The sequence below is a fragment of the Pan troglodytes genome, chromosome 5 (assembly GCF_028858775.2).
Source record: "Pan troglodytes isolate AG18354 chromosome 5, NHGRI_mPanTro3-v2.0_pri, whole genome shotgun sequence".
In the NCBI taxonomy this organism is placed as follows: Eukaryota; Metazoa; Chordata; class Mammalia; order Primates; family Hominidae; genus Pan; species Pan troglodytes.
The window spans coordinates 115609152-115897509 of NC_072403.2; positions in this window are offsets into that span (position 1 = coordinate 115609152).

Below are 288358 nucleotides of genomic sequence, written 5' to 3' on the forward strand. Positions count from 1 at the left end.
CATATAAATTTAGCTGCATGTTTTGGTTTAACTCAAGACGTTTGATATAATATTTCTCTGTTGTGCCTGCTCCCCTTCCTCATCAAAAATTTTAAGTTCTCCTATTTCTTTTATTAATAGAGTCAAATCTGATGCCCATTAATTTATAGGGCTTATTTAAAATACCTTATAAAAGGCAGATATTGGTATTGGTTGGCAGTCCATGCCCCCTCTCTGCCTATCAGCCTCTCATTATCAGCCTTTCCTTCTGGATTATTTTGACCCTGTTCTGATAGCATGGGGGCATGTTACTAAATCTGCTGATTGAGCATGTATCTATGTATCCAGAAAATCCTTGACTTCCATTCTTACACTGTCAGTCACAAGTTATTTCCTTTGGGTTCTCACTCATGTTTTTAATTTGTTTTAAAAGTTTTTATCTAGGAAATATTCAACCACACACACAGAAGACAATAGTATAATAAATCTTCCTGTACATTATAACAGTAGCTTTTATAATCATCAATTTAGAGCCAGTCTCAAGGACTTCAGCCTCAGCTTAGTAACAGGCACTCCTCTCTCCTCTGTTCTATCTACTTATCCCCCAAAATTCTGCATTCCCTAAATATTATCCTCAGGTATCTCTCTAACTCTTCCTTTAAGTTGACATGGAAGTAAGTTGTAGGAATGAATGGGAGAAACAGTCCTCTGAACTGGTTTCTACTTTCAAGCCTTATGGGTAATGACTGACCACAAAAAGGAGTGGTTCTCTGAACATAGATATAGAGGGTACTGAGTTCTTCTTTCCTTGAGTCACATATAAAAACCACTATAAAGTTCCTAATACAGACATTTCAAGCCTTTTCTAACCTATCATCCTTTGCTAAGTGCAGGGTGCTATGGAAACAAATATCAGAGACTTACATTTCCTGGGGTTAGAAAAGACCCTTTGAACTGGCAATGGTCTGGAAATATATATATTTATAGTTACATAGCCATCCGGGGCTGCAGTGCGGTCTGAGGTGTTTTGTTTGTTTATTTGGTTTGTTTTGGGAAAGTCTAAGTATCTATTCAAAGCCATTTTAATCTACCAGGATGTATAAAATAACAGTAGCTTCAATGTTCAGGGTGTACCTCTTCTAACTTAGGAGTTATCAGGACATAGCTATTGTAGGAATCAAATACATAATAGGCAGTGAATAAAAATGCAGAAGTTTTGGGTTTACACAAGGACCATACTGAGCAGACCTGATGTTGAAGACTGGGTGGAACTATTAAGGGAGCCAAGAAAAAGTTGTGTGGGAGGTCTGGGATAGTGAAAGTAAAAGTAAGAAGATCTCCTGACCTGGCAGGGCAGGAGGGAAGAATGAAAAGAGGCAAAGAAGCAGAGGAGGCCCCTGCGGTAGAGGCCAAGATGCTGTGGAGGCTGAGCTGCTGTGTGTCTTCAATTTATGTGTGGGCTGTCTCAAATCCCTAGCCCAAAATCTGAACTTGAAATTACATTCTTAGAGATCCTTGTATCAACATTATCTTACCCCATACAGCCATTAATGAACAAATACAAGAGTTCAGTGAACTGTGTTGAAAGGACTTAGAAATTCTTTATTGCAAAAACAAAACAAAACAAAACTCTGATCTGATTTTTATTCTATTTGAGTTCAGCTTAACTTATACTCTTGTTTGTGAAAATAAAGGAGGGGTGAAATAAGGTATTTCAGGGAAGAAGACCTGAAATTTCTGTTCTTACATTGAAAATGTGTCCAGAATTGGTGGGTTCTTGGTCTCGCTGACTTCAAGAATGAAGCCGCGGACTCTCGTGGGGAGTGTTACAGTTCTTAAAGATGGTGTGTACGGAGTTTGTTACTTCAGATGTTCAAATGCGTCCGGAGTTTCTTCCTTCTGGTGGGTTTGTGGTCTCACTGACTTCAGGAGTGAAGCTGCAGACCTTCATGGTGAGTGTTACAGCTCTTAAAGGTGGTGCGTGTGGAGTTATTCATTCCTTCATGGTCTCGCTGCCCTCAGGAGTGAAGCTGCAGACCTTCGTCGTGAGTGTTACAGCTCATAAAGGTGGCGCTGACCCAAAGAGTGAGCAGCAGCAAGATTTATTGCGAAGAGCGAAAGAACAAAGCTTCCACAGTGTGGAAGAAGACCCGAGTGGGTTGCTGCTGCTGGCTGGAGTGGCCTACTGTTATTCCCTTATCTGGACCCACCCACATCCTACTGATTGGTCCATTTTACAGACAGCTGATTGGCCTGTTTTACAGAGAGCTGATTGGTGCGTTTACAATCCTTTAGCTAGGCACAGAGTGCTGATTGGTGCGTTTACAATCCTTTAGCTAGACACAAAAGTTCTCCAAGTTCCCACCAGATTAGCTAGACACAGAGTGCTGATTGGTGCATTTATAATCCTTTAGCTAGACACAAAAGTTCTTCAAGTCCCCACCAGATTAGCTAGACACAGAGTGCTGATTGGTGCATTTACAAACCTTTAGTTAGACACAGAGTGCTGATTGGTGCATTTACAAATGTCTAGCTAGACACAGAGTGCTGATTGGTGTGTTTACAATCCTTTAGCAAGACAGAAAAGTTCTCCAAGTCCCCACCCGACCCAGAAGCCCAGCTGGCTTCACCTCTCAATGGCACTCGCCATGGGACTTTGCAGCACCTAGCCTGAGCACTCCAGCAGCCCAAAGGGAACTCATTCCCCGATCAAGCCCAGCAGGCACCAGCCAGCTGCACCGAGTGTGGGGCCCACCGAGTGTGGGGCCCACCGAGCCCACACCCACCCAGATCCTGCACCAGCCCACGAGCGCCACACACAGCCCCAGCTCCTGCCCGCACCTCTCCCTCCACATCTCCGCACAAGCAGAGGGAGCTGGCTCCAGCCTCAGCCAGCCCCAGAGAGGGGCCCCCACAGTGCAGCAGCGGGCTGAAGGGCTCCTTGAGCGTGGCCACAGTGGACACCAAGGCCAAGGAGGCTCCGAGAGCAAGCAAGGGCTGCTAGCACGTTGTCACCCCTCAATCCCCCCTCTATACAGGACACCCCAACTGCTCTTGGGAATTTGGCTGATGACCACTCTAGCTACTTCCTGCTGGGTAGGGGCGAAGAAGGGGCCCTGCAGTTGCAGTGTCCTCCAGAGCGGAACTCTTTAGGCCAGGGGAACTCTTTAGTCCTCTCAAAAAGTGGTCTGGTGCAATTACCAAGTAAAACACAAGACAGCCCCTTGTGGAAATTTAGCAAGACAAAGGTAAGTGGCAGGTGAGTGCTGCATTGATTTTGCCACTACAAACCCCCTTGGAAGCAACTGTACCACATCATTAGTTGTGTGATTTAAAGACTTCTATTTCCAGACAGATGAGGCTCTCTTTTAGAGGGCAATTTTATAAACTTGCAGAGAACTTCTTTATCTTCATAGTTGTAAATAAGCACTACAGGGCATTCTGGAAGATTCAGAGTGAATCACTGCACATAAGTGTTAACAACCAGGGAATTATGTTTTGTTTGTTACATAATTTTAATATGAGAGTCACATCTTGATTCAGGACTCTGTTCAGCTGAGAGAATCAATTTTAACTGGAGAGGTGTGAAAGTCACATAGCATTTCTGCTGAATAAGGATTTGAGAAAACAAATCTTTAAAATGACTAAATATAACTTTCTAGTAATTACATTACCTAACATTAATGTTCACAAAACTTTCACATTTTAAACTTCTTTCTACATTGCCAAAGCTTATTCAATTGAGATAAATGAAAAAATCACATAATTTATAAAACTAATTTTATAACAAAGTTTTGAAGAATAGTATGTGAATATAATGCTATTGGTATTCACCAATTTCTTCTGACAACAAATGTTTTTACTTTGAGTCAAATTTTTATTATTGTGATTTTTTTAATCCATCAGAAAAAAAATTAAACTTTTTTTGACAACAAAACATAAATGCATTCCTCTTTTATGTAAAATCAGGTCTGAGCAAAGTTCCAAATTGCCACATACACAATGCCCAGGAATAAAAGCAAACATACAATAGCAGGGCTTCTTTTACATTAATAGAACTCTAACTTGTTTGAAGTAGTAAGAGGAGTTAGGAATGGCTACTTTGTAAGTCCTGGCCATTAACACTAATAGGAATTGGAAGAAGGGACTTTTAGGCAAGTGCCTTAAAAAAAAACTTGATTCACCCAACACATAACTTTGTTTCTTTTTCTCTTTTTTATTCTTCCTACCTGGAAATCAGAAATGATGGTTAGAGCTGCATTAGTTATTTTAAAACAGGATGCAAAATTGAGAAAATGAATTAGGATTAAATACAGTAGAGATGAAAAATAAGACCTTGAGGCAACAGAGATGTTGTAGAGCTACACAGTAGCCCTGAACTGATAAAATATGGATTTCTTTTTATAAGAAAAATAGATAAACCTATATACTGTTTAATCTCCTTTGTGGAAGAGGGAGCATGACTTACAACTTGCAAGCAAATATAATCCTGATACACAGTTAAACTTTATAATTTGTTATAGCATTGCAATAAATTTTTCTCAATTAAAAAATTAACTCTATATAAATATTTCAATTTATTCATTACTAACTTATATTTATTGAGCACATATTAAATGTCCAGGGCTACTCTAGATGCCAAGGACTCAATAGTAAATAAAACATAAAAGCCCTTGCTCTCTTAAAGCTTTCATTCTAATAAGGATAAACTAAATTTAAGCAAAATATCCATAACGAGCCAAGTGCTATGGTGGAAAATAAAGGGTGATTGAAGGAAAGTGGGTGACAGCTTGGAGATATACTGCTACTTTAAGTCAGGCAGTCAGGAAGAGTCTTTTTGATGAGGTGACAATTGAGCAGAGACTTACAGAGGAGACATAGTGAGCCATGTGGATATATATACATATATATCTCTGAATACTCCTGTAAGTAAACACAACCCAGGAGCAAGAAGCACAGCTAATCCCCAGACACTGGGTTTCTGAATATATATATAGTGAAAATGTTCTAGATAGTGAGAACAGTAACAGCAAAGGCTTTGGACTCAACGCACACCTGCAGAATTCAAGAAGTAATAAGGAGCTTAAGTAAGAAAGTGAGCCAAGTAGTGTGGTAGCTATATTCTTAGGTCAACTCTTCTCCAGTTTTAAGTGGAGTTATATCCTTAGATTAACTCTTCTCCATGTTTACATATGAAACACCTGGAATTTTGTATTCCTAAGCAGGTCCTTAGTGATGACAATGATGTACACCAGGAGTCTAGAAGGTCTTAGGTGAAATTATTGACGCCATCCTTCTTCCCTTTCTGTGTTCACCTCTTTGTAATATGACTTTGCAGTTTTTTTTTTCTAAAGGAGTATAGTTTCTTGCCCATTCATTTGTGTATGGCCATATGAACTTAATCTGGTTAATGAAATGGAACAGAAAGGATGGTACCTTCGTACTGAGCTTAGGCCTTAAGATCCTTTTTGTGGTTCTGCTTCTCACTTAATTATGTCATTGCCATATAATGAGAGACACATGGAACCCATCTGAGCCTAGCTTAGATCACTGACCACCCCCAACCAACCCAGAGATGTGTGAGCAAGTCTGGTTGAGATTAGCAGAACTGCTCAGTCCAGTGTAGCATAGATCAGTTCACCAGCCACAGCCAACAGTCACATGAGCCATTATAAGTCATTTTCTATTAAGCCACAGGGTTTTATGAGCAATAATAACACATACATTTAAATAATGTTGTCACGGGAAATTTTAAAAATTCAATTACTGCTGGGTGCAGTGGCTCATGCCTGTAATCCCAGCACATTGGGAGGCAGAGGCAGGCAGATCACTTAAGTTCAGGTGTTTGAAACCAGCCTGGCCAACATGGTGAAACCCCATCTCTACCAAAAATTCAAAAATTAGCCAAGTGTGGTGGTATACACCTGTAGTACTCTGGAGGTTGTGGCAGGAGAATCCCTGGAACCCAGGAGGCAGAGGTTGCAGTGAGATTTGTTTTGGAAGCCCACTAGTTTTTAAAGGTGTAGTCAGAGGTATGAAGTACGGTTGACCAAGAATTATCTAATCACAAGAATTGTTTTTATTTATATTTTGAATCAAATTCTTCTTTAAACCAAAGTTAAATAGACCATGAAATCTATCATATTTGTAAAATATGAAGTACTTTCTTATTTTGTTCAAGAAAATATATTGATATATTTCTGATGGAAAAAAAATAGTTGAATCAGCTGAACTTTATGTGAGTTACAAAAATCAGAAAATGTGAAAACAGAAGATCATGCTAATTTAGGATTGCCCAACAGCAGCAATGAATCAACATCATTGAATCAGGTTACTATCTTGATATCTATGCAGTACTTTATAGTTATTCAGCCAAAGTATAGAAAAACAACAACTTAGAAGATGAAGTGGTATTGAATGGGAATTATAGGTGTCTGCATAAACATGATATAATGCATGATATAACTGCATATAATGTATTTACGTATGTACATATTTATAGGCATATATTAAGTTGGCTGCAAAAATGGTTGTATTTTTTGCCATTGAAAGTAATAACCAAAACTTCAATAACTTTTGCACCAAACTAACATCTGTACCTCTATTTCATGCTCTCTGAATAGTCCTGGAAGTAAACACAACCCAGGGGCAATAAGCACAGCTAATCCCCAGACACTGGATTTCTGAATACCATTCTCTACTTAAAAGAACAAAAGAACTTAGGAAAATGGCTGATTTTAGGATGAAGGCAAAGAAAGTACATGACAACCCTAGAATATCTTGAATATCTTGCTTTGCTACAAAATAAATTCCAAAAAGGTTGAAAGAAATATAATTAAGATACATAGAAACAAACTTAAAGGGACTCCCATTGGCTAAATTTGGAAAAGTTTGAGCTTCAAAATAAATAAGAAAGCAACAAAATATTCATGGAATAAAATAAGAATCTTTTATTGCTTGATTGAATCTAGCGTCTGCTAGCTTTTGCTAATACACAATTATTGTACCCCTTTGACCTAATAAGTAATTTGAAGGGAAAATATTATTCATTTAGTTACTATTGTTCCTAAAATTACTTATTGATTTCAACGGGGTCAATAGTAGCTGTACAGTATTTTATTCCATGAATATTATTTTACACTCTTGTTTATTTTGATGAACAAAAATTCTCAGCTTTGGCCAGTGGAAGTCCTCTTAAGTTTGGTCATTTTAATGTGCATTTTATATAGTGAATTGACTTACACAATTGCAGGGGCTGGCTAAGTGGTCTCCTTAAGGCCATGTTTGTGTCCAGTGATGGAACCTGAAGTTCACAGCGCACAGGAGAAAAATCAGGAGGGGAAGATCACCAGCAGGATGGAATTCGAACAATACAAGCTAGAACTCCACAAGGATGGACTAAAACTCTCCATGAGAAAGGACTGAAACCCATGTCTGCTCTTATTGCCCCTGACATTGGTGAAAAGGGTATCTGGTATAATCTGTTGCCTTCTGATCATGAAGCTAAAAAACGCCACCTCCCCCCACCCCGCTACACACACACACTCCTACCTGTTTCAGCAGTTAAAGAAGCTAAAGGAGGATACAGGGAAAGAGAGCAATTGCAGAACCAGGTACCACTCCATGCCAACATGATAAGGCAGCAGACCAACAAGAACATTGCAACAAAATGTCCTCTTTCTTCCTATCATCATCCAAATCTCACAGAAATCTCCCTTGTGGCCCAACCTTAACAGAAATGCGCAAGAAAGGGAATTCGGAGCAATGCAGTTCCCTAGCCTAGTAGAAACATTACAAAGCCACCTCTTGTAGACTTGGCATCATCCATGCACGTCTTTTACTATACTTAGTCTTGAAATAAAGTCAATATTAAAATTATAGTTCACCTAATATGATAAAACTATCTTTCATATAACTGAAAACACACTAACTCTTTCCTCACAAAAGGCTACAACATGCCTTTTTGTTGTTAAATGATGTTCACTCTTCTCAAGCTGATTTATACTTGGCCTATGATATCTTATAACTTAAATACTAAGAAGTAGGGTTAAGTATTGTTAAGATATTTTATTTAGAGAGATAAGCAAATGAAGGCAAGAAAGCAAAAATATTTTATTAATGTATGTAATCAAATTTATATCAAGATAAGAAAGAAACATTTATAACTATCAGTCCTTATTTCTACAATTGGTCAGGTGCTTGTATCTGATATTTATAACCACCTTCTTCCACTACCCATTCCATATTTCATTTGCCCTTATCAAGTACCTGAGTTGCTCGGTTAGCAATAATTCTTTGCCTGGTGGCATGAGTAAAGTAGCTCTGTGCGTGTGTGTGTACTTGTACATATACAGAATCAGTAAAGAGAGATCATCATATAGGAAAATATGAAAGAAACATTTAGCAATATGGAAAATAGAATAAAACATTTAACATATATCTTATTAGACTACCAGAAGAAGGAAATAAAACAAACAGGTGATATCAATTGTGATAATTTTCCAGGACTGGTGAAGAGCATGAATCTGCAGATCCAGGGATAATGTATATACAATGTTGGAAGAATAAAAAAGAAGTCCACAAATAAATACATGATAGAGTAATGGCTAATGCAAGAGACAAAGAGAATCCCTTAAGAGCAGTTTGATGGAAAGGAAAGACCACATACAAATAAGATAAATTAATAAATGACCAAAATAAACCATAATAGAAGTAGCAGATAATACACGAAAAATATTAATTTGAAAAATGGCTCAACATAGAATTATATACCAGAAAAATAACTATTAAAATTGAAGGATAAATAAAAAAGCAAAAACATTAAATACAGAAAAGTGTCATTTGAGAAAGCTGAGCTTTGGGGCTCTGCAAGGTCAATGTCATAGTAGGCAGAAGTACTTTCTGAAACAACCTTAGCTTTGGGAACATAAAATAGACTATAATGTGAGAGTTCTCATTAACGGTCACTGGGGGAACCATTGAGTCCTGAGTCTTTGCAAGATGATCTGGCCAATCTCTGTCTCCTACACAGAAATATCCTCTTAGTGGTCCATGAAACCAACCTAATTACTAGGAGCAACAGAAAATAAATATGAACTAACCTATGCAAAGACAACACAAAAGAACAAAATGAACCATATAATAGCTCAACCAACAACAAAAAAAAGACATGCCAGAACAATGTGGCCACCATGGAGCTGAAAACTGCAGCTACATGTTACAAACAAATTAAAAGAAATAAATTGAAATATAAACTATAAGAGAATGGCGTACATCAAACATACCTCAGCTAAAGAGTGAGAAATTTAAAAAATAACAGAAGGTAAAAAGAGAACAAACAACATTCAAGAAAGCAGTTTTAAGCAAACAAAAAAATTATAGATTTGTAGATAATTTATATTATCTATACATATACAGTATAAAGGAGAACAAGTATAATGACAGCAAATAAAAAGAAGAAATGTGACAAACAGAATTTTAGCAATAATATAAATAATGAGGGTTTTGAATTGTAACCCATAGAATAAAATAATTAGTCTATGCTGATTTAAATAAAAGATTAAATAAACAAGTAGGAAAGAAGAAAAATAATGATTTTATTTATTAAGCGTGAAAAGAGGAAACCAGTAAATCATCAGTAGGCAAATCACACAGCAGTAATTGCCGTAAGCCAGATCCAAGGATGGGTGCTAATATTAATGAGCAGATATTTGAAGAGAAAGAAGGTATCTTCAATGCCTCAACATATCTCCCTCAAAGTTTTTATTAAATCCAATGATGAAAATACTAACTTTACCGTGGAGAAACTTGACATTCAGTGCTTTAACCAAATGATCAAAGTTAACATCATTAGAAATAAGACTATCCACACAACATTATGTGCCTTCAGATATGATCCACAGAGAAGAGTGCATCATTAAATGGTGTTCTTGCCAAAATACACACCCTAAATTTACCATGAGTAAGAACACCTAAACAGACAATTCATGAGAAAAGCAATGCACATGGAATGTCAATTTGTGACAATAAGTCTAACCCCACCCAAAATCTAAGAAATGAGTAAAATTACATTTAGACCAGAATTTACATACTACGAAATTAGGACTGACATGCAAACTACTATGAAATAGAAATGCCTACTGAAACAGTGCAGAAGTATGGGGCTAATATTCACGACAGGAAGAAAAGCCAGTTAAGCCTGGATTTGGGGGGCATGTTTCCCAAAACTTCTTCCAACTCCTCAAAAGTTAGTTGAGGGGTTGAGCAGCTAAGTGCAGCTTTCTCCAGACACATGGAACCAGGGAGAAAAAAAAAATGTTCAGAATCTGACAAGGAGGGGAAAGCTTGTAAACAAATGTGGTTTGAAGAAGAATCATAACAGATTATAGTCTCAGAATAAATGTGAATTGGAAATGAACTTGATCTTACAGAGTGGGAAGTGTTTGCATCATCCAAATCTCCAGTGTGATTAAAATGTTCTGGATTTATTAATTCCTCTGGGTTCTAGAAAGAACCAAATATTTTTTAGTAAGATAACATTGTTGTAGGCCTCAAGTCCCTTCTACAATTTTAAATATACATCCTTTGGAATCCATCCAAAAAGAGCAAGTTCTAATATGAGACAAGAAGACAAGATAGAAAATCAACAGATCCAAGAGTTAACACCCATGAATTCAACATTAATTGCGCTGATGCATTCAAGGAAATAAGTGATAAGCTTGATTACTTTCTAGGACAAAAAGCAAATGAGAATCCTTGAACCAACAATTATGAAAACTTGAATTAATAACTGAAATTCTACTAGCAATATCTTATTTTTAGGTATGACATAGTTATTCTCAGTGTTAGCCCCATTCTCAGTTGTAGGTTTTCCCTTTGCAGTGCACCTCAGAGTCTTCTTTCAGACCTCCCAGAAGTATTCTGTTGTTATTTTTACTTAATATTTGTTATCCTGGTGGGGGAGTTGGGGAGCAAGTAAGTATTTTCAGTGTCAGTGGGCCTAAAGGGTTTGGCCTTCACAATTGTTCCTCTCCCTTCCCTCTTCCTTAGCTGTAGTGCTGAGACTAGCATGTATTACTACCCCTCCTCCAAAGCTTGTTTTGTTTTGTAATATCCTATTCCCACAGCTGCAAAGGTTTTCAATTGTAGTTAGAGACATTAACACATATCTCTCAGTCACTGATAGAATACTGAGGGGCCGGTAGGTGGGGGGATTAGTAAAGATAAAGATCCAAACAACATAGTAAGAAAACTGGACCTTATTTAAATAGACAGAATACTCTTAAGAACAACATAATACATTTTTCATGTATGCATCGAACATTTACTAATATAAAACCATATGCTAAATTATAAGAAAGTCTCAATCAATATCAAAGGTTTGGAATCATGCAGATAAATAGGTAAATTACAAATAAAGTTACTTAGAAAGTATCTTTAGCTGGATGATACTCACAACCGAGAAGGCATTTTTTGCAAGGGTTTTATATGAAGCAACTAAAATCAAATGATTCACCAAACCTTTTAAAATAAGCGGTGGCAGAGGCATGATCTGATTGATAGACATTTTAAATGGGTCACTTGGGCTGCTCAGATAAGAACAAAGAGTCAGAGGCTAGGCAACAGGAAGACCATTTACGAGGCTGTTTCAGTAACCCAGGTAAAACAAGATGGAGACTTGGACTAGGTTGGTGTCAGTGATATTGACCTAGCCCTCGTGGTAACTAGCCTAGGGAATTTAATAAAAGTGAAAAATATAGTCACTGCTTCTAAAAATTTTGAATTTAGTTTCTTATCTTTATTTCTTCACTAAAATACATCAGTTTGAACCATATACAACTGTCATTTCTGAGGATGAAATGGTCAAATTTGTACAATTTCATTTTGTTCAACCTCATAAACTCCATTAAGGCAAGGCCTTTATTCTGTTTTGTTCTCTACGATATCCCCACAAACTGAAAACAAGGCATGGCTTTTAGAAGAAGCTCAATAAATATTTATTTAATAAATAAATAGGTTTAACTTTTTTAATTGGCTTAATATAACACCCAAATTGTGTTATGGTTATTTATTTAGTCATTCATTCTATATCTAGTAAATGTACACTTATTGATTCATATATGGTTTATATATTGAACTTGGCATTGGGCAATTCAATATATTGTTCTTATATTGAACTTGGCATTGGGGAAACAAAAGAGAAAATGGTCTCTATTTTCAAGGAGCTGACATCCTGATGTGTGATAGAAACACACAAATAAAAGTTATTGCTACAGGGAATTTACTATACAAGTGTCCTGGAAGTACAGAGGAAATTGCTTAACACTTCCTAGGAAAGCAATGCATATTTTGACAAAACATGACATTTTAATTAGGTCTTGTATAAATAACATTTCATGGTTAAAGAATTAGAAAAGCTAGTATCATCTGAAGATGCCTACAGTGGGAATTTCCATGGTCTTAATCTGATTTTTTGAAATATTTTATACCATTGATTATCAATAAAAGATGTAAAAAGTCACAATATAGACTATGTCACCATTTAGATCTTCTAAATAAACAGACAATTGCTTGGAGGAATAGTTGATACAGTGCAAAATTTTCTAATAATAAAAAATAATATGAGACGTTTTCTTTAAGCCTGTGTTTATATAAAGACAAGAACTTTTTGAAGAGAATGCCTAAATAAAAAAAATAGGGTATGAGCAGAGATTTCCTAACTTTGATGCAAGAATTCCTGGAATTTATATTCAGGTAAATAGTGCAATTTGAGCACTTCAGTACTATCCTTGCAAAGGAATGTTGCAGGCTGACCTATTTAGTGAACAATTTGAATTTAGAGGAAAATTGGTTAGCATCATTCTTTTAAGAAGAATGGATAGGCTTCCAAAATAGGAGGACAGAAATAACAGAATAGGAAGGAAAAAAGTAGGTAGTGGAAATTAGGGATACTAAGGATGAGTTTAGACTTGTCCTTGTGAATCTAGAACATTTCAAGTTCATCTTATGTCTGTAATTCAGCTGATTGTATTTTTACTGTCTCTATTAATTTTGTACCCTTCTAGAGAGTCCTTGTATTTGGTTTTAAATCTATTGACCTGGTTGTCAAAGATCCTCATAAAAAGATTTGAGTTGTAAGACAAGCACACCTGTGCAAACCATGTGCTTGCTTTCCACTTCATGTCATTCATCTTTAACGTTGTTACAAACCTAAACAAAGCATTGTGTGGGAATGGGAAAGGGCACTGGGCACTGAAGGAAGGAAAATTCCTCAAGGCAAATAATTTAGCCACTTCCTGATATGCAGCTAAGTATAGAGCTGCTCTTAGAAATAGTTTATATTTAGATATTTTGTATACACTGACCAAAGAGGATAAGGCAAACATATTGGTACAGCAATGCACCCTAATAATCCATCAGTGTAACTCATCCAGGAAGCTGGAGAAATTCCACGGCAACCAGGTGAGCACCAAGAATTCTTTAGAACAAAGGGAATATAGGCAGAAAATAGTGTCAAATAGGTGATCATGAAAATAGGTTACTTCTTCTGTTTATGGTAATTTCTGTTATTCTCGTTCAGATAAACTATATTCCGAGGAGCTTATAGAGAAAAGCGTAGATGCCTAATGGAAACTGGACAAGGGTGCTTAGGTAGCTCTCCTATGGTGATAGAAATAGGGAACACATAAAACTAAGTTATGTTTTCTTTCTCAATTCCAAACTTACACCTGTATCTTTAAAAACTTCATTCATACACAATTTCTTTAGTGGCAAGCAAAAAAGTGGATAAAGTTGCTGTCTGAGTAGCAGTGAACTTCCCTTTCCAGGGATCATATTACTTGAAGTTCTTTCCAAGTGATAATAATTTTAAAATATTGTTATTTATTTCTTGGTCACTTAGGCATAGGAGGAATTTCACCAGTAACTATGATTCCTGCAGAGTTGACCATAAGCAGAGACGGTAAGGACTCTGTGCCTTCTCCGTGACAAGAAACACCAAAGATGCCCCAAGTTTAAAACTCCAGACAGGAAACTCACTTATTCGTTCAATAAATGCTTATATACTAAACACTTTGTTTTGAAGTGGATATAAGTAATGTTTGTGGATTCAGATTAGTAGATGAAGATAATTAAACAGTGTTTTAAATGTAATATAATTAATAAGAGATGCTAGACTACAGTGGGACTTGTACAGAGCTCAATTGGTAAATAGTGAGCGAGAAGGAAATCAGGAACATTTCTCTATGGTGCTGATGCCTGAGCAAAATTTTTAAGAGTGAATAGTAGGTAATGAGGAAAAAGGGAACAGGATAGCACATTTTAGTCAGAAGAAATAGCACAAACAGAGGCTTAGAGACATGAAACCTTAAGATTATTCAAAGTCATAAATTTTTGAAAAATGTAAGATAAACCATAACTAGCAATGGTAAAGATGCCCAGTCTAAGAGATAGAAGAGTCTGGGAAAATATAATAAAGATTAATAAATGGATTGGCTGTTTTTTTTCACACAAACATACATTTATATATACACGTCTATTACAGAAGTATTGCTCTCAAGGTACCAAATACTTACAAGAACGTAAGTATTGCAGAAATATACAAAGAAACATTCTATATCAGATATAGAGAGCATAACTTGATATAGATGGAATCTACTAAAAATACTATTTGTATTTGGTACCTTGAAAGCAATACTTCTGTAACAGATGTGTATATATAAACGTATGTGTGTGTGAAAAAAAACAGTTTAATACCAAGAATTATTAAAACACTTAAGCACAATAAAAATATCAAAAAAATGTCCATTTTTAACAAGTAATCACAAAAGATCGTGAAATCTAATCTCTATTGCTGAAGATGTGAATGTACTTTTTAGTAAATTATTGACTGTTAGATACTATATCTATATGATGAGAAATATTAACATGAGATGTCAATCAATATTACTCTTATGGTAAGATATTATATATTAGAGAACTTTTATCTAAAGTTGACCATTCAAACGACTATTTTTCTGTATTTTTATGATAATCCTAAAAACTAAAATAAAGACAAATAACTAAAACTCAATAAACTAATTTAAATATAAATACGAAAAAAGAGGGACAACTTACTCCTTTAGGCTTTGCAAATATAAGGGTTCCCTTAAAAATTCAACAGATCCAGAAATAAGTAGGTAATTAATCAATAGGATCAATGTGTTGGCTGAGTACAATACAAATACAAAAAGAATCAGTACATTTCATATACAATAGTAATAGACACTTAAGAAATATAATTTTTAAAAAGATTTTTACAATTATACCAGAACATTTGCAGATCTAAGGAAAAACCTTGAAAATAATTTTTCTACACTTATGTAACAAAATTGCATGCTCCATACAGGGATATAAAATAGAAGTTGTTTAAGTGGAAGAAGTTAACATCTTCATAAATAGGAAGACTTAATAATAAATAATATCAATTTCATCTAAATTAAATTCTGTAATTTACACAGTTCAAAAAAACCTAGAGTTTAAATTTTTTAACAATTTGGAAATATTTTAAACTTTATCTGGAATAACAAATCAATGAAGGGAGAAAATTTGATTTCGTATAATATGCTGAGAATTTCTCTACAAGATATTTATTTTTCAAATGTAACCATATTGCAATTTAATGATGTGTTATTATGGTCTTGCACTGTATGGTTTCTCCCACTCTCTCTCAACTGTGTCTTGCCATTTACCTACTTACTCCTTACCCACTGGGTTGTCAGTTCCTCACATACCACCAGCTCTTTTCTACGTGCAAATTCTTCTGCTTGGCACAATGTTAACCACACTTTTCATGGCTTGCAGCATATAGTGCATTAGATTGTTATTTTAATGTACTCTTTCAAGAGGCTCAGACATCTCTACCTGGTTTCAGACTCATGGTTCATTTCTTTTTACATGTCTTTATGTTGCTTGAATACTGCAAGACTTCTCTAAGCCACAGGAATAACGTCATATTCACAGTAATTGAAAAACCACAGGAAAATATTTGGTGGCTTCAATAGTGCACAGGCCACATAAGGGTTTAATAGCTCTTCCTCAGGCCCCTGTGCAGCTCTATTTACTGCTATGCACCTTCGTGATATGGGGAACTGACTCCAGAACTTGCTGTCTCAGAGAAATCTTTTAAAAGAAAGTGCACAGACAGTCTCTATTCCTAAAGCAGTGGTCCTCTTTACTTTCCTTTGATTTATGCCACTTGGGATAGAGATTTTAACAACTTATGGGGCAAGACTCTTCAAAGAGCCCTAGCCATTCAACTTTAATTTTTTCGTATGTTTATTTTCTGCCTCCTGCTAGTAGGATCTAAATATAGTCTGAGAAGTTATATGGACACAACAATCTTCCTAAAGCCTCCTGTTTCCAACTTAGAAAAAATTTTCATGTTCAAAACAAAAATTGATGTCTTTGCCTTATGATCTCACCTTTATAACTTTTCTTGGGAAAAGCATAGTCTGGCCAAGTAGGAAGTCAAGTACAACAAATTCAACAAAACACAGAAAAACAAAACACAGGAATTGAGGAAACACAATTGTTGAAATTTCACTTTGTCTGCCTGACCACACCTCTTTCCATCTTTGTCTAGTGTATCACTTTATGCTTTAAGTTCCTTTAGGGATGTGAATTTATCCTTTCATCTTCACCTCCTTAAGCCCAAGATAATTTGTAGCACACAGTAGGTGAGGTGAGCAATAACGTATGAAAAGGATGTTATTTAACAAATAGTCTTAAAGAAAATAACATTATTTGAAAAACAAATAAAGCATGTCTCATATTATTAAAATAGTTTCTCTCTCTGGATAAATAAGTGATAGATTAGATAGACAAAGAGGTAGCTAGATAGATATGCATCCTGTGTGTGTATGTATGTGCACACGATGGAACTTTAAATCTCCTACCTAACAAACTTAGGAAATTTTAATAATCCTTGTATAAAACTGGAGTGGAAAAGTCTACAAAATATAAAAATTGAATTTACTGAAAATAATAGACATGATTATATAAACTATGTTTTTGCAAATTAAAACACCATGCACAAAATTTTAAATAAGCAAATGTGTAAAATATAATAGACAAAGAACAAAGAATTACTATTCTTAGTAAGTAAAAAAGTATTTTACAAATCCAAAGTAATTTATTTCCACTCTGAGCTTAAGTATTATGCCTATTAACTCACTCATTTCCCTTCACAAATTCCACTGAGAAAAAAAGAAAATTTCAAAACAAAGTCATGATCAAAAAACGAAACAGTTCAGATAGACAAATGCAAACATTGGTGGTTCTCTGGAAAGCACAGAGTAAATAATATCTGATTGAAGGCAAAATTCAGCAGAGCTCAGAAACTCCTGCCTTGGTGGCAATAGAGGAAATTTTAAGATAATTTAATAGACAGGTGTTACCAACAGATTTGTAGAAGAAACCCTGAGCTCTGAGAAAGCAGGGTTCTGGTAACAAATCTGCCATATTTTTTGTTGAAAGTCTCCGGTTTTTCTAGGTGAAAAGGGCCTACTAATTGCTAGACAAATACTTTTTTAAAGAAGAAACAATAACAGATGCATCATCATAAAACTTCTGAACTAAAAAGATAAAACCTTTGAAAGCTTTCTGAAAGAAAAAGCAGCTATCTTACAACACAAAAAATCCAAGATTAACAATAAATTTGTCAGTAAGAAATATTTGAAAACCATGGAATAATTTCTTAGAGTTCTGGAAAAAAATGATTTTAAACAAAAATTATATTCAGTCAAATTATCACTCAGTTGATTATGCAAGTGTGCACTCAGGTATAAACTTAATTAAAGCAATTTATCTTTGAGAACCATTACTTTGGCTTTTTAAAAAGATTAATAAGATAAACTTCTGAAAAACAAACAAAAGAGCAGTAAAAATATGGAAAAATATGAGGCAGGTAAAGAGAACTTAAAAAATAAGATTATAGACAAATTATACCAATAAATTTTGAAAACTTTGACAAAATATGTCTCTACCTAAGAACATTAAAATAAATGTAATCCAAGTGGAGAGAAAAAATTTTAATGGGCTTACATCTATAAACGGAATTAAAACTATTATTAGAGATCTATTCAGTCAAAAGTACCAGATTTTACATCAGGCTTATACCAGAACTTATAGAATTGAAAGTGGTTACCAAGGGCTGGAAGAGGGAAAATGGATAATTGTTCAATTTTTATGAAACTTCAGCTATACAAGACGAATAAGTCCTAGGGATCAACTGTATATAGCACAGCACCTAGAGTTAACAATATTGTATTATGTACTAACAAATTTGTTAAAATGTGAGATCGCATGTTCAGTGTTTTAACACAAAAAAAAAAAGAAAGAAAAAGAAAAAAGGTATGCAAGGAAACTTTTGAAAGTGGTAGATATGTCTATTACCTTGATTGTGGTGGTTGTTTCATGTGTGTGTATGCATATGTCAAAACTCATCAAATTTTATATATTAGATGTGTATAGCTTTTAAAAGACCAGTTATACCTCAATAAACCTGTGTTTTTAAAAGTAGTTGTGTGTTTATTCTATTTGTCTTTCTTTAATTTGAGGCAATTTGTATCCTGTTTCAAGGATTTGAAATAAAAATGTGGCATATAGATTTAGTAAAGACAAGGTTTTAAAAATAGGTCCATTTACATTCCCACCCCCCCCCCCCACCCAGGTGAATCTAGAATTGAGAATTATAAATTTGTTCTTTTTGTTTAGTTTTGTTTTTGTTTTTGAGACGGAGTCTCGCTCTGTAGCCCAGGCTGGAGTGCAGTGGAACGATCTCGGCTCACTGCAAGCCCTGCTTCCCGGGTTCACGCCATTCTCCTGCCTCAGCTTCCCGAGTAGCTGGGACTACAGGCACCCACCCGCCACCACACCCGGCTAATTTTTTTTTTTTTTTTTTGTATTTTTAGTAAAGATGGTGTTTCACCGTGTTAGCCAGGATGGTCTCTATCTCCTGTCCTCATGATCCGCCCTCCTTGGCCTCCCAAAGTGCTGGCATTACAGGCCTCCCAAAGTACTGGTATTACAGGCATAAGCCACCGTGCCCGGCCATAAATTTGTTCTTTAAGTATTATTTTCCCAGAAGCACATTTCTTATATTCTAAAAGACAAAAGAAAACAATTATGTATTTATTTATTTATTTTTGAGACGGATTCTCTCTATCGCCAGGCTGTAGTGCAGTGGTGCCATCTTGGCTCACTGCAACCTCTGCCTCCCGGGTTCAAGTGATTCTCCTGCCTCAGCCTCCCAAGTAGCTGAGACTACAGGTGCCCGCCACCAGGCCCAGGTAATTTTTGTGTTTTTAATAGAGACGGGGTTCCACCATGTTGGCCAGGATGGTCTCAATCTCTTGACCTCGTGATCCGCCCGCCTCGGCCTCCCAAAGTGCTGGGGTTACAGGCATGAGCCACCGTTCCCGGCCAAGAAAACAAAATTTTAAAGTGCCAGTTGTAAGTACTTATGTGATAACCAACAACAAAATAAAATGTTACAAAAATAATTGCAACTCTAAAGAAAAATGTATACATTTTGAGTAAACATTAGTTTCAGCATAAAGTATATCAGGTTATTACCAATGTATTAAAGAGCAAAATATTCATATCTAAGTGATATGGACTACTTATAAAATATGACTATTGTTAAAATCATGTTTTTCTACAAATAATTATATTCTACGACTACAGAAAAGTTTTAAGATGCATAGCCTTTATTCATTTAACATGTAAGTATCATTGTTCTATGCTAGACATTTAATGATAATCAAAAACTAATACCATCTATTTTGGTGGAAGTGGCAGTCTATTTTAGAGTAATTATTAGTATGTATTCATGTAAACAAATGTAAAATTGCAAATAACATGAGTTTGGAAATGAAAAGTTATGCATACGCAAAATAACTAAAATAGAAGGATCAAACCTAACCTGGGGAGAAATGATCCTGTGGCAATTAAATCCTAACTGTGATCTGAAGGGAAACCCAAGAGCTTTTGCAACACACACAGTCCTCAGTACACAGCACTGAATAAAGACGAATACATTTAGTTGCTTCAATAAATGAATCGGTCAGAGAAATATATTACCCCAACACCATTTATGTATTGACACAAAGAGAAAAAGCTAATATTTGTATGGCATATTAACTAAGGGACAAGAATGGGTGCATCTGAAGCAATTAACCCATGGGCCCTTCCAGGTGCTGGGCAGTCACCTTGAGGACTAGGGATCCAGTTCACATCAAGTGAAAAGGTCTGGACTAGAATGCAAACTCCTCAAGAAAAGTAGCCTTTCCAGTTTTGTTTCCTATTCACAGCTGTATCTTCACAGTGTTTCCTTTTCTAGCATAAATAATTCCCTGAGATTACACATTCCATTACGGTGCACGTTAGGAACTTACCTAAAGTGCTCCTTTTCTTATTTGATTGGTGAAATCATATATTTGAAATAAACAAATTTCTTTCAAAATTTAATGTTTTAAATCCTTAAAAAGGGATAATTGGCATTCAATTTCAGCCAGTGCACATGAAGTTCATTTTCAGAATCCAAATTTATTGTGTCTAATGAAGGTAAGGTACAAGAGACAATATAGAAAAGTATAAAACATGGTTCTTGCTTTTGATGTGGTTGTGTAATAAATCATAAATATGCATGCCACTTTTAAGCAAAATTAAATAATACAATAGATTAAACATATTCAATTTAAGAATAAGTGCTGGATAAGTGGCTTGTAAATAATAAATCACCTGAGTTGAAAAGGGAACACATCACACTGAAGGCTAAAATGATTTGAGGAAAATCCCTACAGCTTATAATGGTGAAGGGAAGAATGGATCCAAAGCGACTAAAGCATGTTAGGAGTAGAAAGGACAATAGAAACAAAGGAAAATTTTATGATTATCTGAAAGTCTAAATGCACATTTAAAAAATTATAAGCATCAGTACCATTCAAAAACCAAGGAAATTAGAAAAATAAACAAACTTAAATAAATATAACCTATTGGCTATTCCACATACCTACAACTTATTTAGTAACATTTCTATACTAGAACAAAATCAACCATATGCATTGAAAGCAATGAATCCTATGATAAATTCTAGAATTTTAATTCAGGAATTATGAGATGCTTTATAAAGTCATATAAACAAGAAGTTCTCATGTTTAGATTTTTGCCAAATGCAAGATATGTGTTTTAATATGCTTAGTTTTTTTTAATGCAAGAAGAAAAGGGTAGTATCCCGCCTCCCACCCACCCCAGCCAAGTAATTTAAGATGTTTTGCTATCACCTTCATTGTTTATCTTAAAGTTATAGACATGTTTTCTATATCCAGACATCCAGTCTCTCCAGAAATACACAGCCACAGCAAAGACTCTCACACAGAAATGTCTTTCTTAGGGATGATGATTCTAGAGGAAAATTTTGAACTTCAATTTGCCATGAAATTGTATCACATTATGGTTAATGACACATTAATTTCACATTTTCTGTCACATTTTCTTTAGAATCTCGGCAATGTTTAAAACCAAGTGAATTTTCTAGATGAGAAATGCACTGCAATGTACTTTAAAAAAAAGAACACCTAGAAAATATAAGTACATGGGTGTCTACCGTTTATCCTCTCTGCTAAATAAGAGTAAGTATTCAATCCTCCAAACATTTAATGTTAGCTCAATCATTAGTGGAAATGCACTAGACTACTACAATATTTTTGTTAATTTGTTTAAATAAAACAAAAATATTTTTTAAATATCTTACTTCCTTTTCATGGCACATGGCTTTTTAAAGCAAAATTTAACTTACAGAAACTAAATCTATTAAGATTATACTTGCTTTTATTTGTGATTTTATATAATTTCTTTCTGGCTAATGTTTTCCAGAAAATTTCTTTGGATAGTTGCTGTTGGAACATGAGTTCTTGCTAGAGTGAGATGACCCTAACTCTCTATTGACCTGGATGAAATAGAAGTATTCACAATTCTCAAGACTATGTAGATTCCAAGACCAAACAGAATTTTTCACAGTATTTAAAGAAAAAAAAAAAAAAGCTCTCTCTAGTGCCTACTAAACACTTCAAAGGATCCTGCGAGGGTCCAATGGGATCTCATCCTCCTTGTTTGAATTATTTTAGAATTGGGAACCATGAACATAGCCTTACATGAGAGAGAGATAAATAATGCACATTTTTATTTTCAGAATTTTACATTTAGTGTGATTCCCTTACATTCTCTATTTCTTTGCAGGATTAAAATCAACATGGGAGGTATAAAAATATGTTTTAGCAGCAAACACTCTTTCCTTAGGAATCAAGAAAGCAGAGTACAACCCGGAGAGCCTTAAACCAGGACTTTGCTCCACCCTGACACGAGGTAGGGATGTTTCCTGGATTTTCTCTTTTCGCATTTCCTCATATGGAAATTGAGAAATAAGGGACATATGTTCTGTCTATTTTTTAAATAATTATTGTGAGAATCATGTAAGGGAATATTTTGGGAGAAAAACTTTGTAAACTGCAAGGTACTGAATAAATCTTTAAGCTATAATTTCTTAAAATGCAAATCTCAAAAATCACTGATAGTGATGAAAAAAAAAAGTTGGTGAATTGCCACCTCCTGACAATGTGGTAATATGCTCAATACAAGCACATCTCATCCTGTAGGTGAATCCTTGGTACTTTCTAAGTTTAGTCTATTCTCCTCTTTTTAAATAAATTCAGCAGTCTGTGCTATTATACTAACTATATTCTTTGCAGTACGGAACTTAAAAAAAATCCGCACATAAAAATACACAAGCTTTTCAAATCTCACACAGAAATTAGATTTGGACTGCAGCTCTGAGACCTATTACTCAATATATATTAAGATAGACATGTGATTTAAAACTAAGATGAGGACAGAAAATGCAATCATTATCCATCTATTTGGCATGTCTGTGAAAAGCTATTATGACCTGTTTCATTACACCTTTTCATTATGCTATTTACTGTGCTAATTGAGACTGTAATGTTGGAGATACAGAAAGGATTCCTTAAACACATAGCATATACAAGAATAAATAAGACAGTGCACTTAAGGACTTACTTTTATGCTATAGTACAGAATTACTCATGACAACTCACAAAGTAAAGACAGATGATTGTCATTTAAGAATAGAGAAGGGTGACAAGTATGTCTCCTTTATCCATTTGATCGCTTCATTAACAAATTGCCAATCAAGTCAGAATCACTCCTCAAAACCAAAGCCTTCACCTATCAGAAATGTAACTAGGATCACCTTGAGTTGGAACTGCCTAAGAGACTCCTTTGTTCCCTCCATACTGCTATACTTGCCCTTGATGTCAGAAACATTTTTCAAAACATGAAGCCTTTATTTCATAATTTTAGTTGTGGCTCAATGTGCATTTTTTTATTTTTATAAAAAAAACTTTGCAAATTAACTTGATTAAATTTCTCAAAAACAATTCAAAACTTATAAAATAAAACAGAAATAATACTTTTAATTTATGTCAATGGAATATGGCAACAGCTTTTTTAGGTGAACATTTAATGTGTACAAGTTATGCTGACAAAGGTATTTCCTCCTTAAAAGTTACATTTCATGGTAATGGATTTTTAAATAGGTGATTAAAGTTTTTGACAAGGCTGAAATTTCTGGAAATGTTCTCTCATTCATTGGAACAAAATGATTTAGCATGAATCTTTGGGTCATGATATTCAGAAGTCTTCAAAAAAAAATCTGAAGCAAGTTTTTCAACTCTTATTTTTAGATGAAGTAAATATGCTTAGGTTAAACTTAACTGGCTGCATTCAGCATTCTACAGAAGGAGTGAAATATTATTTGTGACTTTAACTCTTGCTTAATGGTTTACAAAATATAATACGAATTTCAAGATTTCACTTCAAAATACAGACACTTCATGCTTTCAGAAGGAGAGTTATGTAATAATCAAATATGTCTCTTCATACTTTTAGAAGAAGAGTTATGTAATAATCAAAATTGGAGAGCAGTGAGATATTTTGCAGTTTGAAAACTGGCTAATCATGTCAGTTACTTGAAATGAAGTACTTAGCAAAGAAGTCTAATAAAGCTTTACATGTTAACAATTCATAAGTCTGTAGTGGACATGTAGCGGCTGCTAACATTTTAACTTTAAATACACAGTGAGCTCAGATTTAAGATTTATTTTGCATGAGAGGAAAATAATAAATATTCAACCTGTAAATGTTTTAAATACCTGATTTGGATCTTGTTACCACATCAAATAAAGCAGCTCAAGCTTAATTCTTACATAGTCAAAAAAATGTAAAAATTTAAACACACACACACACAGACACACACACACTCTACAATGTTTCTGTTCAACAGCTGACTGAAAATATAAAACGAAGTTCTGAATTTTGTTTCTAAAGCAATCCAAAAGCATTTAAATATCTACAAATTTTTCTTGAATAATGTGTTAATCTTATCAAATTTAATTTTTAAGAAATTTAGCATTGTCAGTCTAAATCAAGGGGTAGATATTGGGATTTGTTCTTTTCAGTGATTTATATTCATTTGACAATTAATCATGGATACCTCAGTGCATTTCTTCGGAATCATATCATATAGCCAACATAAAATTAATATTTTTCTCATAAGGAATCATCTGAAAAAATCCCCTTGCATGGATTTTATCCCATGCTGTTAAATGCATGAATAAGTAATGAGGTTCCTTTGATGTAAGTCAGGATTCTGAGGGAGTGCCTGTGGTATCGCAGAGACAAGTTCCAGGCACACAAATTATTCTTCCTCAAAAAGTAAAACCCCAGATTTTTTCAGTTGGGAACACTTGCGGGTCATATGTTTAGTCTCTGCATGGCCTGCTGCTGTGACTCCATCATAAATGATCATCCCTCCACACCTCTCACTCATTACCAATGCAGGTGTGCAGGCAGCAGTGGAAGAGGTGAGGAACAGTCTTCTCCCACAAGTAAGTGTCTCCCACATCCAGGAGTTTCTTGTCTTTATCACTAGATATGGGGCTTAGGTTTGCCAATATGAGTTCCTTTTAATACTTATGCTTCTTTTCAATGACTGTTGTGTTATTCGTTTTTGAATACCATGCATTATTCCAACATTTCTCTGTTTGCTATGGGCATAGGAGTAGCTTCAGTTTCTTTTAAGTATATACTTTTATGAACTACACAACAAGAATCACAACTTATCCTGCCTTCTTCCTCCTCTACTCCTGCACCAGCTACGTACCTTCCTGCTTTTTGTCCACCTGAATTTTCTCCATCTCCTACTCCTCCCACCTCTATTACTACTACAGCATTCTGGGTACCTTTAGGTTGCTTTACACAGGGCAGCCTAAGCACTACACATATTTTCAATCATTTGGTAAATCTTCTTCTGTCCATTTTAGAGATTAAAGGAATAAGATCAACAAGTATAATTAATTTGGCCTTGAGACCATGTAGAGCTAGAACTTGAATACATGTCAGTCCAAAGATTTAGTAGAATTAAATTCTTCTTACTCTGCTATAAGAAACACTGTCCACCCTGTGAAGAATAAGCCCTCCGTTCTAAACTACATTTCCTTCTATAATCTGTACTCCACTTCTTATAAACTTTTATTTCTCTATTTTTTTCATTCCTGATTCCACACTTTATGACATGTCTTATCAGTCTTCCCTCCAAGGCACTCAGCACTTCATAGCATTAAATAATCTTCACATCCAAAGAACACCATACGCACTTGAAAATGTACATAGAAATATCCTTGAAAATAACTTGCTTATTTTTGTTACACACTTTTTGGCACAAATGGGTAGGTTTATGAACTAATATTCTACCTGCTTTATTGTTTTATTTTGAAAACCATAAACTTCCAGGGACTTCATTTTTACCTTGGTTACATCACTGTCTAGTAAATACTAGGACACTTAGGTATAATTTAAGATTAAGAGAAAATATAAATGAAAGGTTTAGTGGGTCCTTGCTCTTCTGTCCTACAAGTAGTAGCTTATTCCCTTTCTAGAACATTATAAGGCAAATTCTAATTTAAAATGTATAAAGTTCATATAAATTCACTCACAAAATATGTTATGAATGTGGCAATTGGCTAAGGTTAAAGATAAATATAACTGAAGGAAAATTAATATAAAAACACATTTTTGAAGTCAATTTATTTAGTACTTCACTTTCAAAAGATTCTAATTTATTTGCATTCTCTACAGTATCAACAAACATCCTAAATATTAATAATCTTTGACCAAAATGTTAACGTTACCTTTTTCAAATACCTTAAGATATTTTTACCATTCCACACATTTTCCTTATAGATTATTCATATACATTTTTGTCATTTATATTCATATATTTGAAGGTAGGCAGAGGAAGATATAATCACCATTAAAAGGTAATTTAAATTCAAAGGAATTACATCACTTTTCTAGTGCCTAAGAGTGGTAGAACCAAGAGTAGAGACTGCAATGCAGACTTTTTAAGAAAAGTTACTCTAAATTGATATGTCAGTGATGGATATTTTCACAAATTATTGCAGACTTTTGGGTGGCTCACAATTTCCTTTGCCATCTTCAGTTATGTCAGTATAGTTCTTCTCTAATTTGGCTTGTAATTTAAATATGCAAATTTCCATAAGAAATTCTCCACAAATATAATTCTATAAGCACAATCAAAACCGAGATTGAGTGCTTATTCTATGTGTAACATGACCATGACAGGCATTATGGATGTTAACCAAAAATCATAAAATTCACCTGTTTCGTATCTATGCAAAATTGTTTTATGTATTTTATACACATTCCCTCCCAGTTGCTAGATCAGTTATTCTATTTTTATTATAATAGATCAAACTGAGATAAATATGAAAAATTAAGAGAAACAACATTTTTTCAAAACTGCATGTAGCATATTTTATTTTATTGGTTAAGTTTTTCATGATTTTATTAAAATTATCACTGTTCTAAAGATTAATATAATATACCTACATATTTACATACTGGAACATTTATATTCTTAGAATAAATATTTGGTGGTGGAATTGATGTAGGAAATATTTGAAAATATCGCAAGTGTTCTTTTTTAGTACCTTAAGATGTTTGCATAAATGTTTCTAGAATTAATTCTATAAGCCTTTAACCAAAAAGCTCAATTCACATGCCAACAGTAGGCAATTAGATCATACAAATATGTAAAGTGGGCAAGGACATAACAACAGGGATATGGCACTAATTGACAAGTGACTACTCCTACCTTACAGATCAATGAAGTCTGTTTGAAGGCCTGTGGGCCACAAATAGAGGCTTTTACTGAAGACAGTCTAAAAGCAATTAGTGTGGCACTCATTTGCTAGTTCAAGAGGCTCTCTAGTGACCTTGGGGACATACCTGGCATTATTCTAGCAGGTTTAAATTCTTTACCTGGATACACACAGCGACATACCACAACATTTTAGGTAGCATTTTTTTAAACTGAACGTGGCTTAAACTATGCACATTCATTGTCTCACATGACAAAAATCCAGAAAAGAGGTAAGTCCATGGTTGATTAATTCAGAAGATCACCAGTGTCAGGGATCTCAATCAGCTGCTCTGCACATCTCTTGGTGTCCCCATATGTTTGCAAGTTGTACATCAATACTGCAAGCATCATGTCTCCAAGGCAGTAAGGAAAATGGGGGCCAAGGTGGGGGGGGGCATTTCTTTACATCTCTCTTTTATTAATTCTCTGGCAAAATTCCCTGACTTCTTATTAAACTGAATTGGGTCAGATGTTCAACTCCAAATTAATCTTTAATAAAAGAGAAAGGAATTTCCATGGTTTTCACTGAGCAAAAAGTCCTAGAGTGCATAGGGCCCACTTTCTCTTAGCACATCCTCATCAATTTCCTAACAAAACCAGATTGTATTAGCAAGAAAATAGGAAGAATCTGTTAGAGGCACAATTGAAAGAGCCAACCAGTCTGTTCCCAAAAGAAGCTTATTTCGTCACAGACATTTTTCTTCAAATTTCTTCAGTATTTTTCCCAATTTTACATAAATTTTGCATCTTTCAGTGAGTAATTCTAAAAACTCTCATTTTTTCCCATTTCTATTAGGTGAAAATGGCTATATTCCTTATAAAATAACCAAATTTGGCTCAGTCTCTGAACCTCATAGAACTGAGAAGTAGAGGAGCTAATTTAGTAATTATGTCAAATGTGTTATCCAGAATAGCCCACAGCTAAACCAGAGAAATGAAGACCTATGCCCAATCAGACTCATTAACAGAGGGGTGCTTTGAAGCTCACTATAGAACACCGTTAAGGCTCTTAACCGTACCAGAACACCTAAAAGTCTGAAACAAACAAACAAAAAATGTTCCAAGATTGTCTCCTATATATGAAAAGAAGTTAACCTTAAATACCAATAGGATTCTAGAGTTGAGCAAACCTTGAAAATATACTGAATCAACTTCAGACAGAAGGATTCCATACAAATATCATTTTTTTCCCAAATCACCACAGCACTGAATTTTCTGGCACTATATCTGTCCTTCTCAAACTAAAAGCCAGGACCCACTGAAGGAACAATTTTATTTCAGTATTACAAATTTAAATATGTTACCTAACCAGATAAAAGTTTCACAGTTTAGAAAAGGAGAAGATGAAGAAAAAAAGAAAGCCATGGCTGGCTCGAGATTGAGTTCAGATGCAAAAAACTCCTTATATCAGATATAGCAGAACACATAGCATCTTACACAACAGTGTATGTATGTATGTACGAATGATATTGTGATTCTCTCACATTTTTTTCTCATTGGAGTAGTTGATGGTTTTACATGCAAACCTTATGAGTCACTTCAAAAGCAAGAAACTTTGTGATTTTTCTGCATTAAAGTTTATTTTAAAGACATAATTATGTAAAAATCACATTGCTCTTGCATTTTCAGTACCCAGATGGAAGATTTAATAATAATATGATAGTTTCTATCATTAAATTCCATATTGTGAACCACTGATCATTACATAGGCCTATGGCATATTGTGATTTTCACTTATGTGGGAAATAAAGGTCAAGTTTTAAAAAGTTAATTTATATGTCTTTTAAGAATTTAACAAAAGCATTCTTTGAATTTGAAAATATTGATGATATATTTCAATGAAATCATGAAACCATTTCTTTGGCAAAATCTAATACCTTCCTACTTGCTATAGTCTCACTTTTTCTTCCTTCAACCTGGAATTATGTTTCAGAAATTTGCAGATTGACATGTATTATAAATCAAACTTCATGTACTAACAAAATGACAAGGCACGTATATCATAACCCAGAATTATTGAGATTTATAAAAATAATATTTATACTTAAAGAGGAGCTAATTCATAGGACTACATGTCATTGAAAATAGGATTAACCATGAAGATTGAGAGAAGGTGGATGTAATGGCACCAATCCATGGAAAATCCAAAAGGGTGATCATAATGAAGAAAGAACTGCTGGGTGAAAATTAGAGTCATTGCTCTAAGGATATGCCCTGCAATGAGAAAGAAAATGTCGTGCTGGGAATTACACTAACTCATATAAGTTTTCAAGTGAGTTTAATGGAATTTTTAACTAAAAATATTCTCATTTTACAAGGTAATTCACAAATAAAATATAATTCAAATAAGAGAATTTTGGTTTAAGGGCAATTTTGTTAACTAAGAAAGTAAGAATTCATGTGATTCTTAGTGATGGATATGGAGACTTTTTGGGAAAGTATGATTCTTCTTACTCCTTAAAAAATTCTTCATTTGCTAAAATTAACATAGTATATGACCTTTTTACATGTCCGGTAAGTTAGCATAGGTGTTATATATGCTTTACTAGAATAAGTTATATGTGTATCACTGTGAAAACAGACTCCTGTATGCAAAAATGTAGCTGTTGACAGGCTGGTAAAGGTGTGAACAAACCAGCAGGGAGATTCTCCCAATTGAAAATACATTGAGATTAATTTTTTAAAATATTCATTGCTTCTCAATGTCATATTAGGCACTGTGACTGAGAGGAGAGTCTGCACAGTTTTTATCACATATGCCTTGACTTCAAGAAAGTATATGCAAGACATGCTCCTCAAGGAAAGATATGGAAAGTTGAACAATTAAAGATGACAAACAATTAAATATAAAATAAATGCTTTAGATCACAATTATCCTGTGATGAAAGGGTTTCTCAAAGGTGATCTACAGAATACTTACTAGTTCTGCCAGACACTGAAAAAGTGTTTTGATTAAACACAACTATAAAATTTGTCATCTCATACTTCACTCTTAACTATCACATTAACACACGACATTTCTCAATCTCAGAACTCATATATTAACCAAGCCTGTTTAACCTTAATGGAATATTTTCCAAATTGATTTAATGATAAAACACCCAGCATCTACTAACATTTTGTGTAAATACTTTTATTTTCTACACAATTAGGAGATGCCACCAGAGCTGAGAAGTGAACTAAGACCTTGTAGATCAGTCTTAGTCAGGCATCACTGTGGAGGTGGAACTTCAGCTGAGTCTTGAGGCAGCAAATAATTTTTGTGTTTGCAGACAGAGGCAAATTTGGAGAATGTTATAGGCAGACGGAAAAGAAACCTAACATTTCAATGAGGAGTTTCAAGGAAACCTTAGAGCTCATCACTCAATCTTTTCTTTGAACACTATTAGTAATTGGAAAATTACTACTTTGTTTCAGAAATTAATAATGATCTTGTCATAGGTCTGCAAACCTGCAACTTTAGAGAGGTAGTTAATTCTTTTCCCTTTTGATAGAACTTTCCTTGTGTTCTTCAGTTGTCAAACTCTCTCGCAAGACTTCTGTTTTGTAAGCTAAATTTGTCCAGATTTTTAAATAAGTATCCACATCACTTTTTTTTCTGTACTTTCACCTATTCTCCTTGTCATCATGTCCCTCAACATTTTAACCACCTAGTGATTACAATGAGAGAACTTCTCCAGAGGAATCTAAAATCTAATTTTTGGAACATATTACTCTATTGAGTATTAAGGCCAGATCTTAATTCTCTCTGACCTTCATCTAATGGTCATAGTGCATGAAATACAGGTCTATGTTTGGCTAGATGGAAAAAGTAACTGACAAACCAGGATAATTCTTAAGGTGGGTTTGAAAGAAAACAGAAATAGATATGCTCCACAGTTACAACCTTTTAAAAAGAGGAAAATGAAAGGGTCATCCAATATCTTAGACTGTCAGCCAGACCAGAGATAATTGAGAAAGCCATATCTACTCCTACTCCATTTCTTAATGCAGTTCAGTGATTGTCTCACTAGGCATCCACTGTAGCCTAAGATAACACTATGACTGTGGTTATCACAGTGAATTCTGAATTCTTATGTATTTGGAGATAAGGAGTACTATCCAGTTATCTGTGGGGTAATAATATTTTCTGCAGTTATCAATTAGCAGATCAATTTAGAGATGATAAATTAACCTGGAGTATATTAAAGAAATGTTTCCAAATCATCATGGGAACTAAAGGACTGGATACAATCCAGTTAGTACAACCAAAATATGTTTTATAAATATTTTGGGGGACTTGGTTATGTTAGGATTATCTTGTTACTGATGAAGGGAAACTTTAGTTTTCATACTGATTATATCTAGGATAGTAACTTGCTGTTCAGATGAAACAAAATGATAACAATATCCATAGCCATAATGACTCATGATTGCAGGAGTGTGAATCATGTCTAAAATCGGAGATAGCTTTATGTGGTCCAAACCCTGTTTTAAAGCCAAGGTTGTACTTCAATGTTCTTTCTCATGTTATGTATCTTTCCCGGTTTGAAGCTACCCAAAGGCTCAAATCATAAACGGCTGTTTGTTAAACTTATAGCCAAATTTACTAGAATGCAGACTATTAAAGAATAATCACTAGAATGCAGACTATTAAAGAATAATTAAAGAAATTGGGGATATAATCAAGATATATTCACTAGATCTAAAGTAAAATAAGAATATAATCTAAGCTAAGAGTCAAGAGGCTTATTATTCAACCTCTGATTGGGGCTGGGATCTCCTGCTGCCAGAGGTTACCACTGGAAGTTGATATGTGGTTTGGGGATATATGTCTTGACTCCCCAGTTCAGCGGTCCTTCCTGCCCCACAAAGTCCAAACTCTGGCACCTCTTTCTGCCCTTTAACACCAACCAACACCCCACAACATGACATACACTGTGACAGTGGCTTTGTGCCCTCAGCAGATGGTTTCTGTTCCCATTTCCTTGATGCCCTGTCAGAAGCAGGGTCCACTCCTCCAGCCCCCGCAGCCAATATGGCTTCCTCCAGCCTGTGTCTTAGAACTCACGACTCTTTCTGGAGGGTGGGGGAAGCCTAGTTCAAGTTTTAATGCAAGTTTTGCCTTTATAGAGGCTTGAGGTTGAATTGATTTCCAGGGTATCTTGCTTATCCCATACCAAGGGCTGTGTTTTTAGCTTCAAACTGAGGATATCTAAATATCAGAAGTGGAGGTCAAAATATTAGTAACTTTGAATTAAAAATGAAATTAAAACAGTTAAAAAGGCTTAGTAAAATACCACATGGCCTGTTAAGATTCTATAAGCCAATCCATTTTCCCTAAGCTGCTGTTAGGAAAACAAAACGGTGAATCAGAGAGCCATTATCAAAGGTGCAAGCTGACTTGTCATCACTTGTGTGATGAAAAACAGCTTTGCCTGAATCTTGTACTTCACCTGAGCTAAGATTTCTATCTACACAAGGCTTTTCAACAGTTCAGCTTCAATTAACAACTAAGAGAGCTGCCATTAGATTTTCTCAAGACTGGAAACAATGTAGGATTTTCTTTTCTTCTAAAAATAATGTACATTTTTATTTGTCTCTATACTCAGTCTCTATACTTCTGCATCTATACTTCTGCATCATTAAGTCAAACCACAGATATTTCTGGTTTCTGTGGTTACTCTTAGAAATTACTGTAACGATCTACTAATTTACTTTTTATGCTTCCTGAAAGAGCTGCTTTGAGTCTTATGGTTTTCACGTGATGTATTGCTAACATCTTCTGAAGTTCTAAGTTTTAATAACTGTCAAGATTTCTAACTCAGTCTCCTCTGTCAAATATAGTAAGGCATGCACAAACAAAAATATTCTCACATTTCTGCCTAAAATATTTTTTAAAATGGCTCACTTATATCACCCTGCCTCATTTATTGGACCTACTCATGAGAAACTTCCAGATTTATTTAATTGAGATTCATTTTTAGAACCATGAGAATGCTCTAATATCTTCTTGGTCCTTTGGAGGAAACATTAAAATTGTCCATAAGACTGACAGAGTTCACGTATATGTTCTGCGACTCATGGTTAAAAACACCACATACCATTAGCAACCCATCTGTTCCATTTCTTGTTATGCTAGAGTGTAAGGTCTCTTGGTTCTAAGACTGTAACAGTGCAAATCTATTTGGTACACTAGCTACAACAGGTTAACATTAAGTTGGCTGCATTTCAAGCTAACAAAGCTTGTCAGCAGTTCCAGGCCAGCTCCTAGATTTTTTTTTTTTTTCCTTTTGGGATCATGCTTCCTTATTTCTTCTCTCCTGAATCTATTCTCATCTCTTTCTCTGTTATATTTCTTCAGCTTTTTATATGTGACTACTACTAGCACACAGTCACTAACATCAGGTTCATTGGACAAATAGAGATTTTTCAATGACATATGTGTTTTATTACTAATGATAGTACATAAGCAAATATTTACGATGATGAGTCTGGGGTTTCTATCTGGAAGGTTTGATAAAATAATATATATTCAGAGATCCAATATTGAGTCAGTCAGTAGAATATCTTTTTCCTTAAACAGTCCTGATCTTTCTCATATATTTTCTCTGTGAAGTCTGTGTGAAAAAAAATTTAAAATCAGGGAAAGTTTTGGGCAGGAGAAGCTAAAAAATCTAGAGAAGTTAGTCATATAGAGATTGCCATTTCAAAATTAGAAATAAATATAAGACAAGCCTCTTTCTGATTTTTATATACCCTAGGGTATGTGTGTGCCCTTTAAGCTTAAACAAAGTTCCACTTTGCTTGATTTGCAGAATGACCTTCAGAAAAAAGAGGTGTGAAGTGTTCTCTACCTTGTTTCATATTTACTCTGGTAAATGTGTTGTTATCAACAGAATTGTCTAATATCAATCAACCATAAATTGTTTATATGCTTTTGTTTTCTAAATAAATAAATTTGCATTGGAATTTATGTTTACTTTATCTCATGTAATTTATTTTCTCCACCACAAAATATATCATGACACTTCCAATTTCAGAAATAAACAAACATCACATTAAACTTTTGATCCTGGCCAACTCTTCTTGGAATTTCTTTTTCTATTTAGTTTGGAAAATTCTGACTAACGGCTAAAGAAATGATATTACTTTGTAATAAATTTAGACTATTTCTGAATAGCACACCATATTCTACTGCATTGTCCTCATGATGGACAAGTAGGTAATTAGAAAAATCCAGAAGACTGACACAAATGTCATATAGAATATGTCCAATACTGGTATCTTTAGGCATACATATTTGTCATCTGACTTGTTTGTCACAAAGTAGCTGTAGGCCCTTAGGCAATTTATTTTTTAACCCTACATTTCCTTATCTGTAAAGTTGGCATAATAATAGTTACCTGTGTTAATTAAGGATGAGTCCTAGCAATCTATATTTTAAATACAGTTTTGAGTATTCCCTATGCAAATACCCTGAATTTGGTTCATAAATGGGTGATGAAAGCTACTGCCCCAAAATAGTCCTGTTTCTTGATTGTTTTTATATAAGGGTGATCTATTGATTATAAAATTAAATATTAAATAATAAATTATGTTTTATGTTGCATGGAGGGAGGAAAATCCTAAATAAAAACAAACACTCAAGAAGAGCAAATCATTTTAATCTGCCTTTTGGGCATAGTTTAACTATAACGTTTATTTCCCTGGGGTTTTCTACTTTTTGTCTTCACATCTACAATTTTTTTTTCCTTGTAATGTCTCATGATCATGATATCTGCTGTTTTGTTGTTGTTTGAGGAAAAATCTTTAGTGCACAAAATAGTATTTGTACAAATTTTCTCTCATATATTTCCATACAAAAGAAAAGTAAAATGAGATTAAAGAACGGCTTCAGATAGAGTTTTCATTCAGATGTATCAATGTTATCGACAAATGAATTCTATAGTATTGGAAAACAATGCCTGATACCCCTTTTTTTCTGCAATATTGTAACAAGGCAAACTAGATATCTGAAAATCCAACAAAAAAAAAGCTTTAAAAAGTTGATAAAGTATATATTTATATGTAACTAACCTGCACATTGTGCACATGTACCCTAAAACTTAAAGTATAATAATAAAAAAGAAAAAAAGAAAAAAAGAAAAAAGAAATAATAATATTTTAAATGATTTGTGAAAATGTTAAGAAATTTAGAGAAATTTTTCAAAGGAAACAGAGAAAAATGGGGTGTTAAAACAGAGAGGTAATTACCTTTTGGAGCCACTGACAGTCCAGAAATCTATGTGTTACAGAGTTTCAGTATTAGAAGCCATGTGGTGAGAGATTAAGTCAGGAACTCTCACCCAAAGCTATGACTGCTGATAGATAACGCAGATTGAAAGAGACAGCCTGCAGTGATTTCACCTCCACAGCAGAGACTTCAATATCTCCTCTTCTGTGGGCATAAAGGTATAAGGTTGCAAACTGTGACGCCAATATACAGGAGCAATTAAAAAAATTCAATTTTATGCTTTTATAAAGTTCTTGGAAGAAGATATCATAGGGACATGTCAAAAGATGGATGATAAAACAAAAAAATTGAAACAGATTAAAGACAGGGGGACTATTTCCCTAATACATGATTAATTCTTCAAAAAGTTGTTTAAAAGATGAAAAAATCTAAAGCCAAAACCATGAAGAGATAATTCTCCAAATTATGATATAAAAATGTTTCTTAAATGTACAAAAACAGGTTCAATCTCCCTCAAAATAAGTACAAATTAAAATTACGTTAAAATCTTATATATCAAAAGTTGTCAACACTTTAGTTAATAAAGCTATGGAAAAATATGAGCTTTTATATACTGCTGGTAGAAATGCAAATTGGTAAAGACTTATGGAGATGACAATATATTACAAAACTGCACACTAATTTTCCCTTTGTCCTAACAATCTCGCTTTGATATTTTTATCCTTAAATTACATATGAAATAATTAAAAATACATATGCAAAAGTTTATTCATTGTGACATTAGTTACAGTTACAAAATACTAGAAACATCCTGAATACACATTCATAGGCTATTGGTTCAACAAATTATACTATTTAACACAACGGAGTGCTACAAAACTGTAAAAAAGAATGAGAAAGATTTTTAATGGATGTGAAGTGATCTATAGAGTACATTCTTAGTTGAGAACAGCAAAGCACAAAAAAACTGAAGTGTAAGTATAGAAGGGAAAAATACATTTGTTTGTGTATATACATAACTATATACAACCATGTATCATAAATTTTTAAAAAGATGAAAAATCTATAATGTAATATAAATTATTAATAAACCTAACTTTATTTCAAATATGTTATGAAATCCCATAAAATAGTATAATTATATTCTATATCTGGACAGTTAAATATACAGTTTATTATTATTATTACACCTACCTATCATAAACGATGTGCTTATTATTTTGGATATGTGAAATGTTTCATTATTATTAAAAAGAGATGCTTTGAGAGCCATAGAGAAGCTAGTAAATCCTCAGAGAGTAGTTGAAGAATGATTTGTGTTGTCTTGGACAAATTCCTTGACACTCCATGACTCAGCTCTTCATTTATGAAATGAGCTTATAAAAGTCTCTATCCAGTAATGTCATTATGAGGCTTAAGTAGTTATTAGACATAAACTGCTTAGAATAATATCAAGCACATAATTAAAATCAATAATTATTAGTCAGTAGTAAGAGCATGGAAGCCATTTCTCTAGGACCCAAAGTCTTTAACCATCAATTTGTTCCTGAGTATTAGTGAGAGCTGAAGGCATTATTTTAGTTATTGTATTCTGTAAAGGCAAATAATAGTGATTCTCAACTGGGTATGACATCAGCATCTCTGCTGATCTCTTAAAAATTATAAACAAATGCAATTCAGGAGTTGAATATCACCCAAAACCTACTGAACATAATTTTTAGACATCAGGCCCAGGTTTACATAAGTACAAAAATGTCATAGGGATACTGACAAGCTGTCTTCCTTAAGAACCCCAGTGATAGAAATATTGAGGAACTATTGGAGCAGAAAATAAATTATGCTAAGTCCTTCACCTCAGAGAAATGAATCTCAGTTTCTTTTCTGTAAAATGAGGATAACGATCCCTTACGTGTGGGTTTGTTATGATGGTTAATAAAGATAATAAATAGAGAATACTTAGTTCATTGTTAGTAGTCATGAATGATGGCTATTATCATTTTCTGTTCTTGTAGAAGGCTGAAAAATTGCATAAAAAGAGGAAATGAAGTATTTATAAGAGATCATAGACAATGTAATTTAATATCATATTTTCATGAGATCTGTAATTTTGGTAGAATTTTAAACCCTACTTTTAAGACCATTAGACCAAAACTTATAAAATATAAAAATATCACCAATTTTCAAAAAAGGTAATTGAAGGTCTTAGTGCAATTTCAAATAATGGATTTATGCTGCTGACTTGCACACATAAATGAGTGCCCTTGTGAATAGAAAGATATTCAAGCATGTTTATCATATTCTGAGCCTGCAACTGCATACTGATCAATGCCCCTCACTCATTAACATACAAGACTCCTTTCTGGAGCTTTCATGTGCATGCTCTTCTAAAAGCTCCTTTTTTCTTCACTGTTCAAACAGCCAATGACCTTTGTAATCAACAAGAAAATTAGAAGCAGGTGAGAGCTTATTTTTAATGATGCTGAGACCAAATTGTTTAACTTAAATCTGAACTTTTTTTCTATCATTTGTAAGGCCTGACAAATATTAATTATATGAAGTTAGAGACCGACTTTCTCATTGTCTCTGATCAAGCTCTGTAACTAACCCTTTGCTTTCGTATTTAATAAGATAAAAACACTTCTCCTTTATGACTCTTTTTTTTTTTACCTGGAGCCTTCAGGATAAACATGGTATCTTTGGGATTTATTTAATGCTCTGGCAACCATTATAAATTTACCTAGATGATTGTAACTGAAACTGATTGATCACATTTCCTACAGGATTGTACTTATTTATTTTAATGAGCACATATTAGTGAATCAGAAATAAAGTTTCAACATCATAAATGACAAGTATCGGCCATGTTTTCTATCTCTTTTGTGTCTCAGTATTCTTAATCATATTTACTTAAAATAATCCCATTCCCTAAGGTTTCTCAGAATTACCAAACAACTTTTATTTCAGCTTTATATTCAAGTATATAATGAATCAAATAATGAAGATTGCCAATTGCAGTCATATCTAGATTATCTACAAACAAATAAGTGCCTGGTGAATGTAAAGCAAATTGAATATATATAAATTATTAGATATAATTTATATATATTATATATAAATAGTATATTGTATATAATATATAATATGCTGTATATATTATATATTTTAATATATATTATATATAACATGTATTAAATATTATATATAATATGTACTATTTCTATATTAAATATACATTAAATATATACATTAAATATATTATATGTAATATATAATATTTATATTATTTATATTTATGTATTATGATATATATTCAGTGCTATTTAAAATAGCACTGAATCTTTTGTATTCAAATGTGTAGATAGCTGAAGAGGGTCAGTCCTCTTGACTATATATATAAAATTTATATTATATAAAAAAATTATATACAGTTAAAAAGATATTATTTATAATACATTTTAATATATTATATAAATATATAAATATTAATATATTTATATTTATATTAATATATAATATATTATATTATATATTATATCATATATATAATTATATATTATATTATATTATATTAATTATATTATATTATATTATATATTATATATAATATAATATATATAATTATATATATTATATATAATATATATAATTATATATATTATATATAATATAATATATAATTATATATATTATATATAATATAATATATATATTTTATATATAAATATATATAATTATATATATAAATATATAAATGTATATATAAATATATATAAAATATATACAATTATATATATTATATAATTATATAATATATATAATTATATATATCATATAATTTATCATATAATTTAAAGTTTTATTTAAATTATTTTAAATAAATAAATAAAAATAAAATAAAGAAAATAAATAAAATAAAATAAATTAAAAATAAATAAGTAAATATTTTAAATATTTATACCTACATATATATTTAAATCACATACACCACAAAGGTTTTATTGGTGGCATTGCCTACAAACCTTCTATTCAAGTAGAAGCCTGCTTAATGGTGAATTGGACTTTAAATACAAAAATCAAATCTCCAAATCTTAGTTTTGTGTTTTATGTTATATTTATATATTGGCTAATTATCAAATAACCCGAGGTAGCTTAAAATGAGACATTAAAATGTACTTTTTAATTGTAATACAAAATCCAGGTTACAGAAAAAAGTTAAAACAATATACTTACTATAAGGGCTAGCCTATGTTTTTCACAGATTTCCATATATAACCATGAGCCTTATGACATTCAGAAGAAAAATAAAAGGGACATAATAATTGGCATAGCTCTAACAGAAGTTAGAGTTTGTATGTATGATAATGAACATCTAAGCATTATAATAGTAAACTCAAGATTCAGCTTAAGGTTTGAATGCATGTTTTGAGTTCAATGATCTCTATGTCAGTAAAGCTTGTATAAATGTCATATACTGCTAATGTCATGCAATGTCATATGCTGCTACTCTGGAAAAGTCAGAGGAAAAGAAAATAAAGTAAAAATAAACCTATATAAAGCAGAAAGAAAGGTTAGGTACTGTTTATATGGCCTTTTCTATGTTGTATGGCCTCAGGGATGCTTGAGGATTTGACATTTAGTTAATTTTCCTAGCAATATTAATTCAAATAATGCATAGGTAGACATAATATTGGATCCAAGATAAATGAGAATTCAACCAAAGAATGTATATAACAGTAAGCACATGTGCTTTATCGTTGACATTGTTTATTAACAAATGAGTCACCAGTACTGTTGAGAAATAGCATCAGTGAGGAATGAAAACTTGTCACAAATCTCCAAGGACATGGTGGACTAGCTGGGTGTAAAAGGTGAAGGGATTCAATAGCTGATGGCCTTCTTGGCCAGTGACCACTCAGCTCCTTCTGTGACTAAACATGTTTTGAATGTGGATTTGGGAAACTGTGCTTGGGAATCATGAGGCACTTCATGTTGTACCAGCCATGTTGTTTTTTTGCCCTTGATCCTATCTTAAAACTAAATAATCTTGGTGCTGGTGATGCCTATTATGTTGTGTTTAATTATCAATCCAAGCTTACCACCACTGATGCTAGTAGAATTCAATGAGAATGATAGTAATGAACACCATTTCATACAACTCAACTAATTTGGAGAAAACTATAGCTGAAAGAATTCTTGCTTTAGATTGGCAGCGTAGAAAGAGGGAGTTGATTTTTAGTATGAGTGGTCAAGGAAGATCTCACCTAGAAAGAGATATTTCCACAAAGACCTGAAGTACAAGGTATATGAAGTCATTTTGATTTTTGGAGGAAGAGCATTCCAGAAAGAGGAAGAAGTAGCATAAATGACTGCAGGCAGGAATATGCTTGGTGTGCTTTGTATTAATATTTAAAAAACAGCTAGGCAGCCAGAGTGGTCAGTGTGGAACAAATTAGCTGTAACAGATGCAAGCAGATGAAATCAGCAAGATAATTATTGTGGGCAAGAGAGGGGCAGATATTACCGGGCTTTCTATCTCAGTCTAAGGACTTTCAATTTCACTTGTAATAAGATGGGAAGTCACCAGTGGGCTTTAAGCAAAATAGAGACATAGTGTGGCTATGTCTTATTAGAATCACTCTGGCTATTATTTTCTTAACCCACTGAGGGAGGCATTGTGCAAGGAGAAAGACTGAGAGGCTAGCCCAGTAGTCCAGATAATAGTGAAGGGTGGCTTAGCTCAAGAGAGTAAAGAATGATCAAGAGTGGTAAAACTGACAGGATTTTCTGGTGAATCTGTATGTAATGCTGAGATAGAGAGGAATCAAGGATGATTCCAGGGGTTTTGGTCCAGTGGCAGAAAGAATGGTGCTGCCATTGTGAAAGATTATTCACTAGACACATTAAAAATGGTAAGACAGATTTTATTCAGACTTCAGAATAGCATAGACAGATTTTTGTATAAACTGAGTTCAATTCCATTGAAACAAAATGAAAGAGGCTTTTTAAATGCAGAGTGTGCTAAAAGTAGAGTCCAGGAGCACATTAAGAGTGGGAAGGGGAGAGAGGTTGATTAATGTCATTAGGTCATCTACATTTGCTAACTTTTAAAGTTAGACTCCTATCTGACCAAGGAAACTAGGAGATAAGGGACTTATCTTTCTTGCTGAGTACTTTTCAAAAGGATGGCTCCCAAGTTCTTGAGAAGGACATTGCTGAGTTGTAGAAGATACTTCTAAAAGGGACAGAGAACAGATTTACATTTGCACATTTGCACATAAAAAAAAAGTAATGCTTCCAAGAAAAGGGTAGTCAGAGAACTATAGTCAGGTTTTGGCTGGAACAAAGCATAAATTCTTTTGTAGCATCAAGCTTTCTCAGGCAGGGATTTTCAGGGGCTGAAGTTGTCATCCTAGGAACACTGCCCTGAGCTGATAGAAACTATACTAGCGTTTATTTAAGTCTGTTAGTATAGGTGGTGGATAAAATCATTTGTGCTAAGAGTTTGTAGTTCTTATACCACGAGGCTGAGGCCTAGTCAAAAAGAGGACTCAGAAGAGCCCTTGAGTAGAGTTTGGTCAAAAGAGAGTCTTTGTCATCATATAAAAAGTTCCAGACTAATTCTCCATTTCCATAAACAGAATCTCTTGTTCTGACATTTATAGTTAAAACCTGTTGTTTACAGCATAGCTAGCTTCTACTTGGATAGGAAAATGGTTGTCTTGGTCTTCTGAAAGGGTCTGATATTACTTTATTTCACATTAATAATATGCATATATTTCTTAATAGAAAGAAACCAATATTAAATTAAAGGTAACATTATACTAGCCTAACTTTATTTTTTGGCACTTTATTCAATACCAAATTATCTGTATCTGCTATTCAGTGGTAAAGATGATTTTAATCGGGTTGTATTTAAAATATTAAAGCTACATTAAAAATAAGTCACATTTGGTGCTTTTTTATATTGCCTTAACAAAAAAGAAAATTAAAATTCATGCATACTGAACACAATAAAAATTCCAAATAGAGTACACAAAAAGAAAAAAAGGCTAATATATTTCCTATTAGGAGGAAAATTACCATAATATTATAAGCATAAATTTAAGGAAGAATGAGTAAGCACTTATAGTCACAGTAAATGCATAATAGATGTTCAAACCATTTTCTGACTCCTCCATACTGCTTGTTTGGGGGAACTCTTAAATAGAGAACAATGTAGCAAACAGCTGGTGGAACACTCAACTGTATTCCTGTTAAACAATATGAGAAAAGAAAGCAACTTTTAAAATTTTGTTTTCTAAGCCATAATTGCATACCTCATGCTGACAAATTAAAAAGCAAACAAGCCTATGTGCATTCAAATAATAGGTGCTGAGGCTCTAAATGTCAAGCTTTTTCTATGAAACACTCAGTTTGCAATTGCATATTTCAACTCCATATGTTTAAGGTAAAATATAATAGTTAAGCATGACAGGAGGCCAATGCACAAATGTTCATATTTGCACTGGCAGACCTTTCCAAAACTATGATAATTGTTCGAGATGTATGAATAAAATATTGGTTTTGTAAAAAATTCTTCAATTATTCAATTTATATTGTTATAGGTCTCCCAGCTGACAGTAAAAGAAAATGAATACAGAGCCCAGTTTGGATACAGGGAGAAAATACTTGCAAAATATACATCTTTTTAAAACATTTTTAACTTTTAATTTTTGTGAGTACATAGTAGGTGTATATATTTATGGGGTACATGAGATACTTTGATATAAACATGTTTTTCATAATAATCACATTAGAAGGCCGGGTGCAGTGGCTCAGGCCTGTAATCCCAGCACTTTGGGAGGCTGAGGTGGGCAGATCATGAGGTCAGGAGTTTGAGACCATTCTGACCAACATGGTGAATCCCTGTCTCTACTAAGTACAAAAATTAGCCAGGCATGGTGGTGCATGCCTGTAATCTCAGCTACTCAGGAAGCTGAGGCAGGAGAATTGCTTGAACCCAGGAGGCAGAGGTTGCAGTGAGCCAAGATCACACCACTGCACTCCAGCATGGGTGACAGAGCAAGACTCCGTCTCAGAAAATAAATCATCATCATCATCATCACATCATGGAAAATGGGGCATACATCCCCTCAAGCACTTATCCTTTGTGTTACAAACAATCCAATTATATTATTTTAGTTATTTTTAAATGTGTGATTAAATTATTTTGACTATAGTCATCCTGTGCTATCAAAAACTTGGTTTTATTCATTGAATCTTTTCTTGTGTGTGTACTCATTAACTATCCCCACCTCCTCCCTACACTCCCTACTACTCTTCCCAGCCTTTGGGTACCATCCTTCTGTTTTCTATCTTCATGAGTTCGATTGTTTTTATTTTTAGATCCCATATATAACTTAGAACACAGTATGTTTGTCTTCTGTGCCTGGCTCATTTCACTTAACATAATGACCTCCAGTTCCATCCATGTTGTTGCAAGTGACAGGATCTCATTCTTTTTTATGTCAAAAAAGTACTCCATTGTGTATATGTACCATATTTCCTTTATCCATCATCTGTTGATAGACACTTAGGGTTGCTTCCAGATCTTGGCTTTTGTGAACAGTGCTGCAACAAACATGGGAGTTCACATATCTCTCCAATATACTGATTTTCTTTCTTTGGGATATATACTCAGCAGGATTGCTGGATCATATGGTAGCACTATTTTTCATTCTTTGGGAAACCTCCAAACTGTTCTCCACAGTGGTTGTACTAATTTACATTCCCACCAAAAGTGTACAAGAATTACTTTTTCTCCACATCCTTATTAGCATTTGTTACTGCCTATCTTTTGGACATGAGGCATTTTAACTGGGGTGAGATGATATCCCGTTGTAGTTTTCATTTGCATTTTTCTGATAACCAATGATGTGGAGCATCTTTTCATATGCCTGTTTGCCATTTGTATGCCTTCTTTCAAGAAATAGCTATTCAAATATTTTTCCCATTTTTAAATTCGATTATTCCATTTTTTCCTCTAGAGCTAATTTGAGCCCCTTATATAATCTGATTGCCAATCCCTTGTTGGATGGGTAGTCTGCAAATATTTTCTCCTATTCTGTGGGTTGTCTCTTCAATTTGTTGATCATTTCCTTTGCTGTTCAGAGGCTTTTTGACTTGATGTTACCCCGTTTGCCCATTTTTAATTTGGTCACCTCTGCTTGCGGGGTATTACTCAATAAATTACAAAATACATATCTTATAAAATACTTATATCTAGATTTTATATAAAGACCTATACTAAACAATACAATAAAATAGGCAAAAGATATAAATATTTATAAAATAAAACACTCAAGTGGCTAACGAGCCCATGAAAAGATGTTCATCATCAGTAGTCATCAGGGAAATGCAAATTAAAACCAAAATTGATAGCATGCCATATCTAGTAGCATGACTACAATAAATAAGACAAACCATAAGAAACATTGGCAAGCATCTGGAAAACTGAGATTGCTCATAAATTGTTAGTGGGAATGTAATATGGTAAAGCCATGGTAGAAAACAGTTTGTCAGTTTCTCCAAAAGTTAAACGTGAAATTGCCATATGATCCTAGCAATTCTGTTCTTAGATGTGTATAAAACATAAATGAAAACGTATCCCCATGCAAAGATTTGCATACAAATTAGGTTACACGTGAGGTTTATAGCAGCATTATTCATAACAGCCAAAAACTGGAAACAACCTAAATATCCATCAACTGATCGATCAATAGGCAAAATACTATATATTCACACAATGAAATATATTCGGCAATAACAAAGGAATGGATGACTGACACTCGCTACATCCTGTGTGAGCCTCAAAGAAGCCAGTCACTAGTTCAGTATTATGCATTTCTATTTATATGAAATTTCCAGAAAAGGCAAACTTGTAGAGACAGTAAATTAGTGATTACCTAGGCCTGGGGCTAGGGTAGAAATTGTAATGGGTCTGAGGAGTCTCATTGTGGAAAGGGTTGAAAATGCTCTAAAATTTATGCTGATGGTTGCATCATTTGATAAAGTTACTAAGAGACAGTGACTTGTGCACTTGAAATGAGTAGATTTTCTCACATGCAAGATATACCTCAATAAAGTTGTCAAAATAGTAAGCTTCTCTCTCTCTCTACCTCTCTATTTATACCTATCTAGCTCCCTAAGATTTACAATTCAAATGTGAGGTAGATATCATTGGGACTTTTTTTTTTAACTTTTTGAATAAAAAGACATGCCTACATGCTTGTCCTAAGAGCAAGTCAGTCTGATTTAATTGACTGGCTTCTCAATAGAGGTTGGCATTTCAAATTAGATCACATGGAAGTTATTTTTAATAAATGGGTGGGTACATCCACATTTTCAAAGCTTTGGTGAAAAACACAAGAGGTAAGTACAAAATACAAATATTTTCCATTACTTTTTGTGTAAATTAAGGTGCCTCTAAATGAAAGGATAATAGGTTACATAAATATTTTATTAAGCCTTCATAAAGATTCTTAAGTATATTTTTTAGAAATGGAGAAAGTGATGTACTCTAATGAATTTGTAATGCGTCTTTTTTACCACTTAGATATTTTATTTAGAAACCAATACGCACACAAAAATTTACAGTATCCTATTCACACTGTATAAGACTATACATGAGAGTCAAAGATGCTCTATAACAAGATTTGAACACAAGAATAGAGGTAGAAGTCTTCTAAGTGTGACAGTTAAAAATATAATCTCAGATGAGCTCTCCAAGCCTGTGATACAGAGAAACAGAAGACAATCAGGTGAATACATCCATAAAAGACGGGTTATAGGAAAGTCAGAGAATAAAATAATAGATTTGTATTTGAACAGTAGGGAATTAAATATTGATATTTATTAATATTAGATTGAACAAAATAATGTCTTTTGTTTAAATGTCTTATGTTACTATTTAGAAAGTTGTATCTTAATTTATAATGAGATTTCAGAATTCTTTTTTTCTTCTTTTGGAAAGATCATAACTATTATGAAATACATAATTTCAGATGTACTAAAAAGTCATTTGAAACGTTAGGCACAAACAGAAACACCTCTTAGCTCTATGACTAGGCAAGTTTCCTAGTTTCTATAAATTTAATTTTATACTGTCATTATAAGCATTAAATGAAATAAAGAATATGAAGCATTGATTAATATATCTGTCATATTATTTGTTTTATAAATATTGGGTGTTTATCATAGTATTGGTATTATTGAATTAATCTGGGTATAGAGGCAAATAACACTGATCTTACATGCAATTGAAAATTGTATGTTAGCATTTTAATTGGCACTTTTAAATCTAAACTTGATTTAAAGTGAACCAAATTCACAAGATGAATTTTGAGGGTTGAGTAAAACATTTATACATGTCCATTAGGAATAGTCATAAAGCTAATGTGTCATAAGTGTACATACCATGGTGGGCCAGATTTTTATTCTAGTTACATCAAACTTCACTTGCCTGGTTAGCCTTTTATAATTAAAAAGACAAGTGAGCGTATATCTATTCATGGGGTTTCTTTTATGATAATGTTAAAGATAATGCATAGGAAGCACTTAGAACAGTGAAATCGACATACTGCAAGCTCTATAAGTGGTTGCTCTTATTACAGTTATGGAGTAGATGCTATCACTAGACATATTACTTTGTCTTCCCTGTTCAACCTCCAACTTTGCCTTATTTCACCACATGCCATTTCCACATGTTCCAAAATCCTGCAGCTCTTACTTTCCACCACACGGGTATAGCAAGAGAGGACTCAAAGTTCCTTGCTTATCTTTCAAATGCTAACTCTTTCAGATACTAATGCTACTGATGTTATCAAAGTGCTGGATTGGAAAACTTATTTTAAAAAGACATGAACCTTTGGTGAGCAATTAAACATTGCTATAAGACATGATACAAGAAAGTTTAAAACAAAAAATTATTTTTCATGTACAAATAAGTGTTTCCTGGACATGTGTAGAATTTTTCTTCTGTGCTGACATTGAACAGGGAGTAACGGTCATTGATCCATTCATCAGTTATAATTTCTTAGGTACTTCCTGTGCTTCTTGATCTTCCCAATGACAATACAGGATGATAATGTGTCTATCGTCAAAGAACAAAATGTCTTTTCTGGGGGGGCATGTCTGAACCAGTTGAAAGTGATCCTCAGCCAATTTTCATGAGTTATATTGCATAAATTGATCATTCACATCCGCATATATGCCTCTCCCCCTACACACACACACACACACACACACACACACACGAGAGACAGAGAGGCCACCATTAGTTAAACAGGCAATGCAAGATGCTTTTAAAATAGGCTGGGCAAAGTATATATTTATATTTCATAACTCTCCTCAGAATTAATAACTCAGAAGCATATTTATTATTCCATGTCAATTCTGAAATATGTAGCAACCAGGAGAGAACTGTGACATTTATTGACTGTCAATGTTTTCAAGTATTATCTAGCACTTCAGGGCAGCCTTTATTTTCAAGCTGAAGAGAAGACAGCATGGCCTAATAGAAACAGTATTAACTTTAGAAACAAAAATTTCTGTTGGGTTCAAATCTGGTTTCATTACTTGCTTTTATGAACCTGAACAAAATAACTTTCCCTGCTCACGGAGTTTTTGTGATCCTCAAGGACAATAGTTTATAAGGGTTGTTGGCTTGGGTGTGTAGTGTTGTAAGTAAACTTCTTGTGCCAGCTTTTCTGTGTTTAACATTATTTCTATAATGCAAGTATACTAACTTTTAGAGACTTAATGGATAAAATAAAGAAGTATTTCAATATTGAAATGTATTCAAAATGCACAATGACTGCAAGAATGTAGTTATAAATAAACCAGGCCCACCACGCTGATAATTTTTCAAATAGATCTACATGATTAACTCAATCTAATGTTACAAACATTTACAGTAGTATATATATTATCAACTCATTCAACAAACATGTTTAACCAATGAACAATGTAATCAAATACGTTTAGTACACTTGAGGAAAACCAGTCTGATATGTGACTAAACAGAATACATATTTGGGCAGCATAATAACTAATATAAGCTGAAATTTATTGAAAGCTTACTATATATAACACGTGTCCCAAAGTTATCACATTTAATCCTGCAACAAGCTTATCAAGTGGTACTATCATCATTCCCACAGTACAAATGGAAAAAATCAGGTAGACAATCAAACAGATATGCACACATCAAACCTAGAAATAAAGTTTAAGAAAGTTGCCTAAAGTGACCAGGATAACAGAGGGAGATGAAATCAACCATTATAAAAGTGGTAGTGGAAGAATTCGCACACAGGGTAGGTAGATCTAGAGTCACTCTTAACCATTGCATAAATATCACAGAGGCAGCCCCCATCTGTAAAGCCTCCAATAAAAAGTCTCAGTTATATATTTTTAGGAATTACTTCCTAGTAAATATCTTATTCATAAGAGCAGCTAAGATTACCAGTAACTCAATCTGAAAAAGTCATTTTTTTCACAGTGTCTTAACAACCTAAAAATCCAATGAAAGTTGTTCACAACTAGTTTTAGGTAAAGATGGTGATGTATAATCTGTCTAACTTGTCCTTTCACTCCATCCCTATTTTCTCATTGAAAATTTATATATATATATATATATATACATACATACATACATACATACATACATGTATCGGAACAAATGTAAAAGTTTGAAGTGTCTTGAACTAGCAATACTTTTCTGTGGATACCCGTGTATATGGATGAGAAATAATGATGGCCCCAAGACATGATGAAACCTGTAAGTGATTTCTATCTTCCTCGGCTGTAGACCGTAACTCAGGTTCATGTTAGATTTACTGTGCTGAGGAGCTGCTCTGTGGGGTGATCAGGGTTGCTTCAAGATCATCTCTCTAATTAGTTACCTTTTCATCTGAGACTACTCCAGATTTTATTCCTCTATAGTGCTGTAGATTAAGAAGTCACATCAGACAGAAAAAATGCACATTGCATATAGAAAGGTGAACTAAATAATTAGAAAGTGTTGGAGAATGGAAGAGCATTAGAGGCTATGCACTTTTGGTTGGTTTGCACACCTTCTGCCAAGAGTAACTGCACAGCTTGCATGAGATTTTCCAAGGATACATTCACCTCAGCATAATCAGAGAACCAGGCAGTGAGAACAGATACATGGTCATCAGCCTTGTGTATTCACTCTGCACATCAGTAGGATTCAGCAGAAGATCTGAGAAAAGGCCTCAAAAGGGATGCAGGTGAAGAGTGAGGGGCAGAAGGAGATGCAGCAGCACTGCTCCCGAGAAGCAGAGGCCTAGACTGACCTCTTCTCATTCAAAGATGAGTGAAGAGAAAAAAATAGCATGAGATTTATGTAAAAATCCCGAAAAACAAAATATAGAGATAACATATTGAGGATATAGAAGAACATATTTTGGTTAATGATTTAGAAGCAAAAACATAGTACTTTAGAAAGCATAGTATTTAGAAATATATATATATATACACACACACACACACATATATATATATACACACACACACACACATAAGTTCAGAGCATGGAATGCAAATGGCTTTTGGCTAGCTGCCTAAAACCTCTCTTGAAAATTCCCAGGAAATCATTGTAAATAACAAAATACAATATCAAATACTATATCTGGCAAGTTACAGACTTACTACTGATGAAATCTGTAGGCATATTTCAAAATTGTAGGCAATTTCAGGGCATTAACAATAATTAAAAGGGAAGTAGTGGTAAATGCATGAGACAAATAAGAAAACATTACTCAACTATAGGGTTTGTGCACTGTAGCATCTTCATGGTATGGAGATAGCCAAACAACCAGTATCAGACGGAAAGGTGGTGCTTGTTCAGAAGATGAAATTGATAAAATGGAGGAAACAAAGTAATCAGGGGAAAAAAAAAAAAACAGTAACAAAAAAGAGTTATGTAAGACTATGTCTAAACCAATGAGTAAGTAATCTTTTTGTAGTAATTATAAAACAGTTCTGCAAACAGGACACTAATAATTATAATGTATTAATTTTCAGAAAGCAAAAGATTTAAAATAGATGTTACAGAGCTCTTTATCATGCTAAGATATTTATAAAATTTCCATTTTCTTAATTGCAAGAACATTTGTAATCAATGTGAAGAAAAATCAAAGGCACAAAGCATTAGTAATTTTCATATAATATGTATGCATTTTTAAATATTAGTTAATTCATTAGTAGGAAAACTCATTTAGGAAGTACAATATTAGAATATTCACCTAAGGGCAAATTTACATACGAGGTAAGTGACAGCTCATTTTCAATTTAATTCATTAAAGTATTCCTCTCTACTCCAAAAGAGATAAATAGGCTTTGTCAGAGATTTCTGCCTAAGGTGTTAAAAATTGCTCATAGTTCAATGTTTAAATAGTTTAAAAAACAGGATCATCATGGCAGATGGGAGGCCGGACAAGATTGCAGCTCCGGACAGAGTAACGTGCGGAGGCTCGCATTGTGAATTTTAGCTCCAGATCAACTGCAAGAACAAACCAGCAACCCTGAGAGGACCCACAGACCCTCTGAAGGAAGTGGACTGCTTCTGCAGGACCCAAGAGACACCTCAAATATTGTGCATGCCGCAACTGTGGAAGTGAGAAAGGGGGACTATTCCTCTGCTGAACACACACTCCCACTGGAGAAACTGAAGGCCTGTTTGTGGGAGAAGTTTCCAACCTTACCTGGAGCTGAGTCAATTTAGAGAGCTGAGTGAAATACAGGGGTAGAGGAAGCAGCAGAAAGGCCCTGGGAGCTCGCTAGGTCCCCAAGCAGCCCATTCCTGCCTGGCACTACAGGGATCCATCAGGAGGGCAGCCAGAGAAGCAGGGGTTAAAATTCCACAGGGAAGGAAATCTCTAGTTGAATTTTGTAACAACTTGAACAGGCAGAGAAGCCTCCTGGCCAGAACTCAAGGGTGGTTGCAAATCCAGTGTGCAGACTCCACAGGCTGGGGAAGAACTAAGCCCTCTTCTTTCACAGCTGGGAGGCAGGTAGCCTGGGGCAAGTTTTCAAGCCCGTCTTGCCCATGGCCTGGAAATAGACCTTTGGGGGACTGTTGGGGTATAGGGAGGCGTGGTGGGAGTGAGACTGGCCCTTCAGTTTGCGTGGGAGCTGGGTGAGGCCTGTGACTGCCAGCTTACCCCCACTTCTGTGACAACCTGCATGACTCAGCAGAGGCAGCCATAATCCTCGTAGGTACACAACTCCAGTGACCTGGGAATCTCAGCCCTGTCCCCCACAGCAGCTGCAGAAACACCTACTCAAGGAGAGTCTGAGCTCAGACACGCCTAGCCCTGCCCCCATCTGATAGTCTTTCCCTACCCACCCTGATAGCAGAAGACAAAAGGCATAAAATCTTGGGAGTTCTAGGGCCCCCGCTCACCACTGGTACCTCTCCATACTACTACAGTTGATGCTGTCTGGAAAGTGCCACCTCCCAGCAGGAGGCCAATGAGCACAAAAATAGAGCATTAAACCACCAAAGTTAAGAACCCTCACGGAGTCCATTGCAACCCCCCACCACCCCTACCACCTCCACCAGAACAGGAACTGGTATCTACAGCTGAGAGAACCATAGACAGTTCACATCTCAGGACTCTGTGCAGATAACCTGCAGTAGCAGCCTGGAGCTGGGTAGACTTGCTGGGTGACTAGACCCAAAAGAGAGACAACAATCACAGCTGTTCAGCTCACAGGAAGCCACATCTATAGGAAAGGGGGAGAGTATTACATCAAGGAAACACCCCATGGGACAAAAGAATCTGAACAACAGCCTTCAGCCCTAGACCTTCCCTTTGACAGAGACTACCCTAATGAAAAGGAACCAGAAAACCAACCCTAGTAATGTGACAAAACCAGGATCTTTAACACCCCCACAAGCACACTAGTTCACCAGACATGAATCCAAACCAAGAAGAAATCCCTGATAGAACTGGGATAGAAAAAGAATTCAGGAGGTTAGTTATTAAGCTAATTGGGGGGGCACCAGAGAAAGGCAAAGCCCAATGCAAGGAAATACAAAAAATGATACAAGGAGTGAAGGGAGAAAAATTCAAGGAAATAGATAGCTTAAAGAAAAAACAATGAAAAATTCAGGAAATGTTGGAGACACTTTTAGAAATGTGAAATGCTCTCGAGAGTCTCAGCTACAGAATTGAACAAGTAGAAGAAAGAAATTCAGAGCTCAAAGACAAAGTCTTCGAAATAACCGAATCAAATGAAGACAAAGAAAAAAGAATAAGAAAATATGAACAAATCCTCCAAGAAGTCTGGGATTATGTTAAATGACCAAACCTAAGAATAATTGGTGTTCCTGAGGTAAAAGATAATTCTAAAAGCTTGAAAAACATATTTGGGAGAATAATCAAGGAAAACTTCCCTGACCTTGCTAAAGACCTAGACATCCAAATTCAAGAAGCACAAAGAACACCTGGGAAATTCATCGCAAAAAGATCATCACCTAGGCACATTGTCATCAGGTTATTCAAAATTAAGACAAAGGAAATAATCTTAAGAGCTGTGAGACAGAAGCACCAGGTAACCTATAAAGGAAAATCTATCAGATTAACAGCAGATTTCTCAGCAAAAACCCCACAAGCCAGAAGGGATTGGGGCCCTATCTTCAGCCTCAAACATAACAATTATCAGCTAATAATTTTGAATCCAGAGAAGCTAAGCATCATATATGAAGGAAAGATACAGATTTTTTCAGTCAAATAAATACTGAGAGAATTCACCATTCCCAAGCCACCAATAAAAGAATTGCTAAAAGGAGCTCTAAATCTTGAAACAAATCCTGGAAACACATCAATACAGAACTATTAAAGCATAAATTACTCAGGACCTATAAAACAAAAATACAAATTAAAAAGCAAAAACAAAACAAAACAAAAAAACAAAGTACACAGGCAATAAAGAGCACAATGAATGCAACAGTAACTCATGTGTCAATACTAACATTGAATGTAAATGGCCTAAATGCTCCACTTAAAAGATACAGAACCACAGAATGGATAAGAACTCACCAACCAACTATCTGCTGTCTTCAGGAGACTCACCTAACACATAAGGACTCACATAAACTTAAAGTAAAGGGGTGGAAAAAGGCATTTCATGCAAATGAACACCAAAAGCGAGCAGGAGTAGCTATTCTTATATCAGACAAAACAAACTGTAAAGCAACAGCACTTAAAAAAGACAAAGAGGGACATTATATAACGCTAAAAATCCTTGTCCAACAGGAAAATATCACAATCCTAAACATATGCACCTAATATTCACACTCCCAAACTCATAAACAATCACTAATACACACAAGAAATGAGATAGCAACACAATAATAGTGGGGGACTTCAGTACTCCACTGATAGCACTAGACAGGTCATCAAGACAAAGTCAACAAAGAAACAATAGATTTAAACTATGCCTTGGAACAAATGGACTTAACAGATATATACAGAACATTTCACCCAACAACCACAGAATATACTTTCTATTCAACAGCACATGGAACTTTCTCCCTGATAGACCATGTGATAGGCCACCCAACAAGTCTCAATAAATTTAAGAAAATTGAAATTATCAGACCAGTTCTAGGAGCTTTCTGGAGCAGTGTCTCAGACCACAGTGGAATAAAACTGGACATCAATTCCAAAAGGAACATTCAAAACCATGCAAATACATGGAAATTAAATAATCTGCTTCTGGAGGAATATTGGGTCAAAAACAAAATCAAAAAGAAGATTAAAAAATTCTTCAAACTGAATGACAATAATGACACAACCTACCAAAACCTTTCAGATACAGTAAAGGCAGTGCTAAGAGGAAAGTTCATAGCACTAAACGCTTACATCAAGAAAACTGAAAGAGAACAAACGAACATTCTAAGGTCACACATCAAGGAACTAGAGAAACAAGAACAAACCAAACCCAAACCCAGCAGAAGAAAGGAAATAACTAAGATCAGAGCAGAGCTAAATGAAATTGAAACAAACAAACAAAAACTACAAAGATAAATAAAACAAAAAGCTGGCTCTTTAAAAACATAAATAAAATTGATAGACCATTAGCAAGATTAACCCAGAAAAGAAGAGACAAAATCCAAATAACCTCAATAAGAAATGAAACAGGAGATATCACAACTGACACTACTGAAATAAAAAGGATCATTCAAGTCTACTATGAACACCTTTACACACATAAACTAGAAAACCTAGAAGAGATGCGTAAATTCCTGGAAAAATGCAACCCTCCTGTTCAGATACCCTGAACAGACCAATAACAAGCAGTCAGATTGAAATGGTAATTTAAAAATTACCAAGGAAAAAAAGTCCAGGACCAGCCTGATTCACAGCAGAATTGTACCAGACATTCAAAGAATTGGTACTAATCCTTTTGACACTATTCTACAAGATAGAGAAAGAAGGAACCCTCCCTAATTCATTCTACAAAGCCACCATCACCCTAATTCCAAAACCAGGGAAGGGCATAACCAAGAAGGAAAACTACAGACCAATATCCTTGATGAATAGATGCTAAAATCCTTAACAAAATACTAGCTAACTGAATCCAACAACATTTCAGAAAGATAATCCACCATAATCAAGTGGGTTTCGTACCAGGGATGCAGGGATGGTTTAACATACACAATTCAGTAAATGTGATATGCCACATAAGAAGAATTAAAAACAAAAACCATTTGATCACCTCAATAGATGCAGAAAAAGAATTTTCAGCATCCCTTTATGATTAAAACTCTCAGCAAAATCGGCATACAAAGAACATCCCTTAATGTAATAAAATCCATCTATGACAAACCCACAGCCAACATAATACTGAATGGGGAAAAGTTGAAAGCATTCTCCCTGAGAAATGGAACAAGACAAGGATGCCCACTCTCACCACTACTCTTCAACATAGTATTGGAAGTGCTAGCTAGGGCAATCAGACAAGAGAAGGAAATGAAGGGCATCCAAATCAGCAAAAAGGAAGTCAAACTGTCACTGTTTGCTGATGATATGATCGTTTACCTTGAAAACCCTAAAGACTCCTCCAGAAAGCTCCTAAAATTGATAAAAGAATTCAGCAAAGTTTCCAGATACAAGATTAATGTACAGAAATCAGTAACTCTTCTACACACCAACAGCGACCAATCGGATAATCAAATCAAGAACTCAACCCCTTTTACAATAGATGCAAAAAAACCCAAAACACTTAGGAATATACCTAACCAAAGAGTCAAAAGACCTCTACAAAACACTGCTAAAATAAATCATAGATGACACAAAGAAATGGAAACACATCCATGCTCATGGATGGGTAGAATCAATATTGTGAAAATGACCACACTGCCAAAAGCAATCTACAAATTCAATGCAATCCCCATCAAAATGCCACCATCATTCTTCATAGAATTAGAAGAAAACAATTCTAAAATGTATATGTAACCAAAAAAAAGCTTGCATGGTCAAAGCAAGACTAAGCAAAAAGAACAAATCTGAAGGCATCGCACTACCTGATTTCAAACTATAAGGACATGGTCACCAAAACAGTTTGTTACTGGTATAAAAATAGGCACATAGACAAGTGGAACAGAATAGAGAATTCAGAAATAAAGCCAAATACTTACAGCCAACTGATCTTTGACAAAGCAAACAAAAACATAAAGTGGGGAAAGGACACCGTTTTCAACAAATGGTGCTGGGATAATTGGCTACCCACATGTAGGAAACGAAACTGGATCCTCATCTCTCACCTAATCCAAAAATCAACTCAAGATGGATTAAGGAGTTAAACCTAAGATCTGAAACTATAAAAATTCTAGAAGATAACATTGGAAAAACCTTTCTAGACATTTGCTTAGGAAGGATTTCATGACCAAAACCCCAAAAGCAAATGCAATAAAAACAAAGATAAATAGATGGGACCTAATTAAACTAAAGTGCTTTTGCATGTCAAAAAGAACAGTCAGCAGAGTAAACAGACAACCCACAGAGTGGGCGAAAATCTTCACCATCTATACATCTGACAAAAGACTAATATCCAGAACCTACAACAAACTCAAATAAATCAGTAAGAAAAAAACAAACGGTCCCATCAAAAAGTGGGCTAAGACAGGAATAGACAATTCTCAAAAGAAGTTATACAAATGGCCAACAAACATATGAAAAAATGCTCAACATCACAAATGATCATGGAAATGCAAATCAAAACCACAATGCAATACCACCTTACTCCTGTAAGAATTACCATAATCAAAACAATCAAAAAACAGTAGATGTTGGTATGGATGCAGTGATCAGGGAACACTTCTACACTGCTAATTGAATATAAATTAGTACAACCACGATGATAAACAGTGTGGCGATTCCTTAAGGAACTAAAAGTAGAACTGTCATTTGATCCAGCAATCCCACTACTGGGTATCTACCCAGAGGAAAAAGAGTCATTATTTGAAAAAGAAACTTGCACATGCATGTTTATAGCAGCTTAAGTCACAGTTGCAAAATCGTGGAACCAACCCAAATGCCAATCAATCAACAAGTGGATAAAGAAACTGTGATATACATATATATAAAATGTATTTTTATATAATATATATTTTATATTTATATATAAATATATATTTGATGGAATACTACTCAGCCATAAAAAGGAATAAATTAACAGCATTTGCAGTGACCTGGATGAGATTGCAGATTATTATTCTAAGTGAAGTAACTCAGGAATGGAAAAGCAAACATCATATATTCTCACTCATAAGTGGAAGCTAAACTATGAGGACACAAAGGCATAAGAATGACATAATCAACTTTGGGGACTTGGGGAGAAGTGTTGTGGGGGGGGCAAGGGATAAAAGACTACAAATAAGGTGCAGTGTATACTGCTTGGGTGATGGGTGCACCAAAGTCTCACAGGTCACCACTAAAGAACTTATTCATGTAATGAAATACTACCTGTACCCCAATAACTTATGGAAGGAAGGAAGGAAGGAAGGAAGGAAGGAAGGAAGGAAGGAAGGAAGGAAGGAAGGAAGGAAAGGAGGGAAAGAGGGAGGAACTGTTTGTTTCAATTGGTGTTTTACAATTTTCAACTTTTTGTCCAGATTAGCAGACTTGCCGTCATTGTCCATAAGCAAATCGCTTTTTTGAAATTCTTTAAAAATGCGTTCAGCTAAATACCAATAGTTGCCAAGCAATCTGGACAGGGTACTCTTTCAGGACCAAGGACTGCTGAGAATCACCTTGTGAATATCCAGGGCTAAACCCACTTGTTCCCACATCTTTGCTATTCTTGCCGAGAATACCCTTGATACTCTTGCTATCCTGGATGTGTGAGCCCATCTAATTAGCTAACATCTCTGGGTAAAGACTGAATCCTTCAACATTATTGACTGGCTCAAATGAGGTTATTCCAGATAGCTCTTTTTCATCATATCTGAGGTACCATCCCTTCTAACTTGTCCTTATTTCTTTGTTCTGTCCACCTCTTGTACATCCCAGGTTTCTTGTGTGTTTTCATAGTGGAACAATCTTAATGAACAACTTCTTTTTCTGGCTAACTCCTTTTTATTCTGTGGGTCTCACCTTAAATGTTACTTCTGCTGGGAAATCTTTCATAAACTGCAAAGTCTAAGTTTGGTAGCTCTACTGTGAGTTTCTTTATCCTTTCCCATAACATCACTTATCAAGCACACTGTGTAGGATAATACAGTGTGCCTTCTCATTAGATTTTAAATGTTCCTCATGGGCCATTGTACGGTCTGTGTCTATCAGATGACTGGCATACAGTCAGCACACATGTCAGAGGGAAAAAAAGGAAAGGAAAAGGAAAGAAAAAGCGGGGAAGGAGAAAGGGGAGAGAAAAGACGAGAAGGGAGGGAAAGAAAAAAATGTGGCTAAAACCTTAGGAGATTTTTGTTTCTAATACTGTAAATAGCACTATAATTGTATTGAAAACCAAAATAGCTGCATTTTTGTCAAAGCATCATAACCAAGTAAACTCTATTTTATTTCCTCCATGAGGTCATTCTAAATTAAGAATACAATAAAGAGTATGTTCACAAATCAGAATTCTACCCTGTTTGGGTGTTAGCTACTGAAGTAAGCAATACTATGATTGCTTCTTTAGACTTCAGTATATAATTATCCACTCAGATTCCTATGTCCTTCAAATTAAAGCTGGTTATCCAATTTGCCACCGATCTGTTTATTCAACAAATACTTCATATGTACTTATTCTGTGGTAAACATCATGCTACTTTCTGTAGCAAATAGTTTCTCATTTATTTCTCAAACCAATCATTTAATGCAAATGATGTCATTATCATCATTTTATCCGATGAGTAAATTGTGGCACAACAATTATATAATTTGCCACCCCAAACAGCCAGTGCTTGTAATCTTTGACACTGTTCTAATACAGTTACTCATTTTGTCAAAAGTTAAATAATAACAATAATAATAATAATCTCTCAGCAAACTAGGGATACAAGAGAATTCTCTCAACCTGTGAAAGGATTAAAATACCTATTGCTTTACATCCTATGTAATGATGAAGGACCAAATGCTTTCCGCTAAGATCGAGAGTAATACAGGGATGTCAGGTCTTACCACTTCTATTCAACATTATAGTGGAAATTCTAGCCACTGCAATCATTTTTTAATTGGGAGTGGGGAGAAGGAAGGAGAAAAGAAGGAAAAAAGGAGAAAAATAAAAGCCATAAAGATTAAAAAGAAAAAAAATTATAAGAAATAAGTTTTTAGAATTCACATGCTAATCTCTCTCACTCTGTTTTCTCACCTAACACTCTCTCCGTCTTTCTATATCTTCAAAGTCTCATGTGGATATGAAGCTCATTGCATGGGAAAGAAATATGTAAAATATGGTAGTTGCCTTGATGACCATTCATAATCTATGTAAGAAATATATTTTATTGTAAAACAAAACCACTAAATTCATCACATTTATTGTGCCCCTACTAAGATGCCTGCATATTTATTTCAGGTTCCAAAACTGAATAGACCTAAAATAAAAGGCAGATCATGGCAAATTGCTTTAAAGAAAAACAGGAGTAACTCCCAATGTTATTGGAGAAAAACTTGAAAAGTGCTGTAACATCTGAGATGGTACCTGATTCTGCCTCCCCAAACATTGGCTTGCTCTCTCAGTTCACCTACCTGCCATGGAGGGGACCCAGAGACAATTCTGAATGGCCTTCCATTTCACTTAGGAGCTGTGATGGCTGCAGTTAGCCTCTAGCCTTCTCACATTTAAACAGCCGCTCACTCCACCATTGCTACTCCACCACACATTTCATGTCTCTAGGATCTTCTTTCAGAGGTCATGAGTTTCCTCAAAGGCATAAACTAGGAGAGAGAAAAGAGGCCCCTATCCCCTAAGATTCCAAATTTTTAGCAGATTACCTACACTGACAACCCTTCCTGGCCAGGTGGTCTGCAGGGCATGAGGGAGCAAGCTGATCACATCTCACTCACTTATTCTATTTCCCATTTCTTCAAAAAATTCTCACTCTTTTGGAAGATTACACAATTCTCACGTGGGGGCAGATGGGAGGGAGGCTGGGAGGAGAGGTTGAAAAAGTGGGAGGTCAGAAATACCTAGTTTTGTGACTATGAAATAAAAATTCGGGGCCTTGTGCTTAAAGCCCAGGCTCTTCTTTATAGAAACAAAAGCTTTTGTCCTGTTATTCTCCAACATTGATCTGATAGCTCCTTCCTAAAATTAGTGACAGCCTGAGAATAGGTGGTTGATAGGGGTGGGGAAAGGAGCAGAAAATGTTGACTACTATCTCAAGTTATTTTTCTGCTCTGTAACATGTGATCAATATGACCATATAACATAAAAAAATCAAAAGAAAAAAAGTCCTGCAGCCCGATTGCTGGTTAATATTTGGTCACTATTCATTTAGAATCCATTGATTGAATAAGTACACTGAATTGATAACAAATACGTGGCTATCATATTATTTTGGGCTTGGGTGTTTAAAAAAATCTGTCCCAAGCAAAATACCAGGATTAAACCCAGGTTCTCTAAAAGTGTCCTGCAGGGAAATAAGACAATGAGAAATTGGCCTCTTGTTTTGATTCATCAGCCTTGGCAAAATTGGAACAATGAAAATTACCTACAGAGAATCAAGGAGAAGGAGCATCATGAAAGGTCCAGCTCCCAGTGTGTTCTGGGCCACTGCAGTGGACATCTTTACTTGGTAAAATCCTGCTTTGAGACCAGTTTATGCAGTGCTCTATTCAAATTTAATCTCAGCACCTATAGTTAGGAGGCCAGTAAAGGGACTTTTAAAATTCCTGGATGGGTGCAATGGCTCACACATGTAATCCTAGTACTTTGGGAGGCCAAGGCGGGCAGATCGCTTGAGCCCAGGAGTTCAAGACCAGGCTGGGCAACATGGCAAAATCTTACCTCTAAAAAAAATTTAAAAATTAGCCGGACATCGTGGCAGGTGCCCATAGTTCTAGCTACTTAGGAGGCTAAGGTGGGAGGAGCAGCTGAGCCCAGAATGTCAAGGCTTCAGTGAGTCGTGATTGTGCCACTGCACTCCAGCCTGGGTGACAGAGTGAGACCCTGTCTCTAAATAATCATAGTAATAAATAATAATAAAATAAAATTCCTAAGCACATTGTTTTTCAGAGAAATATATAGACTGCAAATTATTCTGCATTGAAGCCAGGAATAAGGAAGAAAGAAATGAGGACACATAGTTTTCCCACTTAAAAAAAAAAAATCGTCTCTGTGTCAGCATTTCCCATTAAATAGTGCTCTTTTCTTTATTTAAGAATCTGACATTAAGTCTCTATCTCTATTTGCCCTGTCAATGAATAATAGAGTGTGAGTGCTTGTCCATAAGCCATATTCATCAGTGCAGAAGTCAAACAGAATTGAAAAATATGTGTTAAAATAAAAACAACAATAACAGTTATACTACCTCAAAGAAAAATCTGTCACTCACCATCATTTATGGAGTAGATCGGCATTAGAGAGGCTGTGCCCTTACTTTACCATATAAACAAATAAAAGAAAAATGAAAATAAAGCACAGTGCAGAGCAGTACATACTAAATCTCTAATTGCTTTCCTGCCACCCATTTGTTTATAATGTGCTGAGTACATTGATGGGATAATAACTGAAGAGCATGATAAATGTTTGAAATGCGTACAAAGAGTGCAGATCCACTGCCAGTATAAAATAATCACCTCATGACTCAGCTAGTGTTTCCGCTTTTAATCGAGGCAATAGATTTCCCATTATGGGCTTCTCTTCTGAGGTTGGCCTTTATTTTTATTGAAGAAGAAACACCCACCAAAAATTTTTGCATTAAGCTTTTTTATTTTAAACTAGTTTTTCTATGTGAGTGCTCATTCTGATAAACCTAAACCTTTCTGACATTTTTTCTGTCTTAGAGAACATATTTTGCCCATAGCATGAGGCACTTGCTCCATGGCATGCATTGGAAATGTAGCTTAGCCAGGAGAAACCAAGGAGAGACAGAGCTGGGCAACATGGTGCCCTGCCTCATCTCCCCTCACACTACACAATTCTAGGCCTGATTTTTCTATTGTAGCTTAGGGTCATAGAAAATTATTTCTCAGCTGCCATTCAAACTGGAAAACATCTGCACCAGCAGCTTTGTGATTCTCTGAGGATGTGTAAGATCTCAGAGGCAATTGGTGGGAGCTCTTTTCTTCTTCAGATCTCCACATACACTATTGGCGTACAGGATCAAAAAGGCAGATTAGGGTAATTTACATCTTATGCATTGTACACATGTATCAAAACATCACACTGTACCCGATAAACCTATACAATTATTGTATGTCTATTGAAAACAAAATAAAACTTTTTTAAAACTCAGATTGTTTTGCCTTCTCACTTTATAGAAAGATGTAAGATTTACTTTTTCTTTCATCACGTCAGAAATGAAGAGCTGTTATAGAAACATTAAAAATACACTAAACAGGCTTGCAAGCCAATATGCCAGATTGAACACATATTTTTAACAACTAACTCCAATACACTGAAATAAAATCAAGAACTTAGATACATAACATAATTAAGTTAAAAGGAAAATAAGTATAAATTAAAGGAGAAATCAAAGGGAAAACAAAGGAAATCAATAACTTCAGGTGAAAAAATAACTGAAGAAGAGTACAAAAAAAGTCATTGTCCAATGTTGAAACAAAATCAAACGTGGCATGAAGCCTGGAAATAAGAGGGAGAAATGATTAAACGTAGCAACTCTCAACTATAAACTAATCAAAAAGAAATTTATATGGGAGCTTAAGTTCAGGAATGAGAGACACACTTTTAAAATTCATGTCTTATACATGCAAAGGGAACACTAATCTTAGATGTGGTCCTGAAAAGGACTATTGGAGATTAACTCTTGCACTGTTATATGTATAGTTTTTAAGACCTGGGAAATAAAACTTGACAAGGAGAGAATGATCATACTAGCCACTCATACCTGAGTCCATAAACAGTCTGAATCCCAAGAAGAGACTGGGCACCTATCAATTGCTGGGGAAATTCTCTCACCTCACACAGAGAAGTGGAGACTAAGTAGGTAGAAAAGAAAAAGAGCTAAAGGATGAAAGCATTGTGATGATGGGAGAAAAAGTAACATGAAATAGTATTTTGGTATGCTCTACCACCTCTAGGGGAACATTTACATGAAGAAAATCCCACTAATATGGGGTAATATAGTCAATGAAGTCTTGAACTCATACACAGTGCCTGGGAACAAGATAGTTTGTTAGTTAGAAATGATGCACGGTGCTCAGTTTATTAATCCTGATCCCTCTCTTCCAAAAATGTTCATAGAACTGTTTATGATTTCTGAAAGCAGGAAATATGGTAAGCCTTCTTAGAAAAGATGTCAGTTGAAATTCATTCATGCAGGGTTAAAATGTGTAACTATAACATATGTGTACATACATATGTATACATGTGTGTATACACATGCACATGATTTTGGAAAGGAATGGGCACATGTTTTTGGAAAGGCACAAAGGCAAGATGACATGATTAATATAATTTCTTAGTGAAGTTTACAAGAGAGTAACAGTAGATTATGCTAGGAAATTACACAAGAGTTGAAGGAATGATTTTACGTGCTATGCTAAAGACTTTGCATATTAATTTATAGGAAAATAAATTGTTAAATATGTATAAAGTAGGATTTTAGTAACCTCAGTCTTTTAAAGCTATGATCTATTATAAAAAACACTTCATATCTCCCTTGATATTTTTATTTGAATAAAATAAATATTGTGAGTCAGAAAAGAATCCAATACTAAATAATCTTTTCTAAACAATCACAATTTTTTATAGACACAGATACAGACACAGACACAGACACACACACACACACACAGAGTGTCTGATATGCTTTCCCAAAAGTCATTTATTTTCCCCAAATATGTTTTAGAAATACTAAACTAAAGAATGAATCATAAAGGAAAAGGTAATGCTGGAGAAGTACAAGGAGAAAATTGCACTAGTTACTTTGGTTTCAAAAAATAGGAATTGACTCAGACTAAATTTTTAACACACATTCCTAAATGAACATATTTCTGGGAATGACAAAAGTTAAGAAATATCCATGCTATCTATTATATCAAAAGCAAAACATTAGAAAAATGCTACCTAAACTTATCTTCTCTCGATTCCAAATGAATTCTATTTTATAATACCTGCAGTTTTAGTTCAAAATTGTTATTAACTTTTGCATTAAAAATAATTATAGTTAACACTTATTGAGTGCTTATCATTTGCAAGGAATTGTTCTAACCACTTGACAAGTACTAATTTACTTAATGCTCATAATACTCTTATGAGGTGAATACATTTATTTTTCCCATTTTACAAATAAAGACATTGAGCCAGAAAGAAGTTAAGAAACATGTCCAAGGTCACAAAGATAATTAGTAGGAAAGTTTGAATTCCAATTATCAGTCTGGCTGGGTTTCCACGCTCTTTAACACAATACTTTAATACTTAATATTCTATACTCATAAGTTTGTTAATATTTTGCAAATAACTATGGTTCCCAATTACTTCTTTTAGATTCATGTTGTCTTCTCCTTACTGTACATATTCTCTAGGGATTATTTCAGAGGTTCTATGCATAATAAATTTCCTGAATCCATCACACATAGACTTTTATATATGAAAATACTTCTATTTTCCCAGACAATGGATATAATTTGACTAAGCATAGAATCCTAGGTCCCAAATTGTCAGAAATTTTATATAATTTTCTATATCCCCCTTAAGATAGTATTTTTTTATTTTTTTAGTGTTGGAAGTTATGGTGATTCTTGTTCTTTTGTGGGGGGTCTGATATTTCTTCTAAAGAATGTTTTGAATTTTCTCTATATTCTTGGTGACCTGAAATTTCACTATGTTAGTTTGGATGTGTGTGTGTGTGTGTGTGTGTGTACATCTTTATGTGTATTTTATCTTCATGGTTTTTTTTTATTTTATGAGATTGATTTTGTACTTTGAAACATACTTCCTATGTTCTGAAAAAATTCTTCAATTTGATCATACAATCACAAATTCATTCCCCCTTCTATTCCTATTTGCGTTTCAGCTCATATTTTAAGATTTTTTTCTGCTTGTTTGTTTACTTTTATTGGTGATTTCATTTACATAATGTGTCTATTTTTATCAGTGCAATATAGTATTCTGTATATGACAGTACTGACAATACTTATTATACTTATTCTAAATTTCTTTTTTTGTTCCATTACCTATGGTTTCCTCTATTTTAGTTTGGTGTTAAGACTTCTGTATTTTTGATATGGGAGCGGGGCAGGGAAGTGCTGGGTAGAAAAGGGCAGGGTCCCTGGTAAGGGCTCCACCCTGCGGCCTGTGCTGGTGGACCTAAGTGAGAACATGCGGTCCTGTTTTCACGTCTGAATGTTGCATTTTCCAAGACCGCTCTGGCCCACCACGAACCCCATCCTGTGCCCATATAAACCTAAGACTTTAGCAGGCACACACACAGTGGCTGATCGTCAAGAGGAACAAAGTGGTAGAAAATGACAGAGAGCGGCAGAGGGCAGCAGGGTGGCATTAGAGAAGGAAGGAAGAAGTGTCTGAACTTCCAGAGGATTGCCTCCGAGAACAGCCAAACCCTAGGTAAAGATTTTCTCCTCCTATCCTCCACCTTCCCACTCCAGCTCCCCATCCCTCTGAAAGCTGCCCCCACTGCTCAATAAAGTCTCTGCATTCATCACCTTTCAAACAGTTCATGTGTCCTGATTGGTTCAGGACACCAGAAAAGAACCCAGGACAAGGGGGTTGACACTCAGCTGTCCCCGGACAATAAGGCTGAAAGAGCACACTGTAACATAAGCCTACTTGGGCTCCAGCACCTGTCCATCTGCCTGCTCCCTCAGAGCTTTGAGCTGCTGGGCAACTGAACAGGCAAGCCACACCCCTGTCACATGTCCTGCAAGGGGAATCATGGAACTCTCCCACTTCATTTTTATGGTATTGGATTTCTGCAAATATTTGCTGATTTTGTGTTGTGTATTTATTATTATTTTGGGGTGGTTGATGCAGCTGCGGGTCTGAGGGTAACATAGCTCCAGAGTATTTACAGTTATCAAGGGTTTACCTATCTCTGTGCCCATGTTCTCAAACTTACTACTCTATGCTGGAGGCAGAAAATGCAGTTGCCTCTGCCTGGTCCAATATGTGAGTATGGGGAGGATCCTGTATATGGAGGCGTTCACCAATCTGACTGGGTTTCCTAAGGTACTTCCATCCCAGTACCCTCTTGGGTGCTTCCGTGACCCCTAATTCTTCCCAGCACTACCAACTACCACTACCAAAAAGAGATAGCAACAGCGCTATTGCACGTGTTGGTCTGTGGTTTCCTTCGTTTACCAATTTCTGCCTCCTTTTCATTTCTCAGGGATGCCCTGGTCTTAGATACTATAAAATATTCTAACATTAAACATTTAACATACCCTAATTCTCTTTTCTCTTAGAGATACTTAAAGAATGTTAATATTACATTGTAAATTAATGCCAAAAATATCTGTATAAGTTTGCAAGTTGACATCATTTTGTGTAAAAGAAATGAAACAGAAAACACGTTTTGATGGCTTTCGTGGACACATCTTTGCACTTGTAGAATAAAAATATATAATTATACATGATATTTTTCCTATTTCTTGTAATAAAATGTAGCAAAGTTTGAGAGGATGCTAGGACCTGTAGCTGCTCTATGTTCGATAGTAACTATGTTGCTCAGACATAAATAATGGCAAGCGTTGATTACTCTTCAAAAATCATGTGCCACATTCCACATTGCTGGCTTCTTCCTCACATGAGGGAAATATGAGAGCCAAAGTGACAGCAGTATTTCCTAGACAAGAGTAAAGGTAAATTATTTATTAGATATTGGATTTATGTGGAAAGTCTACTGTAAAAGTTATTCAATCACATTGGCAAAGTTGTTGCAAGTAATCTCTTGAAGGTTCATTTTTGGACCATTCCATTCTGGTTAAGAATAGTTCTGCCAGAGTAATTCATTGTGAAGAAAAGCTCACATAAGATAAATTATCAAAGTTAAAAATAAAATAATTATTGTAATGAATGGCACACAATTATTGCAATAGAAAACAAAACATCTCTAAATATATGACACTCAAAGTTTTACAAAATTGAACTTATAACAAAAAATAAATCGATGACAGCACCTGAAAAAGAAAACTGGCACTACATGACTAAGCAAGAACACAATTAAAGAGAACTCTTGAGAAGACTAAAACACGCTCCTATTTTACAAACACAAAAAGGCCTGTGAGCTACTAGCTAAGATCCTAAATTCAAAAAGGTCTTCATAAATGTGAAGAGACACACTAAATATCATGATTATCAATGGGGATATTTTGGATTTACCTACACCAAGGTTGTGACTGATGTCTAGCAGAAATGTGTAAGAACTTATGATCTTAGTCAAATATTTCTCTGAATCTTGAACCTTGTACCGTATACAATGCATGCCATCTTCAGCATGACCTGCCTCCACCCTCCACTCTGGATGTTTAATTACCTTGTGGCATGGAAATTTGGTAACTATATGTATGTGTACATATAGCAACCACAAAAATACAAAAATGTTCTCTCTTTATATGTCTCTCTGTCTCTGTCTCCCTCTGACAGCCAAGTATAAAGGGGTCCCCAGAGAACCTATGACCAGCCTGTGCACGGGGAGAATGGGGTGGAGCCATGGGAAGTTCGCATCATTTGCAGCAGGGAGGAGCCTGGCCTCTCCTGTTCCAGGGTGGTAATCTGGGATTGAAGCTGTGAGGCAGAAAGACAACTAGCAGGACTCTTGCTTTGCTGAGACTCTCCGTTTTTTTTTTCCTTTTCACCCAATAAACCCTGCCCTATTCACCCTTCAAAGGGTCTGCGAGCCTAATCTTTCCAGGCTGTGTAACAAGGACCCTAAGGAGAAAGTCCTACAACATCTCTCTCTCAATCTCTCTCTCTCTCTCTCTATCCATCTATCTAAAACAAATCTTGCAGCATCCTAATTTCCCATGCCACAAGATTGCACCAAATATGCATATTCACACATACATACATTCGGTTGCCTAATTTCTCATGTCACCAGATTTTATATATGTATGTATAATATATAATGCATATAAGCGAATACATAAATATACATCAATAATACATACATAGAACTTTTATGGGTTTTGTGATTGGTATGCAGTTGGTAACATAAATATATAAGTAATATTTTCCAAATAAATAAAATGATTACAAGTGTTCAATTACATTAATTTTTTAAAACACTGTTTAATCTTGGTTACACAGCAGTAAACTATATGGAAGATAAAATAGATTGCTGAATAAAACAATTATATTAGAGCCTTTGATAAAATTCAAGGGCTTGTATACATGTCAGTTGCCTGGTTGTGACACTGAACTATAGTTGTACAAGATGTTATCATTTCCAGAAGTGGGCACAGTATACAAATGAGCTCTTTTGGTATTATTTCTTACAATTGTATGTGTATCTATAATTATTTCAATTAAAAATAATAATCAAGGAACACTTGGGAATGAAATGAACTCTCTGATGCCCAATAAGCTGCTCTCATTCACCATTTCACAACCTGCATCTTCACTATTTCAAACCATTCTATTCCTGCTTTCTCTTCCTACACACCTACCAAAAGTAAAATAAACTGAATTAAACAATTTTTTACATAACTTACCCAGGAAAATTCATTAATCAACCCCTCACCCCCATAGATATTTAGAAAATATTAGCTCAGGGCAGAATTTTCTCAGAAATTCCACTCTCTGTATTTTATATTGCATTTCTGATTACAGTAATGTCATTATTATTGATTTTTTTTTTTTTTTTGAGACAGAGTTTCATTCTGTCATCCAGGCTGGAGTGCAATGGCACGATTTCAGCTCACTGTAAACTCTGCCTCCCGGATCAAGCAATTCTTGTGCCTCAGCCTCCCTAGTAGATGTGATTACACGAATGTGCCACAACGCCCCACTAATTTTTGTGTTTTTAGTAGAGGCGAGGTTTCACCATGTCAGCCATTCTGGTCTCCAACTCCTGACCTCAGGTGATCTGCCCACCTCAGCCTCACAAAATGCTTTGATTACAGGTGTGAGCCACTGCCCCCAGCCTATTATTATTGATTAATATATCAATTTCTGAGAATCGAAAATTGCTAATAAGTTAGAAATATATTTGGTACCTTTTGTATCAAATCGGACAATAATATTTTAAAAAATGTATTCTTCTTAATTTGATGCAAATTTAATGATAAAAGGAAAAGATAAAAAGATTAATATCTTATTTCACCTGGACTTTATATTTTTACTTGTAAAAAATTCTGTTACCAGCAGAGCTTCATTTTATTTCATTGGACATATTAGTGTTATGAATAGACATTAATTTCAAAAACCGAGTATAAGCAGTTGAATTATTATCCACATTTGTTTGCATTTATTATTTCAAGTGCAACATCACAGCAGAAAATCAGGTTATTTCACACACCATTTCAAATCACCAAAAATAATCATGCATATATTTGAGCATTTTATTACCCTATTTCATAGTGAAATATAAAGAATATATTTTTTCTTGGGTTTAAGTTTTTCTGTACTCATTTGATTAACAAAATCAACTGTATATAGCCCATTCAATGCTCCATTTCCTTCTGCAAAATTTCAAACACAAAATCACAAGATATGTCATTACAAAGACTACCAGCAGAATTAAATGTGACACACAAAACATTACATCATTTTCCTTTTACCCTTTCAAAAAGAACATGTTGGATTGAGCTAATTTTAGGTTTCAGATGAAATGTAATCACATCATTTCACCCTCACCTAGGGAAGTAAAAAATTAAACTTCATGCATTAGGCTATAACCTTAAGATTATGAAATGATCTCTTTTCTTTAATTCACTGGCAATATAATAGTTACATCACTTTAGAAGAGATTAGAATTTCAACACAAGATCCACGGAGAATTTTAATTTCCCTGACTGGTCTCCTGCTAGTTTTAAACAGATAACTATCAATTCTTTATAAAATGTAGTAGAGTTACATTAACTAGATAACTTCAGGTCTGAAAAGCAAAACTGGTATAATTCATCTGGTAGACTAACCAAGGTTTTTATATTTGAGTTAAAAATGTAATTTACAAAAAAATAATTAACTAATAACTTGTTGTGCATTAAATATGTTTCAGACACTATTCAGCATCAACAGTGAATTCAGTAATAAGAAAACAAGTGTCTGATTTTAAGGATTTCTGTTCTACTAGGATTACAAAGAACTATTGGGCAATTATAATTGAATATAGGAAGTGTGACAACTAGAGTAATTATTTGGAGATAGAGGCTTACAAATAAAATAAGAATGTATCTAGTTCAATATTGGGAGGCATGGAAAGCCTTCTAAAAATGTCATGTCCAAGTCAAAACTATAAACTAATTTCTGCTAATGGTTTGCACTTTATCTTGAAGACAAATGGTGTCTATTGACTACATTTAACGACGGCAGAGTTAAACCAGATTTGTATTTTTAAAAGATCCTTCAGGCCGGGTGCAGTGGCTCACGCCTGTAATCCCAGCACTTTGGGAGGCTGGAGTGGGCAGATCACCTGAGGTCGGGAATTCAAGACCAGCCATGACCAACATGGAGAAACCCTGTCTCTACTAAAAATACAAAATTAGCCAGGCTTGCTGGTGCATGCCTGTAATCCCAGCTACTCAGGAGGCTGAGCAGGAGAATCGAGAATCGCTTGAACCTGGAAGGCGAAGGTTGTGCTGAGCCAAGATTGTGCCATTGCACTCCAGTCTGGGCAACAAGAGCGAAACTCTGCTCAAAAAAAAAAAAAAAAAAAAAAAAATCTTTCAAGCTGAAGTACAGACAATGGATAGAGGAAGGGCAGCTGGCAAGATATACAAAAAGCTTATATAAAGTCTCAGCCCAGTGACTAATTCTTACAGCATTGCTAGATCAAAAGTACCACAGGTTAGATTTGGATCCAGAGATTGAGACTCTGCTTACCAGAGCGCCTCATGACAGCTAGCGACCAACCTAGCTATCTACACAGTGGCATTTTGACTTACCACTTGTTTTCATTCTGCATGAGTAGAACACCATCAGTAGCCACCCAGAGTTCTGGCAAAATGAAAGGCAAAGCATGTATGTATCCTCTTGACTTAATACTATATAGATGCATCAAACCCTCACTATGATTGTGAAATTTTAACAAGATTCACTTGCTTTGATTCAGGTTTGAAATAAGCCCTATGATGGTTCTCCACTTTCAAACTACTCCACTGGCTCAGTTTATATAATATACGATTATTTTTTTCCTTGTTCTTCTGATTTTAATCATCCTTTATATTGAAGGCTCAAATCATCTGCCCTCCTCAGCATCCCAAAGACCTGGGATTACAGGTTTGAGCCACTGCACAAAGCCAGGCATATAACTTTTAATTTTGACATATATTCAAGAGACAAAAAGATAAAAATTAACAATAACAGCATAAAGTTGATTGTTCTGCAAGACACTTTATATAAGCCCCATGGTAACTATAAGAAAATATGTATAGAAGATATATAAAAGAAAATTAGAAAGGAATCAAAGCATGTTACTACAAATAATAAAGGAAATACAAAGAAAGACGGCAAAAAATGAAAAGAAGGATGAGGAAGATACCAAACAGAAAACAGTTAACAAAATGGTAATAGTAAGCCCTTCCCTATCAGTAATTAAATCTAAATGAATAAGACTGCCCAATCAAAATACATACTGCGGCTGAAAGGATTTTTTTTAAAAGATCCAACTATGAGCTTTTTATAGGAACTCATTTTAGATTTAAGAACACACATAGTCTGAAAAAGAAAAGATTTTTAAAACTCCATAAAAATGGTAACCAAGAGAGCAGCAGTAGCTGCTGAATAAAACAATTATATTAGAGCCTTTGATAAAATTCAAGGGCTTGTATACATGTCAGTTGCCTGGTTGTGACACTGAACTATAGTTGTGCAAGATGTTATCATTTCCAGAAGTGGGCACAGTATACAAATGAGCTCTTTTGGTATTATTTCTTACAATTGTATGTGTATCTATAATTATTTCAATTAAAAATAATAATCAAGGAACACTTGGGAATGAAATGAACTCTCTGACGCCCAATATCAGACAAAATAGATATTAAATTAAAAACTATCACAAGACAAAAAAGACCATTATATAAATAATAAATGAGTCAATACAGAGAAATATAACATTTATAAATACATATACACACCCATCAGAGAACCCAAATACAAAAATAAAATTTTGACGGAACTGAAATAAGTAGATAATAGCATAACAGTAGAATTTAATACCTCACTTTTAATAATAGATAGAACAATGATACAGAAGATCAATAAGGAAACAGACTGCTTTAACAGCACTATAACCCAAGTATACCTAGCAAATATATACAAAACATTCCACCCAAGAGCATGAGAATACATATACTTCTCAAGCACAAACAGCACATTGCACAGAATAAATCACATTTTTTGGGGAAAAAAGTATACATTTTTAAGGAGATTGAAATCACATCAAATCTTAAATACAATGGAAATAAACTAGGAATTAATAACAGAAGGAAACTGGAAAAATCATGAATATGTGGGAAATAAAGAAAATAATCTTAACAATCAATAGGTCAAATAAGAACTCAAAATGGAAATTTAACGATACAACATGGGAAGTTCGTTACCACCAAAACTGCCTTACAAGAAATGCTAAAGGGAGATCTTCATGCTGAAAGAAAAGGGTGGTAATGAATAACACAAACACATCTGAAAGTATAAAACTCACTGGTAAAACTAAGTAAACTGTAAAGTTCAGAGTACTCTAATACCACAATGGTGTGTACCTCACATATCTGTAGTATAAACGTTAAAAGACAAAACTATTAAAATAACAATAACTGTAATAATATGTTATGGGATATGCCAAATAAAAAGATTTAAATTGTAACATCAAAAATTCAAAATGTTGAAGGAGTGAAATTAAATTATACAGGTGTTTTTGGAGGGGTTTTGTGTGTGTGATCAAAGTTAAGTTGTTCTCAGCTACCCATTATAACCATGATTTTTTGCAAGCTTCAAAGCAAAAACCTGTGGTTGAAAAACAAAAATAAACAACAAGGAATAAAAACATATAACTAAAGAAAATTGCATAGCAGCAAAGGAAGACAGCAAGAGAGAAAAAAAAAGGAATAAAGAATCTACAAAACAACTAGAAAACAATTAATAAAAATGGCAGTAGTAAGTCCTTACTTATCAACAGTTACCTTCAAGGTAAATGGATTAAATTCTCCAGTCAAAAGTCATACAGTGGTTGAATGGATTGATGATATTAATAATAAGACCCAACAATATGCTGCCTACCAAAGAAAAAATCATTGCAACCATGAGAACACACAAAGACCGAAAGTGAAGGAATGGAAAAGATATTGCAGGCAAATGGAAACCAAAAGAGAGCACAAGTAGCCATACTTATATGATAAAAATAGACTTTAAGCCAAAAACTGTAAAAACAGAAAAGGAAGATTATTATATAATGATAAAGGGGTCAATTCAGCAAGAAAATGTAACAATTGTAAATATATTTGCACCCAACACTGGAGCATCTAAATATATAAAGCAAATATTGATAGATCTGAAGGGAGAGATAGACTGCAGTAAAATAACAGTATAGGACTCAAAAACCTTACTTTCAAGAATAGACAGATCATCCAGACAGAAAACCAACAAAGCAACATTATAAATGAACTGCCCTCTGGAACAAAGGGACCTAACAAATATATATAAAATGTTCCTTTCAACAGCTACAAAATACATGTTCTTTTCAACTGTACATGGAACATCCTGCAAAAGAGATTACATATTAGGCCTCAAAATGAGTCTTAACAAATGTAAGCAGACTGAAATCATATCAAGTATTTTTTCTGACCACAATGGTATAAAACTAGAAATCAATAATAGGACGAAATTCAGAATATTCACAAATATGTAAAAATTAAGCAACATGCTTCTGAACAACCAATGGAGCAATGAAGAAATTAAAGGGGAAATTTACAAATTTTCTGAAACAAATGAAAATTAAAAACACAAAACCCCAAAACTTACAGGGTAGGGCAAAAGCAGTTCTAAGAAGGAAGTTTATAGCAATAAACACCTACTTCAAAAAAGAAGAAGGATCTCAAATAAACAACCTAACTTGACACCTAATAGGCTAGAAACAAGAACAAACTAAGGCCAAAGTTAGTCGAAGGATGGGAATTATAAGCATCAGAATGGGAATAAATGAAATAGAGACTAGAAAACAATAGAAAAGGTCAACAAAACTATGGGGTTGCTTTTTGAAAAGATAAACAAAATGAACAAACCTTTAGCTAGAGAAGAAAAAATAACAAATACTCTAATAAATATTAATATAATAAATAATAAAAAGAGGGCATTATAATTGATATCACATAGTTACAAAGGATCATAAGAGACTATTAGGAACAATTAAATATCACAAAATTGTGTAACCCAGAATAAATGGACAAATTCCTTGACAGATGCAACCTACCAAGATGAAATTATGAGAAAATAAAAAATCTGAGCAGACCAATAATGAGTATGAAAATTAAAACAGTAATAAAAAGTTTCCCATCAAAGAAAAGCCCAAGATGTGACGGCTTCACTGTTGAATTCTACTAAATATTTTAAAAATAAACAATACTAACTCTTCTTAAACTCTTCCACAAAATTAAGGATAAGGGATTACTTCTAAATGTATTTAATGAGGCCAGAATTATCCTGATATAAAACTCAGACAAATCCACTACAAAGAAGGGATTCTAGGACAACATTCCCAGTGATCATTGATGCAAATATCCTCAACAGAATACTAGCAAATCAAATTCAACAGCACACTGAAAAGATCATTCACCATTACCAAGTAGGATTCATTCCAGGGATACAAGGATAGTTCAACATAAGCAAACCAATAAATATAATGCATCACATTAACAGAATAAATGATAAAAGCCACCTGATCATCTCAATTGACACAAAAAAAGCACTGGATAAAATTCAGCATCATTTGATAATAAAAACCCTTTACTATTAGAATAAAAGGGATATACCGCAACACCATATAGGTCATTATGACAAACTCACAGATAACATTATATTCAATGCAGAAAAGTTGGAAGCTTTATAGTTTGAATTCAGATAGCGTGATGCCTCCAGCTTTGTTCTTTTGGCTTAGGACTGACTTGGCAATGAGGGCTCTTTTTTGGTTCCATATGAACTTTAAAGTAGTTTTTTCCAATTCTGTGAAGAAAGTCATTGGTAGCTTGATGGGGATGGCATTGAATCTATAAATTACCCCTGTTTTCTTCTAATAGTTTCATAGTTTTCAGTATTTCATTTAAGTCTTTAATTGACTTTAGGCTGTTTTTTGTTTGCTTTTGTTTTATTTTTTTTATATGGTATAAGATAAGGGTGTAATTTCACTGTCCTGCCTGTGGATATCCAGTTTTCCAAACACCGTTTATTGAAGACTGTCCTTTTCCCATTGCGTGTTCTTGTCACATTTTTGAATATCAGATTACTGTAAATGAATTATTTGTGGGTTCTCTATTCTTTATGTCAGCTCCATGTTTTTATGCCAGTATAATGCTTGTATTAGTCCATTCTCACACTGCATGCTGTTTTTGTTTCTATGGAAGCTTTTCCTCTAAGATCCAGCACAAGACAAGGAAGCACACTCTCACCATTTCTATTCAACACAGTACTGCAAGTCCTAGCCAGAGCAATTAGGAAAGAGAAAAAAATAAAATCCATCCAAATTATAAAGAAGTAAGTTAATAAATCCATCCAAATTAAAAAAATAAGTTTTTTTGGCAGATGACATGATCTTATATGCAGAAAAACATAAAAACTCCACCAAAAAAAAAAAACCTGTTTGAACTAATTTTAAAAATTCAGTAAAGTTGAAGGATACAAAATCAGCGTACAAAAATCAGTAGCATTTTTATAAACAACAAATTTTTTGATATGATCCCAAAAGCAAAAGTAATAAAAGTAAAAATAGACAAATGGGATTACAACAAAATAAAAGGTTCAACATAGGTAAAGAAACAATCAACTGAGTGAAGAGACAACCTACAAAATGGGACAAGAAATTTCCAGTATCTAAAAAGGGGTTAATATATAAAATACACAAAGTATTAAAACAACTCAATAGCAAGAAAACAAGTAACCTAATTAAAAAGTGGGCAAAAGAAATCAATAGACATTTCTCAAAAGAAGACATATAAATGTCCAACAGATATCTGAAAAAATGTTCAACGTCACTATTCACCAGGGAAATACAAAATAAAATGAGAGTGAGATATCATCTCACATCTGCTAGGACGGTTATTATCAAAAAAGACAAATGATAACAAGTGTTGACAAGGATGTGGAGAAAAGGGGACATTTACACATTATAAGTAGGAATTTAAATTAGTACAATCATTATGGAAAACTGTATGGAAGTTCCTCAAAAATTTAAAAATAGAACTATCATAGGATCTAGAAATCCCACTATTGGATATATTTAAGATAATAGAATCAGCATACTGAAGCGATATCTATTCTCTCATGTTTATTACAGGATTATTTACAAAAGCTAAGGTATGGACAGCCCAAGAGTCCAGCAATAAATGAATGGTTAAAGAATATGGAGTATATATACAATTAAATACATTTGGCCTTAAAAATAAGGAAATCCTGTCATTTGTCACAACATGGATGAAACTATAGAACATGATGCTAAATGTAATAAGCCAGGCACAGAAACATAAATACCACATGATCCCACTCACATTCAGAATCTAAAATGTTTGATCTCATTGAAGTAAAGAGCAGAATGATGGTTACCCAGGGCCCGCGGTGTTGGCTTAGTGGCTAGGCAGATGTTGCTCCAAGGAAACAAAATTTCAGTAAGATAAGAATAAGTTCAAGAGATCTATTATACAACATGGCCACTATTCTTAATAACTATTGTATTCTTGAAAAATGCTATGAGAGTGGATGTTAACTGTTATTTAAAAATGATAACTATGTGAGTAATGCAATTAGCTAGATTTAGTCATTCCACAATGTACACATATTTTGGAACATCATACTGTACATGACAAATACAATTGTATCTGTAAACTTAAAAAATGAAAGAAAAACATCAAAACCAATAAAGTATATATACAACATACCAAAAGTTAAGGGATGCAGCAATGTAGTACTAATAGGGAAGTTTATAGTGATAAATAACTACATTAAAAAAAAAGAAGATAGATCTCAAATAAAAAAACTAACTTTATACCTCAGTGAACTAGAAAAAGAAGAATAAGCCAAGCCCCAAGTTAATTGAAGGAAATCATAAAAATTAGGGCAGAACTAAATAAAACAGAGAAGAGAAAAATAATAGAAAAAAGAGTCGATGGAACTAAGAGTTGGTTTTTTGAAAATAAGGTTAACAAAACTTTAGCCAGACCAACAAAAAAAGGGAAGACTCAAATAAATAAAATCAGAAATGAAGGAGGAGACATAACAACTGATGCTACATAAACAGGGTTATGAGAGGCTACTATGAAGGACTATATGCCAATAAATTGGATAATCTAGAAGAAATGGATAAATTCATAAAAACATATACTCTACCGAGGCTGAATCGTGAAGAAATAGAAAATCTGAACAGATCTATAACTAGTATGGTGATTGACTCAGTAATCAAACACTGTTCAACAAAGAAAAGCCCAGGATCACAGCTTTAATGGAGAATTCTACCAAACACTTGGCGAATTAATACCAATTCTTTTTCAAACTCTTCCAAAAGATTGGAAGGAAGGGAGCACTTCCAAACTCATTTTACGTGGCCAGCATTACCCTGTTACCAAAGCCATATAAAGATACTACAGGTGCTCCTCGACTTACTACAGGGTTACATCCTAATAAACCCCACTGTAAGTCAAAAATATTAAGTTGGAAATGCATTTAGTACCCCAATAATCTCATCATAAAGTCAGAAAATTGTAACTCAAGCCATAAGTTTGGATGTTCATCAACTTACTATGGGGTTATGTCAGAATAAACCCATTGTAACGTTGAAAAATCCTAATTTGAACCATTATATATCAAGGACCATCTATACAAGAAAAGGAAACTACAGGCCAATATTCCTGATGAATATAGATGGAAAAATACTCAACAAAGTACTAGAAAACTAAATTCAACAGCACATTAAAATCATCATACAAAATGACCAATCGGAATTTATTCCTGAGATCCAAGGATGGCTCAATGGATTAACATATAAAATAAATCAATGAGATACACCACATGCCTTAGTTCATTTGGGTTTCTACAACAAAATGACATATTTTCTGTGGCTTATAAACAACTCTCATCTGGGTAATCTAAGGTCAAAGCACCAACAGAGTTTGTATCTGATGAGGCTCTGATTCCCATGAACAGCATATTTTCCCTGCATCCTTACATGGTGGAAGGGACTAGCTAGCTCTCTGGAATTTCTTTGATAAAAGCACTAATCCCATTCATGAGGGCAGAGCCCTTATGACCTAATCACCTTCCAAACACCCCATCTTCTAATGCCATCACATTAGAGACTAGTTTTTAATGTATAAATTGGGGGGAATACAAATATTTAGACTATAGCATCACATTAACAGAATAAAGGGTAAAAAAAATCACATGATTATCTCAGTAGAGGCAAAAAACATTTGACAAAAATTTAACATCCTTTTATAATTTAAAAAAACACTCAACATACTAGAAATAAAAGATATTACCTCAACATAATAAGGGTCATATATGAAAAGCCTATAGCTGACATCATACTCAATGATAAAAAACTGAAAGCTTTTCATTTAAGATCAGAAACAAGGTTAGAATGGTCACTCTCACCACTTTTATTCAACATAGTACAGGTAGTCCTAGCTAGAGCATTTAGGCAAGAAAAAGGATCAAAAGGCATCCAATTTGTAAAGGGAGAAATAAAATTATCACTGTTTGCAGGATACATTATAAGTAGAAATTCATAGAGAGTCCACAAAATGCTGTTATAACTAAAACATAAATTCAACAAGGTTGCTGGATAGAAAATCTATATATAAATATTAGTTGCACTTATATTCATTAACAATAAATAATTTTTAAAGGAAATTTTTTAAACATCTAATTTACAATAGTATGAAAAGGAATAGAATACTTAAGAATGAAGCTAACCAAGAAAGCAAAGACTTGTACATTAAAAAGTATAAAACATTCCTGAAATAAGTGAGACAGAAATAAATGGGAACTATTTCATGTTCATGGATTGGAATACATTGTTGAAATATCCATACCACTGAAAGCAATCTACAGATTTCAATGAAATCCCTAACAAAATACCAATGGCATTTTGCAAAAATAGAAAAGTCAATCCTAAAATTTATATGGAATCACAAGGCAACTCAAATAGTCAAAATGATCTTTAGAAAGAACAAAGCTGGAAGCCTCACACTTTTGGAATTCAAAACATATTACAAAATGACAGCAATCAAAGCTCTAAGGAACTGGCATAAAGGCAGACAAATAGACCAAAGCAACAGAATAGAGAGCCCAGAAATAGACCAGCCACATATGGTCAACTGACCTGTGGCAAGAGTACCAAGGATATAAAATGTGGAAATGATAGACAGCCTTTTCAATAAATAGTGCTATGAAAACTGGATATGATATCCACATGTAACAGAATGAAATTGTACTCTTATCTTACACCATACATAAAAATCAACTCAAAATGGATTAAAGACTTAAACATAAGACCTGAGGCTATTAAACTATTAGAAGAAATTATAGGGAAAGAGCTTCAGGACATTGGGCTTGGCAATGCTTTGCTGAATATGACACCAAAAGAACTGACAGCAAAAGAAAAATAGATAAGTGAGATTTCATCAAACTAAAAAGTTTCTGCACTGCAAAGGTAACAATTAACAAAGTGAAAAGGCAACCTATGAAATGGGAAAAATATTTGCAAACTCCATATCTGATAAGGGTTTGTTATCCAATATATATAAGAAATTCCAAAAACTCGATAACAAAAATAACAAATAACCTGATTAAAATATCAGCAAAGGACTTGAACAGACATTTTTCCAAAGAAAGCATACAAATGGCCAACTGATAGATAAAAGCATGCTCAACATTGCTAATCATCAGAGAAACGCAAATCAAACCCACAAGATACTGGCTTACACCTATTAGATTTGTTATTATGAAAAAATAGAGATAAGTATTGTCAAGAATGTGGAAAACAGGGAACTCCTGGTACACTGTTGGTGGAAATGTAAAATGATGAAGCCACTATGGAAAACAGTATGGAAGTTATGTAAAAAACTAAAAAATGTAACTACCATATGATCCAGCAACCATACTGCTGGATATATAGCTAAAAGAACTGAAATAAGTATCTCTTCAAGTATACTTCCATGTTTTTATAGCACTATTCACAATAGCCAAGATGTGGATACAACCTAAATATCCATTAAAGGATGAATGGATTTAAAACATGTGATATATACATATAATTGTATGTGACTACGTAAAGTATACACATTATTCAGCCTTAAAAAAGAAAGAAATCCTGCCATATGTGACAACATGGATGAACTTTGAGGGCATTATGTTAAGTGAAATTAGCCAATCACAGAAGGACACATAATGTGTGATTCCGTTTATATGAGTTATCTAAGGTAGTCAAAATCATAGAAGTGGGAAGTAGAATGGCAATTGCCAAGGACTAACTAGCGGGAAGGAATAATGAGGAATTGCTGTTCAATGGGTATATAATTTTGGTCATGCAAAACAAAAAATAATTTCCGTAGATCTTCTATATAACAAACAATGTGCCTTTAATTATTAACAATAGTGTAGTCTAGTCTTAAAAATTTGTTAAGAGGGCAGATCTCATGTTACATATTTTTATCTAATAAAAAAACTAGTTCCAGCTACTGGGGAGGTTGAGGCAGGAGAATCACTTGAGCCTGGGAGGCGGAGGTTGCAGTGAGCCAAGATGGCACTCTAGCCTGTGAGACTCTGCCTCAAAAAAAAACAAAAAAAAAAACAAAAAAAAAAACCGATCTTAAAATAAAACAAAAATTTACCAGTTTCCTTTGAATTTCATGCTTAGAATACGTAGGAAGAAAAACAAGAACTATTTTAAAAATGTTTAAATCCAGCAAAAAGAAAGAAAAGAAATATCTATCATGCAATGAGATATATGGTTGTAAAACCACATCCCTTGGTATACTGTATCTCTTAAAATGGTGGTTATTTGTATATGACTAAATAACAATCATTTTTGGTTATCAAACTTTAAACTTAATACTAGAAAAGTAATTTTCACTTTCTTTCTATAATTACACTTGTCTAGACAGATTACTCAGAATCTGAAATCCTTCTGTAGCTAGAGATTGTAGATTTCTCATCTGACAGGCAAATTTGACTTTACATTTCCTATTAGTTGAGATCTTCATATGTCATTAACCTTTTTATCCCCACACTTAACTTTTTAAATAAAACTAAAATTCGGAAGTAACAATACCAAACCACAAACCTGTAGAAAAGAGTACTTTTCAACCTTTCTCTTGCATACGTTGTTTTTCTGCAACATAGAGAATTTAAGAATGCAGATTAAGGATTTAAAATTACATTTCAGGTATCTGTTGATAAAATACAGTATGCTGTAACTTTATTATATTTAGTAGAAACTATTACTGACCTGGGGTCTTTCCCTCTTGATTAGATAATTTAAAAGATACAAGTAGGGTTGAGGTACAGGCCATATCATGTCAAATGGTAGTTATTCATACACAAGTTCTACCTATGCAGGTTATCCAGAGACCAAGTTGAAGGGACCAACTACCAGGTGAGTGAGTCAGGAGTACTAAATTTTTTTGTTTCAATGGGGAGGCTCATCTAGGTTACATTAAGTAGTGCTAGTCTAGTGTAAGATCATAGAAAGGAATGTTTCAGCCATTTCTTACAGGAGTCCTGGAAAAAGTGAACAATCCAGTCAGAATTGAAGGACAACAAAGTGCATAGAGCTAGGGTGATCTAACAGCAACTGGAACTCGGAAGTCTGACAACTAGGTTACCTTGCCATCCTTCAGCAAGCAGCCGTCTGATGAACTTGACTCTGGAACTCTTTATACCTCTCAGCCATTTGGGAATGTACAGTTTTCTGTTTTCTGCTTTCTCATCTATAACATTATTACCTCACTTCTCCAGTTCAGCTTTATACAAAAATGGATCTGGTTATCCAGGGGATTAGCATCTTCCACTTTAAAGAGAGCCTTGAAAGATGTCGTAAGGTACTGTTTAATAGAGAAGGTCACCTAGGGACAAGTTCCAACCCCCTGGATCCAAAAGTTGGAGTCAGAGTGTGAGTTTTGTTACGTGGAAGAAGTCCCTTAAAGATGACTGTGGGTGAGAACTGTGAGAAAAACAACACGGCTGGGCGGAGTGGCAGGCATTGTCATCAACACTTGGGCAAAGACCAAGTAGGAAAGACAATATGGTGAGAAAAGACTTTATAGCCAATAAATGAGCATGTCATACTGAAGGAGCTGTAGAATAGAACAGATGGGAGTCTGGCCTTAAAAAAATCAAGGGTCAACTGAGAAAGAGAGGGGGAAAAAAAGTAAAGATGAAAATAAATGCTACAGGTTGAAGGCTAATTGGTATGACTCCCCTAGCACTAGGCTCCATCTGCCTACTTTTCCTATGTATATATTTTGGACTTTTTAACGTATCCACTGCAGAAAGAACCAAAATATTGGAATCTAAATTAGGTTTTCCCACTCATCTATGGATGGTAAACATGACAGTGTGAGCACAACCTCAATTATTATTTACATGCTCAGAATGTAATTGGTTCCAATAAAAGTTTTAGTCTATGACCCACTTCCAGCTTTTAACTGGGTTTACTCTGGTAGTACGGGTAATTGTGAGGGGGATTGCTGGGAGGAGGTAGAGATTATCCCTTTTATTATTTATATATTCATTAAATAGTGACATATGTAAATATGAAATATATTCATTAAATAGTGACATATGTAAATATGATTTTTTAGTGTTTTAAATTTTTTTTCAAGTAATTAAAAAAAAGTCTCACAAGAGTTTAACTAGTAGCCTTTCTGGATATGGGTATAATTTCTGAGTATATATTTACATATGAATATTTAATATTTACATTACTTTGAGCATAAATACTATGGCTGAATATGGAAGTTTTTCCTCTACCATGTGAGGAAAAAAACATATGCCATTGCTATGAATATAAAGGTCAGGAAAAGGAAGAAGAAATACAACATTGTCAATGAAAGATGAAAAGAGAGGAAGAAAATGTATGAAGTTCATTTAAATACAAACAGGCTTTATATAAATTCTTGTAACACATTATTTTTAAAAATTGTTGAAATGAGTAAAATAATATACTTATATTTTTACATTTTAAATGTTTTAATCCTTTTTATAATCAAGAAAAAATATGGAACCAAATTACAGTTCTTAATGGAGTTTGAGGAAATACATACTTGGTTAATTTTATGCTATTTTAGTGGCCTAATTCTTAGGCATATACAAATGTGCATATTATAAGCTGATTTGAATGGGGTTCTGAAAATAGCTAACTACAACCCTAGTGAAATTATAAATTGTTTTACTTGAATAATTGCTTTGAAAAGATCAATTTTTCTTTTCTATTTTCATTTAGTCAAAATGTATTATTTAATGTTGGACCACACCTAAACTCAACACTGAGGAGATAATTAAGTTTTATTAAGTAAAAGGAAGGACATAGCCAAAAATATTTTTTCTTAGAGCTGAAACAAAATTTTAAGAATTAGCAGATAATTGCTGTGTTCCTAAGAAAAATACATTCATTGTTCCTCCTAAATATCAAGTTATTTATAGAACAGATTCTTATTATTAACATTTATAATAACTGATAAAAGATTATTCAATTTATAAATACCATTTGGAGACATCACATTTACATTTAACTCAATAAGTTTTCATGAAGAAATGCTCTTATTACTTAAATCTTATATAAAATCATTATACATGATTATTAAAAGCTGCATGTTTACAAAACAATACAAAAGAGCATAGCAAAGATGAGACAAAAAGATGAATTACCACTTTAGTCTAGCAATTCTGAGACTTAAAAGACTGACAACAATCTTCTTTCTAATGCTAAAACACTAAAAAGAAGGAGAGAGAGAGAAAGAAATTTGGTTCTGCCTTCTCCCCAGCTCTCCTCTCCCTAAAAATGGCCTCTGATTAGAATGATTGTGAATTTGTGGCTGAAAATCACACTGAAAAATATAAACCTTTCTATCTACCTTCTAAAATGATTAACTCAAATACAATTCAGGTCATCTAGCAGGCATAACCCATTTCCAGGTAGTAGAAAATGTTGAGAAATAAGAGCAAAAAGAACAGACACCATAGCGGAAGAGGAGTGAGTATTTTGGAGAGGCACTACTTGATTAACAATTATTTTGTAACAGCAGTCTCCAACTATCTGGGTGGCTTTTGCTATTGTATGGTCCAGAGGAAGCCTGGAATTCCAGTGAGTCTGGAAACATAAAGAGGAATGCCTAAGAAAAAGCCAGTAACTGGAGTGAGAGTGGACAAGATAAAGGGTTTTCTAAGGACCCCACAGAAAATTTGGAGACTCTTCCACCAACTCTCAATGTTCATGTGTTCTAGTTCCCTTGAATGTCACTAAACAGGCTTAGTTAAAATATTTAGCATCAAATTTTATTCACTGGCCCTGATATCTGACTAAGCATCACATGGGGATTGAATAAACCAACACATCCTTCTCTCATAGTCAAATTCCTATGAAAGTATCATATAGAAAGTTGTGAATGCTCAGACAGAAAACAGATTATTTTAACCCGGATTCTACATTTTATGCACATCTGAAGATATAAGAGTGAGATCACATGAAAGCAATTAAGCAGCTCACAGCCACAGAGTTTATCAAAGTCTCTTGTCAGAAGCAGCACTCTGTACCTGTCCCCGGGCAACACACCATCATCCCCCTCAGACACGGGCCTCTAAAACATGAGCTCTGCCCTCTGGGATCAGTGCACATAGACCAGGTGTCAATATCTCTTATGTACACATCTCTCTTTTCAGAGAGCTGCAGTTACCTCCCCCACCTGAGAGGAGGTGTCATCCCCAGCCAAAGGCAACTCTTATGAAGACTGACTGCTCCCTAATCCTTGGTAATAGCTGCATGGAATTTTTTTGGCAACTGTCTCTGGCCAACATAATTCACCAAGCTGCCCACATATACTCTTGCTGTCAGTCAGCATCAAGAGATAAACATTTCTCATGCTCTCTGATCTCTTTTCTCTTCATCATTACACACATATTATTCTCCTTTTCCCCTTCTCTGAACAAATTAGTTCCTTTATTCTCCAATTTCAAGTTTTGTGTCATGATATAAAAACCCTCTTGTTCCCAGTCTTCATCAAATATTTGTTTCACCATTGTGTCCTAATTGAACCCAGTTTCTCCAAAGCTTCAGAACAAAAACTCCTGTAGCCCACTAGTTTCAGAGAAAAGAAGCAAAACCTATTCTCTGCCAGTGCTATCCCCAGCCCTTACTTATCCACATTCTTATAAAAACAGCTCATCCCTAGAAGCCCTTGCCTTTCGGCTGTCCCAGAGGGCCTTGGCTCTCCCTAATGAAGATTTACAGACCAGAAAAGTAGTCTGTCTCTTCATGCTGGTAGCTGCAATAATACTGAATGACTATGGTGTCCCTTGGAACGGCTAATCTCATCACTTTCCTTCTTGCATCCTTGATCTCCCCACCTCTAATAAACTTAATCTCTGGTCTGCACTGACTACCCACTCACATGGCAACAGCAAAACCTGGCTAAAATCCAGAACTGTTTGATCTCTGAGAAATTAAGTTCAATGATCCCACTCTCACTATAATATAACTCTCACATAGTTTTTTCCACTATATCTATTTTTCAAACTCCTAAGACTCAAAACCTTATTTCTTCTAGTTTTCCCTAACCCACCAAAAACTTTCCTGCTTCCCTTCCTTCCTCTGGTTTGAGTTGTGTGACTCATCTTTTCAGAATGCTGTCTCCAAAATCCAACTTTTGATAGATTTTCAAAATCCAAATTTTGATAGATAGGTAATCCCCATTACCTTCTATTGTTCTAGGCCGGAAACATCAAAAACTTGAATCAACTCAAATGTCCGTTATTGCCAGAAAAATCACACAACCATACAGATTAATATCACTAATTCATTGTTTCTAGCTTCAACAGCAGTCTCCCTCTCTAATTACTATTCTCTCCCCTATTTATTGTCGAAACTTTTTTCTGTGCTAAGAGATGTGATCCTGACCATCCTCCTTTACAATTTCAGCATTTGACCCTGCTTTCCACTACACAGAGAAAACAGAAGTCCACCACATTCTTGCCTCCTTTTCTCTCTATTTACATTTAAGAACTGCCCCCTCTCCAATCTAAAATTAGTACTCTTCTTGTGAATCTTCAGTTTCTCCCTTTTCCTGCCCATGAGCATGAAAACCTAATCAAGCCTACCACATAAAAGGGGGGAGGGCATATACCTTAATATACCTCTGTAACCCTATTTTAAAAGAAAAATATCCCCAGAAATACATTTATACTTCACTGCCCCACTGCCCTTGTATTTTTCATTTAGCTTCCAAACACAAACCCATCCACTACTCTGAAGAATGTAAAATGGCTCCCAAGAATGGCTTTTCAAGACTAAATCCACCAGAATTCTCCATTTCTTACTTGACCTCTTAGTGGCTGTTAGCACTTTCGACCCTTAATTTCTTCAGCATATTCTCTCAATTTCTAGGACAACATGCTCTCCCATTTTATTACCTTCCTCTTCTTTACTGCTCCTTAGTATTTCTTAGACTTTTCTTACTCTGCTCATGATTTGGTGAACTTCAGGTTCTTGTTCTATGTCTGCTTCAACATTACCATTTTCTTTTGTTTTAGTGATGTGATCTCTTCCAGATCCATAGCTTTAATTAACTATATACTGATAACTCCCAAAGAGATATTCTAAGGCTTCATCTCCTTTCAGACCTCCTTATCTTTATAAACAACTTTCTATGGCTTCACTCACAATCATCAAACACACCAAATACAGTTAAGTCTAAAACTGAACATCTCTTCCCATTTGTGTTTCATTTTTTTTTTTTTTTTGGTAATTCTTTGTAAGAATTTACCAAATGGCTCAATCTTGAAATCTAGTCATAATCTTTACCTTTTCTTTCTCATCCTTAACCCATATTTAATCAGTAACCAATGGTTTTATCACCTGGATATCACCGGAATTTATGTGCTTACACCCTAGTTCAGGCCTCATTACTTATTCCATAGATTACTGGCCAACTACTACACTGGTAACTGATTACCTCTTCAATGTATACCCTGCACTGCAAACCAAGTACTATTTATAAAATGAAAATCTGATACCAGCACTCCTTTTCCTAAAATGCTTAACTGCTCCTCAGGATCTTCTGGATAAACCCAAGCTCCATAATGCTACTCATGGCTCTTCCTTAAATGGCACTCCTTACCATTTCAGAATCATGTCTTATCTACCCCTCCGCAACCGTATTGCTATGCTGTATCTGAGCAAAGATAAACTACTTTCTTTCTTCAGATTATAACAGTTCCCATGCCCCTTGTCTCCAAACAAGATTCCAAAAATAGAAGGTGTGACCTATCACCTGATTACTTTTTTCTTAACCTTGGATTTGAAACTATTTATACCAGAATTCACCACTGAGCATTCATCCCATGGATATCTAAATCCAGGTTAATGCATTAAGGTACTAGTCCTATTTATTTAAATTTATTTACTTATTTTGAGACAGAGTTTTGCTCTTGTTGCCCAGGTTGGAGGGCAATAGCACCATCTTGGCTTACCACAAACTCCACCTCCTGGGTTCAAGCGATTCTCCTGCCTCAGCCTCCTGAGTAGCTGGGATTACAGGCATATGCCACCACGCCTGGCTAATTTTGTATTTTTAGTAGACACAGGGTTTCTCCATGTTGGTCTGGCTGGTCTTGAACTCCCGATCTCAGGTGATCTGCCCACCTCAGCCTCCCAAAATGCTGGGATTACAGGTGTGAGCCACCATGCCCAGCCTAGTCCTATTTATTCTATAGTATACTATTTAGAGGGATATATATATATATATATATATATAGAGAGAGAGAGAGAGAGAGAGAGAGAGAATTACAGAGGGCTACACTCTATAATTGATTCACCATAGTATGTATTTCTTATGAAGTCACTTGCTTGTTTCAGTCACCTAATGTGACTGCAAGTTTCTGAAAGATGCCATACATGTCTGTCATATTTATCTCCATATGCTAGCAATTAGCACCTATGATAAATTATTGCTTATTGAAAGTGTAAATGTGTGGAAGCTAAAGCACCTCCATCTTGGAAGCAAATCTGCCATGTTGATTTAACTGATTAACCCCAGTTCTGGAAATGTCTCTAAGATTTCGAGTTTATCTATTGTTCCTTGTGTAAGAGCAGGTACTCACCATAGATCTTTCCCTTAGGTCAAACAACATCCATGTTATCATACTTCAGTTATCCTACAAATCCCATGTGAACCACTTCTTTACCTATGGTATAAAGCCCTGACTCTGGAGCATATGGGTGCAGGGATCCACCATCTTGTCTCACTGCCATGTGAGACATACATGTGGCTTCTGTTCATAAGTCTCAATTAAATGCTTTTAAGAAACTGGATTTGTCAGCCTCTTTCTTCAGCCTCACAGCTTCCTTGGACCTCGGGGTAGGTTTAAACAGTCCTGCCTATCTTGAAACAAAATGCATTAGTGGATAAATTAATTAATTAACTCAAGAGACAAATTCTGATTGTTTGGCAAGGTGATATCCAGCAGACTATGGACTGCTGCCCAGGTGATGGATGATTTTGGCTCAGTTGTCCATTGCCAGTTCAAACATCTGTGTCAAAAGTAATGAGATCATGTGATACAAGCAGGCAAATTAAGCTCGAAGAGTCACCAGAAGAAAGCGATAGGCCTAAATAGTGTTCACATTTAAAAGCTTCTTAAAAGAGGACAATACAACTTACAAGTACTTCGCTTTCTCTGCCAAATGCATAGAGGCCTGCCAAATTCACTGAGGCCTCCATCTAGAAGTCCATTTTTCTAAGAAGCTCTTTTTGATCTCCATTCCCCAAATTACAAGAGGATAGCTCTCATGGAGGTTTTATGTCTTTTTGTTTATACCTACGTCATGAGCTGTTTAGGAGAATAGACTTAAACTTGATTTCTCAGTGCCTGGTACTGTTTCTGAATAATAGTAGATTAATAGAGTAGTTTAATGAATTCCTGTTGAATGAAGAAATACATGCTTACATGAATAAAGAAACAACTCCCTAACTCAAATTTCATGAAAAGCTTAAAAGGTCTCAATAAATTTATTTTTTAACATTTTTAAAATAAATTTAAATACACGTACATCTAGAGGATAGGCAGGTGACCATTTTACTGGTCCGTTGACAAACTTAATTTTTCAAAACATAGAGGAGTCTCCCGATTATTTTTATTGCTATAATTAACTGCTTGAATATAATCAGTTTGATTTTCAGCATGGTGCACTGCACAGAATAAGCATAAGACATTCTTATTGAGTTAAATTAATTGAATGGTGGAACTGCATTGAATTTGATTTAGATACATCATTCTCACCCACATGAGATTACTGAAGAAGAAGACTAAATCATAATATGCTGGGGCTTTCTTATCCTATTAATTGATCTAGGTCATAAATCAATAACAAAAATTAACATTACTTGTACTGGAATCCAAACCCTACACACCTTTTATTTTTGACATATTAATAAACTAAAGGAATTCCCCTCCCCTATAAAAAAAATTATTAGTGAATTAATAGCTCAAGTCTCTGTTATTTCTTGAAATTGTAAACCAAAATGAGAATGAATAATGATTCTTCAGAATCAACCTGAAATAGTAATTGTTTTTTGGAGTACCTCGTTATTCCTCAACAAACTGATAGAGTTTTCATGTACCACAGTATCACTAACGTATTAAAGAATATGGCTTTCCAATTTAAATATATTTGGTGACAGATGGTCAGAATCTTTTTTTTTTAATCTTAGTGGACCATAACGTATAAAAACTGAACTGTACGTAAACTTTTTCTTTTTTACCCAGTAGCAGAAAGGTTCATGAGGAACAGATGTCTGTTTCTGCTGATTAAAGTAAAAGACATCTCTGAACACTTTTTGAAATCCATTTTATATGAAAATGTTCTAAGAATATAATATTGGATATGCTTAATGGATTCTGCAATATCAACACTTGTACAGAACTTACTCTTCTAAATATCCTTAAATATAATCCATTTTCTATAAAATAAATCCTGTGAAATAAAGATGCCAAATGGTGTGAGGTTCTCTTTTATCCACATTTTCCTTGTAATTATTACCCAGTGTTTACAACCTGGAGAGCTTTTGAAATGCAAGTTAGGATCTAACTAAAGAAGCCAGTTCTGCTATTTGAAATACTGCTACTTCTTGATAAATAGTCTATTATTTTATCCCCCTCTACATTTGCCACAATGCCACTATCATTTATCAGAACTATAATCATTGTTTTCTATCCTGGAATCCCTCTTTTCTCTCAGTTTCAAAGAGCAATAGTTAGCAATTATATTTTCCAACAGGGATTTGAAATGGTCATTACTGCTCTAAGACTGTAAGACTACCTGGAAGTGCCTGACTCCCCTGAGAGATGGCCTGTAGACAGGTCTCCCCAAATTCCTGAGAGATAACAAATCTGCTTGCCTGGTCCATTTCTGCTCAGACCTTCAGTGCTGTTAAATTATTCATGTTCCCCACATAACTCTGAGGATGATGCCATAAAACTTTAAGCTGTACTTCTCGGAGACAGAGCCCTGTTCTTATTGTATTTTAGATGAAATTTTGGAAAGAACTGGCTATGCAGTTGACACTGCCTCAATTTTCACTCCATGCTTTCAAAACTGGACCCTTGCCCTATTTCCTTCCTATTGGACCCCTTTTAGTTCTCAAAATCCAGCACAGAAATGATTTTTTGGTTAATGCCCTCTCCAGGATTGTCATGTCTATCCTGATTTCCACCTTTGACTCTGCTACTCCCTCCAATTCCTCCTCATCTTAGAAACAGGCCCCCTTTGCTCCCAGCATACCGCGTGGCAGTAAATCTAACGTACTCATGGGAGCTTGAATTGATTGGAAAAAGTGGAAGTTTTGCTTCAGATTATTTTTAAATTCCCAATAATTTTATAATTGTATTATTTCCTTGATAACTTTTGTGAACTTGATTTATTTTTAAGATACTGATAAACACAAAAATTGAATTATTTGCCTTGCCGTGATTTCTCAATGTGTCCATATATGTTTCAAGGGGCATAATTATACATTTCAATTTTGTCTGACTTCTTACTGCATATATAGACAGAGCCTATTGGAATGGTAGTTCAATCAATACCTGACATTCATAAAATGTTCTGTAAATATTTTTGTGAATTAATATACCATTTTTTTTGAAGTCAAGATCATACAGAATGTAAGATATCTAAAAGAAGGAAAAATAAAACTAGCTGAAAGGTCATGATTTATCCCTATAAGGATGATAATCCCTGTCAGGAAGTATAATTACGATCTTATGCAAGATCATAGTTATAGTTTGAAAGTAAGCCTTCTTCTCACTCTGAGGCCTGTTTTGCTTTTGGTGTTCTGCAGTAATACACAGCAACAAAGTGACACTGTTCTCATAACCTCAGCTTTCAGTTTGGACCTCCTTAGCATTCTTCAGACAGAATAATGTCAAGGTAAAAATCAAAGCTTTGGCTTAATTCTCACAAGTACAAGTGCTAACAACTACATTATAACTTGTTCATCTATCTTGAGAATGTCAAGTTTTTTTGACATCAATTTAACTACCATTCCAACTTCGGAAATGCAGAAATGTCACACACACACACACACACACACACACACAAAAACACTGTTTTATAGTACAGGAAATATAGAAATGCATTTGTGCCTAAATCTCCTACATATTAATGAGCTTAAATTTTTCTTTTTTCCCCACAGTAAACAAGCTCCTTACATACTTCTCAACACAATGTGTTCTTTTCAGGAGCATCAAGGCAGCTTAAGAGCAGGCAGTAAAGCCCATTCATTTTAAATACTAAAAGGAATTCAGTACTTTATTCAATATATTTCGGTATGTTTGTCACTTGTGTACTCACTGGCATCACTGTGAAATTAATTGAAGATTCCCTTCAGTTTCTCATTGCATAAAACTATATGTGGGGGAAATGGCTCTATCTATACATGCAGTAAAAAGTGAGAATTTGACAAAATTAAAATGTGTAATTATACCCTAGGAAAAAAATACAGTCATAAAATGAAATATGAAGATACCAAGGTGAGTGAGGCAAAGAATTTTTTTTCTTTTTTGTTTTTGAGATGGAGTTTCCCTCTTGTTGTCCAGGCTGGAGCGTAATGGTGCAGTCTCACCTTACTGCAACCTCTGCCTCCCGGGTTCAAGCGATTCTCCTGCCTCAACCTCTTGAATAGCTGGGATTACATGTGCCCACCACCACACCAGGCTAATTTTTTTGTATTTTTAGTAGAGACGGGGTTTCATCATGTTGGCCAGGCTGCTCTTGAACTCCTGACCTCAGGTGATCCACCTGCCTCGGCCCTCCCAAAGTGCAGGGATTACAGGCATAAGCCACGGCTCCCGGCCAGTTTTTTTTAAACTTCATTTTGTGTGCTTTTTTAATGCCTTAAGAATAAGTCAAATTCACACAAGATAATGTGATTCTCACACAATGCTAGGACAATTATTATTTGTTACCATTATTTTACAGAAGTTCATTTTAAAGACCATATATGGAAATATAAACAAAGCAAAGTGACCAGAAAAACCCTGACAAAAGACAACTAATGAGGGGCTATGCAGAGAATTAGCTACAAATGGTCCTGATGCATACAAGTAGATTCTCAACTTGACTAAAAAAAAAGAAATATGAATTAAAACTACTCTGAGAGATATTTCACCTTTCAGTTTGGCATTTCAAAAGCCTAACTATATGCTTTGTTGGTGATGCTGTAGAAGAATAGGCACTCTGATACACAGGATTACAAATTGGTGCAAACTTATGGAGGAGAAATTGGCAGGAGTATCTAACCAAATTAGATAGTCATTTGCCTTTGACCCAGAAATCCCACATTTAGAAATTCACACTGGAAATTGTCAGAGAAAGCAACTTGGAAAATGGTACCACCCACGAGTTGATACCACCCGCGGTTGAAATGCACTGAACTAAGCTAAGCTATCAAACATCATTGCCCCAAAATGCAGAAAAGGGGCCCTAGAAACAGCATGTAGGTCCTAGCAACCCAGGGCCTCCTTTCCACATCCAGGAAGGGAGCCAAAGGAGATCAACTATGGCCATGACCTTTTAACACAGTGACCCATTTCGCTCCATCCATCACCACGGCAATTAAAGACGGCCAGAATCATGTTCTAAAGTTTAAATGTTCAGATTAGATTTCCCTCCCTGGAAAAAGGAAGAGAGAGGTGGAAAAAGAGACTGGCAAAATAGCAAATGCTTTTTTCCCTGTTTTATGTATTATACTATATGTTTGTCCCTAATTTCACAAACATGAAGAAAACATTCTTTCTATTCTTGTAAATATCAGTCTTAGTAAATCCCCACCAGTTCTACTTCACAAAATGTTTTCTGATTAATATATAGCTGTATACTAATTTTAATATTATACTTAATAACCTGTGCTAATATACTGTCCTTAATACATAATTTTTATGAGGTAATTGTTTTACATTTATCCTACATAGTGCACCTTCTTTTTTGTGAAGTTTCATAACGTGCTGCTCTCAATAAATACATTGATTCACTATCAGCTTCCAGGTATCTTGGAGTGCCTAGTGAGCAATTTTTGCTTTATATTTTTGAGATGGGCATCCGAAATAAGATTTGAGATGTGTAAAGGGAACAGAATATCAATCTAATGTAAGAATAGGACCCTAGTTGTTGGCTTTCAGAAGTCTGAGGTTAGGATTAGGAGCAGGCAGTCCAGTTCTAAGAACATCATGAAGAAAGTTACTCTTCTCATAGTGCACTAAAATCTTAGCCTCCAGGGCTGGTCACTTGACACAGAATCCAGTCCATCCATTCCGCCCATCTTTCTTCAGGCTGAAGCTTCTGAATTTTGCAGCAGGATTACTTTTGTGCCAGCTTGGATAAATTTATCTTCCTCAACTTTATTGTTCTACCACGGTCATGATTTTGATATTAATTCTCCTGCTTTATCCTAGAAATTCCTGGATCAATTGCTTGATCAAGTTGTTGTCTCACTTTAAATCTGTTGTTGAGGAAAGAAAACTGGATAAAACCCAATATAATATTTGTACCTACCGAGGGTTCAATAAAAGTTAACTAGTTTGAATCTAATACATATTAGCTAAGCTTTTTTGTGTGTGGTTTCTGCATCATCATAGTTTCCAAGCATGTCTGTTTTGTGGCTAGAAATCTCTTGGTCCTGTTTGTAAAAACACATATCTTTATTAAGTACTGGGATGGCACTATATTTCTTTCAACTAAACCACAGCTGACTTTATGGGATGTACAAACAATCATAGAGGTGGTAGTTGCTTTACACAAACACAAGCAGAAATCCAAAATGAAATGGGAATCACAAAGGAAGAGGTCTTTGCAGACAAACAAACCATTCATGGCAGGATTCATATTGGTTATAAGACATTAGTCTATATCAAGCAGAGTTCCTGAAAACACTTTACACTCCAGATATCTATCACATATGCCAATACCCCAAGTGAAGGGAAGGAATAGGAGAAGTGAGAGAAGAAAACTGTTCCCGAAACATCTTTATAACATCTCTGGTTCTCGAAGCAGGGATTATTTTTATAACAAGTTTCCTTTAATGTTAACCATGCTTTGCTTTCTAACTTATCAGGAAAGGGACAGATAGATACTTTTTCTTGTTGGTTTCTGAGATGTCAGAAAAGAGAATAAATGTATGAAAACATAACTACAGACCATAGACTACTTTTCATTTTTTATTTTTTTATTTTTTGAGGCAGAGTCTCACTCTGTCACCCAGGATGGAGTGCAGTGGTGTGATCACAGCTCATTGTAGACTTGACCTCCCAAGCTGAAGCAATCCTCTGCCTCATTTTTAAATTTTTTTATCGAGACAAGGTCCCCCTATTTTGCACAGGCTGGTCTCAAACTCCTGGGCTGAAGCAATCCTTCCACCTTGGCCTCCCAAAGTGCTGGGGTTACAGGCGTGAGGCCACCATGCCCGGCCTGACCACTGCTTAGCATTTAATACTTGTGTGGCTATATTCTCCCTCTATCAAAGGTATATACATGATTTTATTATTTTAAGCAGAGATATCAGAAAAATGAATGCCACCAAGCTGCCTAATCATATGGGAAAGTGCCCCACTACAAGCTTACTTATTTTTAATTAAAAAGTACAAGAAGTTGGTTTTTTATTTTATTTTTTGTATATCTTTAAAACATTGAGTGAAACTATATCTAAGGTAGAAATTACCTAGGCAATTGTGATCCCACATGCATTTTTCTTTAAACTCAGCAGGACTTGCATATAAAATGCATAGCTTTTAAAAGAAATCAATTATACCACAGATCAAAACAAGTCTCCCAAATATAAGGATGATAGAATATCTCAAACATAAAAAAACATGCAACATGAATGCTAAACATGTAGAAAGTTTTAAATATGTGAGGTGCTTTCTCCCAGCAGATGACAGTGACACAGTTGTTGTAGTTATTACTTATACAAGACAAATTATATCTACTCAATCAATACTTGATCACTAGCTACTGGCTGTTACTATCTAAAAAAAAATCCTCTATTATTGCCTCCATACAAATTCACGGAATAGTTTCAAATAAATTGTGTGTGTTTTGGCAGAAACTATCTCTTATTAGTGGTTCTCAAAGTTGGCTTCATTTTAAAGTTACCCAGCTTCAACCAGACCCTGGCATTAGCACCAAGGAAGCACCAAGGGGATTCCTATGCAGTCATGCATCAGTGACAGAGATGTGTTCTGAAAAATGCATCGTTAGGCAATTTTGTTCTTGTGCAAACTTCATAGAGTGCACTCACACAAACCTAGATGATATAGCCTACTACACATCTAAGCTACGAGGCATAGCCTGTTGCTACTAGGCTACAAACCTGTATAGCATGTTACTTGGCTGAATGCTGTAGATAACTACACAATGGTATTTGTGCATCTAAACATATCTAAACATAGAAAAGGTAAAGTAGAAATATGGTATAAAGTTAAAAATGGTACGTCTTTGTAGGGCACTTAACATGAATGGAGCTTGCAGGACTAGAAGTTGCTCTGGGTGAGTCATTGAGTGAGTGTGAGTGGTGAGTGAATGTGAAGGCCTAGGACATTACCGTACCCTGTAGACTTTGTAAACACTGTACACTTCGGCTACACTAAAATTATTAAAATAAGGTAATTGTACTATGACATTATGACTATAATGTCACTAGGTGGTAGACATTTTTCAGCTCTATTATAATCTTACAGGCTCCCCATCATGCGTGTGGTCTATTATTGATGGAAACATTATTATCAGGTGCATGACTATATTTAGGCAGTGATTCAGTCTTTAAGGTGTATCAGTATCTCCTCGAGGTGATTGTTAAAACACAGACTGCTGGGCCATATCTGAGAGTTTCTGATTCAGTAGGTCTGGGGTACGGATGGACATTTACATTACTTACAACTTCCTAACTGATGCTGATGCTGCTGATCTGGCAATCACTCTTTGCAACCTCTATCTATAAAACACTGCCACAACTTTAATGTAAATACAACTCCAGACCTAGCTGAAGTTTTACCTTCTGTGTAAAGCCTTCCAGGAGCAACAGAGTCAAAGTAAATTCTCTTTTAAATTGTGAGTGACACTGACTTTGCTGCTCAGTTATTGTTTTATTGTTCTTGCTATCTTTTCTTGAGCATTTGCTACATTCAAGAACTGTGCTAAATATTTTGCATAATCTTCAGAGAAAGATTAGGATGAGTGGTATTTGCTACAATTTAAAATGGAAAATCAAAAAGTGAGAGGACTCCTTGTTTAATTTTCTGGGAAGTGCCAGTTTTTTCCCATGGTAGGATCTTTGCAATTTCATCTGTTTAGAAGGAATCAACCCCTCACCTCCAAACATGCCATCCTAAAACCCTCAGCTCAGGCACTAAGGCTTCCAGTTTCCTACTCTCCATCACAGGTCTCCTGAGGACAAAAATGTTAAAATGTAATGCTGGGGGTGGGGTGGTGGGGGGAAGGGTGTCTATTAGACTCCAGAAAAGCCTGGCAACCAGAAGATATCTTTATCCTTAAGCTGAGCATTATTTAAAATAAAATACAAATAATTATATATTTAAAATATTACCACATATGCCGAATGCTTTTAAAATTGTAAGCCAAAGAGTCACAGAATTTACATTCTAGTAGAGGAGATGGATATTGATCATATAATTGCATTAATTAATTCATAATTACAAAATGAGGAAAGTGCTCCAAAAGAAACAAACATCATTGTTTAAGGGAGTATAAGAATGAATGTGGGTGTAGAGTAGGAAAGGAGGAGCCTGAAATGTCTGAGCTGGGTCTAAGGTTGGTATGTTTGGAGATGAGGGAGTGATTCCTTCTAGATAGATGAAATCACAATATCCCATCAATGGAAAAAAAAATATCTAGCACTTTATAGTAATGTAAACAAGACCACTGCGGCTATACCGCAAAAAGCTGCAGGGAAGGGGAGTGAGAACAGGAGTTGTGCTAAGTGAGGTGTTATTTTTGCTATCATAGTTACTATTAGATTACATGTAACAACTGCCAGTTTTTATATCGTTTATATTCATGCTAGGGTTACTAGGTAAGATACGGAACGCATGGTTAAATTTCAATTTCAAATAAACAACAAGTAATTTTTAGTGTATGTATGTATCATGCATTATTGGGGAATATTTATGATAACCAAAGAAAAATAATTGTTTATCTGAAATTAAAATTGAACGAGGAGTTGTATATTTTTATTTGCTAAATCTGGCAACCCTACGTGGGAGTCTTTCCTGAATTTTCTCCTTGTCGATTCTCAGTGCAATAATTTGAGACACTCACTAATTCAACACATTTTAGAAATGCCTCCATAACATCTATCCGCAGAACATACACACCCCCAGTTAAGAGTTATGGATATATACCATGTATCATGTATGTTTTAAGTACCGGGATGGAGTGGTGAATAAGACAAGCAAATTTCGTGCCTTGTACACACACTCATGTGTTTTGTATAGTATTCACCAAACACATACAAAATCTGCCATGTATCAACAGCCAGGGGGAGGTGCTGTGCATAGATTATTTCATTTAATGCCAATAGAATTACTATTATGACTTACATACATCACTTCGAGATAATTTTTGCAGAAAATAAATAGGTCTTATTAACCTTATTATTATTTTCCTCAAAAGTTGAGGAAATTGAGGCTTAGGGAAGTTAAATAAGTTGTCTGTTGCAACATAGCTATTAAATGGCTGAGTCAAGGGTCAATGCATCTGTATGACTCAAAAGCCAGCATATATTTATATGTCCTACTCAAGACCCTCTAAAAATGCAAACCCAGAATATCTCCACAATTACAGCTTATGTATGAATTTTGTCATCTTTTATAATACTATTGTTCACTTCTTTTTGCTTTGTTTTGCTACTTTAAATGAAGAGAAAAAAAGACTTCTTTAAAATGTAATTATATCATCACTATGTATTGTTCATTTGTTATTCCAATGGTGCAAGAAACCTTGAAAAGGACTCCGTTTCAATATTAGGATTTCACACACACACGCCAATTACCTATAAGGAGACAGATTTATGGTTTTCAGATCATCTGGTATCCTTTGGCTCAGATGGAAGCATTATAACATCATAACTTTCCTCTGCCCATAAATAGACATTGTCATACATTTTTAACCTTTAAAATGAATATATCTTCAGACTGATGCCTGTAAGATGATTTTTGCAGAAATTATGGTCTTAAAATTCTACTATAAAGCCTCAAACTACAACATTTTGTCATGGAAGTAACAGTAGAGCTCTCACATTCTCATATTCTTTATAATCTTATTATTAATTTGTTGTAGTACTTTCCAATTCTTGAATTGGGGCTGTTCTATCAAAAATTTATGAAACATTGGAGGTTATGATTTGGTGACAGTCTATAACACAGCTAGATAAACTGTAGTGTTACCAGTGCTTTGGATTTAAATGTAACATTAGAGCTCTCTGACTCTAACATTTAACTTGATTTATTGTTTGTGATATAAAAATACTAGGGCTCAGATGGCTTTAAGTGACTTTGAAAATTAAGTAAAGAAAATGTAACTACTAATCTAAACTTGCTGTGAAATATTAATTATGCATTTCAAGTTAAGGAAGTAAGCAAGCAATAATTTAATCTGTGACATGAAATAAATCCCAAACTGTACTCTTGCTGAAGGCATTTTCTAAATAAATACTTGATTTTTAAGTCACAAAGGAACTGAAGTTGAAACCGTTAGTTACTGAATTCTGAGCTGTTTATTAAAACATTTCCCCCCAGATATTTTTTTTTTATTTAATTCAGTTTTGAAAGGTCAGTTAAAGTGGAAAAACAGCTCTAACCTAAACAGGAATAGAGCGTCTTTAAAAAGTATGACAGGTGAAACTCCTTAATGATCCACGACAGTATAAGATGGCAGTTGCAACTGCTGAGTCAGTGTAGAAGCAAATCTAAATGAAGGTGCAATTGTAGACTTTATTAATGACCTGCTGAGAACACGGGCAAACTGCCAGGGCCAGACACGCAGCAATACTTCTCTGATAACTGAGCATTCCAAACCTCCTAGATATAAATTTCTCTATGCTTTCTAAACCAGAAATAATATCCTCAGGATTTTGTATTAGGCAAGATACACAGGCATGCTATCCATATTAAATTAATCTTTGAAATGTATTGCCCAAGGAGGAGACATGAAAGAGAACAGATTATCTTTACTGGAGGAATTAACACTTGAAAAGAAAAAGATTTAAAAAATTGCATCCAAAGCAAACACAACACATCCTTCATTTGCAGGTTTAAATAAATTTGCTTTTTCCAGCCTGGTGCACAAAGCACTACACAAACATTTTGCCATACCTGTTACAAGAGCTTCTTTTCCCCAGCTTGATATCTCAAACTTATGGTAAATACATCTCTCAGAATTTGGAAGGAAGGAATACAACTTTTTTTTTCAATGAGGAAGAGGTGAGTTGAGGGTAACATGCCCATTGGACATAGAAGAGACCTCAGCTTATCATTTTTTGAGAAAAGGTATCAGTAATTTTGAACTATTCAGAAGCAGAGTTCTCAGTCTGAGTCAGTTTTGGTGAAGTTGCATGTTTGAAGGAAGTATTTGGAAATTTATATCAAAGATGGGAATTTATGAAGCTAGCAGCAAATGAAAATCACTTGTAACATAATAAAGATGAGACCAAGAAAAACAAAGAGAAGATAACGAAGAATCAAAATCATTCTAAAAGTGTGGTTCTCTAATCAGTAGCACTGGCATTTCCTGGGAACTTGTTAGAAATGCAAATTCTGGGGCCCCACCCCTGACATACTGAACCTAGTGAATCAAACTCTGGGATGAGGCCATGAATAGTTTAACTATCTCTCCAGGTGATTTTGATGTAGCTACATTTAAAATCCACTTTCTTTGCTAAATTTCTTTCTGATTTGATCTGAAGGGAAAACATCCAGTTTTCACTTATGCAAACAAAATGCTTAGGATTCACTTAAAGTAGTAAGCCTCAACTTTTTTAAGTCCCAAAGCAAAGGGCCTTAAGGGCAGATTAAAGATAAGTAATTATAAAAAAGGAAATGGTGCTTTGGTCCAGAAGAGTTTTTGAAAAGGACTGTAGAATAAGGCCACATAAAGCAGCATGTAAAAGCAAAATTTTGATTCTACAAATTTTAAAGTAGAAGAAAAAGGCTACAAAACAGTACGCAATTTTTGTTAGACGCACACACATATACACAAACACACCCTTATTAATAATCAGATCAAAAAATCTATCACAATTATTTTTGGTTGATAAGATTATAAGTAATTTTAATTTCCATGCTTTTCATTTATTTTGTTACATGCCCGTTACTTTGAACTGAAACAATATTTGTTTGGCAATATTGTCTAATATACACAAGTTACAACCTCTGTTGAGAAGTTGGCATGGGAAACTATTATCATCATCAAAATTCTTAAATAACTATAAGTGGTCCCCAGACTTGCCTGCAGATTAAATTCACCTAGGAGATTCAAAAAATTCTGAAGGCCCAACTGCAACCTCAGAGATTGTGATTTAATTGTTGTCAGCTGTTACCTGTGCGCTAGAATTGTTTAACAATCCCCAGGTGGTTCTAATCGGCAGACCCGTTTGGAAATCAGTGGTTTACACTGCTTTAAATGCATTTTGTTTTCAGTGTTGCCATCAAAAAGTAGAATTAGGGTCATCAGATTGCAATACTAGAGATGTCTAATCACATTTAGCTGGACAAAATTCTGATTCGACATTTTTTTGACACTCCCAGACAAATTTTTAGGATTCTGACCTTGTTTGTAATAGTCATTGCTGACAATTTCGGCAGCATCATATTAGCTATTCATCAAAAGGGGGAAACTCTTTAGCACCAAGATAGATACAGGGCTCACAATACCTGGGATAAAGTGACATGGTCAGGTGTGCTCTGACAGGACTTAGTTCTCATAACTGAATATGGATTAACTGTATCTTGCTGCACGTTTCAAAATCCACTTCATCAAGGCCCACTTGAACCCTGTAGGTCATGTCTGTGAACGTACTTTCTGCTACCCTGCTTGTATTAGTCTGTTTTCACATTGCTCTAAAGAAATACCTAAGACCGGGTAATTTATAAACGAAAGAGGTTTATTGACTCACAGTTCCACATGGCTGGGGGAGGGCTCAGGAAACCTACAATCACGGCTGAAGGCGAAGGAGAAGCAAGGACCTTCTTCACATGGTGGCAGGAGAAAGAAGAGTGAGAAGTGAAGCCAGAAGAGCCCCTTATAAAACCAACAGATCTCGTGAGAACTTACTCACTATCAGGAAAACAGCATGGGGGAAACTGACCCCATGATCCAATCACATTCCACCAGGTCTCTCCCTAGATACATAGGGATTATGGGGATTACAATTCAAGATGAGATTTGGGTGGAGACACAGCTTAACTCAAAATTCTAGACTTTGCTTGCTAATGCCTAAATGTTGGTCTCCAAGACTAGAAGCTTATGAAGTAGGAAAGAGTGGGCCTTAAAGAATCATTCCTCAGTTATCACATAATAAAATTACCTCCCATAATGAGATTCCCAGTAATCTCAGAAGATTTGTTTTTGAAATTTATTCATTACTGGTTACAAAATTATGGGATAACATAAATAGGTAATGTCTATAATTATTAGATATATGATACATGTCTTTGTTTTATATGATATTTGTCATGCACATAACACAATTTATATTGTTTTACATATTTCATTAACTTTAATTTTAAGGTAAGTATGTACTAAAAGAACTTGTACTATTGCTATTGCAAAAATGCATTAAAGCAGATACTGAGTCTCGTTATTTTATTACTTTTAACATTTCTGCTTTTATCTATTCTGAGTGAAAGTTTATTGTGACATTGCAAGATAGAAATCAGAAAATTGTCAAAGTAAGATTATTTAGATTTGCTCTAGGCACCATTAGAGACAATTATAAGGACAGTGACATAAAACATTTATGGGAAATGAATATAGATGTCACTGGGGACAGAAGCATGGGCAAAAGGGAAGAAACACTACTACTCACTGACAGATACCTATGACACTTATTTTCTATTAAAAAATAGACATTTTAATAATTTTTTCTTGTCCTTTAAAATTTTTTATTTATGTTTTTGCTTCAGGTAAGGTGAAATGGCAGTCAATAAAAGACTTGCTTTTTTCAGGTATGGAATAAAATAATTGCAAAGGATAGGATCTGTATTGATTAAGGCAATATTAGTTGCTGTAGTAAATAAACCCTGAAAATTTCAGTAGCTTAACCACCCCACCCCTGGACTTCAGCCCCACTAATATAATATAACATATTAAGAGTATTCTTGGTTGAATAGCTCTTCTAGGTAGCTCTTCTCCAACAAAGTATTTGGGAAAGTAGAGTTCCTCCACTTTGTGGAATTTGGCTCTCAAGTTTACTATGAAGCCCTCTCCATCTAGTCAGCCAGAAAATATCATAAAGATTACATGTGGGATATTTATATAGATGAAACCTGGAAATGAGCTACATCAGGGGCTAGAAGTTGGCTGTGAGACCACAGCTGGAAGGGAAACTGCAAAATTTAGTCTAGCTAAGCTTCCAGGCAGAAGAAGAGATGAAATTGATAATCCATTAGCACTCTTTTTGTAGATATCCAATCATGTTGATTTGTTTTAAAAGGCTGAATGATGTCATCACAATGGAATCCTCAAACCTGAGCATTTGAGTTAAAATTCATGCAAACATTATTTACAATTGTTTAAAATCATTTTTTTCCTGTTAGATACAAGTATAGCACACACAACTTGACATCATTGGAAAATATTATCAGAAATTTCAAAGGCTATTAATGTTTTACATGCAACTGCATGTTTATCATAAACAAACAATAGTCACAAAACAATTTTACTCCACTGAAAAAACTCTTACAACACCTTTTCTCCCGAGCATTATCAAAATACGATGAAGAATTACCACAATATACATTTTCCCTGATTCTATCAGGAAGCACTAGATTAATTACTTAGCAAAAAGTATTGGCCTGGCAAAACACATTTCATTATTGCTTTCATTAAATATTAGGTTTTTAAAGTGTCTGTTGGGATACGACTGCTCTGACTGCATCATTTACTGCTTAAGCACTGGCTTCTGAAACTCCACACTGGGATCACACAGAAGAATTCAATTCAAAAGATGAACTGTTTAATTCAGAAAAAGAGTCAAAAAATCAAATTATTTTCATTGTTTTGTGATTTTTTTTTTTTGCTTTGTGAATATTTTAATGTTGATTATAAAATCTTGTTTTTGAAAATCAGTTTTTTGTTTTTTATTGCCAGAAAGAGATGTGTAGCCAAAGATTTATGAGCTGAAAGGTGCGGTTGCCCTATTTTTGGAACACCAGGGAAAAGACCGACTGCCTCAGACATTAAAAAAAAAAAAAAAATGATAAATTTCAGGGAGCTTGGCACATTTGGCAAGTATAGTTAAAATTTGAATACAATGAATCCAAAACGTTCAGGACCAAGAGCAACATCATTTTTGTTATACTGTATTTCAAGAACTTAGAGCTAAAATATAGTTATGACTAGACTGAGTTAGTACTAAAAATATTGCTGCAATTTTTGACTTAGTGATGTAGTTAAAGAAAAGATTAATGAAAATTATTTCAAGAACATATCTTTAAAAAATCTGGTTTTTTTTTCCACAGGATGAATTCATATGATAGATTTATTTATTTATTTATTTATTTATTTATTTATTTATTTTTCATATGGAGTCTCGCTCTGTCACCCAGCCTGGAGTGCAGTGGTGTGATCTCAACTCACTGCAACATCTGCCTCCCAAGTTCAAGCAATTCTCTGCCTCAGTCTCCTGAGCAGCTGAGATTACAGGCGCCCACCACCACACCCAGCTAATTTTTGTATTTTTAGTAGAGATGGGGTTTCACCATCTTGACCAGGCTGGTCTTGAACTCCTGACCTGGTGATCCACCCGCCTTGGCCTCCCAAAATGCTGGGATTACAGGCATGAGCCACCACGCCTGGCCAGATATGATAGATTTCTGATGTGATAGCTAGACATCTCACTTAGAGACCTGCAAGGGGAAAGTTTCTTCCTGGCATTACATCTTTGCCTCACAGTAGCCAAGAGAAATATTTGGAATTCAAGGTGATCAGGTTATGGAATATCAGAAAATTTCCTTGGAGAAATCAGGGGTTGGGGGAGAAAATATTTCTGTTTTCCCCAAAAATCAGTTACTCTTCTTTTTTCATATACTTGTGGATTTTTTTCCCTTCTACTTCCACTATGAAAGCAAGTACACAAGTTTGGTATTCAAAGTGCTCTGTCTTTCCATCACACACAACACAAAACTTGTAGAAAGAATCAATAATCACACTGATATGAGAAAATTAGAGGTGTGGGGAGGCTGCCTCAAATCCTAGCTGCTTACTTTCTAAAATTGCCATTGTTTTAATTCATTTTCAGTTTTATTTAATTCATTTCAAAATTTCAAACAGTATTGAAGAAAAGCATGGAATAACTGTATTTATCTAAATAGGTCACCACTGAACCAATAGCATTATCATTTTAAAACAAAACCATATCCAGCCAAAAAAATTTCAAACACTTAAAGGTGTTTTTTGTTGTAGGAAGACAATGTTTCGTTAGCTTTCATGTTAGCTTTTTGATAAGATTTCACCATTTCCAACCAACGATCTAACTTAATCCTTACAGAGAAATCCTAGTTATCAAACTTGTGTTTGTTCAGACAATTGGAAAAAGAGATACCCTGAATTATGAACATAACAATGGATTAATAATTATGGGTAGAAAAAATTAAGTCAATGTAAAGGGATATCCCATGTTGTTAATTATCATACTAGCATTCTAATGGAGAAAGCCTAGGCTTTGAAATCACTCAGATTCACATTCTATCTCTTCCAGGTTACTTCCTAAGACATCTTGGGCAGGTAAATGAACACTCAGATTCAATTTTCTCATTAAGGATTACCAAAACCTATTTTTGAATGCTGCAATGAGAACTGCATGAAATAACCTAAGTATTTGGTTTGGCAAAATTAGACATATAGTAAATGCAAAGTAAATGGCAGTTGGTAAGCCAATTCCTCTTTACATGTGTTAATTTGAGTGAGTCCTTCATATAAGGAGTATTTCTTGATTACTAACCACTGGTTTTCTAGATTCACAAAACTATGGAAAAATCCCTGTTAAATGTTGATGGGTCCTTTGAGGGTTACATTCCATTCATTGATTGATGGCAATCTCCTAGGTAAGTAAGGCTGCAGCCATATTCTTTTGGACCCGACTGGGCTACCCAACATCAAAAAGTGGTAATTGCTATAAGTCTCCTTCAACTCCAGCTGTTCCCGTGGATGCCTTGTCTCCTGTTATGTAGACAGGATAATGGTCCTCCAAAGATGTCTGCATCCTAATCCCTTGAATCTGTGAATATGGTACTTTACACGGCAGAGAAACTTCAGAGATGTAATTATGTTAAGGATGTTGAGACAAGCAGTGAGGAAATTATCCTATGTTATTCAGGTAGATACAATGTAATCACAAGGTTCTTACAAGAGGAAAAAAAGGAGACACAAGAGTCAGAATCATAAAAAGATGTGATGAGAGTCAGAGGTTAGACTGATGCACTTTGAAGATGAGAGAAGAGGCCATGAACCAGGGAATGAAGGCTGCCTCTGGATGCTGATAAAGGCAAAGACATAGAGTTTCCCCTTGAACCTCTAGAAGAAATGCAGGTTGGCATTGACATTAATTTTAACCCCTTAAGATTATTTTCAGACTTTTGACCTTCAGAACTGTAAGATAATAAATTTGTGGTGTTTTCAGCCACTAAGTTTGTGGTAATTTGTTATAGCAGCCTTGGGATGCTAATGACCTATTCTACCCCTTATTTTAATAACTGACCAAGCCTCAGCCCATCATGTCTACCGAGCATGCCTAATTCCTTGGGTATGTCCAAGTTCTTTTGAATTCCAGTTGTAAGCTGTAGATGTCTGCTAGTTAGATATTTCCTTGGACTCAGCTATGCTTGCATCTGACACACCTTAATTCCAACTTTCGGGCTTAATTCCTGAGGTACAGTCATATGGCATGCACCTCAAGGTAGCCTCTGAATGGTGACTTGCAACCTAAACCTTACATATATTCTCAAAACTTTGCTGGAAAGCTAAATTTTGACCTCAATTTTTTTTTTTTATCAGAGAGTACGCATTGTACATCGTCCTTTTCTGAATAAATTAACCACAGGCTATAATCTTTATTTATTTGATGAAGAAATATGTCTCCAACATCTAAAAATCTTAATAATATACTGTATTAACTTTGTGCAGTAGGTGGCAGAAATCAGGAAATACCCGCAGCCTTTATGTTGTGCAGTGAAAGGTAAACTCAGCAGACCTGGGCTACCCAAACCCCACATGCTCCAAAGGACTTCAGGACTGGCCTTTGAGTCACTCCTGGAAGATATCCTCAAAGCCCTTGGAATAGCCTGCCTGAAAAGCATGTCTTTGAGTACTTTGGGCCCTGGACCAAGCCAGATAGTTATGATGAATGCATGTTTTATTCACTTGAAGCCCAGGGCCATCAGTTTCTCATATGGAGAGGGGTTAGCTAGAGATTGAGTAGATTATGTCAGTCACCTAGGTCATTTCATGCCTATATAACTGACCCCTAATATAATCCCAGAACGCTAAAGCTTGGATGAACTTTCCTGTTTGGCAATACTTTGCAAGTGTTGTCACATATTGTTGCTGGAAGAATCAACTACTGTTCATCTGACTCCTCTGAGAGAGGATAACCAAAAGTTTGCACTTGGTCTTACTTGGACTCTGCCTATGTGCCTTTTTTCTTTGCTGATTTTAATCTGTATTCTTTTCTGTAGTGAACCATAACCATGAGTATACCAGCTTAGCCGAGTTCTGTGAGCCCTTCTAGCAATCATCAGATCTAAGGCTGGTTTTGAGGACCACCACCAAGGTCAGACATTTTTCTGAAAGATTAAATGATCAGATGGATAAATAAAATTACTATTCATAAACTTGCTAAGTTTTAGAATTTCATGGCAAAATAATTTCATCTGCAATGCTGACTTGGCACTTCCTGTATACACACGCATGCATTCATACACAATCTCATGTGTGAACATGCACACACACAAACACATACATATAATACATTATAATGCTTTGAACAGTGTCTTTCTCTGATGAACAATAAATCTAGTCAATCGCACAGCCTACTGCATCAGAACGTTTCATAGAAAGATACTGGTATCTCTTTCTTTGGTGGATTGATATATAGCTGCATTATCTACTTTAAGATAGTTTGACTGAAGATGAAATGAGCTAACATGTAAAAGTGGCTGTCACAGTGCCTCTCAGAGGGGTAGACATTAAGTATCTCTTCCTTCCTTTCTTCTTTCCTCTTTCCTTCTTTCTTCTTTCCTCTTTCCCTTTCTTCATCTCATTTTTCCATTTTGGGACAAGCAGATATTTCTTCCTATAGAACCCTCAGTTATAATCTCTGAACACCTCATCTAATAGATAAATGTTTTAGAATTTTCACTCTATTGAATTGTAGGTATAGTATCATGTGACATGCTCTTGGAGAATTTAAGAGGTAACATAGAATTCACCTTCCTTCCTGCTCTACCACCAATCACGGCAGCATATTCTCACCACATGGCTTTATACCGTGATTCCAGGCTGGCCTGTACAAATGGAGCCAAGTCAAATGGATGATGCATATAATTTCAAAATTGAGAAACCATTATTTACATAACAACAAAATAAAGGTCTTTGTTTTTCTCATGTATCAATACCTATAGGTAAGTCTATTGATTGTACTGTTGCAGAGCCTTGTTTTCTGCAAAACGTTGGCAATGTGTTATTTGAAACCAGATGTTTTCTTAAGAAATAAACCTGCTAAACTTGTTTCCTGTGGAAACTGGAAATTTGTTTTATTTTATAGTTTAAAATGCCATAAATGCAAGATCTTCCATTGGTTGAATCAATATAGCCTTCTAAATGTGATTTTTGGTTCTAAATGTGTGCCTGTTCTAAATGGTTCTAAATGCTGACACCTGAAAACCTTTTTGCATATATTCACATACGACTATGACTATTTCTGCAGTATTTATTATTGGGACTTACTATAATAATGATAAGGCTGTATATAAATTATACCTTACTAAAAATTTAAAATCTAGGAATTTACTGAGAGAGCATGGTTGTATGGTTGTAATAGAGAAAACAAATGATTGCAATGGCTTAAATGCAAGCCTTTAATATTAATTTTGAGTATTTTAATGCAAATAAAACCAATTATGATAGTGTGCTCAAATTGGTAAACGACCAATTTGTGACTTTATGAAAATATATATTTATGACAGTCATACTTGCCTTACTCTTAAGTGTAGTATTTGTCCTTAAGTTGGGAGCACCACAAATTAATTTTAAAGCAAAACATATGACCCTCATTCAATGTTTTAAATGAATTGCTTCCTACTAGGAAAACAAAACATCTCAGGACATCAAATACTTCTAGTAATCAAGATGTTTTGTTTAAATTTGCTAATGTAAACTTCAACTCTATTTGGTTGCACTTTAAAAAAGCATACTAGAAAATGGGGAATATTTGAAACATGCATGTTTAAAAGCTAGGTGTTATCTTACTCAGAAGATGTTAAAAGCTTCTTTATACATTTTATTTGAAAGTAATTTCCAAAAAAGGGATGCTTGGTGGGTATATGAAAAGGTGTTCCGTATCACTAATCATCAGGGAAATACATATCAAAACCATAATGGAATATTACCTCACAGCTGTTAGGATGGCTTTTATCAAAAAGACAAAAAATAACAAGTATTAGTGAGACTGTGGAAGAGAAGGAACCCTCACACACCACTGATAGGAATGTATATCAGTATAGGCATTATTAAAAACATTATGGAGATCCTTCAAAAATGTAAAACTAAGAATACTATATAATCAAACAATCCCACTTCTGGGTATATATCCAAAGGAAATGAGATCCATGTATGAAAGAGATATCTACTCTCCCATATCCATTGCAGATTTACTCACAACAGTGAAGATATTGAAACAATATAAATGTTCATTGATGGAAAAGAATATAGCTGGAGGCATCATGCTACCTGACTTCAAACTATACTACAAGGCTACAGTAACCAAAACAGCATGGTACTGGTACCAAAACAGACATATCGACCAATGGAGCAGAACAGAGACCTCAGAAATAAAACAACATGTCTACAACCATTTGATCTTTGACAAACCTGACGAAAACAAACAATGGGGAAAGGATCTCCTATTCAGTAAATGGTGCTGGGAAAACTGGCTAGCCATATGCAGAAAACTGAAACTGGACCCCTTCCTTACACCTTATATGAAAATTAACTCAAGATGGATTAAAGACTTAAATGTAAAACTGAAAACCATAAAAATCCTGGAAAAAAACCTAGGCAATACCATTCAGGACATAGGGATGGGCAAAGACTTCATGATGAAAACACCAAAAGCAATTGCAACAAAAGCCAAAATTGACAAGTGGGATTTAATTAAATTAAAGAGCTTCTTCACAGCAAAAGAAATAATCATCAGAGTGAACAGGCAACCTACAGAGTGGAAGAAAATTTTTGCAATCTACCCATCTGACAAAGGTCTAATATCCAGAATTTAAAAGGAACTTAAACATATTTACAAGAAAAAAAAAAACAACCTTATCAAAACATAGGCAAAGGATATGAACGGACACTTCTCTAAAGAAGACATTTACATGGCCAAAAAATATACGAAAAAAAGCTCAACATCATTGATCATCAGAGAAATGCAAATCAAAACTATAATGAGATATCATCTCATGCTAGTCAGAATGATGATTATTAAAAAGTCAAGAAACAATAGATGCTGGTGAGGCTGTGGAGAAATAGGAATGCTTTTACACTGCTGTTGAGAATATAAATTAGTTTAGCCATTATGAAAGACAGTATGGTATTTCCTCAAGGATCTAGAACCGGAAATACCATTTGACCCAGCAATCCCATTACTGGGTATATATCCAAAGGAATATAAATCATTCTACTATAAAGACACATGCACACATATGTTTACTGCAGCACTATTTACAATAGCAAAGACATGGAACCTACCCAAATGCCCATCAATGATAGACTGAATAAAGAAAATGTGACACATATACACCATGGAATACTTTGCAGCCATAAAAAGGAATGCCATCATGTCTTTTGCAGGGACATGGATGAAGCTGGAAGCCATCATTCTCAGCAAACTAACACAGGAATGGAAAATCAAACACCACATGTTCTTGAAGATTAAGAACACATGGACATAGATGGGGAATAATACACACCAAAGCCTGTTCGGGGGTGAGGGTTGGGGGATGAGGGGAGAGAACTTAGAGTACATGTCAATAAGTGCAGCAAACCACCAATGGCACATGTATACCTATGTAACAAACCTGCACATTCTGCATATGTATCCTGTTTTTTTTTTTAGAAGAAATGAAGGAAAACAATATTCATTGATGGGTGAATAAAGAAATTGTGGTTTATAAATATATATGTGTTCTGTGTGTGTGTGTATGTGTATGTATATATATATTATATAAAATGCAATATATATTATATATATAATGCAATATATATAAAATTTAATATCATTTGGCATTAGAAAAGAAGGATGTCCTGCCTTTCACAACAACATGGATGGATGAACCTGAAGGACATTAGGCTAAATGAAAAAAAGCCAGACACAGAAAGAAAAATACTGTATGATCTCACTTATATACGGAATATAAAATAGTCAAATACACTGAAACAGGTAGTAGAATGTTGGTTGCCAGGAATTTGAAGAGGTGGATAAAATGGGGGCAATGTTGATTAAAGGGTACAAACTTGCAGTTGTAAGTTCTGGGGACCTAAGGAAAAGCATGGTGACTAGTTAATTATAAGATTTTATACTTGAAATAGGGCTAAAAGAATAGGTTGTAAGTATTCTTATCATATGCAAAAGAAAAAAGAAAAAAAAACCCTATGGGAGGTAATGGGTAATGTTAATTAGCTTGATCATCGTAATTTTACAAGGTATACATATTTGAAATCATGTTGTACACTTTGAATATATACAATTTTATGTTTCAATTATGCCTCAATAAAGCTGGAAAAAGAATAATTTTAGTCATCTCAGTCACTGAAAATTGACTTTCTTTAATAATCTTAAATCATTACAATAATTATTCAAAACTTACATAGAGAAAATTAATAAACACTTGTAGGTTGTATTAGTCCATTTTCACACTGCTATAAAGAACTGCCCAAGACTGGGTAATTTATAAAGGAAAGAGGTTTAATTGACTCATAACTCACCATGGCTGGGGAGGCCACAGGAAACTTAGAATCATGGCAGAAGGCAAAGGGGAAGCAAGGTGGGAGAGAGTGAAGGGGGAAGAGCTCCTTATACAACCATCAGATCTCGTGAGAACTCACTTACTATCAAGAGAACAGCATGGGTGAAACAGCCCCTGTGAATCAATTACCCCCACCTAGTCTCTCCCTTGATATGTGGGGATTATAGGGATTTTGGAGATTACAATTCAAGATGAGATTTGGGTGGGGACGCAAAGACTAACCATATCATGAGTATACATCTGGGTGGAGATTTTGACTTCCCCTTTGTAACAGGTTTGTGAAGCAGAAAGAGCCGTGGACTTGAAGCCACAACAAATTTGGTTTTCAGTCCTGGTCTGACTCCACCACTTGCCTGCCAGCATGAATTTGACCAAATTCACTTTGATCTTATCTGATCTAATCTATGAGGTGCCATGTTTTTAATGCTTTTTTAACCTGGTGTCCATAAAGACAACAGACTAACAGACTGGCAAATGACTACTGGCATAGCAAAGGAGAAAAATAATGCCATCCCACTGACCTGAGCCCTGTCTTCTGCAGGTTTTCCCCCATCCTATCCACAACCTGGGAAAATTCTCCCAATCAAATCTTAAAAATAACTTCAACAACAGACAAGATGGCAATGGTAATTGTTGGTGTTGTGTGTAGCAGGGAGGAGGCTAAGGTAGAATTTAGGTGATCAATATTTCAGAATATAGCATTTTAGGATGATGATATGAGAATGGATTTCTTTAGTCCTATTTTAAGGTGGCTCCTATACGTTACATGCTGACAGAAATAACATATGGGTATTAGAAAAAAAAGACATGTTACATAAGATATACGCTAGAAATATTTGTATTTTTGTAGCTGAGTCTTTGAGAGCAGGAATCCCAAAAGATATTTTACTGTAAAATATTAGATTTCAATAGATTGGATTTGGACTATTATCAAGGTTTAATTGTATTTTACTAAATATTACTGTAAGCATTTTAATTAATATTATAATTGCAATTACTATGAATTTTCTACATTCTTTATATTAGGTGTACTTGTGAATTAACTCTTTCACCTTTTTACTCATGATTTTAATAAATAATATTTCAAAAGAATGTGCAATTGAAAGAATGAAAGTTAGTACCCAGTAACAACAGAGATTTGGGGACTGAAACTTATTCCTACTATCTTAGAACTTAGAATTAAAAAAAAAAAAAATCTTGTTAAATAAGAAGACAAGAGCAACGTATTTTGAGAAAGTCATTAAGTTTGGTTTATTTTGTTTAACAAATACAATGTATGTTCTCTTTAGGCACATTTTAGAGATCCCTATATTGTTTCTGACTTTTAAAAGCTAATTGAAATGCCAAAGATTTGAGCATGAAGCATTAATTTCATTTGACCTTTTAAGAAAAAATTATTCTTGTTTATTTTTCAGAAAATGAATTAGTCTTCTCTACCAATCATGTTAGAATGAGCCAGGTGGCAGATTACTTAATATCTTGCCTTTCACCTCTGGAGACTAGGGTTTAAATGTGGCTTAAGAAAACACCCAGAAGTGATTTGTGTACATCTCGAAACCCTTACAATTGGGCTTAAGCAGCAATCACTTGCAGCTGTAGAGATGCTCGTTCAAAAAAGCATCAGAAATGTCATAGGACCAAATCAGGGGATTTCAATAAAAGTATAAAGGCCACTCAGACAATCCATGTGGGATAAAGCTTATCAAAATAATGAACCTAAACGTCTGGAACTTTCCTAGTCAATGAAAAATAGCAAAGGAGCTTCCTCGGCTTTTTAATTTATTTATTTTTTTTCTAAAAAAAAAAAAAAAAAACAAGGAGAAACAAAGAAAAATGAGTAGTCTCAAGTAGATCAGATTAAGTGGTAAAAGCATCCCTAAAGACATGCAAATTACATTGGTAAGTGAAAAAAAAAAAATAGTAAAAAGTATAGCTTACTAGTGCCCTCTAGTGTACCTTCTCTTCTGCTTTTTGCGGAATGTGTGTGTGTTTTTTGTTTTTTGGTTTTTGGTTTTTTTTGTAATGTTTTCTAGAGTGTAAGTAGGGGTTCTAACATAAATAAGTTTTAGAACAAGTGAAAACTAAAAAAAAAAAAAGCTGTAAATTACTTAAAAATTAAATATTAACATTATTGGAAAAGATAAAAACAGCCAAACTAATAATATTATTACATGTATTTGCGTCAATAAACTAACATCATTGTCAAATTAAAGAAAGACTGAAAGACAGAAAAATGATACCATTTCCCCCTCCTCATGGATAGGCAAAACAGCCTTTTCCCTGAAAAATGTTTTGCTTCCCAGTAACTCTGTTTTGCATCCTAATTGTACCATGTGCCAACAAAACAGATTGTTTGCTAATTGATATCATAAAGCAAGACAGCCCAGTGAAGGATGATAATTCTGACTCCGGCTAGCAGCAGCTGATGTAGAGCTTGATAGAAATGCTGTCATTTTCAACACAAACTGCCTACAATTGACTTTTCACTGTAAATATAGAGATGTGACAGAAGCCTCACACACCCACCTTTATTTTAAAAAATGAACTGATAATTCTGCTACAATACTCTTGTTACCAGTTCTAGTTTAGCTTGTAGCATTTTAAAGAAACTAAGTTTAGGGATATCATTCAGTCTCTGTACACAGCACTGGGGGACAAGGTAAAACCTTTCATCTATAGTCTATAGTCAGATGTAGGCTCATGAATAACATGTTTGCTTATGGATTTCTAGAGGAGAATAAAATAGCCAGAGCATGAACTATCTATCTATTGAAAATTCACAAGATGTCAATAAATTAGAATATAAAAAGTATATTTTACTTCAAGTATTTATAAATTCAGCCACAGCATATGTGAATAATGAAAATTATTCTCATATTTCTATGCATCTTTCACAGCAAAAATACAATATTGCTTAATGGGACTTAGCCTGTCAGCACAAAGAGTCCTTAAATAAAGAATTTTTCTATGTGAAAACTGATATTTTTAGGCATTAATAAATGTCTAGGGTGAAATTCAATGTGATTCAGCACAGAGCAGCCTTTTGAATATAGGTCCCTAAAGAACAATGGCTATGCAATGCAAATAATTTAGGCAATATAAAATGAGAAAATAAAGACATTTGGATAGAGAGGGAATGCTGACATGGGATGTGAAGGCTTTTAGTATAGTTCTCAAGAAGAAATGTTGAAGTAAAGGGGTGATGTACCACATGCCATAGTATACAGCAACCTTTGTTCAAAAGAGTAACTATTTGTGGTTTAAAAAACTGAATTATCTTTTCTAGATATGCACTTTATTATAATCTCTCCTCAACCTAACTCTTCATTTTATTTTTCTGCAGAGTGAAATCTGATGTAAAAATAGGTGCATTAGACTCAGAATGTTTATGGTAGAAGAAAACATCAGAGACCATGTAGTCACCCCACTCCCAGACTCCCATTACTTAACAAGTAAGGAAACTAAGGCACATAGAGGTGAAATCAAATGTGTTTAAAATCACACAGCAAGTCAGTAGCAGAGACAGAAGGAAAATAAATCTCTAATATTTTATCCATAGTTTTTCAAAGTAGCTATTTTTCGTGCAATAAAAAGTCCTTTAAAATGTCGTTAAAACGGCTTAATTTTCTACTTGTTTTTAGCTTTAGTTTCAACAATTTAGTTCTTAAAATGGGCAAAAGAAAAGGGCCAAGGGAACAAACTGCAGAGCGGATTGAAACCCCATCACAATTGATGGCAAATTGTTTTGCAGTCTAAAGTTAATCCTGAAGCAGTAGTTGATGGACTTTTAATTAAGAAACAAACATCTATACATTTGTGAGCCTGTCAATTTACACTTCTAACACTTCTGAGAACCATTAATTGACACAATCTAGGTGTTTGTGAGTAGCTCCACACTTCCATTTATTTTTCTATTTGCTAAAATTCTCTCCTTTTAACCTTAAATTTGTAAAGAAAAATCTGTGAAGACTGTAATTTTATTAATTTTCACTACTAAATACAATCTAGCATTAGTAATTCAAATTGCTTCTTCCATTTATTATTTTAACACTTTACTCAAAGTTTTTGCCTAATCTTCAGACTGTCCTCATCGAATGTCTATCTGGGTCCTGAGGCTGCACGCTCAGATTTCTAAAGTAGGAAGCTGATTTTTTAGCAAACCAGCATATGTCATGGCATCAAAGTTGGATCTTTGCCAGTACCAACAACAAACTCAGGAAATTGTTGATCACAGTGTGGCAAATAATACCATGATCACAATGTGGCAAATCACACTGTGGCAAATAATACCGTGACGAAAATCACAGTGTTCACATCTCCCTCTCCTCTCACTAAAGAGCACACTGAGCAGAAGAGAGAAAAAAAAGTATGCAGAGTAAAAACAAAAAGGGAGGGAGATTTTGAGTTCTGAGTGTTCAACATCCAATTTCATTTTATGTCAAAGTTATAATCCATGTGACTTTGTTTTCCCTCTCCAGTAAGCATTAGTGCCATTGTGCCATATGCCACTGTTTGGAGCCATGTCTCCCTTAGTTATCCTTTAATTGGCTTGACCTATGGGAAGGATGGCTAGCAACCAAGCTAATTACATAAATCCACTCCAGGCTCTATAATTTTACTATAGACAGCTCTTCTGGGAGAATACAAAGGAAAAAACAATTTATCCAAAGTTTCAAACTTCTTCACATATTTCATATAGCAAAGTATGCGTTTTATAGCATGATAAAAGGTAACAATGATTTGCTTCACTTACAATGTGACTTTAATTTTCTTCCCCCTCACATAGTTAAACACATAATTGATTTTAAATTTTACAAATGTATGAAAATTACTATTTAAACAAAAAGTCAAAATTATAGTTAGAAAACTAATTTTAGGTTGCCAATTTTAATTCAGGCAGTTTTGATGGGGAAAAATATGATGGGATGCTAGAATCTCTTTCAAAGTTAAAATAGTGGGGAAAAGTTTCCAAAGAAAATCCATTTCATTGTTCTATAAGTATAACTTAATAAAAAGCAATAACACAGAACAGTCACAAATCAGAAAAAAAGGAAAATTGCCCAAATCAATAGATATGGGAGAACTAGTTGAACGTTGTACTTAAGGTTGAAAATCACATGTCTCTTGGGATCTGGACATAATGTGTTTTTTCACTGATACATCTATTATACACATTTTATAGAATAATGGTTCGATTTTTTAATACCTTTAGGACTATTGAATGGTGTCTCTTTGAACTATGAAAATACATAGACCCATTAATTAATTAATGGAATTTGAAGTGTGCATGATATACCTAATTTTGGCAGAATGATATATAATTGTTGAAATATCGAGAAACGTTGTAAACTCTATACATATGTTTCAGAAAAGTATAATTATATTCCATGAATTCATGTATAGCCTTCAAGATCTCTGTTTAAGCAAGTCAAATGGTAGTGACTAAAGGACACTTTTCCACATAATTTATTACTCCAAGTCTTTTTTGAGAAAAAGACAGAAACAACTCTACTAGTGCTGCATTACTTTAAAATAACAAATATTTATTTTCAAAAACATCATACTTATTTATTGCTTCTCTTTAATACTGCTTCAATATTTTGACTAAACATGTGTCATATTTATATTATATCAAAATTCCTAATTATTTCCTTTATTCCATGTATCCAGTTTTTGAAAGAATAAAGGGATTATTTGGTGATCTAAGGTAAAAAAAAAAAATAACAACAATAACAAAAGTTTTGCCCATGACATTCAAAATTACCACTTTATTGTACAAATCATCAACGTTGGGATAGTATAACCAAAAGAGTAATATAATTTGAATGTATTTTCCATAAGATATATGGGAAATCATTCCCAGCTGGCCAAATAGGAACAGCTCCAGTCTACAGCTCCCAGCATGAGCAACACAGAAGAAGGGTGATTTCTGCATTTCTAACTGAGATACTGGGTTCATCTCACTGGGGCTTGTCAGACAGTGGGTGCAGGACAGTGGGTGCAGCCCACGGAGCATGAGCCGAAGCAGGGCGGGGCATTGCCTCACCTGGGAAGCACAAAGGGTTAGCGAATTCCCTTTCCTAGCCAAGGGAAGCTGTGACAGATCGTACCTGGAAACTCAGGACACTCCTGCCCTAATACTGTGCTTTTCCAACAGTCTTAGCAAACAGCACACCAGGAGATTATATCATGTGCTGGCTCAGTGGGCCCCACGCCCACGAAGCCTTGTTCACTGCTAGCACAGCAGTCCAAGAGTGAACTGCGACATGGCAGTGAGGCTGGGGGAGGGGCATCCGCCATTGCTGAGGCTTGACTAGGTACACAAAGCAGCTGGGAAGCTTGAACTGGGTGGAGCCCACTGCAGCTCAACAAGAGGCCTGCCTGCCTCTGTAGACTCCACCTCTGGGGGCAGGGCATAGCTGAATAAAAGGCAGCAGAAATTTCTGCAGACTTAAACGTCTCTGTCTGACAGCTTTGAAGAGAGCAGTGGTTCTCCCAGCACAGAGTTTGAGATCTCAGAACGGACAGACCACCTCCTCAAGTGGGTCCCTGACCACCAAGTAGCCTAATTGGGAGACACCTCCCAGTAGGGGCCAACTGACAACTCATACAGCAGGGTGCCCCTCTGAGATGAAGCTTCCAGAGGAAGGATCAGGCAGCAACATTTACCATTCTGCAATATTTGCTGTTCTGCAGCCTCTGCTGGTGATGCCCAGGCAAACAGGGTCTGGAGTGAACCTCCAGCAAACTCCAACAGACCTGCAGCTGAGGGTCCTGACTGTTAGAAGGAAAACTAACAAACAGAAAGGAATAGCATCAACACCAACAAAAAGGACATCCACACCCTATCTGTAGGCCACCAACATCAAAGACCAAAGGTAGATAAAACCACAAAGATGGGGAGAAACCAGAGCAGAAAAGCTGAAAATTCTAAAAATCGGAGCGCCTCTTGTCCTCCAAAGGATCGCAGCTCCTCGCCAGCCACGGAACAAAGCTGGACCAATAATGACTTTGACGAGTTGAACACGAGTTGGCTTCAGAAGATCGGTAATAACAAACTTCTCCGAGCTAAAGGAGGATGTTCGAACCCATCGCAAAGAAGCTAAAAACATAGAAAAAAGATTAGACGAACGGCTAACTAGAATGAACAGTATAGAGAAGACCTTAAATGACCTGATGGAGCTGAAAAGCATGGCACGAGACCTATGTGATGTATGCACAAGTTTCAGTAGCCAATTCGATCAAATGGAAGAAAGGGTATCAGTGATTGAAGATCAAATGACTGAAATGAAGTGAGAAGAGAAGTTTAGAGAAAAAACAGTAAACAGAAATGAATAAAGCCTCAAGAAATATGGGACTATGGGAAAAGACCAAATCGACGTCTCATTGGTATACCTGAAAGTGATGGTGAGAATGGAACCAAGTTGGAAAACACTCTTCAGGATATTATCCAGGAGAACTTCCCCAACCTAGAAAGGCAGGCCAATATTCAAATTCAGGAAATACAGAGAACTCCACAAAGATACTCCTCAAGAAGAGCACCCCAAGACACATAATTGTCAGATTCACCAAGGTTGAAATGAAGGAAAAAATATTAAGGGCAGCCAGAGAGAAAGGTCGGGTTACCCACAAAGGGAAGCCCATCAGACTAACAGCGGATCTCTCAGTAGAAACTCTACAAGCCAGAAGACAGTGGGGGCCAATATTGAACATTCTTAAAGAAAACAATTTTCAACCCAGAATTTCATATCCAGCCAAACTAAGCTTTATAAGTGAAGGAGAAATAAAATCCTTTACAGACAAGCAGATTCTGAGAGATTTTGTCACCACCAGGCCTACCTTACAAGAGCTCCTGAAGGAAGCACTAAACATGGAAAGGAACAACCACTACCAACTACTGCAAAAGCATTCCAAATTGTAAAGACCATGGATGCTAGGAAGAAACTGCATCAACTAATGAGCAAAATAACCAGCTAACATCGTAATGACAGGATCAAATTCACACATAACAATATTAACCTTAAATGTAAATGCCCCAATTAAAAGACACAGACTGGCAAATTGGATAAAGAGTTAAGATCCACTGGTGTGCTCTCTTCAGGAGACCCATCTCACATGCAGAGACATACATAGGCTCAAAATAAAGGGATGGAGGAAAATTTACAAAGCAAGTGGAAAAAAAAAAAAAAGCAGGATTGCAATCCTAGTCTCTGATAAAACAGACTTTAAACCAACAAAGATCAAAAGAGACAAAGAAGGCCATTACATAATGGTAAAGGGATCAATTCAACAAGAAAAGCTAACTATCCTAAATATATATGCACTCAATACAGGAGCACCCAGATTCATAAAGCAAGTCCTTAGAGACCTACAAAGAGACTTAGCCTCCCACACAATAATAATGGGAGACTTTATCACCCCACTGTCAACATTAGACAGATCAACGAGACAGAAAGTTAACAAGGATATCCAGGACTTGAACTCAGCTCTGGACCAAGTGGGCTTAACAGACATCTACAGAACTCTCCACCCAAAATCAACAGAATATACATTCTTCTCAGTACCACATCACACTTATTTCAAAATTGACCACATAGTTGGAAGTAAAGCACTCCTCAGCAAATGTAAAAGAACGGAAATTATAACAAACTGTCTCTCAGACCACAGTGCAATCAAATTAGAACTCAGGATTAAGAAACTCACTCAAAACTGCACAACTACATGGAAACTGAACAACCTGCTCCTGAATAACTACTGGGTAAATAAGGAAATGAAGGCAGAAATTAAGATGTGCTCTGAAACCAATGAGAACAAAGACACAACATACCAGAATCTCTGGGATACATTTAAAGCAGTGTGTAGAGGGAAATTTATAGCACTAAATGCCCACAAGAGAAAGCAGGAAAGATCTAAAGTCAACATCCTAAAATCACAATGAAAAGAAACAGAGAAGCAAGAGCAAACATATTCAAAGCAGAAGGCCAGAAATAACTAAGATCAGAGCAGAACTGAAGGAGATAGAAACCTAAAATCCCTTCAAAAAATCAATGATTCCAAGAGCTGGTTTTTTGAAAAGATCAACAAAACTGATAGACCGCTAGCAAGACTAACAAAGAAGAAAAGAGAGAAGAATCAAATAGATGCAATAAAAAATGATAAAGGGGATATCACCACCGATCCCACAGAAATACACACTACCATCAGAGAATACTATAAACACCTCTATGCAAATAAACTAGAAAATCTAGAAGAAATGGATAAATTCCTGGACACATACACCCTCCCAAGACTAAATCAGGAAGAAGTTGAATCCCTGAATAGACCAATAACAGGCTCTGAAATTGAGGCAATAATTAATAGCATACCAACCAAAAAATGTCCAGGACCAGACAGATTCATAGCCAAATTCTACCAGAGGTACAAAGAGGAACTGGTACCATTCCTTATGAAACTATTCCAATCAATAGAAAAAGAAAGATTCCTCCCTAACTCATTTTATGAGGCCAGCATCATCCTGATACCAAAGACTGGCAGAGACACAACAAAAAAAGAGAATTTTAGACCAATATCCGTGATGAACATCAAAGCAAAATGCTCAATAAAATACTGGCAAACCGAATCCAGCAGCACATCAAAAAGCTTATCCACCAGGATCAAGTGGGCTTCATCCCTGGGATGCAAGTCTGGTTCAACATATATAAATCAATAAACGTAATCCATCATATAAACAGAACCAAAGACAAAAACCACATGATTATCTCAATAGATGTAGAAAAGGCCTTTGAAAATTCAACAGCCCTTCATGCTAAGAACTCTCAATAAATTAGGTATTGATGGGATGTATCTCAAAATAATAAGAGCTATCTATGACAAACCCACAGCCAATATCATACTGAATGGGCAAAAACTGGAAGCATTCCCTTTGAAAATGGGCACAAGACAGGGATGCCCTCTCTCACCACTCCTATTCAACATAGTGTTGGAAGTTCTGGCAAGGGCAATCAGGCAGGAGAAAGTAATAAAGGGGATTCGGTTAGGAAAAGAGGAAGTCAAATTGTCCCTGTTTGCAGATGACATGATTGTATATTTAGAAAACCCCATCATCTCAGCTCAAAATCTCCTTAAGCTGATAAGCAACTTCAGCAAAGTCTCAGGATACAAAATTAAAGTGCAAAAACCACAAGCATTCCTATACACCAAAAACAGACAGAGAGCCAAATCATGAGTGAATTCCCATTCACAATTGCTTCAAAGAGAATAAAATACCTAGGAATCCAACTTAGAAGGGATGTGAAGGACATCTTCAAGGAGAACTACAAACCACTGCTCAATGAAACAAAAGAGGACACAAACAAATGGAAGAACATTCCATGCTCATGAATAGGAAGAATCAATATCATGAAAATGGCCATATTGCCCAAGTTAATATATAGATTTAATGCCATCCCCATCAATCTACCAATGACTTTCTTCACAGAACTGGAAAAAACTACTTTAAACTTCATATGGAACTAAAAAAGAGCCCACATTGACAAGACAATCCTAAGCAAAAAGAACAAAGGTGGAGGCATCACACTACCTGACTTCAAACTAAACGACAAGGCTACAGTAACCAAAATAGCATGATACTGGTACCAAAACAGAGATATAGACCAATGAAACAGAACAGAGCCCTCAGAAATAATACCACACATCTACAACCATCTGATCTTTGACAAACCTGACAAAAACAAGAAATGGGGAAAGCATTACCTATTTAATAAATGGTGTTGGGAAAACTGGCTAGCCATATGAAAAAAGCTGAAACTGGATCCCTTCCTTACACCTTATACAAAAATTAATTCAAGATGGATTAAAGACTTAAACGTTAGACCTAAAACCATAAAAACCCTAGAAGAAAACCTAGGCAATACTATTCAGGACATAGGCATGGGCAAGGACTTCATGACTAAAACACCAAAAGCAATGGCAACAAAAGCCAACATTGACAAATGGGATCTAATTAAACTAAAGAGTTTCTGCACAGCAAAAGAAACAACCATCAGAGTGAACAGGCAACCTACAGAATGGGAAATAATTTTTGCAATCTACCTATCTGACAAAGGGCTAATATCCAGAAGAATATAAACAAATGTACAAGAAAAAATCAAACAACCCCATCCAAAAGTGGGCAAAGGATATGAACAGACACTTCTCAAAAGAAGACGTTTGTGGAGCCAACAGACACATGAAAAAATGCTCATCATCACTGGCCATCAGAGAAATGCAAATCAAAACCACAATGAGTGGTACCATCTCACACCAGTTAGAATGGCAATCATTAAAAAGTCAGGAAACAACAGGTGCTGGAGAGGATGTGGAGAAATAGGAACACTTTTACACTGTTGGTGGGACAGTAAACTAGCTCAACCATTGTGGAAGACAGTGTGGCGATTCCTCAAGGATCTAGAACTAGAAATACCATTTGACCCAGCCATCCCATTACTGGGTATAGACCCGAAGAATTATAAATTGTGCTACTATAAAGACACATGCACACATATGTTTATTGCGGCACTATTCACAACAGCAAAGACTTGGAACCAACCCAACTGTCCATCAATGATTGACTGGATTAAGAAAATGTGGCACATATACACCACTAAATACTATGCAGCCACAAAAAAGGATGAGTTCATGTCCTTTGTAGGGACATGGATGAAGCTGGAAACCATCATTCTGAGCATACTAGCACAAGGACAGAAAACCAAACACTGCATGTTCTCACTCATAGGTGGGAATTGAACAATGAGAACACTTGGACACAGGGTGGGGAATATCACACACCGGGGCCTGTCATGAGGTGGGGCGAGGGGGGAGGGATAGCATTAGGAGGAATACCTAATGTAAATGATGAGTTAATGGGTGCAGCACACCAACATGGCACATGTACACATATGTAACAAACCTGCACATTGTGCACATGTACCCTAGAACTTAAAGTGTAATAATAAAAAAAATTTAATTTAATTTAAAAAGATATATGGACAATATCGAATAAACAAGTGTTAAAAGTACTAGCATACTAAAGGATTTCTGTAGTTACAGGTAGCTACATTGTAATAAAAATAAAATGTTATTTCTCCAAATAAAAGACTAATAAACATTTAATGAAAATGATGGTAATTTTTTTGGGTGACTGCTAATGGAGATAATTGAAAAAAGCATGGAACTTTTATTTCACATATTTTTATATATTTTTTTACTTTACTGAGATAAAAATACAGTGACTCCAGATATCTTCTAGACTAATGCCAGCCTTATAAAGATAGAATAACACACAGATCATCAACTGATGAAAGAGAAGTTTCCTACTTACAAGAAATATTTCATTTGTTCAAAAAACAGAGGCATATGTTTTTGCTTCATTGAAATTTTAACTATTTGATAATTTTTTCCTTATGTTTGGGAGTTGACATATGATAACAATTAAATCTTAATGAGATTTAGCAACTTGGACAAAGTCATTCAGTTAGTAATTGGCAAATCTTGAGTTTAAATAAAATGTTAGGTTCAGAATCCAAATGTTATGATTTTAGCTTTTATATTTACTCGAAGATAATTCTAAGTTATATGTTCCAGTGATACTTATTCTGTCGTAGATTAATTTTGAAAGTCTTATAGTCAAAGCTGAATGCGTATGGACCCAGAAGTTTTCCAATACTTCCCCCTAATATGACACTTTTAGTATGTATGAAACTTCGAGTAAAATACGACCTATTGTAAAATAAAAACATACTCTGTTTTTCTGTACTTCACTGGCATTAGATTTTTAAGCACTGTAATTACTGTAGATTCATAATGAATTTGTAATCATTACAACTCCAGGTATTTTCTTTTCATATGCAGTAGTTGTTGTTAGCTTAATTGGTCCCCTTCTAAATTTATGCAAACGTGTTTTGAGCTTCAGTATTCGACTACAATTAAGACAATTTATGTTCCTGCTAAATTTCATCATTTTAGTTAGGTGTTTTCATACAAGCAGAAAAAAATATTTTAGCTACCCTCCCTGACTTTATAATATTTATAAATTTAATAAATATTCCTGGGGTGACTTTATTCAAGGAACTGATCAAAATGTTGGAAAATACATGATCAAGAATAGCCCATTATAGCAAGAATATTTGCATTAATACAGTAATTCTTACTATATGCACAATAATAAGCTTTTTGATCATTCACTTTTGGCAGGGACACTGTGATTGACATGCACTTCCTTATTAACTCCTTACAACACTCTATAAAGTCAACCTATTACCCTGTCCTGTGGTGAGAACATTTTGAGGGATGTTAAGTCATTCTCCCTAGATAACACAGCCAGTAGAAGTAGAACCAGGGACTGAATACAGTTCTGACTCCACAAATCTGTCCAAAGGATTTTTCAATCTAGACCTGAAAGAGAGAAGCCCCTTTTCTTTTTGGTCACAAGGTGAGAATTCAAGCCTAGGAGTACCAGCAACCCTGGTTTCAGCCTTGTGCTAATTGTCAGAGAAAGGAAGACAAAATGGAAAAGAAAATAAGGATGAAAAATAAATAAAAGGAGTGTAAATGAAATCTGGAAAAGGAAAGGCTAATGATACTGGATTTCCAGGTTCCAGACATTTCAACCATTAACCTGAAGGAATAACATCCTTTTTTGATCAGTGCTAAATAAACTTTTTATTAATATGTCTTTAACACAAGGAATATTAACAGAGAAAAGGAGAGATTAAAAGAGACAGAAAGGTTAGAATTCTCTGAGACAAGAGACGGATAGGAAAACTTAACCTTACGGGCAATTGAGACTGAGAAAGAGGAAAGACTTGAAGGGCCAGGAGAGTGTGTAAGTACCAGACATCCAGAAGGCAAGTGGAAGAAACTATGTCAGCAATTCCCCTACCACATTTATTTTAAGGCATTTGACAAGGTGCCACTGATTTCTTTTGGAAAGACATACATTTTGAGTAGTTGCATTTAAATGGAGTTGAATACTTAACATTTATTCTTATCAATAGCATCTTTAATGAGCACTCCTGTCTTGGATTAATACTCTAGTTTTCGTATTAAAGGCTCATTTTTCTACATGTTCTTGGTTTAAATGGATCTTTCTTAGCTCTCTTTGTTTTCATTGTTGCTAATTTGTTGACCTTGTTTTCAATACTTAGCAGTTTAACTGATAATTTAGAGATCTTCATATGAGTAGCATAGTTTTTATGCTTGCGTGTAGTTACCTCTATTGAAAGATAAACTATGGTGTGCCCAAGAAGGCTGGACTAAGACGCTGTAATATGCAAGCCTTGTCTAACACACCAAACAGAGAGAGAAGAGCTTCATGCCCCTGAATGGATCAATCAGGCTCACTTGATTCTGCTCACCGAGGCATACCTGCACCCATTATCTGATGGCATCTCTGTTTTCTCAAAATTAAACATTTTTCTCATTCCCACTTAATCATTTTGTCATAAATTTCGTTGTTTGGGAAATAGCATTTCCATTGTTATTCATTTGTATATCTTTGGTCATTGCTTTATTTTCAATTATTTTTATGTCATTTAGTTGTAAACAAAACTTATAAATGATACATTGCTGAATTTTGCTTTTTTAACTCATTCTGATAATGTTTAAATTTAGTAGCATTATTTGGTCATTTCTTATTTTTCATAATCACTCATTTTAGCATATTTCTGACATAACTTATTTTACTATGTTTTAATAGAAATACATGTGCTTCTTATTTATCTTCGTTCTTCCTTTTCTTTCATGGAGAATTGAGTATTGTTTATTGTCTGTTCTCCTACTAATTTCTGGTGGTTTGGAAGTTCTACATCTATTTGTTTTATGTTAGTGTATATTCTTAAACTTGAAGTTATTTATTACTTCATCAAATCAAGTTATAGCTAAGCAGTACCTATGACTTCTAACCCAGAAAGTTATTTTAATCAATATTAAATTATATATTCATAGTATAAATGAACTACACTACACACACACACGTGTGCACATACATGCAAACATCTTTATCATGTTTACTGTCTCACCAGCATTCCCTACCACCAGGATTTTATTGAAATTAGCTGTAATCTTAAATTTGGTTTAAAGTAGTAGTTATTATATTTAGATAATCTCCATATTTTATTATTTGTTTCCTAATAATTTCTTAAAATGCCACTATGTTAACAATGGCTATTTTAAATCAACTGTGTATTTATTGTTTTCTATTATTTTCTGTTTTCTTTATTGAATTGGCAATCTTTGTTATGGCTTTATTTTACTGAGTACATTTTTAAGTGATTTTGTTTTTTAAGAAAAGAAGAATGTATGTGATTCATTTCAATTTCCTGCATGATCCAAGTGTCTTTATTTAATCCTTATATATAAATGATAATTTTGTCAAATATATAATACTGGTTTCAAGGACTTTCTCCATTGAGAATTCTATAAATATTGTTAAGCTGACGATGAGAAGCCTGAGTCTGAGTTTCATTCTTTTGTATCTTCCCTACTTTTTCATGGAAATTCTAGAATTGTCTCTTTTTCCATTGACCTTAGATATTTTACCTGAATATCTGTGTGTGTATATGTGTGCATGTATGTATATGTATGGTTATGTGTACTTATGGGTGCTGCATATATGGATGGATGGATGTATCTCTGTCTATGCACACACTTGCAGTGTAAGTGCTTTTATGTAATGCCACCACATTGCTATTTTATTTGGAGAGGAAGAGGTCTGAAGAAGACATGCTGCGTAATATGATATAAAAATACATAAAATCGTAAGATAAAATTGAACAAATCAGAGTGTAAAGAAGGTTTGACTGTGTTTTGATCTTTGTGGTATGTTGCTAAGTTTCCCCCTAAAACCATTCTTTCTTTTTCTCATAGTTAAAAAGTTGAATTGGAAACATGGTCAACCAGCTGGAAACCTTATTTTCCAGGCCCCCTTGCAAGTAGATATGACCAAGTGGCCAATTTCTCAAAAATGAATGGTGGCCAGAAAGAATGTGTGCCACATCCAGGCTGTGGCTGTAAAATATTAATCGGGTCAATGTATTTCACTAATGTATGTGCATACGTCAGAAAGTGCAATAGCATTATGTCTATAAAACAATGTACATACCTTAATTAAAAATATTTTATTTGTCAAAGATGCTAACAATCATCTGAGACTTCATTGAGTTGGAATGTATTTTTGCTGGTGGAAGAACTTCAGTTCCAGACAACCACAATAAAACAAATATTGCAAAAAAGAAAGTCACGTGAATATTTTGGTTTTCTAGTGCATATAAAAGGTATGTTTATACTATACTATAGCCTATTAAATGTGCGATAGCATTATGTCCATTAAACAATGTACATACCTTAATTAAAAATATTTTATTGGTCAAAGATGCTAACAATCATCTGAGACTTCTTTGAGTTGTAATGTATTTTTGCTGGTGGAAGAACTTGCCTTGATGCTTGTAGCTGCTGACTGATCAGGGTGGTGGTTGCTGAAAGCGGGAATGGCTGTGGCAATTTCTGGAAATAAAGCAACAATGAAGTTTGCTGCATCAATGAACTCTTCCTTTCAGGAAAGATTTATCTGTAGCATTTGATACTGTTTGATAGTGTGTTAAACTTTCTTTTTTAATTGGAGGACAGGCACAGTGGCTAATGCCTGTAATCCCAACACTTTAGGAGGCCAAGGTGGGAGCATCACTTGAGCCCAGGAGTTTGAGACTAGCCTGGGCAACATAGTGAGACCCTGTCACACACACACACACAAAAAGTCAATTTTCAATTTTCTCAAACTCTTCTCCTGATTTATCAACTAAGTTTACGTAATATTTTAAGTTCCTTGTTGTCATTTCAGTAATGTTCACAGCATCTTCATCAGGAATAGAATTCATCTCAAGAAACCACTTACCTTTCTCATCCATAAAAAGCAAGTCCTCATTCATTAAAGATTTATCATGAAATTTCATCAATTCAGTCACATCTTCAGGCTTCTTTTCCAGTTCTAGTTCTCTTGCTACTTCTATCATAATTACAGTAACTTCCTCTACTGAAGACTTACAGTCATCCATGAGGGTTAGAATTAACTTCTCCCAAATTCCTGTTAATGTTGCTGTTTTGACCTCCTTCCATGTAACAAAAATGTTTCTAATGGCATCTGGAATGATGAATGCTTTCCAAAAGGTTTTCAATTAATTTCGCACAGGTCCATCAGAGGAATCACTATCTATGCCAGCCATGCATTACGAAATGTATTTCTGAAATAACAGGACTTGAAAGTCTAAATTACTCCTTGATCTATGGGCTACAGAATGGATATTGTGTTAGAAGGCATGAAAACAACATTAATTTCCTTGTACATCTCCATTAGAGCTCTTGGCTGACTAGGCACATTGTCAATGAGCAGTAATATTTTGAAAGAAATCTTTTTTTCTGAGCAGTGGGTCTCAAGAGTGGGCTTAAAGTATTCAGCTAAAGCATGCTATAAACAGATGTGCTGTCATCCAGGCTTTGTTGTCCATTTATAGAGCTAAGGGAGAGTAGATTTATCATAATTCTTAAGAGCCCTGGGATTTTCAAAGTGGTAAATGAGCACTGGCTTTAACTTAAACTCACCAGCTACATTGGCCCCTAACAAGAGAGTCAGCCTGTTCTCTGAAGCTTTGATGATCTGAAGCCAGGCATTAACTTCTCTCTAGCTATGAAAGTCCTTAGATGGCATATTCTTGCATTATAAAACTGTTTCATCTACAGTGAAAATCTGTTGTTTAGTATAGCCACCATCAATTATGTTAGTCAGCTCTTCTGGATAACTTGCTATACTTTCTACATCAGCATTTGCTACTTCACCTTGTACTTTTATCTTATGGAAATGGCTTCTTTCTTTAAATCTCATGAATCAACCTCTGTTAGCTTCAAACTTTTCTTCTGCGGCATTCTCACTTCTTTCAGCCTTCACAGAATTGAAGAGAGTTAGGGGCTTGCTCTGGATTAAGCTTTGGCTTAAAGGAATGTTGTGTCTGTCTGATCTTCTATCCAGGCACTCAAACTTTCTCCCTAGCAGCAATAAGGCTGTTTTGCTTTCTTATCATTTGTGTGTTCACTGAAGTAGCACTTTTAATTTCCTTCAATAACTTTTCCTTTGCATTTACAACTTGGCTAACTGTTTGGCACAAGGGACCTAGCTTTCAGCTTATGCTGGATTTTGAGATGCCTCCCTTATTAAACTTAATCATATTTCTATTTTTTGGGTTAAATTCAGAGACATGTGACCCTTCCTTTCACTTTAACACTTACAGGTTATTGCCAAGTTATTATTTGGCCTAATTTCAATATTGTTGTGTCTCAGGGAATAAGGAACCTTAGGAAAGGGAGAGAGATGGGGGAACGGCCAGTTGGTGGAGCAGTCAAAACATATACAACATTTATTGATTAAGTATGCCATCTTATATGGGCACAATTCATGTCAACCCAAAACAATTACAATAGTAACATTAAAGATCACTGATTACAATCACCATAATAGACATAATAATAATATAAAAGTTTGAAATACTGCAACAATTGCCAAAATGTGACACAAAGATAAAAAGTGAATTCATACTGTTAGAAAAATAGTGCCAATAGACTTGTTCAACACAGCATTGTGAAAAATAAAAAATGCAATATCCACAAAGTAAAATAAAGCAAAGTGCAATAAAACAAGGTGTGCCTGTACAGAAAACTCAGAAGCCTTTCAAGAAAGAATACACACATACACACCCACCTCTCCCTAAATAAATTTCCTGTTGTATGAAATGTATGGATCTTAATTAACACCACACTAAAATTAATTAAGCAAACTAGAAGTCAAAATAAATATTAAACTATTTTTGAAATATGTTAGAAAGTAATTACAACACTGCATTAAAAACTTATAAGCTGAAATTAAACTCTATTCAATGGAAAATTCAAAGCAAATCCAATAAATCAGAAAAATAAAAGTTGAGTCAGCCTCAGTATGCTTAGTTACTCAGAACTTAACCAACTGCACAGCTGCAATTTTCATGCAATTGACTTACTTAAGCACATTATTTCCTTAGGTGCCTGCAGTTCTAAACATGGATGTGGGACCTATCCTAGAAACCCTATTACTAGCTCCCCATGTGAGTTTCTCTTGCTCATGTGTGAAATATAATTACAAGTATTATCTGGACTATAATTTGTGCATACTGCAAAAAACCCTTCGACTTTACTGCAATCTTTTTTTTCCATAATAGATAACATGAATATGCATAACAATGATTGACAGAAAGATGCATTTTGAAAAAGTGCCTGGCGATGTTTTAATTAGGTAAATAATACAGTTATACAGAGTAGATTTAGGAGAATACTCCTCATAGAGCAGCAAGCTTTCCTACAAATTTCCAAAAAGACAACCAAGAATAAATACTGCCTATCCTCCACCCCTAAAAATATCAATCTGTTAATACTTGTGTTTCTGAAAATCCACCACAGCCTGTGTATTTATTTATTTATTTATTTATTTATTATTTATTTATTTATTTTTGAGACAGAGTCTCACTCTGTCTCCCAGGCTGGAGTGCAGCCGTGCGATCTCCGCTCACTGCAAGCTCTGCCTCCCGGGTTCACGCCGTTCTCCTGCCTCAGCCTCCCAAGTAGCTGGGCCTACAGTTGCCCGCCACCATGCCTGTCTAATTTTTTGTATTTTTTTTTAGTAGAGACGGGGTTTCACTGTGGATGGTCTTGATCTAGCCAGGATGGTCTCGATCTCCTGACCTCGTGATCTGCCCGCCTCAGCCTCCCAAAGTGCTGGGATTACAGGCGTGAGCCACCGTGCCTGCCCTGTGTTTTTAATTCCTTAGACTTGTAGATACTACTTTGAGAAGTATTTTCCCCTTGCCTTCACATGTTTTCCAGTTTATTGATCTTCAAAATTTCAGTAGAAAGACTGATAGAAGACATAATAGTGACTTGTTGAGGATGCTTCCCAGAACTGGGTACCTAAGGCCCTACTAAAAGTCATATGTCTTCTCTCATTGTTTTTTTCATACTCGAAATCTGACCTTTCAATAGTTTTTGAATTCTTCATGTCTCAAATCATTTGTCATGGTCTAAACATGCCAGTTTGCTCTCTCTTTTTCTGTAGCTATAAAACCAAGTCAATATCTTCATTCATTTCCTTTCCCTTAGGTACTCTTTACACCTTTCAAATGAGTTAAGCTTATTTTTTGACACTTCAACCTATTTATATAATTGGTCCCAACATTCTACCAATCTTATAGGGAAAGCACTTTGCGGGATGGTCCTCGACATCCTTTATCTTTTCTACAATACATATTTTGGCAAAACTTTAAAACTTATAGTTGTAAAATGGTCCGACTCTTGTCCATGTTTCTGATATTCTAAAGTCTAAATGTAGTGCTCCATTCAGATCTAGAATTTGGAATTATTCTCATCCTCTACAGGGTAAGCATATATTTAAAGAAAATATATTCTAGGCAGAATCTCTTTTTCTCTCCATTTTTTTCTCTTTAACACCTGATCTTGTAAAATTTATTACTTTTTTCTAATCAACACAATAGGTTGATACATCACCTATATAGTACAGATATCTATTGCTCTTTATTTCCTGATGAACTGCATCAGGTCCACTTATGATTAAACTCAAACTTTGGTCCTCATAATTTATTACCAGAGAAAGTTTATTTAAATGACAGACTTTTAGTATTGGCTGAAGATGAAAATACAGAGGAAAAGAGTATGTCACACTCACCAAGCCCAATGTCTGCATATCAAAACAGTAAGTATTTTGGACACAGTTGAGTTATATTCATGAACATGAATCTTTTGCCCACCATTGTCTTGTTCTGACTCCTGTTCATCATTAATTGTAAGAACCAGGCTTTTACACAGTAACTGTCCACAACAAATATGGCTACTGTAAAGTTGGAGGTTCTAAAAACACTTCTCCCAAATCTTGGTGCACTAGATATATTCTGCTGCAAAATCAATCTGTAGAGAGATAGTAAAAGTCAACATTGACTCACAGATTATATATAGAATCTCAAGTCCCATGAGAGTGATAATGTTTGCTGAGAGTTTTTGAATAAAGTTTCAATCCATTTATCTCTCTAGATATCTGTGTTTTAATTTTGGTTTCAACCAGGCCAAGAAATGGTAGAAAATAAAATTTATTGCTGAACAACCTTTTTCTGAAGAAGCCCATCCTGTCCTCCTAACTTTTTCCTTAATCTTATCCTCCTATTCCATTTGTGTTTTCTCTGGATCTAAACATATTTAAGTATTTTTTTAATTTCATTTCAAATTATATACAATGCTAAAGCACCTCAAATATTTGTGGAAAATGTGAGGAATATATAAATTTAATTAAATTAAAAAATTTTTTTTTGTTTTTATGCTTCCCAGCATCTTACACACCATTAAATAAGAATCTCTGTAGCAAACCATGATTTCAGGATAGCTCTGACATTTACCAATTAGTAACTTACCATCTGAGATTAAGTTTCAGCATTTATAATTTGGTGAAATTAACCTCATTGTGGCTATTGAATGGCATAACTAATACCAAGTGCTAGCTCATTATATTTTACACATTAGATATTAATCATCATTTGTCTTATTTTCCCCACTAAACTCCATCTTTAATGTCTTTAACTTTCCTTCTCTGAGAACCAATCTACTATTAGGTAGGAGCAGGAATATCTGTAAAATCTAGTCCTTGAAGCTCTGAGCCCCTCTCATCACTCATGTTAAATATTTTCTGGTCTTTTCACTAAACTCTATAAACAACTCCTAACCATTAACACTGCTCATTCTTCCATCCTGCTACTTCCACTACTAAATGTAATAAGTCAAAAATTAATTGGGAATCGCTAAGGATTTGCCCTGAATTTATCTATTTCTCAAGCATAAAATTAGCTTGGTGCTAAAATCAATACAAGCAGAACTATACTGCTATTGATGAAATGCCGAAAGGTATTTTATTACCCTAAACATTTCACTTATTTGACAAGGTAATTCTTTGAGCCTTGGATGTGGTTGGACAGAAAAAATACAGAACTCATCAGGATACATCCCTATTTATTTACTCTATCTGTTGAGGACCCAATAATGATGGCATAAATATTAATGATCAATTATGATAGTAATTTTTAAAATATGTCTATTTTATATGGCTTCATGTTGTTTAGGGATTTTCACATTGTGAAAACACGAAAAAATTGTATATAATGTATTTATGATCCTAATAATATTAATAAAAGTGCATATGTATGTACCATTCATCTTCAGAATTGAAACATAATAAATACCTTTGTGATGCCCCGTATGTCACTTCCCAATTAGACTGCTGTTCCTCCCTGAGGAGTTAATCACAAACTATTTTAAATTTTCAAGTATTTATTTTCTTTACTTTCTTAATAATTACATGCTACATGCATGTCTCTCTAAATAATACACTATTTAGTTTTGTATATTTTATTATTATATAAATGGATCCATCCTGTCTATTCTTTTGTGACTTATTTTTTTACACCCAAATACTATCTTCGAAATTAATCTATAATTTTGTATTCATTGTATAGGATTTATATATCCCATTGCATGAATATATTCACCATTCTATGCTTCTCTTTAGATATTTGGTTGTTTGTTTTCTCTTACTTATCATTGTATAAATATTGTGGTGTGTGTATATATATATATACATATATATATACCTTTTTAGATACAAATCTAATGTCAGTAATATGGCACTATGTATGAGGCACATATCTCATCTCTGGTTATGGTTTGTTTTGGCACTTTCTTTAAAGATATATTTTATATTATATATATAAAATATATATTTATATATTTATATAATATACATTATGTAAATTATATTATATAATATATAATATAATATATATAATATAATATATAATATAATATATATTATATTATATTTACATATATATTTATAATTTTATATATTATATATTATATATTAATCTATTTTATATTATATTTATATATATTTTATATAAATTTATTTATTTATAGTTATTTATTTATTATATATATTTATATTATATTTTTATATATTTTTATATATAATATATAAATATAATATATATTATATTTATATATATTTTATATATTTATGTTATAATATATATTTATATTTTATACATTTATAATATATATTTATATTTTATACATTTATAATATATATTTATATTATAATATATATTTGAATATTTATATTATATTATATATTATATATATATAGAGAGAGAGAGTCTCATTCTGTCACTTATGCTGGAGAGTTGTGGCACAAATGTGGCTCAATGAAGCCTTGCAACCTTGACCTCCTGGGCTCAAGTGATTCTCCCACATCAGCCTCCTGAGTAGCTAGGACTACAGACATACAACACCAAGCCTGGCTCATTTTTGTATTTTTTGTAGAGATGGGATTTTGCCATGTTGCCCAGGCTGGTCTTAAACACCTGGCTCAAATGATCTTCTTGCCTTGGCCTCCCAAAGTGCTGAAATTACAGACATGAACCACTGTGCCTGGTCAAAAATAGAATTTTTTAATGCTAAGTTTATTTGGCTTGTTTTCCAAACTTTAGTTCTTCTATATAATTTTGAAAGTTATCTTTACCATATTAAAATAAGCTATTGGAATTTTATTAGAATCAGACTAAAGATCTGGAGAAGCAAGATGGCTGACCCTTTAGCAGTCATTCCCCATGCAGGAACACCAAATCGAACAATTATCCACACAAGAAATCACACTCATAAGAACCAAATATCAGGTTAGTGATCACAACACCTGATTTAAATGTCATATTGCTGAGAGAGGCACTGAAGAGGGCAGGAAAGGCAGTCTTGTATTGCCAATTCCACCTCTACCTCAACCCCCTGCAGCAGCCACATGGTGGGAAGAGAAAATCTGTTCACTTGAGAAAGGGAGAGTGCAGTCATTGTGCACTTTGCATTGAAACTCAGCACTGCCCTGTCACAACAGAAAGCAAAACCAGGCAAAACTCAGCCAACACCCATGCACAGAGGGAGGATTTAGACTCACCCTAGTCAGAGGAAAATTAACCATCAGCAATCAGAACCTGAGTTCCTACAAGTCTCACCACCATCAGTTAAAGGGCTCTGGAGTTCTGAATAAACTTGAAGGACTGTCTAGGCCATAAGCACTGCAATTCTGGGGCAAGTCCTGGTGCTGTGCTGGGTTTGGAGCCAGTGGACTTGCAGTGCAAACCACCTAGTGAGACAACAGCCAGGGCAGCCAAGGGAGTATTTACATCATCCCTCTCCCAACCTGAGACAGCAGAGCTCACAGCTCTGAAAGAGATTCCTTCCTTCTGCTTGAGAATAGGAGAGGAGAGAATAAAGAGGACTTTGTCTTGCAGCTTGGATACCAGCTGAATCACAATACAGTAGGGCACCAGGCAGAGTACTGAGGCACTCATTCCAGGCCCTAGTTCCCATGAGACATTTCTTGATAGACTGTGGGCCAGAAGGAAACACACTTCCTTGAAGGGAAGGACTTGTTTCTGGCAGTATCTATCATCTGCTGACTGAAGAGTCAATAGCAGATGATAGGCTTTGAATAAACGTCAATAGCAGCCAGGCAATACTCACCCGGGCTTTGGGTGAAACCCAGTGGTTTGCTGGCTTAAGGTGTGACACAGCACATTCCTGGATGTGGTGGCCAAGGGCAGACACCCCTTCTGCTGGGGGAAAGGAGAGAAAAGGATTAAAGGGGTCTTTGTCTTGCAGCTTGGGTACCAGCTTGGCCACAGCAGTGTAGAGTACCAAGGAGTTTCCTGGGGTCCCTGATTCTAGGCCTTCACTCCTGCACCACATTGCTTGACCTGCCCTAGGCCAGAGGGAAGCCCACTGCTCTGAAGGAAAAGACACAAGCCTGGCAGCATTCACCACAAACTGACTGAAGAACCCTTGGACCTTGAGTAAACATCGGTGGTAACCAATTAGTACTCACCATGAGCCTGAGGCAGTAGTGCACATGGGAAGAGACCCCTTCTGCTTGAGGAAAGAAAAGGGAAGAGCAGGAAGGACTTTGTCTTGTGGCTTGGGTGGCAGCTCAGCCACCATATAATAGAGTACCAAGTAGATACCTCTAGTTCCTGACTCAAGGCCCTGGCTCCCAGATGGCATTTTTGGAACAATCCTGATCTTGGGGGTGAGCTCATCACCCTAAAGGGAAGGAAACAAGTTGGGCTATATTTGCCACCTATTGACTAAAGAGACTTTGGGCTGTAAATGAGCATTGGCAGTAGGCAGGCAGTGGTGGCCATGGGCCTTGGGTAATACCCTTTCAGTACTTGAAAAGCCTTCCCAAGGAGGACAGGTACAAATAAACCCAGATGGCAAAGAGTACAATAAATACCTAATTATTTGATTCCTAGATATTGATGAACATCCACAACCATCAAGAACAGAAAGAAAAACATGACCTCACCAAACAAACTAAATAATGTACCAGTGACCAATTCTAGAGAGACTGAGATATGTGATCTTTCAGACAGAACTCACAATAGCTGTTCTGAGGAAGACCAAAGAAATTCAAAATTACACAGTAAAGGAATTCAGAATCCTGTCAGGTAAATTTAATGAAGAGGTTGAAATAATTTTTAAAAGTTGAGCAGAAATTTTGGAGCTAAAAATTCAACTGACATACTGAAGAATGCATTAGAGTCTCAAAACAGCAGAATTTACCAAGCAAAAAGAATTCCTGAGCTTGAAGGCAGGGTATTTGAAAATACAAAGTCAGACACAAAAGTAAAAACAGAAATTATTTTAAAAAATGAAGCACACATACAAGATGAGAAAATAGCCTCCAAAAGGCAAATCTAAGAGGTATTCACCTTAGAGAGGAGGGAGAGAGAGAGAGAGAGGGAGAATGAAATAGAAAGTTTATTTAAAGGGTTAATAATAAGATAACTTCTCAAACCTAGAGAAAGATATCAATATTAAAGTAAAAAATATTCTAGAATATGTAGCAGATTTAACCCAAATAAGACTACCTCAAGACATTTAGTAATCAAACTCCTAAAGGTCAAGAATAAAGAAAGAACCCTGAAAGCATCAGAAAAAAGAAAGAAATAGTATACAAAGGAGCTTAGGTACACCTGACAGAAGACTTCTCAGTTTTCTGAAGCCAGGAGAGAGTGACATGACATATTTAAAGTGCTGAAGGAAAAAAAAAAAAAACATACTTTTATCCTGGAATAGTATATCCAGTAAAAATATTCTTCAAACATAAAAGACTTTCCCAATCAAGTAAAAGCTGGGGGATTTCATTAGCATCAGACCTGTCCTACAAGAAATGCTAAAGGAAGTTCTTCGATCTGAAAGGAGAAATGTTAATGAACAAGTATCAGTCATCTGAATGAACAAAATTCATTGATAATAGTAAGTACACAGAAAACCACAGAATATTATAGCACTGCAATTGTGGTATGTAAACTACTCACAACTTCAGTAGAAAGACTGAAAAATGAACGTATAAAAAACAATAACTACAACAACTTTTCACTACATAGACAGTATCAGACATAAAGAGTAACAATAAAAAGTTAAAAAGCAGGAGGGATGAAGTTAAAGTGTAGAGTTTTTATTAGTTTTCTCTGTGTTTGTTTGTTTTTGAAATCAGTGTTAAGTTGTCATCAGTTTAAAACAATGGGTTATAAGATGTTATTTGCAAGCCTCATGGTAACCTCAAATCAAAAAAACTACAACAGACACACAAAGAATAAAAGCAAGAAGTTAAAACATTAAATTTTGGAATTTTGGAAACTATAAAAATTGAAACCAGAGAAAATCACCATCACAAAATGGAAGATAGGAAGAAGGAAGGAAGGAAGGAAGGAAGGAAGGAAAAGAAAGAAAGGAAAGAAAGAAAGAAAGAAAGAAAGAAAGAAAGAAAGAAGGAAAGAAAGAAGGAAAGAGAAGAAAGAAGGAGAAAATAAAATGACAGGAGTAACTCCTTACTTATCAATAATAACATTGACTGTAAATGAACTAAAATAAAGAGATAGAAAAAAGATATTCCATGCAAACGGAAACCAAAATAGTGGAAGTAACTATACTTATATCAGACATAATATATTTCGAGACAAAACCTATAAAAAGAGACAAAATATCATTATATAATAATAGAGGAGTCAACTCAGCAAGCGAATACACAAATTGTTATTATATGTGCACCCAACACTGGAGCACCCAGATATATAAAGCAAATATTATTAGTGTTAAAGAAGGAGATAGACTACAATACAATAATAGCTGGAGACTTCAGCATTGGACAGATCTTCCAAACAAAAAAATGAACCAACAAATATCAGACTTAAAATCTGCACTGTGGACCAAATTGACCCAATAGGTATTTACAGAACATTTCCTCCAATGGCTACAGAACACATATTCATCTCTTCAGCACATAGATTATTCTCAAGGATAGATCATATGTTAGGTCACAAAACAAGCCTCAAAAAATTCAAAAACATTTAAATCCTATCAATTATCTTCTTTGACCAACCAACATGGAATAAAACTACAAATCAATAAAAAGAGGAATTTTGGAAACTATACAAACACATGGAAAATAAGCAGTATGCTCCTGCATGACCAGTGGGTCAATGAAGAAATTAAAAAGAAAACTGAAAATTTCCTTAAAATAAATGATAATGGAAACACAACATACCAAAACCTGTGAGATACAAGGAAAGCAAGTACTGAGATGTAAGTTTATAGTAATAAGCACGTACAGCAAAAAAATAGAAAAACTTTAAATAAACAACCTAATAATGCATTTTAAAGAATTTGATAAATAAAAGCAAACCAAACCAAAAATTAGTAGAGAAAAGAAATAGTAAAGATAACAGCAGAAATAAATGAAATTCAAATGAAAAACAGAATGGAATGAAAATTGGTGTTTTGAAAAGATAAACAAAATTGACAAACCTTGAGCCAGAATACCTACAAAAAGAGAGAAGAAATACACAAATAAAATCAGAGATGAAAAATGAGACATTACAATTGATACTGCAGGAAATCAAAGGATCATTAGAGACTATCATGGGCAACCATATGCCAATAAATGGGAAAATTTAGAAGAAATGGATAAATTCCTAAACATATACAGCCTACAAAGAATGAACTACTAAGAAATTCAAAACCTGAAGAGACAAATAAGAAGTAATGTGGTTGAAACCATAATAAAAAGCCTGCCAGCAGAGAAAAGCCTAGCAACCAATGGCTTTACAGCAGAATTTTAATGAGCATTTAGGAAACTAATACCAATCCCACTCCAACTATTCCAAAAATTAGAGGAGGAGGCAATACTTCCAAACTCATTCAATGAGTTCAGCATTAACCTGATACCAAAACTAGGCAGACATATCAAAAAAGAAAACTACCCGCCAATATCCCTGACGAATAGTGATGCAAAAATCTTCAACAAAATACTATCAAACCAAATTCAACAACACATTAAAAAGATCATTCATCATGACCAAGTAGGATTTATCTCAGTGATGCATGTATGGTTTAGCATATGCAAATAAATCAATGTGATACTTCATATCAACAGAATAAAGAGAAAAAAAACCACATGATCCTTTCAATTGATGCTGAAAAATCATTTGATGAAATTCAATATTCCTTCATGATAAAAGCCCTCAAAAAATTGGGGTTAGAAGGAACATACTTCAACACAAGAAAAGCCGTGTACGACAGACACACAGCTAGTGTTGTACTGAATGGGAAAAAATTGAAAGTCTTTCCTCTGTTCCGGGAAAAGATAAGAATTTCCACTTTCACCACCATGATTCAATATATTCCTGGAAGTCTTAGCTTGGGCAATCAGAAAAGAGAAAGAAATAAAGAGCATCCAAATTGGAAAGAAGGAATTCAAATTATCCTTGGTTGCCAATAATATGATCTTATATTTGGAAAAACCTGAAGACTCCACCAAAAGCTACTGTAACTGATAAACAGATTCAATAAAGTTACAGAATACAAAATCAACATTCAAAAATCAGTCGCATTTATACATGCCAAGAGGGAAGTATCTGAAAAAGAAATCAAGAAAATAATCTCATTTACAATAGCTAAAAATGAAATAAAATACCTAGGAATAAACTTAACCAAAGAAGCAAAAGATCTCTACAATGACAACCATAAACTATTGATGCAAAAAATTGAGGACATGAAAAAAATGAAAAGGTATTCTGTGTTTATGAATTAGAAGAAACAATATTGTCAAAATGTCCATACTACCCAAAGCAATCTACAGATTCAATGCATCCCTATAAAATACCAATGATGTTCTTCAAAGAAATAGAAAAAATCCTAAAATTTCTAAGGAACAAAAAAGAAACCAGAATAGTCAAAGCCATCCTGAGCAAAAAGAAAAAAACCAGAGGAATAACATTACCTGACTTCAAATTATACTACAGATACTACAGAGCTATAGTAACCAAAACAGTATGGTACTGGCAAAACAAAAACAAAATCAAACAAACCACCCCACCCCCCAACAACAACAACAAAAAAACCCACATAGACCAATGGAAAAGAATAGAGAAGCCAGATAGAAATTCATACATCTATAGGGAACTCATTTTTAATACAGATGCCAAGAATATACACTGGGGAAAGGACAATCTCTTCAATAGATGGTGCTAGGAAAACTGGATTTCCTTATGCAGAAGAATGAAACTAGATCCCTATCTCTCACCGTATACAAAAATCAAATCAAAATGGATTAAAGACTTAAATATAAGACCCTAAACTCTGAAACTATTACAATAAAACATTGAGGAAACTCCAGAACATTTGTCTGGACAAACATATTTTGAGTGATAACCCACAAGCACACTCAACCAAGGCAAAAATTGACAAATGGGATCACATCAAGTTAAAAAGCTTCTGCACAGCAAAGGAAACAATAAACAAAATGAAGAGACAACCCACAGAAAGAGAGAAAATATTTTTAAACTATCCATCTGACCAAAGATTGATAACCAGAATATATAAAGAGCTCAAACAACTCTATAGGAAAAAATCTAGCATTTCAATCAAAAAATGGGCAAATGATTTGAATAGACATTTCTCGAAGGAAGATATACAAATAGTAAGCAGGCATATGAAAAGGTGCTCAACATCATTGTTCATCAGAGAAATGCAAATCAAAACCACAATGAAACATCATCTCACCCCAGTTAAAATGGCTTATATCCAGAAGACAGGCAATAACAAATGCTGGCGAGGATATGGGGAAAAGGGAACACTTGTACACTGAGAATGTAAATTAATATAACCCCTATAAAGAACAGTTTGGAAGTTCCTCAAAAAACTAAAAATATAGCTACCATATGATCCCACAATCCTGCAGCTGGGTATATACCCAAAAGAAAAGAAATCAGTATATGGGAGAGATATCCACTCTCTCATATTTCTCGCAGCACTGTTCACAATAGCTAAACTTTGGAAGCAACCTAAGCGTCCATCAATAGATGAATGGATAAAGAAAACGTGGTACTTATACACAATTGAGCAGTTTTCTGCTATAAAAAACAATGAGATCCTGTCATTTGCAACAACGTGGATGGAACTGAGAGTAATTATATTAAGTGAAATAAGCCAGGCACAGAAAGACAAATTTCACATGTTCTCACACATGTGTTGGAGCTAAAAATTGAACCCTTGGAGATAGAGAATAGAATGATGGTTATCAGAGTCTGGAAAGGGTAGTAGGGGACAAAGGGAAGTGGGGATGGTTAATGACCACAAAAATATAGTTAGATAGAATGAATAAGATCCAGTATTTGATAGCACAACAGGGTGATTACAGTCAACAATATTTTAGTGTACATTAGTTGTTAGTTATTCTTCCTAAGAATGTAAGCTGTTTTGTCACATTCCTGGTAGCTTTGATAATTTTCTTTACTGTTCTGCAGGTTCATGTGTGTAGGCATAGACTTTTGTTTATTTATCTTGCTTTGGAAATTTTAAGATTCATTTATTCTACGTTGGGATTTTCATTTCTTTTATTTCTGAAAATGTCTAATTGCTTGATGCCTGAAGTTCCAGACCAGACTGGGCCAGGATAACAAGACCTTGGCTCTCCAAAAAAAAAAAAAAAAAAAAATTAGGTAGACATGATGGTGTGCCTGTAGTCCCAGCTACTCCAAGGCTGAAGCAGGAGAATCACTTGAGCCTTGAAGTTACAGATTGCAGTGAACTATGATCATGCCACTGCACTCCAGCCTGGGTGAAACAAGACCTTGTCTCAAAAAAAAGAAGCTTCTGTTACTTACTCTTAATCTCTCTAATATTTTTTTGAATTCAATTTGATGAATGCGTGAATGTTAGAACTTTTCAATCTGCATGTTTCCTAACCTGTCTTACATAGTTTTTTAATCTTTATCTTTCTGTTTTGCATTCTGGATATATCTCTTCTGATTTATTTTTATTGCATTAATTTTCTCTTCATTGCATCTGATTTTGGGTTTAGCCTAAACTTTGTGTTTTATATATAAGTATTTTTTTTTCTAAAAGTTCTATAACGTTCTTTTATTCAGTTCTACTTGATAATTTTGGTTGAGTCTTATCACTTAGTCATAATTTTGATACATTTTTTATTTCTTTAAACATATTTAGCAAGCTTATTTAATACTCTGTGATGACAATTCTGATATCTGCAGTTTTCTCATTCTGTAGTTTGTGATTTTGTTGACCCTTACAGAAGCTTATTTCTTTCCTCATGTGTCTTATGAACTTTTGTTGTTGTTTTTGAGAAATCATGTTCCTTAGAATTTTGTTTTGGGACTACCTTGAGGATAATATTGAGCGTGTTTTCTCTCCAGTGATTTGCATATACTTTTACCTGGATTTGAGGATCCATCTAAAATAAGTTTTCTGGTTTGAGGTTTCAGGACCAATTAATGTTATTCTAGTTCCCAACCCAGGAAAAGTGGTTACGAATTCTCAAGAGAGGTTTTCTGTTTTGTTTTATTTTGGTTTTTGTTTTTGTTTTTTTCTGTATTCTCTATCCATCCAAAGGCAAAGATCCCTTAATATTTCCCAACTAAATGATAGGTTTTCTCACTTCAGCCAAAGAGTGTGTCATTCTGTAAGGATTCTGGCTTAATTCTGAATCTCTAATTCACCTGTTCACAATACAAGTTCTAACGTTCGTCACCCACACACGGCCCTTGAAACTGAAACTCTGGGGACAAAAAGAGTCAATTGACAGGGCCCTGAGGGCAACACCTATCTAAAGTGCTTGGCAACTTCTCTAGATTTAAGCTTCTGAGGATTTCCTTAATATCTTGCTACTGGAAGGCTAATTTTAAATATTTTCTAACATTTTAGGTGGTTTTATACCAGGAAGCTGTTGGGGAATATCCCACTGTCATTTGTGCCATAGTAGAATTATTTAATTGACCAACTGAAAGATATAGTCCTTAGAAAGAGAGAAGTCAAATCAAAGCTTGGGTAGTGTATCTCCTAAAACTGAGGTCACACCACAGTAGGTACAGAGGATATCTTTTTATGTGCCATGTTTCTGAGCTATAGTCCTAATTTCAGTACTGAGTCTTCTGCACTAATAATGAACAGTGAATATCATTGGGTTCCACTCCATTTATCTATTTTCTCACATTACCAATGATTATATCTGGCACCAGGTGCAAAGAAAGGAGGTTTAGTAGTTTATCTTGGTTAGTCTAGTATATGAGCAAATCATATTAAGCAAACATAACAAACACACTCTTGAAAGAGAAACATATTCATTTGAGGTGAATTGAGAAAGAAGGAAGCAAATCAAATAGTCTGACTCCAGAGCTCATGCTTGTTGCACTGCACCATTTCTCCAAAATTACAACTTCAGAAATGGAGCTTGATTCCTAATTGGTGCATTCATAGGAATATGAACACCTGTTCATTAAAAGCAAAGATACGTATTTTAACTGACACAATTAGATTAGTTAGTAAAGCTAACTCCAAAAGTAACTCTAACATGTAATAATTTTTAAGGTTAGCATCTGAGAGTAAACACATGCTCATCTCTAATATATACTCAAAAAAGTATCATATAATCTAAAACATATTTAGTATTTACACCTAAACATATTTACAATGCTTTCCTCTTGAGAAAGAAAAATGACAATCTTTATGTTTCAGAAATTCTTGATACAATGAACAACAAAATTTTAAGCTGAAATCTGGAAGAAGGATCTGTGAGTCCTTCTGATTATTTTAGACATTGATCCAAAACTACTTAAAAGTTTTACCCACCCTTTCTTTATACTTAGAGTTTTGTAACTTATTTCAATTGGCAACTAAAAAGTCCTGTAAAATCCAGTGCTTCCCAAGGAAACAGACAAGGATAGTAAATGACTATGCTGTAAATACAAAGATGATGGGGAACGTGTTTAGTCTACATCACCCAGATAGCAGTTTTCAAAGTACTAAACTAGTCACAATAAATTCAATTTAGAGGAAGCCAGATTCTGGAATAACATAAAAATCATCCATTAAAAGTTTTTCTACTTCCAAATGAAATCTATTTTCTTAAGAAATAATGAACTTCCCTTTCCTAGAAGTATTCACAAAGACACTGATTGTATCTCTGAGATGCTGTACCAGGTGATCTAGGGCCATGATTCTAGTTTGTCTTTCGTAGAATCCCACCAAGTCTGCCTCCTTCCTGGTCATAGCTCCTCTCGTTGATGTTTACAGGTCTGAATGCTTCGTTTTCATTTACAGAGTCTCTGCCCTAAAAATGAATTTGTTCCAACAAGCATTTTGAGCAAAAATATAGCTTTTAACCATTCAGACATGGCCTCTGGGACTCAGTGGATCAAGCAGGGGATGACAGATGCAATTGGTTTGTAGAAATTTTCAAGTCTTAAGAGAATGATCTCCTAGGAAAAGCAACACGTCTGCTGCCGCTTTTAAAGTGACAGAGCAATAGATCTTGGGCTGCCTCGGGTACTGCCTGAAGAATCAATAAACTCTCTTTTAAGGGCCACTGATGTCTCATGAAAGGCATCCAAAAACATTCTATTTAGAATATCCATCTTATTTCTTTCTGAACAATGTAACTCCCCTACAGCTGATAAATTGAGAAAAGCTTGATTTGTCTGTTTTAAAGGATATCTATTTTAATAGAGGACATAGAGAAGTAATTTGGAAATTCTCTTTTCAGAAGAAAGTCTTCAACTATGTTTATATAGAAAGCATGTTTATTAGGGAAATTTTTATTTAATAAAAATAATTTTAAATTATCCAAACTCTCAGTAACATCTAAAATGTTGGTATAGTACATGAAAAGCTTTAATCAGAAATTTTATTTTTGCTATTATTAATTCAAAAATATAACATGTATAACTATTATTCCTTTACAATAAAACATTAGAGCACATAATTGCTAAGCAATCAAATGTTTGTTGATTATCACCCAATTCATGAATATATACACTGAAATCCCCAATTTATAAAGCTGCCTGCCTCAGTTTCTCATTAGAAAGTGGGAAAAATCATACATCTTTCACAAAGTTACTGCTAATATTAAATTATTAAAATGATAGCAAATATAAATTCTTGATACCTTGTATGTTATTAATGCCATTTTCTTGCTTGCTGAAATAAGCATACTATTTATGACTTTTAGAATTTATGTATATTTTGTCCTATATTCTTTGAATATAACCATAAAATATCAAGTCAAAATTTCCTATAAATTATGTTAATCTAAAAGTTTCACAACCCATATTCTTGACAGTATTTTGAAATTGCTTTACAAATTTATTTGAGTTGTCTCCAGAGAATTTGAAACTGCCTTGTCATGATGAGGTTTGTGATACTGGTAGTTAAGAATAAGTAATTTTTTATTTAAAACATAAGTTTATATACAGTAAAAGGCAAAGAAACATAGAGAAAATAAACAAGTAAATATGAAAGGAAATAACAATATGATGCATTGAGAGATGGGGGGCAGGGGTACCACGCTGTAGAAATCTAGACTTCATATATTAATGCTTAGAAAGCCATGTATAGGTTTTGTTTTGTAGAGCAGAGGGTAAAATTGTAATTTAAAAAACACAGGACACATGAATGTGTGTAAATATGATGTGTCCTTTAAGCATCTCTAACTTAAAAAAAAAAGCAAGCCATGTCAATACATCCCTGTTGTGTAAAGCATAAATTTCTTATGTTCTCATAGGTTTTTCTCTCTATCTGGTATAGTGTCAACAGGTTTGCCTACTTCTTTTGTTGTTTTAAAAATGGTGTTAATGGGGAAAATATTGAATTAAAACACCTTGAAACAATGACTTGCCTTCTAGTACCCACAGCCCTCAATATGCAGAAGATTCACAAATTTCTTTTATTAGTTTCAGAAATCATTTCAATTTGGTCTCTTCTTTAGTATAATTTTACTATATAGTTTTAAGTAAATCTACCATTTTACCAAATATTTTTAAATGCTCACAAATAGTTCAGGCATAGAGAAAGTAAATAACCTTATCTTAATACACTTTTTTCAATGTCTTGGGTTTCTAACTGTATGTTCTGGCTGTGTTTTGCGAGTCAACTTTCATTTAGAACTTGGCATAGCTATGTTACTGAAAGTTCTTTAATAATAAGAATATTCTTACTTATAAGAATTATATTACACTACATATTATATTTTATATTACATTATATTCTTAGTAATAAGAATATAAATACTAACAGAAGATACCACTATGGAACTACTATAATGGCCAAAATCCAAAACACTGACAACACTAAATGCTGGCAAGGATATGGAGCAACAGGAATTCTCATTCAATGCTGGGAATGCAAAATGGTACAGCCATTTTGGAAGAAAATGTGGAAGTTTCTTACAAAACTAAACATATTCTTACTACACAACCCAGAAATCTTACTTTCTGGTATTTATTCAAAGGTGTTGAAAACTTATTTTCATGTAAAAATGTGGTGTTTATAGAAACTTTATTCATAACTGCCAAAACTTAGAAATAACCAAGATGCCCTTTTGTAGGTAAATGGATAAATAAATGGTGGTATATCCAGACAATGTAATATTATTCAGTGCTAAAAATACACGAGCTATCAAGCCATGGAGGAATCTTCAGTGCCCATTACTAAATGAAAGAAGCCAATCTGAAAAGCCAACATACAGTATGATTCCAATTGTATGACATTTCTGCAGAAGCAAAACTTGAGAGAGAAGAAAGATCAGTGGTTGTCACAGCTTGAAAAAAGAAAGGAATAAATAGGCCATGCCTAGCAGATTTTTAGGGTAGTGAAACTATTTTGTATGTTACTATAATGATAGACACATGTCATTACACATTTATCAAAACCCATAAATCCTAATGTAATCGATGAATTGGGTGATGATGATGTGGCAATGTAAGTTCATCTATTGTAACACATGTACAACATTGGTGGGGGATGTTGATACTGGGAGAGCCTGGTGGGAGTGGAGGGAAGGCGTGTATGAGAACTTTCTGTACAAGTTTGTGGTGAATCTAAATCTGCTCTAAATCTATTTTAAAAGTAAATAACAGATGGCAATAAACGCATTTTGGCAAGAAAATCAGCGAGGCTGATAATGTTGGTAAAGCTAATGCAGCAATTTTTAAATAGATATGCAGTCCCCAAAAGTTATTATATCCTTCTGGAAAACTGCCTTATTTCAGATTAAATGCAACTCTTGCTTGATTCTTCTCTCCATCTTTAGAAAACTTAATTAAAAAACAAGGCCTTTATAACCCCAAATAATTATGACCATTTCCTCCCACTGTTTCCTGTCCTGCTGTAGTCAAAGCCACGCCCTATGCATTTTAAATGAAGCTATTATACTAACCTGGAAAGTGCAAGATGAATTTATGATGAATATACAAGATTTCTAATTACATATAAAGAAGGGTGGAATGGTATTTTATTAAATTTCCTATTTACTTGATGATATAAAGAAAAAGAGCTGCTTTTTGTATAGCCCAGACAATCCTAAGCAAAAAGAACAAAGCTGATGGCATCATGCCACCTGACTTCAAACTACACTACAAAGCTACAGTAACCAAAACAGCATGGTACTGGTACCAAAACAGATATATAGACCAGTGGAACAGAACAGATGCCTCAGAAATAACACCACGCATTTACAATCATCTGCTCTTTGACAGACCTGACAAAAACAAGCAATGGGGAAAGGATTCCCTATTTAATAAATGGTGCTGGGAAAACTGGCTAGACATATGCAGAAAACTGAAACCAGACCCCTTCCTTACACCGTATACAAAAATTAACTCAAGATGGATTAAAGACTTAAACATGGGGCTAGGCACAGTGGCTCACGCCTGTAATCCCAGTACTTTGGGAGGATGAGGTGGGTGGATCACAAGGTCAGGAGATCAAAACCATCCTGGCTAACACAGTGAAACCCTGTCTCTACTAAAAATACAAAAAATTAGCCAGGCATGGTGGCAGGCACCTGTAGTCCCAGCTACTTGGGAGGTTGAGGCAGGAGAATGGCGTGAACCCAGGAGGTGGAGCTTGCAGTGAGCCGAGATCATGCCACTGCACTCCAGCCTGGGCAACAGAGCAAGACTCCATCTCAAAAAAAAACAAAAAACAAAAAACAAAGACTTAAACGTAAAATCAAAAACCATAAAAACCCTAGAAGAAAACCTAGGCAATATCATTCAGGACACAGGCATGGGCAATGACTTCATGACTAAAACATCAAAAGCAATTGCAACAAAAGCAATAATTGACAAATGAGATCTAATTAAACTAACAAGCTTCTGCATAGCAAAAGAAACTATCATCACAGTGAACAGACAACCTACAGAAGAATGGGAGAAATTTTTGCAATCTTTCCATTTTTACAGTGTAAAATCTTTCCACTTTTACACTGTTGGTGGGAGTGTAAATTAGTTCAACCATTGTAGAAGACAGTGTGGCAATTCCTCAAGGATCTAGAACAAGAAATATCAATTGTCCCAACAATCTCATTACTTGGTATATTCCCAAAGGATTATAATTCATTCTACTATAAAGACACATGCACACATATGTTTATTGCAGCAGTATTCACAATAGCAAAGAACAGGAACCAACCCAAATGCCCATCAATGATAGACTGGATAAAGAAAACGTAGCACATATACACCATGGGATACTATGCAGGCATAAAAATGAGTGAGTTCATGTCCTTTACAGGGACATGGGTGAAGCTGAAAACCATCATTCTCAGCAAACTAGCACAGGAACAGAAAACCAAACACTGCATGTCCTCAATAATCAGTGGGAGATGCACAATGAGAAAACATGGACACAGGGAGGGGAACATCACACACCAGGGACTGCCAGGGGGTGGGGAGCAAGGGAAGGGAGAGCATTAGGACAAATACCTAATCCATGCGGGGCTTAAAACCTATATGATGGTTTGATGAGTGCAGCAAACCACCATGGCACATGTATACCCATGTAACAAACCTGCACATTTTGCACATGTATCCCAGAACTTAAAGTATAATAAATAAAAAAGGGGCTGCTTTAAAAATTGATAAATAAACATTGTATACATGTATCATGTACATGTTGTTTTGAAATATATATAAATTGTTGAATGGCTAAATTGAGATAATTCATATGTGCATTTTTCTCATATTGTTGTCATTTTTTGTGATAAGAAAATCTAATATCTGCTTTTCCAGTAATTTCAAGAATAAAACACATTGTTACTAACTACAGTCAACACATCATACAGCACATCTCTTTAGCTTACTCCTCTTATCTAATATTTTATATTCGTTGACCATCATCTCCCCAGTCCCTCCTTTCTCTACTTCCTAGCCCCTGGTAATCACCATTCATTTCTCTATGAGTTCAACTTTTTTAGATTCCACATATGAGTGAAAACATGTGGTATTTGTCTTACTGTGTCTGACTTACCTCACTTAACATAATGTCCTCTAGGATAATCTATGTTGTTTCAAGTGGCAGGAATTCCTTCCTTTTTTAAGGCTGAATAGTTGTGTATATGTACCATATTTTCTTCATCCATCTATACATCAATTGATACTTAGGTTAATTCCGTATCTTGGCTATTGTGAATAATGTTGCAATAAGTATAGAAGTGCAGATATATACTGAATTAATGTCCTTTGGTTATATATCTAGTAGTGGGGTTGCTGGATCATTTGAAGTCTCTATTTTCAATTTTTTGAGGACCCTCCATACCGTTTTCCATAATGGCTGTACTAATTTACACTCCCAGCAGTGTACAGGAGTTCCCTTTCCCCCACATCCTCACCAACACTTATCTTTCATCGTTATGATGTAGTTATTCTAAATAGGTGTGAGGTGATATCTCACTGTGATTTTCATTTGCATTTCTCCAATGATTAGTAATTTTTAGCATTTTTCCCCTACCTGTTGTCCATTTGTATGTCTTCTTTTGAAAAATGTCTGTTCAGATCCTTTGATCATTTTTTAATGGTTTGTTTTCTTAAGATTGAGTTGTTTGAGTTCTTTATGTTGGATATAAACTCCTTAACAGATGCCTGGTTTGCAAATATTTTCTCGCATCCAATAGGTTGTCTCTTCACTCATTTGTTTTCTTTGCTTTGCAGAAGCTTTTTATTTTGATGTCATCAAATTTGTCTATTTTTTTATTTGTCTATTTTTTAATATTGTTGCTTATGCTTTTAGGATCACATCCAAAAGAAATAATTGCCCAATATCACTGCCATGGAGACTTCCCCTATGTTTTCTTTTAGTAGTTCTATAGCTTTTGGTTGTACATTTAGGTCTTTAATCTACTTTGATTTGTGTTTTCTATATCATGTGACATAAAGGTCTAATTCAACAAAAAGTTTCTAACAATATTCTTATTATTAGAGGCTACCACTTCCCCCCAACACAGACTGATTTGAATAGAGAAATAGTAAAATTAGAGCAGAGGCATACAGAGAGGGAAATGAGAAAACTAAAAAAAAAAAAATCAATAAAATACATTTTATTTTACCTCTGTATTAAATATACTTTAATCATTGATAATTCACATGCACTTTAGATTTCTATAGTGCATGAATATCATAATTTTGAACATCAGTTATTATACTGTAGATGTTCAGAATTATTGGCTAATGCAATAGACAAAATTACAATCAGACCAGGTTTTACTCTACTAACTATAGTCTGTTTCTCAAAACCATTAGCTGAAATTGTAAAATAAACCCTACTGATGATGACATGAGGCTACCACTGGTAATACTCTAATATTTTTCTTGAAAAAGAGTCAGATTAATTAAGCATAAGAAGAGTTATCTTTTGATATGTAAAAACTCACGAACTTAGAAGAAACATATATGAAAGATTGGGTACTTAAAATTATAAATTGTTTGGTATTATATTGATCTATTCACTATCTAACGTGCATAATCAGCTAGGAATAATCATTAGATGCTCACTGGAGAAAATTAGAACCTCATGCCCTGTGTTGTTGTTACTAAAGGGGTGCTATCAAAGTATTGCAGTGATGTCTTTTCTCCATAACATTACTTGATCTGTCCCAACTTTAAGAATTTTTTTTTTTTTTTTTTTTTTTTTTTGAGACGGAGTCTCGCTCTGTCGCCCAGGCTGGAGTGCAGTGGCGCGATCTCGGCTCACTGCAAGCTCCGCCTCCCGGGTTCACGCCATTCTCCTGCCTCAGCCTTAAGAATATTTTTTAATATTTAGCCAAAAATTTTTCATTTGAAATGTATTAAATTTTAGAATAAATCTGGTGGGGAAATAATTTTTATATATTTTGATTATCCTGTGTGAAACTTTCAATGTATCTATACAAATTTAGTGATAATTGTAATAAATAAGGACCTTAAACCATAGCAATAGAATCTCCCGTAGGATTATAGGAATTGTTTCCCTTAAAATCCTTCATTAAATGAGTCAAACCAAAAAGAGGGTAGAAAATAAAATATGGTAACAATTAATTTTTTAAGGTGGTTTTATTAACTGAGGAACAATCACTGTACTGAACCATCTAACACAGTTTATGCCCTAAAGTACAATTAGTGAACAAATAATTGGTCATTATACATTTCTTTAATCTGATGTGACTTCTTTCAGTACCTTGGAAATGAGAATTGCAAATATTAATTATACCGTAAAAATAGAACATGCTGTTCCTATTCATTTATGAAAATATAAAATAGCAACTTAAAAATCACATTTTAATATGTTTGTGCATGTGCTGTTTTTCATTTCGGTTTGATTGGGAACATAATGATACAAATATTTTCCCTTAATCTGGGAATTGCTACTCTCTTTAGCCCATCCATGAGTTTATACAAGAATGCTGTGATATTTTTAGTTCTCTTCCCCTCTTACCACTATTGATGTATAGTGGGGTATGGATCTGGTTCAAACTTGACTAAACAAAGCTTTTTTTCTCTCTCTTTTTTTTTTAACTTTGGACACTGGAAGCACACACACCAGTAAGTTCCTCTTATTTTGTATTGAGAATTGCAAAAATTGAAACACGCAGGATGTTGACACAATATTTTTTGGTTGATAGAGTAATACACTTTGCAACCATAAAATATAGCCAACATACAGGCAGGAAAAAGCATAGATGGTTAGCTGGGGTTTGGGTTGAGATGGGGGGCGTGAAAGACAGAGATTATGAGAAACAAACCTTGTACTGGAAATCCGTTGAATCTTGGCTCTCCACATGACTTTATCATTCCTAGTATTAAATGAGACATCTTAGTATCATCCCACGAGTTTCTCATTTTGCCCAAGGTATTTAGACCTTAATTTCTTGTATCTTTAATAACCAAGAGCTCTAATTAATACTGATGATTTTTGTAGCTTTTTGGATTTTCTTTATAATTATTATCACTTTGAATTTTAAGTGATTTTAAACTTGATGATTTTAAGTTTGATTGCAGCATAATTAACATGAGAATGTTTCTTCTCTTCTTGTTATTTTTCTCATTCTTCCTCTTTGCCACTCAGTAACCCAGTTATTTGTGATAGGAAATAAGAATTATTTAGAGACAGGAAGAAGGTAGGAGATTTGACCAGTGTCATTGGTTAAATCCACCTAATGACAACCTAACAATGGAGACATGTGAGGAGCATACAAAGATACTCTTGGCTGAAGTTTTGGAAAAAACTTTGAGATTTTGGTAAGCAAGAGGTTGTGAGCTGTTAAAAGATGAGAAAAATTTAGGAGCAAAGGAAGAGATTAGTGAAGTTATGCTGAAAGTTATAAAATGTTTCCCATTTAAAATTAATTATAATTTAATTAATTGAAATAATTTATAGATTTAACTTATATACAAATGTATAACATCCATAAATGTACATGCCATATAAATCATTGTATGTGACTCGTACTCTCTTATGTCTCTGTAAGCCTTTATGGTGTCCTACGTACATACTTCCAGCTGTTTTCCCCAATTAAATTTTAAGAACATTTTATGAAGTACAGTAATACAGTTCATCATTATCACCATTTTAGAAAAATCAGCACCTAAAAATTTAGAAAGTCTGAAAGATTACCCAAAGTTCAATTCAGTTGTTCTCACTATGAATTCAGAGTTCTTTCTACCATACTGCATTGACCTTTTTCTAGTGTTCTCATCATACCAGAGACATCTGTGGCAAAAGAAGTTAGATTTTGCTTCAGTGTTTTTATAATTCATTTAAACTTAAGAAAATTCGTCTTCTGGACTCAGCTAGAATCACAACCATATCTAGTGCCAACACTTTATGTTCAAGCCTGAGGTTATTATAAATATTTTTATAGAGAGATAAATGTTAAATTGCCCATAATATGTTTTATAAAACATCCTACCTCTGAATATCTCACGGTGAGTCATCCTTTGAACCCATTTCAAACTCTTTTGACTTGAGAAGTCTCCATAGCCTGCCCCTTCAGTCCGCTGCACTGTGCTGTGCTGACGTAACTCTTTTGGAATCTCCAAATTTTATTACACAATTATAATTGAATGTTTATTTTTGGTTAAGTTTAGAAATAAAACAGAGAATCTCTCAAGATTATGATAAGCACAAAAAACTATGCAAACATGAAAGAAGGACTGGTGTATCAAGGAAATGGGAAGTGATGGATGATATGTCTGGTTTAGGAGTAGTTGCTGAGAGGAAGTGGAGGTGAAGTAAAACTAATTTAAAAAGGAAGGCAAAGTCAGACTAAGTAGCATTATGGGTCTTTAACATGAGCATTATAGTAACTCTGATGTGGGCCAAAATTATATGTCAAATCCCAAAGCCTTCAATTAACAGAAGGGAGTGCCCTGCTTGAGAACACAGGTGAATAATAGAGATGGAGTGTACACTGTCTTCGAGTGCTATCAAATTTTGATTAAGGTATAAATTTTACATCTGATTCAACTGAGGACACATACTTTTACAGTGATTTTTTTAAAAGTATTCAGCTGAGGTTGAAGTATAAGATGCCATAACTAGTATAAATTATCATTAATCAAGTACCAAAGAGGAATTACTTATTTCTGCAAGATATGACAGTGAGGTCAGGGTGGTAGACAATCCTGTTGCAAAGGACTACCATGCTTAATAGAGTGGCCAACTGAATCTAATTCTCAGACAACAGGGGAATTTTGTTTTTATAATTGTTCCATGTTCCAAATTTCAATCTCTCCATTTAACTATTGTTAACATATCCTTTCACATGTGCAGCCAAAGATATGATTTGAATAAAGTTTGAGAAGCAAAGCAGTTGACAGTACAAGCAGGAATCTTGATTCAGGGCTTTTAACAACAAACGTAAGCAACAAATGGTTTTAAAGTATGTTTAAAGAAAGGTTGATCTAATTGAAAACCCAGAATATTATGCTTATTCACTATAGTAGTTGTTAGTGCTGTTTGCTGTTACAAGTTGAATATCCCTATTCCAAAAATCTGAAACTCAAAATGTGCCAAAATCTGAGACTGAGGGCTAACATGACTCACAAATTCAAAAAATGCTCATTACAGCATTTGGGATTTTGAATTTTCAGATTTTGGATGCTGAAAAGACTGGCTTCTATAAGAATATCTTACATACTATCTTTATAGATAAACTAAAAAATGCAAATTTAGCTGGGATTCTTACACCACAATTATTGTAGTATAAAATTTACTACAGGAATAACTTTAGAACAACTAACCTATTACTTTTTTTAAAAAATGAAATATTCTATCAATCTTTTTCTGATTTAATTCTTTATTAAATTAAAATTTATGTAACATAAAACTAACCATTTTACAGTATACCATTCAGTGGCACTTATAAATTCACAATATTTTGCCACCACCTCCTCTATCATGTTTCAAATCACCCCAGTAGAAAACTCGGTACCCATTAAGTACTCATTCATGCTCCAACCTCTCTTTCCCTAGTCTCCCAAAAATAGCAATCTGCTTTCTGTTTCTGTGGATTTACCTATTCTGGATATTTTTATATACATAAAATCATGCAATATGTTACCTGCATTTAGCATTATGCTTTTGAGATTCATTCACCTTGTAGCATGTATCAGTACTTCTACTCTTTCATGCCTGAATAATATTTCATCTTCTAGACATAAAACATTGTGTTTATTCATACATTGGTGGACATTTTGGTTGTTTCTACCTTTTGTCTTCTTGTCCATCTTATCTTGCAAATAGTCCTCATCACATTTTCCCCAGGTACTATATAATGTATAGTGTATAAAATTAGACTATATAGAAAATCAATGGATGACACATATTGAAACTGAAACTAGGCTAAGTTATATAGTTGGATAGTCAAACCTACTCGTGACAAAAACAAAAATCATCAAACAAACAAAAATGCATTGTACTTACACAGCAATGGTAATGTTTGTTTAAACCATACAATCGTACAAACACACACATACACACACACGCACACACACACAGCTTCTGGGAAGAAGGCCAACAATTTGGTTAGCCTTCTAGAAAGTGCTACCAGGAATTGAGGGGGATGCCACTCCTGTGGCATGAGAGAATAACATTTGCACCCCTGAAAAGGCTTCCTAAGCCAAATGCTTCCAATAAAGGCCAGGTTTCATTTAGAACTAGGAAGCTATCTGCTGGCCATTGATCTACTCAGCTACACAGTGGCGAGCACATTCATCATCTTCTTTGGTGATCCCTAATCAACAAGTTACTGATCCCTCTGAGTCTGGAAGTTACTGCAGGGATTGCACCAGGCAGTCACTGCAAAATGGCTTCTTTAGCAGTAGCAGACATTAATGAGGGCGCTAGAGTGGAAGAACACGGGAGGGCTGCTTATGTCTGAATGTGAGAAAATCACCAAAATTATTCTCTGAAACACCTGAATTAGAAAAAGATTGAATGAGAGGAGGAAATGAGATTGTGGGATATGAAGAATAAATCAGAGTAAGTCAAAGAAGCACAACTTCGTACTGTTTATACAACCTCATTTGTAACTACAGAGTTTTGAGACTTGGAGGGATTAGATTACAAGGTTACACTCCTATTTTGTGAATATGTACAAATAATATTATGACGAATAAAAAATTCGTTTAAATGCATCATTGAATTCACGGTATTTTTTTTTCTATTTGCAGATACTAAGCACAACAGCCTATAAGGATTATCTTTTTTTTTTTTCCTGTTAACTGTCCTTCACATTTTAAAAGACTAAGAATCGGAGCACTAATCCTGCTCTTTGCTCAGCCCCATCTGGTACTTTTCTCTGGACTTTCTCGATATCCACAGGTAAGGCTGAGTTTCCCTCCTGTTCCGCCCAACATCTAAACTCTTCAAGGAGATTCCAGAGTTCCAGCAACAGGTGCTTTACCAGATTTACCCAACTTTTAAGACAGTTCTCACTTGCAAATAGTTCCAATTAGATTCAATCCCTGCTTTCTATTTACCTTGTCCAGGACTAAGTCCTTCCCGTGAAGAAGTGTACTTCACATTTACATTAATGAAAACCTATCAGCACTAATTTTTTTTCACAGAAGACAAACTTTACACATATCCAGTTGCCTTTTCAATTTCCCTAAAAGTGACATGAAGAACTCTTCTAAAAATATTCTGTTTTTCTAGAAGCTGCAGAGACTAATTTTACCCAAATTTGCCATTGATATCTCTCTTTCTCTCTGTCTCTATATATAAAGAAATATGCATATATATATACACACACACATAGATGTGTATATATGCATATCTATATATATACACATAGATGTATATCTATGCATATCTATCTATATATATATTTAGAGAGAGAGAGAGAGATGGAGTGTACACTGTCTTATAGTGCTCACGCCTGTGATTGGAGCTACTTGGAAGGCTGAGATGGGAGAATCAAAGATCACTGCAGCCCCGACCTCTCTGGGCTCAGGTGATCCTCCCATCTCAGCTTCTAAGTAGCTGGAACCACAGACATGAGCCACCACACTCAGCTAATTTTTTATTTTGTGTAGAGACAGGGTTTTGCCATGTTGCCCAGGCTGTAAAATCCTATATAAATTTTAGGAGAAATTTTGGCTATAGGTTTGTGTTCCAGGCATAGATATATCCCTGAGAGTTCCTAAAAAATATACGCCCTGGGAAACTACCTTCAGTTCTCCTAAATCAGCATTTGAGAGAGAAAGTGGTTTCATTCTATTTTGCTTGCCAGCTGACCAGAAATACAGAATGCCTCCTGCTAGACCATTTCCTGCTCCTGTTTTTTATCCTTGTTCAATAATAAAAGATCATCACTATTGAAATCTAAAGCTTAAATGAGTCTCATGTAAGTAAACATAGTACATTCAGGGCATCATTTATATAGAAGTTATTCAGGAGAAATCTATAAAATGCAAAGATGTTAGATTTATTGCCTCTGGCTTTAACCCGGAAGGAGACTATCAGCTACACGTTGTGCCCAGATCCTTTATAAAGAGTATCTGTGTTGATCAGATATTATCACTCAATCAATTCAAAATTTATGATCAGATTCCCTTTGTAGTTGATTCTTATCTTGCTGCTTCTCACTGACAGTATAGAGAAGAGGACCACTGGTGTACAAAGCAGAGTAACTCTGGAAAGTTTTTCCCTACATCACCCTGACAGGATCCTAATGGCCACACATTGTTGAAAAGAATAGCACGTCACAAACACCTCATGAATCGCAGGTCTCCCAGATAAAACGAAAGTAATGGTAATGGTGTTAGTGACATCACTAAACTTAAACTTTAAAAGCCTGGACCATTCTATGAAGTGTCTTATTTTCTCACATTCTTCTAGTTACCTACTATATGGTAAATAACCTCACCCAATTTTTCCACAAATCCTTAAATAAAATGGAAGGGAAAAGTGCCAGAAGGGGCTCCTGTCTTCATAAGATACTTCACTTACTTGGTAGTCAGGCATTCCTTTCCTGCAGAAGCTTGTCTTTCTCTCCTCCATCAGTTTCATTTTCAAATGATATGAAATTTAAATTTCAGAAAGGTAAACTCCAAAGATTAAAAAAGGCAAATTTTCATATTATTGGAAGTAATGGTTCATTGTAATTGTAGCTGTCTGCCAGAGTAGCACTGCATCTCAGGGGTCGAAAAGATGAGCTCCATATTCAACCCTATAGCCATGAGAAAACCCCACGAGAGCCACAGGCATCTTCAAATTCCCAGGAGGCTGTTTTCCTTGTCACTTCAGCTAAGGAGTCCTATCTCCATGTGAGTTCATTTTTCCATTTGAAGTCTTTACAGCTGTTTCTCTTTCTCTCTCCTTAGACGCTAAAAGATGGAGTGCTTTATGGAGAACCCTACTGGCAATGTGTTAAGTAAGCCCTGAGGAATGAATTTCTAGGAAGGAGAAATGAGGTAGGTCTTACAAAGACAAGAGTGCTGGTTGTCTTTGTTCCATGTTAGCAAAGCCTCAGAACCCCTGAGTGCTGATGATGGGCTGCAGTACCCGCACTGTAGTTGTGTAAGTATAGGGAGGGTGGGAGGAAATTTCCTGTCCAGTTTGGGGTCCATCACAGAATGATGCCTTCCAGGTGCCTCTGCACTGTAAGTGATATACTCCAATTATGTCTGCACTGCGGACAGCAAGGTAGGGGGGTCAGGTGAGACTTATCATTATTCCCAAACAGACAAACCACAATAGCAACAACAACAAAATCACACTCACAATTTGTTGAAGAAGTTTACATAGCAGAAATTAAAATATGAAACAATCTCTAACCTCCATTCTATTCTCGAAAGGGTAAAAATTACCTTTCAAAGGGCTAAGTACCTTCTCCTTTAAATGAATCATAAAACTTTCTTACGTTCTTTGAAAATTCTCTATTTAACCCATCTGTGACCTTCTCAGAGGAGACATAGCACAGAATACATGCTATTTTACCTGGAACCTCACAGCAAAGGACATTATCTAAAGCAAAAGCTGAAGACATGATGAAGCATCTAAATAAACCTTTAAATGTGTGCCCATTCACTCATGGCTCCTCTAATATTGCAAAATTTTTGAAGTATTTTTCTCACCGAGTTTTAATAATTCCATCTCAAAAGACGTTTTACATTATACTCTGGTCAAATTTGTGAAAATCCAAGTGCACAGGCTTGCAATGAAGTTATCCCTTTATTATATAATGCAATATTTTATGAAGACTAATGCATGCACACACATACACACATGCACATACATGAAACCATGCCTTCCCAAGTACACTTATTGATTTATATTTATTCTTTCTTTACAAACATAACAACTGCATAAAAATTCCCTAGGTCCATGTCCTTCAAAGGCTTAGGAAGAAAGTTCTTCTGTTGTCTATGATATAATTGGTATTGTTTTACATCTGTTATTAAAATACAAAAAGGGTAGTTTTACACATTTGAGCTACCACTGAGCATGGCCACTTTGCATGTGTCTCTTATTTTCTATCTGTTCTAATGATATTCACAGGAAAACATACCTAAACTACAAATACTCATTATCAGAGGGACTGCTCTGAAACTATCTTGTTTTGAAGGTAAATCATGTGAAGACTGTTAACACATCCCACTTAGTATTAGAAATCCTATAGAAAAATACCTAATTATAATACTGTTGTGTAGCATTATATATATTTATATATACTACATATAATACCAGTATATCTAAATATAATACTACTATATTGCATTTAAATAATGATGCCAATTATTTACATACTCATTGTGTTACTCAAGCTTGCAAATTTACATTAAAGAACAAATGTCTTGGAAGGGCAGATATAAGTCTGAATTGCCAATATTTAAGACAACAAAATGTTTCATTGCTATTACCAGTCTATTTCTCAGGAAGTTTAGTATCAAATTCCTTTATCCATACTATGTCCTAAAGTATCTAGCTCGTTTACTCTCATGTGGATTTTGAGCTGATACATTTTTCTTCTTTTCTAAAAAGTTCTGTAGAAAAATTGTGTAAATCCTAAGGGAACTTGGAGGCACAAGCTAAATAATTCTCACTATATTCTGAAACTTTGAGAAATTTTAAAACCTTCTTCTCCTCCCCAAACTGAAATCCTTTATTAGTGTGGATTGCTTTTATACACGTTTATTGACCAGAACCAGATTCAGGATGCTTCCATGGTAGACAAGAAACAGTAGATTTGATTCAGCCATACTACTCTTTCACTCAATAGTGTCTATATTATTCCTATATCCTATTATATCCTATACATGGTATGTGCTCTTTCCTTGGAGAAAGCATTCTACAGTGGTCATGGTATAGTGATATAGTATACATGTACAATGATATAGTGGTCATAATATAATATCATGGTGCTATATTATATTCTAAGATTTACTAAAAATAGTAATATGTATATGGATTCCATATAACTCTAAGATGGCATTACTATAAGTGAACTATTCTAGAAGTACTCAAAAGAATGTTTTATTGCATCTATAACATGCTCATAGAAATCAAAACTGCTGAAAGTTCTATCCACTTATATGAGAAAAAGATATACTTTATATTATTTTTTCTTATAATCTACTCTGTGAGCACAAAATATTTATTGTATTAGTAGAAGTGAAAGAAGTGAACAGAATGAGATGTTAGTCATTCATCCATAATGACTTCATGGAATCATTATGAGTGTAATGTATTCCCATTAAAATGAATAGGTTAATTAATTTCATTGAGCCTTTTTATGGGAATTAGGTTTGGAAACTAATCTGAGCCACTTGACTTGAAAATGGATAGTATGTAATGCTACTAGGTTTATCAATAAGAAAACTTATTAAAAATTTGCTTTTGGTTATTGTTTTATCCCCTAATTATCTCATTTTTACATTAAAGATGCTGTATTGGAACTAAATTTTCATATTTTTAGTTACAAATTTTAGATAGTATTCATTTTATTCTCATATTCAGATTTTTCTCTCTTTAATTTGTAATAAAGTTAATTTTCTTTATTGGAACATCAGGGAAGTAAGCATAGTTAATAAAATCATAACAAGTATGAAGAATACTATTTCTTTTTAAAATAAATGTTATTAGATATATAATATGCCTTCAGTACCACTAAAATTATGCTAAATGCCACTTTTTCTTAGAAAAATTTATAAAATACTTCAGGATTCACAATATCTGAAAAACATTATTATTAATATTTTATTATGAATACATCAAAAGTCAAATACAACTTGATGAACTAGAATAACAGTGATGATAAATCTATGGAGAAGCCAAAATCCAGAGTAAAATAAAACAGATCACAATATTGTGCAAAGTGATTTAAATATAAGTTTATTAAACTATTACTCCGTACTTAGGAATACTTTAATCACACAACAGAGTTTTATAAGTAATGGCGGGTTTTTGATGCTATTATTAAAGTGATTGTCCACTATGGCAATATGTTAGAATTTGGGGGTGAATGCACTGGAATGGTGAGATTTTGCCTTAACAAAGACACAGAATTCCCTATGAGATCCCCCAAAAAGGAATTGATCATTTTATCTTTGACTGGATTAGAACCCAGTTCACAGTGTTCTAAAAAACTTAGTGTGGGCCGGGTGCAGTGGCTCACGCCTGTAATCCCGGCACGTGGGGAGGCTGAAGTGGGTGGATCATGAGGTCAAGAGATCGAGGTGATCCTGGCCAACATGGTGAAACCCCGTCTCTACCAAAAATACAAAAATTAGTTGGGCATGGTGGCACACGCCCGCAGTCCCAGCTACTCAGGGCAGGAGAATTGCTTGAACCCGGGAGGCAGAGGTTGAAGTGAGCCGAGATCCCGCCACTGCACTCTAGCCTGGCCACAGAGTGAGACTTTGTCTAAAAAAACAAAAACAAAAACAAAACAAAAAACTTAGTGTGAACACTGGGCTTGATGAGGCCAAATCCAGCCCAACCTTAGCCAGCTGCTCAGCCTTCCCAAATGAGTAAGACTGTGAACGAAAGAAAAGGGAGCATGCGAACATGAAGACTAGCTTTAACTTGAATTAATAAAAGTAGAAAAGACGCTAAACAAACAGTCGGCAAATGGTGAGTGCCTGGCCCTAGTTTCCAGAAAGAAAAGAAGAAGGAATAAAGGCAAGAGGGAGCTAGGGAGAGACAGAGGAAGGAGGGAGGGAGGGAGGGAAATGTTAGCATCAGGTAAGAGAGTAGCTAAGTGAAGGAGCTAAAAATGGAGGGCGATTAAAACAAAATACCACACATTATAAAATTTAAGTTTTAATTATTATAGAGAAGAAACTAGGTTTTTTTTTACCATTCTGATTAGAAATGGACATATAACATTTAATCTCCCAGTAAATGGAAGATAGTATTTTTTAGCAGCTCAAGAGTAACTTTATGATACCATTTGTGTAAACTGATCTTCTCAAAGAATAGTTTAATATGGCGAGAATGGATTAACTTGAGGAAACAAATGGTCTTACTGGTACTTCTATTTATGGTTTGATCTTTTGATAATCATAGAAGGTTAAAGATAGAGGATTTTCGCAATTTATCTAGTTCAACTCCCTGTTTAATGCTCATATAATTTATTCACTCTTAGCCACATAGATGATGAATTGAAAACGACTCTGATTCCAATCTACTGTTGTTTAACACATTCTTCCACCTCAATGATTTTTCTTTAAGTTAAACATATTAATCAACATCTTGAAATCTTTGGGCAACTTTTACAGATAATTCTTGTTTACCATTTATCCAAGATCAAAAGGAGTGTCTTTCTTTCTTTGATAATTACAAACTACAAATAAAAATGGTATATTTTAAAACTCATTTGGAACATTCCAAACCAATTCTTGTAATGAAAGCTCAGTTTTTGTTTACAAACATAAAATTTCAAATAAAACACTAATTTTCAACACAGTTTTAAGAAAAATATATTTTTATTACACTGAAGTTTTCAAGAGTATAAACTGCTAACCATTATATTTTACCAGATACATAATGTTAGTCTCCATTACATGTGATTGGCACAATCATGTACTATAATAAAATCTGTCAGTGTGGCATTTTTTTTTAATTTGACAGTTTTCTAAAAAATCTTGCTCTGGAAACCAATTAAAACTTGATATTTTCCACTCTATTGTATCTCTTTATAGAATTTTGGTTAACAGGGAACTCCCTGATAATTTCTTTCTAGCAATAGTAAATTGACAGCACAATGTAATTAAATAACCTAAAAACAATTCTTTCAAAAAACCACTCCCTATCTGCTATTAGCCAATGCCTGTGCTAATGTGACAGACATGTCATTTTGGGACAGGCATTTTAAGTCCACTGAATCAGCATTTCACTTAGTTGTGGGATCACTTCTTTCAAAGATTCAATATGAGGAAAAAATGTTGCACTACTGGAAATGGCATACAGACAAGTGTCATAATGCTTGACAATAACTATTTTTAAAAACTGGTATTGTCAATAAGCTTATGTTTAGAAATTCCAAAACTAAAGTTAAAATCAAAACAGAAAGAGATGTTTGGGAAAGAATGGCAAAGAAGCAACCACCAATTATCTTGGCAAATTATAATTTAAAAGAGGGCTATTAAGTTTCGATATCAGTAGAATCAATGTGATTCAAATCACTCTCTTTATAGTAATTAATTTTTGTTCTTTAATATTGATGCCTCCTCAAAGTGTTTTAAAACATAAATTAATGTCTAATGATATTTGGCTTAATTTTTTTGAGAATACAGATATCTCTACTTTCTCCTGAAATGTAAATTTAATTAAGAATATTAATCCATTAAGAGGGTTGAAAAATGTCTAACAATGCTCAGGAAGATGTATGTTTGTTTCTTTCTTTTCTACTGAAAACACATAGTCTCACTCTACGTGTTGTTTCTTAGCTATAAAATAATAGGGCTTGGCTATTTGGTCTTAGACTGTGACATAATATCTCTCATACAGATTCAACGATCTGCTTCTAACACCAGAAGTTAAAGCAAGAATCTTTCCCTAGAAATTTATATTGTAAGATTTGATTGCCTAATAGGATGCTATTATAAAAGATGCCAATTAAAAAATATTGGAACTACCAACAAAGAACTATTTTTTATTTGTTAAAAAAAAGATTCATTGAGTAACCACCATGTGCAGTACACTGGACTCAAAACAATGAATGACATACTATCCAAGACTATATAGAACTCAAGCTCCACACGGAATTTTCCATAGTTTTTGCTTTCAGTTTTTATTGAATATTTGCTGTGGCTTCCACTTGTTTGGCCATAATCAAGTGGATGCATATATGAAAAACAATTAATTGGTGAAGCAGCATTTCAATCAAACTATATTCATTATATAATTTCCCTGTTAAAATGAAGTTTATGAAATATTGAGAAAGCCTGATTTAAAGAAATAAGATTATTCAGCCTACTTAGAAAAAATGCATTTTAAATATTGTGCCAGTAATTACTTTTGTAATACAGTAAAACAACTTCTTGTAAAATATACTATCAGGTCCTCAAATTGATTTAATTCTGGGTAATACCACAAGGTGAAAGAAAACTCCAAGTTTTTATAAAATTGTCTTAAAAGTAGATTGATTGTTCTGATGAGGTTGTTTGTGAATAATGTTTAAAAGTTTTTTTTATAAAAGAAGCCAGACTATAAAATGATTAGGAGCAACTAAGCTTAGAATTTATAGCAAAATATATAACTGAAAAACTACCTAACCATCTTTTATAACAAATAGACCATTGTGCCGGGAAGAACAGAATAGACTCTTCCCAATTTCAGATAATTGTTTTATACAAATTCTCTATATACATTTATTAGTTTGAGGTTTCATTTATATACGTTGTTACTCTACGCATTGTCACAAATATCCATTGAATACCTACTATGTTACCGACACTGTTATAGAAACCAGATGTGGTAGTGAGGACATAAATTCACTATTATCATGAAGCATTCATTCTACACTGTAAAAAAGAGAGTAGGCAAAAAGTTGGGGTCAAAAATTTCAGTAATCACTGGTAAAATTTGATGTTTTGGGAATTTCAAATAAACTGTCATTTTTTAAAGTGTCCTATGTTTTTCACTGTCCAAGTTACAAGTATACTCATTAGAAAAGCCTGGGGGTGCTGCCTGACATGCAATTTGAGAGTACAATATTTTGAGGAAAAGACCCGGTATGAAAAGGCAAAGAAGCAGATGCAAGTGAAGGAGATCATTAAGATCCATTTGTAATTGAAGACTAAAAGTCAAAAGAGTATGAGTAAATGATAGAATATAATTATCAAGGATTGTAATGAATCAAAGGGGAAAATGCATCTAAGCATACTAGACAATAAATTCAATTTATATATAGGCCTAAAACATAAGAATCGGTCACCAAAACACTGGGTAAAAATAAATATACATATTTCAGAATGTGATTTATAAATATTGTATATATGCATTTACAACAGTTTTTTAAAGATCTATATCTTTTAATAATAACTGTCAAACATTGCAGTAGGTACTTGTTAATCCTATTTAATCTCAACAGGCAGGCATTATCATACCTCACACAAGCAGGAATATTTTACAGATGAACCAGATCACCCCCTCTTCATCTCAACTTTACCCTCTTGACTATAAATGCCTATTTCCCAGCAGAAACAGAGGTGTTTACTTTGTCAAATAATAATATTAGTCAAATCCACATGAAGTTTTGTTCCTGGAACACAGGCGTGTCCATAATACAGATGTGGATTGCCTATTAATAATAATTTCATAATTCCTGGCTTATTTTCCCTTTTAATTTAGATATTCTTGTTACGTACAAGTAGATGCAAACTGTCATTACCTATAAATTTTTCTAGAACATTCAGGATCCATTTTGCTTCAGAGAAATGTCCCTGATCATTGGCAGCACATAATTTTTAAGAAAACCATGTCTGTTGTAGTCAGACTGAAAAACTCTCAGTATCTGGGAGGTGGTCACTTCTAGGAACTGCCACAGACATTAGGCTGGACTTCCAGAGAGCTATTGCAAGGTCTTTTTCCTATTTGGGTACTATAGAGACAACATCAAGGGTGAATAGAGAGAACAGATTACAAAGCAGCTAGAAAGAATAATAATAATTCTAGAAAGCATTCTAGGGGCATTTATACATATGCCAGGTGCTGTTTTAAGTACTTCATGTATATAAATTTACTTAATCTTCACAACAACCCTACAATGTAGATGCTGTTACTATCCCTATTTTATAGGGGCCAAAAGTGAAATACAGTGAGATGAAGCAGCTTCTTCCAGACTGTCCAGAAAGAGGGCTAGGAAATAAATTTTTAAAAAGTAAAACAAAGCACATTACCTGGAGATCTATCATAATGGAAAGGCAATTAAACTAAGGGTTCACAGAGGGTTATAGATTATAATGCTACATGCTTGAAAGACTGTGATGTTTAATTTTAGTTGTCAACTTGAGTGGATTAAGACATACCTAGAGATATGGCAAAGCATTACTTCTGAGTGTGTCTGCTAGGGTGTTTCCAGAGGAGATTGGTGAGGGAGTTGCACTGAATAGAGAAGATCCACCTTCAACATGAGCAGGCACCATTCAATTGGCTGGAGGCCCAGTAGAACAAAAGAGGAGAGAAAAGTTGAGTTTTTTTTCTCTTTCTCTCCTGGAGCTGAAAAACTCTTCTGCCCTGGGACATTAGTACTCCAGGCTCTTCTGCCTTGGGACTATAGATCTTATGCCAGCAGACCTCTGGTTCTCAGGCCTTCAACCTTGGACTGAAAATTACATGATTGGCTTCTCTAGTTTTGAGGCCTCCAGACTGGGATTGAGCTATGCAACCAGCATTGCAGGGTCTTCAGCTTGCAAGATGGCCTGTCATGAGACTTCTGTTCCATAATCTAGTTCCCTAATAAATTCCCCTACTAAGTTACCATTTATCTATCTATCATCTCTCTCTCTCTCTCTCTCTCTCTAGCTATCTCCTATTGATTCTATCTCTCTGGAGAACCCTAATACAGACTTCAGCAAGTTTAAAAACAACTTTACTGGAGCTTCATTGGTGAGCAAATATAAAGCTAATTTCAAATGAGTAAAACATAATTAAAAAAAATTAACTACCATTACTAAGCACCATTTCCTAAGCACTGTCTAAAATAATGGGCTTATAAAGATTTAAAAAAATTCACATCATTGAAGACTGTAAAATCCAGTAGGAAAGAGGTATATTAAAAAGCAGTTGTAACTCAACCTGATAAGCCTATGATGGACGGCTATAAGAAGCATGAAGAGAGCAGAGAAAAAAATGAACCAATATGTTTTTCCCACAAAGGAAAGACATTCAGAGCCAGCAGCTGAAGAATGAACAAGACTGCAAGTGAGTAATGGTGGAAGGCATTCCAAGCAGAAAGAACATTATGAGAAAGGGCAATGGAGAGTGAGAAAGCATATTGAAAGAATTAGAAATATTTCAGTATCACTCAAGTTTTACCCTACAATAGAGAAGTTGTAGATGATGATGCTGGACAGGAAGCAAAATGCAAAGCAGTTTAAAAGTTACAGAGGCACATGAACGAATTTTGTACCTGACAGTCTGGAGGCAGAAAATAATGAGCCCATATTATTTAATATAAAAACTATAATCACTGTCTCCTTTTATTCAACCTGGCTTTATCAAATGGCAGATAAAGCCAAAAAGTGAAAGATTCTAATTGGAATCTGTTAACAAATAAACAATGGAGTGGATAAAAATTGATGTCATAGGTTTAGTGTGTAGAGAAGTCTCTGAAATAAGTAAATGTATATAGCTGGAATTCTGGCAGAAATTTAATCTGGAGATGCTAAAAAAGATATATCCCAAGTTGGAGTTGACATTTAAAAGTCATATATTTATTTTATCAGAAATATATATGTAAATATAGTTTACTGTGGCTCAAATTACAAAAATTTGCAAGAGAGTAGCATAGTGTATGCAGTGCATAGACAAGTGATAAAAGTAATAAGCTGGATTCAGTCCATAAAAAACTATTTAACCAATTCATCAATATTTATACATTATTCAGTATATCAGCAAATATTTACCATGTACCATATTCAACAGCATATTCAAAGTACTGAATATTAAAAAGTATATGCCATACATTGCCCTGCTACATCAGAAAGGCATATGAAGTCTGTCTGTTATTATAATAAAACATATGAACAACAAATATTAAATAAATTAAAGGCAAACTCAAACTATAAAAACTGTCATAAGACTCAAAGTTGTTTGAAATTTAAGCCAGCAAGTGACCATTTTATTTGGCAGATGATTATTAAAAATGCTGGAAATTACTGAGAAATATAATATTTCACTACGTATTCAAACATTCAAGATGGGCACAATTTTGACAAAGTGATATGATCAATATATACATATGTAAAATCGGGTTGGAGATTGATCAAGTGAATTGATGTTAATGATTAAAAGTTAAATTGAAATTAAGATCTGAATGTAATACCATTTAAGTTAATATATTATTATATATTCATTTCAATGCAACATTTTATTGTTGTATTTTATTATTCTATTTTTTTGGCCTTTCTTACTTGGAAATTCAATGAACATAATACCCACTGACTGTCTTCTATATCTATCATTTTTTCTCTACTCTTTTAAATAATATCTTTATTAAGTTTTCTTGATTCTATCGTCTGTGTCTGTTACTGGCTTTATGTAAGGTCTGTTCTCTTTTGTGCTCATTGTACTTTAGTCTTCATTTTTCAAATGATTTTGTCTCTTCCTTCGCTTTATTTCCTGAATTCTGCATGTTTTTGTTACATCCCATGGTTTGGCCATATTGGCTCAGAAATTGTGCATATGTTCTTTCTGGTCATCTTTCATAAAAGTGATTGCTTCTTTCATTTATTTTTTAATTCATGTTGGAATGTTTACTTTGTGGCACTATCTTTCTGGTAAGTTTAATAACCTGTAACAAAATTGTACTATTTTTATCTCGTCATCTGTAATATTTTTGTATGAATGTGGTATATTTTTATTTTGTGGTTATCTGAATGGCTGCATTTTGCTAATCAACTCTTTGTAAGCATTTGCTCTGGAAGGGATGAGTGGGCCAGGGTGCTTCCCAGACTTTTCTGCTCATGAACTCCCTCTTGTGTTGCTGCTGTTGCTAATGATTGTTGCCATGTCTTCTGCACTTTTCCTACCCAAACTTGGTTCAAAGGTTTTTAATAACAGATCTGAGCTTCAAGTTTCTTCACAAGCTGTTGGCTGGAATGAGACACAGTCTTGACTTTATGGCAATTCACTTAATATTTACAAGAGACATTTTGCTTTTACCTTCTGAGTTTCCATTTCTGGATCACACTGATCTTTCCATATTGTCTCTGTTTGCTTACCTGACATTCAAGACTTGTCCATTCTTAGCCTTCATCAACAGCCTGGAGGCTGTATTAAAAAAGTGCAGCATTTTATACTATATAATCATATTTGCTTTTATCACTACTGTCTGTACTAGGTGTGAGAGTTCCATTCCTTAAGGTAATGAACTATTCCTAGGGATTTCTGAGATCTTCTAAAATTATGCCTCTCTCTCCAGATTTATTGCGTCTTGAAGTAATCACATGATTTGATTTGGGGGTTTTCTTAGTCCTCTAATTTTGCTGAAAATATGCCTGTTGGTGCTTTTATAGTTGTTGCTCTTGTCACTCCATCTACCTACTTAAAAACAACTTTTAACCATAAATTCCTCAGCTTACTATTATAATTGTTCTTCAGATACTATACCCTTTAGATACTAGTCTATTCCTGTGAATGGTCTTTATATTTTGATGAAAATTTTTGACTTTTTCAAGAAAATAACTGGCACCTTCAAACATTTGAATGTGGCTTTTTCTGTATATGAAACGGCCTTCTCCTCTGTCCATTTGTAAAACTCGTTCATCAACCATGTTAAGTTACACTTCCTCATGGAGCTTTTTAAAATTTTACTTCATCAGTTGTAAGCTGTTTTCTAAACCCTCCTAACAATTTGGGTGTTTTCCTTTGTTTTTTGTTTTTACCATTTGATGGCTTGTTCCTACTAATTTCTATTCTGTTTTTGTGTGACTATGTGTGTGGGGGTAGATTGTATGCTTTCGTCTTATCCTCCTTGTTGAATATCTGTTCTTTGAGGGTATGTATTCATTTCTTTTACTAATATTTGTGTCACCTGGAGGATATTTAACATATATATATATTTCTAAATTGTTGAATACAAACTAATTAAAGTATTTTTGAGTGATGGCTATATATACAACTGAATACGAGTTACAGGGGACGCAAGAGAAATATAAATATCAAAGTAAGTCTTAAAGAACTTATACTATATTTGAAGAAATAAGATTAAACTCACAAAATTGTTGTGACTATTAATAAAATTAGAATAGAAAGGAGAGACTTTGAATGAGTTATGTGGAATAATGAGCAAATTTGAAAAATTCTATGCTTTTTTCATAAACAAAATACTAAACACTCAACATTTATCCTGGATAAAAATATTTCACTTGGTGATATCTGAAAACACTATGTGCTTTAATAAAGTCTAAACTGCCCTTATATATTTCCTTTTTCTTTTAAAAATATGATATATCTTTACAAAAAATATATCACATATAAATATAAAAATATTACAATTATATGGGGCTGTAGGATAAGACAGCAGAGGTAGACTGAATAACATTTATATGTTACAATAATAGATTCAAGTCTTCTTACAGTATTTGCCATATTATTGGACATTTTTGAAGCACTATTTTGAAAGACTGTCAGGAAAATTAATGTCCTTAATGCAATTCACCTGAATGTTTGATAGCAAAATGTCATGAGAGAGTCAAGCTTCAGTGTATCTCAAAGCTAAAATATCATTCTGAAGGGAAAGCTGTGGTGTCAGGTGAGTGGTTAATTGGATGTCTACTTTCCTCCATGGATTCTTTATGATGGGAAGGAACGACTACCACTGAGTGAAATGTGGACAGCTCCAAAGGTACAATAAAATAAAATGAATCATTTGAAGTTTCAAATTATTTAGGTATTAGAGCTAAAATAAAGTATAAAGTCTTACCATGAACAACTCTATGATTGTTCAATTAAAGATGCAAGAGAGCTATTATTATAAAATTCATCTCTGAAATGCAAGTTATCATTCAGTTGAAAGTGGACAAACTTATAGGTAGACATCATGGACTCAGAACTTGCTTCACATAAATCCCCTACAATCTTGTATCATCCATGAAATTTATGAGAGGGTGCTATTAAAAGAGACAATGACATCTTGTACTATATATTCTTACATTTTCTTTTATCACTACCACCTGTACTAAAATACGCATGCAAATTCCATTCTCAAGAAGAGCTACTACTAGTTGGTTTAGAAAATTTCCTTGATACAGCAAAAGTCTGAAATGTGTTGAATCTCATTTGATGGGTCTGCTGATGAGGGATAACAACGTGACTTGTTTCTCAAGATAATCTAGATGTAGCAGATACATATATTTTTAATTTTTAAAAAAGTTCATGATTTAATGTTCTCTATTTTCTAGGCTGGGTGCAGTGGCTCACACCTGTAATCCCAGTACTTTGGGATGCTGAAGCAGGTGGATCACCTCAGGTCAGGAGTTTGAGACCAGCCTGCCCAACGTGGTGAAACTGTCTCTACTAAAAATACAAAAATTAGTGGAGTGTGGTAGTGGGCGCCTATGATCCCAGCTACTCAGGAGGCTGAGGCAGGAGAATAGCTTGAACCCAGAAGGTGAAGTTTGCAGTGAGCCGAGATCACGCCACTGCACTCCAGCCTGGGCAACAGAGTGAGACTCTGTCTCAAAAATAAAATAAAATAAAATAAAGGTCTTTATTTTGTTTCCATCTCTCCAGTGTCTCTCTTCCTTTCTTCCTTGACAATTGAAAGTCTATTTAATTATTAGCTTATAATTATTAAAGTAATAGAAATATAATAAAATGGAAAAGGTGTGGGAATAGATATTCTGGTTTCAGTTCCTTTGTCTACTACCTAGGTGACCCTGGGCCCTTTCGAGGAATACCAGAACACTACTTGTGCAACCCAAGAAAAGGAATGTCCTTAACCAAGATACTATGAAACATTGATGTTATAAAATAAACACTGCTATTTTAAATCAATTAATTAAAATAAAAATGTTAAAAATTAAAAATCAAATATAAGATGAAACCAATAGGCAAATATTAATCAGAAAATACACATAATATTTGAGGAAAATATTAACAATAGATGACATACAAGATTTATTTTTTCAAAGACACAGTACGCTTTTACAAATTGATAAGTGAATGTACAGCAGCACAAAAGAAAAAAGTTATAAAAATACGCAACTCAGCAATGCCCAAAAGAGCAAGTTCAGAAGACAAATAGGCATATAAAATTATGCTTAAATTCAGTAATAGGAAATTCAAATTTTTAAATTGAAAATGACTGATAACTTTTCACCAGACTGGAAACATTTAAAAATAACATTTTTTTGAGGTAATATAGAAAAATGTACTGTCATATATGTTTATAAAAGTGTAATTTGCTACATTTTTAGACAAAATATGCCAATATTTATGAAAACAAAAAATACATTTATCCTTCAAACCATTTTGAGTACCTATCATAGAAAAATAAAACTGCATATATTTATTTCTTCTCTGACATGTTTGAAGTAACAGGGACCGATTTAATTCCATTTTTTTTCCTCACCACTAGACAAACATCCAAAAAAGGAAAAAAGCAGAAAAAAAAACATGAAACAATCATCTTCAAGGCATTGGACCTAACAAAATAAAGGATAGTGTTTCCTGAGAGAATAGAAAAAAAAAACAGGATTAAATTAATGATCCTCCCCACCCCCCGAAGCTTACTGCCTTGAGAAAATAACCAGGCCATATTGAAAGAAGCTAGAATCCAGAGACAGTCCTTAAATCAAGATGATAAAGCTGAGTATCCATGGATGCCATGGCAGCTAGAATTTGCAGACAGAATATTAGAGAGGAGAGAGCTGCACAGAGAAGCCCAGGTATCTGTGGACAATCTTTTTCTACTACTCAGCAGAATAATCAGAACTTTAGCAGAATCTGATGAGCACACACATTAAGGAAACTTCCTAAGGAAAGAACCACCAGAAAGCATTAGAGGGACGGTAGTTTACCCTCATAGGGCATGGAATGGAACCTGGTCAATTCAGCAAAACTGGACAAATTCAAAATTCATAGAGCAAGGGGTGCAGTACCTAGAAGGGTCCTGCTCATCTAATAAATCTTAAAAAGCAAGACATGAAAATATCAAACTATTTTTCAGTTGCATACTGTGTGCCATAAGAAAGGTCAAGAATATTTATAGAGATAGCCAGCACACAACAAGATAAAATCATATTGTCTGGCATCAATAAAAAATTACCAGATACGGAAAGAGGCATGATAATAATAACCCATATGTGGAGAAAAATCAATCAATCAAAACTAACCATGACCCGATACAGATGTTGAAATGAGCAGGTAAGGACCCTAAAACAGTTATTATAGCTGTACTCTATATGTTCCAAAGTTGAGACATTGAAGTTACACAAAGACCAAATGAAACTGCTAGAGATGAAAATTATAATTTCTGAGAAGGAAACATATTTAGTGAGGGTAATGGCAAATTAAATATTGAAAAAGAAAAGATCAGTGAAATGGAATTCAAATTTGAGGTTCTCTAAACATAAATAACATGAAAACAAAAGGCACTTACACACATCAAAATTAATAATAAACAGAAAATATAAAAAACAGATAGAAAAGCATGTGACATCCAGAAGAACAAAAGTAAGGATGACAATGGGGCTCTCAGCAACAGCAACGTAAGCTAGAAGACAGTGGAATCAATGTCTTAAAGTACTAGAGGAAAAAAAAAGTATCAACCTAGAATTCTATTTCTAATAAAAATATCTTGCAAAACCAAAGCTAAATTACAACTTTTTCAGACATAAAAGAGCTGAAAGTTTTCATCACCGGTAGACGCACACTACAAAACATACTTAAGGAAGTCCTTCAGGCAGAAGAAAATCTCAGATGGAAATATGTATCTAAAAAAAAACTGCAGAGCACCAGCAATAGAATGTATATAACGTTACCAAAAAATGGTTTATATGTGGGTAAATAAGTCAGATGTTTTTCCCACTATTGAAATTCTTCTTCATTTTATTTAAATTTCTTCATTCAGCGGCTAGGTGTTCCTTTCTAATAACCTTCAAATTTTTCTTGCCTCCTTTGTCATCCATTTGCTTTTCTGTTTCTTAGGGTCTTGAGAAGTTCATTATGTCATTAATATTCTGATTTATTATTTGCATTGTTTTGTTCTGTCCCTATTAATTTCAATAATTTTTTTCTGAAAGTTGCTTTCTATTGATTTGTACTAAGGAGAGGAAAGATCCAGAAATGTACTTCTTTAACTACTTTATTAGTTGTTACTAGAATTACTTCACCAGGTGGAGGACTATGATGATTAATATACTCACATATCTCTGTAATTTTAGAAAGTTACCTATATATTTTTAGGACACTAAAGTCATCTCTCTTGCGAATTAAAATCAGATAAAATGTAATTAAAATGCATTTAGGAATATGAAAATAATCATATTGAATGGAAAGTGGAATTTCCTATTAGAACAATAGAACAAATTTTTCATTACAACTGCATATTCTACACAAAGATATACAGGATCACTTTTTCATAAATGAGCACTGTCAAGTTTAGATCACCCATATGAAGGCATATGCCATGGTTTATATTCAAAGAACATACTATTAATTGCAAATTTTTATAAGACTTAGGTAACTCCCATGAAAGTATTTACATGATCACCACAGAAAATTTGATGTTTTTCTACAATATAAATAATCTGGAGAGATAATATTGATTTATTCTCTTGAATTTTGCAGCTATTAAAAGTTTTATACTTTTAATCACTACTTTCTTTCTTTTTTCTATACTGAAAATTCTACAATTTTAACCAATAGTGAGACTCTTTTTTGTTTAATCGAATACAGTAAATAGAGCATGTAGTCATCTTTGTGTTAAGTTTCCGGCACATTTCTCATATTTTTCACGCTGTGATCACACTCCCTTTTGGAAAACACTTATTGATATTTAAAATAAGCAGATATGCAGTGCAATCAAGCCAGAAGAATATTTTAATAGTAGATAATATGACATCCCTCTGCATCCCACAAAAGAGAATGGTATGAAGAGAAAGCTGATAGTAATAGCAAAGGGAAATGGCAAGGGAGTAATTATCTAAGCAAGAAAAAGGGGAAAGCCATATGCTTTGCATAGAAATTGGAACTGCACAAATGTGGGAATTGATTTCATATTTTGACCTCCCATGCATTGGCATTCCATCTATTCCAGTTTCATAACACAAAATAACAAAACAAAAATGACAATAGTAATTTAAACAGGAACTTAGATTTGCTTAGATTTTTTTCCTCCTTGCAAAATGATCATGTGAACTTTTTTTAAAAAAATAAAGGTGATATATAGCTACAGCTTAAAGAATTTGTTCTAAAACATAGGGAGCTGAAATTTCCAAGTGCCTAAATATTTTTCTCAAAGTAAATGAAGCACTTAGCCCTGGGTTTACTGCAGTTCCACAAATGCCCTGTGTACAAGAATGTATGCTAGCCAAGTAAAGCAGTCTGTTTTCTGTCATCAAACGGGCCCCTTCCCCATCATTGCTAACTATTTTATTTCTTTTTATCTCGTCTATCTGTGCATGCTTTACCTACAAGTTACTCTCAAAGAAAGATTCTCAAGCCATTTTTTCTATTGTAAAATCATTCTTTATGTATGGGTGGCCTGAGTTAAGACACAGGTCAATACTCCACAAGGGTACCTCAAATCTGGAATATATATCAATTTACTGAAATCATTTAAAAGAGGCATTCTCTAATGCTTCATAACAAAACTGCATTGTTTTGAACCACTACATACCCATCACCTTCCCTATCACTGTCAGGAGACAGCTTTACTCAATTGTGCCTGATATTGTGCTATCCTTTTACATAGAAGAATTGAACGTGGAACAGCCTACAACCTGTTATGAGAACTAATTATGAGATTATTGGGGATTTTTAAAATTAATAAATAAATGTATTTTAGAGAAGTTTTAGGTTCAAAGCCAAATTGAGAGGAAAATACAGACTTCTAAGTATACCCTGTCCCACACACCCATAACCTCCCCCACAATGAGCATCCTGTACCAGAGAGATACATTTGTTACAATAAGTCAATCTATAATGATACCCTGGAATTTTTTTAAAAGCGCATTCTATCTGAAAGGATGTACAGGACAGATTTCTGTAATTTCAGAACTAAGAATAAATGTGCTTCTCTGAAGCAATGGATTGGATTGCCACAGCATATCATTAACCATTTATTTTTCTGTGTCTGTTTTGACTAATAAAATATTTGAAGCTAAATTGTCCAGATCTCAAAAGTTTCTCAGCATATATTTTGTAAATTAACTTCATTCCTGCTACATCTTATTTCTCCCACCTTTTTTTGTTCTGCCCTGAGATATTCCTTTACTTCATCCTTAAACTGCTGCATTTTTGGTATTTTTGTAAGTCATTTTAACTTTTTGGAACCAAAGGGTATAAAAACAAATGAAGTATATAAATTGATAAAAATCTAATTATATTTCAATTTACCTAGTAGCTCTTCAATTATCATTTTCGTTTGGGGAATAGATAAAACTATCAAGTGGTACATTTTATTTAGTATGAAACTCCAGAAAAAATCTCATTACTAGCAGAAATACAAAATTTAAAGTGCTCATTATAAAAGAAATGGATTTGCATTGATAAAAATAATCAGAAGGCAATGACACACATGTTAGGGACAATACATAAGCATATTCCCTAAATTATTCACAGTATATTTATTTAGTGGAGCTTTGTATAACAGGTACATGTAGGAACAGTGATTACATGTTGACCTGTATAATTAAGAAAATGATTTGCCTAACAAGTAATCTGTAATAAAATGCCTAACTAGTAATCATAAGAACAAGCCATATGTTTTTAAATATGACCCAAACATTTGCATAGTGTTTATGTACAATAAATTAAAGCAAAATGAAAAATCTGCTGACAAGAAATAAGTAGCAATAAGGGTAGACCAATGTATTAAATCCTTCATTCTGGATCATTTAGGTAACGTTCCATTCATTTTAGATTCATGAGTAGAAGCCTTTACAGATTGGGCATGCATACCATAAATCTGGAGTTATCCATTATTAGGTGACATTTTGCTGTTTGCAGTTGTACATGTTTACTTTGTGCATAATTAACTGTGTAATAGCTGTCTGTGTTTTGCACAGGATTTACACTCAGGCTCTCATCAAAACAAATGACTCCAGAAAGTAGGACACTTCCATTAAGTTCCCTGCAATCAGTATTTCCTAATACGGTTTACAGGAGTGGTTTTGATTGTGACTGTTAGTATATTAATGTTATCAGTAGCTAATGTGTGTGTTGGAGTTTAATTTATTAAACTCTTAAAATGCATACAAAGTATGGATAGGTGGAGGCAAAAGGAAGTAGAGCATACCTAAAAATAGCCAAGAAAGAAATTTCCATGAAAATAATAAGCGCAAGTTGGACAGGCAATTGATCACTGTGCAGAATAATACAATGGATCAAACACACATCGTAGCAGTTCTTTTTTGGTGTACAATTGTGACAGCCAAATCAACAGCATTTGGAGAGCAGCATCTCTGAAAATGGGCTGTCAGAAGAAGAACCAAGATTTACTCCAGTCATGTGTTTTGTTTACAACAATATGAACTTAGGAAAAAATATCAAATTAATCTAACCAAAATGAAATATGAAATTAAAGACCAAAGAATAAGAGAGGTAAACTATGAAGTAAAAGAGGCTATTGTTTATGAGTTATGAGCTATAACCCATAAATGGCAGCTGATTTTTAAAAAGTTCTGATAAATGGCTAAATGTTCTATTTAAAGCTGCATCTTTTTTGTTAATCAACGGTTGAATAAAAGATTTAGTGTAAAAAAATTCACTTTCTTCCAAGAAATGATCATTTAAAAATAAATGAAAGGCGGAGAAATAAAATAGCTAGTCTAGTTCTTATAAAAGTAGTAATACTTTATTCATAAAGTTAATATTAGACTTTTGATGGCAAAGAATGCAATATTTTTTAATTGGAGCTTGAAATAATGTTGTGTCCAATACTATTAATTGTCTCCCTCTCAGAATAAAGAACAGCACATAATGAAATATGTGTAAATATGTCATATATAAAATGCACAAACCCCAGAAGTAGTCATCGTCAAAAGTATAGTTCCATATTGTCTGTCATAGTTTCAAATATTTACTCAGTTTTATAAAAGGCATTTTTTACACTTTCTCGCTATTATTTTCTTATTAAATTAGCCTAAGCTTCTTAAAATGCAATTCTATATGTCAGTCATTTCTTGAATTTTTTAAGCTTCAGGTTATGTAACTAAGTAATTACTTTTCAAAACACTATATGATTTTGGATTATAAAATTAGGTATTTTGAAGAATCACCTCAGATAACAAAAAATCAAGAATAAATTCCCTGGGATTCTGGGCAAGATGGTGGGTTAATTCAAATAGAATTTCTATAAGCACTCCCTATCATTACTTCACTTAGAATACACACATAAGTATATGTATATATAAAATAGATTTCAAATATATATTCAAATATTTCAAAAACCACAAGTTCCTAGTCGTGATGGGAAACAGTTTCTAGCCAGGAGTGGAATGAGAGCATGGTATCAGAGCATGGCTTACTGAGTGAAAACACCCACCTAACAGCAGTGCCTTTTGTCTATTAATAGAGACTGAAACTATCTGTAACCTGTGTGTTGTGTTGTGAGCAATATCAAATGCCTTCCACTGTCTGGAAAGGTGTAAAAGGTCAAATTAACATTAGCTCTTTTAATGTCAAGAATGCGTGTTTAATCATTCATTGGTCAAGTGTAACAACAATAAGGGTAATAAAATACTGAATAATTTCTAAGGTAATAGGTGGGAAAATTAATACAAAAGAAGCAATATAAAAGAAGGCAAAAAGAGATAAAGTAACATTGAAAGGAGGCCAAATAAGAAACACTTAGAAACATAGTAGATTTAAACCCAAATATATTAGCAATACACATTAAGTGTAATGGACTAATGTTTCTTTCAAATAAAGAGATAATCTAGCTGGATAAATAAAAATAATAATGCTTCTAGAAGACAGTACCAGAGAATAGCTTCATGACCTCTGAGTAGGGAAATACTTGTTAAATGGGATATGATAGTACTAAATTTAAAATAATAAATTTATAACTTGGATTAAATTAAAATTATTACCATGGGTTTATTAAAGCCTTCACACTGAATGAGTGAAAAGATAAATGACAGAATAAGATATTTGCAATGTAAAGAAACTGCAAAGCATTGAATCCAAAATACATAAAAAACTTCTAACAAGTAAGAAAAATAATGACTATTACAATAAAAAATAGCATACCCTTTCAAGACTAAAATATAGTGATTAATGATGTATGCTTTAGTGGTTATTTTATAAGGAAAAGCAAGGGAATGATTGCTGTATAAATAAGGAGTGTGGTTTCATTTGGGAAGTAACTGGGAGTTGGCAGAGTGGAGCTTGTGGGGTATGCTAATGTTCTATTTCTTGACCTGGTTTTAGGTTCAGTGGGTACTTGATTTATAATAAATCATTTAGCTGTTAAGTCACTTAATTTTTAGCATTTTTCTGCTTGTGCAGTGTATTTCTAAATTAATTTTTTAAAAGATCAGCCTACAAAAATCAATATTGTTTTTAAAAAATTTTTAAAGGCATAATTTACATCTAAATACACAGAGATATAGATCATGTTTACAGACAGAAAGTTATAGTATCATAAAGATGTCACCTTCATTTATACTTTTTATTATATTCTGATAGAACCACCAACCAGAATTTTCATGGAAACTGGCAAAGTGATTCTCAATTAATACAGAAGAGCACACAGTCAAAAATACCAAAGATCATTGTAAGAAAAAAATGTAACATGAAAAGATCATAAAGTTCATAGTAATTTAAAAAGTGTGATAATGGCACAAGGATAGACAAACTGACGAAACAGAGACAAACTATGCATATAAAATAGTTTGGAATATGATAAAACTTTGAAATCTGCAATTTCTTTTATTCTTATTAATTAAATCTTTTATATATTTCCTTTTAATCTGCTTGATTTCGTGACCTGAAAGAGATTAATTAAAATCATCCTTTAGAGTTATATTTTATTTATGTCTTTTTGTGGGTCCTACAGTTTCTGCTTTATATCTTTTTACATATTTTTTATAAAATATATAAAAAATAAGATATTTGCAACGTAAAGAAATCACAAAGCATTGAATCCAAAATACATTAAAAAATTCTAACAACGAGAATATTAACTATTACAATAAAAATAACATATTTTATTTGCCTTCTTTTATATTACTTATTTTGTATTAATTTTCTCACCTATTACCTTATTTCTTAAATATATTTATATATTTTTTATATATTTATATCTTTTTTATATATTAAGGCTATATTATTTGGCACACAATACTTTATTTTAGATGCCATCTTTTTTCATATATCCATGTTTTTCTTATGTAAACAAATGTATTAAATTTCATATATTACTATTGAGACAGAGGTCCTGAAGACCATACCCAGGTTCAACAACTTGCTAGGAGGACTCAGAGAACTCAGTCATATTCACAGCCATCCTTTATTATAGAATAAGGGTACAAAGTAAAATCATCAAAGGGAAAAGACACATAGGACAAAGTCTAGGGAAAACCAGGCACAAGCTTACAGAGAGTCACACAAGACACACTTCATTCCCCCAGCAACAAATTGGGACAACAGATGTGAAATGTTGCCAACCAGGGAAGCTCATTAAAGACTCAGAGTTCAGGGTCTTCTGGTCCAGAGTCCAGAGTTCACTCTCTGCTTGGCATGGACCAAAACTCGGACTCCCAAAAGGAAAGCAGATATTCAGCATAAACCACATTGTTTGTACAAACAGTTTAGTTATAATGAGACAATTTATCGGGAATGGCAGGAGCCCTCTTAAAATCCAACTTCCAAATGCCAGCCAAGGGCCAACCTTGTTAAGCAGCCGTTGCAGAAGACAGTAGTCAGGCCTGTTAACTCTTGTCTGCATGATTATAAATTAGCCTTTATAGTTATTTGCATTTTTTTCAGATGTATTTTTGCCAGTAATTTTCTATTCAAATATTTTAGTTACTTTGTAATCTTTTAGCTTAATTTTGACCTAACAGTCTTTTTTCTTCTTTAATTGATGAGTTTCTCTTTTCTTTGTATGAGAAGGAAAGATCTTAATTATGTAACAATGTTTTCTGTTCTAATGCTTCTATAATTGTTATATATTCCAGATTGTTAATATAACCCTAAATTTTAATGTATATAATCTGTTTTTAAGATTTTAATGGCTGTAATTTTAACAATGACAGATATCTATATGTTTTTTATTTCTTTGAAGAAAATGAAATTCTTAAAAAAACTATAATTAATATCCTCAGAATTATACAGAAGATACTGAGTCCTTTAAATAGAGAATTAGAGAATATAGTTTTCTGCTCTGCTATTCACATGATGATTTCTTAAATTACAATATAAGTCTAGACTTCAAGTACATTCTAACTTTATGACTATCAGGTTTCAAAAGTGAATACACTGGCAGGGCGCAGTGGCTCACGCCTGTAATCCCAGCACTTTGGGAGGCCGAGGCGGGCGGATCATGAGGTCAGGAGATCGAGACCATCCTCGCTAACATGGTGAAACCCCGTCTCTACTAAAAATACAAAAAAATTAGCCGGGCGTGGTGGCGGGCGCCTGTAGTCCCAGCTACTTGGGAGGCTGAAGCAGGAGAACGGCATGAATCCACGAGGCAGAGCTTGCAGTGAGCCGAGGTCGCGCCACTGCACTCCAGCCTGGGTGACAGAGCAAGACTCCTCCATCTTAAAAAAAAAAAATTGAGTACACCATTCTTAGCAATGACAGTATAAGCTTTTTCTGATTAGTATGGAAAGGCTGTGAAATTATTCATAATGAAAATGAAGTCAAATGTCATTTGAGAAAATGTACTTTCTTTATTCACCAAAACTGCTCTGATCTGCTTCTCAGCCTCCATCATAGTACAGAAACAGGAGAGGGAAAAAGAAAAACAGACTTAGCCTAACCCAGTAACTGATTCCAAAATTCAAACAATATTGTTGCTATAATTCTTAAGATCTAAAATATTTTCTCTTCTATTCTTTTCTTTCTCAACATAGTATCTCTATGAACAAGGATGTTGACATGTGAAAGACTCTTTTTTTGAAAAAATTATTTCTATAGGTTTTTGGGAAACAAGTGCTATCTGGTTACGAGTAAGTTCTTTAGTGGTGATTTGTGAGATTTTCGTGCACCCATCACCTGATCGGTATAAACTGAATCAAATTTGTAGTCTTTTATCCCTCACCCCTCTGCCACCCTTTCCCCGGAGTCCCCGAAGTCCACTGTATCATTCTTATGGCTTTGCATCTTCATAATTTGGCTCCCATTTATGAGTGAGAACATACGATGTTTGGTTCTTCTGGTATCCACTGCAATATCCTTTGTCTTCCTAGGCACTGCCAATCTTGCTGGTGTGGCTTGTGCTCGGCCTCAGCCTGGTGAGCATTCAGTGTGGTTCCCTAGGTGAGGAGATCTCACTTCCGCTCTTGCTGTCATGGAAATATCTGCGGGTCTGTGCAGCCTCTGCAATGGGACCACCATTTTCTTCACCATAGTTGTCCAAATGGAAAGGTCACTTGCTCAGAACTTGGTTACCTCCAAGTCTTTTCTATGGGTAATGAAATAAATACTGTCTCCCTGTGACAAGTGAATTATGGCAGTATTTAGGAAAACTAAGCTTAGGTAAGCCAATACTTGAGATATACAGAGTTAGATCAGATGGGGTAAAGATAGCATATGCTGAATCAAAGGAGAACTCAGCTGAAGAGCGTTAATTAACAATGCTAACTGTTAATATAATGCATATTTGCCAAGCCTGGAAGGGTACTTCAATAGAATATATCCTAGATGTGAGCAGGGAAATAAAAGGAGCCTTTGAGCCAAAGTCTTTGTATTAGTCTGTTTTCACATTGCTATAAAGACACATCCCAGACTGTGTAATTTATAAAGGAAAAAGGCTTAATTGACTCATAGTTCCACATGCCTGGAGAGGCCTCAGGAAACTTACAATCATGGCAGAAGGGGAAGCAGGCACTTTCTTCACAAGGCAGCTGGAGAGAGAGTGTGTGAAGTAGGATCTTTCAAACACTTACAAAACCATCAGATCTTGTAAGAACTCACTCACTGTCACAAGAATAGCATGGGGGGAACTACCCCATGATCCAATCACCTCCCTCCCTCCACACATGGTGGGGGATTACAGGTCCCTCCCTCAACAGGTGGGGATTACAATTCAAGATGAGATTTGGGTGGGGAAACAGACCTGAACCATATCAGTCTCAATACTATTAATCGGTGTTAAAGTCTTTTAGCTTCAGCATGCTTCTTTAGGTATCTAACATCTCACCTTCTCTAAGATCTATAAATTTTACTCCATGGCTATTGTCAGGTTCACCACTACACCAAATGTCATACCCAGGGTCAGGTTTGAGCCCCAGCTGAGGTCTAAGGGGAGTGGGTGGATAGGCGATGGATAGCTGAAAGAAGACTCATCAGGCCATAGGCAGGTGAATATGGTTTTATTCAGCAGCTCTCTCATCAGCAGCTCTCCCACACTGTTTGCTCTGTCTTGGCTGCTTGCTCCAGCCGCGCCCCTGCACAGCTGCATGGCTGGCTGTCCCTTCAGGGACAGCAGCTTAACTCTTTCTGGGCACAAGCTGGTTCCTGGCTCCCCTCTGCCTGCCTTCAAGGTGACCGGCTTTCCCCTATGGGGGTTTCTTATGTTTCTTAGTGACAGGGTGAGATAATCAGTGAGGAAGCAGAGGTTCAGAGAGAGTGAGCGATCTGGTACTCAATAAGCAGCAGAGCTGAGAGGCAAATCTAGGTTGGTTGGTTGGTTGGTTGTTTTCCGCCCAGGTTGGAGTGCAGTGGCGTGATCTTGGCTCACTGCAACCTCCACCTCCTGGGTTCAAGCAGTTCTCCTGTCTCAGCCTCCCAAGTAGTTGGGACTACAGGTGCATGCCACCACACCTGGCTGACTTTTGTATTTTTAGTAGAGACAGGGTTTCACTATATTGGTCAGGCTGGTCTCCAACTCCTGACCTCAAGTGATCCACCCAGCTTGGCCTCCCAAAGTGCTGGGATTACAGGCGTGAGCTACCATGCTCAGCCCAAGTCTAGGTTTTTAACCTCAACTCTTGTTCTCTTACATTAAAATGAAGTTCCACAGAGGACTCTAATTCCACTGCTGCAGTTTTTGTCATTTTATCAGTCATTCTATGAATTTTAAAATATTTGAATAAAAAAATTTCCGTAGTTTTGCTATATGATGTTTTTCTTGTGGTAATCATTCAATTATGCATGATATCTGTTTACACAGAGTATAACAAGGCTTTCAAAAATACCTTCCAATAAACAAGCAGTAGTCTGTCTTACTCATCTTCATTTTAGTCACTCACACTTGAAGTTTATTCGGCTTGAAATATCCCTGACCCCACCTATAGCTTTGTCTGACTAAACTGCACTTTAATATTTATTTTAGATGTCATTTTCTCTTGGAAATCTCCCCAGGTGCCATAATTTGAGTTAGTTGCCTCTTTTATATATTTATAGATTCTGTTTTACTTGCATAGTATGGTACCTTTCACCCTGTATTGCCCTGACCAGTTTGCTAGTCTTTATTCTCTGCTAAACTGTGAGTTACTATATTCATACAAATTTTTATCATCAATATATAAATTCATCTATCCATCCATCAGTCCACCCACCCATTCATGCAGCAATCAATCAATAAAAGTGTAAGGGTCAGGTGTACAGCTCTTCACTTGTTGGATTTAAGGAATATATTTTAGAATATCTTGTGTGACAATAGCTGATAGGTTTCATCTCATACAACGGATCCAACTGGTAATCTAATCTAACGGATGTCGTATATTGAGAAGAACTCAACAGTCATATCTAGGTTTACCAAAAAGAAAAAGAAATGATCATTTACTATATCAGCCATCAAGGGAGAGTTCTGGCATAAAGCCATATATGTTTTTTAAATATTGATCCAGAGAAAGGAATCAACTGCAAATACTTGAGAAAATTCCTATCACTTGGAATCTTGTTATAAAAATGACTGGTGGTGAGTTTGAAGTTTTGCTTCCCTTTCAAAACTGGTCAGGAATGCTGAAGTATATATTATTGGTTTGTTATTGCTATTCTGTGATGAAAGCTGGGAAGACTTTAAGTAGAAGGCTTCCCATGGTGGCTTACCAAGACTCAGATCACCCTTCACCTGCTGCTAAGAGCCTTCAACTCTCACGTTTTGTCAGGGCCACACTTCCTCTGGGTGGCTGTTAGAGGACAACTGAGCATGGCAGTGCTTTCAGAATCAGGCCATTCCCACCCAACCCCATGTGAGCCTCCTCTAACATAAACTTTTCTTGGAATTTCTCTTCAGCTTGGCTGAGCCCTTCTGAGAACAGCATCTCTGTCCGAAGCTCTTCCCACCCACTTGGATTCTAGCTTGCTTCAGATATGGCTTTCAAAGCAGCAATGCTCAGTTTTTGCAGCTAGTTATTTTCCACAGTAAGGCCAACTTAATATTTAAGGATATGAACAAGAAACTGACAGAAAGACAACAGAAGTAAAAAGAACCAAAGTACAGATTATAAAGAGTAAGGAAATAATAATGCTTTGAAGAAAGCATGCCATGGCGGCAATGCAGATTACCCAACTTCCTGTATATTTTCAGCTTTAGCTCATACTTATGTAAGCTAGATCATAATAATTGGCAGTCATGGCATGCTTACCAGGAAGTAAACAATTTCCTAAGTAATTTATGTTCATTTTTCATTTAACTTTTATGGGATCTCTATGGCAGAGATACCATTTACCCAATTTGCTGACGAGGAAACTGATTATTTGAGAGATAAGTATTTTCACAAAGGCATAACAACATTAATTAGTGGATCACAGATTTAAACCCAGTTTTGGATAATTCTAAAGTCCAAGCCATTAGCCACAATAGTGTACTGGCTTTCAACCAAATGTTCAGACTATCTCATTTGGAAGTCTCAAGTAAAATCTCATTATCCTCTTTTTCATCTGAGAAATTCCCTTTTGGAGATTATTATCCATTTAAAAAACATCTACCTATCTAGGTGTATATTTGTGTGTCTGTACCCGAAGCTCTCCATTAAACAAGAAATGATGGTACAAATTGTGCATTGAAATGAGTAAACATACTTGTTTGTTGTCTCGAGATTCTTCAATTGGTTAGTTAAAACTGGTAACAGACATTTGTGTTATTGACCAATTTTATCTTTAGCCTCAAAGACAATTAAAATCAAGAGGTGAATAAAAAATAAATCTCTTAAAAAATAATAATACGCTTATTTTATGAACATACACACACATGCACTTGAAATTCCTAAAATTATTGTACAAAATTAGAGGCCTCTAGACATTAATTCTACAAGTTACTCCAACTGTCAACAATATTTTTTATGATTTTAGAGCACAGAGAGATTTTGTTCACCTCTATCCCTACAGCAAGTAATAAATATTTATTGATATAATTTCAAATAAATGTTTTTCTTTTATAGAATTCAAAGAAACATCAAAAGTATATTTTTCTTAAAAAAAGACTTTCTGCTTAGCCAATTGTTCCAGCTTCTCTAAAGATACTTTTATCTTTATATAATTTGTAGTCATGCTACTTCACCAATTTATAAATCAGCTTTAAAAATCGAATGAGAGTTAAATAAATTTCACCTAACCTATTTAAATAAGTATAGTAGTCAATATTATATTTGCTCTATATTCAATAATTCCAAAGCTTCACTCCTTTGATTTTTATTTTAATATTAAGATAGCTTTGGCCTATTCTTATTGTTCTTAAAACTGCTCCTTGATTTATTTTTGTTGTGTGTTCCTAAAGTTATTCAGTAGCCTAATTAGATATTCATTTTGACATTCTGGTCCCAGAAGAAATAACATTAACTCCATACTTATCCATCTGGTTATCAGTTATAGCTTGTGAGTTGCAGCTTGTAATTTTCCAGGGACATGTGGGCGCCCTTCCAGTTAGGCTATTAAAGTCTCTTACACTCTAACAACATGCTAATTAATATCCTTTCACGTTTGTGGATACACAGCAAAACACTGCCATATAGACGAAATTTCATTTCTTCAATATTGAAGTGTAGAAATTTTAGATTAAAAATTAAGCCAGAAATTATTTATACATTTTCTGAGGAACCAAAACCTTTTATCTTCAATTTTATGAAACTGTTTAATTCACACATCATCTTAAATTTAATATCCATCATTGTAAAAAATTTGCACTGTGAAAAAGTATCTTAAAACCTGCATTCACAGAAGGGTGTTTCCTAGCAACCCCATACAATCAGGACCAATCCTTGGCTGAATTGTGACTCAAAGTGCTGTTAGAAGTAAAAATTTGCATGAGAAAGAGACCAATGTCTGTTCTGATTAGGAACAACAGCTCTTTCCTAATATTGGTCAGCAGCAGTCCAAAATCAGGCAGCTGTTTAGAAATGCCTTTGTTTTTATGAAATTTTGCCTGAGGAAGGAAAGCATTACATCCCCATAGACAGTACAGAGGCCACTACAACTTCAGAAATTAATCCAGACAAATCAGGGATCTCACCTCTACAATACATTAAAATAAGTTGCTTCCTTTAATTTTGTTTAAATTTATTAATTCACTGTTATTTATTTTTACCTTGTAAATATAGTATTCACTGTTGCTTACTATAAGGACTAAATATTAGTTAATGGTCTTATAGAGAACAAGAGAACAGTTATTATATTTAATTTGGATCTTTTATATATACATGTACTTGCACATTATCTTCCCTTTGTTGACTTCTGTTGTCCATGAATATAAATTTCAGGACAGTTTATTTCAAATTATTCCAGTCTTAATCAATGCTTCCCCATAGTAATACTATCAAGCCAAAGAGATTTGATTTATTTATATTTATTTTAGGAAAAAAAAAAGTTGCATTCTTTCAGAATAAGAATAAATACAAAACCTCAGTAAGTTAACTTACCACTATTTGATTTTTATTTCCTGTTAATTTTTTTGTCATTGTTGTTTTATATTCATATTACTAAGTAGAAAAAATTCCTGCCATCAAATAGGTCATGTAATGTACATTTGGGGCTATATAAAAACATAAAAACTATCAGAGTCAGATGAACTATGATTATTGCTACTACTGAAGTCTCAAAGACCACACAGAGGGATAGCCTGAGGAACACTGCATCCCAAATTTAGAAACCACATCTGTTCCTGGAGCTAAATTACAGCATATACTCTAAAGATTATTTTTAGCATAAATTTACCCCAGAAAAATACAAACAAGGCATGTAAGTGAACAAGAAACACCAAAATAATTAGACTATTCTCAAAATGTTTCTTGGCATTTATTAGATTATAAATACCCAATGCACAAAGAAGGATTTAGGGTACCAAGTGGAATAAACAAGCTTGTAGGTACTAGCTCTATTTATTAAAGTCTAAGCACAGATCCTCTTCTCAGAGATCATGCAATTAATAGTACATACCAGAACACACACACATACACACACAAAATACACATTATAGCAAAATTATTTCATTTTTAAAAAGGAGCTGTTAAAGAACTTTTTTGTTTTTTTAGATGGAGTCTCACTCTGTCGCTAGGCTGGAGTGCAGTGGCACGATCTCAGCTCACTGCAACCTCTGCCTCCCGGGTAAGAAATTTTTTTAAATGATCTTGGATTTCTTTTTCTTTTAATACATCCCATAGAATTAACAATATCCTGAATCTTTAGAAATATGATTGTCTATTTCACATAGTTGGAGAAATATAATTAAAAGAAAAATTACCTCCCAACACAGAAAATCTATCCACAAAGACAGAAAAGAGTAATTTTGTTACTCAATAAATATTAAACAAGAACCTGATGTGTATCACAAGCAATCTGCTAAGAGATTTGCAAAGACAGAAAAAAAAAAAAAAAACTCACCCTTTTAAATAGCCAAGCAGATACAATCCATAACATTTATGTTTTCAAGATTAAACAATTGCTAGTCCTCAAGTAAGAGGACCTGACAGCACCATTCGTCATACATAGTTCATACTAAATTTACTTAGTAGGGTTGGGGCACAGAAAATGATAGCCAAAAATATGGCACTTTGGCATACTGAGTGTTTTTGTCAGAGGTACTCAAACCAGAGTGACTCTATCTTGAACAGGGGTTGGGAAAAGGAGGCTGGGACCTACTGGGCTGCATTCTCAGGAGGCTAGGCATTCTAAGTCACAGGATGAGGTAGGAGGTCGGCACAAGATACAGGTCACAAAGACCTTGCTTATAAAACAGCACGCGGTAAAGAAGCCGGCCAAATCCCACCAAAACCAAGACGGTCTCCTCTGGTCATCCTCACTGCTTTTTATACACTAATTATAATACATTAGCATACTAAAAGACACTCCCACCAGTGCCATGACAATTTACAAAAGCCATGGCAACATCAGGAAGTTACCCTACATGGTCTAAAACGGGGAGGAACTTTCAGTTCTGGGAATTGCCCACTGCTTTCCCAGAAAAATCATGAATAATTCACCTTTTGTCTAGCGTATAATCAAGAAATAACTATAAGTATAATCAGTTGAGCAGCCCACACTGCTGCTCTGCTTATGGAGTAGCCGTTCTTTATTCCTTTTACTTTCCTAATAAACTTGCTTTTACTTTATTCTGTGGACTCGCCCCGAATTCTTTCTTCCGTGAGATCCAAGAATCCACTCTTGGGACCCCTTTCCAGTAACATGTTGAATTAAGGAACATTGAATGGACTCCGATATTAGCCTCAGAACCAAGATCTCTCTCTTATCTTTCCTTGGCCCCCTGGCTCTCGGATTCTGTTGCTTTTCTGAAGCACCAAATATCCTTATCTGACTAAGAGTTTCTTTCCAGAACAAATGCAATTGTCTTAAGACCCTCTCCCTAGGAATCTCATAAAATAACTGGGAAATCAGCATGGCGACTGACACCTTTAATCCCAGCACTTTGGGAGGCTGAGGAGGAGGATACTTTGAGGCCAGGAGCTCAAGACCAGCAGGGGCAATATAATAAAATCCTGTCTCTAGAAAAAACCAAAGGATTTCTTGAGCCCAGGAATTCAAGGCTGCAGTGAGCTATGATCATATCACTGTACTTCAGCCTGGGCAACAAAGCAAAACCTGACTGTGAAAAAAAGTAAAAAATCAAAACAAAACAAAAAAACAGAAAAGATCAACCACCTGAGATGAGAAGAGACTGGGAGAATTATCACCATACCCAGATAGTTTCCTTTATTCTTCTGAGGCCAGCTCCAAAATAGGTTTTATCTGCATCATAAGACAAACTTTGTTCACAGTTAAGTTCTACCTCTCAGCTTCCCTTTACCAGAGCTCACAGGAACTTTGCCACAGGCCATTGTTCTTTGGGCTCACTCATTTCCCCAAAAATCATCTACTCCTACAACCCCCAGCACCCTTTCCCCTATGAAGAAGGGCACAGACAAATCTAGGCCTCATTGGGTTATTGGATAATCATTCTCCTGCACTTATACACATTTTTTAAAACTGTATACTTTTTTCTCCCACTAATTCTGCCTTTTGTAAGTTCATTTTCAGGAACCCTTTAGAGGGGGAAAGGAAAGCTTTTCCTCTTCATCCCTACAGTAGCTGGGATGACCATCTGTGTTAGCTAAATAGCTTTATCCAAAGTAAAAAGAAACTTCTCGTGTCTTCACGACAAGAGGTAATTTAGCAACTTGGAGCAAGGCACCCACATAAGTTAGTCTCCTGCCCTCCCACAGAAGCTGAGAGACAGGGGCACCATCCTCCTTGAAGACTGTTATTTCAAAGAGATGATTCCCAGGTTCTTAAGAAAGACATTCCTGTATCTCAAAGTTTGCAAGAGGTTTATCTAGCTATCAAAAGAGCATCATGAGACATTCAAACACATATAAAAAGCACTTCAAAGTGACAAGAAGGAGTTTACAAGTATTCCGAAGTAAATACCTTAAGAAAAAGCAGGGGCAGGTGGCGAGGGTCTCTTCCCTTATTTTCATTGGCGGTATTTAAGCCTTTTATTTTAAATTTGCATTTGCTTTTATAACACATATGATTCTACTCTAAATGTAGCAAATCCTTAAAAGATTAGGAACTCTCAACTTACATTAACATCTGTAGCTGTACATATTATCGTTTTTCTAACAGTAAGGTTTTTTTCCAACTTATTTTAGGTTCGGGGGTACATGTGCAGGTTTATTACATGGGTAAATTACATGTCATGGGGGGTTGGTGTACAGATAATTTTGTCACCCAGGTAATCAGTATAATAGCTGATAGGTAGTTTTTCAACCCATCCCTTCCTCCCACCCTCCCGTGTCAAGTAGTCCCAGTGTCTATTGTTGCCATCTCTGTGTCCACATGTCCTCAATGTTTAGCTCCTCCTTATAAGTTAGAACATGCAGTATTTGGTTTTCTCTTTCTGTGTTAATTCCCTTAGGATACTTGCCTCTAGCTGCACCCATGTTGCTGCAAACGATATGATTTCATTCATTTTTATGGCTGTGTAGTATTCCATGGTGTATGTGTACCACATTTTCTTTATCTAGTTCATCATTGATGTGTATCTAGGTTGTTTCCATGTCTTTGCTATTGTGAATAGTGCTGTGATGAACATACAGGTGCGTGTATCTTTTTGGTAGAACATTTTATTTTCCTTTGGGTATAAAACCAGTAGTGGGACTGCTGAGTTGAATGGTAGTTCCGTTTCAGGATCTTTGGAAAATCTGTACAGTTTTCCACAGTGGTGAGCTAATTTACATTCTCATCAGAAGTATGTAAGTGTTCCCCTTTCTCTGCAACCTCAACAAGATCTGTTATTTTTTGACTTTTTAATAATATCTATTTTGACTGGTTTGAGATGGTAATGAGAGAGCCAAATGCCTAGGCAGATAAAAAGGGGCCCCTAGAGTATCTCCAAAACACCCCACAAGTGTTTAAATCAGATGCTTTTATGCAGACGAGGGAACCTGCCCAGAGCTAGCCATGCCCACAGTAGACTGGTGCCAGAATGTGCACTGGGGGGAAATGGGTGGAGCCATGGGAAATTCACACCTTATGCAGGAGAGGCACCTGCTCTCTTCTGTTCCTGTATGGTGGCCTCAGATTCAATCTGTGAGGTTGGAGGCCTGTTAGCCTCTCACTTTGCTGAGAGTTTTTCCTTTTTTTTCCCCCTTTTTGCACAATAAAACACTGCTCTACTCACCTTTCAACGTATCTGTGTGCCTAAATTTTCCTGGTTGTGTGATAAGGACCTAGGTTTTAGCTAACCTAAGGAGCAAAATTCTGCAATATTTTGGCATCTCTGGGTGGGCTCAGCTTTAAAAGGTCTTATTTGAGATTCTTTGTGGAATAGAGTTCCATCAATGCCAATCTAAAAGGCTTACATCAAAATAATTATTCTTGCTACACTTTATGCAAATAATCAGGCCAAGTATAGGAATAAAGTCTATTTTGCAAAAAATGCAGTCCTATCATGAATTGTTTTTAACAGAAATGAGGACTAGAGAGAGAAATTATGTTTCAAAACTTATCATCATTAGAATCTACACTCATTAGTTGTTTTTAAGTTTTTGCCTACATTTTAGACTATCCCTGCTTGTTCCTGTGAACCAACCAGCAATCTCCAACTGCAGCTCAGAAGGAATAAAAGTGGATGTGTGATGTAAAAATCTGGATCAATATTCTAGTTCTGAGCAAACTGGTGCCAGACATGTGCACTGGGGGGAAGTGAAATCCTGAAATCCTGAAAATCCTGCCAGGTGATGGGAATAAATAGGGTGCCCATTACCTGGAGGTTTCCTCTTTGGGAAAGTAAGACCAATGGAGCCAAGCCTCATCACCAAAATCTTAGCAAGCATAACTATAGCTACCAAGTTATGCCACCAAGGTTGTCTTGGGTGTGTCACAAGACATCTTTTCCTCTCCCTTGTTGGAGGACAAATCAATCCCACAGCTTCGCCTTAGCATTTGGCTTATGATAAGGAGTCCATACAACACCGCTGCAAGACACAGTTTTGTCCCAAACTCAATTCCAAGCTTCAGGTCAAAGCCTTAGGAAAGAAAACTGGATCTGAGGGATCCAGAGGCAGATGATAATGGAAGTTAAAAGGCACAGCGCAGGTGATCATGACTAATTCCTGCTGATTAAGCCAAGCTTCCCATTTCATGGATAAACATCACACTGGTATCCACGGCAATAAATAAGGTCTAGGGAATTCAAAGGCTACTGAAAGCAGGGAAGATACGGTGTACACGGGTAAGAGCGGATACTCCCACCCTCTAGGCCCCCTGTTAACACAGGTGAAAGCCACTTTGACACTCATGGGTGGCACTCTGTCGCAGTCACCAGGACTAGGGGATGCAAGGACGGAAGAGAGAGCAATGCCTCACTTTCTCTCCCTTACTTACCCTGGGTATTTGCTAGGAAGAGAAAGGAACCAGGGGCACCTGCTTCCCTCTTTCTAGATCAGTAGCCATTCATCTTCAGCCTGTACCCCTTAAGAATGCATTCTGAACCTCCAGGATTCCTCTGGGAAAAAAAATGCCTTCTTTTTTCTTTTTTCCTCCTCTTTCCTCACTTCACTGATAGGTAATCATGTCTCCATACTACAGGACACTCCCCTTGGATGCATCCTCCAAACTGGGAAAAGTTAATTTCCCAAACCTTAGACTGGTTGGCTTCGGACTGGGCTCAGGGGAAGGAAAGCCAGAAGACTGGCATGCCGGCAAGAGAGTAAAAGTTTTTTTTTTTTTACCACTCATGCTTGTGGCCTCCTTCTCCCTGTGCAAACTGGTAAAAGGCCTCAGGATTTTTGAGCTGTCCTTTTCCCTGCTTGTTTCATTTTAATACATGACTTCTAATAACCTGGTTTTTCTCTTCTTGCCTTCAGACCATCAAACTCCAAATGCTCATGCAGCCAGAGCCTCAGACCATAGCCCCTTTTGCTGGGGTCACTTAGGCCCCTGAAGAAGATCTGACTTCCATTTTCCCAAAACAGTGCCCTCTGTCAGCAGGAAGCAGTTAAGATTGGTCTTTGTCCTTGTCCTTATCCTTATCCTTATCAACAGCAGTAAGATGTACTTCTTTAGAGCTGTGAATGAGATGGCCAAATGCCTAGGCAGATAAAAAGGGGTACCTGGAGAATCTCTGACCCACCCCACAAGTGTTTACATCAGATGCTTTTGTGCAGGTGAGGGAACCTGCCCAGGGCTTGTCTGGTCATGCCCACAGCAGACTGGAGCCTGACTTGTGCACTGGGAGAAGTGGGTGTAGCCATGGGGAATTTGCACCTTATGCAGGAGAGGCACCTGCTCTTTTCTGTTCCTGTGTGGTGGCCTGGGATTCAATATGTGAGGTTGGGGGCCTGTTAGCAGGAAACCTTCTTGCTTTACTGAGAGTTTTTCTATCTGTTCACCCATTAAAACCCTGCTCTACTCACCCTTCAATGTGTCGATGTGCCTAAGTTTTCCTGGTCATGTGACAAGAACCTAGGTTTTAGCTGAACTAAGGAGTAAAATTCTGCAACAATATCTTATTGTGGCTTTGATTTGCATTTATCTAATGATTTGCAATGTTGAGCATTTTTTCATATATTTGTTGGCCATATATACGTCTTTTGAGAAGTGTCTGTTCATGTCGTTTGCCCATTTTTTAATGGGGTTGTTTTCTTCTTTGTTGAATTATGAAAGTTCCCTATAGATTGCAGATATTAGATCTTTGTGAGATACATAGCTTGCAAAATTTTTCCCATTCTATAGGTTGCCTATTTACTCTTTTGATAGTTTATTTTGCTGTGCAGAAGCTGTTCAGTTTAATTAGGTCACACTTATCAATTTTTGTTTTTGTTTCAATTGCTTTCAGGGACTTATATAAGTTATTTACCAAGGCCAATATCCAGAATGGTATTTCCTATGTTTTCTTCTAGACTTTTTATAGTTTTATGTCTTATATTTTGTCTTTTTTTTTTTTTTTAACGTGTGTTAACTCATTTATTCTTCAAAACAACACTGTGAGGTAGACTTTCCTAGGATCTTTACAAGTAAGGAAACAGGCATAGAGATATTAATAATTTCCCAAGGCTGTGCAGGTGATGAGGGGGCAGAGTCAGATTTCCAACCTTGCAGTCTGGCTACAAAATTTTGTCTTTATCCATCTTGAGTTAATTTTTGTGTATTATGTAAGGAAGAAGTCCAGTTTCAATTTTCTGCGTAACAGTTTTATTGGTATTTGTTTTCTAATAATTGTAGTTACCACATCCCAATAGTTTATTGTAGTATGCTTTAAACAAACTGAGAGAACAAGGAATAGAGGTGAGAACTAATGAAAAATAGAGGTAAGAATTATAATCTCTGTGTAACAATGTAGAGTAAATCTTGGCAGATACATAATTTTACATCAGGAAACTAATATCTAACTTGTATATTAGTAAAATTACTTTTGATAATTTACACTTTTTTCAAAATAGCTTATTTTTCTGGTTATATGAATAATACATACACATTATGAAATGGTAATTATATATATATATATATAAAAGTACAGGAAAGAGCATAAGTTATCTGATATCTCACATTTGCACTGAGCTAAATACCATTATTATTTTGTGACTAATCTTTCATAAATTTCAGTTGATTCTTTACTTTGGAGTTTTTTCTATTAGGAGATAATGTGAAGCACAATAAATATGTTGCAAACGTATAAATAATACTTAATGTTCCAAAATGATTTACTATACAATTCCTATAGAACATGATTTATTTAATCTTTGGGGATCTAAAATGCATTTTTTACTGGATACAATAAAAGGAGGGTTTTATTTTGTCTTGTGTTCTACAAAACAAGTTCTTATTAACAAGCAGTATAAACTGGAAAATTTATGCAAAAGGGAATTTGTTGGAAAAATATTTGGGGCAGAGAGGTGCTAGAGACAAGACACTGAATTGACAGAAAACTGGAGGATCAGACTTGGAACTAAGCAGGACTGGGCATCTAAAACACACATAGGCATTAAGAATCCCAGCAAGTGTCTCCCTGTCTGAAAGCCTAGAGGGGAGGTTGGAGGAAGGGGAGGGGGACAGTTGCCAACCAATCATTCTCAGACTTGCAGCAACTGCTTGAGATCCAAATACCTGGAAAAGAGCTCCAGATTAATCTTCCATGATGGAAGATGGCCTGTTGAATTACCATCCTAGAAAGTCTACACACATTAAGGAATAGTTATTTACCCACTAGGAAATGAGATACTGTGTCCGGAATTTATTCCTTCTGGTGGGTTCTTGGTCTCGCTGACTTCAAGAATGAAGCTGCAGACCTCACAGTGACTGTTACAGCTCTTAAAGGTAGTGCAGACCCAAACAGTGAGCAGCAGCAAGATTTATTACGAAGAGCGAAAGAACAAATCTTCCACAGCATGGAAGGGGACCTGAGCTGGTTGCTGCTGCTGGCTCGGGTGGCCAGCTTTTATTCCCTTATTTGGCCCCACCCATGTCCTGCTGATTGGTCCATTTTACAGAGCACTGATTGTTGCATTTACAATCCTTTCGCTAGACACAGAGCGCTGATTGGTGCGTTTTTACAGAGTGCTGATTGGTGCATTTACAATCCTTTAGCTAGACACAGAGCATTGATTGGTGCGTTTACAATCCTCTAGCTAGACAGAAAAGTTCTTTAAGTCCCCACTCGAACCAGGAAGTCTAGCTGGCTTCACCTCTCAATACAATCAGGAAGAGATAACGGATTCTGCACAACTAAAAAATGTCAAATCGCCTTAGCAATGCCCAACAAATATTTGTTTTCTATATCTCCTTTTGTGACTTCATAAGAAACCATGCATTTAATAATTTTGATAACATTGGATTTTAACATAAATGACATGACACTCATTTTTGTTTAGTAAAAAATAAAAAATTATAGACACAAAATGTAAAACAACTTTTATGAAACTTAGCCCAAGTCTAAGAGTATGAATACTGACTTTATTTCATGCAAGGACCTAGCTCAGGAAGTTTCTCAACTCTTGGTTACATTCATTTTTGCTTTCTTAGTCACTTAATTCTCTACCTTGCTCTATTACCAACTGCTTAAATACTCCATAACCCTCCTGTTACTATTGAATCTTCTCTTTCCTATGTTTTATTTGAATTATTTGTTTTCTGCAAAGGTCATACTTTAGTAATTGCTTTTGAGTTTCAGTCTCTATATGTATCCTAACTGTCAAGACAAAAAGACACCTGAATAAAACAATGATAAAAACAATAAAAATTATTTTGGAAGGTAACTGAGGAATATTTACCTTTGATAAGTCCTCCCAAATATAAATGCTGCTTTTTAAAAAATGACTCTACTGTACAATTTAAATCCCCCTAGGTCATGACTCAATTTGTCTCTAAGACCTTTCCTCTCATAGAATTTTCTGAAAGGTGGAGATAATTGTAGAAAGCTCTACCCTTCATCCAAATGTTTATTTCAAATAAGTTCCTCTCTGAAAAAGGGAGAGAATACACTTTCTCTCTATTCCAAAATAAAAAAAATGTCTGCTTTCCTCCAAAGTATATACTTTCCTTGAGCATTCAGGTACAGACCATGCCAGTGCCCAGCAAATTCTTATAAACAAAAATCTCACCAAAGTTCTCTGGTTTTTCCTGTATATTAGGATTCCCCCAGTCTGTGCCACTAGCACAGATGAATTGAGCCCTGGAAATCCATGACTTAGTAACACACATGCCTCCCCTTCTAAGTGCTACAGAATTTCTTTTTTGATGGAACCTCTCATACCTTAAAGGAATTATAAAATGTTATTAAATGTTTATTTATCTCCTCTGATTCAAGCAGAGAAAGACATGGATGACATTAAACCTGGCCTCAGAAGCATCTAGCAGAAATATTAGCTTCTGTGGATATATCTTTATTTTTAAACCCTGAATTGGGAAGAGATGTTGGAGTAGGAGTTTAATATCTATCGTACTGTCTGTGGAGATGAGATTTTGAAACTACTCTCATACAGAAACATTGTGACTATTACACCTTGCTTGGGCTTAAACTGACACAGACACAGACACACACGGAACACACCAACACACACACAAACACACACACACACAAACTCTATCAGGAATAGACATAGGAGTCAAACATATGGAGATCAAAATAGCAGCTTTATTATTTATAAAGCTGAGTTGGAGAACACCGTAGCTGTGTTCAAAAACAGACTTACTAACATGCTGTCTATAAATCTAGACCTTAGCACACCATATCCAAGAGAGTTCAAAAGATAGATATATCAGACACATTTGCAAAATTATTCAATGCTTCATCCCCACTAGCCCTGATATTGTAGCCTTGCTACTAAATGTTGCCTGTCATTAAGCAGCATGAATATCAACTTCTGACCCCAACTAAGACCTCCTGAATCAGAGCCTGTGTGTCAGCAAAGTCCATGGGGGATACGAATATACATTAAAATGTGAGAAGTGCTGCTCCAGATGGTGAGAGATGGGCTTCCAGTGTTTCCCAAATATTCTCAGGACCCTTCCTTGGAGATTCTGAAACAGCAAGATGGGTCTTGAAAATCTGCATTTTAAAAATCACTCCAGATCATTGTTATTATCTTGGGAGTTTGGAAAGAATAAACTGGTGCTTCTGAAATGTTAATGGTATACGAACCACCTCAGGGTTTTGTTAAAAAGTAGGTCCTGATTCAATAGGTCTAGGATCAGCCCTGATATTCTAATTTCTTCTTTTCCTATAATTGCAGTCTCAATATGTTGCACAGCCTGGTCTCGAACTGGTGGCCTCAAGTGATCCTTCTGCCTCAGTCTCCTCAGTTGTTTGGGATTGCAGGCATGAGCCACTATGCCCAGCACTCTGAGATTCTGATTTCTAAGAAACTTACAGATGATAATATTGATGCTCATCCACCAAGTGTGTTTTGACAGGTGGGGATACTCACTACTATACTAACGAGGAAGACAGATCACATTTCATATAGAGTTATGCTTCTTCCCTAGCAGCAGGAGCCCAGCAAACCTTTTATATAGATTGTGGGCAGGCCCAAGAGAGCTAGGGACAGGGTAGAACCACACATGCTCAGCAAAATATCCTCTACTGAATACATGTTTCACTTCTGCTCCGCAAATGAACAGGTCAACAGGGCTCAGGAGAGGGGCAGAACTTATCTTCCCAATACTGTTACCACTTGGGGAGTGAAATGGAAACACTTTAGAAATATAAGGCTTAGGAGAATAGGGTTCTGGACTCCCGGGCCCAACAACTCACTGATGTTACTGGTCTCTCAGGGGACAAGGCAAACAGTGAGATAGACACCTTGAGGGCCGCCTCCAGCACCAACCTACTGCTCACTGCTGGTGAGCATTGCCCTTTGCCTCAACATGCTTCTGGAACCAGACCAGAGCAGTTCACGAATCAAATAGGTCCAACTGTGCAAGAGGCTCAGCCTCCTCCCCAACTCATTTTTCATCTTAAATTAGACTCAGCCACTTTGCAAACACAGCTCACCCAAGGTAATGTATTGAGTCTATATATTATTGTAAATATACAATAGTAAAAATACCCACAAATACAATAATAGCAATAGCAATATGTCCCAAATTTGAATATTAACCTTCCATCCTTTAATTTTTAGAGAAAAATTAAAATCCAAAGATTAACTCACTTTTCCTCATAAAGATCAAAGTAAATTCTGAATTACAAAGTTAACATTAAAGATAAAGGAATTTCCAGCCAGTCATGGTGGCTCATGCCTGTAATCCCAGCACTTTGGGAGGCCGAGGAAGTCAGATCACCTGAGGTCAGGAGTTCGAGACCAGCCTGGCCAACATGGTGAAACCCTGTCACTACTAAAAATATGAAAATTCGCCGGGCGTGGAGGCATGTGCCTGTAATTGCAGCTACTGGAGAGGCTGAGGCAGGAGAATCGTTTAAACCTGGGAGGTGGAGGTTGCAGTGAGTTGAGATCACAACACTGCACTCCAGCCTGGGCAACAGAGTGAGACTCAGTCTCAAAAAATAAAAATAAAATTTAAAAAAGACACAATTTTCCCTAACTTCTTGAGCCCCATCACTTTAGACCCACTGAATTGAAACCTCTGAGGACTGAGCCAGAAAATTTGCATTTTGAACAAGTCCTGTGAGGATGGTGACATTTTGGGCTGGGAACCACACTAGAAATACTGCATTAGAGGGAGCCAAAATGGTTTACCTAACAAAACTTGAGAGCCTTTCTTTTAAGGCAAAACAAACAAAAGCAGAAGCTATGCTTTTAGTGACATGAGGATTTACTGGAACTAAGAGCTTTCCCTTTCTTAATGACCTAATTCCTCCCTCAACCATGCTGCTTCCTTCGGTCAGCAGCAAAGCCCCATTCATGGCACCCAGGCCTGTGCTGAACGAAAAATAAATCCATCACCAGTGAACAATGGCTTCCACTTCTGTAACTGGAAAAAGTTGATCTAAATCAAATGCGTTAAACTTTTTAGTTTAGTTGCTAAGTGAATGCTTGGGTCCATTTCAAAAGGTTATCTAGCTCATGCACCTTCTTCTGGGTTTTATAGATGCTAATAAATCAGACCTCTATTCATATATATGATTTGAAATCAAATGGGAAACAATAATTTTTAATACTGATGTGACAAAGCTGGAATAGAAAATGTAACCTAGATTCATAGGGAAAATAGGATTTCTAACACACACACACACCTCTTCCCAAATCCACTGGAGGTAGAAGCTTCCTCATATCTGTTGAGCATCAAGGGCTGGAACAAAAAGAAAGCTACGCTCCTACCCTGCCTCTACATGGCCCTGGAACATTCCCCTAGGGTCACTGATTAGAGCCCATCCGAACAGGAGCAAAAGAAGGTTACTACCTTGTACATGTGGATAAATGGGAGAGCAGTGCCTTTCTCTCAATATCAATTAAATGAGCAAATTATTCATTTGCCCAAGAGAAGAGTAAAGAAGTCAGATTACTTTCTCCATATCTCCTCCCCTCCTAGGAAGGTTAGTGAAAATTCTTTCATGGAAATAGGAGGAAAGAGTAGAAGAGTTCTAACATGTCTTTTTTTTTTTTTTTTTTTTTCGGAGCCTCACTGTTGCCCAGGCTGGAGTGCAGTGGCGCAATCTCGGCTCACTGCAACCTCCGCCTCCTGGGTTCAAGTGATGCTCCTTCCTCAGCTTCCTTAGTAGCTGGGACTACAGGCGCCTGCCACCACGGCCAGCTAATTTGTGTACTTTTAATAGAGACGGGGTTTCACCATGTTGGCCAGGCTGGTCTCGATCTCTTGACCTCGTGATCCACCTGCCTCGGCCTTCCAAAGTGCTGGGATTACAGGAGTGCGTCACCGCGCCCAGCCCTAACACTTCTCAAGAAGCAAGAGAGGGTTAGAGGGATGTGTGTATTTTTAAACCAGAGCAGCAATTAGTCCCCTTGGTTTGATTACATTTTAGTGACTCATGTATTTTGTTAATTGATTTAACCCTAAAACAAAGACATGGGGTTTATTAATCTGTTTTGAAAAAAAGTAAGGCTTTATTTTCATCTTAATGAGCCAGTCTTTTGTCCATAACCCCTCTTAAGCTCAGTTTGTAGCCACCCAGCAATGCCACATATTAGAGAGGGAGCCTTAGCCATCACTAAGCCAAACATGACCCATTCTTCACTCTTGAACATAATTGGTTCAAGGGTTGGTGTCTTGTTCAAGCTGGATGAAGTTTGCTCCCCATAAAAACTGAAAATTAAACCTTGATATCAGACTTAATCTGGTTCTAATCTTCAAAGGGAGGTGTTAGTCACCATATTACAACAGGAAAATTTGATCTGTATTGAGAAAGAATAAAGTAGACACAGAGATGAGTAGATGGAGAAGGCATTCCAGATCTTTATCTAATGTCAACTGAAGAATCACAAGGTTCATCAATTTGAAATGGAAAGCTTTATTTCTCATAAAGAGTTGCAACCTGCAGTCTGGCCATTTCATAGGCTGGGAATCATAGCATCTGGCAGAAGCCGAGATTAAACACCTGAAGGAAGGGGTAAAGGGAATGAGAATTTATGCTGAGCATGGTGGCCAAATATACATATTTAATAGATTATAGGAGAAATCATGAATATTTATAAAAGGAGAAACATGCACACGTACATCTGAGATTCATGCCCTTTCATGGGTGGCATGTTCAAAACATGGCAGCGTTAGCATAATCTAAGGGCAGAGTTTGGGGCACACTAATGTTGAAAGGTGAAGCAGAGGACATGAAAACCCTCAGTGCGCAACTGTGCATCCTCCACAGACTGGCCAGAAGCACTCTGTTTTTCGTGGTCTCTTATCAGGAAGGAAAACGCTGGTCAGTTGCTCTATGGAGACAAAAATGGGGTGCAGCAATCTGGCAGTTGGCTGAAATCAGCGGTAGCGTGAGTCTTTCAAAAGGACTGTTTTTAACCCTTAGGCAAGAAAGCCTGATGTCAGTGAGCAAGGGACAAAGTGTGATGAGGTGTGTTAACCTCTCGACCTGTGAGGCTGGAAACTCAGTCTTAAGGTTTCTCTCGGGTCCCTTGGCCAAGAGAGGGTTTATGCAGTCAGTTAGGAGACTTCAGATTTTATTTTTATTTCTCACTAATTTTTTTCTGAGATCTGGATGCATCCTTGCTCTTGGTTTTCATGTAACACCTGTAACATTTACCTTAAATAAGCCAGTTTCTCTTACTTGAAATAATAAGAACACCCCTGATACACCTACTTCCAAATGCTTCCGCCTCTGCGTCCTCCTGTTTCCCAAGCTTCTCCAAGCACATGTGCATAAGCTGCTTGATATCCCTATGTGATTATGACGTCTCTCTCCCTTACTGTCACTCTACTGCTTCTGGTTCATTATTTGTTTCTTTTTAAAATAAGGCAGAGGTTATAATAATTTCTTAAAGGATTTATTTTTTCATCATAATTCTTTTTAAGATAATACATAATGCAGAAAAATGTTAGACAAAAATACATGATATTTTATTATGTTCAATTCAGTCAGCCCTCACATATGAAAAATAGGCTCTGTTCTAGAAATTGGAAAGATAAAAGGGAAATTGCAATCGAATTGTGAGGACAAGTGGATACAAAATATAGGCAAACTAACAAGCATAGTACAACAGAATGAATATTATAAATAAACTTTGAACACAATGCTACCACAAAGTAGAAAAGAGAATGCCGAATTCTGCTTTGAGAGACTGAATAAGACATCACCAAGGAGGTTAAATTTGTTCTAGGGCTTGAAGTGGAGGTAATTGTATAAATACAGTTACAAATCATGGAACGTGCATACTCATTAAAGAAATGCTGGCTGCACCTAATGCTAAATAGTTGGACGGAAGCCAACTTGTTAAAGTCCCTAGTAGTGTTTTGATTTCACATTCCTGAGGCAAGGAGAAGGCATTAAAGGTTCTAAAAGACAGGAATAATACCATCATACCTATGTTTTAGAAAAATAACTCCCAGAGGAATGTGAAACGTGATTATTTACGTGTGCTATTCAGAGAAGGGACTTTAGTTTAAAGGCTTTTGCAGTAATCATGATAAAAGATAAGTCTCACCTAAATTTAGAGGGATTAAGGTAAAAGATGGATCAAGAAACATTTTGGAGGTTGAATTGGGAGACTTATTTATAAGACCCACTGACTAGAAAGGCACTGGTGTCTGGAGGAAGAGAGGGCTCAAAAAATATATAGTGGTACCATCAGAACAAACAAGGTCACATTCCCCCGTATGAAGTCATGCTTTTAGCAGATCTGCCACTCTTAGCAGGATAAAGATGTCGATAGAAACAGACATGGAGATAGAGAGATAGATGGTATACTTACAAATGTAGATACAGATATAGACATAGAGGAAGACAAAGATATAGTTGTTATTGCATAACACTTTGATAAAGCACTGAAATTTTCGGCAAATGGCTTAGGTACCAATATTTTTCACCAACTGCAGAAATTTCTACCTGAACTTAAGCAATTCATTCCTGTGACTAGACTTATATGTATCTGTTTGGAAGCATAGCTATAATGCAAGGTAGTGGGTAAAATAAATATATATATAAGAATATATATGTATAAATAATATGAGTATATACGTATGAATAAATATATAAAAATATATAAGAATATATATGATAAATAAAAATATATATTTGTCTATATATAGGGAAATATATATATATTGAAAATATCTTGTAAACAATCTAATAGAAATACAGGCTTTTGTTAGTTGAAATTATTTTACTTGGAACACTTAGGTCTCAAAATACTACAAACATAAAGGGAAAGGCTTGACTTTCCTAGAGTCGTTTAACAGGCATAGTACCTGTAATTACTGAAATGTTTCCTCTAAAGTTTTCATAAGGAAATGTAGTCACATATTTCCTCAACATATTTAAGGCAATGGAAAAATAAAAATATATGGAAATTATATTGTATAGTAAATACACTGTTCATCAGAGCAAATTTACAGACTATTGTTAATCTGTGGCATTTATGCTGATTTCCCCTTCATTAAAATTAATGAAGCAAACTGTCTTTTCTGTGTAGGAGGCAAACACAAAATAAGTTATATTTTCTGACCTTGAAAGTACCAAACAAGTTTGGTAAGTCTCCTAGGAGTGTCAGTACAGGCCTCATGCTCTTCTGCTGTTTAAGATTAATTGTATCATGTGATTTCCTCAAAGTAGCGTTATGAAAAGGAAACACTGCATTTTCATCTTTCTGTTTTATACAGAGGGCAAAAAATCCTTATAGCCCCATGAATAAATAGCTTATCTTCTTCATGTTGTATTTCTTTTAATTATGGAGAAATTTGATTTTTATCTAATACAACTAATATAAAGTGTTATGAAATCTAAGATTGTACTTTGGTATTCAGAAGAACTGGAGTTAGAACACTGTGTAATTTAGTTGGTTTTTGAAAATGTCTGTTCGCATCAGCTATAACCAAAGAATAATAATGGTTTCCAAGGGTTGAATTGAGGAATAAATTTAAAAAGTGTGTGTCAGTCCAGTATAGAACAATGATGTTGGACCAATTACATAACCTGTTGAGATCTGAAATTTATTGATATATTCAACTATATTTACTGGGTGCCCACTATGTGTAGGCCATGGTGCTAAGCTCAGAGAACACAGTGATGTATCACAGTGTTTACTGTTATTGAGGGAGACAGTCAATGCAAGAGTCAATTACAATGTAGCTTACTAAATACCAGTATAAAGATAAATAATCGGTACTGTAGGAAAGCAGAGGTGGAAGTCAGGAAATGCCTCCTAGAACTGAACAGGTGGTATGAAGAAGTTAGCTACATGAGGAAAGGACAGAAACCAACAATAATGTTGGCAGAGGAAGAACTTTCATAAAAGCCAAGAGGTTCAAGCCGGGTGTGGTGGCTCACGTCTATAATCCCAGCACTTTGGAAGGCTGAGGCTGGCGGATCACGAGTTCAGGAGATCGAGACCATCCTGGCTAACATGGTGAAACCCCGTCTCTACTAAAAATACAAAAAAATCAGCCGGGTGTGCTGGCAGGCGCCTGTAGTCCCAGCTACTCGGGAGGCTGAGGCAGGATAATGGCGTGAACCCGGGAGACGGAGCTTGCAGTGAGCCGAGATCACGCCACTGCACTCCAGCCTGGGTGACAGAGCGAGACTCCGTCTCAAAAAAAAAAAAAAAAAAAAAAAAGCCAAGAGGTTCTTACCTCCTGGGAAGGACACGATAGAGGAAATGGAGATAAAATGGGGTCATTTTGGCTGGAAGAGTTTGTGTGACAAGGGGAATATTAAGAAAAGAGGAGGGAAGTAGAAAGGACCAAATCAGATGGTCCTTCTGAAACCTGTATAGGGGTTGAAACTTCATCTTAAGACAAGAAGAGTCATAAAATTGTTTACATGAGAAAGTCACATCATTGGATACGAGAAAGTTTGAGGAAGTTGAAGATAATCGCCAAAGGTCACTGAAGTGATAGATGGTGGTATTGGATCTGAATGAAGAAAATGAAGATAGAAGACAGCTAAAGTTAGGAGAAAATGGAAGATTTAAGCACCGGAAGATTGACATTGAAAGCCAAGTGTACAGAGTGAAACAGGGAAACCATGGAAACTAGAGGAAGTTGTCTTCAGAGAGCAGTTCTGTGAATGCACTACTTTGGTGGAGAAGTCGTTTCAATTGATCAGAGGAGCTGGAGTGTGGCCCAAGGGAGCAAGTAGTTGAACAGAAGTTGAGGTGGTCATAGCTAGGATCTGGAAGCAAGCTGTAAGTTAGTATAAAGGTAGTAAAGTTGCCTGGAGTTGCTAGGGCATCTTGCTATCATTTCTTTCATACAATTTTCCCCGTGCAGGTGTTTTGTTTTTGTTTGCTGGTGGTTAGTTCTTTGTCACGGCAAATTCTGAAATTCAGAACTGATTCAGATCATAACCCCTGTTAACAATAAATTGCTACTTGCTCCCAGTTTATATCTTTCCCATGAGAAGTGTGGGAGGAGAAGATGTTCCTCCAGAAAGCGTAATCAAGGTACTCCTGCGTCCCCTGTCTTCATGCCATCATTTTATTTTAAAAGCTTCTAATTCTACAACATTAACCAAGGAACAAAAATAAACACTTGTGAATCAAGTGTTTTTCAGATAAAGATAATCAAAGTAGTGGTGAACCCAGGGAGTAAAGGCATTAGAAAGAGGAAAAGATTCTTTTGAATTAGAACTTGAGATCATCTAGCATCTCAGTGTTTTCTTATTATGTTATACAGGTATAACAAAAATAGAGCAATGTCTCATTAGCTGAACACAAATATATCTTATTACTGTATAGGAAAGTGATGTTTAAAATCCAAAGCAAAGAGCCTGATTTATTTTTTCCTTTCCAAGAGAAAATGTCTACATGGTAAATACAAACTACTCGATTGAATATAATGGTATAAAACCATATATGTCAATATTATCCACATTTATAACAGATTAAATAGAATAACTAGAATAAGCCCTAAATAGAGAATGGGAAAAATTGAGTCCTTCTCCTAGAAAAGGACAAAAAGCAAATGTATTCTAATCAAAGTGACTTTGTATACCATTGCTCCTTAATGTGTTACTGCATTTTGGTATGAAATATTTCCAAAGAGTATACTTGTCAGAAAGTCATCTTATATCTTCAGGGGAGCAAATGATCCATGTCGTAAGTTAGAGTTAAGCGTTCATATATTTTTGTTACATAGTATGCACCATGCAACAAAAATATTTCTCCTCTGTAAGAACATTTTCATCTGATCAATAAATATTTTGGATAAGGTACACCATGATAGATACTGTGCTGGAAACCATCCATGAGGTAAGGATGGGGAATGGAGGTAAACTTAGTATTGACCCAACTCTAAAGGCTATCCCAGATGAAACAACCTATATATTTACATGTTATTCCCAGAGAGTAACCAACACTAGACATAAATAAAAACTAAATTGTTAGCCAAGCAAAGACGCTAAGAAAGGCAGATGCACAAAAATTAAAACAATTAAGGCAAAATCCCAAATAACCAGCATGAACCTGGTTATTTACATTTTGTTATAAATTGTGCCAATCAGGTTGAATCAAACTCAGTGGAAAACTGCTAACCTTAACTCTTCTAAATTTAGAAGGTCATGGCTGGTTTATTGCATAATTAGAGGGGTATCATTAATCTTAATAGCTTCTATTGCTTTTCTCTCTACCCAGAATTTTCAAATCAGTTAGTCAGATAAAGGAAATGAGGATCTTGTCTTTCTCAGAGAAGTCTAGTCACACAAGGGAAACCAGTGCAATACCTTTGTGTTCTCAACTCCATAGCAGGAAACTGAAACATGCTTTACTTATGCAAGCTGCTCACGCAAGGCAGTATCCAGGCCACGAAGATTAGATTATTGTAACTCCCTGTTGGCTGACTTGTTCCATAAGGCCTTACATAAACTCCAGCTGGTGAAGGACAAAGCTGCCAGGTTCCCTCTGAAAAGGGCAGAATTAATCAAAATATATTCCTCCCTATCTGAAATCCCAATGTTAGCTATTGGTTAAAAAATAAAGTAGTGTCCTGATTTTCAAATTACTCTTTTAATTCAAGGAGTAATATCTGGCCCAACTCCAATGTGCTTTTTACAGTCTCTTAGCAATTTATGTTTCCTGGCCAGCTTCTGAATTCTGCTGAAGAAAATCTACTTCATGTCCCAAGACCATTTCAGGGCTTTATGGAACAAGGGTATTTCTATAATCTTAACCATGTGGAGTTCTGCTTTGATTACAATTAGGTTTAAAATACATTGATTTAGATAAAACTTTATAGCAAGTATTCCTCAGAACAGTATACAATGGTGTAATTGTATTTCTCATTACCCACAGGTAATTAGACATTTTCTTTACAGATTGGGACTTCAAATAATATTTGATCTATACATTCCAAGTCATTGAGCTAAAATCAATTACTCGGAGTGATGGATCAAATATTCTTTAAAGAGGTATCAGTTAGCTAGCATGCAGAAGCATACACATGGGGACACATACACCCACAAGCTATTTATATTTCCAAGCTCTAAATGCAACAGAGAGTTATAGGAATTTTTGCAATCAAGTCTGCTCCCTTGGTGAGGAGCCAAATCAAACTTTACTAACTGAAAGCAAAACAAATTAAAAATGGTATAAGAATTTTGGGCATATAACAATACAGCCAAGTGTGTAGTGTTTATTAATCAGAGCTGAAGATATAGGTAAAAAACTTTGTAACACTTGGCTGGGTGCAGTGGCTCACACCTGTAATCCCAGCACTTTGGGAGGCCGAGGTGGACAGATCACTTGAGGTCAGGATTTCGTTGGAGACCAGCCTGGCCAACATAGTTAAACTCTGTCTCCACTAAAAATACAAAAATTAGCCAGGCGTGGTGGTGGGCACTTTTAATGCCAGCTACTGGGGAGGCTGAGGAAGGAGAATTGCTTGAACCCAGGAGGCAGAGTCTGCAATGAGCTAAGACCTTGCCACTACAGCGGAGCCTGGGCGACAGAAGGAGACTCTGTCTCAAAAAAAAAAGAAAGAAAAAAAAATGTTGAAACACAAAAAAGTCAACGAAAACTTGATCTATTCACACTGAGAATTCTAAGAAAGTCCAAAGACTATTCCAGAACTAGAGGCCTGCTGAGCCTCTTCAGTGGAACAGTTTCCATTCAAATTTCTTTCCAAGAGGCCATCAGTCCAGAAGACTTTAATAGACATTTAAAATTTTAAAAGCTTTCCCTAATATGAGAGGGAATACGAAGTTACTCCTTCAATATTCCGTTGTCAGTAGAGCCAACGATGTTTTTTCTTGGATTTATGATAAAAATGAACAAATAATGACAACATTGGCATCAACTTAAGGCCAAAGATAAGGATCCACCATCTATTGAAAACCTATTTTATGTATAATGTTCTGCTAAGCACTTTATATGCATTATCTTATTTATGCTTTATAACAAACTTGCAAGGTATATGTCATTATTTTGCTACTTTGTTTTCGTCCTTTACTAGGTCAAATTGTAAACATAAAAATATATTAGGAAAAATCAGCATAATTAAATATTTTCTGCAATACATAAAACTAATCATTAATTTATAATATCATATGCTATTAATATTTTGAACAAGTAGGCAGATTCCAGAAACAAGTCCAAACTTGTAGAAAGCAACCAGTAAAGCATAATTTTTTTTAACTTTTCATCTTTGCTCTGAAGGCAGCAACACTTGCAGGAGGGTGCAGAGTGGCTACAGCCTCAGGAATTAGCTAGATATCTTTCTAGGTTAAAGAACATGGGAAAGAAGCTTGTAGCAACCAGCACTGCCAGAGAGTAGTGGTGGAGATAGGTATGAGGAGGGAAACTCAGAAAAAAAAAAAAAATGAGCCAAGAAGGGGAGTCAAATGACTAAAAAAAAATGAGTCAGGTATATATTTGACCCATGTGTTTCTGTTCCTCAATTACACATTTACCAGTCGGACTTCATGCAGTCTGAAGTGAGACTTTAATTACCATGTACCCTAAGCTGAGAGTTTATAATTGGAGTCTATCCAATGCAATTGCCTGCTAAATCAAAAACATCAACACTCTTCAGGAGACTATAGCAGAATCCAGAGTCCTCACAACAAAACGTCACAATACAAAATACAAATTTACTCAACATATGAAGAACCAGGAAAATTGACCTACTCTCAATAGAAACAAAATCAAGAGAGGGTAATCCCAAGATAATAGCAAGTATTGAAATTTTTAGAGAAAAACTTTAGAGTAGCTATTATGATCATGCAAATTAGGCAAAAGAAACTTCATTAATAATGAATCAAAAGTGACTACATTTTAACGGAGAAATAGAAAACATTAAAAAGAACCAAAGTAAATTAAGAACTGAAAAATGCATCTCAAAACACACAAATAACAACACCAGATAAGCCTAATTGTAGAATGATAGAATGGTGATGACAGAGAAATACAGTGAAATTCACAATGGATTAATAGAGTTTATCCACCTGAGTAGGGAAAACGAAAATGAAGAAAACATGGACAGAACCTTAGGTAACTGTGACACTATATTGAAATGTCCGACGTAAATATAATTGAAGGTGCAGACGAAGAGGGAGAATGAGGCAGAAGAAGAGAGAGAATGGGGCAGAAAAAAATGTTTAAAAAATAATGGCTGAACACTTCTTAAATTTGGTTAATGACTTACACACACAGATTCAATAAGCTCAGAACATCCGAAGCAGAATAAATAAGAACAACACATAGATGTATTCAAACTAAACTACTGAAAACCAATGAGAAAGTGAAAATTTTCATAGTCAGAGAACAATGAAATACTGCATTAAGGGAACAAATATTTGAATGAATAAAGATTTCTCAAAAAGTATTGAGGCCAGAAGACCGTGGTAAATATCTCTAAAGTGGTGGTAAAAAGAAAAAAAGAAAAGAAAGAAAAAGAAAAATGGAAATCCAGAATATTGTGTCTAGCCAAATAAATTATCCTTCTAGAATAGAGGTGAAATAAAGGTATTTTCAGATAAATAAAAATTAAGAAAATTTTCCATTATACTATGCTGTAGGAAATGCTATTAAAAAATTAAAGTTGACAGGCACAGTGGCTCACGCCTGTAATCCCAGCACTTGGGGAGGCCGAGGCAGGCGGATCACGAGTTCAGGAGATACAGACCATCCTGGCTAACACGGTAAAAACCCATCTCTACTAAAAATACAAAAAATTAGCCAGGTGTGGTGGTATGTGCCAGTAGTCCCAGCTACTCAGGAGGCTGAGGCAGGAGAATCACTTGAACCCGGGAGGCAGAGCTTGCAGTGAGCCAAGATCGCACCACTGCACTCCAGCCTGTTTGACAGAGCAAGACTCCATCTCTAAATAAATAAATAAAAATAAAAGTTATTTAGCTGAAAATGAGAGCAGTGTGAAATTCAGTCCTTGAAACACTAATAGAGATCACTGGAAAATTTTGATATGTGAATAAACATAAACAATATATTTCCTCTTATTTAAAATACATGTGTTGTTGAAACAAAATTTATAGGATCATCTTATGGGATTTATAATGCATGTAGATGTAGTATGCACACCATTTACATTATCAGCGGTGATGGAAGTGGTAAATGAATCTTTAAGGTGCAAAGTTTTTACATTTATGTAAAGTAAATATTAGCTTAAGAGGTAAATTATTAATTTCTAAAGTAAAGTATTAAGTATTTTAACCTTTCAATTTATTTATTATTATTTTTTAAATAGACTTAATCTTTTAGAGCTGATTTAGGTTCAGAGAAAAATTGTGCTGGGTTCCCTATACCGTCTGTCCCATCACATGCACAGAGCTTCTCTTATTATTAACGTCTTGCTTTAGTGTGGTACTTGTGCCACAACTGATGAACCAATATTGATACATTATTATTACCCAAAGTCCATAGTTTTCATTAGAGTTCATTCTTTGTGTTGTACAGTTCTCCGGATTTTGACATATGCATAACATCATATGTTAACATTTATAGTATCATACACAATAGTTTCACTGTCCTAAAAACCCACAGTGCTACACCTATTCATCTTTTCTCCTTCCCCCTGAAATTTTGGAACTAATGATCTTTTTACTGTCTTATAGTTTTGGGTTTTCAGAATATAATAGAGTTGAAATCATACAGAACATAAAGATTTTTCAGCTGACTTCTTTGATTTAGCAAAATGCACTTAGTGTACCCCAAAATCTTTTGGTGGCTCAATAGTTCATTTTTTAAAATAGATTTTTAGAGCAGTTTTAGGTTCACAGCAAAATTTAGTAAAAAGTTCAGAGATTTCCCACATACAGCTCGGCCCTTTAAAAATTACTGAATAACATTCCATTGTACTAATGCATCACAGTTTATTTATCCATGTACTTATTGAATTGTATTAGCTCACAGTGCTGTATGTTAGCAGCCCAGACGTGGCTTAGCTGGATTTTCTGTTAGGGACTTCAAAGTCAAAAATCAAGGTTTTCCCCAGACTGAGTTCTCATCTGGAGATTCAGGGAAAAAAAAATCCACTTACAAGCTTACTAAGATTGTTAGCAAAATATAATTTCTTAGAGTCTTAAGACTGAGGTCCCCTTTCCTTGCTGGCTGGCAGCCATAGATTGGCGTTAGTAGCTGGGGACTTCCCGGGTTCCTTATTACAAGACCTCCGCCTCTTCCACACCAGCACTGAGAACTTTTGTCAAATCCTAATCACTCTTTGAATCATTCTGACTTCTCTGTCAGATTTAAAGGGCTTATTTGATTTGGTCAGGCCCACCCAGATAATTTCCCTGTTTTAAGGTCAGTTGATTTGGGATCTTAATTACATCTACAGAATCCCTTTACCACGACTCTTATATTAGCATTTAACTGAATAATTACTAGAAGGCATGTACATACCAGAGGCTAGGACATTTGTGAGCCATATAAGAATTCTACTAAACACACCATATTAATAGAATAAAATAAGCTATTTCAGTAGATGCAGAAAAGCATTTTAATGCAACATCCATTAAAAATTAAACGTATCAAAATAATAATTTTATTTTAATTCAAAATTCATTCACAAATACAAATTCTCAGTAAATCATGAAATAAAAGGAAATTTATTCAATCTGATGAAGTTTTCAATCTGATAAGGTGTTTCTACACAAACCCTATAGCTAATATTATACTTAACAGCGAAGTTTTGATCTCCAAAAATCAGGAATAAGGAAAAAAATATGGTATTTCTCATTTCAATTAATGTTACGCTAGCATCCCTAATTATTACAATGAGGCAAAAAAAACAGAGAGAGGAAGAGGGAGAGAGAGAGAAAGAGAGAGAGAGAGGAAGGAAAGAAGGAAGGGAGGGAGGGAGGGAGGGAGGAAGGAAGGAAGGAAGGAAGGAAGGAAGGAAGGAAGGAAAGAACGGGGAGAGGGAAGGAGGGAGGGAAGGAAGGAAAGAAAGGAAGGAAAGGAGGGAAATTATTTCCAGTTTTAGATGATATGATCTTAAAAAAAAAAAAAGGGAATCCACAAAGTAACCAATAAAAGTAATAATTTAGCAAGGTCACAAAATACAAATGTAACACATATAAAATTTTTATTTTTATAAATAGCAAATAATTGGAAAATATTTTAAAACAATCCTATTTTAATGGCACAAATGAAAGATAAAATATATTACTGGGTCATTGCACTTATTAGGTCTCTAGAAAATTAGGAAATAAAGCATTCTTATTTGGACTGAGCTCTACGCCTTGGAATAAGTCATTTTATTTTGCTGAACTTCTTTTTCATATGCATTGTGGGAAAAATAATATTTACACATTTACCTTCCTAATAAGAGCACCTTGAGGCATAATGCAGAGTTTCTAGATTCAGTGGAATAAAATCAAAATGATAATTAAAGAGATTGTGAGACTCAGGGGCCAGGGTTACTCACAACGAGGCTGTATGTAGTTACAAATTTTGTAATTTTATATTTCCCAAATGTAAACATTGAAGACACCATGCCTTTACATAGCAATAAATGAAAATCTGTGATATAAAAAGTTATTTTGAGGAAAACTGCTATTATTTATTTATATTTAGAAATTATTTGAAATAAATATCAAAGAAAACTTGATGACAAATTTAAAGTCATTTCCATGTAGCAAAATGAAACATAAGTATTAAAAAAGCAATGAATTTAGTCATTATGCTTTTTAAAAATATTATAGGACTTCACTTCCACAGGCTGGTGGAATTATCAGTTCAATTTCAATAGATTTCAATAGAGATATATATTATGCTGGCTACTCAACTAGACTAATATCATTTTATAGAGACCTTTCTTTTGCTTTGTGTTCTCTTTGTTATTATACATAAATATCAAATTATCCACTGACAAAATGTATTAAAATTGTCTAGAATTACTTAACAAACATGTAACCACTGATCTCACAGGATTGTTTTAAAATGAGAAAACATGAATGAAGATACCATTGAACAATAATGTGTATTCTATATATGGTAATTGTCAAATAAATATGACATCCAAGACCTCTGCTAAGTGCTTGAGCAAAAATTTCAGCATGTCTTCTCAACCATCAGGAATATATGTTTTCTATATTTTCAGATAGGTAGGAAATGAACATATGTTTTGAAGCTTTTGTAACTAATCCTCTACTCACTTTCTCATGCCAAGTAAAATATGGATGGCTGTTGTTGTCAACAAAAATATACTAACAGAATTGATTAATGAAGAATTATATAACTCATTACTGGATTATAATTTACAATTTTGTTCTTTTCTATTAAGTTCAATAGAGTTTGCAACATATTTATCATCTATGGCATTAAAAGAGCTTTCTAGAACTTTAAGTTAGATTGAGGTACAGAATACTCACTAGGCTTAGTTTCATTCACCAATAAATGAAGCTGGTTATTATGCAGCTTTATTTGAGGACTGTTTTCTTAGAAGTTTTATGATGATATAAGTTACTTGAGTATAGACTGAGTATAGATTACAATAGAAAGCACCATTTAAAAATAAAATAATTATTAGAAATTCAAAGAGTAGTTCTCTGTTATATGTTAGAAGGCAAAAGATTGAATTTATTCATAAATATAGGTTAATCATCTAGTCAAATCACCATTATTTGACTATGAAGAAATAATCTTTAGTAAATGCTTATTTTAGATCTTTGAATACTAAAATTGCTAATAAGAAATGGAGGACAAAAGATCAATAAAAATTTCTAGAAGAAAACATAATGAAATATTAATAACTTTGGAATACGCAAAGATATATTAGGACACAAAAGATTAAGTGTACAAACTTGATAAATGGTACTTTATTAAAAATAAGAACTTGCGCTCTTCAGAACACATCATTAAAAAAAGCCAAGGAGAAAATACTCTCAATACCACAGTCTGACAAATGACTTGTATATAAAATATACAACTTTTTAATAATTAGGAGACAATTTAAAATGTACAAAATATTTTAAAGGGTGATGCACAATAAAAAATACATGTATGGCTAGGTGTGGTGACTCACACCTGTAATCCTGGGACTTTGAGATGCCAAGGTGGGCACACTTGAGCTCAGGAGTTTGAGACCAGCCTGGGCAACATGGTGAGAACCTATCTCTACAAAAAATACCAAGAAAAACACAAACAAACAAAATTAGCTGGGCCTGGTGGCACGTACCTGCAGTCTCAGCTACTTGGGAAACTGAGGTGGGAAGATCGTTTGAGTGAGGTGTGGGTGGTGGGTGCAGAGGTTGCAATGAGCTGAGATTGTGCCACTATGCTCCAGCCTGGGTGACAGAGTAAGATCCTGTCTCAAAAAAGAAAGAAAAGCAAAGAGAAAAGAAAAGAAATACATGTTTGGCCAATAAGCACATGGAAAGATTCTCAGCATCATTAATTGTCAATGAAATGCAAATTAAAACTATAATAAGATGCCACTACATAGCCACTAGCATGGCTAAAATTAAAGACTGACTAGTACCAAATGTTGACAAATAAGCAGTGTAACTGTCATACATTGCTACTGAGAATGTAAAGTGACACAACCATTTTACAAAATAGTTTGACAGTTTCTTATAAAATTAACCACATTTTAGTGGAACCTTGCAGTTCCACTCCTAGGTATGTACCAGATAGAAATAAAACATGTATCTAGACAAAGACTTGTATGTATGACACAACAATTTTACAAAATAGTTTGGCAGTTTTTTATAAAATTAACCACCCTCTTAGCTTTGACCTTGCAGTTCCACTCCTAGGTATGTACCAAATAGAAATAAAAACATATATCTAGATAAAGACTTTTATGTAAATGCTCACAGCAAGTTTATTACCATAGATGGAGCCAATAATATACCTGAAGAGCTTGATATAACGAAACAAATAAATAGTATGATATAACAAAAGAATACTAATCAGCAATAAAAGTGCAGTGTAATAACAGATAAATTTTGAAAACATTTTTCCGAACAAAAAAAGACAGACACGAAAGACGATATACTGTACAATTTTATTTATATAAAATACAAAAACAGGCAAAGTTAATCTGTAGTTACAGACAGCAGACAGACTTGTATTTGGCTGATAGGGAGGACTTACTAAAATAACTATTAGGGAATTTTAGGAGGTGATAAAATATTTCATATCTTGATTATTGTGATGGATATACAACTGTATACATTTGCTAAAATAATACAATAACTGTACTTTTAAACTGGGGACCTTTTATTATATATAACTCATCTTTTGATAAAGATTATTTAAAAAACAAATAGCAAAACAAAGTCAATAATATAGCATAAAATTATAAAAGAAATTACGCTGGTCAAAAAATGAAACATTAACATTTTTCCCAAAATTGTTTGACATATTCTTCCACAGATCCATGGAAATGCCAAGAGTTCAGCCTAGTTTTATAGGCTAGAATTATTTCTTCTTGTTCTCCATGTATAATTTAGAACGATTGCTGAAATCTTCTTTCTTGACCGAAGTAAATATTTTTGTTGGTTGTGGTCAGTTGAGATGATACTGAGATTTAAAAAAATTATGAGACATCCAAGTGAAATAGAAAGATACATATTCTTATACTTTCCTACATGGGCATTTGTTCAGTCGTGCCTGTCCTTGAGATCTTGTAGAAAGTCAGTGAAGTAGTAACATAGAGTCAAAGGTCAAGTCGAGATCATTCTCAAAGGCATGAAAAAGTCAAAGGAGACCTGGGGCTAAATGCTTCTGTAGAAAATTTTGTTCACTCCTTCCCATTTTTAAAGTCTTTATTCTCCTCTACCAAAGGAGAGTGAGGACAAAGAAGGTCTTCAGGAAGAAGACACAGTCTGGATGTAAGTTCCACTCCCTTTTAAGAGATTAAAGAAAATATTTCATCTAAGAATTTTTTATCATTTCTGTTTCAACACTATAATTGACTTATCCTAGGTCTCTAAAGCAGAGGTTTAACTAGGATCCTGGTAACTAACTTGGTGGAGGGGGAAAAACAATTAAAACAAAAAAACCTGAAAATTACCTAACACATTATTTTAGTTTTCTATTCAACATAAAATTACCACAAGTTTAGTGGCTTATAAAAACGCATATTTATGATCTCACAGTTTCTGTATATCAGGAATCTGGACACAAGTTAGTTAGGTTCTCTGCCAGGCCGGGTTCTCACCTGGAGGCACAAATGAAGTAAGGCCCCACTTCCAAGCTCACTCATGCCATTGCCAGAATTTATTTTCTTGTCGCCATAAAACTGAGGACCACAGCTTCTTGCTGGCTGTTAGCTAGAGACTGCTCTTGCAACTTTTCCACAGCTTATTGCCATATAAGCCTACTAACATTGCAGTTCACTTCTTCAAAGACAACAAAGGGAAAAGGTCTTCAAAGCAGGTGAAGTCTACCAGCAATATGGAGTCCTTCATATTGTAATGTAATCAAGGGAGTGACATCCCATCACTATTGTCATAATCTGGTGGTTAAAAGCAAGTCACAGCTTCTCTCCACATGTAAGGGGAGGGGATTAAATAAGAAGGTAGAGATCATGAATGTGACTTGAAAGTCTGTCCACTTCAAACATACTGTGTGCTAGGCATGTCTTAACATTGTTTATATTGGCTGGGGCAATGAAAAACATTCAACAAGTGGTAATTATGACTTGAATAAGTAAATACACACACACATACATGTACATTTCTTAACGTGTAACAGGGATTATGCCTTAGCATGAAAGTTATTATTAATAAGTAGGGACTTACTCCTGCCATTTTGTTATTTGTTTTCTGGTTGTTTTGTGGTCTCCTCTTCTCTTTTTCCTTCATTCCCGTATTTCTATTAGTGAAGGTGATTTTCTCTGGTGGTATGCTTTAATTTCCTGCTTTGTGTGTGTGTATCCATTGTATGATTTTCTTATTTGAGATTACCAGGAAGTTTGCAACTACTATCTTATAACTCATTATTTTAAACTGATGACAATTTAACACCGATTGTGTAAATAAGCAAGCAAGCATGCAAAAAGAAAACTAATAAAAACTCTACACTTTAACTACATCCCACCAGTTTTTTACCTTCTGTTGTTTCTATTTATGTCTCACTATACTGTCTATGTCTTGAAAAGTTGTTGCAGTTATTATTTTTGATTGGTTCACCATTTAGTCTTTCTACTCGAGTCAAAAGAAGTTTATAACACACTGCAATTAGAGGTATACTATTCTGTGTTTTTCTGTGATGTTACTGTTACCAGTGAGTTTTGTATCTTCAGATCATTTCTTCTTGTTCTTTAACATCCTTTTCTTTCAGATTAAAGAACTCTTTAGCATTTCTTTGCATGGCACGTCTGGTGTTGATGAAATCCCACAGCTTTTGTTTGTTTGAGAAGGTCTTTATTTTTCCTTCATTCTTAAAGGATACACTATTCTAGGGTAAATTTTTCTTTTTCCTTCAGCACTTTAAATATGTCACGCTACTCTCTCCTGGCTTGTAAGGTTTTATTGAAAAGTCTGCCATCAGACTTTTCAGCAATAATGGAGTATTGACGCTCTATTGTATATTATTTGTTTCTTTTCTTTGCTGCTTTTAGGATCCTTTCTTTATCCTTGACCTTTGGGAGTTTGATTACTAAATGCCTTGAGGTAGTCTTCTTTGGCTTAAATCTGCTCAGTGTTCTATAACCTTCTGGTACTTGAATATTGATATTTTTCTCTAGATTTGAGAATTTCTCTGAAATCTCTTTGAATAAACTTTCCATCCCTATCCCTTTGTCTACCTCCTCTTGAAAGCCAATAACTCTTAGATTTGCCCTTTTGAGGCTACTTTCTAAATCTTGTAGGCATGCTTCACTGTTTTTGTTTCTTTTGTCTCTTCTGGCTGTATATTTTCAAGTAGCCTGTCTTCAAGCTCACTAATCCTTTCTTCTTCTTGATCAATTCTATTATTAAGAGACTCTGATGCATTCTTCAGTATGTCAGTTGCATTTTTCATCTCCATAATTTCTTCTTGATTCTTTTACATTATTTTAATCTCTTCATTAAATTTATCAGATAGGACTCTGAATTCCTTCTCTGTGTTATCTTGAGTTACTTTGAGTTTTCTCAAATCAGCTATTTTTAATTCTCTGTCATAAAGGTTATATATCTCTGTTTCTCTAGGATTTGTCCCTCATGCTTTATGTAGTTCTTTTGGTGAGGTCATGTTTTTCTGGATGGTGTTAATGTTTGTATATGTTCTTCAGAGTCTGAGCATTAAAGAGTTAGGTATTTATTGTAGTCTTCACAGTCTGGGCTTGTTTTGCCAGTCCTTCTTTGGAAGGCTATCTAGGTATTCATAGGGACTTGGACTCCAAGACCAACAACACAGTGTTTTTTTGCAGACTCATAGAGGTACTGCCTTAGTGGTCTTGCACAAAGTCTGGAACAGTTCTCTGGATTACCAAGCAGAGACTCTTGTTCTTTCACTTTACTTTCTCACAAACATTTGGAATCTCTTTCTCTCTCGTCTGAGCCACCTGGAACTTTGGGTATGGATGCAAGCACCCCTGTGGCCATCACCAGTGGGACTGCGCTGGATCAGACCTAAGGCCCACACAGCACTGGGTTGGGTCTTGCCCAAGGTCCTTCCTGTCATGGTGGCAAATTCTCCCAGGCCTCAAGCATGCCCAGAGATTCTATCTGGGAGTCAGGAATTGGAATAAAAAATTTGCAATTTACCTGATGTTTTATTCTACTGCAGCTAAGCTGGCACTCAAATCACAATACGAAGGCCCTCCCACTCTTTCCTCCCCTTTCCATATGCAAAGGAGCCTTTTTCTGTGAACTTTATCACCAACAGTCCACAGGGGGTCCTATCAGGCCACCCCTGATGCTTGCTTAGAGCCCAAGGGCTCTTATGGCAGCTTGTGATGAATGCTGCCAGGCCTGGGACTCACCCTTCAGGACAATGGGCTCCCTTCTGGCCCAGGGTAGGTCCAGAAATGCTGCCCAAGAGCCTAGGCCTAGAGTCAAAAACCCCAAGAGTCCGCTTGTTGCTCTAATCCACTGTGGACAGGCTGGTCCTAGGATGGAAGAAAAGTCACACTTTTCCCCTGACTTTTCTCAAACAGAATGGGTCTTTCACTGTAGCTATCATAGCTGGGAATGTGCTAGGTCTCCAGAATATCTCAGAGCACAAGGCCCAGAGTATACTCCCTAGGTATCACTGATGTTTATTCAGGGCCCAAGAGCTCTTTAGTCAGCAGGTGATAAAACCTGCCAGAAATGGGTTCTTCCACTCAAGGCAGTAGGTTTCCTTTTGGCCCAGGTTGTGTCTAGAAATGTCATCTGGGAGCTAATGCCCGGAATGGGGGCATCACGACTCTGCCCTATGCATCTACTCTGCCCTATGCATTCTACTGTGGCTGAGCTGGTATCCAAAAAGCAAGACAAAGTCTTCTTTAGTCCACACCCTCCTCTCTTTAAGCAGAAGGAAGGAGTTACTTTTGTTGCTATGAGCTGCACTGCTTGGGGTTGGGGAAGGAATGGTGCGAGCCCTCCCTTAACCTTGCCAGACAAGCTCACTGGCTCTATGCCCAGCCTAGCATGAGGTATTGTCTAGGAACTGAAGTCCTTGTGTTCTAGACAAGGACTAGGGGTAGGATTCAAGTTTACCTATGACCCAAGAGCACTTTGGTCCACAGTGGCGAAGCTTGCCAAGAAACTCAATTGCTGACTGCTGGGTTGGGCAATTCCCCTCTGGCTAGGCCTGGTCCAAATGCTCCCTCTGCAAGGGCACTGGCTGAGCCCAACACAGCTTTATTCTCTGCTGTGACAGGGTGGCACTGTGTTCAATGTAAGGTCCTTCAGTTGCTGTGCTCTCTCTCCCTAGAATGTACAAATTATCTCTCTGTGCTGCATGGCCACTGGAGAGGACAGGAAAGAGTGGCCTCAGGGATTTAAGACTGTCTCTCCTGACCTCCTCAATGCCTCTTTCCATCACATGAAGTTAAAAACGGGTACTGTTATTGCTCCCCTCACCTGAATTTTGTTCTTGTGATGGTGCTTTTCTGTGTGCAGTTGTTAAAATTTGGTGTTCCAGTAGTGGGGACAAATGGTGTAGACTTCTATTCTGCCATCTTTCTCTGATGGGACAATTTTTTATAACAACATTGGAATTATTTTTGGTTGAAATTCTGAAGTTTCCTCTAGTTTTCTAATATTTTAAAATAAATTTTAAAATATTGATTCTACTAATAATCGTATTTACGTCCCAGGTATGTATGTATAAGTATGCATATATGTTTTTTTTATCCCTGTCTCTTTGCAATATGCTTTTATATATTAATTGAAAAGCCAGTTAACTTCTTGAATATTTGAATCATCAAATACCTGAACTAGCTTTTTCCAGTGGCAGGTATTGACTGTCAAACCTCTTTCCCTCTCCTGTAACACAACAGTGCTTTATTGATATTTGGATCATAATCTAAAGCCAATCATTCTAGTTTGGTATTTCTCTAATGGCAAGTTTTCTCAATTTGTCTCTATAGAAGTTTTTGCCTTCAGAATTAATTTTGAGTTATAAATGGACTGCGTGTGTGTGTATGTGTGTGTCTGTGTGTGTGTGTGTGTGTGTGTGTGTGTGTATTAGTATGGGTCCTCTACAGAAACAGATCAATAGGAGATGTGTGTGTGTATGAGAGAGAGAGAGAGAGAGAGAGACTTCAAAGATTGGCTCCCATAATTATGGGTGTAAAAACACAAAATCTGCAGGGTAGGCTGGCGGGCTGAACACCCAAGGAGGAGCTGTAGTTCTAGCCCAAAGGCAGTCTGCTGGCAGAATTCCCTCTTCACTGAGAGAGAGAAGTACTTTCCTATTAAGGTCTTCAACTGATTGGATGAGGCCCACCTACATTATGAAGAGCAATCAACTTTGCTTAAGTCTACTGATTTGAATGTTAATCCCAACTAAAAATATGCCTTCACAGAAACATCTAGAATAATGTTTACCAAGTATGTGGGTACTGTAACTTAGCAAAGTTGACACTTAAAATTAATCATCACTGTATAAAAGAGGATTATCTTAAAATGTACATGTGTAAATATATATGAAATAGATAGTAGTACTAATTTATATCGATATATAAATTTTTCAATGTGATTTACAAATTAGAATGATTTTTTTAAACGTTCTGTCTTTATAAGAGCTTAACATTTTAGGCTATCAGTATCTGTTATGTGCTGAATTATAATCCCACCAAAATACATATGCTGAAGCTCTAATTCTATCCTACTTCAGAGTGTAACAGTATTTGGAATAATCTTTATGGAGTCTTTAATTAAGTTAAAATGAACTGATTAGTGAGGCCCCTAATACAATATAACTGGTGTCTTTATAAGAAGAGGAAATTTGTATACAGTTGTGTACAAAGAAAAGACCATGTGAAAACAGAGAGAAGAAAATAATCTCCAAGTCAAGAGGAGAGGCCTCAGAAGATACCAATTCTGCCGACACCTCCTTAATCTCATACTTCAAGCCTTCAGAAATGTGAGAAAGTAAATTTTTGTTACTTAAGCTACCCAGTCTGTGGTCCTTTGTTATGACAACCCTAGCAAACTAATACTGTATTATTTAAAAATTTTCTTGCAAACTATGGAAAGCAAGAGAATAAAAAGCAAAGTCCATACCAATTCATGAAAATATGGTTATTATATAACCAGAAGAAATATTTGGACTCTTTCCTTTGAACATTTTATAATTTTTTAGATAAATATAAAAATAGGGGACCATGGCCAAAGGAAAAGGGGTTTATTATTCAAAATAACAAACTACTACCTGGATACTGTCACTGTAGAGTTCACCTACCTTTCAGTATGGAAACACATGAAACAAAAGTAGTAATACATCAGAATAATTGTAATAAATTCCACAGCCAACTGTCTCATATCCAAATCATTCAGTCACCATTCCTCATGTGTCTAACACCACTGTGTAGGGCAGGCAAGACTATACCTTTACCCTCTTAGGGGTTTTTTTTTTTGGCTGGGCCTGATGAATAGGTTTCCATAAGATAGATCAACAGAAAAAAAGCATACAAATTTATTTAATACAAGTTTTACATGGCATAGGAGACTTCTTTCCTTAAGAGAGGACTTCTTTCCTCCATTAAGGAAATGGAGACCCAAAGACTCAGGGTTGAATACTTACTGAATTGGAGAAAAAATAATATATTGTGAAGAAGCAACTAAATTATATGGGGAAACTGGAAGATAAGAGTTATTTTAACAAGATCTGTGCAGAATTCTCTCAGTTTTAACTTTGAGTTTTTAATAATAAGAATGTTGCTTTCCTTCTAGTAGAGGGAGGGCATTTTTCACATGAGAATTTTACCTCCAACTTTTAAGAAACAGAAGGAAGATCAGAGTGATCTTACACCTGCTGTTTTTTAAGTGCTTTTAGCTCAAAATGATTCATATGCCAGTGGCATATATGTTCTGAGTGGCATATTTTGGGGTGGTGTACCCTGAACTCCTTCAAGTTCAACACTCTATGAGGGAGGAGTAATAAGCAGCAGTATTCATCTCAAGGCCTTTGCCTTCTAATTAAGCCAATAAAGCTTAAAAGGCATATGCAAAAACCCAAACCATTAGAAAGAACTTTTAAAAATCGATTTTTAGGAAAATATACCATGAGAATGGTTTTAAGATATTTTCTTCCTATAACCTACAGTAAGAGATTTAGGTTTTATTTTATAACCAAGTATTTACATAGATGCAAAAATTGCACAAATAAAACAAAAGCAAAATGTCAGAAGGAATATTTACCCTTAACTCTTATAGTATACTTTGATCTATTCTGTTCCATTTTACATCATTTTAGGTAGTATTAGCAAAACGTTAAATTAATACCATGAGAGACTAATGAATATTGCAAGAATATCACACTGAGAGATATTAGTAAAGACCTAAAGATTTAAGATAAAGGATTGGGTAATAAAGTAGACAAGAAAATCAACTGAATTTGAAATCAAACTACCTTGATTAAGTACAGTTCTGTATACTGGCTTTGTGGGCCACTGTAAGTCACTCAAGAGCAATATTTTCTCATTTATAACACCAGTGGAGTCTGAATTTCTCACCTATACAAACAGAAAATAAAATTTGCCTGTCCCTTCAAATATGGCATTTGTGAAAAATAGTGATAATGGATGTGGAGGCATTTTAATATTGTAATGTAACAAAAATTACTGTTTATTTGAATGATCAAATAGCTGGATAGACTAGACCGTTATGCTAAGTTTAAAAGACTTATGGGTATTTTTACAGAAATTTTCTTTTTTTTATTTTATCTTTATAGTAAAGAAGATATTTTGCAGCAACTGGACTATGGGGGGAAAAGCCCAGTAACAGGGGGCTTCTTTAAGTGAATGCATGCAGAAAGGTAATGCAGAAGCCAGAGACCATACTATTTTCAAGAGATGCAGCACATCTTTTGCCATCTGTATTAATCTTCTAGGGCTTCTGCCAGAGCAAAGTACAACAAATTGGGTGGCTTAAATAACAGAAATGTATTTTCTCACAGTCCTGGAGGCTAGAAGTCCCAGATCAAGGCATCAGCAGAGTTAGTTTCCCTGAAGCCTCTCTCCTTGGCTTGGAAACCACCATCTTCTCCCTAGGTTTTCACACTGTATTTGCTCTCTACACGTCTGTGTACCACTTCCTCTTCTTGTAAGGACACTAGTTATACTGGATTAGGCTCCATCCTGTTAACTTCATTTTAACACGATTATTCCTAAAGATCCTATCTCCAAATATGGTCACATTCTGAGATGTTGGGGCCTTAGGACTTCCAACGTACGTAATTATATGATGACAACATTCAGCTCATAACACCATATGCTATGGTTTTAATATGTTACCAAAAGTTCATGTGTTAGAAACTTAATTGCCATTGTGATAGTATTAACAGGTGGGGCCTTTAAGAGGTGATTTGATAATGAGGGCTTCACTCTCTTGAAATGATTAATGTCCTTATCTCAAGACTGGGCTCCTGATAAAAGGATAAGTTTGACCCCCATTTTCTCTGTCATACTTCCCTTTCCATCATGTTATGACCCTTGCCAGATGCCAGTGTCATGCTCTTAAAATTCTCAGCCTCCATAATTGTGAGTCAAATAAACTGTTCTTTATAAATTACCCAGTTTGTGGTATTTGGTTATAGCAGCAGAAAATGCACTAAGACATCATCTAATTGATTTATTGTTAGTTATACTCCATTACTTAATAATAATGAAAACATGTCATTTATTTTTGCAGTTTTGTATATAACCAACATTAAGCCATTGATTTTTTTTCAGTGATTCAACATTGAATCATCTCTGTATTATCGAAATGGCCATATCTCATTGATAATTTACCAAATCATATTAATATTAAATAAGATCAATAATTATTTAACAAAAATCACTCTTTGCTTCTTCCTGTTCACAGAAAAGAAGATGTGTTAAAAAAAAAAAAAGTATAGCAACTTGATTATTTCCCACCTTGAATATGGAGGTAGTATTTGTTTCTTTGGAGACACTTTTTTTAAAGCAGAAATTAACATATTCAAAAAGTAAAATGAGGATGCTGAGATAAAATATTAATATGTTCATATATTTAGGAGTAAATAAAAGCTTTGATTGCTACTAAATTTTGTTTCGTGTTGCTTAAGTCCCCACCGAAGTATGTAGAAACTTCTATTTCTTTTTGCAGCTTTTCAAAGCAGCAAAGGCTAATAAAAATTCATTTTAATTAGAAACAATACATTACAGTATTTTCAGATACAGACATAAATGCATTCCCATAATTTCAAGCTGTATATAAACTTTATATTCTTATTTAGAATTTACATACCTATACAAACTCTTTTATTTACAGTGAACATCACCACATTCCTTTAATAAGATTGAGCAGATGAGATATTTATCAAGTATTCTGGAAACAATGAAAAATTATCTTTGTTTATATTAAGAAAAAATTATCATTGCAGAAATGTTAAGCATCAGGAAAAAAGGTACATAAGTCAGGGATTTTTAAGAGATTCTCAGCTGGACAATAGGTACCATTTTCTTGGAGAAAAAGAGGATGGCTGAGATTAAACTAGGTTCATTTAAAGAACACTGCCATTGTCTGACTATCCAAGGAAGTCTTAGTACAATGCTACTCATACCACCTTCATCCAGAAATCTCTAGTGGGAGGTGTAGGAGGAGCATTAAGCAAAATTCCAGGCCTTACCCTTTTCACACTGATCAGTTCAGGAGCCTGCATCCCACCTCTCTGCTGAAGATGAAGGAAAATCTCTAACAGTAAACTATCGATGTAAGGAAAAAGTGTTTCCTCATTGGAGACAATATATATAAATGAGGATTTTACCTGCCCAGATAAGAAAGTAAGAAATATTTAATGTATTAACTCATTTAACTTTTTGAGTATACTGTGTACCTTGCATATAGTATACTTAGAGTGGAAATGTCACATAAACAGGAGAGACTTGACCCCATCCCCATGCAGTTCACATTCCACTAGGGAGAGGCATACAGTAAATAATACGTGTATAAAAGCAAATTTTAGTGTTTCTCATATAAACAGTGGATTATCTGATAGTGTCCTAATTACATAGAATATTCAGAGACTTTATCTTTGATTAAAGTGACCAGTAACTTCTCATCTCCATTGTGTCACATTTGAAAGTGACAGGTGACACATCAGCAATTACACTGGGACAACAGTTGTAAATCCAAGCTAACCAGAACATAACCAGGGTGTATGGTTACTCTGTCTTCAAACGTAGTTTCAGTTTAGCTGAGATAAAAAAAAAAAAAAGAACAGAAATCAATAAAGTAGAAAATAAGGGAAAAGAGTACTTTAAGTGGTAGAACAGCATATACACTGAGATCTTTCTCTGCCTAAAGAATGAAAAATGTCTAATGTGGCCAGCACAGACTGACTTAGTCCAAAGCCCAGCAAACTATGTCCCTCCGTTCAAATGCCATCTACACTTTTATAAACAATCAAATTAGAACACAGCCACAACCCTTTGGTGTACTATTCTCTATTGCTCTTTCATGCTGCAACAGCAGAGTTAAAGGACTTATAGAAAAAACTTCTAGGCCTGGATCTATCTACAAGGAGACATGAGCTTCTCACTGACGTTACCATGTATTATGTCCCACTGAGACACCATCACCTTTAGCAATCCAGGCTCATGTAGGAGGTATCTGAACTGACCACAGCTCCTGGACAATGATTTGGACAGCTTGCCACCCTGCTGAAGGTACCAGCCTTTCACCTTTAATGAGGCTCATTCCTGTCCTCCTCACAGGGACCTTTTATACTCCTTCCATATGGCATCTAGGGCCCAGAGTGTTTGGCAGACAAATCAAGTTATTTCACCTTTGAATCAGTTAGTTTTGCCCAGATTCCAGCTCCCTTCTGAATATACAGCATTTCCTCAGTTATATAGGTGCCTGTTGGTCAACAAAATAACTCCTGCACTCTGCCCAACTCAACACTACCTGGACAAAAGTCTACTTATTTTCGACAAATGTCAGAAGCTATTAAAAAAAGACCAATTGACTAGTTACATCGGGGACCATATGCCTCACAAAGCCTAAAATATTTGCTATCTGGCCATTTATAGAAAAAGTTTGCTAATCTCTGATCTAGGGAAAGATTAGCATGAGGTGCAGTTGGAGAGGTAGGTGCCCTGCTATTAAGATAAAAATATCTCAGAGTCCTCAAAGCAATCATTATTGCAGTGATCCAATTTGAATATCCGTAATTATAGAATGATAGAAGCATAAGATACCTCAAGAGACAAATCTGCCATCATTATATAAATGGATTATTCAGGTTGATAGTACATTTTCCACACAATTCACCATTTGCTTCTTCCCTTAGTAATTTCCTTGGATAAAATAGAACCTCTCTTTTCAAATAGTCACATTAGTAATTTCAGCTAAATAATAAGGTGCATTTTGATAGCTTATAATGGCCTAAACTGTGGAATATATAAAAGAAAAACAATACATGAATGATTACTATCCATTTATAATTTGTCCATAGGATGAGAGTAAGAAAGAGTGATACATAAAAAAGGAAGAAGGAAAGAAGAGACTACAAAGGTCACATATAATCATGTACCAATACAACCCACATCTTGCAAATAATGAAACATAATTTATAAATAATGATTGAGCTAGTAGAATCATTAGGGCCGTTTAATGATGTTGCACAGGAAGTGACATAATGCAATCCAATTAGAAAGCACTCTTACCTTTCAGGTTTTTTTTTCTTTAATATATCTTTTTTGACCAAAGAAAAGACATACAACACACAAAAAAAGAGAATGCAAATAGTAAACATTTGAGAGACAGATGGCTTTACCTAAAAACAACTGGTATTTTGCAGAACATAGTGGAGGAAAGTAGGATTAGATACTCAATCCTGGAAGTAAACTTTGGAAACTTTGAGCTGCAAACACTGAGCACTTTCTGAAACTACTAATTAGCAAACTGATCACTGAAAACGACTGTGCTTCTGGTAGGTCTGTATAAAGCAAAAATAACATCCAACCCACAGCTGAGAATGAGATAATGCAAGATGAAATACCAGGCCAGAAGTGAGCGATTTGCCTTTTAACCCCACTAAGTGCAGATTTTAGTAAAGTTTTAACCTTCCTATGTGCTGTATGTGAAAAAGAATAGATATTTCTATCCATGTCATGGGTACACCATCAAACTAATGTATCATGAAAATAACAGTTATTATTTCAAAGCTCAAGTTCAGTGACTTTCAACCAATGGTTTCCTTGTTTCATAAACCTCCTGAATTATTGATAAATATCTTGAGATAATGGACAATTCTTTTGCCCGCATACAGTTAGCACCATTTCACAATCTTATTAAATAAGGCTGATTTCTATCCAGGTTTATATGAATTAAATTTCCTGGCATACTCCCTCTACTCTTGCTCCTTGGAGAATCTGGTCTGTGTAGTCCTCCAAGATAGGAGTTCCTCCTTATAAATATTTATAACAAATTAATGGGTATCTAAAATATTCTTCTCCAGGATTAAATGACATGAAAATTGTAGCAGTTTTTAATGTCTAACATAAAGCTGACTTCAAGCTTCTGTCTCATCTTCTAGGAGATGGCCTTTATTCAGTCCATTTTTACCTGACCAATGATTCAATTTTCTTTATAAAATAGCAACACACTGCCAACAGGCATTAAAAGAGTGTTCTTAGCAACATAGTCCTGGAATTGAACAACGAGAACACATGGACACAAGAAAGGGAACATCACACACAGGGGACTGTTGTGGGGTGGGGGGAGGGGGGACGGATAGCATTAGGAGATATACCTAATGCTAAATGACGAGTTAATGGGTGCAGCATCCCAACATAGCACATGTATACATATGTAACAAACCTACACGTTGTGCACATGTACCCTAAAACTTAAAGTATAATAATAATAAAATTAAAAAAAAATTAAAAATTAAAAAAAAATCATCACCAATATATATTTTATGTTTCTAAAAACACTTATTTATAGTATTGTTTTGTCTTCAGGGGAATCCATAATTTGGAACTGTTTTTGATTATTTGTATGTATTTTGTATGCTGGGGAGGGATGGGAAATAAACTCAAAACAATTGTTTGCAGATTATAGCTAGAAGTCTTTTCTGTTTCTTTGGATAGGAAGAATTACCTGTCACCTTCCTAAAGACTGTGTGCACTTCTGCTATTTCTTTTGCTTAAAAATTTTCTTCATCTATTATATTACATCGGATCTGAGATGAATTTATAGGAATGGGACAAATTTGGATATATGTAGAAATATTTAGACTGTGAAATAGGGTTCATATTCTGAACTAATAAAATAAATTCCATTAAAATGCCTTAAAATATTTTAATCTCATTTAAATAAAACAGAATACAAAGAGAAAAAAATGTAACCTTCATTACCAGAAACCCTCAAAAACCACTGTCAGGTTATTTATTTGTAGCTTTTCTGGGGTGATTATGATGAGCTAGAAGCCATCTTGCCTTTCCTAAATGCCTCGTAACATTAATCTCTGTTTAAGAAACAATAAAATTTTTTTTGAAAAATATACAATTTGGCTAAATTACAGATTTGGATATATTTTTAGTGTCATTAATTTTGTTTAAAAATGAGCAACCTCGCTAAACACATGGTATATTTTGTTGGTGGAGTTCACATCCACTAACTCTAAAAATCATAAAAATGAGTGAAATTTCCGTCCAAAAAAGAAAGAAATATTTGATTTGAAATGCTAAGTTTTTTCCAATACATTGCAACACATTTTGTTTTATTTTCTAATATCAGTACATTTGTATATTCAATCAATTATACAATCAACAGAGAACCCACAAAGTAATAAGACCTACGCAAAAAATAAAAATATGCATTTTCTTTGCCTTCAAAATGCTTACAATTTGGTGGAGGAAATAAACATTAAGAAAATACAATTATTACTAGGGATCAAATAATAAGTTTTCAGTGATTTTGATAGGTACATGAAATATTTGAAATCAAATGTATAGGTACTTCTTTAAGACATAGTATCATTTAAATATTTATTATAAACCATGTTTGGACTTTTGGTGATTACACTCGTTAGGCCATTTATCCATGTTAATAGAATAATTTTATAAAACATTCGAGAAAACCTACCAATTCCACGCTGCTGGGACTTGAATACAAGACACCCAATACGATCAAACCCTATTGAGTAGCACTGTTACTTTATCAGATCTGACTTTGTTTAATTCCCAAGGAAACTGTGGGGTAGTTTGTTAATGGATACACTTTGTAAATAGAATTTTCAAAAGAATGTTCACAGTTGGGCCTCCTGTTGTTTTCTGTTGGTTTGAAAGGGTGCATTCACAGCTGCAGAAAGCAGTTCGCAATTATCAAATTGGCTTTTTCTACAATGTAAGATAATACTAACACATGCAATTTCTGGCATTTTCACAAAAACAGCAAGCCAATCATTTGCATTTTCACATTAGGTGTGGAGATTTCCTCTCTGGGTCTAATTGACCTTATCCAAGTTATAGAGAAGAAAATTTGGAGAGCTAGAGGAAACCCATTTTCAAAATCAAGCCACTGAACCCGAACCAGATTAAGGGCATCTAAATTAAACTGCCTGATGGGTGGGTTTGTTCCTCCCTGCACACTGGTTTCCACTTTTCAAATATCCCTGTAACAGAAGTTTCAAAGGAACTGGAATCTTGCCAAATCCAGATATACTAAAGCAGATACACTTCACTAAATATGAACAAGTAATAGGGGATTTTGTATGGTCTTACAATGAAATTACCTCCAAATAACCCCACGTAAGACCATTATGATTAACAGTATGACAGTGAATATTAAATGACTAGAGTAGTCGAGCGTTTATTTCCAAATAAATCTAAGTATTCAAATGTCATTATATTGACAGATTTAAAAATTGCATAAGGAAAAACAGTACAAATAACTGATCTCAGAGTTTATTTTATCACAATGACATAATATCAAGGTTCAAAATGAGTCTTAATCACAATATACAAACCACCACTCATGAACAAATATGAAACCTGATCAAAATCTATTAGATGACAACACAGGAAAGTAGACGTTAATGTTTTAATTACAATTAATAGAGTGTGTCAAATGGATACTCTTATAGCTTATGAAGATTGGTTCCTTGTAGAGAAAAGATGGCTCTTATGGTTTCATAAGACCATTTCTATTGGGCACACATCATTAATTTGATTTTATCTCTTCTGTAAGATATTCATTAAGCTACAACTAAATAAATTTATTAAGCTTCAAGTAAAATATGCATTTTAGCAATTTTTAAAATGGAAAGTAGAAAAGGAAAAGCTGGCATTTATCTTGTAAAATATTAGTACCTTAAGCTACAGCCTGTTTTTAAATATTAATTAATTTTATTCTAAAACCCAATAATGATTTTACAACACCATTGTTATGATACAATAGGTCTCTGTCCTTTACAGGTTTAATATTTACTGTTTTGATGACATGCTACTTATGAAGATTGTCGGTGACATAGAGTATTGTTTTCAAGTGCAAATCTGAATCAGGTGCGCTATAAAGCTGACTGAAGAAGACACTTAACAAGGATGTGTACTCACTCCCACACATTTACATCTAGCATCCTACACACAATCATTTTAGTGTAGTGATAAAAAGAATCTTATTAGGTTAAAACGGCATCAAGTTAACTCGTGCTTGATATATATACAAAACACACGATGATGATCTCAAATATCACTTAAAAGAAACCACACACTTATCTGAATATATCTAGCTTGATGAATTTGAGGGTTAGATAGAAGCTCCAGAATATATATGAACATATTTGTAGTCTACTATATATTCTAAAAAGAATAGAATAGAATAGACTCTTGACATCTGTTAATATTACCTGTGATCTTTGCAAATAGCTAAATTTATTCACGTCACTACAGCATATAATTTCCAGCATCACAAACATCCCTCTCCCCTGTAAATTGCATATGTGAAAAATAGCGGAAAACAATAAAGACTGGTTGAGATGCAGACATTAAAAGATTTAGCTAGGTTTACAAACTAGTTAAGATTGGGCTAGATCCACTATATAAGTCAGACCACTTTAACACTAAAATTCCAATTAGAAATTATTGAACTTGTTTTGCAATAGACCACACACAGTAAATACTATAAATTCTAAGTCCATGAAAGGCAAGAAACTATTTTAGTAAAAGGCAATACTCTCCATGATCTGTTTAAATCCTGGGACAGGTTCTGATTCAACTTAAGATGTATAAATCCACAAGAAAATATCACTTCTTTACTCACAAGTAAAGGCCAGGAAAAAAAAAAAAACTACAAAATCACAACATTTCAAACCTATCAGAGAACTGAGGTGAAGGGTAAAGTAAATTCCAAGGGATGAAAAAGCTTCTAAGGAAAGAAGAGACACATGAACTGTTTTACCTTCACAGAGCACAAGAGTAAGAAGTGACCAGCATAAAAATAAAGGAAAACAGCTAAAACATGAATGCATTCTCAAACACCAAGAACGGGCTCAGGTGAAAATTTAGAATTACCTGGGAGCCTCAGGCACTGGCGACTCTGCAATCACTCTCTAGTTTTTTACTATGAGCCTCCATCTTGTACTCCTGAGAAAGACTGGGGTCAGAAAAGGATATCTGAGAGAGTTCCACCTTTGTGGGGGCACAGGCATGAATCTCTTTCCACCTCTTAGACTTTTTCTCATATAAAGCAAAGCTATAAACCACTGGGTGAAGGGCAGGAAACTCTAGCCTCTCCTCCCAGGCAGGGGTAAATAGTAGAAATCAAAATTGTGTGACCTTTGGGAAGGGGCACAAAACTGGACCTTTTCCTACTACAAGCATTGTCTCAAAGAACAAGCAACAGCAATCTCCTACACAACAAGTTTAGGAAACCCTCTTTCACCAGTCCCAGGCAAAGGTACAAGGTTACTGATGGAAATACAGAAGCAAACTTGGCTCTGTAAGAGAGGTCTACTTCTGTTGGTGAGGGGCAGTAAAGTCTCTCCAAATCAAGAGTCTCACAGATACAAGACAGAGTTTGACTGTCATGAGGAAAAACAGAAATGCTAATAAAGATCCTTCATCATGTTGTATATAGAGAGGATCTGACTAAGACTGAAGCTGGAACACAAAAACTTAAGAGACAATTCTTGCACTTACTGCATGCCTCAAACAAGCAAAGTAACACCGTTGGAAGAGAGATAACAACATGGAAAAATGCTTTCTATGGTGCAGGTGTGTAGGGACTACTGAAATCTGAGTATAGAGCAGGAACATAAAGAAAATTTCACTGGCAAACTAGCCCCATATTAAGCAAAAGGTGTTAGTAGCCCACTGTTAGGAAATTTGAAACCTGTGATGCACTAAAGATAACTACAGCCACGATAACACCAAACCAAGCTTAACTACTATCTGGTTTGACTCAGCTTTGCACAGTAATAGCCTGACAGAAGAAGGGGCATGCACCTTTATAAGCACAGGTACTATTTACCTTAGTCTCTACTGTTCTTTCACACATAATTCTAGAATTCAACAAAAAAAAATTATGACACACTCACAGCCGGGGAATAAAATAAGTCTTTGTCAGGAGACAAAATAGACAACAGAACCAGACACAGTGCTGACATACTGAAAAATCAAAGCCTTAAAATTAATTATAATATATGAAAGGATCAAGTGAAAAAAACAGGACAACATGGATGAATAATCATCATGCAATTTCAACAGAGATATGGAAACTATAAAAAGTGCCCAAATGGAAAGGTCAGAATTAAAAAGTATGATATCAGTAATGAAGACTTCTTTAACAGCAGACAGGGTACAACAGTAGACAGAATCAGCAAACCTAAAAGTAGGTCAATAGAAATTATTCTAATTGTAACCCCAAAACAGAGAAAAACATGAGTGGAAAACAAACAAACAAAAACAAAACAAAACAGAAGGTATTATCAAATAATCTTAACCCTGGGCATAAATTGCAGTTTTACTTAAGTATCACTTCTTTCCTTCTGACATGGTGGCAAAATTATGAGACATATGAATACTTGGCTAAAGATTAAATTACCAGCCTACTTTGCATGTAGGAGTAACCATGCAGCCAAATTAGGGTCATCAGATTTCAGGAGATATTGTATGTGTGATTTTTTAGGTCATACTCTTAAAACGAAGAGGAAAGCCCTTCTTTTCCTTTCTATACCCTTCTCAAAAGGCTTAGATGGGGGTATTTCCTTGAGGATGGTAAATAAACAATTTTATAAAAACCTGGGTCCCTGGCACCATAAACTTATCAGGTCAGCTCTGGACTACTTATACTCAGCCTATAATCTGAGATATATTTCAAGATATTTTTATTTGGGGTATTAATGTAGTAGTAAAACATATATTCTACTGAAAATAAACCCCCAGCTTAAAGTTAAATTTGGAATTACTTTATCATTTCTGGCTGTAAAACTAACACAGTGTCACCTCACACAGATAATCATCAGAAAATACCAAGAGAATGACAAATTAAGGGGAAAGTCCTTCTTTTCATTTCTTTACTCAACAAACTTAGATGTGACTAGCCCAAAATAAGTTTTAATTGTGAGAAAAATATTTAATTAAAGTTTGGACAAATTCAGGCTAACTAGATAGTATAAAATATGTAACACCAAAATTTTAGCTTTCTAAGCATCATACAGAGAAAGATTAGAAACTAATTAAGTAACACAAATATGTTGCTCCTTCACTCTATTAAAGTTAGGGGAAACATCAATTTTCAGAATTGTACACATTTTAAAACCAAAAGTTGAATACTATGATAAACAGCATGTGTAAGTACAGAATAAGAATGTATCTGTAAAACACTAGACACAAACAGTTGTAGATACAAATAACATACACAAATGTGTAGTTTGGCAATAGATAAATTCCATGAAAAATTTGGTTCTCTGAAGTAATGAATAACTCTAAAATAATTTTAGTTTGTACAAAAAACCTAAAATTATATAAGGCTACAGTAAAATATATATGCTATCTAATGATCTAAATATTGTCCTTTGGAATATTCTTAAGCTTATTCTCAATTTGAATTTAAACTATTATATCAAACTACTAATAAGACTAATAACCTCATTTCTGATTTTAATCTCATTTGCTTCATATAACTATCCACTCACTCAATAAAAACACAATTATTGACTTTTATGATCTGCAAAGCTCTACATTGTGCAAGACAAAACATACTGTATTTCAAAATTTTCCCACACAAGTTATTGATTGATTTAAATATGAGTATATTACATATTAAAGTAGCTATAAAACAGAAATAAAAATTGTTTTGTAACTGGAAAACAAACCAGCAACATTTCTTCTCTAATTAGATTCCATGAGCAGAGGTATCATAAATAAGAATTGAAAAATATGTTAGAATGAAAAGGTTCAAGCCATAAAGCCTTGGAATACAAAAATAGTGCTTTTGTAAGAAAAGAAATACATTATAGGACACAGGAAGAGCACTTATTAGGATGTCAGGAAACCCAGGATTTTTTTCTTGCTCTTCCACTACTTATTTATAATCTTAGAGAAATTACTGTGCCTTCGTTTCCTCATTTGTGAGAGGAAGGTAAATTCTAAAAACCTACATTTTCTTCTACTTCTTTGATAACATGTTATGTTCTTGTGTACAGATGCATTACATACATGTCGTTAGCCATTTGCTCTAGTCCATTTACCCTGGGTAAATGGGTAAATGGGCTCCCCAGTATTTTTGTATTTTTACCAGGTAACTTGTGACATTGAAGAGCTTATGAGCAAGCAACTTTCATTCCTCTAACATACTAAATGTTTGAATGGCAGTGAGTTACCATCAGTTAACTGCTCTTTGAGTTTTTATGCCATTGGGAATGTTGCACAGAACACCTGCTCCTCTGGAACACAGATAATGAGGATCCGAGAGGCAGCTGGAAGGTTAAGAGCAATCTAAAAACACTTCACAGAGTAAACCTAGTGGGACGGAAGTCTTCACTATTGCCATGCCCTACTAAACTGGTCTCACCAGACCCTGAGAGCCCACAAGTTGCTCCTCATACAGATGCTCTAGTAACTTTAAGGAGCTCTAGTTACAAAAAGTCACAACCACAACATGTCCATTGATTGAACGATGAACAACTTAACTTTTCTTGGTGCATTCTCAGAATGTTTATGGCTGTCACTCTAGAGACACTCAAGTTCGTATAATAGAGGAGGCAAACAGCATGAAGTGGAAATAATGGCCCATGCTGTTCTTTTAGACACAAAGGATTTTGTTTCAAGAATCTTAAATCTTTTATATAGAAAGACACACTTTTCAAGGGGAAGGGTGTTAGCATATTTTATTACTCCACTTTCAGACACAGAGCAACACAGCTACAGAGGGATTTGGCAACTTATCAAAAACAGGCCAGCACCAGAGTTGGGAATAAAGAAAACTCAAATTCTATTATCACAGAGATATTATATTATTCCAAAACAATGTTACACAAACAAATGTAAATCAAACTGTAAAATCCCAGTGTAAAGACACTTACTTTACAGAAACTTAAAACCTAGGGAAGTTTGACCAATTCCTATGTGAAATTCATATTCCCTGGAAATTATAAGAACACATTGTAATTTGAATATTTCAAAAAAGATATTTACTGCTCCCTTTTTTTAACTTATGAATCAATATTCCACTTCATTCCACAAAGGATTTGAGATATCATACACAACTAAGTATCATTCAATAAAAAAGAGTGGGAAGAGAGAAGAGGGCAAATAAATTAAACTAAAAGAAAAATTGTGTTCAAATAGTGAAATAAAAGAAAGTAAGTACATGGTAATGCATGTTATAATGCATGGGTAAACATGGTTGAGACAGAACAAAAGAAATAAAGAACAATTACAAAATTACTTCTCCCACAAGATAAATATATAATACTGGCTTAAAAGCAGCACTAGTGTTCTTAACAATGAGGGTTAAACCATGTTTCCCCAAGATTAACAGAAGGTCTAGTCATTAACTGATGAAGTGGAAAAAATTCTTAGACAAACTACAATATACAATACCCAGTGTCCTGTGAGTTTCTTACAGGCTATAACAGCAGAACTCACTGGAAACTGATTACAAACCCTGTGATGGGCAGTGTAGGGGCTATCATGGGAGGTGGTAGTGGACCTCTAAATACATAGCTCTAAAGCTCTGTGATGGTTTTTGTTTCACACAAAAACAGAAATTTCTATTTATATAGAATAACAGTTTTTATTTTGAGGCCTAAAGATGGGCTTCCAAGAGGCATCAAGGATTTCTAATATTCAATGCACATTTGCTATTTTTCACATTTTTTGAGGGATAATTCACACCTTCCACTATATTTTTCAGGATCCTTGACCCCAAATGGCCAGCTATGTAGAAAAGGAATTTGGTGAACTATTTATCTTGCAGTTTATATTTCATTGGATTACTTTTTAGAACTGAAGTTATAACGCGTTTAAGGCAGCAAATTAGTGACTGGTGTTATGAACATTGGCAGGAGCGTGAAGTACATGTGTTTTGTTGCTAATTATCTGTATAATTATAGACTTTTAAAGCCTTCTTATGCAGCCAACAGACACATGAAAAAATGCTCATCATCACTGGCCATCAGAGAAATGCAAATCAAAACCACAATGAGATACCATCTCACACCAGTTAGAATGGTGATCATTAAAAAGTCAGGAAACAACAGGTGCTGGAGAGGATGTGGAGAAATAGGAACACTTTTACACTGTTGGTGGGACTGCAAACTAGTTCAACCATTGTGAAAGACAGTGTGGTGATTCCTCAAGGATCTAGAACTAGAAATACCATTTGACCCAGCCATGCCATTACTGGGTATATACCCAAAGGATTATAAATCATACTGGTATAAAGACACATGCACACGAATGTTTATTGTGGCACTATTCACAATAGCAAAGACTTGGAACCAACCCAAATGTCCATCAGTGATAGACTGGATTAAGAAAATGTGGCACATATACACCATGGAATACTATGCAGCCATAAAAAAGGATGAGTTCATGTCCTTTGTAGGGACATGGATGAAGCTGGAAACCATCATTCTCAGCACACTGTTGCAAGGACAAAAAACCAAACACCGCATGTTCTCACTCATAGGTGGGAATTGAACAATGAGAACACATGGACACAGGAAGGGGAACATCACACACTGGGGCCTGTCGTGGGGTGGGGGGAGTGGGAAGGGATAGCATTAGGAGATATACCTAATGTAAATGATGAGTTAATGGGTGCAGCACACCAACATGGCACATGTATACATATGTAACAAACCTGCATGTTGTGCACATGTACCCTAGAACTTAAAGTATAATTTAAAAAAAAAGAAAAGAAACCAAAAACCTCATAAGTAGAAGATTGAAAGTTAAGAAAGCCATGAAGATAGTTAAGAAAAGAAGACTAAGAATTAAACCATTGAGATAGACCCAAATTTTTAAATTGTTTAACACAGTTAAATGGGAAACATAATATATCTACTTTATAAATTATTTTGAGAATCAAATAATTATTGTATGTAAAGTTCTTATAATTTACTATATAGTAAATGCTATAAACATGTTGTTATGATTCTAATTATTATTATTATTACCACTACTATTTTAAATTCTGTATCTTGTGGGAAAGCTGAATAACTACAAGAATGTCTGCGATATTTCCCCTTAAACTTGCTTTATTTACCCTGCACCAAAATAACGAAACTTCCACCTTATATAGCATACTTGTTAGATATTTGATCTAGGATATGATTTCTATCAGGAGATTTTTCTGTGCATCAAATTACTCCAACCTTATAAGTTTAAAACCACAATCATTTATTTTTGCCACTAAGTCTACAAGTCAGCTAAGTGGTCCTTTCCATCTGAGCCAGGCTGGGCTGATCTAGGCTAGACTTGCTCATGTGTTTGAGGTCATCAGCAAGTTAGCTGAGTCTGGCTGATCTAAGATGGACTTAATCACAGGTCTGCTGATTGGCCAGTTATTGAGTGGGCCAGGGTTAACTGAACCATATGTAGCTCATCATCCAAAAGGGTAGCTTTTTCATATGGTGGCTCAGGAAGTTTCTAAAGGAGAAAACAGAAATATGCAAGTCTTTTTAGTCCTAAACTTAATATTCATACAATGACACTCATACCACATGTAATGGGGCAAACCAAGTTGCAAGTCTGAACCAATTCCAAGAGTAAAGAAACAAACCACAGCTCTTGAAGGGAGAACCTTCAAAGTTATGTTGCAAAAAGAATGGAGATACAGAGAAGAATGGGAATGTCTTACCATTTTTATCATGTACTACATTATTAAGTAAGAAGTTTAAAAACTCCTCACAATGACCTTCCAAAACTTTGAATAAACCACCTGAAAGAAAAATCTAAATTAAAGTAGTATGATGACACATTTAATACAAATTAGATGTAAAATTTTTACTCTATGTTAATATATTAAATAAATAGAATTAATCTGCTATTTAAAGTTAGTGAAAATGTTTTCCTGAAATATCTGTCATTTTTTAGGGGATGGGGAGTAGTACTAGGTACTAGAGCCAACCATCAATTCACCTTATGACCACAAAATATAAAAGAATATATTATATTGTATTTTGCCATTATAGAGAGTAACTCATATGGCTAAACCTAAAGGGCTATTGAGAGCCAATATTATGTAGACATTAAGAGTGAAGAATGAAATCAGACTGTCTAAATTCAAATCCTGCTACATCTTAACTAGCTCTGTGACCGTCAGCAAATTACATAATCTTTCTGAATTTGTTTCTTTATGAATAAAGTAGAAATGATAGAAATACTTATATGGATTTTGTGTAAAGTGAATTAAACAACCCAAGTAAACCTCTTGTGCATAGCACAAGTCCCATAGTAAATTACTCAAGAAATATCGGCTATTTTTTACCACAAATATTAAAATACAATGTAAAAATAAAAGGGTCCAAAAGTGCTGTGAAATATTATTTGAAATTTATTATTTAATTTATCATAATAAGATTCCTATTGACCTCAACTCTAAAGTAGTATGCAAATTAATATTCTAAAGGACTTAAGGAACCAGCTTATGATATGCTTAGTCTACAACCAACTCCTAGCAACAAAGACATAGGACAAGAAATAATAAATACAATTATATGCCACACAGTATGTTAAAAACTATAGTAGTCAAAGCAGATTTTCTGTAAAGAATTTGGAAAAAGGTCATCACTTCCATTTCTACAGGAACAAACTGAAAATCAAGTAACTATTTTCGACCCATCAGAAAACTGAGTTTTCTGGACAAACCACCACCCCAAAATCTGGAGATACAGCCATATCCAAAAAATCATAATAGAGATGTGTTTACCTGGAGCGGAGGCCACTTGAGCCATAAAATGATAGAAAAACTTAAGTGGTCACTTTAATGAATTTCTGCAGGCTGATTTGGACTAGTGAGAGAATGACTCCAACATATTAATAGTGGATTACATTTGAAACAGGTGCAAAACACAGCTGTCTTTAAAGAAGAAGACTTAGAGAAACCCAAGGTGAATATAGGAAAGAAATAAGAACACTAGAGGCAAATAAAGACTGTGGCACCTATAGCTGCAGCAAACATTAAATAAAGCCAAATTTCTAGCTAGATTAACATAAACCCTCACGCAAGAAGCTTATTTATCTCTAATATATCTTTTTTTTTTTTTTTTTTTTTTGAGACGGAGTACCACTCTTGTTTCCCAGGCTGGAGTGCAATGGCGCGATCTCGGCTCACTGCAACCTCTGCCTCCCAGGTTCAAGCAATTCTGCCTCAGCCTCCCAAGTAGCTGAGATTACAGGCATGTGCCACCATTCCCAGCTAATTTTGTATTTTTAGTAGAGACGGGGTTTCTCCATGTTGGTCAGGCTGGTCTCGAACTCCCAACTGCAGGGGATCCACCCATCTCTGCCTCCCAAAGTGCTGGGATTACAGGCGTGAGCCACCATGCCTTGCCTATTTCTAGTATATCTTCTAAATGATAAAACATTTCTATTATTCAACAAAAATTTACAAGGTACACCAAAGGCAAGAGAAACATTCCAAAAAGACAAAGCAAGCATTAGAACCAGGATAAGATATGAAGCAAATATTAAAATTAACACATAGGGAATTCTAAATAACTATAATTTATATGTTAAAATCTATAACTGCAATTGTGCAAAGACAGCTGAAGTAAGTAGAGATGGAAATTATTAAGAAAGAATTTTTAGAATGCTAGAAATCATAAACACTATAAAACAAAGGAAAATATATTTAATGGGTTCATTAGGAAACTAGACAAAGCTGAAGAAAGAATTAGTGAGCTTGAAGATAAATTAATAGCTTTCCAAACTGAAATACAAAGATAATTTTTTTAAAAATCCAAGCTCTGTAAGAAGGTTTCAAAGGAGTAACATATGGTTAATTGGAATTCCAAAAGGAGAAGAAAGAGAAAATGGAACAGAAAAAATATATAAAGTAATATTGATCAACTTTCCAATATTAATGACAAACACCAAACCACAGATTCAGGGAGCCCAGAGAACAGTAAACCGAATAAATCCCAAAAACTACAAAACTAATCTACACCTAGCATATCACCTTAAAACTCCAGAAAACCAAAGACAAAGAGAATACCTTGAAATAAGCCTGAAGAAGAAAACACCTTACCTATGGGAGGAAAAAGATAAGGAATATAGTGGACGTCTTATTAGAAATCATACAACAAGAACACCCAGGGAAGATTCTTCTGGACAGTAGTCTAGGCAAATAACTCAAAAGCACAGGCAACAATATACACAAAAAATAGACAAATGGGATTTACTTAAACTAAAAAGGTTCTGTGCTGCAAAAGAAATAATCAACAGAGTGAACAGACAATCTACAGAAAGGAAGAAAATATTTACAAGCTACACATCTGACAGAGAACTAAGATCCAAAATTTACAAGGCATCCCAACCATTCAACAAATAACATATAAATAATTACATTAAAAAGTTGGCAAAGGACATAAATAAACATTTTTCTAAAGAAGATATACAAGTGGCCAACAAGTAAATGAAAAATTCTCACCATCGCTAATAATCAGAGAAATCCAAATTAAAACCACAATGAGATATCACCTTATCCTAATTAAAATGGTTATTATTTTTAAAACAGTGAGGATGTGTAGAAAAGGGAATGCTCATACACTGTCGGTGGGAATCTAAATTAGTACAACCTCTACAGAAAGCAGTATGGACATTTCTCAAATAACGAAAAATACAACTATCATTTGACCTAGCAATCCCACTGCTGAGTATCTACCCAAAGGAAAAGAAATTATTATATCAAAAAGATACCTGGACTCATATGTTTATCATAGCACTTTCAAGTTAAGTGTCTAACCATGAATGATTGAATAAAGAATATGTGGTTACCTCTTAAATTTATGCCAAAAAAGAAAATGTGGTATATACACAAATGTGGTATATATACACAACAGAATACGATTTTACCATAAAAAAAGAATGAAATCTTGTCTTTTACAGCAACAGAGGTGAAACTAGAGGCAACAAAAAACATGTGTCTTAATGAAACAACTCAGACACAGAAAGACAAATACAGCATGTTCTCACTTTTAAGTGGGATCTAAAGAATGTATACACATAGATGTAGAGTGTGGAATGATAGATAATGGAGACTTGGAAGGATAGGGGTGTGGGAGTGAAGTAGATAATGAGAAATTACTTCATGGGTACGATGTATATTATTCCAGTGATAGATACAGTCAAAGCCCTTACTTCACCACCAAGCAATATAGCTATATAACAAAATTACACTTGTACCCCAAAATTTATATAAATAAAATAAAGAAAAAAGAAATTGTGAAATGACAGACTATAGAGAAATATTTAAAACGTTAAAAGAAAAAATGCAAATCTAATATCCTACATCCAGTGAAATTACCCTTCTAAAGTGAAGATGAAATGGAGACTTCTTCATATGAACAAAAACTGAGGGTATTTATCACCAGCAGAAATAAATGTTAAAGTATCTTTTTTTAGGCAGAAGGAAAATGATATAGGTCAGTAACTCATGACTACACAAAAAGGAAAGAGGGTCAGAAAATAAATAAAGATAAAATAAAATATTTTATTTGTCTTAATTGACCAAGAAAGATAACATTGTTTAAACTGATAACAGTAGCAATGCATTGAGTGATTATAGTATGTGTGTAAGTGAAAGGAATAAGAGCAATGTCATAAGGAATGGGAGGGAGGAATTACAACATACCTGAAGTACACAATGAGTAGAACAGTATGATTTGAAGGTGGACTTAATAAAAATTTGTATTCAAAACTCTAAGAAAACAACTAAAGCATTTATTTAAAACTGATATAATAAGAAACGAGATAAAATGGAGTTGTGTAAAATGGTCAACTAAACCCCAGAAAATAGAAAAGAAGTATTAGCAACAAATAGAAAACAGACATAAACATGGTATATATCAATCCTCATAACTCAATATTCTATTTAAATGTGAATGGCCTAAATACATACTTAAAAGATAGCATTTGTCAGAGTGGATAAAACATGAAAAGACTCAGTGTTGGCTGCAAGAAACCCACCTTAAACACAAAGGCTCCAATGAATTCAAAGTAAAAGGATGGAGAAAGATATACCATGCTAACATTAATCAAAAGAAATCAGGAACAGCTATATTAACTTTAAACAGACTTCAATACAAGAAAAATTATCAGGCATAAAACAGCATAATGATAAATTGTTCAATTTTCTAAGATGACATATGATCCTAAACATATATGTACCTGAAAACAGAGTATCAACATAGGTGCAGTAAAAACTGACAGAACAGAAAAGAGAAATGTGCAAATATGCTATTATAGCTGGAGAATTCAACACCCCTCTGTCAGTAATTGACAGATCAAGCAGACAAAAAATCAATAAGGATATAGGTCATCAAAAAAGGACTATCAATCAACTTGGTCTAATTGATATTTGTAGCATGTTTCGTCCATCAACAGCAGATTATACATTCTTTTCAAACTTGCATTGAACTTTCGCCATGATATTCCACATTCTGACCACAAATCATATGTTATGAACTAAAAAGAATATATAATGCCACTCATGGTGGCTTATGACTGTAATCCCAGCTACTTGAGAAGCTGAGGTGGGAGGATCACTTAGGCCGAGGAGTTCAAAGCCAGTATGTGCAACATGGCAAAACCCCATCACTAAAATAAATAAAATCAAAAGAATATAAATCATATAAAGTATGTACTGAGGCCACATGAAATTTAACTAGAAACAAATTAAATTAAAAATGAACAGGACAATAACTAGAAAAGTACTCAAATATTTAGAAATAAAACAATTAACAATTCTGAATGGACCAAAAAAGTCTCAACAAGTAAAAATGTATTTTGAAATAAATGAAAATGAAAACATAACTCTTTATAATTTGTGAGATGGTTCCCTTTTAAGTAATGCTTAAAGGAACATTTATATCAATAAATGTGTACATTAGAAAAGAAGAAATATACAAAGTCAGTAACCTAACCATTTACTTTAGGTTATTAGATCAAGAAAAGCAAGTTCCTTATAATTATAAGGAACTACTCAATGAGTAGAACAGTGTGATTTGAAGGTGGACTTAATACAAATTTGTATTCAAAATTCTAAGAAACAAAATTCTACTTCCTTTAAGCCTAAAGGAAGTAGATTTTTTAAAAAATCAAAATTGGAGCAAAAGTCATCAAAACTGGATACAAGAAAACATTAAAGAAAATCAACAAGCCCAAAAGCTGGTATTTTGGAATGATCAATAAAATTGAGAACTATCTAGCCAGGCTAACCAGGAAGAAACAGAATGAACACAAATTATCAATATAGAATGAAAGAGAGTCCAAAGATGATTAACCATACCCTGGTTACCAATCCCAGGGGAAGACTCTAAACTTCCATCCACTGCACGTTGGACTATGCCAACTTCTATCACTTTCAGTAGTCTAGTGAGACAGAACACTCACACATATCCAGTTACATGAAAACCAGTTTATTACTTACAGATAGGCAGCAAGGGACAACAGAAGCGTAGGATTCACAGAGTGCTGGCTCCCCAAGTTCAGGAAAAATGCCCAGGGTGAATAAAGTATTTTCTGCATATACCCATTTGCACTGCAGCCGAGAGACCTCAAAAATCAGCCTATCCTGGGTTTTATGTCCTGGGCTTATGTGAGTTCCTGAGCAAAAGCATTGTAAGACCTGCCATTCTAGAAGGGATGGGAACAGAGCCCAGGCTGTTCCAGCTAGTTCCTCTTTGTCTCAGAATGTTTCATTCCCAGCACATTCTTCAGTTAATTTTGAGAACTACAAGTGAGAAAATGGGGATATCTAGGTCAATCTAAGGCCACCCAGAGAACAGTCTTGCAGAGAGGTGATCACTACTGATCCCATGGACATTAAAAGAATAATGAAGGTATATTATAAGCAACCCTATATCTATAATTTTAATAAATTAATGAAATGGACCAATTTTTTGAAAGACACAAAATACTGAAATTTACACAAGGAGAAATAGATAACCTGAATAACTCTGTATCCATTAAAGAAATCAAATCAATAATTAATAACTTCCAAAAAAGAAACCATCAGACTCAGTTTCATCAGTGATTCTACCAAATTTTGAAAATGAAATTTAAAAAGACAAAAACAAATGAACTATTCAATTACAAAAAGATATGAGTGAACCTTAAAAGCATATTTCTAAGTGAAAAAAATCTAGTATGAAAATGGCTACATATTATATGATTTCAATTACAAGGTGTTCTGGAAAAAGCAAAACTGTAGGGCTGGTAAAAAGACCAGTGGTTGACGGGATACTTAGGAAAGCATAGGAAGGGTTAAGTAGTGGGTGGAACAGAGGTGATTTTTTTACTGTGGTGAAACTATTTGGTATAATACTATAATTGTGGATATATGACACTATGAATTCTCAAAATCCATTGGATATACAGCATAAAGAATGAATCCTAAAGTATGCAATTAAAAAAATATATTACAGAGGTCAGAGGAATCCCAGGACAGAATACAGATGTGATAAAACAATCTGAATGTATCACAAACATATTATAGACCATAACTAAAAGGGAGGGGGAAAAGACACTGACTTATGTAGCTTTGAAAATAAGTGGAGTTCGTAAAATTAAAGACAAAAGCATATGTGTGCATTATACTCTAGTTGATAACGCTGCTTCTCTTTTTTTTTGAGACGGACTCTCGCTCTGTCACCCAGGCTGGAGTGCAGTGGCGTGATCTCAGCTCACTGCAACCTCCGCCTCCCGGGTTAATGCTATTCTCCTGCCTCAGCCTCCCAAGTAGCTGGGACTACAGGCGCCCACCACCACACCCAGCTAATTTTTTTGTATTTGTAGTAGAGACGGGGTTTCACCACGTTAGCCAGGATGGTCTCGATCTCCTGACCTCGTGATGTGCCCACCTCGGCCTCCCAAAGTGCTGGGATTACACGCATGAGCCACCGCGCCCAGCCAACGTTGCTTCTTTTTATGCTACAGGTTAACAAGTCTGATGACGTTATACACATATAATGGAACTGAAGATTTAAGTAAATGTTTGTCGAATGGGAGGAGTCAGGTTTTTCACTATTGGAGTGGGAGTTATAAATATTTCGATATGTAACCATCCATATCTATATTAAGATAAGCAAGTAGAAGAGACTAGAATGACCCATGTAATGCAATAGGGTTGGAGACATCAGTGTTAACCCATGTTTCGCCTAATATAGATATAGATGGTTACATATATAAACATTTATAGATATATGTAGTTATATGGGTTAGTATATACACATACATTTCCTTCCTTTCAGCTTAGAGAGCCTAGAAGCAATGAGATCCAGGAGCAATGAGCACATCTTGCAATCAGATCATGGTTTCTAATACTATTCTCCACTTTTCAAACAAAAAGATATCCTTGTAGAAATGGATAATTCCAGGACCGAGTATATCACACTCTCCCAGAGCAATAAGCATACAAGATGAGCTTGAACCATTTTGTGGCACTAAAAAATAAGAACTTGCTCAAAAAAAAAATGAAGGTGGAGGAGGAGGAGGAGGAGAAGAAGAAGAAGAAGACGAGGAGGAGGAGGAAGGAGGAGAAGAAAGCACATAGAAAATTGGCAGGGTGGATAGATTAATGTACACAGAAGCCAACTGAAAGGGCCTCTGATGGCCAAAGCTGTGGTAATTTGAGTAACAAAATAAATAAATCAGTACTGATGAAAATTCAAAGTATAAAAGAAATATCAGTGAGCACATATCGACATAAATAAATTATCAAATTATTAAAGAAACTGGGGAAAAGAGAAAAATCTGTGCTGAATTCCTAGCAGATTATCTAAGGACACCCCTTTAAATGAATTATAACTCTCAGCTTTTTAAATGTGAGCTGTGCGCAGTGACTTCCTTCCAAAAAATACAGTTTGGAAAGGGATTAAAATGTGTAACTTTGCAGTGGAGAAACATGAAAAACACTACTTCAGCAGGTGATAAAGTTCAGCATCAAGAGCCATAAATCGTGCTGATAGCATATAGCTTTGATATAATGGATGAAAATGGCAGTTTACATCTGCAATCTTCCTCCCCAATTTTCATAACTCCAATCTAATCATGAAAAACCTATCAGATAAATTCCAGTAGAGTGTATTAGGCCATTCTTGTGTTGCTATAAAAGAAATACCTGAGGCTAAGTAATTTATAAGGAAAAGAGGTTTAATTGACTCATGGCTCTGCAGGCTGTACAGTAAGCATGACACCAGCATCTGCTCAGCTTCTGTGGAGACCTCCAGGAGCTTTCACTCATGGCAAAGTGTGAAGCTAAAGCAGATATGTCACATGGTGAAAGGAAGCAAAAGAGGAGCAGGGAGACGCCACATATAAACAACCAAATCTCTCTCAAGAACTCACTCATTACCATGAGGAAAGCACCAAGACATGAGGGATCCACCTCCATGACCCAAACAGCTCCCACCAGGCCCCACCTCCAACACTGAGGATTACATTTAAATATGAGATTTGGGTAGGGACAAATATCCAAACTATATCAAAGAGGCATCTTACAATAGACCTCATCAGCAATCCCCTAAACTGTCAAGGTCATCAAAAACAAGGTTAAGTCTGAGAAATTGTTAAAAAGAGGCTAAGTATATATGACAATGAAAAGTAATGTGATATCCTGGAGGGAAACCTACAGAAGAAAATGGAGAATAAGTAAAAATTAAGAAAATCTGAACAAATTATTTTATTTAATTAATAATAAGTACTCTCATTTTACTTTAAAAACAATAGAATTACTCCAGATGCTATATTAAGAATACACTGAAAGAGCCAAGGACAGATGTAAGAAGGCCTTTTACAAAAATGAATAAATTTTAGTGACTCGACCATTGAAAGTAGCCAAAGGTGGGCAGAGCACGGTGGCTCATGCCTGTAATCCCAGCTCTTTGGGAGGCCGAGGTGGGTGGATCATGAGGTCAGGGGTTCGAGACCAGCCTGACCAACGTGATTAAACCCCGTCTCTACTAAAAATACAAAAGTTAGCTGGGCGTGGTGGCGGGCGCCTGTAATCCCAGCTACTCAGGAGGCTGAGGCAGGAGAACTGCTTGAACCCGGGAGGAGGAGGTTGCAGTGAGCCGAGATCGCGCCACTGCACTCCAGCCTGGGCGACAGAGCAAGACTCTGTCTCAAAAAAAATAAATAAATAACTAAAACAGTAGCCAAAGTGGTCAGATTTGGAGTATATTTTCAAGATAGTGTTAACAAGATGTATTAGTCCATTCTCACATTGCTATAAAGAAGTATCTGAGACTGGGTAATTTATAAAGAAAAGAGTTTCAATTGGCTCAGGTTTCAGTAGGCTGTACAGGAAACATAGCAGCTGCTGCGTCTGGAGAGGCCTCAGGGATTTCCAATCATGGCAGAAGACAAGGGGCAAGGAAGAGGTCATGAGGCAGGAGCAGGAGCAAGAGACATAGTTGGGAGTTGCTACATACTTTTAACCCCTTTCCCATCAGCACTGAGTATACTCACCAGTGGCCCTTGTGGTTGCAATGTTTGCCCCAAGATAACTTTGCCACAAAATATCTCACTTTGATTGTTATTTTCACATCACTCTAGCATATTGACTTTGGAAACAAAAGGCATCATTCTATTTATAGCATTCTGTTTTAGTAGTGGTATTTCCATTTACAAAATATAGTAATTCTTGATCACTGAAAATGTCAAATCCTAGAAAACAGCACTCCTACGTGTGATGTTGACATCATTCTCAAACAGCTGTTGGCCAAAGATTAATTTAATGAACCCGATTTTTCCAAAATAGATGATTCTGACGTTACTTCTGTTTAGAAATAGCTCCAAGAACATTTTTTTTTTTTTGAGATGGAGTCTTGCTCCGTAGCCCAGGCTGGAGTACATTGGCACGATCTTGGCTCACTGCAAGCTCCATCTCCCAGGTTCATGCCATTCTCCTGCCTCAGCCTCCCTAGTAGCTGGGACTACAGGTGCCTGCCACCACGCCTAGCTAATTTTTTTATATTTGTAGTAGAGATGGGGTTTCACCGTGTTAGCCAGGTTGGTCTCGATCTCCTGATCTTGTGATCCGCCCCCCTCAGCCTCCCAAAGTGCTAGGATTACAGGCTTGAGCCACCATGCCCAGCCAAGAACAGTTTTTATATTTTATTTTGACATTAAAAATCAGTCAGGTTTGCTTCAGCTTCAAAGAGCATGTTTAGTGAAATTAAAAGAGCACTGCCAGTGATTTGCAGTTTGATTCTTGTTAAACAGGAAAAGGATTAAATGACCAGATCTCATGAGAACTGATTGTCATGAGGACAGCATCAAGGGGATGGTGCTGAACCATTCATGAGAAATCCACCTTCATGATCTAATTTCCTCCCACCAGGCCCTACCTCCAACACTGGGGATTACAATTCAACATGAAATTTGGGTGGAGACACATATCCAAACTATATCACAATATTAGCAAATGAAAAGATTGAGTTGCCATTTACTAAGCTGGAGAACACTGTGAGTTCACAATGAAATATTAATTCAGCCATAAACAGGAATGGATTACTGATACAACATGGCAGAAGCTTGGAGACATTTTGCTAAACGAAAGAAGCCAGACACAAAGGGCCACATACTATACGATCATATTTATATAAAATTTCTAGAATAGGCAAATCCATAGAAATAAGCAGATTGGTAGTTACCAGTGGCAGAGGAAGGACAAAAGTGGGGAATGACTGCTAATGAGTATAGGGTTTCTTTTGAAGTTGATTTAAAAATTCCAAAATTAGATAGTAGTAATAGAAAGCTGGTGGCATTAAAAGTTTAGTTTTGGATATATGTTTGATATGTAGATTATAAATAAGGGAGTTGAGAATGTAAGTGAAGATACTAGAAGGCAGGTAAATATCTGATTCTTGAATTTAGGGACTGGCCTGAGCTGAAGATGTAAATGTAGGAGTGGTCAGTATTTTCAAAATCTTGACACAGAAAGAAGTCATCAAGAATCAAGAGAGTAAATGGAAATAGAAAAGGAAAGTGGTCCAATGACTGAGGCCTTGTATACTCCCATGTTAAAAGGTCAGGGAGAGGAAGTGTAGATAGTAAAGAAGAATAAGAAAAAAAGTATAACTACTATAACAGCTAGAAATCAAATGGGGACAGAATTATCAACCATGTCAAATACTACAGAAAGTTTAATAAGATGAAGTCAGAATTCACACTTGGTTATAGGAATTTTGTTAGAGGGTACTGGTGAAATGGATTGAAATAGTTTCATTGAAGATGTGTGATATAGTTTGAATATATGCCCTTGGCAAATTTCGTGTTGAATTGTAATTCCCAGTGTTGGAGGTGGGGGCTGGCAGGAGGTGTTTGGGTCATGGAAGAGGATCTTTCCTGGCTTGTGCTGTCCACATGATAGTGAGTGAGTTCTTATGAGATCTGGATTTTTTAAAGTGTGTGGCACCTCCCCCATCTCTCTTGCTCCTACTTTCATCATGTGAGATGCCTGGTCCCCTTTCTCTTTCTGCCATAATTGGAAGCTTCCTGAGGCCTCCCAAGAAGCCAGGATGATGCTGGTGCTGTGCTTTCTGTACAGCCTGCAGAACTGTGAGCCAATAAAACCTCTTCTTTAAATAAATTACCTGGCCTCGGGTATTTTTTTATGGCAGTGCAAGAATGGCCTAATACAATGTGAGAGAAGAATCCTGATTAGAGTGATTGAAGAAACAATGCTAGAGGAGGAATTAGTGAAGAGGATACTAGGAAACTCTTTCAAGGAATTGGCATTTTAAAGGAAAGAGAAAAATGGGGGAAAGAGAAAAAATCCAAAGGAAATTTATGTTCTCATTTGTTGATGTTACCACTGTACACAGGGAAACAAAAGAACTCTTATAGAGAGATGAGAAACATCGAATTGAAAAGAGTGCAGTTGCAAAAGGGAAAAAACAAATTGCTAGAATATGCTCTTGAGTCGACTTGAGGGGATGGGATCTCATGCACACATAAAGAGCAACTTAGAGAAGTACACTAAGAGTTCATCCGCTGTAACAAGAGGGAAGGGAGAGTCTGTGGGCATAGATGGGTAAATGTGGTGAGGGGGCAAAAGTTATCTTTTAAGTTTCTCTAGTTTTCTCATGATATAAAGAACATGCTCATCAGTTGAGCGATGGTAGAATGATTTTAGAATTCTATGAAAGAGAAGAAAGTAACAAATTATCTTGAAGAGTGGGAGATTAATTGACATGGGAAATATGAGTGCCAGACCTCATACTGATTATGAATCTAAGATTATACAATCAGTATGTATCTGTGTTTGTTTTGTTTTTCAGCCATGTTCAGTTACAAGAATGTATGCCTGGCATAGGAGAAAATTTGATTTTAACCGAGGTTGTGTTTTAGTCAAGAGAAGAGCTTGAAGCAAGGGAAGTGGGAATATAATCAAAGAAGTAAATGTAGTACTAAATTATGAAATTTATGATTAATAATAGGAAAGAGAGAAAGTCATGTCTAAAGTCATAAGATCAGTGAATTTTGCATTTACTTGGTCAGAGGTTTATTGGATTTGGGCTAGGAGAGGGAAGGAACTGGAAAGACAACAGGGTGGTCAGAAGAATGGGATGCTTCACTGTGAGATTATAGAGGGGATATAGTTATTTTTAATGACAAGGTCTAGAACATGGCATGAAAGTGAGCAGCTGATGACAGGATTGCAGAAGCAGAGAAGATTAAGGAACAAGAGGCTAGGGGATTGGAATAAGAATCTACACTGATTTTGAAACCTCCAAAAATAAAGATCTAGCCTGTGTTAGAGTTGCGCTAAGTCATGAACCAAAATCATTAAGAAACGAAGACAAGTGACTAAAATGGGAAAGGAGGCAGGTCAGGATAAGTAGATGACTTATGACAAGGCAGGATAGTAATAACGTTTCATGACAAGAGCATCATGCAGCTGGCTTTTAGAGATAAGAGAGGGAGAATTACTGGAAGTTGGAAAGAGGAACAAGAAAAAGACCTTCCCATCTCCAAGCCCAAAGGTCCAAGAGATGCAGCAAAGAACATACACCACTTAGAAGTGATGCAAAGAGGCCAGGCGTGGTGGCTCACGCCTGTAATCCCAGCACTTTGAGAGGGTGAGGCGGGTGGATTACGAAGTCAGGAGCTCAAGACCAGCCTGGCTGAGATGATGAAACCCCATCTCTACTAAAAATACAAAAAAAAAAAAAAAAATTAGCCAGATGTGGTGGCAGACACCTGTAATCCCAGCTACTTGGAAGGCTGAGGCAGAGAATTGCTTGAACCCGTGAGGCAGAGTTTGTGGTGAGCCGAGATGGCACCACTGCACTCCAGCCTGGGCAACAGAGCAAGACTCCATCTCAAAAAAAAAAAAAGTGATGCAAAGAAAGCAGTGTCTTTAGAAGAGAGATGGGTTTCAACAGAGAAAAGCAAGAAGGTGAAGAAAATTTCACAGAGTAAAAAGATACAGGGAATGACCCAAAAACACAGTGAAAGTGTTTCAAGAGACGAAAACAGGAATTGCACAAAACTCAGTCAAGATTGGAGTCTATTGGAAGAGAAATAGCATAGTGACCTTCACAAATAAAAACAATGGGCATGATAAAACGGGTCTTGAAAATTGCAAGGCTGAGGATAGGCCTGAGTAGTGAGGGTGCATGGATAGGGCAGTTGGCTTCTCATATATGTGCTCCTTCTTGACCCCTTCTAATGATGTTGTTTATCAGTGTGTTTAATTGACCATCTTAATCATCCATACAATAAAATGAATATTAGAAGACTCTGAGCTATACAGAAATTAGTCAGAATGTTCTAGCATTGCAAATCTGGAAAATTAATCCTACTATTAATAAGAATCTAGGCTTTTATGATCTCATACAGTAGAGGCCTATTTGCCAATAATATTCTAGAATTTGCTTTAAAAATAAATTGTATTTTAGTGCTATCATCTCTAAGTTTAAAAGGTTGAGATCAAAAACAGAAAAAAATATTTATTTTCAGATCAGACACCTGCTGCTTCCAATTTAGATACTGGGTAAAACTATTGGAAGTGAAAACAGCAAAGTGAAATGTACTGTGTTCTAACCTCCCTAATTAACAACAGTCAGTTCTGAGCAAGCTTATTCAGGTCTCCTTTTCTTCATCGAGCTGACCAGGGGAGACCTTCAAGGCAAAATGTGTGAGCCATTAAAAAAAACTTCAAACAACAGATAAGCACTGAAGTCTTTGAAGAAACTGTGAACACCCTCTGGGGAGAAAATTAGACTTGTGAACTTAAAAAATGGCACACAAACATTTTTACACAAAACCGAAGACAGAGGTCAACAGGGATATTTCCAACTGAAGATTGCCTGTTGAGGAAGAAATTAGTTTTGAACATCAAAAATAAATGAACAAAGGGAGCAGAAAACAACATTAAATTAGGGTCTTTTCCTCAAGAAAAAACATCTCCTAACCCTCCCTCCACACAAAAGCACTAATCAAGCTTCCTTATTAAAAAAGAAAATCTCTCTTCAAGTAAGAAAATCAAACTATGGAAAACCATAATAAAAAAGAGCTGTTTTTATAAGGATCTCTATATTGTTGCCGGAGTCAAAGTAGCTAATTTTGACTGATCTCTTGTTCCTAAGTAGATAAGCTTTATTATCTTATTTGCAACTTATGTCTCATACCATTAATTTATCACTTTATCATTCAATTTTGAGCTTTAAGTATAAATGTAAAGTCTTCAGACTAAGCACAATTGATGCCATTTTGTAGGTCATGATGAAAGGTTTAGGTTTAAGTCTGCTGCAATCACAGACCTCCAGGGAATGTATGTAGGGGGACCATTCAAAGCAAGTGCTCTTTTTTCATTACTATGAGGCTTCCTCTAAGGCCTGGGCAAGTTTCTTCTCTCTTGGTTGTTCCATAAATTAGGAAAATCCTTTCAGCCTAGATTATAAAGATGGTCTCAAATATACTTGCTTTGAAGACCCTGGTATTTGTTTGCTAGGGCAGCCCTAATAAATTACCACCAACTGGGTGGCCTAAACAATAGAAATTTATTGTCTCACTTCTGAAGGCTATAAGTCTGAGATCAAGGTGTTGGCAGGGTTGGTACCTTCTAAGGGCTGTGAGGAAAGGCTCTGTTCCAGGCCTCTCTTCTTGGTTTGTAATGATTAGACCTTTTTCATTTTTTTTCTTTTTTTTCTTTTTTTAATTTATTTTTTTATTATTATACTTTAAGTTTTAGGGTACATGTGCACATTGTGCAGGTTAGTTACATACGTATACATGTGCCATGCTGGTATGCTGCACCCACTAACTCGTCATCTAGCATTAGGTATATCTCCCAATGCTATCCCTCCCCCCTCCCCCCACCCCACAACAGTCCCCAGAGTGTGATGTTCCCCTTCCTGTGTCCATGTGATCTCATTGTTCAATTCCCACCTATGAGTGAGAATATGCAGTGTTTGGTTTTTTGTTCTTGCGATAGTTTACTGAGAATGATGATTTCCAATTTCATCCATGTCACTACAAAGGACATGAACTCATCATTTTTTATGGCTGCATAGTATTCCAAGACCATTTCCTTTTCTATTTCCATTTACTCTCAAGCCTCTCTCCTGTTGGCTTAGCCACAGGATGGCCATCTTCTTCCTGTGTCCTTGCATAATCTTCCTTCTGTATGTATATGCATCCAGATTGCCTCTCTCTCTTTTTTTTTCTTTTTCTTTTTCTTTTTCTTTTTTTTTGCTTTTCTTTTTGTGTTTGTTTGTTTTGTTTTTGTTTTTTGAGATGAAGTCTTGCTCTGTCACCCAGGCTGGAGTGCAATGGCACAGTCTAGGCTCACTGCAACCTCCGCCTCCCAGGTTCAAGCAATTCTCCTGCCTTAGCCTCCCGAGTAGCTGGGACTGCAGGTGCGTGCCACCACACCCAGCTAATTTTTGTATTTTTAGTAGAGACGGGATTTCACGATGTTGGCCAGGCTGGTCTCAAATCCCTGACCTTGTGATCTGCCCACCTCAGCCTCCCAAAGTGCTGGGGTTATAGGTGTGAGCCACCACACCAGGCCCAGATTGCCTCTTTTTCTAAGGACATCAATCTTATTGGATTAGGACCCATCCTAATGACCTCAATTTAATTACATATTTAACAGCCCTATCTCCAAATACAGTTACATTCTGAGGTATTGATGTTTAAGGCTTCAACATATGAATTTTGGAGGAATATAATTCAGCCCATAACAACCCTGTTAAAGAAGTTTGAAAAATGTACCACCTCTCCTTCTCACATTAGCATTCAATTTTTTTCTCATTATGTTTAAAGAAGGTTGTTTCTACTATATTTTACTGAAAATTTATATATAAAACTGTTAATATAACTTTTAGGCATAAACAATAAAATACATAACTGTCCACGTGTTCTCATTATTTAGCTCCCACCTATAAATAAGAATATGCAGTACTTGGTTTTCTGTTCCTGCATTAGCTTGCTAAAGATAATGACCTCCGTTTCCATCCATGTTACTGCAAAGGACATGATCTCATTCTTTATATGGCTGCATAGTATTCCATGGTGTATTTGTACCAAATTTTCTTTATCCAGTCTCCTGTTGAAGGACATTTAGGTTGAATCCATGTCTTTGCTATTGTAAATAGTGCTGCAATAAACATACATGTGCAATTGTCTTTATGATATAACTAATTATATTCCTTTGTGTATATATCCAGTAGTGGGATTGGAGGGTCAAGTGGTAATTCTGCTTTTAGTTCTTTGATGAATCACCACACTGCTTTCCACAATGGTTGAACTAGTTTACCTCTAACCAATAGTGAATAAATGTTCCCTTTTCTCCACAACCTTGCCGATATCTCTATTTTTTTTATTTTCTAATAATAGCCATTCTGACTGGTGTGAGATGGTATCTCATTGTGGTTTTGATTTGCATTTCTCTGATGGTTAGTGATATTGAGCAATTTTTCATATGCCAGTTGGCCACACGTAGGTCTTCTTTTCAAAAGTGTTTGTTCATGTTCTTTGTCCACTTTTTAATAAGGTTGTTTGTGTTTTTGCTTGTACATTTGTTTAAGTCTCTTGTGGATTCTGGATATTAGACTTTTGTCAGATGTATACTTTGCAAATATTTTCTCCCATTCTGTAAATTGCCTGTTTACTCTGATTCTGATGACAATTTCTTTGGCCTTGCAGAATCTCTTTAATTTAATTAGGTCCCATTTGTCAAATTTTGCTTTTGTTGCAATTGCTTTTGGTGTTTTTGTCATGAAATCTTTGCCATTTCCTATGTCCAAAATAGTATTTCCTAGGTTATATTCCAGAGTGTTTATAGTTTTAGGTTTTACATTTTGGTCTTTAATCCATCTTGAGTTGATTTTTGAATGTGGTATAAGGAAGGAGTCCATTTTCAATCTTCTGCACATAGCTAGTCTGTTATCCCAACATCATTTATTGAATAGTGAATCCATTCTCCATTGCTGGTTTTTGTAATCTTTGTCAAAAATCAGATTATTGTAGGTGTGTGGCTGTTCCATTGTTCTATGTATTTGTGTTTACCAGCACCACAGTGCTTTGGTTACTGTAGCCTTGTGGTACAATTTGAAGTTGGGCAATGTTATTCTTCCAGCTTTGTTCTTTTTGCTTAGGATTGCCTTTGCTATTAGGTCTCTTTTTTGGTTCCATATGAATTTTAGAACAGTTTTTCTAGTTCTGTAAAGAATATCATTGGTAGATTGATAAGAACAGCATTGAATCTGTAAGTTGCAATAGGCATTATGGCTATTTTAACAACATTGATTTTTCTTATCCATGAGAATGAATTGTTCTTCCATTTGTTTCTGTCATCTCTGATTTCATTCAGCAATGTTTTGTAATTCTCATTGTAGAGGTTTTTTACCTTCCTGGTTAAGCTGTATTCCTAGGTATATTCTTATTTTTGTGGCAATTGTGAATGAGAATTGTGTTCCTGATTTCACTCTCTGCTTGGGTACTGCTAGTGCATTGGAATGCTACTGAGTTTTGTACATTGATTTTATATCCTGAAATTTTGCTGAAGTTGTTTATCAGATCAAGGGGCTTTTAGGTAGAAATTATGGAATTTTCAAGACATAGAATCATGTCATCTGTAAACAGGGATAGTTTCACTTCCTTTCTTCCTATTTGGATTACTTTTATTTCCTTCTCTTTCCTGATTTCTCTAACCAGGATTGAATACTATATTGAATAGGAGTGGCAAGAGTGGGCATCCTTGTCTTGTTCTGGGTTTCAAGGGGAATGTTTTTGGCTTTTGCCCATTCAGTATGATGTTGGCTGTGGGTTTCTCATAGATGGCTCTTATTATTTTGAAATATGTTTCTTTAATGCATAGTTTATTGAATGTTTTTAACATGAAGGGAAGTCGAATTTTGTCAAAAGCCTTTCATGCATCTATTGAGATAATCGTGTGGTTTTTGTCTTTAGTTCTGTTTATGTGATGACTCACATTTATTGATTTGCATATGTTGAACCAAACTTGCAAACCCAGTGATAAAGCCTACTTGATTGTGGTTGGTTAGCTTTTTCATGTGCTGCTGGATTTGGTTTGCTGGTATTTTGTTGGGGATTTTTGCATCTATGTACATCAAAGATATTGGCCTGAAGTTTTATTTTGTGTGTGTGTGTCTCTGCCAGGTTTTTGATTCAGGATAATCCTGGCCTTATAAAATGAGTTAGGGATGAGTCTCTTCTCTCCATTGTTCTGGAACAGTTTCAATAGGAATGATACCAACTCTTCTTTGTACATCTGGTAGAATGTAGCTGTGAATGTGCCTGGTATTGGGCTTTTTTTGATTCATAGGCTATTTATTATTGATTCAATTTTGGAGCTCACTATTGGTCTGTTAATAGATTTAATTTCTTCCTGGTTCGGTCTTGGGAAGATGTATGTTTCCAAGATAAGGGCAATGATATGGTGCTTTTATTAAAGGAGGCTTCTTTGGCACCACTACTTAAATATTTTCTTTGTTTATCATCCAGAAGATCTCAGGTTGTGAGAAAGGTAAAAATTATTTGGGAAAGTAGGAGAAAGCAGAGTTAGAAAGAAGAACCAGCATGATGCCTCTACCCCAGGCTCTTCAAGAAAACATGTAGAAGTTGAGAATCTGAAAATAGACATTCTTAAATCTGTGCCTGATCACCCACTTGAAAATTTTCATGTGCCACCAAAAGTGTGCTTACCTCATGTGAAGAACATTTGTACTAGTCTATTCTCACATTGTTATAAAGAACTTCCGGAGACTAGGTAATTCATAATGGAAAGAGATATAATTAACTCACAGTTCTGCATGGCTAGGGAGGCCTAAGGAAACTTACAATCATGGCAGAAGGGGAAGCAAACACATCCTTCTTCACATGGCAGCAGGAGAGAGAAGTGCCGAGCAAAGGCGGAAAAGCCCCTTCCCCTTATAAAACCATCAGCTCTTGTGAGAATTCACTATCACAAGAACAGCATGGGGTTAATTGACCCCAGGATTCAATTACCTCCTACTGGTTCCCTCCCATGACACATGGAGATTAGGGGAACTACATTTCAAGGTGAGGTTTGGGTGGGACATGGCCAAACCGTATCACCATTGTATTAGTAGAAGGCATAAATGACTTATTTTCTATATGCCGTTTTGCATGGAACCCACTCTGGTCTTGCCTGCTTTTCCAGAGCAAGCTTGGGACAGTAGGGAAGGATTGCTCACAAAGTAGGGAAGATTATTCCCATGAACAAAGCCATGGGACACACTTTGCTTTATCAGTTATGTACTGCTTCAAATGAAAGAGAGGAAAAGTCAGCACAGTGCAATATAATAACTCAGAGAAGACAAGACTGGGGATAAAGCCAATCAAGAGAGCAGAAAATAAGAGGATTAAATTTGTTCCTGCTACTGCCAGTACCCAGGATTGGCTTGTTTGTCCTTGTACCTTCCTCTGGGAGAATGAGGACAGAATAAGTGAAGGGAACCTTAACTTGTCCCTAAAGTCTGGAGTTGCTACAAGCAAACTAGCATGCTGCTAAAGCAAACAAACCTGAGATTAAACTTTGCTATCAGTAACAAGCTGTTTGACCTAAATCAGGTTACTACTCATCCTCTTTCTTTCATCAGAATAATACGGATAATAATAGTACCTGTCTTCATATTTTGGTGAGGTTTAAATAATTAGGCTGGGCGTGGTGGCTCACGCCTGTAATCTCAGCACTTTGGGAGGCCGAGGCGGGTGGATCATGAGGTCAGGAGATCGAGACCATCCTGGCTAACACGGTGAAACCCCATCTCTACTAAAAATACAAAAAATTAGCGGGGTGTGGTGGTGGGTGCCTGTAGTCCCAGCTACTCGAGAGGCTGAGGCAGGAGAATGGCATGAACCTGGGAGGTGGAGCTTGCAGTGAGCCGAGATCGTGCCACTGCACTCCAGCCTGGGTGGCAGAGTGAGACTCCATCTCAAAAATAAAAAATAAAAATAAAAAAATAATTAAAATTTGCAAATGTTCTGCATGATGCATGGCATACTGTAGATGTTCAGTCAATCCCAGCAACTATTACAGTGCTCATATCTACTTATTGAAATTCAACCTATATTTCCAACTCATTCAAAGGATAGCTCTTCTTTAGAGCTACTACCATCTTCACTCCTTCCCTTAGCTAGTCAATCCAGTCTGTGTAAGTCAGCAGCACTTTATTTATACCTTTGTTTTAGCAGTGTTTCCCAAACCTTACTAATCCTCATAATGTCCAGAGAAGTGTATTGTAAAATACAAATCTTATGCATCTATATTTTGATTCAGTGTATCTCAGCTGGGATCTAAGAATACACATTTTTAAACCCTGAACTGCTATTTCAATAATCAGTCAAGTTTAGGAAACCCTCAACAAAATAATGTTCAATACCTTATTCAAACCTGAGGTCACATAAAATTAAATTTCTGATACTTTAAATGACCATTTCAGTTCAGTTTACTTTTGTCTAAAAGACAGAGGAGTGAATAAATGAAGCTGATAGAAAAGGAGTTTCAGTTTGAGGTTAGTTTTTGTGTAAGAGAAGGGTGAGTTCTACTTCATACACATTGATTTCAACTTTTATTTTATATGCTGAGGGTACATTTGCAGACTTGTTACATGGGAATATTGCGTGATGCTACTGTTTGGAGTATGAATCTCATCAGCTAGGTAGTGAGGATGGTACCCAATAGGCAGTTTTTTAACTGCCTCCTTCAACCTCTAGTGGTCCTCAGTGTCTATTATTCCCATATTTATGTCCATATGTGCTCAAGGTTTAGCTCCCACTTATAAATGAGAACATGCAGTATTTGGTATTCTATTCCTGCATTAATTTGCTTGGGGTTGAGAACTACAGCTGCTTCCATATTGCTGCAAAGGACATGATTTCAATTTTTTTTGCCACTGCATAGTATTCCATGGTGTATATGTATTACATTTTCTTGATCTAATCTATTACTGATGGCACCCAGGTTGATTCTTTGTCTTTGCTAATGTGAATGTAACAGCAATGAACATGCAAGTGCATGAGTCTCTTTGGTAGGATGACGTATTTTCTTTTGAGAATATACTCAATAATGAGATTGTGGGGACAAATGGTAACCCTCTTTTGAGTTAAGAAATTTCCAAGATGCTTTCCACAGTGCCTGAACTAATTTATATTTCTACCAACAGTGTATAAGTATTCCCTGTTCTCTGCAGTCTCACCAGCATCTACTGTTTTTTGTTTTTTGTTTTTTTACTTTTTTGTAATAGCCATTCTGACTGGTGTGAGATTATATCTCATTATGGTTTTGATTTGCATTTATCTGATGACCCGTGAAACTGAGCATTTTTTTCACATATTTATTGGCCATGTGTATGTCTTTTTTAAAAAGTATCTGTTCATATCCCTTGCCTATTTTTAATGGGGTTATTTGTTTTACGCTTGTTGATTTAAGTTCCCTATATTCTGTATATTAGGTCCTTGTCAGATGCATGATTTGTGAATATCTTCTCTCATTCTATAGATTGTTTGCTCTGTTGATAGTTTCTTTTGCTGTGCAGAAGCTCTTTAGTTTAATCATATCCCTTGCCTATTTTTCATTTTGTTGCAATTACTTTTTGGAACTTAGCCAAAAACTTGTTGCCAAAGCCAATGTTGAGAAGAGTATTTCCTAGGTTGTCTTCCAGGATTCTTATAGTTTGAGGTCTTACATTTAAATCTTTAATCCATCTTGAGTTAATTTTTGTGTATGGTGAAATCTTCCACGTATAACTATCGTTATCCCAGCACCATTTATTGAATAAGGAGTCCTTTCCTCACTGCTTGTTTTCATTGGCCTTGTTGAAGATCATATGGCTGTAGATGTGCAGATTTATTTATGAGTTTTGTATCCTCATTTATTTATGAGATTTTTGGTTACTGTAGTCTTGTAATACAGTTTGAAGTCAGATAGTGTGATGCCTCGGCTTTGTTATTTTTGCTTAAGATTGCTTCGGCTCTTCAGGCTCTTTTTGGGTTCTGTGTGAATTTTAGGATAGTTTTTTCTAATTCTGTGAAAAGTAATGTTAGTCATTTTATAGGAATAGCATTGAATCTGTAAATTTCTTTGGGCAGTATGGCCGTTTTTATTATATCAATTTTCCTATCCATAAGCATGGAATGTTTCTCCATTTATGTAGTGACACTCACAGGCTCAAAGTAAAAGGGTGGAGTAAAATCTATCATGCAAATTAAAAACATAAAGGAGCAGGAGCCAGTATTCTTAGATCAGTTATAACAGACTTTAAACCAGTAAAAATTAAGAAGGACAATTAAGGGTGTTACGTAATGATAAAGGGTAAAAATCCAACAAGAAGCTTTAACTAATATGTGTATATATACACTCAACCTTGGAGCACCCAGATTCATGAAACACCTTCTTCCTGGCCTACAATAAAAACTTAGACAATCACATAATAATAGTGGATACCTTCAATATTCCACTTCCAGTGTTAGACAGATCATTGAAGCAAAAAACTAACAGAGAAACTCTGGACTTAAACTTGATGCTTTACCGATTGGACCTAATAGACATCTACAGATCACTCCACACAACAGCCATAGAATATACATTCTTCTCATCTGCCCACAGAACAGATTCTAAGATCAACCATATTCTCAGCCATAAAGCAAGATCCAATAAATTAAAAAAAAAATAAATCATACCAAGCATACTCTTGGACCATGGCACAAAAAAAATAGAAATAAATACCAAGAAGCTCTCCCAAAACTATGCAAACACATAAATATTAAACAACTTACTCCTGAGTAACTCATGGGTGAACATCAAAATTAAGGAAAAAATTTAAAAAATATTTGAAATTAATAAAAATAGAAACAAAATTTACCAAAATCACTGGGATGCAGCCAAAGCAGTGTGAAGAGGAAAGTTTATAGCCCGACACATCTTTATCAAGAAGTTATAAATGTCTCAAATTAAGTCTATCTTTGTACCTACAAAAAAAAAAACTAGAAAAATAAACCAAACCAACTCTGAAGCTAGTGGAAGAAAAGAAATAACTAAAACTAGAGAAGAACTGAATAAAATTGAGATGCAAAAATTCATACAAAGGATGGTTCAATCCAGAGCTTATTCTTCAAAAAAAAAAATAAGATTGATAGACCCCCCAACTAGAGTAATAAAGAAAAAGAAAGAGAAGATCCAAATAAGCACAATCAGAATAAACAAAGGTGACATTACAACTGATCCCACAGGAATACAAAAGGTCTTCAGATACTACTATGAATAACACTATGCACACAAATTAAAAAATCTAGAGGAAATGGTTAAATCTCTGGAAGCACATAGTCTCCCAAGATTGAATCAGGAAGAGATTGAAATCCTGAATAGACTAACATCAACTTCTGAAATTGAATCAGTTATAAAGAACCAATCAACCAAAAAAAGTCCTGGACCAGAGGGATTCACAGCCATATTCTACCAGAATTACAAAGAACTGATACCAATCCTATTGAAAGTATTCCAAAAAGTCAAGGAGAAGGAGTTCCTCCCTAACTCATTCTATGAAGCCAGTATTAGCCTGATACCAAAATCTGGCAGAGAGACAATGAAAGTAAAGAAAACTGCAGACCAATATCCCCCATGAATATAGATGAAAAAATCCTCAAAAAAATATTAGTTATTTGAATCCCACAGCAAATCAAAAAGTTATTACATCACAGTTAAGTAGGCTTTTTTCTGGGATGCAAGATTGGTTCAACATACACAAATCAATAAATGTGATTCACCACAAAAACAAAATTAAAATGAAAAACCATATAATTATGTCAAAAGAAGCAGGAAAAACTTTTGATAAAATCCAACATCTCTTCTTGATAAAAACTCTCAACAGACTAGGCATTGGAAGAATATACTTCAAAATAATAAAAGCCATCTATGACAAACCCACAGCCAACATCAAACTGAATGGGCAAAAGCTTGAACCATTACCTTTGAAAACTGGAACAAGGATGTCCACTCTCACCTATTGAACATAGAACTGGAAGTCCTAGCAAGAGAAATCAGGCAAGAGAAAGAAATACAAGGGATCCAAATAGGAAAAGAAGAAGTCAAACTATTTCTCTTCGCTGATGATATAATTCTATTCCTAGAAAACCTCATAGTCTCTGCATAAAACCTCCTTGATCTAATAAACAACTTCAGCAAAGTTTCAGGGTACAAAATCATTGTACAAAAATCAGTAGCATCTCTATAGACCACCAAAGTCCAAGCTGAGAGTAAAATCAAGTAAACAATCCTGTACAATAGCCACAATGAAAATGAAATACCTAGAAATACAGCTAACCAAGGAGGTGAAAGATCTCTACAAGGAGAACTACAAAACATGTTTACTTTAAATTTCCTGAATTATTTGGCTTATCAGCTGAAAGTTACAGTGATAGCAGGTTAATCTTTGACAAGGCAAGTTCATCTTTCATGGTTTGGCACATCGACAACACTTAATGTCAACAGGTACAAACTTCCTAAGAGATGTTTATCTGGGGGTGTACCTAAAGTGAAAAAGTTTACATTAGTATTTTTGAAAATATACTCTTCTTCACCTTACATAATGAATAAAGCCAGGAAGAAGAGGAAAAAGTAAGTGGGAATAAAAGAGGGAGAGGCAGAAGGAGATTCATATTTTTTTGAATGATTGACAAGTGTATTTGTTAAATTTGTATTTTTAGATCATTGTGTCAATAAGGCAAATATTTTCAGTTTCATTATATCTTTCAATCTACATGGAGCATGAGATTCACATCAATCCCTTCCAATATTTTGATAGCAAGATCGTGTACACATTCAAAATAAATATTGCAATAAAACAATTTAGAGAGTGTCATTTCACAAATGGCATAAATTTAACAAAATAAGGCAATAATGATAAGGAGTTAGCAACATTTATGACCATTTTTATATATTAATTATTTTGCCAAATATTCTTTTTAATCATGGAGATACTCTGAGTAAGTAAAGTTAGATGCAATTGTAAGAAGCGGCAATGAAATTTCAAAGTGGAATATAAAGCCAAATATTTTCTACATGCTTTTATTTAACTGGTCGTGCTAATATCTAGTTGAGTCCTCAGGCTAATTTAAAACATAATGTGAATTTTGAAAAATGTAGAAATTTCCCCTAAAGTAAAAGTATTCTGCATGGGCCTAAGAAGTATATGGTATATTGTCATGTTTCTGTCCATTCAAAAAAGAAGAGGAAAGAAAACCTATCTGGCCTTTTTTGACCCAAGATCTTTTAAAAACTTTTGTACAAAGGTCAAGTGAACAGAAGTGAGCTAAAGTTATTAAGTGATCAATTTTAGCTGGAGCGCTTACTGGAAATTAAAATACAGACATTTTCCTCTCCCTCTTGAAAATTATCTTCAAATTAAACGTACATTTAAATATATCACATAACCAATTTCCTCCTGGGGAAAACTAAAGGATAATTTTCAATTTTGATGCTCTTCCTTACTCGTCTTTATTTTGATGACCAATGCTCAGAGCTTAGTTTTGATTATATATTTCCTTCTATATCATATTTCAAAAAGTTTCTTTTTACAATCTCCTGAAATACTACAGGGCAGATTCAAATATGTCCCAAGCAGGCACTGAAGTTTTAATGCATTTTTATGGGAACAAGTCTCAGCCTTTCCAATACAACATTTATTTGTCCAGAAGGATGTTAGTGGAATGCCCTTCTATTTATAGTTTTGTAAACAAATTTTTCCTATACTACAAGTATGTAGAATGATTTACAATTTTCTATTTAATCAATTACTTTATCATGTTATACAAATATTATAAAATGCATGTTGTACAGTTGAATCTTCATTGGGAATAAATCCATTATATTTGCTAATCCAACAATATAACAAATGAAGTTCAAATGGACTATTTTAATTAACACAAGCCTTTCTGAAGTCCAAAACAATGTTATTATTGCCACTTCGATTAATGCTGTCTTGACACAGGTTAAATAAAAATGCTTGCTGCCAATGTTTATAATTCTAATCCCACTACTTGGAACAGCACAAGCACAAGGTGAACAATAAATATATGTTGGATTAATATATTGCAATTATTATTTTTTGTCTTTTACAAAGGATAGTTACAATGAAGTTCTAGCACTACCTTGTTTTTTTACGTGTATAAGCAAATGAGGTCATTTTTAATATGTGCAAAGTGAAATGGAGAAGTAAGGGCAAGAACTCCATGGCCTAAATTTTCTAGACCAATGCAATAAGGTAAGATTTACATGAATAAACTAGATAATTTATTTATTTAACAACACGACTTTATACAGGTAGACAATTTTGGATTTAGTGACACATGTACCAATTCCTGCTTCACTTGATAAAAGATATCATTGCTCTTTCATTTCTTAATTACAAAAAAATCACTCATATGATTGGGTGTTCCCCTATTTGCTTCTTTTCAATGCTATTTCCATCTATTTCAGATACTTGATATTTAAAATTCTAAATTTAAATACCTGAAATTGTTCCCTATAGTTAAATAGTGGACTGAAACTGCTGCGAATGTCCTAATTTGGAGAAATTCATTCTACCTAGGTGAAACCCTCATTTAATTTTATTGTGTTGAATAGGGATTAGAAAACTACTGCCCATGGGCCAAATCTGGCTGCAGCTATTTTTATATGTCCCACCAGCTAAGTACATTTTTCTAAGCGGTTAAAAAAATAAAAACATGACAAATGAAAATCACAGAAAATTCAAATTACCGTGTTCATAAATAAAGATTTATGGGAATACAGCCTCGCTCATTTGTTTGTGTATTGTCTATGGCAGCTTTCACATGACAAGGACAGAGCTGAGTAACAACAAATAACACACATGGCCTAAAATGTTTGCTATTTAACCCTTTATGGAAAAGATTTGTCATCTCCTGGTGTAGAGCATTTATCTCTACTTTCTATCAACATTACAGTATTGGTGTCCTCTTTAGTAGTTGCCTTTGTTCAAACTGATGTAATTTGTGTCATGTTCAGCAAGATTAGAAGATAGGTCCCACTGCTGCAATTACAATGACTCCCCGATATTTGCATTTCACCATTAAAAAATTCTAAACAATAATATTTCTCAGATTTTTAACACTATTTACTCTTTGTGATCAATTTCTGTAATGCCAAATATAGGGACCTATCTCTAGCCTAGCAATTTCCCCAACACCAGTCTGTTAAAGGCTTAAAGGCACTATGTCATCATTGATTTAAATATTTTTTGACAAATATTGGCTGGGTACCGCATCTCATGCCTGTAATCCCAGCACTTTGGGAGACCAAGGCATGTGGATCACCTTAGGTCAGGAGTTCAAGACCAGCCTGGCCAACATGATGAAACCCCATCTCTACTAAAAATACAAAAATTAGCTGGGCATGGTAGCTGGCACCTGTACTCCCAGCTACTTGGGAGGCTGAGGGAGAAGAATTACTTGAACCCGGGAGGTGGAGGTTGCAGTGAGCCGAGATTGCACCACTGCACTCCAACCTGAGCGACAGGGCAAGACTCCATCTCAAAAAATAAATAAATAAATAAATAAATAAATATTTTTTGACAAGTAGAATGATATGTAATTAAAAACCCACCACTGAAATACCATCAACAAATTGAATTACTATGCTCATAAGGCAAATATATAACTGAAGAATTTTCTCAGTGGACTTGCCTGGTGAACTGCATTGTTCTGAACTGTGAAAATGATCATAAGTCCAGTTCTGTAAATGTCACTGTTGAAAAGAGGAAAACTCTGGACCAGTATCAGATATTTATATTTCTTACTGAATATAGTTAATAACAGTGTATTTTATGTTTCAAAAGTGCATGAAGGGTAGATTTTAAATGTTCTCACTGTCTACCCATCAACAGTGGATTGGATAAAGCAAATGTGGTACATATACACCATGGAATACTACACAGCTATAAAAAAGAATAAAATCATGTTTTTGAGGCAACATAGATTCAGCAGGAGGCCATTATCCTAAGTGAATTAACATAGCAACAGGACACCAAATACCACGTATTCTCACTTATAAGTGGGAGCTAAACTTTGGGTACTCATGGACATAAAGATGGCAACAATAGACACTGGGGACTACTAGAGTGGAGAGGAAGGGAGAGGGGCCAGGGATGATAAGCTAACTCTTGGGTACTATGCTCACTACCTGGGTGATGCAATCAACTGTACTATTTATCATTTACCATTTCCCATCATGCAATATACCCATGTAACAAACCTGCACGTGCAACCCCCAAATCTGAAATAAAAGTTGAAATTGTTTTTTAAAAACTGCACACAAAATAGAGCAAACAAGGCATTATGTACCTTTATGATACCATTACGTACATCATATCCTGATGATGAGAGAATACACTACTACCTATGAAGCAGTCTTACCAAAATAGCCAAAAAAAAACTTCTTACCACAAAGAAAAAGCATGTGCAATGGTATGTTAATTAGCCTGATTTAATTAATGTATACAATATATACATGTATCATAACATCACATTGTACCCCATAAATATATATGATTATTACTGTCAATTAAAACTAAAAATATTTTTGAATGTAAAAAAATTAAACTAATGCAGATAGAAATAAGTATTAAATAAGATTTACTAGAGTAATTATTTATTTTTTAAATGATGAGGTATGAAAATGCATTAAGGAAAATCTAAATAATTATATTTACAAATATGAATCATAAATTAATTTGTAAAATAGGCAAATACTTATCTGATTATATGTGAAAATGGACTTTCTAAACAGCTTTTGCTAATAAGTAAGAAAAATATAAGCCACCTGGACAAAAATAGACAAAGTGAAGTATAATACTCAGTATTATTTTCTGTACAATGATGCACATTAGACTGAACAATATAAAACTGAAGTTTCTAAGAGTCAAATATATTTGTTCATCAATAATTTCATATGGCTGATTCTATCACCTAATAGGGGCAGCCTGCTAAAATTTCTGAAAGGATGTGTGAAAATAATAACCTCAGATATAGCATGCCCTCATTTATTTTGTTTTAGAAAAAATAAGAAAATTAAGGAAAGGCTTACAATTTCATTACAATGACTCCATCCACACTGTGTTTAAAAATAACTGATTGGACAAGCCTAAATATTCAACAATAGTGTAAGGATTAGATAAATTATCAAATATCTTTATAGTAGAAGTCTATGTAGCCAATAAAATCAGTGGGAGAAAATTTGATCCTACTAGACCACCAGGAAGTGCTGGGAGGGTGGTAGGAAATGTCTCCTGTTTTTCTGTTCAGTAGCCTGTCCTTCAAATTCTCCTTCTCTAGTCACCCCCACTCTAACATGGTCTTGCTCCACCATGGGGATACTACCTGACTAATATTGCTCATAAGATAGCAAAAAAAAAAAAAAAAAAAAAGAAAGAGAAAAACAAAAAGAAGAAGCTCGTAAAAGCAGAGTAGGTGAGCTCAAACTCACAAACTCATTCACACAGCTCAGGCAGCAGAGCAATTTCATCACAGCAGAGAGAAAGAGGAAGGAAGAGTCTGTGATGTGAAACTGTGATGGTAAGATTCTGGACCAAGGGAAAAGGGAAAAGAACCACAGAATAGCTCAGGGATGGTGGAGGTTGCGAGGGAGATAGAGTGTAGGACTTTATGGCCTGAAGATGAGCTCTGGATGGGATAAATAATAAATATAAATCTTTGGAAGTAAAGACCAATGTAGAAACCACTTTCGGTCACTGGAATTTTTTATTTAAATGTTTACAAAACATGAATGTTTCATAATGAAACATGAATGAAATTTTTTGTTTACTTAAATGTTTATGAAACTAAAAATGGTTTGCTATATTGAGATATTGTCTTGCTTTAGGACATTACCTAGAAATATTTCACAGTATTTAATATTTTCTTTCCATGCCTAAGGTGCTAATAAATAGGAAGGCATTTGTAGTTTTTAGTTTTATTTGCCCTTTGAGTCAAGGGATTTCTAAACATTTGAATCTTTAGGTTTCAAAAAACAGACATGGAACATTGCCCAGTAGTAAAGTATAATAGTAGTAATGGTAGTTATAAAAAATAGTGATAAAACAAAATTTGTAATCAGTTAAAGAGAGAGGGTTATTTGTCATAATAGTCTTTGCAATGAATTATAATGGTTTTTTATTTCAAATAGGAGATTGTGATGATAAAAAAAATTCTAAAATTAGTTTATATTGTTCCATACCTGAATAACAATAAAGAATATAGTAAAACTTCACTCAGGTAAGAAAACAATTTTTTCTTTCTGATAATACCATGGATTGTTTTTGGAAACAAATGTATGCCACAGAATAAGATAAATGTAATATAATGTTAGAAGGGAAGAAAAGAAACTGGAGTTAAGGAAAAAACATATCCTTTTAAGACACAAATGTGAAAAATTCTCAAAATGCTTATAAAATATCCTTAAAGCCCAACTTCACTTGTAACATTTACTGTGGAAACAAGGACCAGTTTTCTTCAAGTCTTAGGTTTTCATGAAGCGCTGCCTGAAATATACTGCAGTGGCCCAGCCCCCACAGCATGGACTTACAGGAAGACCCTTCTCTGTCTGAGTTACAACTTCTATGATGTCTTTCCTCCTGAAAGATGAAGAAAAGCAACTCAGTAAGTCCGAAGTGGAACTAAGCTGTTAAATAATAATTTCACTATATGCAGTTAAATAGGCAAGGAGGATTGTATTCAAGACTATTGCAATAGGAAAAAAAGATTGAACTAAACTCCCTGAAACAAAAGGAAAGAGGGTTTTTAAGTGCTGGTGTGAGCTGCTAAAAAAATGTTGCAGAACTGTAGGGCCAAAGCTGGACAATGTGATTAGGCCATTTGTGATTGCTAATTGCTCCTTTAGAAGTTAGGCTCCTATACTCCCAGACACTGGGAAATAGGGGTGCTAGCTCTCCTAATGACTACATATTATAGGAATGACTCCCAGGTCCTTAAGAAAGACATTCCTGGGATATAGAAGATTTAAATCTCAAAGAAGCAGAGAAAGAATTTACAAGTTTTCTAATGTGAATGCTCTGTAAAGGGAGGTCGGGGTCTATAATTAGAAAGAATTCTGTCTAAAGTATGGTCAAGCTGAGGGAAAAGTTAAGCTGTCTTGGTTAGCTGTCTCATGTGACTTATCAGCACAACACTTGGCCTCCCAATTTATTGAGGTGGAGAAATTACCCAATAGAAGACAGACAAGCCTAGAGTTACAGGTGATATATGCTGGCATGGTGCAATGATACCTAACTCCTTCTTAAGTTCTCTCTATATGTGTTAATAAGCAATGTCACAAGTTAAATTTAACCACAGTCTATATGAAATACCAATAATGCAATAATGGAAAATGATAACTTTTAATATTCAGAGGCAGGAAACCAAAACTGTATTCTGTCTCTAGTCTTATACCTGCCACCAACATACATTTTTTTTTTCTAGCTCAATGGCTTGAAGAAGGGGCATTTTAAGCCAAGTATTTTTCCTTTTATTCCTCCTGATTAACTCTAGAGAACCCTTTAAACAATTTTCCTTACTTATTTGAATTTTGACTTCAAATGCTTTTCATGACTTTAATTAACAATCATGGAAATATTGTCTACTCCAAGTAAACTGTAACTGAGGACTTGGCCTACTTGTTTATCCAAGGTCCCGCTTAATAGCTATATGAGTAAATAGTGTAAGGAAAAAATTGTTTCCTGAGGAATTTTGTTTGTTTTGTTTTGTTTTTTTACTTTCTGGAAGAATAATTTTCCAATGCAGAGACAGTACAACTAAATAAATAGTTAATCCTTCAATTCCTGGAGTGAGATTCATGGGTAGGAACCCCAGCGATAAAACTCATGGCTGTGTACTCTAGGCCAAGTTACTTCATTCTGTGCCTGTTTCCTCCTATCTGAAATAAGGTCATCAATAGAACTTACCCAACAGAGCTATTGTGACAATAACATGAGTTAAGCCATCTAAACCTTCAAATATGGTAAACTGGTACATTGAAAGCCTAATACATGGTAAGCTCATATACTTAGCATCATTTATTCTCTTTCTCTCTTTTTCTTTCTCTTCTTCCCTTCTTTTACCCTTTCCCTTCCTTTCCTTTCTATTTATATCTCGCTTTGTTTTACTTGTGTTGTAAGAAAAGTCACTGCTTAACCATAGTAACAATGCAGACTGTCACATAAAATACTTGGAAAAGTAATTCATTCACAGTAAATGCTAAGTAAGTGCTGCTGTTGATATTATTTTCTTTATTCCTAAAACTTGTATTTCCTATGTGGACTTGGGGTTTATTACCCACATTTCATGTGTTTTTTATTGTAGGTTCTTCAAGTGTTTCATAAGAGTTCAAAGTAAAATATAGATAAAATAAACTATAGCAGAAAATAATTCTCCATGGGTTAGAGGTCAGAAATAACTGTACAAGGTTCTGTAAAACTTACAAGGCACTAAAAATCTTAGAGTCTCTACTCTTTTGAAGTGTATACATTAAGAAGAAAACTTTATAAAATGAAACATAGTACTATGCCCCTAGCACATAAATACCGAGGTTCTGGAATTTTTTAAAGAAATAAATTTTAGTAGCATAATGCAAAAAGTGTATTATGTATCTTTGATAGTAGACTATGTGCCACATGCACAATTTCCTGTAAGTTATTTTGAGTTAAATAAATGTTTGAAATGAATAAGAAAGCATAAAAAAATATGACAAAGCAATGGTATGCTAAGGATACTGAATAAAATAGAGAAGATATAGATTCTAAGTACAGTCCTGCCAATGGATAATTTGTTATGAATTCCCAGGCAAAACACTTTCTCTTTTTGTATCTTATTTTTGTGTCAAACAATGATAACAACACCTGCTCTGCTTACCCAAAGGGATCTTGTGAAGATCAAGTGAGACTATGAATTTGAAAACCATGGTAATACACTATACAAACATATACTAAACAAAGCAGTATACTAACATAACTAGTAGTATAATTAGAAGACTGCATTTTCAAAATGCACTAAATGAGTTGCAGTACCTTAAAAGTCTACAACTTTAAAGGAAACAGATGGATAAGAATAGCTCTTAGATGCCAAATTTACCATGCTGTGTTTTCTTATAGGTATGCCTGAAAATGGGATCTAAAAAGAAATTACGAAATAAAATATCAGGTGTCCAGTAGTAAATTGAAAAAAAAAGACTTACTGCCATTAAAGCAAAAGAATAAAAAATAAACCTAATAAACTATAAACATATTTATCAAATTCATTTATGAGTATTCACAGTAGTAGAGAATTCAGAGGTAGTATTTACCATAGAGTTAAAATTTGGGTGCTCACTGCTTGATATTGTCAATGTAATTAACCTTAACTATTTTTGTTTTGTACATACTGGCCCTTAATCATTTCCATAAATGTATTTCTTCCTTATTGCTATAATGCCCTTTCCACTTTTAGTTGATGAGAATGTTCATAAATGTTTTGGCTTCTACCATCAGATGGAAAGATCTCTTATCTAATTGGCTGTTTTTACAGTATCTCTTAATTACAACAGGTTCTTGCTTGTAATTTCCATTCCATCGGTTTCTTTTCTCTCGATTGCTTCCTATTTATGTCCTATAGACTTTATGAACTTAGAGTCATGTTTATGATACTGAATGGTTATAATGTCTCTTAGAATTAGTGGCAGTAGATTTTTCTAGGTGATGAACTGCTCGAATTATAAATGCCATTTGAATTTAAAATATTCTGGAATTATTATTGAAAAATTATTATTACAACAAGGAATATACCAGCCAATTGTAAGCACATTATATGTGGGTTAATTCTAAAGTTGCAGGGAAGAGGAAGGGGATGTTTGTTTGCTATGCATATTTAAACATCATAAAAGAGTATGATTGTCAAAAACAGATGCTGTCTTCTTGCATAAATTATAAATCATAGGTTTTATAAATAGTTTAAGTATTAGGAAAACTGTGATGGAAAAAGAAATAAAACTGGGACAAGATAATAGGCACATTTCTGAAATATAGAAGACTGAGAGTGCCAGGTTAGAGAAGCCTACTAGATTTGTGTATGTTCTAACATAGAACAAACAAATATTACAGCTCATGTACAGGAGAAGAGGTCCTGGAAAAGCCTGTGGCATAGGCGGAATCTTTTATTCTATGAGTAAACAGAAATAAAGATGTTAAGCTTTTGAATTATTTTTTCATTAGCAACATTTACGTTGCCTCATGCTTCTGACTCAAGTTCACTATGAAATGGAAGATAATGTATATGAATAACAATTTTGCAATCATTTTGCTGCAGATCTGGGCAATTGATTTCTTTTTCATGACATGAGAGGAAGAAATAAACCAAAATCAGATTTTTGTTTTCTGACAAAGTTCTTAGTGCATGCATGTGTGGCTGTGAGGATGCTAGAATATGAGCAGTAAGATTTGAGAGAATGTTGTTTCCTCCACTTCCTTTCAAACTAACCCTGCCCTGACACCCCTTCCTTACCCAGAAAATATAAGTGAAAGTGACAATTATTTCATAAAATCTGAGCACGGTTTTACTCGCAGATTTTGCTCAAACAGAAAAGCTTCAAAAGACAGTGGAGGAGGTTGTGTGGTTAGTAAAAGAGTAAAAAATCCAAGTTGAATTTGTAACCCACAGGTATGGTGTAGATAATGATGATGAAAGAAATAATGAAAGAGCTAGCACTTAGTGACTAGAAAGTGAGAGCTTACTATGTGCCATGCATGGGCTGTGCAAAATGTGCTATTCTGCAACCCCATGTAAATATTGAATATATTGTACAGGCTATATTTTAAATTAAGTCACTCTAAAACTAACCTCCAATTTTGGTGAAAATCTACGTAAACTTTTTTTGGTGCAATGATAGACAAATGGACAGAACTGGCATTTTATTCATATGGATATTATTTTCAGTTTTAATACCTAAAGTTCGGGTCAAAAAATTAAATTGTAAATAAAGGAAAATAAATTATTTTCCTTCAGTGAGCCAGGAACTTAGTTCTAACTCCACAAGTGAGGTATTTTCTCTCTCTTCAGTCACATGGGACCCATTTTTTAGCTTTCCAATCTAATGGATTTCTAGTGGCCTTCCTACGCACCTAGCTATAGAAGAAGTGAATTAGGCAATAGGGAAAACTCAGCTCATTAGGATCCAATGTGCTGTACTCAGAATTAAATTAAATAGTCTCACCTCATCAAACTTAAGAATCCACTATAATACAGACACTGATGAACAAAAGCCATTGTTTCACAATAGAAGATGGCTCTATCTTCCGAATTTTGAATGTACACAATATAACCTCTTTCTTTGATGTTTCCAGTTAATTCACAAGGTCATCAGCATTCTACAAAAGTTGCATTCAAGAGTGTCCTGGGACTGGACTGTTCAACATATTTCAACTTACTTCTTACCAGGTTTCAACCAACTGATTCTCCAAATGTACCTCTGTGCTTAGACTGTAAAACAAAAAACACAATGCAAGATGGAGCTAAGGAAACAGTAGAAGTGAATCAGGGCATAGAGAAAAATGTTAAATTAGAGCTTGTTCAGAGTTCTATTTATTTCTTGAAATAAATTCATATGATTAAAATTCTGGAAAATAGAAAAGTGCTTTTTTTGTTATTTTGTAGCCATTTGCCAAAAAATGATAATTAAAGTCACTGAAAATAATTAGCATACTTAAGAGGAAAAATGACTAACTGGAGTTTTCAGATGAGTGTCAAAATGAGAAGCTTTCAAACCACATAATGAGAGAATTCAAGAAAGTAGGACTGTTTTTATAAGACAAAAGAAGAGTTGAAAGACAGCAAAGACTTTCTTCATGGGGTAACATTTTGAATGAGAAATTAGATCTATTTTCTTAGACTCTACAAGTAAAACTGGAACAATTTGCAGACAATTTCAGTATAATTCTCCAAGTATTTGGTGATTGGATGTTTTTAAGCAGAGAAAACTATTCTAATGTGATAATATTGTAGAAAAAATCCTTTTAGAAACATTGTTTTTGAAAAACACCTGGGGTTTGCCCATTTAATCATGAAAATACTTGTTTATTTTAATTCATTGGTAGAAGCATTACAAATTTCTGTTTTGAAATTTCTGTTTTTGTTGTGTTTGATGAACCACATTAACAATTTGATGGTTTCAGGAGGATGCATTTTAATAATAACCACATGCTGTATGCAGTGACACATTCAGAACACAAGTCAATATGCCTGTTGCTACACCCAAAGTCTCTAAACTATATGTTTTGGTTGGTTTGATGGTTTTATTAATTTTGGGGTATTTTTCTACTGTATTAGTCCATTTTCACACTGCTATGAAAGATTGAATAATTTACAAAGGAAAGAGGTTTAATTGACTCACACTTCTGCATGGCTGTAGAGGCCTCAGGAAACTTACAATCATGGCAGATGGGGAATCAGGCACCTTTATTGTGAAGAATGAGGTGACAGGAGAGAGAAGTGCAAGCAGGGGAAATGCCAGATACTTATAAAACCACCAGCTCTCATGAGAACTCGCTCACTATCACAAGAACAGCATGGGGAGACTGCCGCCATGATTCAGTCACCTCTATTCCTCCACACATGTGGATTACAATCTGAGATGAGATTTGGGTGGGGATAGGGTTTCAGAGCCACACCATATCATTTCACCCCTGGCCTGTCCCAAATCTCCTGTCTTTTCACATTTCAAAATTAATAATGCCTTCCTACGGTCCCCTAGTCTTAACTCATTCCAGCATTAACTTAAAAGTCCACATCCAAAATCTCATCTGAGGTAAGGGAATTCCCTTCCACCTAGGAGCCTGTAAAATCAAATGCAAGTTAGTTACTTTCAAGGTACAATGGAGGTACAGGCATTGGATAAATGCTGTCATTCCAAATGGGAGAGATTGGCCAAAATAAAGCAGCTACAGGCCCCATGCAAGTCTAAAATCCAGCGGGACACTCATTAAATGTTAAGTCTCCGAAATAATCTCCTTTGATTCCATGTCTCACATCCAGGCCATGCTGATACAAGGGGTGGGCTCTCACAGCCTTGGGCAGCTCCTTCACAGGCTGGCATTGAGTGCCTGTGGCTTTTACAGGGGCATGGTGCAAGCTGTCAGTGGATCTACCACTATGGGGTCTGGAGGATGGTGGCCCTCTTCTCACAGCTCCACTAGACATTGCCCCAGTGGGGACTCTGTGTTGGGGCTCCAACCCCACTTTCCCCTTTGCACCACCTTAGTAGAGGTTCTCCATGAGGGCTTCACCCCTGCAGCAGACTTCTGCCTGAACATCCAGGCATTTCCATACATCCTCTGAAATCTAGACAGAGGTTCCCAAACCTCAATTCTTGACTTCTGTGCACTGCAGGCCCAACACCACATGAAAGCTGCCAAGGATTGGGGTTTGGATCATCTGAAGCAATGGTCCTAGCTGTACCTTGGCCCCTTTTAGCCATGACTGGAGCTGAAGCAGCTGGACTCAGGGCACCATGTCCAAGGTGCCCAGAGCAGTGGGGTCCCTGGGCCTGGCTCACAAAACCTATTTTCTTCCTAGGCCTCTGGGCCTGTGATGGGAGGGGCTGCCACAAAGTTCTCCGACATTCCCTGGAGACATTTTCCCTATTGTTTCGGTGATTAACATTTGGCTTCTTGTTACTTATGCAAATTTCTGCAACCAGCTTGAATTTCTCCCCAGAAAATGTGTTTTTCTTCTTCTATTACATTGTCAGGCTGCAAATTTCCCAAACTTTTATTCTTTGCTTCCCTTTTCAATATAAAGTGACAATTTCAAACCATTTATTTGGGTATGCATAAAACTGAATGCTTTCAAAATAATCCAGGTCACATATTGAATGATTTGCTGCTTAGAAATTTCTTTTACCAGGTACCCTAAATCATCTCTCCCAAATTCAAAGTTTTCATTTTACCAGATACCTTAAATCATCTCTCTCAAAGTTCCACAGATGTCTACAGCAGGAGCAAAATGCCACCAGTCTCTTTGCTAAAGCATAGCATGAGTGACCTTTACTCCAGTTCCCAATAAGTTCCTCATCTCCATCTGAGACCACCTCAGCCTGGACTTCATTGTTCACATCACTATCAGCATTTTGGTCAAAACCATTCAACAAGTCTCTAGGAAGTTCAAAACTTCCCCACTTATTCCTGTCTTCTTCTGAGCTCTCCAAACTGTTTCAACTTCTGCCCATTACCCAGTTCCAAAGTCGCTTCCACACTTTCAAGTATCTTTCTAGCAGTGCCCCACCATCTGCAGTACCAATTTATTTTACTAGTCCATTTTCACACTGCTATAAAGAAATACCCAAGACTAGGCAATTTATGAAAGAAAGGAGTTTAATTGACTCACAGTTACACATGACTGGGGAGGCCTCCAGAAACTACAATCATGACAGAAGGGGAAGCAGAAACCTTCTTCTTAAGGCAGCAGGAGAGAGAAGTGCAAGCAGGGGATATGACAGATGCCTATAAAACCATCAGATCTCATGAGAACCCACTCACTATCATGAGAACAGCATGGGGGAAACCATCCCTATGATCCAATCACCTCCCTCCTTTGACACATGGGTATTACAGATCCCTCCCTTGAAATGTGGGGATTACAATTCAAGATGAGATTTGGGTAGGGACACAGAGCAAAACAATATCATCTGTATTTTCACATTATGACTCGTTCTGTATCTTCTATAGTGAGTATGTAAACCAAGCACAAAACTTGTTGAAGATAAGCAAACACAAGCTAAGAGAGGAATTATTCTAACAGTAATACAAACACATTAACTTGAGAGTGCCTTGAACTCAAACTATGTAGTTCCTATGGGCATAAATATATTTAGCAGACTATGCAGTCTACCCAGGGTAATCTGTTATAAATTTCTAATTCAAACTTTAGGACTGGAAAAAGCCTTGAATAATCCTGATTTATCTTCCTTTTTTTTTGTTCTGAGTATATTTTTCTATTTGTCATACTCTACTTTTTCCTTTGATAGAGTATTAATTACTTAAACCTAGCTTTTATTGTTATTTGGGAAAATACTTAGTCTTGGCTCATAAGTTTGTATGAAGTCTACTTTAAATACATTTTTTAATCAATTGCATTTAAAAGAAGTAGCTTATTATAATCTGCCAAATCCTAAAACCTGCTGTTTACCAACTACCAGGAAATTGCTTCTCTTCATATTTTGGTGGCCTGTGGCTTTCCTTTGCTCTCCATTCTGTTTCCTCTATGTTCTCCTGCCTAGCTAGTTAGTTGCCTTAGTGCTCTGACCATATTGGGAAAATAGGAGGTATTTTTTGTATTACTTTTTGGAGAGAAGAATAAACACTTTTAAATTCAATTAATGCTGAAAATAATATGTAAGGAAATGGATACTGCAATACTTCCTTTGTAAGATTACACCCTGTTCATAATAGCTCAGATCTTTACTCCTTAACTATTTGATAGACAATATTTACATGGGTTACAAATGGACTTTGGAGCAACAGTTATAGTAGCTAGGGGTCATTTAAAATTCCCTCCTGGTATTGAGGTTTTCTTCAATAGGGTGTATTGTAAGATATCTGATTTTCTGATTAGGGAGATATGCTGTGCCAGTGATGTAGTTCATATAATTCAGGAAAAAAAATGAATGAAAATGATAGACCATTAAAAGACCAGAAATGAAAGAAAATTAAACCGTATAAATAGATTCTTATCATAGCTTGCCAGCCAGGAGAAACACAGCCACCAAGGAGATGTAGTAAACTGCTCTGTACTTTTTAATTCAGTCACATTTATTAAATATCTAGTTTGTTTCAGGGACTATCCTTAGGTGTTATACATAGGATGCAAAAAAATGGATAAGACTCAATGATTACACAAGTTGAGAAAGATAGGCAGGATGATAATTCAATAATTACAAATATATATATATATATATATATACACACACACACATATATATGACATTAGTTCTAAAACCCTGAACAGACCAACGAGTTCCAAAATTGAATCAGTAATAAAAAACTACCAACCAAAGAAGCCCTAGACCAGATAAATTCACAGCCTTATTCTACCATATGTACAAATAAAAGCTGGTACCAATTCTACTGAAACTATTCCAAAAAAATCAAGGAGGAGAGAATTCTCCCTAACACATTTTACAAAGCCAGCATCACCCTGATACCAAAAACTGGCAGACAACAACAAAAAAGAAAATTATAGGCCAATATCCCTGATGAACATAGATGCAAAAATCTGCAACAAAATACAAACAAACTGAGTCCAGCAGCACATCACAAAGTTAATTCACCATGATCAAGTAGGCTTCATTCCTGAGATAGAAGTTTGGTTCAACATAATGCAAATGAACACCTGTGATCCACCACATAAACAGAATTAGAAACAAAAACTATACGACTATCTCAATAGACGTAAAAAAGGCCTTCAATAAAGTCCAACATCTCTTCATGATAAAAACCCTCAACAAACTAGGCATCGAAGGAACATACTTCAAAATAATAAGAGCCATCCATGACAAACTCATAGCCAACATCATACTGAATGGACAAAATTAGAAGCATTCCCCTTTGGAACTGGAACAAGACAAGGATGCCCACTCGCCACTACTCTTCAACATTGTACTGGTAGTCCTTGCCAGAGCAATCAGGCAAGAAAAAGAAATAAAGTGCATCCAAAGGAAAAGAAGAAGTTATACTCTCTCCATTGATGATATGATTCTATACCTAGAAAGCCCTAAAGTCTCTGCCAAAGGGCTCTGGGAACTGATAAACAATTTCAATGAAGTTTCAGAATACAAAATCAATATACAAAAATTAATAGCATTTCTATACATAAATAATGTTCAAGCTAAGAGCAAAATCAAGAACACAACCCCATTTATGATAGCCACAAAAAATAAAATGCCTACACATATATCTAACCAAGAGGATGAAAGATCTCTGCAAGAACTATAGAACACTACTGAAAGAAATAAGAGAATCTGAGCAAATGGAAAAATATTCCATGCTCATGGGTAAGAAGAATTAATATTATTAAAATATCCATACTGCCAAACTAATCTACAGATTCAATGTTATTCCTATCAAACTATCCATGTCATTTTTCACAGAATTAGAAAAAAAATTCTAAAATTCATATAGAACCAAAAAAAGCCCAAATAGCCAGAGCATTCCTAAGCAAAAAAAGCAAAACCAGAGGCATTACATTACCTGATTTCAAACTATACTATAAGGCAATAGTAACCAAAACAGCATGGTACTGGTACAAAAACAGACACATTGACCAATGGAACGAGTAAAGAACCCAGAAATAAAGCCGCCACACACCTACAGTCATCTGATCTTGACAAAGATGACAAAAATAAGCAATGGGAAAAGGATTCCCTATTCAACAAATGTTGCTGGAATAGCTGACTAGCTATATGCAGAAGAATGAAACTCAAACCCTAACTTTCAAAATTATACAAAAATTAACTGAAGATGGATTCAGGATTTAAATATAAGACCTCAAACTATAATAATCCTAGACAGAAACCAGGAAACCCCATTCTGGACGTCAGTCTTGGGAAATAATTTATGATTAAGTCCTCAAAAGCAATTGCAACCAAAACAAATATTAACAACTAGGATCTAATTAAACTAATGAGCTTCTGCAAAGCCAAAAAAAATCGATAAACAGACAACCAACACTAACATAATGGGAGAAAATATTTGCAAGTATGCATCTGACAAAGGTCTAATATCCAGAATCTGTAAGGTATGTAAATAATTCAACAAGCAAAAAATAAATAATCCCATTAAAAAGTGAGCAAAAGACATGAACAGACACTTCTCAAAAGAAGATATACAAATGGCCAAAAAACATATGAAAAATTGTTCAACAGTACTAACCATCAGAGAGATGCAAATCAAAACTAAAATGAGAAGCCGTCTTACCACAGTCGAAATGGCAATTATTAAAAAGTTAAAAAGCAATAGATATTGATGAGGCTGTAGATAAAAGGGAATGCTTATCCACTGCTGATGGGAATGTAAATAAATTAAGCCACTGTGGAAAGCAGTTTGGAGATTTCTTGGAGAACTTAAAACAGAACAGCCATTTGACCCAGGAATACTCTTTCTGGATGTATGTCCATGACAGAATTAATTATTCTATCAAAAAGACACATGCATCTATATGTTCATTGCAGCACTGTTTAAAATAACAAAGACATGGAATAAACCCAAATGTCCATCAATGATTGATTGGATAAAGAAAACCTAGTACAAATACACTATGGAATACTATGCAGCCATGAAAAACAATGAAATCATGTCCTTTACAGAAACATAGGTGCAGCTGGAGGCCATTATCCAAAGCAAATTAATGCAGAAACAGAAAACCAAATACCACATGTTCACACTTATAAATGAGAGCTAAACATTAGGTACTCATGGACATAAAGATGGCAACAATAGACACTGGGGACTAGTAGAGGAGGGAGGGAGAGGGACAAATGTTGAAAAAATAACTATAACTATTGGATATTATGCTCACTACCTTAGTGGTGGTATCATTCATATCCCAAACCTCAGCGTCAGGCAATATACCTGCAACAAACCTGCACATGTATCCCATGAATCTAAAATAAAATTGAAATTATATATTTAAAGAAAAGATTCTAGTTCTGGACAGAGAAGGAAGGTGATGTTGGGGATGACATCAGAACTGTGTGTTGAAGGATGAATGGGAATTTTTCAAGTGTGTAAAGCTAAAGAAAGACAATAAAGGGAGAAAGACTAGCATGCATGAAGAGTTAGAGGTATCAAAATGTAGGGCTGCAATTCTGAGCAGCTTCCTACGGCTTAACTAGGTATCCTGGGATAAGAGGTGAGGGTAAAAAGGTAGACAGAAACCAAATCATAAAGAACCACAAGACACAACGGGCCATATAATGTAAGATAGTCATTTAGCTTTTATTTGGTGAGAGGTAGGCATCTATTGAAGGTCTCACAAAGTGGCAATTTGGGAAAATAGGAGGTAAGGAGACAAAGTAGAATTGAAAAGCTGAAATAGCCGGGTGCGGTGGCTCATGCCTGTAATCCCAGCACTTTGGGAGGCCGAGGCTGGCGGATCACGAGGTCAGGAGATCAAGACCATCCTGGCTAACACGGTGAAACCCCGTCTCTACTAAAAAACTACAAAAAAAATTAGCGGGGCGTGGTGGTGGGTGCCTGTAGTCCCAGCTACTCGGGAGGCTGAGGCAGATAATTGCTTGAACCCAAGAGGCGGAGTTTGCGGTGAGCCAAGATCGCACCACTACACTCCAGCCTGGGTGACAGAGCAAGACTCAGTATCAAAAAAAAAAAAAAAAAGGAAAAGAAAGAAAGAAAAGCTGAAATAGCTGTAACAAAGAGTATGATGAAATATATTCATGATGAAAATGGACTCTCACATTCTCTACCACAAGAAAGTTAGCTGAGTTGTGCATCAAAGTTCCCCACGTAACAATGGAACAAAACTTTGATTAGTCAGCATCTCCTCTCTGTGTTACAATGTTTATGAGATCATCCTGATATTTTGCATTGACAGTTGTTTTCTATAACTGACACAAGGTCTCTAGCTGTAAATTCTGATGCACACTGACCCCACTGTGATCTTGTTAAAAACTTTCAACAGAACTGTATCATGCATTGCCAGAGCAAAGCTCCTTAAAGTTTAACAAAGGACAAGTAATGCACACATGCTACTGGTTTTGTTCTAAAAGCTGGTGAAGCAAGAACTCTTTAGGCCATCCATCTTTCTATGATCAGACCAAGTGTCTCATTCCAATCAAAGATTGTTCCCAACAAACATGCTTTATATTGGTTATGGGAATGAAAGCTTACATAGAACTCCAAGAAAATGACAATTTTATTTCTTCATTTCTCCTTTATTGAACACCAAAAAGATATTGTAAATAGTCACTATGATCTAGGCTGTCACAACACCTATACTACAAAAACAAAGTATTTTTCAATACTGTCCTTTTCAGAGTAAATAGAAATAGCACCTTATTTTGTTTGCTGAAATTTTACCCATAGATTGTCAGTTTTGTATCAAAAGAAAAATGCCCTTTATATTGCATGAAATAATCAAGAGAGCTAAACAGA